The following is a 286,451-nucleotide window of genomic DNA, read 5'->3' on the forward strand; positions in this document are numbered from 1 at the left end:
AAAATCTATAAGAGTTATGTGAATGCCAATTAGATGATGATCCGATGCATTCTGTCTCCTATTAAAACTTTTTAAACTTTTGATGCAAGAGAGAAAGAGACAAGAAAGTAGTCAAGACGACTAGCTTGATTAAGTCTCCTCCATGTATATCTCACTAGGTCGGGGTTTTTTAGTCTCCAAATATCCACTATTTCTAATGTGTCCATAATATTTGTGATTTCCTTAAGGGCACGGTGATGATAGCTTGTAGAGTGATTACCTTTACGGTCCATTGAGGTACTTAACACTGTGTTATAGTCTTCTACCATAATGATTAGATAATTTGTTGCCTGTAAGTTCAATAAATTGGTATAAATGTTTTCGAAGAAGTGTGGATCATCCTGATTTAAACCATATAGATTAATGAGCCAAATCTCTTTTTGCCCACTTTCATATTCAAAAGAATCCACCTTCCTTGCGAATCATTTCTGATTATTTGCACAATCAGATCGACATTTATGTTAATTAATATCATCACACCCTTTGAGTTCATTTGTCCATGACAGAAAATGATTTCACCACCCCATTCCTTTTTCCACGCAACTTCATCTAATGATGTAGAGTGAGTTTCCTGTAAACAGTATATGTTATATTCCTTTTCATTTAGCCATGTAAAGACTGATCTTCTTTTTTATAATCTGCTAAACCATTTCAATTATATCTGGCTATACTTATTTCACCCCTTACCATAACTAGATACTATTCTCAGGCTAAATTGACCATAATTAGTGCTTGTAAAGTTACTGCCATCAGAGGTATTATGAAGGTCAAAACTAGAGCTTTCAAATGTCTGATATTTACAATTCAAGAAATAGGTTCTAGCAATATGTGTTTTATTCCCTTGCCTGTTTGTCTGTGAGCCAATGCCACTGATGTTAGAAAATTGAGACAAATTATGTGTGTAACAAATCTGAGTAGGTTGATGTGTATAATATTGGATATGATATAATGAGAGTGTGTATGATGTCTGTATAAGAGTAAGACTATGTGTGATGTCCAAATAAATAATAACTGCCAATTTGCATGTTTGAGTGTCTATGTGTGTAACATGTAGTGCTTATAGCCTTAATATTCATATTCAATTTGCATGTTTGAGTGTCTATGTGTGTAACATGTAGTGCGTATAGCCTTAATATTCATATTCAATTTGCATGTTGAGTGTCTATGTGTGTAACATGTAGTGCGTATAGCCTTAATATTCATAATTGTAATCCATATCGTATCACCATCATAGTTGCATCATAATTACCTTTAACATCATTGAAAAACACATCCCAGCATTTCCTTGGCAATTGACATTTCACATGATCATGAAAGAGACCTTGCATTACTCTAGAGACGGCTTCACTACAGTACAAATGTATTCCATACAATATGTTATTATTCCCCAATGCCCCTATTCTGATATCTTCCCCTTGCTTGTTGTAAACGTATATAAACTTGTAGACAAATACATAAAAAATATAGAGAAACAATAAATACATTAAATTATAAAACAGTTCTCGATAATAGAGAGGAAGAGAAAAGAAAAGAGAGTGAGAGAAGAGAGCGAGATCAGGTGTGTGTGTATGTGTAAGTCCGTATGTGTAAGCAAGCATGTAGTTGAGTACATGTGTGTTCATATCCACTTCATAATGTTCAGATATTTTAACATCTGCATTTCTTGCTGTTTGGGGTTTTAGGCTGGGTTTCTGTATAGCACTTTGTGACATCAGCTGATGTAAAAAGGGCTTTATAAATACATTTGATTGATTTACCATCCTTCTCAGTGAATTTCACAAAAATAAAAATAGTGAAACATTAAAAAAATGATCCTTTTTAGAGAATTATACTAAATATATTCATGTCACCAAATAATTGATTAAAACATACTGTTTTGCAATGAAGGTCTTACAGTAGCCTCAACAGCTCTCTGTAGGGTAGCACCATGGTGTAGCTGGAGGACAGCTAGCTTCCGTCCTCCTCTGGGTACATTGGCTTCAATACAAAATATAAGAGGCTCATGGTTCTCACCCCCTTACATAGACTTACACAGTAATCGTGACAGCTTCTGGAGGACGTCCTCCAACCTATCAGAGCTCTTGCAGCATGAACTGACATGTTGTCCACCCAATCAAAGGATCAGAGAATGAATCTAGTACTGAAAGCATTAGCTACAGCTAGCTAGCAATGCAGTGCATAAAACGTGGTGAGTAGTTGACTCAAAGAGAGAGAAAGACAATAGTTGAACAGCTTTGAACAAATGAATTTCTTCAAAAATGAAGGAGAAGTAAGAGAGAGAGAGAGAAATGCAGCTAGCTAGTTTAGCCTACTCAAACACCAGCTCAAACAGAGAGGGATGCTATGTTAGCTAGCTGGCTATGACTATCCAACACTGAAACTCTTCCAAGTCAAGGTAAGATTTTGGTTTTACTAATTTATTGCCACCGGGGCCCGCCGGTGTAACTGCTTACTGACTGTACACTGTACTGCATGATTGTAGTGAGTTTACTAACGCATTAGTTCTATTAGCTATGTTGAGTATGACTTTACTTTAGGCCAATAAAAGGGATCACCACCACACAAACTCAACCAGATCTGGCAACATTCTAGCCCTAGATTGTCCAGCAGGGGGCGTTAGATACATATTTCCTTTTATAGTCTGATTCCCACACACAAATACACCATAAACAAAGAGCAACAGAATGTAATATATTGTTCACAGGCGGCCCGTGGCACCTTAATTGGGGAGGACGTGCTCATAGTAATGGCTGGAATGGAATCAATGGAATGGTATCAAACACATCAAACACATATTTTCCATGTGTTTGATACCATTCCATTTACTCCATTCCAGTCATTATTATGAGCCGTCCTCCCCTCAGCAGCCTCTTGTGATATTGTTGTATAGATTTTACAAGATGTGTCATTTTCCTCTTCTAACAAGGAAAAAGATGAGCTCCCAGCTTTTAGTGAATACTTTTGGATGATTCAATCATCATATTTCTATGTTTTATTTAACCTTTATTTAACTAGGCAAGTGAGTTAAGAACAAATTCTTATTTACAATGACGGCCTACCAAAAGGCAAAAGGCCTCCTGCGGGGACGGGCCTGGGATTTAAAAAAATAAATAATAAATACATTTAAATATAGGACAAAACACACATCACAACAAGAGAGACACAACACTACATAAATAGAGACCTAAGACAACAACATAACAAGGCAGAAAAACATGACAACACACCATGGTAGCAACACAACATGAAAACAACATGGTCGCAACACAACATGGTAGCAGCACACAAACATGGTACAAACATTATTGGGCACAGACAACAGCACATAGGTCAAGAAGGTAGAGACAACAATACATCACGCAAAGCAGCCACAACTGTCAGTAAGAGTGTCCATGATTGAGTCTTTGAATCAAGAGATTGAGATAAAACTGTCCATTTTGAGTGTTTGTTGCTGCTCGTTCCAGTCGCTATCTGCAGCGAACTGAAAAGAGGAGCAACACAGGGATGTGTGTGCTTTGGGTACCTTTAACAGAATGTGACTGGCAGAACGGGTGTTGTATGTGGAGAATGATATGGACATCACTATTTAAGCATTTAGCCTACCCACTGGGCACACCACATCATTTCAACGTGGACACTTGTTGATCAATGAGATTACAACCTATTCACCCATTCAAAAAAACAGCCAAAAGTTAGTTGAATTTCTAATGTGTTATCACTATGCTTTCAACCATCGAAGAGCACAACCAAATTCCCATGGGAAAACAATGTCAGATTTTTGGTTTAGTTGTCACCCACATGTGCCACTGTGCTTTCAAAAATGTAATCTACTTAATCCCCAAAAGTAATTATTTATCATGAGTGGGCCATAAACAATAACTAGTAATGCTGCATAATCAAAAAAAGGTTCAAATCTCACCTTTCAGGTAATTTAAAAAAATGAATTGCTGAGGTGTAGTCACTTTTGAGGACACATGCTCAAGTACACAGTACAAATATGATCAAAATAAAATATTTTATGATGTATTTCCTACTCAACATGAATAAGGCTTGAAATTACTTATATACTAAATATAGCATAATCAAATTATAAAATGACTAAGATTTCACCTTCCTTATAACTGTAACATACATATTTGTATATTTAGTGTTAGAGAAAATGTGCATGTTTTCTAAAGGTCTCTCTTGATCAAAACGTCTGCCCCCACCACTGTGAACGTCTCACAGAGGTTTAGCTTGACTTCCTGAACTCGTTAGGAACTTGCCTTTCATAACATATTATCTATGACAGAAAAGTGTTGTTTTTTTGTTCAAAATATATGAATTATTTTACATGAATGGCTATAAATCGATCTCTGAATGTGCTACCGTGATCAGGAGCTGGTGGACAGTCCGAAAAGCGAATGAAATGGTAGGTGGTTTCAGATATCACATCCTACGTCACACAGGCTCAGAAATACTACTGTGTCCGTGGGAACCAGGGCTGTCGCTCAATGCAAGCCAATTCTATCTACGGTAACCACGGGACGATTTCTAAGCGAAAATGTCGGTCGGTACCAGAACCATGCAGGACCCCTAACCATCTAACAGGTTTTAAAAGCACAGCAAAGTTCAAATGGGAAGACGATGTCAGAAATGTTGTTTATTTATACAACATATTGTGTTATCACTGTGCTTCGTCTAATAGCAGAACCAAATTACCTGGATTGTAGTTTAGATTACATTAAAAAGACATGGGGCAAGTGATGAATTCCGTTCGAGATGTTACGCTGATTACTACAGAAATTGTGAATGCTATTTTATGCAATGCTATCTTGAACATGAACGCCTTATATGACTAACCCACATAAGAAGACATTTATAGTTACAGTAACCTCAATGTGGCCATGGATGTTACTCATTTTACGGTTGAATGTTACATTAGTTTGTAAGATATTTACTGTATTACAAAAGCAGTATTGAATTGTGTTTCGGTTGACATTGCAACCAAATATCAACATATAAAGGAGATGTATCTACTGCTTGGATAGTTCCATTTGAGCCACTGGCTTAATCCCATTCTTTAACTTTTATTTGGAGACGTGACTCTAACATACAGTGCATTCGGAAAGTATTCAGACCCCTTGACTTTTCCACATTTTGTTACCTTACAGCCTTATTCTAAAAGTGATTAAATTGATGACGAAAAAAGCCAATCTACACACAATACCCCATAATGACAAAGCAAAAACGAATTTTTTGAAGTTTTAGCAAATTTATAAAAAAAATAAATAAAAAAACTGAAATATCACATTTAAGTATTCAGACCCTTTGTTGAAGCATTTTGGTAGTGATTACAGCCTTGAGTCTTCTAGGGTATGACACTACAAGCTTGTCACACCTGTATTTGGGCAGTTTCTCCCATTCTCTGCAGATCCTCTCAAGCTCTGTCAGGTTGGATGGGGAGTATCGCTGCACAGCTATTTTCAGGTCTCTCCAGAGATGTTTGATCGGGTTCAAGTCAGGGCTCTGGCTGGGCCACTCAAGGACATTCAGAGACGTGTCCAGTAGCCACGCCTGCGTTGTCTTGGCTGTGTGTTTAGGGTCATTGTCCTGCTGGAAGGTGAACCTTCGACCCACTCTGAGGTCCTGAGCACTCTGGAGCAGGTTTTCATCAAGGATCTCTCTGTACTTTGCTCCGTTCATCTTTCCCTCAATCCTGACTATGATATGACAAAGCCTACGATAGTCAGTAGTTATGGGTTAGGCGGGTCCTACTACAGAAACAAGGTGGACAGTTAAAGCCAGTAGCTTATTGCTCCAGGACTCTCACAGATGCAGAGAAGCACCATGCACAGATAGAAAAGGAGTGTCTCGCAGCAGTCTGGGCATATGAGAAGTTTACCAGATATCTGTATGACCTAGATACTGCAGAGTGATCACAAACCTTGTAATAAACTGTAAAGACCTTGACTTAGTGCCTTTGAGGTGTCAGAGACTGTTGATGCGCATGATGCGTTATAACCCTACAGCCAAGTATGTGCTGGGGAAACGGCTTGTTATAACATACACCCTTTCCAGACATCCCCAGGCAGCTGTTACAGGAGATATCGCAGAGCAGACCAGTGAAATCGAGGCCTATGAGGATGCCGTTCATACACCACGGCTTATCTCACCCACCAAGCTTGATGTCGTCAAGAAGCAGACACAACAAGATGCAGAGCTGCAGATTGTGAAACACTATGTGACAACAGGATGGCCTAAGTTTGCAGCCAAAGTATAACAAAAAACTTCCAGAACTCCAGCACGGAGTGAACGTCACCGTGAAGCTGGGTGACGAACAAGGCTGGACAAAGACGGCTTCAGTGCTTCAACGATGTGACACACCCAGGTCATACTTGGTCCAGACAGATACAGGAGTGCTGCGCAGGAATCCACACCACCTGAAACCCTTCCACAGTGCTTCAGAGACTTGTCAAAAGGGTGGAGAGGAACACCCAGAGTGTGACACGGAGTTGCACTTACCTGTTCCAGATGCCGACCCACCTCCTGTCCCAGAACCACAGACTCCGGTACACAGGACTTCTCGTGGTACAGTTGTCAAACCACCAGCCAGATACGGAGAGCATGTGCAGTAATTAACACACAGCCTGCCTTATGCGACAGAAGAACCCCACTGCAGCTATGAAGAAGACTGGCAGTCCACCCAGCTCACCTTAGAGTAGAATATAGTTAGTGTTGAAGAAACAACGACTGTTTCAACGAATGTTAAAGACAGAAAATGAGTTGATGTTTCATGAGTTGTTGAACTTTAAAGACAGAAAAGTTTGTTTATGAATTCATATGTTGAGACAGGTTTATTACAGATTGATGAACTATACATAGTATGTGATGTTTTGACATTTTAGAAGCGCATGTATTAAAAGAAGAAGGAAAGGGTGATGTGTTGTATTGGAACTATTTTATTATATATTTATATTATATTATTTTATTATAGCGCACGGCACAAGTATATTCATGACGGTCCGCGTGCATCCGTCGTAACAAGTCCAGTGAAGACAGCCTCCCGTGTTATGTTACTTATTGCTTCATTAAAGTCAACCAAAGTGACATTCACCTCAACACGATAACATCATCCGGGGGTTGAAATTTCACCCTCAAAACAACCCGTTGACGTTGATCACTTTTTTCAAGTCCAATGTCATTTTCAATACAGATTCCACGTCACGATGCATTGACAAATTACGTTGAAACAACGTTGACTCAACCAGTTTGTGCCCAGTGGGTAGTTACATTATAAAAATCATCTAATGATCAGATGTGCTTTTCAGCATCACATAGAGAGAGAGAGAATGATATAATGTCAGGCGTGTTCCATTAAGAGACAAACAACCCCTGAAACGTTGATCCGACTGCAGCAAGTGAAAGCAATGTTCTCTTTTTTCTCCTCATCAAAACGTTATCTTCCAGACACGAGTCAAATGAACATGCACTATATAGTTGTTCACAAATCACAAAACAACGACATCCTATTCAGGTCTACCTACTGTATGAAACACTCAAAAAGTTGAGTATGTGTATGGTAGTGTGCCAGGAGTTTTCCCTGCTCAGGCTCACATAGTCAGGAACACTCCTTGCCCTACATACCACAGGGATAATTCATTACTTTGACACCGCTTGGTAGATACTCTAGCGCTGTGATACCATCTTACAAAACAAGATAACCTCAAAAACCTGTGGGATGTGCATTACCAGTGTAGACTGCAGAAATGACAGTCATATTGAAACCCATCCACCAACATGGGGGCTGATGGATGTTGAGGAGAATAGGGGGTGTAGAAGCAGGCCTATTTCCTAAAATTGGGTAAACGCTCAAACACTTCTTACTTTAAAGGCCACCCACACAAAAAGACGTATAGGCAATCATGTTGACATTTTTCGGTCCCTTTTCATGGACCATGGAACAACACCTTTTGGTATGTGGGCCTTTGGACTATGTGGGATGGTGGAAAGTTGTGCTAACAAACAAGTGGTTAATGATTACCACAATCCTAAAATGTTTGAAGCTCAATCCGGACACAGAAATATCAAGCCCAGAAAGAGAGATCAATTGCCAGGTTTCTTTTAGGCCACAAGTTGATTGAGGTGGTTCAGGTATGTTAGAGGCCAAGGAAGTGTATTCGTTCTTGCTCTTTGTGAATGGGTGGTTGGGTCAGCTCTTCACCCCCTGCTCCCAACCAGTCCTCCTATCTACAAGCAGTCTCAATACCCAACAGGTAAGAGAGATATGCAGATGTAATATCTGTGTTTTTACCACTATTATGACCTGTCAATTAGGTTATTATGCACAAGCGATGATACATCAAAACATCATGAGCCCTTCATGATGATTCTCAAATTATTATTGCATTTTGGTCTTTTAATATATTTACAAAACATATGTGTGACCCATAATGAACCATTTAATTTATTTTATTTCAACTGTATTTGTACAGGGAGTCAACATTGGGTTACACACACATTAAAGGAGTCAACTTTGAGTTAAAACATACAGGGAGACACTTTTACAAGTGAGCCCCACAAACAACATACACAATACAGTTTGTTGTACAGACTTCCCACCATATGTGATATGATTTTACAGAATGGTGTAATTAGAGTCCTACGGCATACAGTATATGGTTGTACCTTACAGAAAATCGACATTCATGTGGTTTTTCCGTAATGGCTGGATATGGACAGCACCTCAACAAATGGTTTCACAGTTTCAGTTTCAGATGTCGTTTTTGACTTATTTCGCATTGGCCTTTCACTTGTCATCGTACGCTTTCCCCACCCACTGTTTTCTAACAGTGGTGGTCATTTTTTTTGTCAGTAATGTTTTAAAATAAATATTTTCTTTCATTTAATTCTCCCCCTCTCTTTTCCTCCTTTCACAAATCTCTCTCTCTCTCTGTCTCTCTCTCTCTGTCTCTCTCTCTCTGTCTCTCTCTCTCTGTCTCTCTCTCTCTCTCTCTCTCTGTCTCTCTCTGTCTCTCTCTGTCTCTCTCTCTCAGTATCTTGGCAAATGGTACTTCATTGCAGCGGCTGGTGTGAAGGAGTCAGATGTGCAGATGTTCAGACAGATGGACAGCACTGTGTTTCACCTGAATGAGACCTCTGAAAATACACTACTGTTGACCGGAGCCATGCGCGTGTAAGAGACCAGGGATAGCTGACACAATCATACTGGCAGAGAAGCCCACTTGGGGTATGTCCCAATAATCTCTCCTTCCTGAAGTGTGCACTTGTTCACTTCTCCACAGAAATGTAAAAGCAATGGATTTGGATATGCATGGGCTAGAGGGAGTTTCTTATAACAGTGTTGAGAAATGGAAGAAGAGAGAGATTATTTGGAACACATCCTTGGCCTGTTTCTGACCCAAATTTGACCCAGTCGTACACAGTTCAACAGGCTTAATTACACCCTATATGGCGTTGCAATGCTTGTGGCCTATTCTACCCTGACTAACATTTTCAAAGTATAGGAGAATGTCAATGTTGTTTACAAAATTACAGTAGGTTTCAGTACCTTTACAGTACCTTCTATCTGTGTGATAATGCATTTTTTCCCCCATTTTAGGGGTGTTCATTGCATTATGAAAAACTGGACATATACTATTCAGTCTGGCAAAGATGATTTGACATTAGAAGGTAACTTACAACCACTCCCACTAACTTAGGTGCCACTTTTTGAGTTTTGTTCTCTTAACTCAGTCTTTCAATGGGCCAATGAGTATATTGACCCATTGAAAAAGTATTGGGACAGTGACACATTTGTTGTTGTTTTGGCTCTGTACTCCAGCTTTGAAATGATACACTGACTATGAAGTTAAAGTGAGTGCAGACTGTCAGCTTTAATTTGAGGATATTTTGATCCATATCGGGTGAACCGTTTAGAAATTACAGCACTTTTTGTACATAGTTCCCCCATTTTAGGGGACCAAGGGTATTGGGACAAATTCACTTATGTGTAATTAAAGTAGTCCAAAAGTTTTGTATTTGGTCCCAAAGTTAGAGACACACAAATATCATACCCCCAAGACATGCTAACTGTTCACCATTACAATAACAGGGGAGGTTAGCGTTTTTTTGGGGGGGGGGGTATGATAGTTAAGCCTCTAACTTTCTCACTCATTATCCATAATCATGGTAGCATTCACATGAATGCAGAAATGTTTGGCAACATATTCTATTCTTATTTACAATAAAAGTGACTCAAAAATGACACTACATTATTTAATATTCATTTAAATTTGGCACAAAATAATCTGAAACACATCCAACACAAACAGCAAATGCATACAACAAATTTGTAGCGTCACAGGCTTGATATAGTCATTGCGTGCTATGAATGTGGGACCAAATATTTAACTTTTTACAGATAAGTGAATTTGTCACAATACTTTTGGTCACCCAAAATGGATGGACTATGTACAAAATGTGTTGTACTTTCTAAACGGTTCACCCGAAATGGTTCAAAATACCCTCAAATTAAAGCTGACAGTCTGCACTTTATACAGAGCCAAAACAGCAACAAGAAAAGTGTCACTGTCCCAATACTTTTGGAGCTCACTGTATGTGTGAACAAAACTTGAGCAAAACTATGTTAGCCCATTGAGTAATTAATTCCCTGTTGGTTTGACACAGGCAGGCCTGAGCTGCAAACTCTAGTGTGGAGTGGAGAGTGGCTGAACTGTACCAAGTGTATCCTGCTGCAGGAGATGGAGCGTCACTTGGACCCACTAGAGAGACACGACACCCTCAACAGATTCATGCTTTACGGTCAGCCCAGGAGTCATCAATGATTCCATACTGTGATGGAATACCAGGAATTGAAGCAAAGCTGAGAAAATCTAAGAATTGAGAGACATACTGTTATTAATACATCACATTGCTGTTTAGTGAAATATTACATGTATACAATGTACATATTACATATTATGTGTTTTAAATTATATAACAAGGACATGTTATAGCTGCCCAAAGGGTTAATGTGCTTAGAGATGCAAACAATATTTGCATGTTTGCACTGTAAGTGGTCCTCAATGAAAATCGTGTATTTTCTTTTTACCAGCTCGTGACAGTGCCTTATTGGATAATAAAGTGGTGAAGGTGTTTCAGACCCAAACAGCTTGTAAAAATATGGGCAGATTTGTCCATCTCCCTCAAGAGAAAGGTTTGTGGTTTTGGTACATAATCTAACCTCACTATAGAACAAATGGACTTGGACCACCAGTGAAAATATTTTGTTTCTCTGGTGGTCCAAGTCCATTTGTTCTATAGTTCTACTTAGAAATGTCCTTGTTTTTGAAAGAAAAGCACATTTTTTGTCCATTAAAATAACATCAAATTGATCAGAAATACAGTGTAGACATTGTTAATGTTGTAAATGACTATTGTAGCTGGAAACAGCAGATTTTTCTATGGAATATCTACAGAGGCCCATTATCAGCAAACCATCACTCCTGTGTTCCAATGGCACGTTGTGTTAGCTAATCCGAGATTATCATTTTAAAAGGCTAATTGATCATTAGAAAACCCTTTTACAATTATGTTAGCACAGCTGAAAACTGTTGTGCTGATTTAAAGAAGAAATAAAACTGGCCTTTAGACTAGTTGAGTATCTGGAGCATCAGCATTTGTGGGTTCGATTACAGACTCCGGGATGCTGGCCTTCGAGGCAGAGTTACTCTGTCCAGTGTCTGTGTTCTTTTGCCCATCTTAATCTTTTCTTGTTATTGACCAGTCTGAGATATGGCTTTTTCTTTGCAACTCTGACTAGAAGGGCAGCATCCCGGAGTCGCCTCTTCACTGTTGACGTTGAGACTGGTGTTTTGCGGGGTACTATTTAATGAAGCTGCCAGTTGAGGACTTGTGAGGCATCTGTTTCTCAAACTAGACACTCTAATGTACTTGTCCTCTTGCTCAGTGGTGCACAGGGGCCTCCCACTCCTCTTTCTATTCTGGTTAGGGCCAGTTTGTGCTGTTCTGTGAAGGGAGTAGTGCACAGCGTTGTACAAGATCTTCAGTTTTTTGGCAATTTCTCACATGGAATAGCCTTCATTTCTCAGAACAAGAATATACTGACAAGATTCAGAAGAATGTTCTTTGTTTCTGGCCATTTTGAGCCTGTAATCGAACCCACAAATGCTGATGCTCCAGATACTCAACTAGTCTAAAGAAGGCCAGTTTTTTATTGCTTCTTTAATCAGAACAACAGTTTTCTGCTGTGCTAACATAATTACTAAAGGTTTTTCTAATGATCCATTAGCCTTTTAAAATTATAAACTTGGATTAGCTAACACAACGTGCCATTGGAACATAGAAGTAATGATTGCTGATAATGGGCCTCTACGCCTATGTAGATATTCCATTAAAAATCAGCAGTTTCCAGCTACAATAGTCATTTACAACATTAATAATGTCTACACTGTATCTCTGATCAATTTGATGTTATTTTAATGGACACAGAAGTTGCTTTTCTTTCAAAAACAAGGACATTTCTACGTGACCCCAAACTTTTCAATGGTAGTGTGTATATATATATATGTGTGTGTATGTGTTTCTTTCAGAGCTTTGTAAATTGGAGAATAAGGCGTAGCACTGAGGTAAGAATCTAAATGATGAATTTACTTTTATTTTATGCACTTCTTATCACTACTTCCGTTTTGTGGTTATTAAAATTACATTTGCTCATATCCATCTCCACAATCTATTACAGGCTACCTGATATTTGTTGGAATCTTCAATCAAGATCATGCTATGCATCAAAATAGGTTTCCTTTTGATAGTTTAATATTAGCGTATTGCCCACTCTAACTTTGATCTAACTCCGAAACGTGGACCTAATTCAAATGAAGAACTCTCCTCTCATTTCCCATGTGTAATAGTAAAACAAATAAACAGAAAAAAGAACAGCTATTCAAAGTCTGTTCCAAAGTCTCAGAATGTTTAGAATAGCACTAGTGCTTAGACTTCTAAGCATTTTCCATCGCTCATTTAAACTTGCAGTGACAAGGCACACAGTTATCAAGCTTTCTAAAAGGGCCTATTTCCAGGCAAATATTTCACTTTCACGCATTTCTCTTTTTGTGAGGGATGACTTAACTGTCATGGTTCAGTCATGGTTCACTGAACTGCATTGTTCCACTCTTCACCTACCTCCATCAATGGAGGCTGCTGAGTGGAGGATGGCTCATAATAATGTCTGGAATGGAGTCAATGGAGTGGTATCAAACACTTGGTTTCCATGTGGTTGATACCATTCTGTTGACTCCATTCCAGACAATATTATGAGCTGTCCTCCCCTCAGAAGCCTCCTCTGACCTCCATCTAAATACCATTGAAATATTTCGAAAATAATCCAGGGCTAGTTTACGGGGAAGAGCCACCCACGTAGTTACACTGACAGTGCAGGGGAAATTCCCATGATGCTGCTGACAGAGCATAAGCTCAGAGCACACAGTCGTTCACAACTAGAGTGGTCATCAACAGTTCTCTTCTTCATTTGCTCTAATGTAATAATACACATATTATTTCTTGTAAGGTTATTTCTTTGACCTGCAGGTCAAAATCAAGAAAATAGGGATATATGATGGGGTCCTTTGGGGTGCATTGGATATGTTGTACTTGTAATTTCTATGGCTTAAATACAATAACAGACTCCCATGTCTGGTCCTATAAAAACACCTACAGTATACACTACATTGACAATAAACTTTTTCCTATACAGGCAGCAGGTAGCCTAGTGTTTAGAGCGTTGGGCCAGTAACCAAAAAGTTGCTAGATTGAATCCTCGAGCTGACAAGGTAAAAATCTGTCGTTCTGCCCCTGAACAAGGCAGTTAACCCACTGTTCCTAGTCCGTCATTGTAAATAAGAATTTGTTCTTAACTGACTTGCCTAGTTAAATAAAAATAAAAAATACAAGAGGAAATTGAGAATTCTTTGAGTTAATAGTTTCTAAAAAATTATGTCAAAGCCATTGATTGATGTAAAATAGCTCGACTTTCATCTGCACTGGCATCAGTGACAAAGCACAATGTCCAGTACTTGACATTATCAGGTTATGTGGGTTTTTTACCTGTAGCCTCAAGGAAAGGCCAAACAACAGTGGTGTCCTTATGCTTATGTAACATTTTGAATCCTATACTGTAGCTCTGGACCCGTATTCATAAAGCAGAGCAGGAGTGCTGATTTGGGATCAGTTTCACCTTTCAGACAATTAATAATATTACATAGATAGGGAACCTGATCCTATCAGCACTTCTACTCTGAGAAGCTTTATGAATAAGGGCCCTGGTTAGAAATGATTGACATTACCAGTGGTTGCTACCAGTGCCAGGAGACAATCAATGGCTGAGTTAGACAAAGTCAACATGTAGCTAACAATGTCACCATTCAAGTACCTCTGTGTTTCGGCTATGCCCGGGGCTAATATGACTATATCCCGAAACCATGATGAAATCCTTGTCTATCTCCCTCCCCCTCTCCATTTATCTCTCTGATTTACGCACTTTCAAAGGTTTGTGACGTACCAACATGAAGACACTTGACTTCCCAGATACACTTTGGCATGAAACAACTTGTTGACTGGCAGAAGGTACAGAGGTCAGGGTGAGAATTTACTTCCCATCTCCGTCAGGATGACTTTAGATTCTTACCTTTCTCTCACCTGTACGATGTCCATAATAGGACAGCCTCAATCTCAGCAGGACTTGTTTCAATCTCAGCGCGACTTGTTTCAATCTCAGCAGGACTTGTTTCAATAAGTTAATTTTAATATAGTCACGGTATGGCCGAGATTCTATTCCCAGTGTGTTCCTCTTTTCATTTCTGGATCATTTCTCAAATATCAATACCATTTACAGTATATGAAAGCATATCTTGTTAAGCCCAAAAATAGGCAGTCAAACTCTTCCCTGCATAATAATTCATTACTGTCAAACGATGGTTCTTCCAGCCCACCTCTAACACACCTGATTGTTGATGAGCAGTTCACTAGTAAAACACTAATCAGGTGTGTTAGTGCTGGGCAGAAACAAAAACATGTACACCCTTTAGCTCTCCCTGACCAGGAATGGTGACCGCTGGTAAATACCAATATTGAGCCAAACACATCTTCGATGCTGCACAGATTGAAATCAATTATCTAAAACTGAACAGAAACTGATAAATTATCTAAAACTGAACAGAAACTGATCAATTATCTAAAACTGAACAGAAACTGATCAATTATCTAAAACTGAACAGAAACTGATCCATTATCTAAAACTGAACAGAAACTGATCAATCATCTAAAACTGAACAGAAACTGATCAATCATCTAAAACTGAACAGAAACTGATCAATCATCTAAAACTGAACAGAAACTGATCAATCATCTAAAACTGAACAGAAACTGATCAATCATCTAAAACTGAACAGAAACTGATCAATCATCTAAAACTGAACAGAAACTGATCAATCATCTAAAACTGAACAGAAACTGATCAATCATCTAAAACTGAACAGAAACTGATCAATCATCTAAAACTGAACAGAAACTGATCAATCATCTAAAACTGAACAGAAACTGATCAATCATCTAAAACTGAACAGAAACTGAACAGAACATAATTAGATGGATGCCAGAAGGTTTCTGCTTTCAACAACAGCAGTGCCTGCACTTCTGCATTTCAGGAAGATGGGGAAAAGACAAAGAGGCAAACATGATTGAAGGCCTTGTCTGAGAATTGTGCCTGCATTGGGTAAGCACCTAAACCATCTGTGTGTGTGTCAAGGAAAGCACAGGCGGGTTGATTGAGGATGTACCATGGAGCATGAAACCAAGAACGGGAAAGTTACATAGAAATCTACCAGCAAACACTCTCTCTCCCTCTCTCTTTCTCTGTTTCACTCTCTCTCTCTTTCGCTCTCTCTCCACTTTCTAAAAGTTACTTTCAGTCCTGTTTATGAAATCAACAGTGTTCAACTTCACGCATCTGCATTTCCATACCCTATGGCTATTTCCATACCCTATGGCTATTCCCATACCCTATGGCTATTCCCATACCCTATGGCTATTCCCATACCCTATGGCTATTCCCATACCTTATGGCTATTCCCATACCCTATGGGTATTCCCATACCCTATGTATGTAAAGTCAGATTAAGTCACTGTGGCTGCCAGCTGGTGTATGAAACCATGAAGAAAACTCCCTGTCATGTTTTTGAGCCTGTTGAACCCGCTGACACTGATCTATAAATATGTATGGGAAAACACATGACACCCACATCTGTCAATGTTGTGCCTAACTCATCTTTAGCCTTACTAGCCTATAGTTCCTCGCTACAGGGATGATAGTGGTTCTGTCACCTTCTCTTTTCCCGTACTGTCATACTTGAGTAAAAGTAAAGATATCTTAATAGAAAATGACTCAAGTAAATGTGAAAGTGAACTGAATTTAAAAACGGAATCTAAATGCATCTGAGATGTTGAATATGTGAAACCATGGTAAATTTGAAATGATAGTTTGTAAACTTGATATGCAGACAATGAATGCAATATCCACCACATTGAAACAGAATATATAAATATTGAATTACAATATTAAATTCAATTGTAATAGAATTTTAAAACTGAATGCAATATTCATTAAAATAATTTTCAAATCATGAAATACAAGTTCAATTAATTCAATGATTACATTTGTGCATTACAAATGTAAAAATATTGCATTTAAATTCAATATCTTAATGCAACTAAAAAAGTATTGAATTCGAATACAGTTTCTGTTGTCACTGATATCGCTCTGTAATCGCTCTGTAATCGCTACATCGCTTTCCTGCTCCGCATCCAAAATGTAACAAGTACTTTTGGGTGTCAGGGAAAATGTATGGGAGTAAAAAGTACATATTTTCTTTAGGAATGTAAGTGGAGTAAAAGTAAAAGTTGTAAAAACAACATTTTTTTTAAATGCTGAAAATCCGATGTTTCTATGTCAAACGGTTTTGTTATTTTTCAGTCTTCTGTGATGTATATAAAGTGTAATATTGGGATGCAAACTCAAAATTGAATACATTTAAACTATATCTGACATGGTACAGGTGTCTTCTTTTTTATAGCCCATAACCATGTGTGTGAGGTGTATACTTTGGTTTCAAAGTAGATTTGTTTAAGACTACCAAGAACACTCTGTGTCCCTGATTTAGCCCACTGCAGTAAAAGGTTTTAAGTAGTGCTTCAAAGTATTTTTCTTAGGGTAAATCCATTTGAATTCAATCACTTTTTCACAGCATCCCTTTTGATTTAAACAAAACTTTTCATACATGTTTGTCCATGGTCAGAAAGAGACTTTTTGGACCTGAATGCCAAAACATTCAGGAGATAAAGGTGCTCAGTTGACCCGTTTTGCATACCATACTATGAGACATCCATGTCTTCATCACCGGAAAATATAGATGATATAAAATAGGGTCTCAGCTACAACATATGGGAAAAGAATCCGAGTTTATGCATTCAAACTCAAACGTTTGAGGTTCTTGTGTTGTGCCCGCCATCAGTTGAGACACAACATGCTCTGAATACAGGGGGAGTGTCATTTCAATCATACAAATATAATTAATAGAATGGACATATCCCTTCAGACCACTGCAATTTAGCTGGTACACCATTGACATTTTAATTTAATTTACATGTTACTTCTAATTACTACCACAAAGATGGTCACTGGTCCACCCACTGTTGAATGTAAACTTAAATATCTATTCTATTATCTATATTTCTATGATTTCAATAGGTTTCCTATGGAAGATTAACAGTATCATTTAAAAAAAACAGATATTCCCATTCAAGACAAAGGAGATGATTGTGGACTACAAGAAAAGAAGGACCGAGCACGCCCCCATTCTCATCGACGGGGCTGTAGTGGAGCAGGTTGAGAGCTTCAAGTTCCTTGGCGTCCACATCACCAACAAACTAACATGGTCCAAGCACACCAATACAGTTGTGAAGAGGGCATGACAAAACCTATTCCTCCTCAGGAAACTGAAAAGATTTGGCATGGGTCCTTAGATCCTCAAAAGGTTCTACAGCTGCATTCATCGAGAGCATCCTGACTGGTTGCATCACTGCCTGGTATGGCAACTGCTCGGCCTCCGACCACAAGACACTACCGAGGGTAGTGCGTATGGCCCAGTACATCACTGGGGCCAAGCTTCCTGCCATCCAGGACCTCTATACCAGGCAGTGTCAGAGGAAGGCCCTAAAAATTGTCAAAGACTCCAGAAACCTGGGCCTCCCGAGTGGCGCAGTGGTCTAAGCTGTGCCACTAGAGAGTCCAGGCTTTGTCGCAGCCTTCCGCGACCGGGAGACCCATGGGGCGGCACACAATTGGCCTAGCATCGTCCGGGTTAGGGGAGGGTTTGGCCGGCAGGGATGTTCTTGTCTCACCGCGCACTAGCGACTCCTGTGGCGGGCCGGGCGCAGTGCACGCTGACACGGTTGCCAGATGTACGGTGTTTCCTCCGACACATTGGTGCGGCTGGCTTCCGGGTTAAGTGGGCATTGTGTCAAGAAGCAGTGCTGCTTGGTTGGGTTGTGTTTCGGAGGACGGATGGCTCTCGACCTTCGCCTCTCCCGAGTCCGTACGGGAGTTGCAGCGATGAGACAAGACTGTAACTACCAATTGGATACCACGAAATTGGTGAGAATAAGGGGTTACATTTTTAAATTAAAAATAAGACTCCAGCAACCCTAGTTATAGACTGTTCTCTCTGCTACCGCAGGGTAAGTGGTACCGGAGCGCCAAGTCTAGGTCCAAGAGGTTTCTCAACAGCTTCTATCCCCAAGCCATAAGACTCCTGAACACCTAATCAAATGGCTACCCAGACTATTTGCATTGCCGTCCCCCCCCCCCCCACCCCCCCTTTATGCTGCTGATACTCTCTGTTATTATCTATGCATAGTCACTTTAATAACTCTACCTACATGTACATATTACCTCAATTACCTCGACTAACCGGTGCCCCCGCACATTGACTCTGTACCGGTACCCCCTGTATATAGCCTCGCTATTGTTATTTTACTGCTGCTCTTTAATTATTTGTTACTTTTGTTTATTTATTTATTGTATTTTTCTTAAAACTGCATTGTTGGTTAAGGGCTTGTAAGTAAACATTTCAATGTAAGGTCCACACCTGTTGTATTCGGCATATGTGACAAATAACATTTGATTTGATTTTAATTTGAAGTCAACATTCTCTGGTGTGTGGACTTTCGACCATCTTTTTGGTACCATTTGAAAGCAAAAATTTCAATTTTATTCCCATTTTAGTAAATTGATCAGCCAAAACATGACACCCACCCTGTATTCAAGAGCATGTTGTGTCTCAGCCGATGGTGGGCACAACACAAAAACCTCAGATTAAGTAAAATAGGGTCTAAGCTACAACATCTGAATATGCTAAAAATCGGAGTTGACATGTTTTTAGATAATTGACATATACGGTTATAAAATGACAAATGTAATTCCCACCCAAAATTCCAATAAATTATTGAATAGTTTGACACCCCTGTAAGCTTTTAAATGATATTAATCTCAACCATTTGTCGTTTCCAGTGATGAAGACATGGATGTCTCATATTATGGTGGGGTATAAAAAATATGTTTTGGCATTCAGGTCTAAGAAGTCACTTTCTGAACACTTCTTAAATGGGCCAATATGGATGAAAGCTTTCGTTCATATCAAAAGGGGTGCTGTCAAAAAGTTACTTTACAACTGTACTTTATCTACAGTATTTCATAAAATAATGGATAAAATACCTGGGTTTATTGATTATTTAAATTCATTTTTTGTTGTCAGAACAAAAAAACATGTTATAAACACAGAGGGGAAATCAAATAAATAATAGCCCGGGATGACAATCTGTTTCTGCTCTTTTGCCACCTCCTTATGGAATTGTCATGTCTGGCTTGACAATGGAGTAGGCATAAGCATAAACAGATCTTGGACCAGGCTAAATTACATTTTCATAGAAGAATATGACATCATCAGTTGCTAATTCAATGTGACCAAAGTCACCCTAGATTTTGAGGTGGTTGTTTAGTCCATGATGCTTTGCTTTCACTCCCTCCTTTCTTTCCAACCACAACTCACAGTGAAGAAAAAAACTCCATCGCATCGAGCCTCAACTCAAGTGAAAGGGGGGAAACCCTGTCTAATGAACATGTCTCTGAAATGCAGCATGGTAGGCAGCAGACAGATTTGTTTGTACAAGGACACTACAAGACACGCTAGGTGAGTTGAGATCCTGGTCATTGTGTTTCATTTTTCTCATATCAAGCTACTCATTTATTTATGATGTATATGTATATTGTAGCAACACCGAATTGTGGACAGTGGACCATCGTATTTGCAATACTTTTTCATAATGTGAAATTCCTAATCTTAGACTTAATTATAGGATGTTTCGATGAGGAAAATGTGACACAATGTAAAATCACTTGGTGATAACAGTAATGTCCGATTTATCATCACACAGTAATAGTCTAATGGTTCTACAGTTTTATTTGGTCCAAAAATGGTGGCTGTTGTATGAATATTTAGTGGTATTTTCAATAATGAGACTGTAATAGGATGGACCCAGTCTCATGTCCTATACCATATGACAGGTAATGCAGTCAAATTGATCATTGCCAGAACGTTCTCTCACTCACTATGCATACCTTCACAATTACTTGTATCTTGTACAAGTGTGTAACAGGACAAATATAAGCACCCCCCAAATTATTATTATTATTATCTTGACTATTGCATTCATGTCCTTCTGAACATACCGGAGTACACTGCGTGACAGCCCTAATGTCTTGTCACAGTCATACAGTACATACCACTCTCTGCATGTTTACTACAAATTATTTTATTGTATTTCTCTGGTAGTGAGTTCAGATATCACATTTACAGCCACTGATGTTATTGTTTGAGCCAAGACAAGTAGCAAACCACACTGCACATAGGGCAGCATTGTAGTTCAACAGGGGAATAACCTGTATAGGTGAAATCCCAGAGTTTGTTTGTTTTATTTATTTATAGGGGACAATGCACATTAATCAACATCAATATTACAATAATGCAACATCCATGTAAATGTGCCGGGGTTAGCCAAAAGTTAATTTACACCCGTAGTCCCAGAGCAGCTAAGGACAATTACACATACTCACTAAAACAATACAAAATACAAATACATTACATCCAATAATATATCATTCTAACGACAACAACAATACTATCATCAACTGTCGTCTTACATATGAGGAACCACAGATAACTCATGTGTACAGGTTTGGATAGATCTGAGCCATGTTTTCAATTAAAATATAAAAGTACCATAATCAGTGCAGCTTCTCAAGTCCATGGGCATTGTATTCCAGTATGTTGTAGCTCTAACAGAGAAGGCCGATTGGCCGATTTTACTGTGTCGAAAAGGGACAACGCAACCCCCTCTAGTTAGTGCCCTGTTATCCTGGAGGTGCTTTCCTTGAGCATGATATGGCAGTATAGGGGTGAAGGGGCAAGACCATGTAGGAACTTAAAGACAAGGCTTCAAAATCAAATCAAATCAAATTTGAGTAAAAAATAAATAAATAATTTTAGCAGTAAAAAATAGCAACATATACAGGGGGGTGCCGGTACAGAGTCAATGTGTGGGGGCACTGGTTAGTTGAGGTAGTATGTTCAGTACATGTAGGTAGAGTTAATTGAAGTGACTCTGCATAGATGACAACACAGTGTGGCAATGGTGTGGAGAGGGGAGGGGGGGGGGGGCAATGTGAATAGTCTGGGTAGCCATTTGACGAGATGTTCAGGAATCTTATGGATTGGGGGTAGAAGCTGTTTAAAAGCCTCTTGGACCTAGAATTGGCGCTCTATGACTAGGGTGGCTGGAGTCTTTGACAATTTTCAGGGCCTTCCTCTGACACCGCCTGGTATAGAGGTTCTGGATGGCAGGAAGCTTGGTCCCAGTGATGTACTGGGCCCGTTCGCACTACCCTCTGTAGTGCCTTGCGGTAGGAGGCTGAGTAGTTACCATACCAGGCAGTGATGCAACCAGTCAGGATGCTCTCGATGGTGCAACTGTAGAACCTTTTGAGGATCTGAGGACCCATGCCAAATCTTTTCAGTCTCCTGAGGGGGAATAGGTTTTGTCATGCCCGCTTCACGACTCATGGTGTGCTTGGACCATATTAGTTAGTTGGTGATGTGGACACCAAGGAACTTGAAGCTCTCAACCTGCTCCACTACAGCCCCGTCGATGAGAATGGGGGCGTGCTCGGTCCTCTTTTTCCTGTAGTCTACAATCATCTCCTTTGTCTTGTTCATGTTGAGAGAGAGTTTGTTGTCCTGGCACCACACGGCCAGGTCTCTGACCTCCTCCCTATAGGCTGTCTCGTTGTTGTCGGTGATCAGGCCTACCACTGTTGTGTCATCTGCAAATTGAATGAGTCGTGCCTGGCCGTGCAGTTATGAGTGAACAGGGAGTACAGGAGGGGAGCACGCACCCCTGAGGGACCCTGTGTTGAGGATCAGCGTGGCGGATGTGTTGTTACCTACCCTTACCACCTGGGGGCGGCCCATCAGGAAGTCCAGGATCCAGTTGCAGAGGGAGGTGTTTAGTCCCAGGGTCCTTAGCTTATTGATGAGCTTTGAGGGCACTATGGTGTTGATCGCTGAGCTGTAATCAATGAATAGCATTCTCACATAGGTGTTCCTTTTGTCCAGGTGGGAAAGGGCAATGTGGAGTGCAATAGAGACTGCATCATCTGTGGATCTGTTGGGGCGGTATGCAAATTGGAGTGGGTCTAGGGTTTCTGGGATGATGGTGTTGATGTGAGCCATGACCAGCCTTTCAAAGCACTTCATGGCTACAGATGTGAGTGCTACGGGTTGGTAGTAATTTAGGCATGCTACCTTAGTGTTCTTGGGCACAGGCACTATGGTGGTCTGCTTAAAACATGTTGGTATTACAGACTCGGACAAAGAGAGGTTGAAAATGTCAGTGAAGACACTTGCTAGTTGGTCAGCGCATGCTCGCAGTACACGTCCTGGTAATCCGTCTGGCCCTCCGGCCTTGTGAATGTTGACCTGTCTAAAGGTTTTACTCACATCGGCTGCGGAGAGCGGGATCACACAGTCTTCCGGTATAGCTGGTGCTCTCATGCATGTTTCAGTGTTATTTGCCTTGAAGCGAGCATAGAAGTAGTTTAGCTCGTTTGGTAGGCTCGTGTCACTGGGCAGCTCTCGGCTGTGCTTCCCTTTGTAGTCTGTAATGGTTTGCAGGCCCTGCAACATCCGACGAGCGTCAGAGCCGGTGTAGTACGACTTGATCTTAGTCCTGTATTGACGCTTTGCCTGTTTGATGGTTCGTCGGAGGGCATAGCGGGATTTCTAATAAGCTTTCGGGTTAGAGTCCTGCTTCTTGAAAGCGGCAGCTCTAGCTCCTTGAAAGCGGCAGCTCTAGCTCCTTGAAAGCGGCAGCTCTAGGCTTGCATCTACAAGAAAAAGTATGTGAACCCTTTGGAATTACCTGGATTTCTGCATAAATTTGACATAACATTTGATCTGATCTTCACTAGACAAACGTAGTGTGTTTAAACTAATAACACACAAATTATTGTATTTTTCTTGTCTATTTTGAATGTATAATTTAAACATTCACAGTGTAGGTTGCAAAACGTATGTGAACCCCTAGGCTAATGACCTCCAAAAGCTAATTGGAGTCAGGAGTCAGCTAACCTGGAGTCCAATCAATGAGACGAGATTGGAGATGTTGGTTAGAGCTGCCTTGCCCTATAAAAACAGTTTTGCTATTCACAAGAAGCATTGCCTGATGTGAACCATGCCTCAAACAAAAGAGATCTCAGAAGACCTAAGATTACGATTTGTTGACTTGCATAAAGCTGAAAAGTGTTACAAAAGTATCTCTAAAGGCCTTGATGTTCATCAGTCCACGGTAAGATACATTGTCTATAAATGGAGAGTTCAGCACTGTTGCTACTCTCCCTAGGAGTGGCCGTCCTTCAAAGATGACTGCAAGAGCACAGCGCAGAATGCTCAATGAGGTTAAGAAGAATCCTAGAGTGTCAGCTAAAGACTTACAGAAATCTTTGGAAGATGCTAACATCGCTGCTGACAAGTCTACAATACGTAAAACACTAAACAAGAATGGTGTTCATGGGAGGACACCATGGAAGAAGCCACTGCTGTCAAAAAATAAACATTGCGGCACGTCTGAAGTTCGCAGTAGAGCACCTGGATGTTCCACAGAGCTACAGGCAAAATATTCTGTGGACAGATGAAACTAAAGTTGTGTTGTTTGGAAGGAACACAACACTATGTGTGGAGAATGAAAAGGCACAGCACACCAACATCAAAACCTCATCCCAATTGTAAACTATGGTGGAGGGAGCATCATGGTTTGGGGCTGCTTTGCTGCCTCAGGGCCTGGACAGCTTGCTATCATTGACAGAAAAATGAATTCCCAAGTTTATCAAGACATTTTGCAGGAGAATGTAAGGCTATCTGTCCACCAATTGAAGCTCAACAGAAGTTAGGTGATGCAACAGGACAACGACCCATTAGACAGAAGTAAATCAACAACAGAATGGCTTGAACAGAAGAAAATACGCCTTCTAGAGTGGCCTAGTCAGTCCTGACCTCAACCCAATTGAGATGCTGTGGCATGACCACAAGAGAGCGGTTCACACCAGACATCCCAAGAATATTGTGGAACTGAAACAGTTTTGTAAAGAGGAATGGTCCAAAATTCCTCCTGATCGTTGTGCAGGTCTGATCCGCAACTACAGAAAACGTTTGTTTGAGGTTATTGATGCCAAAGGAGGGTCAACCTGTTATTAAATCCAAAGGTTCACATACTTTTTCCAACCTGCACTGTGAATATTTAAACAGTGTGATCAATAAAGAGATGGAAAATTATAATTGTTTGTGTGTTATTAGTTTAAGCAGACTGTGTTTGTCTATTGTTGTGACTTAGATCAAGATCAGATCAAATTTTATGGCCAATTTACGCAGAAATCTAGGTAATTCTATAGGGTTCACATACTTTTTCTTCCCACTGTACATACTGCTTAAAGCTATCCAGGCTAAATAAATTATGTTTGTAAATTATATGACAATGGTGGTAACTGTTTGGTTTGTTATCAAAAATCTTAAGTGTTTGTAGAGTGATTCAATTGGTTTCAGAATAGTAGCAATATTTCAGATGTGAGAACATCATAGCATTCATATATAGTTTGGCGGCCTCCAGAGGAAGGAAATGTCTTTTAAACCTAAAGGTGGATAATCCAAACTTAACCGTGTTAACCACCGTCTTCACATGTTTCTTAAATGTCAAGTTGGACTCCAAAATGACACCAAGATACTTGAAGATAGACACAGCTTTCAGATTCTCCCCATTAACAAGAACAGCTCGTTGGGAAGAATCAATGGATTTCTTAGAGAAGTACATACAACAGTCTTGTCGATAATTCTTGTCTGCATCACCACCTATGTCCAGTTTAGATTTAATGCAATCCAGAAAATAGCAATTGTCTGTTTCGGTGGAATGGTTAGTTCTGAATCCAAATGGCATTTGATGTATGGAGTTCCCCTTGAATGAGGCGATCAGTAAGATGATCAGCCACCCATCTTTCAGCTACTTTTGATAGCACTGGAAGGATGCTTATAGGTTGGTAATTTTCCACCAGTGTTGGGTCACTAGATTTTATCACTGCAGCAGACTTCCAAGCATTGGGGAAGAGCACATATTTGATGGACAGATTCACTAGATGTACAATAGGGGCAATCAGAGAATATTTGTCTGTTCAGGAATACAGTGCTTAGACCAAATACATATTTTGTTCTAGAGCTCCTGAAGAAGCTAATAATACTGTCCACTGCTGACGTTGAGATTTCAGGAATTCTGAATATTGGTTTATTATTATCTCTGGGAGTGAGAACTGTGAACATGCATATATAGTTGAAAATGTTTGAGCCAGTTCCATGACAGAGTCAACAAAAACATTGTTAAAGGTGGTGGATATGAAATTGGAGTCTTGAATTAGAATTCCATGAACCTTTAATTCAGGATGTTTTTTTTGACTTTTCAGCTGTTAGTTTGTTGAGATTTTCCCAAATCACTTTGCCATTTTCTTTTGCTTCATTGATCACTCTAAGAAAGAACACTGCTTTTTTTATATTCTTAATTACCTTATTTCTCAGTGATGCAAATATACATCTGCCATCATTCTTACCAGACTTCAGTGCTTTTTTCAATGAAAAATCACGTTCTCTCATCTGCCTCCAGAGGTCCTCATTGAGCAATGGTAAAGAGGTTTTCTGTCTTGGCTTACGTTGAAATGTCCTAGTAAAAGAGGTATCCACGTTGTCAATAGCTGACAGAAATGTTCTGTATCCAGACTCTGGGTCTTCATTGCTTAACAGTTCAGACTAGTCCATTTGACTTATAGCTACATTGTAGTTACTCTGCTCACTTTTCTGGATTTTTGTATCATACTGTTACACATTAATATGGTTCTTAAATCTCTTTTTAGTGAGCTTTCTAACCACCAATGTAACATTGTGGTCAGATATGCCAGTTGGTAAGATACTGGACTTAATTATTCGATCAGGTCTGTTAGTAAACACCAGATGCATTTGAGTCTGGGATGACTGTGTTACTCTGGTTGGACCTTGTATTATTTGAGCCAGGTTGAAATCATCTGTGATCTCTTTGAGTTTTTTCCTACAAGTTTTGTTTTCCCAGTTTACATTGAAATCGCCCATGAAGATAATCTCCTTCTTATGATCACATTCTTTAAGCATGGCATTTAGATGGTCAATGGGGTATAATCTAAACTAAATGTTATTCAGAAGGCAGTCTGTTGACTAATGTTGAGGTGCTCAGACTCAAACAGTAGCCTATGGTGGAAGATCTACAACCCACCTGCTTATATCTATTCTAGACCCTTCAGATCTGCAAATTTAGGATTAGATAAGGATTAGGGCCGATGGGAAGTGGAAGGGAGTGAATTGGGACGGCTCTCAGTGGTTTGTGGTACTTGTGTGTTTTTCAGAGGATGAAGAGCCAACAGCACACCTCCAGATACCTGCTGCTCCATGTGTGGTGCGGGTTTCTCACAGTCGCAATGGGGATTATGGTCGCAGTTCTCACAACAGTGCAAATAAGCTCACCTGACAAGGTATGTCCAATTATCATCAGTGATAGCTAAACTCAGATATGATGATGATGATACATAAGGGTAGACTGATGATGATCTCAAGGTGTCACTATGTAATTTCTCTCTCCAAGAGTAATTTATCTGAATCAAAGGATGGAAACCAGCACTCTCCAAGTAAGTTGTACTGGGTTACACATACTGACATTAATAGTTTTTTCTGTTCTGTATGTCATTATATTGACCAAGGCACTGTAATATAATTCCTATCCCATATTAGACATTCTACAACAGTATTATTATTTTAAATAGGCAAGTCAGTTAAGAACAAATTGTTACTTACAATGACGGCCTACCAAAAGGCAAAGGCCTCCTGTGGGGACGGGGGCTGGGATTTAAAAAAAATCTGCAAAAGATGGGCTAATATATATATATATATATATATATATATATATATATATATATATATATAAAACAATGACTTGAAATGTAATTTTTCTTTTGCAGACGGCAGTTTTCTGGCTCAATTGAATTCATCAAAGGGTAAGTAAAGCATTGCTATTTCCATTTCTGATTATCAATGAATGTCTAATGTTTAAACAATACATTGTGTGCAATAGAATTCAGGTCAATTATGCATTTTCTGGAGAAAGATGGCATTATAAGATTGCACAAGCAGAGAGTAACACGTAAATGTTACAATATAGATCAAAACAGGAAAATGAATGGCCTTTTTTTGCTTTCCAGCTCCCCATCTCTCGTATATCCAGCTGACCATGGGTAAGCTAAACACTTCCTTTCCTAGTTTATAGGTATGGACTTTTGGGCCTAACATTCCATGCTTGTTGCAGTTTCCTTTTTACATCCTAAATTCATGGAATGCATGAGTTAACATTGGAGCTTCTGCAGTCTGTCTGAACTTGTCAGTTCCATTAAACAAGACTAGGGCCCTGTACACACTCAGGTTGTACAACTGATCTAACACATTTGACACCTAGGTTGTGATACACCTAATATTTATATGATACAATGGAGAGTGTGCAAGTTGGACCCCCCTTTGCCTCCAGAACAGCCTGAATTCTTCGGGGCATTCTACAAGGTGTCGGAAACGTTCCACAGGGATGTTGGTCCATGCTGACGCGATGGTATCACACAGTTGCTGCAGATTGGACGGTGGTACATTCATGCTGTGAACAGTCCGTTACATCTCATCCCAAAGATGTTCTATTGGGTTCAGGTCTGGTGACTGACCAGGCCACGCAAGTAAACTGAACTCGCTGTCACGTTCCAGGAAATGTTTTTCCACTCCTCAGTTGCCCAGTGTTGATGATCGCGTGCCCACTGGAGCAACCTCTTCTTGTTTTTAGCTGATAGGAGTGGAACAAGGTGTTGTCATTTGCTGCAATAGCCCATCTGTGACAAGGATCGACGAGTTGTGTGTTCCGAGATGCCGTTCTGCACATCACTGTTGTAATGAGCCATTATTTGTCTGTTTGGAGGAGGATTATTTAAGATACTGTTTGAAGAGGTAGGATTTCAGATGTTTTCGGGAAGATGGGCAGGTACTCTCCTGACCTAGCTTCAAGGGAGAGCTGGTTCCACTATTGGGGTGTCAGGACAGAGAAGAGCTTGAACTGGGCTGAGCGGGAGCTGCCCTCCCATAGGGGTGGGAGGGCCAAGATATACAGTATAACATGCTTACTAACATGCTTACTCACCATGAGCAGAACATATTACTACACAGTCCAATGTAATTGTATGTCTCTTATCAACAAGATGTTATGCCTCTTTATTAATCATGAAATTATATTTATGTATTGAAAACATTATGTAAATATTCAATATATTCATTAAACATTAAACTATTGTGAGGGTAGGTGTATTAGTGTAAGGTTAAAATGGTAGCTGTACAATCAGGGTGTGCTCAGAATGAGGTATAGATTTAGTTCCACCAATTTTTCCCTCATCATGCGCTGTCCCCCCGTCTGCTCCTTTATGAAGTGGGGTTTAAGACCCACAATCAACCCATCTACTGTAACTGCTTAGATGTGGGCATCCACTAACCCCAAGACAGTGCTACAATTACTGTCTGTGAAAATACATTATAATTTTGCAACGTACAGTGCCTTCAGAAAGTATTGAGACCCCTTGATTTTTTCCCACATTTTCTTACGTTACAGCCGTATTCTAAAATGAATTACATTGTTTTTCCCCCCATCAATCAACACACAATACCCCATAATGACTACGCAAAAATAGATTTTTCTGAAATAATAATAATAATATCACATTTACATAAGTATTCAGACCCTTTACTCAGTACTTTGTTTAAGCACCTTTGGCAGCGATTACAGCATCGAGTCTTCTTGGGTATGACGCTATAAGCTTAGCACACTTGCATTTGGGGAGTTTCTCCCATCCTTCTCTGCAGATCCTCTCAAGCTCTGTCAGGTTGGATGGGGAGCATTGCTGCACAGCTATTTTCAGGTCTCTCCAGAGATGTTTGATCGGGTTCAAGGCCGGGCTCTGGCTGGACATTTAGAGACTTGTCCCAAAGCCACTCTTGCGTTGTCTTGGCTGTGTGCTTAGGGTCGTTGTCCTGTTGGAAGGTGAACCTTCACCCCAGTCTGAGGTCCTGAGCACTCTTGAGCAGGTTTTCATCAAAGATCTCTCTGTACATTGCTCCATTAATCTTTTCCTCGATCCTGACTGGTCTTGCAGTCCCTGCCGCTGAAAAACATCCCCACAGCATGATGCTGCCACCCCCATGCTTCACCGTAGGAATGGTGCCAGGTTTCCTCCAGATGTGACGCTTGCAATTCAAGCCAAAGAGTTCAATCTTGGTTTCATCAGACCAGAGAATCTTGTTTCTTATGGTCTGATAATCTTTAGGTGCCTTTTGGCAAAGCGGGCCTATCATGTGGTGGAGTGCTGCAGAGATGGTTGTCCTTCTGGAAGGTTCTCCCATCTCCACAGAGGAACTCTAGAGCTCTGTTAGAGTGACCATCGGGTTCTTGGTCACATCCCTGACCAAGGCCCTTCTCATTTTGGCCGGGCAGCCAGCTCTAGGAAGAGTCTTGGTGGTTCCAAACTACTTCCATTTAAGTATGATGGAGGCCACTGTGTTCTTGGGAGCCTTAAATGCTGCAGAAATTCTTTGGTACCCTTCCCCAGATCTATGCCTCGACACAATCCTGTCTCTGAGCTGTACGGACAATTAGTTTGACCTCATGGCTTGATTTTTGCTCTGACATGCACGGTCAACTGTGGGACCTTATATAGACAGGTGTGTGCCTTTTCAAATCATCTCCAGTCAATTTAATTTACCACAGGTGGACTCCAATCAAGTTGTAGAAACATCTCAAGGATGATCAATGGAAACAGGATGCACCTGAGCTCAATTTCAAGTCTCATAGCAAAGGGTCTGAAAACTCATGTAAATATGGTATCTGTTTGTAGATATCTGTTTTTGCTTTGACATTATGGGGTATTGTGAGTAGCTTGCTGAAATTTTATTTTTATTTGAATAAGGCTGTAACGTAACAAAATGAGGAAAAAGTCAACGGGTCTGAGTACTTTCCGAAGGCACTGTATACAGAGTTTTGAAGGGGTATTGAAAGTGTAATTATTCAATATTTTGCCACCTGTCTGTTCAAATATATGCATAAACATACACTATATATACAAAAGTATGTGGACACCCCTTAAAAGGAATGTATTCGAGCTATTTCAGCCACACCGTTGCTGGCAGGTGTATAAAATTGAGCACACAGCCATGCAATCCCCATAGACAAACATTGACAGGAGAATGGCCTTACTGAAGAGCTCAGTGTCTTTCAACGTGGCACCATCATAGGATGCCACCTTTCCAACAAGTCAGTTCACAACATTTCTGCCCTGCTAGAGCTGCCCCGGTCAACTGTAAGTGCTGTTATTGTGAAGTGGAAACGTCTAGGAGCAACAACGGTTCAGCCACAAAGTGGTAGGCCTCACAAGCTCACAGAACGGGACCACTGAGTGCTGAAGCGCGTAGCGTGTAAAAAATAGTTTGTCCTTGGTTGCAACACTCACTTCCGAGTTCCAAACTGCCTGTTTCAGTATGACAATGCCCACGTACACAAAGCGAGGTCCATACAGAAATGGTTTGTCAAGATTGGCGTGGAAGAACTTGACTGGCCTGCACAGAGCCCTGACCTCAACCCCATTGAACACCTTTGGGATGAATTGAAACTACAACTGCGAGCCAGGCCTAATTGCCCAACATCAGTGCCCAACCTCACTAATGCTTTTTTGGCTGAATGGAAGCAAGTCCCCGCAGCAATGTTCCAACATCTAGTGGAAAGCCTTCCCACAAGAGTGGAGGCTGTTATAGCAGCAAAGGGGGGACCAACTCCATATTAATGCCCATGATTTTGGAATGAGATGTTCGACGAGCAGGTGTCCACATACTTTTGGTCATGTAGTGTATATTAACCCATTTATATGATGTAAAGCGTTTTAATATTTTCTTTTATTCCCTTTTCTTTTCTTTCCTTCTGTCTCATGAGAAGGAACATTTTCTTGGGAGAATGACAATGATGCCCCCGTCTGTGGCTCTTGCTCCCTCGTCCTCCGCGACAACTCTGTCTACATCAGATCTGAAGGCTTCTACTACTTCTATGTCCAGGTCACCTTCACTAGGCACACCGGGGGAGAGGAGAAGAGGAAGGTGACTCTGTTCAAAAATGGCATTCAAAATAAGACCCAGCAGAGGAAACTGAGTGAAGCCGTGTATCACGGAGAGAAAGAGGGCACTGTATTCATGTCCAGGATGGTTAAGCTCCAACAAGGTAACAGTCTCAGCCTTGAGATAACATCCAAGAATAATAGTTTTAGGTATGGGGGAGAGAATACCTACTGGGGGGCATATCAGCTCCCCCCATATTAAGCCTAACAGACATTGTTAATGAGAATTAGTTCAAGATTGAACCAAAGAAGCTGTTAAAACATTGTTTTAAAAAGCTGTAGTTACTAAACTGAATTTATTTTGTGAAAACTATAACTGTTATGCATATGCATTGTTTGTTTCGCTGAACAGATTTGATTATAATAATTATAATAATATATAATGAGGTAACAGAATACATCGTCAAACTATGTATTTGTGTGTGTGATTTCTTGTGATATTAATGGTATCTATCATGATGTGAATTAGTCGATGCTAGATATTATAGATGGTAAATAGATTTGATATGGAGACAGCGGTCGTGTCTGAATACCCATACTAGCGTACTAAATAGTATGCAAAAAAAAAGAAGGTTTTATAGTATCTGAAATTTCTGAAATAGCACTCCGAATGTGTCATCTAATGTGCGATTTGCGTTGATTCCCACTGTTTATTCATTTTGGTACAGCGCATCAATTTATCTGATTATCAGCTGTTGTCAAACACACAAATTCTACTAGATCAAACGGCGAAATGACTTACAGTTTGAGTATGCCACTGCCACTATTTACTGTTATCATCCATTGTCTATGTTATTTAGCAGTCGCTCTTATCCAGAGCCACTCCCATTCTTCTCCACTGGTCTCCCGTGGGAATCTAACCCACAACCCTGGCATTGCAAGCACCAAGCTCTACCAACTGAGCCACACAGGAAGTAGCACTTCCCACATGGTGGCGCTACCTCACTACAGAGAAAAGGCAGATGTCCTTTGTCACTTTTGAGATGGATTCTGCTACTATCACAGACTCAGCTTATTCAGAGACATGCAAACTAGGTCTGAGACCACCTGTACCTATTAGCGTTAGAAAACGGATGTAACAGAAACACACGTCAGTGCTGAGTTATCATTGGCCGAAAGCTAACCCACTGGGCATAAACATGGTTGGAAAAAAAGATTTGCCCAACTTTTAGCCTAAATCCAATGACATGGTGAAATGTTTTGTTGATTTCAAATTGAATCCCGGATAGTTGGCAACTCAACCAAATGTAAATCAAAACTAAACATTGAACTGAAGTCTGTGCCCAGTGGGAATGCAGTGATGCTTTAGTTGCCCCTAGTACACAGAATCAAGCAGGAACGAGCGATTGATAGCTACTCAAAACAGGAAGCCACAAAGTTGTCGATGTCAGATTAGTCATAGCTTCTATTCCTCTAGTCATCTCTCCACATAAATCTGCAGTTATACACACTTAGTCACATATCCGCTACTGTGTCCAACCTCCTCTAACTCTGTCTGGGCTGGGCGTCTCAGGCTCTGCACACTATTGGATTGTATTTGTGATTAAAACAAAGGTGTGGTTGAATTTATTCTGCCACTGTTTCTTCTTTTTGTCTCGGCCTTAGGCCTATACAGTGCATTCGGAAAGTATTCAGACCCCTTCCATTTTTCCACATTAGTCTAAAATCTATTAAATGAATTGTTTTCCACATCAATCTACACACAACACCCCATAATGACAATGCGAAAACAGGTTTTAAGACATTTTTGCACATTTACTAAAAATAAAAAAACAAATAAGTTATTTACATAAGTATACAGATCCTTTGCTATGAGACTCGAAATTGAGCTCAGGTGCATCCTGTTTCCATTGATCATCCTTGAGATGTTTCTACAATTTGATTGGAGTCCACCTGTGGTAAATTCAATTGATTGGACATGATATGGAAAGGCACACACCTGTCTATGTAACCGATGTGAAATGACTAGTTAGTTAGCGGTGGTGCGTGCTAATAGCATTTCAATCGGGTGACGTCACTTGCTCTGAGACCTGAAGTAGTTGTTCCCCTTGCTCTGCAAGGGCCGTGGCTTTTGTGGCTTGATGGGTAATGATGCTTTGTGGGTGTCAGTTGGTGATGTGTGCAGAGGGTTCCTGGTTCAAGCCCAGATTGGGGCGAGGAGAGGGATGGAAGCTAAACTGTTACATCTATATAAGGTCCCACAGTTGACGAGGTCGAAGGAATTGTCCGTAGAGCTCAGAGACAGGATTGTGTCGAGGCACAGGGGAGGGTACCAAAAACTGTCTGCAGCATTGAAGGTCCCCAAGAGCACAGTGTCCTCATCATTCTTAAATGGAAGAAGTTTCGAACCACCAAGACTCTTCCGAGAGCTGGTCGGCCGGCCAAACTGAGCAATCGGGGGAGAAGGGCCTTTGGTCACTCTGACAGAGCTCCAGAGTTTCTCTTTGGAGATGAGAGAACCTTCCAAAAGGACAACCATCTCTGCAGCACTCCACCAATCAGGCCTCGTGTGGCCAGATGGAAGCCACTCAGTAAAAGGTACATGGAGTTTGGAGTTTGCCAAAAGGCACTCAAAGGACTCTCAGACCATGAGAAATAATATTCTTTGGTCTGATGAAACCAAGCTTGTAGCATCATACCCAAGAAGACTCGAGGCAGTAATCTCTGCCAAAGGTGCTTCAACAAAGTACTGGGTCTGAATACTTATGTAAATGTGATATTTCAGTTTTTTATTATGTATTTATTATGTTTATTATTATGTTTATGTAATACATTTGCAAAATTTTCGAAAAATCTGTTTTTTCTTTGTCATTATGGGGTATTGTGTGTTGATTGATGAGGTAAAAAAATATTTAATCAATTTTAGAATAAGGTTGTAACGTGGAAAAAGTCAAGGGGTTTGAATACTTTCCAAATGCACTGTATATCACGGTCGCAAGGTATATGAACTAACAGGTTACAGAGCAAACAACGCAATTATCACAAAAGATCGGTTGTAATATGTAAAAAAAAATCTGGCTTGGCTTTCCCAGTGATTTCACCCCATCACTGCTATGCAGATGATACTCAACTATTTTTTTCCCCCTTCTGACACCCAGGTATCGACACACATCTCTGCATGCCTTGCAGATATCTCAGCTTGGATGTCAGCCCACCATCTCAAGCTCAACCTCATCAAGACGGAGTTGCTCTTCCTCCCGGGGAAGGCCTGGCCGCTACAGGGCCTCTCCATCACGGTTGACAACTTCACGGTGTCCCCCTCTCAGAGTGCAAAGAAACTTGCAGTGACCCTGGACAACACCCTGTCGTTCTCTGTAAACATCAATGCAGTCACTCGCTCCTGCAAGTTCATGCTCTACGGCATTAGTAGAGTATGACCCTATCTCACACAGGAAGCAGCACAGGTCCTAATCCAGGCACTTGCCATCTCCCGCCTGGACTACTGCCACTACAATGGTCTTTAAGTCCCTTACTGGTCTTTATGCAAACATTTTCTACAGGACGTTCTGACAACATTCAAAACGTTCCCTTAAGGAAAGCTCTCCTTTCATATCCTAAAGCACAGGACTCACCATCGTCTGAAATGAACTGAATCTACCTCCATCCCTCCTGATTGATGAAATGATGTGATGTCCTTGCTGATCTGCAATACAGGGATATTTGCTCTTTCTTTCGTGAGAATTTAAGCAATAGTTGATTATCACTTCCTTACGGTTGTGGTTTCCTTCCTGAGCATTTTTTCTTTCAACTCCTGTTTTCAGGACCTACTTCCTGCTTTTTGCAGTCAGTTCATCCTAAAGTACAGTTACATTCCGAGTAGTTGAAATTCATTTATCTACAAACAGATCATCTGAATGAACCACATGACAAATACAGATGATGAGCCTGTCCTTCAGTCATGTGAGGACCATGAGACACAGGATAGTGACGTGCGGTGAGGTCAGTGGCTGGGTAGGCACTGGCTATTATCAAAGCCAGATTTACTCACAAATAAACCTTGATGAAGCCCAAGTCCACCAAACAACAGATGGCTCCAACAACCAGAGTGACATAGGCTAAATTGACAAATATTATTACCAAATCTAAATACCAATGTAACCAAGACACGCAAGTGATAGCCTCTGATGGAAGCATATTTCATATCATCCGACAAAATGACACACTGCTCAACTCAGCTCATCCATAGACCGATGTAGCGTCCACAGTTACAACCAATAGGTGGCACTAAAATAGCAATATATGGACACATTTAATCTGAGTAGTTTGCAATGCAAACCCCATAGCCTTTCATAATGGATTTACAATTCTTCCAATACACTGTGCGTGGCGCGTGCAACACACACACACACATACATATTAATATTATGTGAAATATTATTACACACATATATAAATTTAGGTTCTCACGAAATGTCCACATCAACAATCGAAATGACTGAAAAATGTGTCTAATCAAAACTTAATTCTAGCTTGATAAATCAAATGCATCAAAGGGATGTTGTCTATTCTCATGTTCATTTAACAGTAGACTAACCTGCAAATTGCAAAGGAAAATGCATTTCAGCCTACCTTTACTTGTAAAGGAAGTCCATTCGTCTGTCCTTCAGTGTAAACCTCTGTGACGACGTTGTCTTCTTTATTCTTTTTGAGTTTGAAAGGGCTCTCAGTCTTGATTGGCATGAGGGCCAAGGATGACAAAATGATCAAACCTGGCTTTCATTTGAATACTGATATTGTCCAAAATGTTGTAAAACATTCCTCTCCTCTCATCAGCTGTCTGCTCCGGTTTGCTGTGTCTGTCAGGCCAAGTGTGGTGCATTTCTCCTCAAACCGATCATAGAAAGTGTCAAACTCTTGTCCCTGGGCATCCACAACTTTCATTGTGTCCCTGATACATGCACAGCAGAACCCCATGTCCATTATTTTATTCTGCAGAACACGAAAGAGTGCCTCAGTTTAGCTGAAAATCTCCCCATAGACCAACAGCAGAAACCCGGTTGATGCCTTGACAGCCAGGTATCATATCCAGAGGCCATCAGCATCGTGTCTTTGCCCCAAGCTGAAGACTTTTTGTCTCTTCTTCTGATGAAGGTCAGGGAACGCAGATGTTGGTCTCCCTCTCTGAATTTGAACAAGTTTTTTTTTAGAACTCCATCTTGGAAAATTGTTTGAGGTGCAGTATGGTGTTCATTTGTCAGGTTGTTTTTGCTTGCTAGCTAGATTTGTTCAGTTCAACGTATGCGACCTCCAAAATATGTAGATACATCCAATTGTGTACATCTTACCCCAGGCTTACCCACACAACATGCTTAGACAATACGCATGTGCAAAATATGAAATCCACTCAATGCAACAAATGAAGGCTAAGGCACTGCCTCGCAGTACTTAGGGTATCATTACAGACCCTGGTTCGATCCCAGTGTAACGACTGTCGTAGAGAGGGGACCAAAGCGCAGCGTGTTGAGTGCTCATGATGAAATGTATTAACTCAAAAACACTAAAGACAAAATAACAAACAGAAAACGATCAGCTCACAGTTCTGTCAGGTACAGAGACTAAACAGAATGCAACTACCCACAAACACAGGTGGAAAAAAAACCCAACTTAAGTATGATCTCCAATTAGAGACAACGAGGACCAGCTGCATCTAATTGGAGATCATCCCCCCCCCCCAAAAAACATAGAAATAGAAAACTAGAACTAAACATAGATATAGAAAATATAGAAAAACACAAAACACCCCCTGTCACGCCTTGACCTACTCTACCATAGAAAATAACATTTTACTATGGTCAGGACGTGAGTCTGTGTCGCAGCCGGCCATGACCGGGAGACCCATGAGGCGGCGCACAATTGGCCCAGCGTCGTCCGGGTAAGGGAAGGGTTTGGCCGGCCGGGATGTCCTTGTCCCATCACACTCTAGCGACTCCTTGTGGCGGGCTAGGTGCATGCACGCTGACTATGGTCGCATTCTGTAAGGTGTTTCCTCCAACACATTGGTGCGGCTGGCTTCCGGGTTAAGCGAGAAGTGTATCAAGAAGCAGTGCGGCTTGGCAGGATCGTGTTTCGGGGGACGCAAGGCTCTCGACCTTCGCCTCTCCCGAGTCCGTACAGGAGTTGCAGCGATGGGACAAGACTGTAACTACCATTTGGATATCACGAAATTGGGGAGAAAAAGGGGTGAAAAAAGAACAGTGAGGCCTATGCTGACCCTGTCCATCAACAGTGACTGGAGTCAGGAACGGCCTCGCTCGTCAACGATTTGAATGGATTTCAATGGATGGGAAGGAAGGCATGCATACTCTGGCGCCTTTCCTGATGTTTTGATGTAGTTTTAGCACATTTTAAGATTTTGAGTATAAAAATCACCAGAATCATTGAGACAAAACAGATTTAAAAAACAAATGTCCATTTTTATATAATTGTATTTTTTATTTGGCTTTTCGTAACAGCTTTAAAAAAAAAATGATTATGACAGGGTAAGCACGACCTACCCTGCCTACCCTGACTGCAAGTCACTGACACTATCATCCACTATAACTACTTTACTGTGCTAACTACTAGCCAGCGTGTTTGACTGTTTCTGTACACAACAAGGTCACATTATACAGTATGTTGGAATATTTGAGTGTCTGGGCCACAATTTATTTTCCTTCTGCTTACCTCATGAGATGATCTGCATTTAATTACAAAAATGTTGTCAGAATTTTGATAACAATGATAACAATTTTGACAGCAATGACTCAAATGCTCTTTCAGCCAATGGGAGATGAAACAGAATGAATCACCCCTCTGATGCACCTAAGGATATGTGTCACTACCATCTTAGTACATAAAAAGATCAAATAGTTAGAAAAAGCCTGTTTCTCTGTTCCTAGAAGTAATCCCTGAGGTAACTTGGCTGGACATGAAATATCCAGTTGGTTCTGTGATCAAGGTCCACACGATGATGAGCCCTGATGAGACCTAAACTTGAACCATGTGACCCCAAGCCAATACCTAGTAAGGCTAATACACTGTTCTGGTAGGAGACCCAGCTTTCAGTCACAGATAGGTGAATCCAAAGTAGGGCCAATTACATCATTACTTAAAAGGGGATGGGAGGCTTTTTATATTTTAGTCATTTAGCATACATGCTCATAAAGAGCAACTAACATTTAGTTCCATGCTCAAGGGCACATCACCAGATGTATCAGCTAGTCTGCTCGGGGATTCAAACCAGCAACCTTTCTGTTATTGGTCCAAAGCTCTTAACTACTAGGCTACCTGCCGCCACAAAGTATTTGAGGGCCAGAGATAGTGGTGGGTAATGTTGAACCTTCAGAGAGAGGAAGGGTTGGACCATGGCCCTGCTACAGAGAGGGGTGGAAGGATTGAGGTGAAGGTATTGCTAATAGGGCAGAGAGAAGGGCATCGAGATATGAAGTCTCAGGTAGATGTTTCCTCCCTTTATCACAATACTTATGTTCCTCACAATCAAAAGGTCTCTTTCTTTCCTCAGTAGAATTCAGTATGAGAGGTTCCTGTATTATATTTCAGATGACCCCTGAATTATTACCTAATGCTTCCCTGCTCTTTCCAAGATCTTGTGGTTGGCGTGTATTTGCAGGTAGTCATATTCTTGGAAACATTGCTACACACTAACATAGGAATAAATAAATCAATCTGAGAGATGAATCAGAGGTGAGATCTCAGTTCTTGTCACGGATCCCTCCGGAACTTTTATCACGCACATCTGTCCCCTATTCCCACTGATTAGTATTTGTATATATTGGTTTCCATTGGGGGGTCGATTATTGTTACAATGTCCGTTGGTGCGTGTGAGTGTACCTGTGCTGTGTGTTTTGGCTTTCGTGGCCTTGTGGATTGTGCAGATGATTACGGGTCTCGTCCCGTGTGTTAAACATTGTGCGCGTGTGTATTTATTTGAGGTACCCCTCGCTCTTTTGTTTGGGTTTCAATCCTGTGTTTTTGTAACATGTTCGTTGGTCTTCGTCCCCGTGCCTTTATATGGCACGCTGTAATTTGGGAAATAAAAACCCCTATTACGCATTCCTGCGCCAGTCTCCTGACCCTTTATACCAACGTGACAGTTCTCAAGTATTACGACTGAATGACAATACATAAAACACTGTGACAATACTCCAAGCTTTCCTGATGGTCATGCCTGTATTGCTTGTATTTGCACGTAAGGAAACAGTGACACAGTGCATGTAAAACAGTGTTACGTGACAGTGCTCCAAACTACCTTTACCAGCGGTGATACATTGCCCCTATACACTAAATTAAAGCTGCAGTCTGCAGCTCGGTCTGGTCACCCCAGTCACTTGTTTTGGTAGACAGCCAAGGACTGGGCCTGGAGAAATGTAAATCATCAAATCCCAGTTTATTTCAAGTGCATTTAACAAAAGCCTCAATACACTTTACCAAAAAAAAGGAATAAAAAAGAAAGAAAGAAAGAAACAACAGAGAATTCAAACTTAAGTATAACCACTCTCAAATTCATAGACAGAGCTATGGATGCAAATGCGTTCCACATATGATATCAAAAATGATAGTTTTAACCATGTTTTGAAGGTATACAGTGCTTGTTTATCACTAACAGAAACAGAAATTAGATGATGAAACAATATGAAAATAAAACTCAGTTCAGGTCGTGTATGGGTGATGGAAATCCCACAAATAAACCGGGTTATAGTCCAAACTCGCTCAACCAGTCAGGGAGGGCAGTGAAATACCAGATTGGGTCAATAAAGAGAAGTCAAACACCTGTTTGGGGGTTTGGAAAGGGTTATGTACAAAACCAGTTCTGAAACAAGAAGAGGGATATTTACAAGTATTTTTTGTTTCTCCTGAGCCTGTCCTTGTATAGCTTCAAATGTATTGTGATTGTGTAGGTGTAGAAGTATTAATTTTACATCCAGTTATTAACAACTTCTGTGCAGCAAGTTCTATGTAATCAATAAATATCATAATTGTTTACTATTTGAAATGTACGACTATTACTAGACATACAGCATTACAAACAGCTGGTGAATGAGACTGAATAAAAATCACTAACTAAAGTTCAAGTCAAAAGTGGCTTTGCTACACTTTACATTAAGTAGCAAAGATACCATGGAGTTTAATGGTATTCAAATGCATGTGTGTAATTACACAATAAATACACGCGGGACTTGTTGAGAATTCCTTGTTTTATGTAAATGCAGTTTCAGTATATAGCTGAGAAGTTACTGTACATTCTGGTTACCAAATAGAAAAACTACATTGTTGCACAAGGAATTCACTTTAAAGTTGAACTTTCTGTTTTGTCTTAACCCTATCCTGCAACCACACCTACCCATTGGAATCCCAGTTTGGCAGAGCTGGTCTGTGGATTTTATTTTCCTTTGAACCATAACCATCTCTCCACAGTCTGCTGCTACTCTGCTATGTCTCCACTCACTGGGTGACATCACTGGAGTTTCCCCTTTTGTGCTAGTAGCAGGCCGAGCATAAAAACGACAGGGCTTCTGTCAGAAGTCCATTCTAACAAACGAGCAAAACACAGGACACCTATCAAGCTACAACTCTGTCAAAACAAAGAAGATATTTAGGCGAACATTCAGTTGCTAGACTTTTCCACTGCCACCAAGAGCCAAGAGTCAAGAGTTTGAACCTCATTCAACAGAAGTATGGAGGGGTATGCGATGACAACTGGCGACATGGAGAGGGGCCCTGTGTACAAGACAACGGTGACAGCTGTTGCTGAGGGAAAGGCCTCCAGAGGTTGGCTATGGAGGCTGTGTGGCGTCCTCTTAGTAGCAGCTTTATGTGCGGCAGCAGCCCTGCTCTTTGCCTGGTGTCAGCATGGAAGACTGGCAACGGTAAGGAACTCTAATGGGGCCAATATTTAACACATTTCTGAAATAGAGGACCGTACAATCAACTAACATCCTCTTGGTTTATCTCACAGATGCAGGATGGAATGGAGCATCAGCTGGAGATACTCATTGGTGCAAAAGGTGATTATTTGATTGACAGATGCCCTTTTTTATTGAATTCCTTCTCACTATAATTGCTTTAATTAAAGGTTACAGTTGTAGCCAACGTCATGGCTTTTGCTTGTGTTATTCGTGACTAATATTTTTCTCTCCCTCAGATACCCACCATACATTGAAGCAGATTGCCGGCAATGCAAAAGTAGCCATCCATTTAGAGGGTGAGTGACCTACAGCCTTTTGCAGTCAGCCTGGACTGTGTCTGTTGAAGGTTAAAACATGTCTAGTGGGCTAGTATGTCTTAGTGTCATTCCATTGTAGAAGCTAGGGGATTCTTTTTAAACATCCCCATTCAAAAATAAGGTTTAAGGTTTAAAACAGTGTCTAGTGGGCTAATAAGTATTTCTATTGGGGAAGCCCTGGGATTTTATTCAAACATTTCCATTGACAAAAATTAAAGCACAACACAAGGAAGCAAGGAAGTTGCTTAATCATTAGCTTGTCTCTTGTTGCCACCAGAGTAAATTGACAAGAGCTTTGGAAGAACAAATAGCTACCAGCTGGACTCTGGGGCCTCAAAGTTGTAACAATGGGCCTTTCTTCCCTCTAATGCCAGGTGAATACAATCCTAATCTTACCGCTAACACCGTGCAGTGGAGAAAGGATGACGGCCAGGCCTTTTCCCAGGGCGGGTTCAAGCTACAAGGGAACCAAATTCTCATCCCACACACTGGGCTCTTCTTCGTTTACAGCCAGGCTTCGTTTAGGGTCAAGTGCAACAGCCCGGGCGAGCGTACCACTCCCCTGAGTCACGTTATTTGGCGCTATTCGGACTCCATCGGGGATAATGCTAATCTACTTAGCGGGGTAAGGTCAGTTTGTCAACAAAAATATGGTAATTCTGAGTCCAATATCGGCGAGGGCTGGTACAATGCAGTTTACCTTAGTGCAGTGTTTCATCTGAATGAAGGGGACAAACTGTGGACTGAGACCAATCGACTGACCGAAGTGGAGCCAGAGCAGGGCAAGAACTTTTTTGGTGTGTTTGCACTATGATGAGAGAGAGGCAGGCCAGAGATGAATGTTTGTTCAAACAGTTTTATGTTAAAACTCTTATTTTAGTGTTGCAATTTTATGGTAACTGAGCAATCTCAAAGGAGATAGGTCTAATCTTAATGGTTATTTTGTAAACTGAAATAGTTTGAGAAATGATTATTGTTTGTCCATACATGATGATTGTCCATTCTCTGTATTGTAGATTTTGCACCAAATAATACTATGACTTTGAGTTATTTATATTAACTTACTTTTTAATTTTTTTTACTATTTATATGAAAATACATATTAACTTAAAAAAATGATATTTACTATTTATATGAAAATACAGTAGGCTACTGTGGAGTACTGTAGTATAAGTTATTTTGATTCACATAAGTCTATCAGAATACATTGCTACAATATTAAGTTATTTTATTTAATGTACTGATGTACTATGTCTATTTAAATGTGATTGTGTGTATTTTATTTGTCACCTATTCAGAGTGCTTGAATCAACTGTAATAAATTCCAAATGTTCTCAACTTTAGGAGACTCAAAGTTTGATTATATTTAATTATGCAGTTTGGAGGGGGCGGGGCCGGGCGCAGTGACGCCAATTTAGCAACGTTTCAGACTACCCTGGCAACTTTTTTTTCAAACAGCACCTAGCAACATTTAAACATTTATTTGGAACTTTTAGCAACTTTTGAAAAGTGACTCAAACGCTAAAATGCACGCATTTTCCCTCTAATTGACACAAAAACGAGTTTCTCTGCCACACACTCAGTCACAACACACGTGCCTGGCTGCAAAAGTGTATTGTGAGTGACGTCAGCAGCAGGCGCTCAGCTTGTGCACAGGCAGCAGCAATTTCAGCAAATTGCAAATCATTGTTGGTTGACTGCAGCAGCAGTAGTACGCAGTCAGCAGTTGTACGGGTTCGACGAGCCAAACCCAATGAATATAGTTGGTCACGAATGTTTGATCTTGAACAGAACTTACAACATCAATCAACATGTATCAATCAACATTTTACAGCCAGAAGTACAGAACAGAGTGGGAGTCTGTACCTGAACAAAAGTCAAATCATATTTTTGGCCGAGATGGCCAGTCAATTTGAGTAACCTTAATGTGTATTCTATGTAATGACGCAGTTTTACGTTATCACGTAGTGACATCACAACGTCATTTAGCAACTTTTAGCAACAAATCAAACTGCCTCTAGCAACTTACCCTGAAAATTTGTTGGCAACACTGGCCGGACGGGTCTGGACATATCCAACTGTCTTATATGGTTGAGGGTAAATGGGTTTTGACTTTAGCAGTAAATTAACACTACGGGCTTTATTAATTCTGTAAAGTTTAAGCGTTACAGACTCCGCGATAGAAATGTAAAGGTAATTTCAGATTGAGCCGACATGTGCAGCGTTTACCGTGAATGCAGTCTCCACTAATGCGGGAACATTGCCTTTCAATTTCAGTCACTCTATAACGCTGAACTTCTGCAATGCAGATTGAATCAAAGCCCAACATCTGTTCTTGAGCAGCTTGCACCAGAAATTGTAATACAAAGTGCATCCCCAATGATGTCAGACCAAAACAAGGGAAATTCCTTTTTTTATTTCCTGCTGTGTCAAGTGAGAGGGCCCACATATGCCTTAAAGCCATGTCTGGGGATTCCCCCCACTGACCTTATTCCTCCTCCTCCTCCTTGAAAGCATCATAGGTTTTCAGTCATGTGGGTGGGTGGGTGGCGGGCTGTAAACATCTGAGCTGAAATACTGTATGTGCACGAGAAAATGTGTTTGACCCACAAACATCCTCAGGCTGTATCACATCCAGCTGTGATTGGGAGTCCCATAGGGCGGCACACAATTGGCCCAGCGTCGTCCGGGCTTGGCCGGGGTAGGCTGTCATTGTAAATAAGAATTTGTTCTTAACTGACTTGCCTAGTTAAATAAAGGTAAAAAAAAATATTGTTCCAAGATGAGGTTGTCATTTACCATGACCCTTTGCAGCTGGCTGTTGTGTAACATGTATGTCTGCCTTTCACTTTCAGCTCATATTACGATCTCAATCTTTGAGTTCATATTGCCTTTTGATAAGAAATGACACCAATACCCATTGGTTAATAGGTCAATAAATGATGAAGTGGAAGCACATTGTATGGGACTGAAATTACTTTTAATCCTGGGAGGGCTATCGTTCAATATGAATGTAGATTCTAGATGAATAATCAACAGAATCCCTTGGGCGTCATTAACTGATGGTGACATCTGGTGGTTAAAACAGCTGTGTATGACATGCTTGTCCCTTTGGGCATGTTTATGATTCCACATTGTCTGTCATAAAATGCCCATTCAAAGTATAATGAAGTGTTTTGTCGTATTTCAGGGTTTATGAGGGTGTTTAAATGAAATGATGTCCCTTATGAGTCCAATTGACACATAACACGATATACATAAATTCAGTGAAAAACAATGGGTTTATTTTACTATGATTATCCATATATTTGAATGCATATAATCTGAAATATATCAACATTTAAAATTTTAAATATAGTGTATACAAATATCTTCAAATCCAGTTATATACACTGCATGTACAAAACATTAGGAACACCTGCTCTTTCCATGACATAGACTGAACAAGTGAATCCAGGTGAAAGCTATGATCCCTTATTGATGTCACCTGTTAAATCCACTTCAATCAGTGTAGATGAAGGGGAGGAGACAGGTTAAAGAATAATTTTTAAGCCTTGAGACAATTGAGACATGGATTGTGTATGTGAGCCATTCAGAGGGTGAATGGGCAAGACAAAAGACTTAAGTGCTTTTGAACAAGGTATGGTAGTAGGTGCCAGGCACACCAGTCTGAGTGTGTCAAGAACTGCAACGCTCTGGATTTTTCACCACAGTTTCCTGTGTGTATCAAGAATTGTCCGCCACCCAAAGGACATCCAGTCAACTTGACACAACTGTGAGAAGCATTGGAGTCAACATGGGCCAGCATTCCTGTGGAACGCTTTCAACACCTTGTACAGCCATTTCCCGACGAATTGAGGCTGTTCTGAGGACAAAAAGGGGCTGCAACTCAATATTAGGAAGGTGTTCCTAATGTTTTGTACAGTCAGTGTATATTCATACATGTGCAAGAGTATATTTCTCTAAATAATCTTCGCATACATATATTACAATATTACCCAATGTCGTCCATGTACAGTTAATAAATATTGACTATTTCATCCAATAACTTCCTATGGAGAAGTTGCATATCTCACTTTCCGATACCCTGAGCTACAGTATGTTATTAGAATGGCAACAAAATCCCGACCTGAAACTTTGTTTTGAACTATAGTGCAACATGAGATAATGCTATTTGGAAAAGTAACATCTCTTACGTTACTTGCCAACTAAGCTGTGTTATATCATTGCTTCATACATTTTGACGAATTGCTAATAAATGAGATTGTACATATATATTAACTGTTGTATACGCATGTCAGAATCCTTTCCATATACCGTTACATATATTCCTCGTCATCACATTCACAAATGTAGTTGTACAAAGCTAAAATCGGAGGGGAAATTCGGAAGAAATGTCAACTATAAGACCAACGGGTGACAAGCATGTACACTCACATTTACATTTATATTCAGATTGTCTTTAAGGAAAAACAGTTGTTGACAAAGAAAATAAAAAGGGCGGGAAGAATGATGCATAATAAATATGCCATTTAAAATCTTCAAGAGGGTGTGCTTCCTTTGAATATCTATAACGTGTCCAAGAAAATTCTAATTGTCGGAACATATCCATTCAAGTCCAATTGAAAACGTTTAAAAGGATGATACATAGAAAACTGATTAGGTTACATATCATATTACACTATTTTCTTATCAAATGGGTTTCGTATATTCAAGAGCATATAACAGCAAAAATGTGATTGAAGATACAAAGCTGTACTTGAATATGTGTACAGCAAAACATCCACAAAAATCTTGCTATTGTCCCAAAATGAGGGTTGTCCATTCCAAAACCCTCTACTGTATATGGCTATAATGTTGGCATTTCACTTTCAGTTAGGATGACTTTACACTTTGAGTTTCGATGGCGTTTTGATATGAAATCCAGTAAATTGGATCCACTGGGAAACTGTGCTGTTTTTTTTCCACTCATTGCATTTGAACAGTTTCCACCCCTTTACCCCCCAAAAATATTGAACTAAATATAGGGCACAACATTGAATCCATGACATAACATATCATACATTATGTAATAACAATATTAATCAATTACCATGTGTTTCGCTATTTCAACAAACCGAAGACAAATAGGCAGAGACGGGAGTCAAAAAGGAGCAAACACACGCACTACACAAAGTCCTCCCGGAGATCCTAGATACATCTGCACAACAGAACGAGAAAACAAACAAAGGGAAGGAGGATAGAGGAGGAATGAAAAAGGGAGATCTGTCCATTTTTTGTCTCCACAAGTAGACTGAGGGTTACTCTGGAATGTGCTTGTCTCTTATTCAATAACTCGTAGTACTAGTCACAAGTGCTTCAGGTTCCCACAGTGAGATAGACTGTGAGAAAGACTGGTGTTACCTGGGGTTCGTGTGCCTCCACTCACTCTGTCAATGTCAGTAGCTTGTGCTCTTTTCCCATAACAAGTGAAAGTCACACTGCCTCCATGTGTGTTCGTTCCTCTGTAGGCTCTGGGCTCTTCTAGCACCCCACCCCCCACCCCTTCACTTGTAGAGCAGGGGGATCTGGCTGTTGTGACAGTGGTTGCGACTTATCTTGCTGTCCGCCTGGTACAGGTTGGAGGAGTTGGAGAAAGAGGGGGGTAAGGAGGAGTGATTGTCTGACGCGGGGTTGGGGTAACCGGGTGGGGGCAGGAGAGACTTGGGGTCTGGCTGGGAAGAGGGCGGGGACGGGTTGCTGTGGTTCTGGTTGGTGCCGGATGAGGGCCGTCGTCGGTTGCGCAGGGCCTGTCTCTCAACCAGCTGGTTGCGGAGCTCCGATACCCTCTGCTCTTTCTGAGAGCACGGAAGAGGAAGAGGTCTTATTAATACTGGACACATGTGTAAAGAGGAATCCTTTATTACGCATTAATTGAGCATGAATTAGACATGTATTCATCATGTATTAATCATGTATTAATCAAACCAAATGTATCTCTTAGTAAAATATAATAAAAATGAATGATTGGAAAGATTGATTGGTTGATTGCTAGGTCAAATAATTCAGAGGTATTAGATGTATTTTAATAAATGCATTTTGATTATATTTTGATATCTATGGTATCAAAGTGAGTGTGTATTGTAGTACCACCTGTATGATAAAGATTGGTTGAATGATTGATTACTAGTTCCAATAATTCAGATGGATATTATACGTATTAGACATATTTCAATCTAGATGCATTGTGATTCTATGTTGATTGCTAAGGTGCATCATAAAGTGTGTACCGTACCTCCTGTATGATCTTCTGCAGCTCACGGTTCTCTCTCTCCAGCTGGCGAGACTTCTCCTCATCGTTGTTGTTGGTGGACGAGCCGGTCTTCAGCGTGTCCTGCTGCTCTGACTGCCACTCACCACGTGTAATCAGCCTGCGCATCTAGAATAGAATAGAGCTTTACTCTACACAGCCAGAGAGACAGAGAAGAACCATATACTATATGTGAATTTGGAAATGTTAACATTGAAGAAAGTATTGAGACTTTGTTTCGAGTGCTGATGCAAGTGTACATTAAATACTGCTGCTAAATTACTCAGTCCTAGGCTACGTCCCAAATGGCACCCTATTCCCTATACAGTGCACTACTTTCGAGCAGAGCCCTGGTCCAAAGTAACGCACTATAAAGGGAATAGGGTGCCGTTTGGGACACAGCCCTGTTCTATACAGTATACTGTACCTTGGGCACAAAGAGCACCACCAGGGTGATGTAGACAGAGAACACTATGGCCAGAGCGGCAAAGGCAAAGGAAGCATCCTGCTGTGACGTGAGGATCATAGTGACGGGAGCCGTGATCATGCACAACACCTGCAGAGACGGGGGGATTGAGAGAGAGAGCGAGAGAGAGAGAGAGTGAGAGAGATTGAGAGAAACAAAGAGGTAAATATCAAGAGAGAGGTGAGAGAGGAAAATAAGATCTAAAAAAGCGCTCGGCTACTGCTTATCATTCCAACGAGGTTCCCAATATGAAAACATCATTAAAAACTCAAAGATGAAGTAGCAGGTTAGCAGTACCATACTGGCACATCATCACAATATCAAGCCTTACAAAAGCTTTCTGCTTCCCAACAAGGAGGCCTTTGCAGATACAATAAATATTGACATTTTAAAGGATTCTACCTCATATGGGGCACCATTATTGGAGGGAATTGTCTCATTTATCTCTGTGTATTACACCACGAAATATACACAATTAAATGAAATGGTTAAATCAACATCTAAGCTTTCCCTTTGTTCGGACCTGCAGCTGTGTTTAACGATTTCATCAAGCTATATGAATGACTGATCAATTAAATGTTCTTTCCTCTGCTTGGCAAAAAAGAAATCGACTTCATACTTGCATAACCGCCCAGCAAATGCGCAGTCAAAAGAAGTAAAACTGTGGGTGGTTTTCAGTCATAAGTGTTTCGGTTCCTCATTAAGCTGTTTTGAGATGGGAATCTGGGCAAGTTCTGGCAATTATGTAAATCCTTGTTCAGAGAGTACTAAATTGTTTGCACATTGTTGAGCAGAAATAGAAACCCAGCCTAAAGCTAAAGTTCTAAAAAAAAATTGCCTGTGTAAGAGCAGTGGTTTGTTCCAGCAACAGTCTACATTACCAGACATTTAATGGATTTGCTCACCTGTGTGAGGGTTACCGAATGGCTATGGCTACTTGTTTGCAAAACTTAGATGGTGCAATGGTACTGTATGTTATCGCTGCTATATCAGTTAAAGTGAAGCTTAAATGCCTCTATAGGTGATGATCATTCACTGATTCAAATCAAATTCAAATGATTGTTTAAGTATAGCACTAACGTTTTGCTTTAGCGCCAAAAATACATTTATGAGCACATGCTTACCACCAGAAATAACAAGTCTTAGCCGTATGTTATCATTATGCACTAATACATCATTGAATCTCATGTCCACACTGAGACAATGCCTAGCCCCTGCCACCTTTCTACCAATAGTTAATTGTTGCTTTGAGTTCATTCGCTCGACGGACTGCCTAAAATGCAGAGCGGAAAACCAGAGCACTCCCCCTGTGATGGTTGAGACTCACAGCCACGTTGTAAATAGCCATCCCCACGGCTCGATGGTCATTGATCTTCTCCGTGGAAACAGACTTGGTCTCGTAGGCCAGAAATATCCCCAGCAACAGCAGCAGTCCCTTGTAGCCATACACTACACCTGGTGGAGAGAGAGAGAGAGAGACAAAGTGGGAGAGAGACAGAATGAGAGAGAGAGAGAGCGAGAGAAAGAGACAGAATGAGAGAGAAAGAGAGAGAGAGAGATGGAAAGCGAAGACGATGGAGTGATGTTAGGCAGTTGACTAAAGGTAATGCATATTCCCCCTTTATTTCTTCTGTCCAAGTGTCCATTGTTCTTTCATTACGTCGCTCAGTGGGGTTGACAATATATTTGCATAGCACAGAGAGGGAATGCTATGGGGCAATGGCACAGTTTGTGAGCTATATTATTTGAATTTGACAGTATTATGCATTCAGAAGAGCTGCCACTGTCAGGAAGAGAGGGAGTATGGCAATAGTGAGAGAAAGACAAATGAAAGGAGAAGATAACATGAAAGTATATGAGGGAAAGATAAAAGGCAGGGAATGACTGACTTGAGTGAGTGAGAGGAGTGGAGGAAAAAGAGAGAAAGCTAATGTGGGGCGCTGAGATACGAGGAGTGTTTCATTTACAATGAATGGACTGGGGATTGAGGGAGTGAGAGAGTGAACAAAAAAAGAGGGAACAAGGGAGTGTGAGAGAGAAGTACTGATAAGAGAGAAGGAGTAAGGAATAGAGGAGGGATACCGAGCCATGTGTTCATCTTCTCTGAAGTGCAGTGCTCCAGGAGGGGCTGAATCAGGACATCCAAGTCTCCTTTAGGGGCCTCCCTAGTGAACTTCTACTCAGAGAGAGAGGGTGGGGGGAGGAAGTGTGAGAGAGAGAGAGAAAGTGGGAGAGAGAAAGAAAGAAGAAAGAAAGAAAGAAAGAAAGAGAAAGAAAGAAAGAAAGAAAGAAAGAAAGAAAGAAAGAAAGAAAGAAAGAAAGAAAGAAAGAAAGAAAGAAAGAGGGCGAGAGACAGGGAGAGCGACAGGGAGAGAGACAGGGAGAGAGGGAGAGAGAGCGGGAGAGAGAGAGAGGAAGTGAGAGGGGAAGTGAGAGAGAACGGGAGACAGAGTGAACAACATTCCGTGTGATATCCGCAATACATTACATTTAAAACTGACAAGTAGAAAGTAAATGAACAATAAGATGACTGACATCAAAGCAATAATCTTTTGTTGAACACTAGACATGTGACAGTGCTAACATACGAAAGCTAATACCACATAGAGTACAGTGCCTTCAGAAAGTATTCACACCCTTGACTTTTTCCACATTTTGTTGTGTTACTGCCTGACGAAGGCCGTGTGGCCGATACATAAAAGCTCATTAAAGAAGAGTGATACTATCAAGAGCGGTGTGCAGGTTTCTTATATTTTCTGTTATTCAACTGCCCCTGCAAAAAAGATAGCTCAGATGTGCGAGTGCCTTTCGAATACTGAATTTTGTTGTGTTACAGCCTGAATTTAAAATGGATTACATTTAGATTTCTGGTCACTGGCCTATACACAATACCCCATGATATCAAAGTGGAATTATGTTTTTAGAAATGTTTACAAATTAATAAAAAATGAAAAGCTGAAATGTCTTAAGTATTCAACCCCTTTTTTATGGCAAGCCTAAATAAGTTCAGTAGTAAAGTTGCATGGACTCTGTGTGCAATAATAGTGTTGAACATGATTTTTGAATGACTACCTCATCTCTGTACCCCACATATATCTGTAAGGTTCCTCAGTCGAGCAGTGAATTTCAAACACAGATTCAACCACAAAGACCACAGAGGTTTTCCAATGCCTTGCAAAGAAGCCTATTTGTAGATGGGTCAAAATGAAAAAAGCAGACATTGAATATCCCTTTGAGCATGGGGAAGTTATTAACTTACACTTTGGAATGTGTATCAATAGACCCAGTCACAATACACCCAGTTGCCGGAGAGGAAGGAAACCGTTCAGGGATTTCACCATAAGGCCAATGGTGACTTTAAACCAGTTACGGAGTTTAATGGCTGTGATAGGAGTAAACTGAGGATGGATCAACAATGTTATTACTCCACTATTTTTATTTATTTATTAAACTAGGCAGGTCAGTTAAGAACAAATTCTTATTTACAACGACGGCCTACCGGGGAACAGTGGACTAACTGCCTTGTTCAGGGGCAGAACGACAGATTTTTACCTTGTCAGCTCAGGGATTCGATCCAGCAACCTTTCAGTTACTGGCCCAACACTCTATCCACTAGGCTACCTGCCGCCCAAACTTAATTGACGGAGTGAAAAGAAGGAAGCCTGTACAGAATCAAAAATATTCCAAAACATGCATCCTGTTTGCAACAAGCAATACTGCAAAAAATGTGGCAAAGCAATTACATTTTCTGTCCTGAATACAAAGTATTATGTTTGGAGCAAATTCAATACAACACATTACTGAATTCCACTCTCCATATTTTCAAGCATAGTGGTGGCTGCATCATGTTATGGGTATGCTTGAAAATCATTAAGGACTGGAGCTAACACAGGCAAAATCCTAGAGGAAAATCTGGTTCAGTCTTTTTTCCACCAGACACTGGGAGATTAATTAATCTTTCAGCAGAACAGTACCCTAAAACACAACTCTACACTGGAGTTGCTTACCAAGAAGACAGTGAATGTTCCTGAGTAGCCGAGTGAAATCAGCTTGAAAATCTGTGGCAAGACCTGAAAATGGTTGTCTAGTAATGATCAACAACCAATTTGACAGAGTTGAAGAATTTTGAAAAGAATAATGGGCAAATGTTGTACAATCCAGGTGTGGAAAGCTCTTAGAGACGTACTCAGAAAGACTCACAGCTGTAACCGCTGCCAAAGGTGCTTCTACAAAGTATTGACTCAGGGGTGTGAATACTTATGTAAATGAGATATTTCTGTATAAAATGTTCAATAAATGTGCCAAAAGAAAATCTAAAAACATGTTTTCATTTTGTCATTTTGGGGTATTGACAAAAAATCTATTTAATCAATTTTGACTTCAGCCTGTAACACAACAACATTAGGAAAAAGTCCAGGGGTATGACCGATATGACAGTGTCACTGTACCTCCACTGTGATGTGTAACGGATCCACAATCTGCCAAATCATGAGTGACAAGATGTCTATGGCTAGTAACACTCCAACTGTTGCATAGAGTTTCCATGGCTCCAGGTGCTGCAGGGATACAGGAGAACCAATCACAATCCAAGGACCAAGGGTAATGCAGTGAGTCCACAAGCATCCAATAGATAAACTGCCAACAGAATACAGTATTGTATACGTGTATCAGCACAGAATACTTAAGTTATCAGAGCTCCCTTTAAAAAGAGATTCATATGTCAATGGGCTCCCCTGGTTAAATAAAACACACATAAATTCATTGGCATTTAGACAATAACGTTCAAATATTGTGTAAATTGAGGAGTTACTAGGCAGTGGATGCTATATGCACAACAGTGTTTTTTGAATGCGTAACATATCAAGAAGAAATGTGGTCCAAAAATGATGTAAGCAAAATAAACAACATGCTTCTTCATTTTCCATCACTTAATTCTGACTTACTTCTAGCCCTGCAACCGTTCACCCCATGCATAACCAAACCGTATTACATAGACCTTGTCACCTCTTCTATTCAAGTGCATGAAATGATTTGACTGCCTTCACTAGTCTTGCCATATTCTGACTTGGAAACTTTTTTAAAGCAGTTTCACAGAGCTCTTTGGCAAATTGCCCTTGCATGGCCATTAAAGAGAGTTGAAAGTCAACTTGATTCGTCTTGCATTGGCTCAACTAATAAAGCCCCCCAAGGTTGGATTTCCACATGGAACTTTAATACTCATACATATTCATAAATGCTCCATAAATGGCTTAATCTCTCATTCTTCTGATTAGGTCTTAGAAGAATTCCCACAACACATCGCACACAGGCAGTGTTTTCCCAGCTTCAGGACACTATCTTAGAGAGGACATACTATCTTAGAGAGGACATACTATCTTAGAGAGGACATACTATCTTAGAGAGGACACACACGTGCATACATAATCAAGTTGATAGTGTGCGCATCACGGGTATGAGTGTGTGTGTCGGTATCTCTCTGTATGCGTGTGAGTGTGTGTGTGTGTGTGTGTGTGTGTGTGTGTGTGTGTGTGTGTGTGTGTGTGTGTGTGTGTGTGTGTGTATGTGTGTACGTTAATTTGGGTGCGCGTACGTGTGTCTGTGTGACTCCCGTCTGTTTCAAGCCTGTCGTACTCTACTCTAGTGTACTCTACTGTAATGTACTCTATTCTACTCTACTGTACTCTACTGTAATGTACTCTATTCTACTCTACTGTACTCTACTGTATTCTACTCTATTCTACTCTGCTCTACTCTACTGTACCCTAATGTACTCTATTCTACTCTACTGTACTCTACTGTATTCTATTCTACTCTACTGTACTCTAGTCTACTCTAATGTACTCTACTGTACTCTACTGTATTCTACTGTACTGTACTCTACTGTACTCTACTGTATTCTAATGTACTGTACTCTACTGTACTCTACTGTATTCTGCTCTACTCTACTGTATTCTGCTCTACTCTACTGTACCCTAGTGTACTCTATTCTACTCTACTGTACTCTACTGTATTCTATTCTACTCTACTGTACTCTAGTCTACTCTACTGTACTCTACTGTACTCTACAGTATTATATTATATTCTACTCTACTGTACTCTACTGCACTCTACTGTATTCTATTCTACTGTACTCTACTGCGTTCTACTCTACTCTATTCTACTGTATTCTATTCTACTCTACTCTAGTCTACTCTACTGTACTCTAGTCTACTCTACTGTACTCTACTGTATTCTATTCAACTCTACTCTAGTCTACTCTACTGTACTCTAGTCTACTCTACTGTATTATATTCTGCTCTACTCTACTGTACTCTATTCTACTCTACTGTACTCTACTCTACTGTATTATATTCTACTCTACTGTACTCTACTGTACTATATTCTACTCTACTGTACTCAACTGTATTATATTCTACGCTACTCTATTCTACTCTACTGTATTATATTCTACTCTACTGTACTCTACTGCACTCTACTGTATTCTATTCTACTCTACTGTACTCTAGTCTACTCTACTGTACTCTAGTGTACTCTATTCTACTCTATTCTACTCTGCTCTACTCTACTGTACCCTACTTTACTCTATTCTACTCTACTGTACTCTACTGTATTCTATTCTACTCTACTGTTCTCTAGTCTACTCTACTGTACTCTACTGTACTCTACTGTATTCTACTGTACTGTACTCTACTGTACTCTACTGTATTCTGCTCTACTCTACTGTATTCTGCTCTACTCTACTGTACCCTACTGTACTCTATTCTACTCTACTGTACTCTATTCTACTCTACTGTACTCTACGGTATTATATTATATTCTACTCTACTCTACTGCACTCTACTGTATTCTATTCTACTGTACTCTACTGTATTCTACTCTACTGTACTCTAGTCTACTCTACTGTATTCTATTCTGCTCTACTCTACTGTACTCTATTCTACTCTACTGTACTCTACTGTATTATATTCTACTCTACTGTACTCTACTGTATTATATTCTACTCTACTGTACTCTACTGTATTCTATTCTATACTACTCTATTCTACTCTACTGTATTATATTCTACTCTACTGTACTCTACTGCACTCTACTGTATTCTATTCTACTCTACTCTACTGTATTCTATTCTACTCTACTCTACTGTACTCCACTTTACTCTATTCTATTGTACTCTACTCTAAGGTACTCTAGTGTACTCTATTCTATTATACTCTACTCTCCCAGAGTAGAGTATAATAGAAGGTACTCTACTGTACTCTATTCTACTCTACTGTACTCTATTCTACTGTAATGTACTCTATTCTACTCTGCTCTACTCTACTGTACTGTACTCTACTCTACTGTACTGCAGTATATCCCAGAATAGAGAATATACAGAGATACTTTAACATGCAGAGCAAAGCACATCTCCCAGAGGCTTATGTAACCTTACTCTAAAGTTGAAGGGGATTGTTTATCTGCCAGCACCACACATTCAGTACTGTAGACTCTGGAGCTTCCCTGTTCCCTCCTCTAGCCCTCTTCAAAGGCTTACCTTCCTCTTCTCCTTCTTCTCCTCCTTCTTTGTGAAGAGATTGTGTACCCACCAAATCTTGGTGAACATGCTGCCATAGGCCAAACTGAAGCCCAGGCCGAGCAGCCACAGACGGAACTAGACAGAGAGGGAGAGAGAGAGATTTTGTTGATTCATTATTTTTACTTTTTTGGCAATACAAATGCTATTTTTATTATGCCAATAAAGCAAAATTGTATTGATAGAGAGAGAGAGAGAGAGAGATGATAGATAGATAGATAGATAGATAGATAGATAGATAGATAGATAGATAGATAGATAGATAGATAGATAGATAGATAGATAGATAGATAGATAGATAGATAGATAGATAGATAGATAGATAGATAGATAGATAGATAGATAGATGATAGATAGATAGATAGATAGATAGATAGATAGATAGATAGATAGATAGATAGATAGATAGATAGATAGATAGATAGATAGATAGATAGATAGATAGATAGATAGATAGATAGATAGATAGATAGATAGATAGATAGATAGATAGATAGATAGATAGATAGATAGATAGATAGATAGATAGATAGATAGATAGAGAGAGAGAGAGACAGAGAGAGAGACAGAGAGAGAGAGAGAGAGAGAGAGAGAGAGAGAGATAAGGAATATGAGAAATAGAGAGAGGCAGAGAGAGAAAGAATTTCTCCTGACAAGCCATTCCAGCACATCCATCTACTGTAGCACTAGAAGATGGCGACAACAACCTATTCCCAAGGCTTAAGCTGTGTTACCTGACAGACCACAGGGAACTGGGACCTGTGGATGTGGTGTCCGTCGATCCCCAGGGGAAACACAGCAGCCAGAGCCATCATACAGCCCACTGCTGTCATGTTGTTCAGGTAGGGCTGGGAGTTCTGGATGTACCTGGCACAAAACCCACAAAGGGACTGTTTCACATGCACTGTCCGCAACACTTTACAGCATCAAAATAATGTCATAGACATGACATCGTCTGTCACTGAATGTAAAGTGATGAGGCATTTTGCATGGATTGGAGACATTTACGCCAAGTGTTATGACATACGTCCACATAAACGTGAATATGACTTGCCCACAGCCATCTGGAGACCGACGAGCAGGACCCACCAGGAGGACAATCATACTCGACCCAGCGTGATTGCCAATGAAGTTGTTGATGAATTGCATGCTGTAGCCAGTGTTTTTCTTTGAAATATATTTTTGAATTGAACTTTTATTTAACTAGGCAAGTCCGTTAAGAACAAATTCTTATCTACGATGACGGTGTTGCTTAAATGTGCAAGATGAAGTTCTAATCTCACCGGACGTTGCTGTTGTAGATGTTGAAGGTCAGACAGACGATGCCCAGCAGGATGCCCAGACCAGCGAAGACAGACACAGCAGCAAACAGCTTCTGAGAGAGGTACCTAAACTCCTCAATGACTATCGTCGAGTCAGCCGGGGGCCCGGCGCCTGAACAGAGAAAGAGAGAGAGAGAGGGAGAGAGACAGAGAGAGAGAGAGAGAGAGGGAGAGAGACAGAGAGAGATAGAGAGAGAGAGAGGGGGGGAGAGAGAGAGAGAGAGAGAGAGAGAGGGAGGGAGAGAGACAGCGAGAGATAAAGAGAGAGAGAGAGAGAGAGAGCAAGAGAGAGAGAGAGAGAGAGAGACAGAGAGAGAGAGAGAGAGAGAGGGAGAGAGACAGAGAGAGATAGAGAGAGAGAGAGAGGGGGGAGAGAGAGAGAGAGAGAGAGAGAGAGGGGGAGGGAGAGAGACAGCGAGAGATAAAGAGAGAGAGAGAGAGGGGGAGAGAGAGAGAGAGAGAGAGAGAGAGAGAGAGGGAGGGAGAGAGACAGCGAGAGAGAGAGAGAGAGACAGAGAGAGAGAGAGAGAGAGAGGGAGAGAGACAGAGAGAGATAGAGAGAGAGAGAGAGGGGGGAGAGAGAGAGAGAGAGAGAGAGAGAGGGGGAGGGAGAGAGACAGCGAGAGATAAAGAGAGAGAGAGAGAGGGGGAGAGAGAGAGAGAGAGAGAGAGAGAGAGGGAGGGAGAGAGACAGCGAGAGATAAAGAGAGAGAGAGAGAGCAAGAGAGAGAGAGAGAGAGACAGAGAGAGAGAGAGAGAGAGAGAGAGAGAGAGAGAGAGACAGAGAGAGAGGCAGGACAGAGGTTAGTCCATCCATGCCTTAAAGAGAGGGCAGATTATGCCTGTCTACAGTACTGTACTTGATGTCACTCAGAACAAAACTGGGCAAAAGGACAATTATGTTTTGAATTAAGATCAAAATCCGAATTTGAGAATCAGGGAGGGCACTATGCTCAGTAACCTCTACAGATACTAACCTAAAGGATCAAACGAAATTGGCACAATCAATTTACACAGTAACCAGTATACATTATTGTGTTGCTCTCACTGATTTAATTCAATGACCAACAAGGTGCAGAAATTGAGAATAAAAAAGGAGGATAGATGTGGAAATCAGGACGTGTTCACCCTAATTATCTCAAACCATGTGCATAACTAAAAAGTAACCAAGAAAATAGCAATTGGTTCTTTCAAGGTTGGAGATGGTTGAAAGTGCAGCTGACTGACTTTATCTGTCCTCGATTTCTCTCTGTATCCCCCTGTCTGTCTAAATCCAGCCCTGACTGCAGATCCTGACAGCTGCTCAGAGTGTGGGTGTCACTGTGTCCTTATGTAAGGGTGATGACAGTGACATAGACTTGTGTCAGTGTGTGGGGACGTGTCCATGTCAGGAAGAGGGTGACACAGTGTCGAGCCCCAGGGGTGTCACAATACCAGGGCGCTCACATTTGTTTTGGCGGTCACACCACTGACTTGCCTGAAGTGACATCTGAGACATGCTGTCTGAGAACAGAGTGACGTCTGTTTGAAGATGTGTTTTTCTGTGCATTGAAGAGCGAACGAGCACTGTCCTGTCAGCTGATGTGTTTGCACTGTTTAAACCTTTCTCCGTCCTTGATCAAGGAATCAGGACAGGGTGTTGCCATGGAGACCAAGCTCTGTAATAGTTGCCACAGCGATTAGGAAGACAGCTGAGCTAAAGTGGTTGTTAGGAGCGACAGTGAAGAGAGCGAGAAAGTGAGGGAGGAATTCGACAAGGGGTAAACAGAATGGAGAACAGGAGAGTTAAGAGAACAATAACCTCCACAGCAGAACCAACTCGCCTCTGCCACTGTACATTTTTTTTATATTTTTGTATTTTACCTTTATTTAACTAGGCAAGTCAGATAAGAACAAATTCTTCTTTTCAATGACAGCCTAGGAACAATGGGTTAACTTCCTTGTTCAGGGGCAGAACAACAGATTTTTACCTTGTCAGCTCAGGGATTACCTTGTCAGCTCGGGGATTACCTTGTCAGCTCGGGGATTTGATCTTGAAACCTTTCGGTTACTAGTCCAACGCTCTAATGTCACATCAAACTAAACTCACCTCTGTTACCTCTAGAACAAACTAAACTCACCTTTGTTACCTGCAGAACAAACTAAACTCACCTTCATTACCTCTAGAACAAACTAAACTCACCTTCATTACCTCTAGAACAAATTAAACTCACCTTCGTTACCTTCAGAACAAACTAAACTCACCTTCATTACCTCTGGAACAAACTAAACTCACCTTCATTACCTCTAGAACAAACTAAACTCACCTTCATTACCTCTAGAACAAACTAAACTCACCTTCCTTACCTCTACAACAAACTAAACTCACCTTCATTGCCTCTAGAACAAACTAAACTCACCTTCATTACCTCTAGAACAAATTAAACTCACCTTCATTACCTCTAGAACAAACTAAACTCACCTCTTAACTCTAGAACAAACTAAACTCACCTCTTAACTCTAGAACAAACTAAACTCACCTCTGTTAAATCTAGAACAAACTAAACTCATCTTCATTACCTCTAGAACAAACTAAACTCACCTCTGTTAAATCTAGAACAAACTAAACTCACCTCCATTACCTCTAGAACAAACTAAACTCACCTCTGTTAACTCTAGAACAAACTAAACTCACCTTCATTACCTCTAGAACAAACTAAACTTACCTCTGTTAACTCTAGAACAAACTAAACTCACCTCTGTTAACTCTAGAACAAACTAAACTCAAATCCGTCATGTCTATAGCAAAAAAATATACTCTGTCACCTCTATAACAAACTAACCTCGTACCTCTCCCACTAGTTACAGACGTCAGTTCAATGTCTAGTTTCTATTTACATTTGATTGAGTCGTCAACTAACGTGAAACCAACATGAAATCAACAAAGAATTTCACCATTGGATTTAGGTTAAAAGTTGGGTGAAAAAGCGTTGATGACTTTTTGATTCAACGTCATTTTTGATGTTGTTGTTGAAATGACGTGGAAAATGACGTGGCAACCAGTTTTGCCCATTGGGCTGTGACTTTCCAGTAAACTAGACTCACCTCTGTTACTATACAAAAAGGTGCTATCTAAAATCGAAAAGGGTTCTTCGAATGTCCGCAGAGGGTTCTACATGGAACCCAAGATGGTTGAAACCAAAAAGGGTTTTACATGGAACCGAAATGGGTTCTACTATAAGGACAGCTGAAGAACCCTTTGGCACCCTTTTTCTAAGAGTGTGCAGGCAGTTAAAAAAGCCAAGGCTAGCTTTTTCAAGCAGAAATTTGATTCCTGCAACATAAACTCAAAAAAGTTCTGGGACAATGTAAAGTCCATGGAGAATAAGAACACCTCCTCCCAACTGCCCACTGCACTGAGGATAGGAAACTCTGTCACCACCGATAAGCCCACTATAATTGAGAATTTCAATAAGCATTTTTCTATGGCTGACCATACTTTCCACCTGGCTACCCCTACTGCAGTCAACAGCACTGCACCCCCCACAGCTGCTTGCCCAAGCCTTCCCCATTTCTCCTTCTCCCAAATCCATTCAGCTGATGTTCTGAAAGAGCTGCAAAATCTGGACCCCTACAAATCAGCCGGGCTAGACAATCTGGACCCTTTCTTTCTAAAATTATCTGCCGAAATTGTTGCAACCCCTATTACTAGCCTGTTCAACCTCTCTTTCGTGTCGTCTGAGATTCACAAAGATTGGAAAGCAGCTGCTGTCATCCCCCTCTTCAAAGGAGGGGACACTCTTGACCCAAACTGTTACAGACCTATATCTATCCTACCCTGCCCTGCCTGTCACGAATCCCACCGAAGGTGGCTCCCCTGCCTGCTCGAGCGGTGCTCGGCGGTCGTCGTTGCCGGCCTACTAGCCACTGCTGATCCCTTTTTCCTTTCCTTTTCTGTTTGTTTAGTCTTATTGGTTGCACCTATTCCCTATTGTGTTCTTGATTTGTGTTTTATTTAAGCCTGCTTAGCCCGCCCAGGTTTGTGCGGGATTACGTTTACTGTTGTGTTTATTTTTGGATGTGCTGGCTTACGTACTGTTATTCTCTCTCCGGACTGTTTTGCCCATTGTATTTGGGTTGGTCATTTGTTTTACGCGCCCGTTGGTTTTGGCGTTGACCGTTTTGTGCCGGGAAGAATAAAAGTCATTTATCTTCACCACTGCTCTCTGCGCTTGACTCTACCACCACTCCTAGTAACTCGTGACACTGCCTTTCTAAGGTCTTCGAAAGCCAAGTCAACAAACAGATTACCGACCATTTCGAATCCCACCGCACCTTCTCCGCTATGCAATCTGGTTTCAGAGCTGGTCATGGGTGCACCTCAGCCACGCTCATGGTCCTAAACGATATCGTAACCGCCATCGATAAGAAACAATACTGTGCTGCCGTATTCATTGACCTGGCCTAAGCTTTCGACTCTGTCAATCACCACATCCTCATCGGCAGACTCAATAGCCTTGGTTTCTCAAATGATTGCCTCGCCTGGTTCACCAACTACTTCTCTGACAGAGTTCAGTGTGTCAAATCAGAGGGCCTGTTGTCCGGACCTCTGGCAGTCTCTATGGGGGTGCCACAGGGTTCAATTCTTGGGCCAACTCTTTTCTCTGTATACATCAATGATGTCGCTCTTGCTGCTGGTGAGTCTCTGATCCACCTCTACGCAGACGACACCATTCTGTATACTTCTGGCCCTTCTTTGAACACTGTGTTAACAACCCTCCAGACGAGCTTCAATGCCATACAACTCTCCTTCCGTGGCCTCCAACTGCTCCTAAATACAAGTAAAACTAAATGCATGCTCTTCAACCGATCGCTGCCTGCACCTGCCCGCCCGTCCAGCATCACTACTCTGGACGGTTCTGACTTAGAATATGTGGATGACTACAAATACCTAGGTGTCTGGTTAGACTGTAAACTCTCCTTTTAGACTCACATCAAACATCTCCAATCCAAAGTTAAATCTAGAATTGGCTTCCTATTTCGCAACAAAGCATCCTTCACTCACGCTGCCAAACATACCCTCGTAAAACTGACCATCCTACCGATCCTCGACTTCGGCGACGTCATTTACAAAATAGCCTCCAATACCCTACTCAACAAACTGGATGCAGTCTATCACAGTGCCATCCGTTTTGTCACCAAAGCCCCATATACTACCGACCACTGCAACATGTACGCTCTCGTTGGCTGGCCCTCGCTTCATAATTGTTGCCAAGCCCACTGGCTCCAGGTCATCTTCAAGACCCTGCTAGGTAAAGCTCCACTCACTGGTCACCATAGCAGCACCCACCTGTAACACGCGCTCCAGCAAGTATATCTCTCTGGTCACCCCCAAAGCCAATTCCTCCTTTGGCCGTCTCTCCTTCCAGTTCTCTGCTGCTAATGACTGGAACGAACTAGAAAAATCTTTGAAACTAGAAACACTTATCTTCCTTTTTAGCTTTAAGCACCAGCTGTCAGATCAGCTCACAGATCACTGCACCTGTACATAACCCATCTATAATTTAGCCCAAACAACTACCTCTTCCCCTACTGTATTTATTTATTTATTTTGCTCCTTTGCACCCCATTATCTCTATTTCTACTTTGCACTTTCTTCTACTACAAATTTACCATTCCAGTGTTTTACTTGCTATATTGTATTTACTTTGCCACCATGGCCTTTTTTTTGCCTTTACCTTCCTTATCTCACCTCATTTGCTCACATTGTATATAGACTTATTTTTCTACTGTATTATTGACTGTATGTTTGTTTTACTCCATGTGTAACTCTGTGTTGTTGTATGTTGTCGAACTGCTTTGCTTTATCTTGGCCAGGTCGCAATTGTAAATGAGAACTTGTTCTCAACTTGCCAACCTGGTTAAATAAAGGTGAAATAAATAAAACTAAACTTAACACTGTCACCTCTATAGCAAAATAACCTCTATCACTCTCCAGAAAACTGGACTCCACTCCATCACCTCTGGAACAACTACCTCTATCACCTCCAGAAACTAGACTCCACTCCATCACCTCTGGACAAACTAACCTCTATCACTCTCCAGAAACTAGACACCACTCCATCACCTCTGGAACAAACTAACCTCTATCACTCTCCAGAAAACTAGACTCCACTCCATCACCTCTGGAACAAACTAACCTCTATCACTCTCCAGAAAACTAGACACCACTCCATCACCTCTGGAACAAACTAACCTCTATCACTCTCCAGAAAACTAGACTCCACTCCATCACCTCTGGAACAAACTAACCTCTATCACTCTCCAGAAAACTAGACTCTCCAGGCCTCCATCACCTCTGGAACAAACTAACCTCTATCACTCTCCAGAAAACTAGACTCCACTCCATCACCTCTGGAACAAACTAACCTCTATCACTCTCCAGAAAACTAGACTCCACTCCATCACCTCTGGAACAAACTAACCTCTATCACTCTCCAGAAAACTAGACTCCACTCCATCACCTCTGGAACAAACTAACCTCTATCACTCTCCAGAAAACTAGACTTCAGTCCATCACCTCTGGAACAAACTAACCTCTATCACTCTCCAGAAAACTAGACTCCACTCCATCACCTCTGGAACAAACTAACCTCTATCACTCTCCAGAAAACTAGACTTCAGTCCATCACCTCTGGAACAAACCATCCTCACCTCTGTAAACCTACATCACACCAAGCTCACTCCTGTCACACTACAGAACAGTAAGACCACCAAACAAGCATGCACGATTGACTAGCGGTGCAGTAATTCTAAGCCCAGGCACAAGTGTGTCACCTCTCAAGGGAGGGCTGGGCCAGTAAACAACTGAACCTCAACATTTGTCTTGGTGTGGCTGAAGCAAATCAACAGTAATAGCATTTCTCTGCAGACTGTGTCAATCTCTGTGGCTGTGTTGGATGTTGAGCTTTCCCAAAGTGAAGAAGTGTGGGTGGAGTCAGGCTTTCCTGACTGCCATGGTCTGGCCACTGGGCTGTGGGTGTAAACTAATTCTGGGTGAAGGAGGTTGAGGGCCCAAATAATTGCTTTTAAAGCCAGAAGTGGTGATTTGTCTAACATGGAAATGAAGGATGGGGGCAGCGCGGGCTTAGAGAAACAGTGGGCGTAACAGTAGGTCTAATGTGAGGGGAACGAGATAGATGGTTACATAGATGACTCACAGTGAGACAGTCACACACACACCCACCCACCCACCCACAGAGAGAGACATACACAGGAAGCCTGACAAAGACAATGTAATCATCTCCGCCGCACCTATCCACACATCATTGCCGAACCAGGAGAGATTCTTCTGAGAGCTGTCGTAGTATCCAATCTTCTTATAACTGCCTCCTACACAGCGAGACGGAGAGAGGGTCCAATTAATATCTTCTCAAATCATCTTTATTTCCTGCCTACATAATGTCCTTGGGTTATGATGGGTTCAAACGACAACAAACAATAGAACACTTTGAAAATGAACGACAGATCAAAACATCATTATGAAAAGAAAGCTATGGAAGTGCAGGGCAGAACATTTCAAATCCACAAATAGAGAAAAGAGGGAAAAGTGGAACGAAGAGATAGAGATGATACAGAAAGAGGGACCGATACAGAGCTACAACAGGGAAAGAAAGACAGAGGGAGAGAACGAGTATGTGGCATCCTTAACCATGAATACTGATTGGAATAGAATAATTCACAAATTCAAGTCAAGGCTTTCAATGTATTAACCAAATTACCCGACCCCGTCACTAGCACTGTAGCACGCGAAATGCTACCCAGTGCATGCAGGAAGAAGTAGGATTATCATTTTTTTATCCATTAGGGCTCCAAAAAGAACAGAGGTACAAAATAATCCGCCACCTTAGCTTTGATCCAGGCCTGTTCCAATTAGACTGAAGACTTGACTCAACACATTTATAAACCAACACGTTTTGCACATGCAATTATAGGACAATGAAACAAACTGCACAGCAATCGCCCCTAAAAATGCTTTGCTCTCAAATAAACACGAGTGAGAACGGAGGGAAAGAAAGAAAAGCATCAGCAGACTGCCTTGATCTTGATGAATGACTGGACTGACTGACATTCAGTCGCACAGCAATAAAATGTCCATGGTTTTTTGTTGTCGTTGTTTTTTACTGCTGTAGGATGTCCAGAACAAGGAAATGCTGAAATATGCTTGAAATGATGATAGATGACTTTACCTTGCAGTTGCTCAATAAGGGTCATAGCCATCCTGGAACCCTGGGCATCAAACACCACATGACCCTGAAGGAGAAAAAAACCCAGACAAGTGCTACATCAAGTCAGAAATCTACTGTCATCCATTTAGACTTATTGAATGAGCCAATACATAGATTACACATGTGCAATTTACTGTGCAGTGTTCTTCAATCCTGTCCTGGGACAAATAGGGTATGCATGCTTTTGCTCCAACCCAACACACCATATTCAACTAACCAAAGGGCTTGATGATAAGTTTAGTAGTTGAATCAGGTGTGTTAACCCTCCAACCAGGTTTGGACTACCTGGACTTGATGATAAGTTTAGTAGTTGAATCAGGTGTGTTAATCCTCCAAACAGGGTTGGACTACCTGGACTTGTATAATAAGAAACACTCATATGTGTTTTCCATTGCAAAAGGTTTTCAAACATTTTGTGCCCTAATGAACATGGCCCTAGCATATTCTACTGGAGGACCCTCCCTCCTGTACTCACAGACACGCCTTCAAATGAGCTGGTGTTGAGGGCGCGGTAGATCTCTGCTGTGATGTCATGGTTGTTATAGTTGAAGTCTTCCAGCCTGCGACCTTTGGCCTTTAGAGGGGCCACAGTCTTGTTGAGGGCCAGGGCCAGGGCCCAGACAGCGTCATAGGCCAGAGGGGCCTCCTGGAAGCCCCCCGTCTCTTCCGGGTTCTTACCCCCCAGCCGGTTCATCAACGCCCCCAGGAACTCCTGTGAGGTCTGATTGGACCAGACATAGGGAAGGGGAGGAGTTGATAAATGAGGGTCACCATTCGTGTGGCTTTCAATCTGAACTACTGTCCATCAAACTCATTAGTATGACATTTATATAATTAAAATCACTATGTTAGTTGCATTAGGGTCAACTTAGATTTAGGCAATACTGGAGCCTCAAGCACTGTGTAATGGTTACGTATTACTAGCCTTTGAACTCAAAAGGTAGTGTACTTAGCTCAGGGCTAAGACAACTTTTACGCCAGCTTTTTGGGGCTAACCAATCACAGAGTTCCATTGTCACCTAAGTGTAATATTATTAGGGATAGACCTGGACCAGGGACATTTATTTCATATAAATGTCGAAATATGTGTCTCTGCCCTGGGCTAAGAACATGCAGTGTGGAAGGGCCTAAAGGGCCCCTAGAGTGTACTATTGCAGAAGCACATCAAGCCACCGCTCTGCAGGTAGAGGAAGGTATATGAAACTAATCAACCGCTAAGCTGGCAGCATGTGAAATTGAAGGGACAACATGACCAGATGGAGAACACATGTTGCTCACCAGGTTGGAATGCGGATCATAATCAATAACATTACATGGACTTGGGGGACGTGATCCTGGATCAGCGCGAGATCCGGCCCAGATGTTCTCACCAGGTTGGAGGCTCCGCGGACGGTCTCGGGGTTGAGCATGACGATCTCCGTGGTAACGTGGCCCTCCACCGCCTCTGTCATGTTCTCGATGGTGCAGTTGATGGACGGGTCTTTGATCTTGAACCAGTTATCAGCATACCAGCCAATCAGAAACCAGACATATTTCTTCCCATACAGTTTCTCCTTAAATACCTGGAGGATAGAGGGAGAGAGTTGGAGGGAGAGAGAGAGAGAGGGGAGAGAAAGTGAAAGAGAGATAAAATAGGAAAAAAGAGAAGGGCAGAGAGAGAGAGAGAGAGACATTTGGAAAATAGACAGAAAAGAAGAAGATGAAACACTTAATTGTCTGTTAAATAATACTTAATTACACAGAAATATTCTTTGCTTCTCAAGGCTACATCATCACCACAGTACAAATAAGAATTCATTAAATAAAAATGGTAATTTGTTCAAATAGAGGTTCAAGATACAATAGAGGTCAATAGCTATAAATAGCTCGATGATTTAATAGCCCGATAATTGAATGATTTAAAACACTCACCTCGCAAAACACTTTCCTGGCTTCCGTCTCATAGAAGAGACCCACAATTATTCTGGCATCCTGACGCTATTCAATGACAGCAAGCACAATGATTTAAGCCATTGTAATGAAAATACATTCACATAGCTCAATAATAATGATACAAGCCTTTACACTTTGACTATTCCAATTCTATGGTACAACTCTGCTAGCTAGCTAGCTCGGCACTTCAAAGGCTGGCAGTTGGCTGTGCTAATTATCCTCCTGCATTCATTTCCTGTATTAAATCACCTCACTTTGCTAACAGGCGCAACTGTGAGCAGGGGAGAGCAACAGCAGCCCCCCATTGAATATTTCATCAAAGCACCTTGAGGTTCTTGACAGCGACAGCCGGGTCAGTGAGGAAGCTCTGTCTCACACTGATCTCAATCCCAGCCTCCTTCACCCTCTGCTCCAGATCATCCAGAGTCTATATGAGAGAAGAAGAGAAGAGGTAGATAGAAACAGAGAAGGAAGAGAGAACAGAGAAGGAAAGACGAAAGAGAGAAGGGATGGGGAAGATAGAAAGAGAGAAGTGAGGGGTAGCGATTGAAAGAAAGATGGAAGGGGTGAGAAAAGGAGAGAGGAAAGGCACAAGAAATGTGCGAGTAAAATAGGAAAGAGATAATAAAGGACAGTGGGAGAGAAAGAGAAAGATCATTTGAGAGAGAGACAGGTAGGAAAAGAGACAAAAAGAGAGGCAGAAAGAAGGGGAGAAGATAAAGAGGAAAAGACGTAGGGAAAGAGAGAGGAAAGAGGAGAGATAGAGAAAAGTAAAGCTCAAGGAAGAGGGAGATCATTAACCTCCGTTAGAGGAAAGAACCCAAGAGTCACATCATCCACCCGGTCGCTCAGAGCGATGTATTGCCTGATCAATATTTCTCACCACCAATATTCCAACAAATTACTTCAGAAATCCACGATCAATCGTGGGATTGAATACTTAAAAGACTATCATACCACATATAAGTCACACGTACGCACACACCCACTCCCACACACTCATTTGCTCATTAAGATGTGGGAGAGTCACTGAAGAGGAGGCTGTGGAAGAAAGATTAGAGAGAGAGAGAGACCGACACAGAGTGCGAGACAGAGAGTGAGAGACAGGCAGAGACAGAGAGAGATACGGAGACAGAGCGATAGAAACAGAGCGAGAGAGAGACGCGGAGAGAAGAGATAGACGGAGAGAGTGTACTGACCGAAGTGAAGACCTCTGTGGTCTGCTGGATGGTAGCGATCTTGGTCCACTTCCACTTCTGGAAGAGGCGTACCCTGGTGGGGTTGTGGAGGGTGGCCGAGGGGTGGGTGCGGAAGAAGGTGGGGAAGCGGTTCCTGTTGGACAAGGCTGGAGAGCTGGAGCCATAGGACAACTGAGGGAGATAGGGAGGGAGATAGGGAGGGAGATAAACATGTATTTTCTTATATTCTACAACTATCAAAACACTACACAGCCAGGCAATATACAGTACTAATGTATTCCGTACCAATGCAACTTATTGCACTGATTTCAGTTGAATTAAGAGGCGAAGGCGGTCTCATGTTCTACATCTAACATGACTTGGTTTCGGTGTTCAGAGCATCGGCACCCTGACATCAGGGAACGAGAGAAGAAGATGGTAGAGACCTGATGATAAACGTCAAACGTCATGTACAATACCGAGTCCCAGCGTTAACAAATCTCCCGGTGTATTTAGAGGTTGTGGAGCCATCAATACATGGACAGCAGACAATACAGCTAGTGACATGTAGAGTAGAATAGAGTTTGCCAGCTCACAATTGGGTGCAGTCAAGGGGGACGATGGTATCAGCCTGTGGAAATCAGCTCCAGCATTAGGGGTGACACACACACGGGAGAATGAAATAGAAGGAAATGGATCAAAGCGGCAGGGCACAGAAAGGCTCATAAAACACCACTTTGCAGGAAGCAGAAGAGAAGTACTCCAATGTGTTTTTTTCACGACCTGAAATAAACACTAGACTCAAAATGAGTTGGTTCAGGGTCGTGTTCATTATGCACCAAATGGACTAAAACAGGGAGGGATTAACTGGATTTGTCCAATAAGAAAGACACATTTATGTTTTCCGTTGCTAAATGTTTTAAAACGTTTCACAGGATGTGCCGGTATGAACTTTGTTCTTGTATTGGGTCAATGGGATTGGCTTTAAATGTAGACTGAGTTGCTACGCTAGGCTTTGGGAGATCCGAATACAGCCTACAATTGGAGCACCAAGAAGTCCCTTGATTCTGGTCTGTTTGATCCTTGGCTCTCTGATAGGCTTGTTTGACATGCAGAGAGATACTCCTCCTAAGGACTGAACAGGGACAGAAATAAGTGTGTGGAGATTGGTGATCCCTTTGTGTGTGTGTGTGTGTGGGGGGGGGGGGGGGGGGGGGGGCTGAGAGGAAGAGGCTGAGAGGAAGAGAACAGAGGAAATCAAGCAGACAGGCCCAAGGCACTAGTTGCTGGCAAGTGGAGGGAGTAAAGAGGAGTTTGGAAAAGCTAAAAGAGATAGAGTTTTCAATGAAGGAGAGAGATGGATAGATAGGGAGATTTAATTTGTTCTCAATTAATTACTTGGCTAAAAAGGTTGACTAAAGTTTAAGGTTGATTATGAGATTACGAGAGAGAGAAAGAGAGAGAGAGGGAGAGAGGCAGAGAGAGAGAGAGAGAGAGAACGAGAGAGAGAGAAAGAGAGGGAGAGAGGCAGAGAGAGAGAGAGCAAGAGAGAGACATATAGAGCATGGGACACACACACACACACACACATAATAGCTACCCACCACTATGAGGTTCCACATGCGAGCAGCCTCTGCTACCAGTGTGGATACGGAGCTGCAGCCAGGCATCAGGACTGTCTTGATGGGCTCTGTGTAGAGCAGATCATAGAGCAACTTGGTGGACTCACCCGGGTCACACTGAGAGAGAGAGAGAGAGAGAGAGAGAGGGAGAGGGAGAGGGAAAGGGGGAACATGGAGGGAAGAGATGGTAGGAGATGGAGGGAAATAAAAGGGGAGATTGATGTGAGGAGAGAGGGGGAGATGAAGGGAGAGAGGGAGGGAGGAAAAAGAGGAGGACGATTAGGAGAGAAATAGGGAGGAGGAAAAGAAGACAGGAGGGGTGAGAGATGTGGGAGAGAAAGTGAGGGGGTGGGTAGAGAACAGGGGTAGAGAGAGAGGGAGAGAAGGGAGGGGAGAAGAAAGAAGAATGTCAGAAACAGAAAGAGAAGAACAGAACAGCGATCGATATTCAGCCTTATTGAGCGTCAGTATAAAAGTGGGAAAAGATGGCCACAGAGAGAGTTAAATCGACCACGCTGTCCAAAAAGGGATGGGAAGAAAATATAAACGCGCACGGAGGGAGGGAGATATCACAAACAAAGCACATTCAAAGGCTCAAATGAATGTAAAATAAGCTTGAGGTGGACTAATGATCCACCACAGGCCTGTCAACAAGGTTTTGAATAAGCCATCCCCATTCCAGTCCTCAGTAAGGCCCGATCTAAATCAGCCTGACACGTTTAATGGTGATCTACCGTGGAGGGGGAGAGAGAGGAGACACAACTCCCATGCATTGCAGTTGAGTGTCACAAGCAATCCGGGTTGTGGAAAACTGTGACTTGCCGGACAACGGACATTACGGGCCCTGATTTGGGTGTTGGTTTGTCTCCGTTCGTTTTCCCGAGATGGAAATAGCGCACTCAAGATGCAAATGTGTCGGATGCTAAAAATTGCTTGTTGATTTCAATGGCGGTTGGTTGACTGTTAAAACGTTGTTGTCTAATGCTACTGTCTCTAGATTGTAGGATATGGTTTAGATATCATGATACCACCAAGTCCAATTGATCACATAGGAAGAGAAAGTGACGTTTTTCTACCCTGTCACATCTGATAACATGTCAGACGGTCATGACCTTTCCTCTGCCCCAGAGAACTCCTGGAGATGTCTGCCCTTACAACAACAAAAAATACATGTCAAATTTGCAGTTTGACATGTAAAAATAGCAGTTTTCACATGCTGAGCTTAAATTTCACGTGAAACCATATTTTCACGTTTATTACATGTTAACGCCACCTTTTCACATGTGAGGAGAATAACATGTTTTCACCTCACATGTGAATTGCAGTTTGACGTGAAATTTGGCAGTTACATGTGAAAAACTTTCCCATGTGAGAATAGGACATGCCGTTTGACATGTGAAAAACATTCCAACGTGAAAATCACATTTGCTGTTTCACATGTAAGAAAAACAATCACAGGTGTAAAAATCAAAATTTGCATTTTCATATTTGAAAATACTTTAACATGTGACCTTACAATTCCACATCTAAAGAGACAATCTAATTTGCAGTTTCACATGTAAGAATACTCCACATTTACTCCAATGTTTGTAAACAAAGTAAATGTAAACAAATATTCTATAGCCTAAAAAAAGTTACAACTATAATTTTGATATAATGGATGGTCAGTACTTGCACCCATAGCGTAGTCTATGGATATAAGAGTGGTTGCATTTCTCCAGCTCCATCCCTCAGCTGTTTACAAAAACTGTGGCAAGGAGCACACTTTGTTAATGTTTCAATTAAGGATTGCCACTTTAAACACTTTTAATTGAGCAACAGCATTGTTATATGGTGCAATTCTCTAGTGCAGGGTTAGGCAACCCTGTTCCTGGAGTGCCGCAGGTGCTGCAGGATTTTATCCCAACTAGGCACCACACATAACCAACTGAGCTTATTGATCAGTTCAGGGATTGCCTACATTCAACACACCTGGTCTTCCAGGTTGGTTAAATCAAACACATGAAGCGCTTACAGCCCTCTCGGACCGGGGTTTGCTAACCCTGCTCTAGTGAGTGAGCTACTTCTGTGGTTTTAATATGAAGCAAAACTTCTGTAGTCCAGAACAACATTCTTAGTATTCCAAACAAAAATAATGATATTGAATGCAAAAAACAAACCCAAAACTATTGATAGCAAACCAAAATCATTTTTAAATGCGAGAGCCAATGAATTGTAAATTCATGCAAACATTTTTTTGTTCAGTTTTAAAAAAAATATAAAAATGCAATTAAATAAAATGCCTCCCTCTTCCCTGCAATTTTCCCTGTCTTTGGTTTCCCTGCCTTTTTTCCAGTTGCAAGTTTGGACAAATCCATTCCAGCAACATAGCACCCTACTGCTGGTTTCCCTCTGAAGCTAAGCAGGCTCAGTCCCTGGATGGGAGACCAGATGTAGCTGAAAGTGGTGAAAAATAAACGTGAAGAAAAATGTCACGTGGGAGAAAAAAATGTACATGTGAAACTTCACACTTGTCTGAAAACCATGTGTTTCTTTGTAAGGGAGATAGGTATAAACCTCCCTTTTTCCACAAACACACATACACTGTCCGTGGTGCTGAAACGATACCAACCCAATAATAGTGTAGGAGTTAGCATTACTGCGATACTACTCCAGCATCCAATCTATCCGCCCATGAGACTTTGATGAGAAACCAATCTCACAGAAAGAGTAGGAGAATAAGCCACATATGCTGATCTGCTTTATTCGCTTGAATTGCATTTCAGATTGAATAATATAAAAGAAGTGTGAATATATAAGAGGACCAGTGGGATCTTATGTTTTATCTCAAGTCACTGTCAATTTCTAAATCTCCCCCCAGTAATTAAATCTGGAGTACCACCTGAGTCATGTTGTTAAATGGTGCATACATGAATTTGATACACGTGTGTGCGGGCATGCGTGTGAACCGTGTGGACATATTAATCATTTTGGTCCCTGATTGAGTCCTATTATGTTCCAGCCGACAATTAAAGGGGGAAGTGCGAGATTTTTGTATTTTATTTAAGACTTATTTTACCGGGTAAGTTGACTGAGAACACACTCTCATTTACAGCAACGACCTGGGGGTTAGTTACAGGAGAGAGGAGAGGGGATGGATGAGCCAATAAGAAGCTGGGGATGATTAGGTGGCCATGATGGTATGAGGGCCAGATTGGGAATTTAGCCAGGACACCGGGGTTAACACCCCTACTCTTACGACCACAGAGAGTCTTTAGCGACCACAGAGAGTCAGGACACCCGTTTAACGTCCCATCCGAAAGACGGCACCCTACACAGAGAGCACATCATCACGCCATTTCTCTACCTCTGTCTCCCTCCACCACAGTTAATAATTGATCAAAGTTACCAGTCTCCGCTTTGATATAACCATGGCAACGGTCTAGAGAGGGTGAGTGGTGTGTCTGTGTGTAGATCTCAACGTGCTGTAAATAGTATAATGTTCTCTCCCTATACTACCTCACAAGCAAACAAGCAGCGATCTACCCATATAGAAAGATAAGATAAGATAAGATAAGATAAATAGATAGATAGATAGATAGATAGATAGATAGATAGATAGATAGATAGATAGATAGATAGATAGATAGATAGATAGATAGATAGATAGATAGATAGATAGATAGATAGATAGATAGATAGATAGATAGATAGATAGATAGATAGATAGATAGATAGATAGATAGATAGATAGATAGATGATAGATAGATAGATAGATAGATAGATAGATAGATAGATAGATAGATAGATAGATAGATAGATAGATAGATAGATAGATAGATAGATAGATAGATAGATAGATAGATAGATAGATAGATAGATAGATAGATAGATAGATAGATAGATAGATAGATAGATAGATAGATAGATAGATAGATAGGCTGCATTACAAAGAAACAGCGTAAGTGTTGAAGTTCATCTACAGTAAAGTCTTCTTAATATTTCAGTATTCAGCGTCTAATTATGTCATGGTATATTTGATGAGTCACCTTTTTTCCAAGGCAAACCGATCACACTTTAAAAGCTTCACTTGAACTATTGTGACCTTTAGATTAACACATTCTGTTATTGAACATTATTATACATTCAAGCCGAGACCACTGTATGAGCATTTCTTCAAATTTGATATCCCAACCCTAGATATTATAAAGCAATTAAGAAGACAAACAATTGGATGATGTTGATGCTTATTTCTAAATCTCATGCTCAAACAGAGTGTGAGTTATGATTGCCTGTGTTCTATTTGGTACTTCACCAAAACAATATGTTGATTGGATAATAACTGAAAGTAAAAAGTATGCGTATTTAATTCCATCTCCTACAATTTCACTCTTAATGCCATAAACGGTTCATTAATATTTCAGCCAGGTGTGATGCGTTCACAATCCGCTGATCGTTAAAGTGATCATCAAACCCAACTGTAATTAGCAATAACTGTACACTAGCACGCACCTGCAGGCTACTTTCAAGAAAATGTCACTGTCTGACGTGTTCATTGATTTGGTTCTAGTCCTGTATTGGTCTGTCACAAAGATGTAAATCTAAAAGAGAACCATAAATCAACCAATGGGTGAGATTATTCCCATAAATTCCAGAATTCTAGATTTTAGAATATATTGTATTCTATGGCCAGCACCATTGTTTCACAAAGCTGTTTCAAGTTAAATAATATGTAGAGTCAGGTATATTTGATATGTCCACAGCCTAACGTCATGTTCTGTATATGATTTTCAAACCCTGAATCTCAACATGCACACATCTACCATATCTATTCATCCAAATTCTTATCTTATTGAAAGGAGAAAAATAAGAAGCCCGTTTGTTTCAATGGTAACTGTGTTGCCATGCCAACTTTCCTCTCCTCTCCCCTCTTCCCTATTCTTTACAATGGGATTCCATTGCAGAGCCTTTTACACCAATCGGAAACAAAGTGAGCACCGCTCCCTAACCAGTCACAGCACAGTTAACTGTTTCATGCCTGTGTGCTGTATACCCGGGTGTAGTGGAGGCATCTGTCCTGTAGTATGATTGATATGGAAACCCAGTGGGAAGGATGGCTGTGTGTTAAAGCTAATGACGAAGTGGGAGGCAAAAACTGGGCCAGAAACAGTGGGAAACATATAGATGTGTAGTGAGTGAAGAGTGCTGACATTTGAAAATGCCTATATGATGAATGATTGATGAGAAACAAGCAGCGGGTGTTTTGTTCATTTAATAACATAAATATTTGGCTCTATCATTTCCTGGTTAGTAACTGGAGCTTAGTGGTCAGCTAGTAGTCAAATGGGACAGTGACGGTCAGTGACGGTCAGCTAATAGTCAAATGGGACAGTGACGGTCAGCTAGTAGTCAAATGGGACAGTGACGGTCAGTGACGGTCAGCTAATAGTCAAATGGGACAGTGACGGTCAGTGATGGTCAGCTAATAGTCAAATGGGACAGTGACGGTCAGTGATGGTCAGCTAATAGTCAAATGGGACAGTGACGGTCAGTGATGGTCAGTTAGTGGTGAAATGGGACAGTGACAGTCAGTGAGAGTCAGCTATATGTGACATCTTATCCCGAGGAGACCTCTGCAGTGGCATTCTGTCCACTGAAGAAATGTCCCCTGTGCTTTGACACATAGACATTGGTGTTGACACATAGACATTGGTGTTGACACATAGACATAGGTGTTGACACATAGACATTGGTGTTGACACAGATATTGGTGTTGACACATAGATATTGGTGTTGACACATAGACATTGGTGTTGACACATAGACATTGGTGTTGACACATAGACATTGGTGTTGACACATAGACATTGGTGTTGACACATAGACATTGGTGTTGACATACAGACATTAGTCTTGACATACAGACATTGGTGTTGACACATAGACATTGGTGTTGACATACAGACATTGGTCTTGACATACAGACATTGGTGTTGACACATAGACATTGGTGTTGACACATAGACATTGGTGTTGACACATAGACATTGGTGTTGACACATAGACATTGGTGTTGACACACAGACATTGGTCTTGACATACAGACATTGGTCTTGACATACAGACATTGGTCTTGACATACAGACATTGGTGTTGACATACAGACATTGGTGTTGACATACAGACATTGGTGTTGACACATAGACATTGGTCTTGACATACAGACATTGGTCTTTTTATTTTTAAGACACATAACCTCCTAGCAGCCAGCTGATGCTTTGTGGTTGTCCAGTTTCATCGTGAAAGTTCACTTTTTCCTATACCTGCACTGACGCTGAATTCCAGCAAGCCAATATCAGTGTCTGACTTGGCATTAGTTTAGTTTATCGTCCACCACCACTGAAATCGGGGAGGGGACTGTGGATCGGTCTCTGTCCATTCGTACATTAGCCACATGAGATATCTCAGACAGCACTATGCCGATTTTGACGACATTTTGGCCAATGTTGCATCTTGCCATAGAGATCCAGCATTTACAAAATGACACTGATTGGCCTAAAGCGGCAGCTATGGTAATTCACTGAAATGTGTTAGTTGCGAGTGATATCTCAATTGGCCCAAGGGGGGCACTGCATTGTTTGTGGGGGATGACATATTTATTGTTGCCTTGTTTTTTTTTTATTAAATGGGCAACTGTGCAACAATTCTAAAAGGGGTAATGTAATATGGCTTTTGGTGCATAACTCCCGTGACAATATTAAATAAGTATGCTGTTTAGTTGTTACATTATTGCACCCACCTGCTACAAGGGCAATGCATTCAGAGTAGACCTATGCCTGCTGGAAATCAATATCATGTTGGCAAGTTTTAACAATGTATAGACATGTAAAGAAGAAAAGGCTGTAACTGAAATCGAAATTAAGTGTTCATGTATTTCATATATCATATATCAATTAAATTTCAACTGGTCTAGAGCCTTGTGAAAAACCAAGATAAAGTTGTATTATCTTCTGCTTATGTGACTTCCACTTTTTAAACACAACAATTGATCTATTTGATCCAACATTTACTCACCATACTGTCATAGTATATCAACTCCAGTTCGTAATCCGGCAGAATATCCGTCCGGTTGTTCACCAGATCCAAAGCCATCTGCGCAGAGGGGAGACATGCTTGCCCGCCCGGCCAACCGCCGCTCATGGGGAAGAGAGCTCCGATGTAGAGTTTCTTCTTGCCTAGGGACGGGCACGGCCAGGAGAGGAAAAGTAAGGTGAGCGACGCTCGAAGTGCAATATGGCCGGACGCGACACTCGATAATTGCCGCAGACTTTTCCCAATGACCGCCATGGTCAGGTAAATTGAATTGGAGAAATATCCGAATGTTGCAGTGGAGTTGGGTTCGTATTAGAATAATAGAAGGAGATTGTGTTGTAATTAAAGTTTAGAGAGCCTCGAGGTGAATTTGCAATGAATCCCAATAGCATTTCATTGCAGAACTTTGTGCTCTCCAAAAAGTGGATTCACGTGTTCGCCTCGCTAACAGACAGACAGTGAAAGATTGTTAGCCAATAATAAGAAATAGCCTAGCTCGCCTGGTCTTTATATTATTTCAGTGGACTAATCGTTCCGACTGATAATTTGTCAGTGCAGAGGCGGGTGATATACACCGCAAATAGTTAATGTTTTTATCAACGTTGAATGTTGGGTTTATAAATAGGGTATAACTTGTTTGGAAACCACGTTTGCCTCTTTTTGTCCTTCAGCAGGCAGAGTTCAATAATTCCAAAACCTAAGATGAAGTGTCCAATTAATTGGGTCCAGCAAATAAGTTGAATGGTTTTATTCAAGTGCTGTAAAAGCTAATGAGGCAGGATAGTTTCCCCTTCCGTCGCGATGGAGAATATTAGACAGACATTAAAATAATTCTAGTCCGTTATTTCTAATGATTCATAATCGCCATGATTTTGCACCGAAAGGTATGCGTGCGCGACCAGTCTAGACGGCAAAAAATGAGCTCCGGATTGCGAATAACGTTTGAATTGTTCTTATTCTCTGGTTAATAAAAGCAAATCGCAATGTGCGTAATTTCAGGATTATAAAATAATCGGTCCGTGCAACGACCTGTATTTCCAATTGTAGAGGATGAAACGGAATGAGACGCGAAAGGTACATCATCCACTGCAGCAGAGGCTATGAGGGTGCGTGTGTGTGTGTGTGTGTGTGCATGCGTGTATGAGCGAGGACAACTCTGATGATATTTGCTAGTCGGTGAATGTGTAGAGACATCGAGAGAGCAAGTGAGAGAGGGGGGTGGTTGAGGGGGCACTATAAACTGCAGTGCCTATTTACCAACTTTTGAATTGTGTGTGTGTGTGCGCGCGCGTGTGTGCATGTGTGCACAACACCTAGATTCTACAATCAAAGAAGTGTGCAGCACCTAGTTTCTACAATCAAATAGTATTGGCAAACTCGGTATCTGTCACTCTAATTCATCTTTTGCGAGCAATAGATTATTCAAATCAATGTATAATGACTGTTAACTTTACCTGGGAAAATAGAGGGTAAACTGATAGAAATCAAATATTGTAATATCAAATCAACATAGAGTTTAGATTGACAGTGAGCCAAATCGATTCTCAACCACAACAATGCCTCACATGCTTCTCAGTTCTGTCTCAATAACCAATGAAAGGACATTCATTCACACACCCACAAGCCAATAAAAAGAAAGACAATTAAATGCCTCAAGGGCTACTTTGAGAAATCAGCAAAAGCAGTGGACCAGTCAGAGCATCAATCTCCCGGCTCTCCTTTTCCCTTCATCTAAGCTGACCTGGAGTCAGTCTGTGTGATGTATAGCCAAGGGCTGCTACAGTACAGGCTACAGCATACCTGCTGTTTGAACCGTCTGTCCACTTTAAAGCCTCCTCTCATTGCGCTTTAATCAGCCAATGCAGCACTGTCCACGTCCCAAATGCCTCCCTATTCCCTATAAAATAGAGCTCTGGTCAAAAGTAGTGTACTATAAATAATAGGGTGCAATTTCGGACGCAGGCCACCGTTTCACTGTCAGCTTTGAGACAGGGCTCTCATACCCCCAGTAGGCCAATATCCATAACAGAATTAGAGCCAGCTATAATAGAATGATAGAATTAGTCAGTAATGCTACCCTCCCATGACTCCACCTCTTCCACGTCTAAAATGTAACACCTGACTCATTGGCAACAGCTACTGGCACTCTGGGGACTAGAGAGTAAAGCCAACGCTATACACGCATTCCACCTTTGCTGAACAATTAGACTGGTTTTAGGTTCTCTATGTAATATCACTGTAGAAATACTCATATTGTGCACATTGGGATAGATTGTGTGATGGAGAAATAGCCACCTTCCTCCACCTCAATACGATTACAGCGGAGTGGACTTGCTACTGAATTGCATCTGAATACAGTAATAGTCAATAGCAGACCCAAAGCTACTAACTGTTCAGTATACTTGGCGCAGGTGGCGATTCAACTCACAGCCCTTGTGTTGCCAGTCAGCACCATGCGTGTTCCAACCTCTAACCCGCTGAGCCATCTGTAGCCCACAATGACGTAGTACTCCTCTCTCTCTCCGTCTCTCTCTGTCTCTCATAGATCACCTGTCTGAACTTTGCAGCATGCCATGTATTATTCACACCTGATATTTAAATGCGATTCCATTACGCGGCCGTCTATATGCCAGCAAACACTGATCAACACATAATGGGCCGACATTTGTCACGACAAGAGCACTGTGCAAAAGAAAAAAAAACAGTTTGAATAGACGGTATGGCAAATAATACAATGCTAGTTCCAAATACTGCAACTCTCAGTTGGATTGCGTGCATGGTGTGCATCGTACACTTTACTTAAAGGGGCAATCTGCAATTCAAACAAAAACAACCTCGCCACTGGATTTGGTAAATAACTGAGGGATGGGGCTGGAGAAATGTAACCACTCTCAAATTCATAGACAGAGCTATGAATGCAGGGACTGACTATCCATGATATTACAATCATAGTTTTATGTTTTTAAGCTAGACAGTGTTTGTTTACAATTGCATTGTTTATAAATAATGGAGTAAAACAAGATTATACTGTATTTTGGGTTCTGATGTGGTATGACATTTATAAGTGATATTCTTCAATAATCATTCTAATACATGTACTGTATAAATCCAAAAGTGGATGTAGCAACTACAGATTGCCCTTTAACTCTGGTTAAATAATCTCTTCCTTATAAGGCACATCGTTGAAGAAAAGCTTCAAATTAAATCACGCTGCAGACTGTAATTTTACGGTGCAGATTTTGTTTTGTACAGATCTGTGCTCGTATGTGTGACTAAAATGTCGCCCACAGCCTTAGAAGCAAAACACTGTCGCAACCCCTTTGCCAGAGCTTTCTATTATATCAGCTGTATCAGTGGTGGAATCCAGTGTTGTACAGGCATCCCTATTCTGGTTAACCTATAAGAACACAGGGTTTAAGATCACAGAAGAGAAAATGCTTTTTCTGACTTCCTCTAACACACACCCACCTCCACACACAGACACAGACAGGCCCGGGTGTTAACCTTTACCCAGCTCAGAAGACAGTAAGTGGGTGTTGATACCACACTGAGTGAAACGAATGAAGAGAGAGAGAGAGAGAGAGAGAGAGAGAGAGAGAGAGAGAGAGAGAGAGAGAGAGAGAGAGAGAGAGAGAGAGAGAGAGAGAGAGAGAGAGAGAGAGAGAGAGAGAGAGGAGAGAGAGAGAGAGAGAGGAGAGAGAGAGTGAATGAGAGAGAGAGAGAGAGAGAGAGTGAATGAGAGAGAAAAGGAGAGAGTAAGTCTGGTTCGCATTTCATGGAGATTTTGGAAGACAATGTGCTTTCTATGCACCGATAGGACAGGTTGGCGCAGGAGAAGACTAAGTTGAAATGAGTGCATAATGTTGTTGTTAATGGTTGATAATAATCATAAAAAAATTATTAGTGAAAATCTGAGTCTTACCCCTGTATCTTACGACGAGGCATATAATAGGTAGCCTCTTTAAGGAAGCAATAATCTTTAATCATAAAAAAAATATTTGTGAAAATCTGAGTCTTACCCCTGTATCTTACGACGAGGCATATAATAGGTAGCCTCTTTAAGGAAGCAATAATCTTTAACAAAACTGACAAACAAATAATAATCTTGTCAACGCCACAAGGACAACAATTTAACTATAGTATATTTTGTGTAATTTCTACTCTTGGCAGGTAGCCTAGTGGTTAGAGTGCTGGGCCAGTAACCAGAAGGTTGTTGGATCAAATCCCTGAGCTGACAAGATAAAAATCTGTTTTTCTGCCTCTGAGCGCCAAAGATGTGGATTAAGGAAGTCCCCCGCACCTCTCTGATTCAGAGGGGTTGGGTTAAATACAGAAGACACATTTCAGTTGAATACATTCAGTTGGACAACTGACTAGGTATCCCCCTTTTCCCTAACTCTAATCAGTTTCAATCCTTCACCAGCAGAATTACTGGTCAGCAGAAGGCCCCCTGCTCAGAACTACTGCCCTCTTGTGCTTAACAGAAGCATTACAACTTTTTGCAACATTTGTTTCACTGAGCTTTGATAGATAACCCAACCAAAACCAATCTCTTACCTTTGTAGTTTCTGTCATCTGTGGCAAGCAAATAGAAAAGACAAAATTACATTTGTTAATAGTCAACATGATTTGGTGACTGGTAGCGTATGTAAATGCAACACTAACAATGTGTGATGTTTGTGAATTGTTTCATTCTTCATGGATTGATGCACTATACGTGTTACTCACCACACATGTACAGTACTCCATGCTCCTTAAATTAACATCAGTATGTAGGCTACTTTTACTGTATTGTCTCTATACCCTGTGGAAGTGACGGCCACTTCCGCTTTTCTTTTTATTTATTTCACCTTTATTTAACCAGGTAGGCCAGTTGAGAACAAGTTCTCATTTACAACTGCTACCTGGCCAAGATAAAGCAAAGCAGTGCAACAAAAAACAACAACACAGAGTTACATGTGAGATAAACAAAAGTACAGTCAATAACACAATATAAAAATCTATATACAGTGTGTGCAAATGGAGTAAGGAGGTAAGGCAATAAAAAGGCCAATAGTAGTGAAGTAATTACAATTTAGCAAATGAACACTGGAGTGATAGATGTGCAGATGATGATGTGCAAGTAGAAATACTGGTGTGCAAAAGAGCAAAAATAAGTAAATAAAATCAATATGGGGATGAGGTAGGTAGTTGGATGGGCTATTTACAGATTGGCTGTGTACAGCTGCAGCTATCGGTAAGCTGCTCTGACAGCTAATGCTTAAAGTTAGTGAGGGAGATATGAGTCTCCAGCTTCAGTGATTTTTGCAGTTCGTTCCAGTCATTGGCAGCAGAGAACTGTAAGGAAAGGCGGCCAAAGGAGGTGTTGGCTTTGGGGATGACCAGTGAGATATACCTGCTGGAGCACGTGCTACGAGTGGGTGTTGTTATGGTGACCAGTGAGCTGACATAAGGCAGAGCTTCACCTAGCAAAGACTTATAGATGACTTGGAGCCAGTGGGTTTGGTGACGAATATGAAGCGAGGGCCAGCCAACGAGAGCATACAGGTCGCAGTGGTGGGTAGTATATGGGGCTTTGGTGACAAAACAGATGGCACTGTGATAGACTGCATCCAGTTTGTTGAGTAGAGTGTTGGAGGCTATTTTGTAAATGACATCGCCGAAGTCGAGGATCGGAAGGATAGTCAGTTTTACGAGGGTATGTTTGGCAGCGTGAGTGAAGGAGGGTTTGTTGCGAAATAGGAAGCCAATTCTAGATTTAATTTTGGATTGGAGATGCTTAATATGAGTCTGGAAGGAGAGTTTACAGTCTAGCCAGACACCGAGGTATTTGTAGTGGTCCACATATTCTAAGTCAGAACTGTCCAGAGTAGTGATGCTAGTCGGGCGGGCGGATGCGGGCAGCGATCGGTTGAAGAGCATGCATTTAGTTTTACTTGCATTTAAGAGCAGTTGGAGGACACAGAAGGAGTGTTGTATGGCTTTGAAGCTCGTTTGGAGGTTTGTTAATACAGTGTCCACAGAAGGGCCAGATGTATACAGAATTGTGTCATCTTCGTAGAGGTGGATCAAGGAATCACCCGCAGCACGAGCGACATCATTGATATATACAGAGAAAAGAGTCAGCCCGAGAATTCAACACTGTGGTACCCCCATAGAGACTGCCAGAGGTCCGGACAACAGGCCCTCCGATTTGACACACTGAACTCTATCTGAGAAGTAGTTGGTGAACCAGGCGAGGCAGTCATTTGAGAAACCAAGTCAGCCGATAAGAATACGGTGATTGACAGTGTTCGAAAGCCTTGGCCAGGTCGATGAAGACGGCTGCACAGTACTGTCTTTTATCGATGGCGGTTATGATATCGTTTAGGACCTTGAGCGTGGCTGAGGTGCACCCGTGACCAGCTTGGAAACCGGATTGCACAGCAGAGAAGGTACGGTGGGATTTGAAATGGTCAGTGATCTGTTTGTTGACTTGGCTTTCGAAGACTTTAGAAAGGCAGGGCAGGATGTTTATAGGTCTGTAACAGTTTGGGTCTAGAATGTCACCCCCTTTGAAGAGGGGGGTGACCGCAGCACCTTTCCAATCTTTAGGAATCTCAGAAGATACGAAAGAGGTTGAACTGACTAGTAATAGGGGTTGCAACAATGGCGGCGGATAATTTTAGAAAGAGAGGGTCCAGATTGTCTAGCCCAGCTAATTTGTACGGGTCCAGGTTTTGCAGCTCATGTCCCAAAATCTCTTGAATGGCCTTCAAGATTATATCATAAAATTCAGGAAAACGCAGTCATTTAATATATATACAGTACCAGTCAAAAGTTTTGACACACCGACTCATTCCATTTTCTCTCTTTTTTAAAAATATTTTCTACAATGTAGAATAATAGTGAAGACATCAAAACTATGAAATAACACATATGGAATCATGTTGTAACCAAAGAAGTGTTAAACAAATCAAAATATATTTTATATTTGAGATTCTTCAAAGTAGCCACCCTTTGCCTTGATGACAGCTTTGCACACTCTTGGCGATAATGACGATAAGAACCAGTTAGTTACAGGCGGTCTAATGTTTATATCTTAGATTGCGCTGTTTTTTTTGTTGCCAGCCAGTACTTTTTAAAAATGAAAACAATATATAAAATAAATGGAGACCTGCAAACTTTCGTAATAGAGAAATATACAGCTGATTGGGGGGAGTTGTAGTTCATGTGTGTAGTTCAAATGAGATGGTTGTAAATTCTCGGCTTCGTCCTTCTTCTTCGGCGTCAAATACGTTGAAGTAAATTTATACCAAAGTACATATATATTTGAACAAATATGAAGCCCATTCTTAGCCTACAAAACGAGAACACAGATGTAAAATTGATGTCACTTTCATAGGGTATTACACAATCTTTCACAATTATAAAAAAAAATATGGCTTGTGTCCACCAGGTGGCAGTACTATAACTCCCTGTTTAAGACAAGTACACAGAACAGGGGGGTGAATGTCAACTGGTTTTCTTGGATTTCTCGCATCTTGTCTCCTTCTCAAAATGAGGAGAGGAACCGAGGTGAGGAACCTCTGATCTTCTCCGCCGTTGTGTTTTGAGATGGAGGCAAGGAGAGAGGATGTGAGGAGTCAAGGAAATACAATTAACATTCATCCAAAGATGCTGAATACTTATCATTTGTACCTATACACACCTATGATTTTCACACAAAACAAAGTATATACACCATTGTAGAATACATGCATGGACACACAACTATATTGACAATATATTAATGTACACTGAGTGTACAAAACATTAGGAACACCTGCTCTTTCCGTGACATAGACTGACCGGTGAATCCAGGTGAAAGCTATGATCCCTTATTGATGTCACTCGTTAAATCCATTTCAATCAGTGTAGGTGAAGGGGAGACAGGTTAAAGAAGGATTTTTAAGCCTTGAGACAATTGAGACATGGATTGTGTGTGTGTGCCATTCAATGGGTGAATGAGCAAGACAAAATATTTAAGTGTCTTTGAACGGGGTATGGTAGAAGGTGCCAGGCACACCGGTCTAAGTGTGTCAAGAACTTCAACGCTGCTGGGTTTTTCACGCTCAACAGTTTGTATCAACAATGGTCCACCATCCAAAGGACACCCAGCCAACTTGACATAACTGTGGGAAGCATTGGAGTCAAAATGGCCCAGCATCCCTATGGAACACTTTCAACACCTTGTAGAGTCCATGTCATGACAAATTGAGGCTGTTCTGAGAGAAAAAGGGGTGCAACTCAATATTAGGACGATGTTCCTAATGTTTTGTACACTCAGCGTATATTGGTTTGTCTATGTATGTTTCCATGGAGTATATGTGTTGTTTCTCCATTTCGAAGCTAAACCAAAGCATTTAATATCAACACCAACATCACAAATGAATGACAGGAATAGATTGGGATTCCATTCCGCACTTACAGAGGCAGACGGGTTTGGGTGAGTCCCACTTGCCCAGCTTGGTGCAGTGTGAGATGTTCCTGCCCTCCAGCATGAAGCCAGCATGGCAGCTGTAGTGCAGCACGGTGCCCTCCACCGGTGGCCCAGGGGGCTTCAGCGCCACCCTCCCATTCTCCAGGGACGTCCACACCCGAGGGCACAGCAGCACTGGGAGAGAGATGGACAGAGTAGTGGGAGGAAGGTTGGTGGGAATGACAGCAGTCATATTTACAAGACATGTACTAACTGGCAGTTTGTTTCTGCTCTCTTGCCAACTCCTTATGGAACATATATGGCATGACAATTCTATAAGGAGTTGGCAGGAGAGCAGAAAACAGACTGGCACTACGGTACCAGGGTTCATTTTGGCAGCTTTTTTCTATTTAGTTTTAGTCTTCAAAAATATTTCAGTCAGATTTTAGTAATTTCCTTCTTCGTTAGTTTTAGTTATTATCAGTTGACAAAAAAACCTGGACAATTTTGGTTTAGTTTTAGTCACATTCATTTTAGTCAGTGCATTTCTTTCTAATTAAATAATTAATACACCACATGGCCAAAAGTATGTGGACACCTGCTCGTCGAACATCTCATTCCAAAATCTTGGGCATTAATAAGGAGTTGGTCCCCCTTTGCTGCTATAACAGCCTCCACTCTTCTGGGAAGGCTTTCCACTAGATGTTGGAACATTGCTGCGGGGGCTTCCATTCAGCCACAAGAGCATTAGTGAGGTCGGGCACTGATGTTGGGCGATTAGGCCTGGCTTGCAGTCGGCGTTCCAATTCATCCCAAAGGTGTTCGATGGGGTTGAGATCAGGGCTCTGTGCAGGCCAATCAAGTTCTTCCACATCAGTATCGACAAACCATTTCTGTATGGACCTCGCTTTGTGCGTAGAGGGTATTGTCATGCTGAAACAGGAAAGGGCCTCCCCAAACTGTTGCCACAAAGTTGGAAGCATAGAATCGTCTAGAATGTCATCGTATGCTGTAGCATTAAGATTTCTCTTCACTGGAACTAAGGAGCCTAGCCCGAACCATGAAAAACAGCCCCAGACCATTATTCCTCCTCAACACTTTACAGTTGGCACTACGCATTTGTGCACTGTATGTCCTGGCATCTGCCAATCCCAGATTAGTCTGTCGGACTGCCAGATGGTGAAGTATTATTCATCACTCCAGAGAACGCATTTCCACTGTTCCAAAGTCCAATGGCGGCGAGTTTTACACCACTCCAGCCGACGCTTGGCATTGCGCATGGTGATCTTAGGCTGCTTGTGTGCGGCTGCTCGGCATTTACAGTTGACTGGGGCATCTCTAGCAGGGCAGAAATATGACGAACTGAATTGTTGGAAAGTTGGCATCCTATGACGGTGCCATGTTGGAATGTTGCTGAGCTCTTCAGTAAGACCATTCTACTGCCAGTGAGCTATGGAGAATGCATGGCTGTGTGCTCGATTTTATTCACCTGTCAGCAATGGGTGTGGCTGAAATAGCCGAATACCCTCATTTGAAGGGGTGTCCACATACTTTTGTATATATAATGTATTTACCTCTTACTTCCATCATGTGCATATTCAGCTAGACTAGGCCTACTATCCCCTAATATAGCTGGCACATTGCTATTGCGGCCGATTGTAACCAATGTCAGCCATGATTTACCATATAAACTACGAAGCCTTGGCTACAGGTTAAACAATTTAGCTATACAGCTCTTTTCTCCCAATCATTCCCATTGGATGGGGGTAAATAACAGCGATTCCTTTAAAAGGGGGAGAATCTGAGCTATCCAACAATGCCAGAATTATTACTGTACTCCTAACCTCGTCTCCAGGATTCAACTGCTGACGCATAGAGCCTGGTAACAGTGGGGACCGTTTGGGATTTACTGAGTGACATGATAATCAGTTCAAATTCTGAGCAAATCACACGACTATGAGGAGTGGCTCCAAATCGAGGCCGAAAAGTTGTGTTATGGTGCATCACATATCACCGTTCATGCTAATAGCTAGCCAGCGTAACTCTGCTAGCCGTCCGGTAACACGATGTCACTGAATGCTGTTTATACACTTCAGATATAGCAGACTCTGGAATATCCATATTGCACGAGCTAACCGAGTTCTCTTCGTTGCCCCCGGATGCAGCACACTTAGAGGGAGGTTCTAAGGGTTGAGCTAGATGGTGATGGGCTGAGAGATCAGCCAATTAAAACCAGTGGTTGTTTCGTCCGCTCCTGCCATAGGCTTCCTGTCATGTCCCGTTCTGAGGCGTTGGGAAGCCAGATGGTTCGACAGAAAGAGAGCCAGGCGGTCGGCTAATTCTCCTAATACTCAACAAATAGCATTAATATTTCCAATCTGAAATACACTGCGCTCACATTTGCTGACCATGAGAGGATCAACACAGATGAAGAACAGTGCACATGGGAAAATAGAGCTTCCAATCTGATGTGATCAAAGCAAAAATAGTCTACATTGAAATAAGAGGGATTAAACATTATTGTTTCTAGTTAAGGTTAGTTACAATTGAAGTGTCCTGGCCTGCTGGCTATGCATCAGTTAGAAAAATGTTGACTGACTGAAGTGACGTGTGGGAGAGCTGGGCAGATCAGCTCAATCAGACCATGCAACTGAAAGACGTTCATTCCGCCCAAAGAGAGGATTGCATTACATATTCTGCAAAGGCATGCATATTTACGATTGGAAAGAACAGATGAAAAGGAGCTTCATGTCAATTTGAATGTCCATTTGTCTCAAGTGGAATTCTCATATCGTTACATTTTCATCAACTGAAATGAAAACTAATTTGTTACCATTTTCTGTTGTTGTTTATGGCTTCTCGTTATCGTCATTTGTTTTCATCGGGAAAAATAGGTTGTTGACAAATATTTTGTCATAGTTATTGTTGATGAAATGAGCACTAAGTTACAGAGCAGAGTGGCACACAATAATCAATGATACATCAAAGATATCCTTACGTAGTAGCAGTGATATAGTCTAGTCAATCCAGGAATTCACTCTGACAGGCATCGAAGAGGGAATTTACCCTTGACAATGAAGTCAAACAGGTAGACTGTAAATAGTGTAGAGAGTACTTACAACATCTGCTGTGCAGTGTGATGTCGGTCCATGTGCCGTTGGGAAGGCACTTCCTGACTTTAGGGCCCACTATGACCCTGTTCCCCCTGCAGATGTACTCTATCTCGTAGTCCACTGGTAGGATCTGCACATTGCGGATCTGCACACAGAAATAGATAACGTAGATTGATGTTTAGCTATGTCTTTAAATATGTACATCACCTGACTAATGAGTCATTTTTCCTATAGGCTTCAATGCGTTGCTATGATTAGGACAACAACAACATAGTAGACACTAGATATGGCCATGCTAGAGAGAACCAAAGGGCCGATTACGTCAGAATTGACAAGCAACTATATGAGCTATTTCTACTTTATCTAGGGTTGGATATGATTAAAGGTAGTACTGATAGTACTGTGATAGTAGTGATTGTACTGTGATAGTAGTGATAGTACTGTGGTAGGAGTGATAGTACTGTGATAGTAGTGATAGTACTGTGGTAGGAGTGATAGTACTGTGATAGTAGTGATAGTACTGTGGTAGGAGTGATAGTACTGTGATAGTAGTGATAGTACTGTGATAACAGTGGTAGTACACTCTTAGAAAAAAGGGTTCCAAACGGGTTCTTTGGTTGTCCCCACAGAAGAACCCTTTTTGGTTCCAGGTATAACTCTTTTGGGTTCCTTGTAGAAACCCCTGTGAAAAGAGTTTTACCTGGAACCAAAAAGGGTTCTTCAAAGGGTTCTCCTATAGGGACAGCCGAAGAACCCCTTAAGGTTCTAGATAGCACCTTTTTTTCATACAGTGAACTGTGATGTTATTGAGAGTACTGTACCTGTTCTTGTGTCAGGCCTCTGTAGCGGATGCCTCCGTCTCTGGGAGGACGGATGATGGCACAGCCTAAACAGGAGACGAGAGAAAGACATGATGAGTGGAAGAATAATCACTTACAGTAGTCTACATTACAGTCATGAGATATGTTACACTCCAATTATAATCATCACTCCACATAACGCCTTCCTCCACGCATTCAACAACATTGTGATGATGCTCCATTTAGGTTATTTTGCAATCTACACGGTTTTTCTAACTGCTAACACACTTACACAACACACAAGTTGCACGCACATGTACACACACAAACACAATAATTACCTCCAGTTGTTGAATTATGCATGGCCACAACAAGAGATGGCAGAGCATACAGAATTATAAGAAACAATAGCTGTGCCATTTCTGGATCTGGATCTGGAGAGGGAGAGGGAGAGGGAGAGGGAGAGAGAGAGAGAGAGAGAGAGAGACTAAAGGATTAAATAAGAAGATAATGAAAGGAAGCGACAGAGAGGGAAGGTAGTTATAAACAGCCTTTACACAGTAAAGTCATTATATTGTAACAAAAACCTCAAGTTCTTTGGAGGGACCAACATTCATAATGGGACAGTCTTATCAACACACACACACACACACACACTACAGGTAAAACATTTTAGAACACCTATTCATTCAGGGGTTTTTCTTTATTTTTACTATTTTCTGCATTGTAGAATAGCAGTGAAGACATCACAACTATGAAATAACACATATGGAATCATGTAGTAACCCAAAAAGTGTTGAACAAATCAAAATATATTTTATATTTGAGATTCTTCAAATAGCCACCCTTTGCCTTCACATGTAAAAAGGGCTTTATAAATACATTTGATTGATGACAGCTTTGCACACTCTCAACCAGCTTCACCTGGAATTCTTTTCCAACAGTCTTGAAGGAGTTCCCACATATGCTTGTTGGCTGCTTTTCCTTCATTCTGCAGTCCGACTCATCCCAAACCATCTCAATTTGGTTTTGGATTGTAGTGGCCAGGTCATCTGATGCAGCACTCCATCCCTCTCCTTCTTAGTAAAATAGGCCTTACACAGGCTGGAGGTGTGTTGTGCGTCATCGTCCTGTTGAAAAATAAATGATAGTCCCGCTAAGCCCAGATCAGATGGGATGGCTTATCGCTGGAGAATGCTGTGGTAGCCATGCTGGTTAAGTGTGCTTTGAATTCTAAACAAATCACAGACAGTGTCGCCAGCAAAGCACCCCGACACCATAACACCTCCTCCTCCATGCTTTACGGGGGGAAATACACATGAAGAGATTATCCGTTCACCCACACCGTGTCTCACAAAGATATGGTGATTGGAACCAAAAATCTCCAATTTGGACTCATTTTACATTACATTTTAGTCATTTAGCAGACGCTCTTATCCAGAGCGACTTACAGTAGTGAATGCATACATTTCATTTCATGCATTATTTTAAAATATATTTTTTTTGTACTGGCCCCCCGTGGGAATCGAACTGACAACCCTGGCGTTGCACACACCATGCTCTACCAACTGAGCCACAGGAAAGGCCGACTCCAGACCAAAGGACAAATTTACACCAGTCTAATGTCCATTGCTCGTATTTCTTGGCCCAAGCAAGTCTCTTCTTATTATTGGTGTCCTTTAGTAGTGGTTTCTTTGCAGCAATTCAACCATGAAGGCCTGATTCACACAGTCTCCCCTGAACAGTTGATGTTGAGATGTGTCCAGTTATGATGGACTGTCGTTTCTCTTTGCTTATTTGAGCTGTTCTTGCCATTATATGGACTTGGTCTTTTACCAAATAGGGCTATCTTCAGTATACCCCCCTACCCTGTCACAACACAACTGATTGCCTCAAACGTATTAAGAAGGAAAGAAATTCCACAAATTAACTTTTAAGAAGGCAAACCTGTTAATTGAAATGCATTCCAGGTGACTACCTCATGAAGCTGGTTGAGAGAATGCCAAGAGTGTGCAAATCTGTCATCAAGGCAAATGGTGGCTACTTTGAAGAATCTCAAATATAAAATATATTTTGATTTGTTGAACACTTTTTTGGTTACTACATGATTCCATATGTGATTTTTCATAGTTTTGATGTCTTCACTATTATTCTACAATGTAGAAAATTGTAAAAATTAAAGAAAACCCTTGAATGAGTAGGTCTTCTAAAACTTTTGACCGGAAGTGTAATTCATAACCATTGACAAGGACAACCCAGATGATCATCTAAACCAGTGACCAAACAACAACATACACCAACCTTCATATGTACACTATTCATCTGGTAACAAAAACCTCACCTACAGCAGTTCAGTGAGTAGTGCTCCTGCCACTAAAGACCAGTGTGTTAGTTGTTACTAATATGTACTGGCTCCATGTGCTATAGAGAGATAGTATGAGAGCAGAACTCACTCTGCCATAACCCTTTGCATAATGGAGTGGGGTAGGTCAAGACCGCTCACTCATTCCAACAGTGTGCTTTCAGTGCTAACACAGCCGACACAGCAGCCATACGAGTGTGTACTAAAGTATAAATACACCTAAATATAGCCACTCGTTTGAAGTGCTGAATAATGAATGCAACTTCATCATGTTGTCACACAGAGAGATGGAGAGAGAGAGAGAGAGAGAGAGAGAGAGAGAGAGAGAGAGAGAGAGGAGAGAAAGAGGGAGAGATAGAGAGAGGAACAAAGCTCCACAGTGAGATAGATGGTGGGAAGGAAGGGAAGGGTAGTGGAGGAAGACAGACGGACACTGTTGGCTACTTCATTAGCATTATGGTGAATTTATAGAGCACTGCAGGAGGGGACAGGAGGAGACAGACACAGAGAGAAAGAGAAAGAGAGAAAAGATGGGAAATGCAACGAAAAGTATGTGTGAGACAGAGACAGAGAGAGAGAGAGAGAGAGAGAGAGAGAGAGAGGGACAACACAGTGGGAGACACTTCTCACATACTGAGATACATAAAAGCAAACTGTGTGAGCGTGGTATGGATCAGACAGCTTAAAATATATCAAGCTAGCCAGCTTCATAAATATTATGGTAATGTCAGTGGCCTATATTAAATCAACAAGATGTGATGTAGCTTTAGGTGCAGCAAAATTAATTGCAGCACCATGGACAGCGGATGTATCTGAACAAAAGATTCCAACTGGGACGAGCATAGAGAAACAGATATTTCAGGACCATGGACAGCACCCACGGCATCACAGATACGTATCTAAGCCAGAGACCAAAACGGCGACACACAACATTCTATCCATAAGATGTAGCTTATTTATTAACCAAGCCACATCTGATATGCTATTACAAAAATGCCCTTAGCAATGAAAAAAATAGCCATATGTTTACAATGGTGTGCAGGTGGATTTCAACATCGAGACATGTTCACTGGACTGATATCGCCTACAAACGCTTTAATGAGGGTCGCTCGTAGGGTGCTACCAACAGTAGGCTACTGGTAATTGCTGGTCCGTGTTGACACCGCGGGGAATCCTTGACGGCCTATCGAAGAAGGCCAGCCCTATATCCGTTTGCAGAATTCAGATTTGAGAAGTTCGGATTTCATGTCAATTCTAGCATGCCATTCATTCCCATAGCCTAAAAACATTCACTGAAAATGTGCAAAATATATCTAAAGATAAACTCACGTCATTAATAGGTAGGACTGCGTGTTATATTATGCTGCGATAATAAAAAACAATGTAAAGTAGTTCCTGCTTGGCGAAACCTGTCATTTACGAGAATACATTTTACATAGGCTAGAGTAGACCTGTCATCTGAATACAAATATAATACAGTCACATCTATGCAAGCTTGATTCCTTAGAATTATGCACGATTGTTTAGGTTGCATACTGAGTAAGAGATTGTAGCATGTAATCATGTGTACTTACAAATACTTTCAACGCGCTCAATCAAGATGACCGTATGTCCGTCGGTTGCGACTCGTTTGGGAACACCCAAATGTCGAATTATTTGGTAAAATGTGCTTCTTTGCAACGTATTGTATGGCTATGCTTTTATGGCTATAGCTGTGCAATCCGGTCCCCATGCATAGGCTATACATTGAATGTCAAAAACAACCGTATTAATCAGTCTATTGCCATCTACTTCAATTTCGTATGGTGATAAATCAGAAACGAATTATGTACATATAAATACACGCACTATATACAATCGCTCCCCATATACGACGAAACACCGAATCCTCACACTCCCTCCCTTTTCTCTCTCCCTACAATCTCCAGCTAATTCACGACGTCATGATGGAGAGACGTACGTAGGTTGGCCTATCGTGCGTAAAAGTCATTTTCTCACGCACACATCTCCTTTTCCAAGATGCATGTTGGAGGTATTGGCCCACGCCAGCAAATCGTGATCATGGCAAATCTAAGAGCTTTAATTTTATGATAAGCGTTATGGAGTTATCCTAATCGGTAAGTATTTATAGGCAATAAGCAACATGGAAGATTCCCAATATATGCAATTTAAGCCAGTATTAAGCCTTTAGATCCTATGTCAATAAAGCAGGAATAAGTAGTTTCTACAACATTGACCTCTATTTTCAGCTTTAGTAAAACCAGAGATGTTCTTATAACAGGCTTTGGTACCCATCTCCCTCACCCTCCTCTCCTGACATCTATTCTGAGAGCACCCGACTCCTTCATATGTATATCCTGGTTGAATAATTGAAGCAGGGGGATAAAAGATAACTCATCTCCTTTCCTGTCTCCTCCCAACTCTCTAGCTTTTTCTGCAAACCCCACATTCTCCTCCTCTTCTACAATCTGAAATGTAGTATCACATCCTTAGATAGTGTCGAAGTACAGTATGAAGTAGAAGGCATATTGCAAAATACAATATATTGGGTCTAAAAATGGCAAAAAGTCAAGATTGCTGTTATTTTATTGTTTAACTGTTTGATATTAGATACATGTAAATAACAACAGTGAACTGTACTATATAGCTGGGTGACATCACACTACTGCACCACTTTATGAATAAATAAAGAGGAAGACATCAAATGGACAATGATTGAAGGGTTGAAAGCATAGAAATACAATTACTAGTCATTCTATTTCTATGGTTGAGAGCATGAGGGGAAGAGATGGATATATTGGAAGTATGTAAAGAGCGGGACAGACAGAGGTCAAATCAGGAATACAGCAGATAACCAGATTTAAATAAGATCCCTTTAAAATAATTATACAAGGACATTCAAATACATTTGTACATTTCATTATTTTCTCTATAATGTTGTAATTATACACAAACTTACATTTAATCTATTGAATACATTTCTTGTACCCTCCACTTTGCCAAAGCAGTACACAGACAACATATTCAAATTAGTCAAATAAAAAAATAGAACAAGTCTAGACAAAACAGTGTTAGGATGACTCACAGATTATTCCAAATAATCATATGGTCAAAAGCATGTCCTTCATGGGAGTATTTCTCAACTGTTGACCACAGTTTAATACTGTATACACAGATTTGAACAGAATGCTGTTGCAGCCAGTGCTATGCTGTCTTTGTTTGCGTCGTACTGTGTCAAGGGCAAGGCACATTTCAGTTTACGACCCAGGTGGCTCTAAAGAAACCATATATTGGGAAATTATTTTATTTTAAAAAATAAACAAAAGGATCTTAAAATGATGGGCTTAAAATAGTAAAACATAATATTATGTCAGCGTGATCTTTAATGAAAATTTATTCCATTTTTTAGTTAGCCCTGAATAGTAGTACACATATAATAAAAGACCAAATAAATAGTCTGGAGTGCTTTCTGTCATCAAGCAAGTTGTCAGAATGGAGTTTGTAACCCTCTTTAGTGTGTTTTGGGGTCCTATTGATTCGAACCCTGAAACCAGGTTTCCAGAATATGTTAAAAAAAACACAAAAACATTCTTGCACTTTTTGCAATACGCGTTTGAATTTATGTACTAAAATAAACAATATTTAGTGTGAATTAAAAAAAAAAATATATATCTATATTCGACGTGCATATGAATTCACACGTACTTTTTTGTTGCACAAGAACATTGTTTTTAACTTACACCAGAAATTCAGTTACCGTCATTTAGATTGAATAGGGACCCCGTTTGTCATGTTTATTGTAGTCTCTTACGTGGATTGTTCCTTCATGCACTAGGACATACCTGTCTAAGGTTTCCTTATTGCCAGAATAAGGGAAGTAAAGCAGCTAATCTCAGAGGCATGTACAGTCTAGGAGTTTCAGTAGTGTTGTAATATGATGCGAATCCTGTCAGGCTCCTTATATTGTCAGGTCTTACTTGTCAACGTACCTGTGCTTTGTTTCTACTGAGTATCATACACCCGTTTAAATGTGTTAATTTAGATACAGCAGATCTGATTTTCCTCTTATTTTATATTTTGGTCTTTGCCAGGATAATGAGCTAGCTAGACCGGACACTTATTTTATTTTCAATTGATAAACTATAAGCGATAAGGACAGCTCTCACAAGCTGAAGCTCCTGTGATGTTGCTTCAGGAACTGCTGTTGGCGTTGCATTTGTCCTTCCCTTCTTTCTCTTTCCCTCCCTCCCCCTCTCTCCTCCCTCTCATTCTCTCCATCCTCCCCAGGCAGACTGCCCACATCGCTGAATTCCCCGAGGTGTTCGATGGAATCGCATTTCTCCAGGTCGGAAGCGATGGTCTGCAGACTGAAGACGGAGAGGGAATCTGACCCTGCTCTCTCTCCATGTGTCTCGGGCCTCTCTCGCCCGTTCTCGTTCTCCCTGTATTTCTCCACCAGCCCAATTTTCTTATCCGCCACTCCGCTTCTGTCCACACTGTCAGTCTTTATTGCCCCTCCTCCACATGCCCCGCCCTCTGCACCACACACCACACTGTCCGACTCCGCCCCAATAGGGGGACTCCGCCCACCACAGGCCATGGTTTGTCCACCTTCCGTTTGGTCCCGCCCCCGCTGAGCGTGAATGGCCTCACTGATTTGCTCCAGTTTGTGCAGGGCGACAGAGTAGCGGTTTTTCACTTTGGTCACATGCTCCTCCAGCTGCATCACTTTGGTTTTGTGCTCCTGAAGTCACAGAAAACCCAATATGATGGAGAGAAAAGACAGAGCAACATACAACATTACTTCCTCCTTGGTTTGAGGCCAAAGAGGGAACAATAACCAATAGGAGCGATCATGGATGCACATGAGAGCTCTGTATCAACCATTTCCCTGCTTTTCTTACAATATCAGCTTGGAATTACATATATAGTAATTGCAACATATATTATATATCACAGGAGGTTGGTGGCACCTTGATTGGGGAGGATGGGCTCATGGTAATGGCTGGAGTGGAATAAGTGGAACGGTATCAAATACACCAAACACATGGTTTCCATGTGTTTGATGCCATTCCATTTCCCTCGTTCCAGACATTATTATGAGCTGTCCTCCCCTCAGCAGCCTCCACTGTTATATATCAAATACAGTGCATTCGGAAAGTATTCGGACCCCTTGACTTTTTCCACATTTATTTTGTTACAGACTTATTCGAAAATTGATAAAATAGTTTTCCCCCCTCAATCTACACACTATACCCCATAATGACAACGCAAAAACAGGTTTGGAAATTTCTGCAAATGTATTACCAATAAAAAAACGTTAATATTATATTTACATAAGTATTCAGACCCTTTACTCAGTACTAAGTTGAAGCACCTTTGGCAGCATTTATAGCCTCGAGTCTTCTTGGGTATGACGCTACAAGCTTGGCACACCTGTATTGTATTTGGGTGTATTTTCTCCCATTATTCTCTGGAGATCCTCTCAAGCTCTGTCAGGTTGGATGGGGAGCGTCACTGCACAGCTATTTTCAGGTCACTACAGAGATGTTCGATCGGGTTCAAGTCCGGGCTCTGGCTGGGCCACTCAAGGACATTCAGAGACTTGTACTGAAGCCACTCCTGCACTTAGGGTCATTGTCCTGTTGGAAAGTGAACCTTCACCCCAGTCTGAGGTCCTGAGTGCTCTGGAGCAGGTTTTCATCAAGGATCTCTCTGTACTTTGCTCCGTTCATCTTTCTCTCGATCCTAGCTAGTCTCCCAGTCCCTGCACCTGAAAAACATCCCCACAGCATGCTGCTGCCACCCCCATGCTTCACCTTAGGGATGGTGCCAGGTTTCCTCCAGACGTAACACTTGGCATTCAGGCCAAAGAGTTCAATCTTGGTTTCATCAGACCAGAAAATCTTGTTTCTCATGGAATGAGAGTCCTTTAGGTGGCTTTTGGCAAACTCCAAGCGGGCTGTCACATGCCTTTTACTGAGGAGTGGCTTCCGTCTGGCCACTCTACCATAAAGGCCTAATTAGTGGAGTGCTGCAGAGATGGTTGCCCTTATGGAAGGTTCTCCCATCTCTACAGAGGAACTCTGGAGCTCTGTCAGAGTGACCATCAGGTTCTTGGTCACTTCCCTGACCAAGGCCCTTCTCCCCCGATTGCTCAGTTTGGCCGGGCGGCCAGCTCTGGGAAGAGTCTTGGTGGTTCCAAACTACTTCCATTTAAGAATAATGGAGGCCACTGTGTTCTTGGGAACCTTCAATGCTGCAGACCTTTTTTGGTACTCTTCCCCAGATCTGTACCTCGACACAATCCTGTCTCGGAGCTCTACGGACAATTCCTTTGACCTCATGGCTTGGTTTTTGCTCAGACATGCACTGTCAACTGTTGGACCTTATATGTGTGTGCCTATCTTTGTTTTTTAAATGTAATAAAATGTACAAAAACTGTCTAAAAACCTGTTTTCACTTTGTCATTATGGGGTATTGTGTGCATAATTAATGAATTTAATACATTTTATAATAAGGCTGTAACGTAACAAAATGTGGGAAAAGTCAAGGGGTCTGAATACTTTCCCGAATGCACTGTATATTATATATCTATGTACAACTGAGCCTTCCCTGTGGTTCAGTTGGTAGAGCATGGTGTTTGCAACGCCAGCATTGTGTGTGCAACGCCAGGGTTGTGGGTTCGATTCCCACGGGGGGCCAGTACAAAAAAATAAAAAATAAAAAAATAAAAAAATGCATGAAATGTATGCATTCACTACTGTAAGTCGCTCTGGATAAGAGCGTCTGCTAAATGACTAAAATGTAAAAATGTAAAATGTACCTCAAGTATGTAGTTGAACTGGGCCTTGAGCTCAAAGTAAGGCTTGGACTTAACGATGACCCTCTTGAGAGATTTCTGCAGGGTCTGGACTCGAGCCTCTGCCGTCTGACAAGAGTGGGTGACACGCATGTGCTCCCGTTCGCTGCGTAGGCGCTCCTCCTCTGCCTCGTTCACCTTCAGCACACAACCACACAAAATGTTAAGGCGGGAAAACACCCCAATCAGTATCTTAACCCCCAACCAACCTAACAAAACAAACTCCCTAACTAATATAAACCAATCCAATTAAAAACAGAGTTATTCCCTGTCTTAGGTCAGTTAGGAATCACCACTTTATTTTAAGAATGTGAAATGTCAGAATAATAGTAGAGAGAATTATTTATTTCAGCTTTTATTTCTTTCATCACATTCCCAGTGGGTCAGAAGTTTACATACGCTCAATTAGTATTTGGTAGCATTGCCTTTAAATTGTTTAACTTGGGTCAATCATTTCAGGTAGCGGGTTAGGGTTCACCACAATAAGTTGGGTGAATTTTGGCCCATTCCTCCTGACAGAGCTGGTGTAACTGAGTCAGGTTTGTAGGCCTCCTTGCTCGAACATGCTTTTTCAGTTCTGCCCACAAATTTTCTGTAGGATTGAGGTCAGGGCTTTGTGATGGCCACTCAAATACCTTGACTTTGTTGTCCTTAAGCCATTTTGCCACAACTTTGGAAGTATGCTTGGGGTCATTGTCCATTTGGAAGACCCATTTGCGACCAAGCTTTAACTTCCTGACTGATGTCTTGAGATGTTGCTTCAATATATCCACAAAAGTTTATTCCTCATGATGCGATCTATTTTGTGAAGTACATCAGTCCCTCCTGCTGCAAAGCACCCCCACAACATGATGCTGCCACCCCTGTGCTTCACGGTTGGGATGGTGTTCTTCGGCTTGCAAGCCTCCCCCTTTTTCCTCCAAACATAACGATGGTCATTATGGCCAAACAGTTCTATTTTTGTTTCATCAGACCAGAGGACATTTCTCCAAAAAGTACGAGCTTTATCTCCATGTGCAGTTGCAAACCGTCGTCTGGCTTTTTTAATGGTGGTTTTGGAGCAGTGGCTTCTTCCTTGCTGAGCAGACTTTCCGTTTATGTTAATATAGGTCTCGTTTTACTGTGGATATAGATACCTTTGTACCTTCGTTTCCTCCAGCATCTTCACAAGATCCTTTGCTGATGTTTTGGGATTGATTTGCACTTTTCGCACCAAAGTAAGTTCATGTCTAGGAGACAGAACGCATCTCCTTCCTGAGCGGTATGACAGCTGCGTGGTCCCATGGTGTTTATACTTGCGTACTGTTGTTTGTACAGATGAACGTGGTACCTTCAGGCATTTGGAAATTGTCCCAATGATGAACCAGACTTGTGGAGGTCTACCATTTTTTTCCTGAGGTCTTGGCTGATTTCTTTTGATTTTCCCATGATGTCAAGCAAAGAGGCACTGAGTTTGAAGGTAGGCCTTGAAATACATCCACAGGTACACCTCCAATTGATTCAAATTATGTCAATTAGCCTATCAGAAACTTCTAAAGCCATGACATCGTTTTCTGGAATTTTCCAAGCTGTTTAAAGGCAAGTCAACTTAGTGTATGTAAACGTCTGACCCACTGGAATTGTGATACAGTGAGTTATAAGTGAAATAATCTGTCTGTAAACAATTGTTGGAAAAATGACTTGTGTCATGCACAAAGTAGATGTCCTAACCGACTTTCCAAAACTATAGTTGAAAAACGAGTTTTAATGACTCCAACCTAAGTGTATGTAAACTTCCGACTACAACTGTAGCTACTTGGCGGTGGGGTGGGGATTGTAAGGGAAATACTGATTAAATTAATAACATATCAGCTCGCTCACATACTGATGAACACATTTAGGATTTTATTTTGTATTGATGCAGTTATAGCAGTAGCTGGGGTTTCCCCTGTTACCTTGGAGGTAGCATGGTTGAGCATCTCCTGCCAGGTGGGGTCCAGGGTGTTCCTGCCGTCGGCCATGAGGCCCTGCTCTGCTACGTACACCATCTCCCTGGCAGCCGTGTGCATGGAGACGGCCCGCTCATAGCTCAGCGCTGCCTTCTGGGTCTCCTGCTGAGCCTGTGAGAGGGACAGCCAATCAGATACTGAGAAAACAGGGCATGCAGTTGCACAGCAACCAATCACGTGGGACAAACGATAAAACTGTTGTTGAGATTTGAGAAAAGTGGGACAAGCAGGTGAATGGCAAATACTGCTCCGTGTCCCATATTTTGATTCAGTGATAAAGAACTCTTGAAATGTGTTGTTAAAAATGCAACAAAATCCCACACAGTGCATGTACAACAGTACCTCCTTGGCAAGTCGACGAGCCTCATAGTAGGGCCTGGCCTTCTCGATGCAGGTACCAAGCTGGGAGCTGTGGGCGTTCAGTTTTCTGGCTGAGTCTGTGAGGATCTTCCTGTAACCCGATCTGGCATCCTACACATACACAAAATGAATTTCTTATCAGATTTTATTGTAATGGACATTTCTGCTCATTTAAAGCATATTTTCCAGATTAACAATCGGTTTACAGCATGTTATGGGAATTGAAAATGAACTGACGATTGATTCTTTACAAAAACCTGATCAGTACTGAAAGGGGTGATGTATGGGGCCAGGTTTATCATGGGAGAGGTGATGATATCCACTTACATCCAAGTGCAGTTCTAGTTGGTTGATTTCTACACTGGCCTCGTTGAGGTGTTCCAACTCTTCCTGGAAACAGAAAATATATGAGGGAGCACAGGAGGAAGCAGATACTTTGATTCGTTGGTTTGTAACAACACAATCAGTTAATATTAGCTCTCTTGGAACCACTGTTACATTTGGTGGATAAACCCTGTTGATTTCAACCTGGATGAACATAGATTAATCACATCATGATATCAGAAAGAGTGGCATGTGCACAAACATTGATTTCATCCTCCTGAATTAGCCCTCATGGACTGAGAAAAACATCACTCCCCTGTTGAATTATCAACAGTAGGCTAATAGACCATCTAATACCACAGACTGCAGTGAATCTACTCATGCATGCAACTAATTTTGTAAACCTTTAGCTATGTAGCATAGACCAGGAAATCCCATTGAGATCAAAATATATTAGAAGGGTTCAGTCAACTTTTCCCCACCTGAATTCTGGGATCCAATTCCTCTTCATATGGGCTGTGCAGTTCACCTTCGTTCTTCTCTTTACACTCTTCTCCCTCGAAGGTGTCTTTCTCTTTGAGCACCGATTCAGCTGTATCTCCATTAATTTCCTTGTCATTTGTTTCCCCACCCTTCACCTCAGCATCCCCACCAGGGGTCTCTTCCCTCCATTCGCCCACTTCGGGGTCTCCTGAGCCGGCTGGGCTCACACGCAAATCACCTGGCTCCATTCCAAGCCCAGGTAGCAAGCTAACGTTAGCGAACAAAATAACGGTACCTTTGCTTTTCTTTTTAGCCAACTAGCTGTGTTCTAGCCAGTTACTAACTGCGTTTTGTATGTGTGAGAATTTGATTAGGACCATAGGGAAAAAAATATTTTGACAGACAGCAAAACCAGACTATCATTAAATCCCGCTAGTTTAGCCACAGGAGGCTAACGTGACGACACTACCAGTACAGTAGCTAGCTCTACAGCTATTATTTAAAAAGAAATTGACTGCAAATAACGGACATTGAAATGAAATATAATAGCCAATAAATAATTATATTTTTTCATCACCAGTAGTCTCTCCTCCATCTCTCCCACCTAGCGTTCCCTCCACCGCTTGCTTGCTAGCTATGTTCTTAGCTAGCAAAACAAAAGGTAAATAGAGAACGCTTACCTCGTCCTTTGGTTTGAACTGTTACTGGTTCCGTAGCCATGCCTCGTCTTACTTGCAGGTTCCTTCTCGACAATGCAACAATAATAAAAGATAAGAATACGACCATAAAGTAAATGGCTAAGTAGAATAGAATAAACGTTTTAGCATAAGTATAATACAGGAAGGCACAATTTATAGCCCATTATTTAAACGTGTTTTGGGGAAGGGGGGCAATTGTTTAAATTGTTCAATATTTCGTAGCCTTATGTGAGGTGGAGATCATTAATTAGAAAAATATATACACTAAGTATACCTAACACTCCTAATATTGAGTTGCACTCCCCTTTCCACATTTGTGTCAAGTTGGCTGGATGTCCTTTAGGTGGTGGACCATTCATGATACACGCAGGAAACTGTTGAGCATGAAAAACCCAGCAGCTTTGCAGTTCTTGACAAACTGGTGTACCTGCCACCTACTATCATAAAATAGCACTTAAATATTTTGTCTTGCCCATTCACCCGCTGAATGGGATTATAGATTTCACCTGGATTCAAATCAAATCACATTTTATTGGTCACATACACATATTTATCAGATGTTATTGAGGGTGTAGCGAAATGGTCAGTCCATGTCATGGAAAAAGCAGGTGTCCTTAACGTGTATATATATTAATATGGCAAAGGAACCTAGGCAGAAACAAATGTCATAAACGGCAGAGTTGATTGGTAGAATTTAATTCCTTAAGTACATAACATACAGCATTTGTGATGTGTATCTTGCATTTAAATAAATACACACTTCAGTAGCCGTCTCTTTGGGAAAAACATTAAGCATTATTATAACCAGGTTAAAATAGTCAAAACAGTTCTCCAAAAGATTAACTAAATATTGTGAAGCAATTATACTTTAGGACCAATCACTAGTTGACCACCACCATTATTGAACACACCACAGATAATATATTTTTAATCTGACAGAGATTAGTAACAGATAGTCTGCCAGAAATTGCTAACAAGACTGAGAATAATCAAAGTGGATGTTGCATTGAATTTCATGTGCATTATTAGAGTATAACAAAAATAAATCTCTGAAAATAACGACATCGATACCTACCCTACTATACCAACCCCACATTGCAAAAAATATATTTCTTTGAGTGTATGAAAAATCCTGAGAAGTATGGGGAGAAAAACCAAACATCAGAAATGGAAGAGAGAGGATAGGCATCTCATAATAGCTTAAAGCCATAGGTCCACATCTGGCATTCACTGGTCTCACTTCTGTTGCCATAGTACTATCTGTAATGTGCAGAGCCCTTTCCTCTTCAGTCCTTTGTGTTTGTCATCAACTCCAGGTTGGGTCATATTTGCTCCATCCCGGAGGGGGTGCCAGGAAGATTCTCCTTCCCCTTGACAGGAAACTGACCACTCCCCGATACCCTGTCCGTGGGACCCCTGACTTCAAGTCCTCCATCACGCCCAGGTTTTTGGCCAACACTTTGAAACCATCTTTGCTTGAGTAGTGTAGACAAAATGGACCTGCTCCTTTTAACTGTCCCCGTTGGACCTCTTCATATTTGACCAAAGGCGCATTGTAAACCTGCTTCTCAAAGATCTCCTTGTATTTCTCCTCCTTCAAGTAAGCCAGGTCCAGCTTGGTGAAAGGCACAAATTCACTATTCAGTTTAATGTAGCGTAGGTATTTGTCATAAAATTGGCCTAGGCTCACACCTTTCCGTCCAAAGGTTAAAGTTCTGGATATTTCGGGTCGAATACAGGCTCGATCTCTGCGCTGATCTGGCTGACGCATCCAGTCATCCCAGAATGCACCAGGCCACTTGGGCTCCAGCTCTATCCAGAGTTCCTTGAGCATCATCCAGCCCAACCCAGGGAAGAAGTCTGTCCTGTACAGGAGGTCTGCTTTACCAGGGTCGACGTAGCCGTCCCGACCATTGTCATTCCAGGCAGACACACACCACAGAGACGGGTCAGATTTCAGGATTGGGTGAAGGGATCTGAAGTACTCAAAGAAGTCTGGTGCCACCTAGTGAGAGAATGGAAAGCAATGTTTTTTTAGTTGTTCAACTGGCAACTAGAAAGGATGTAAACAATGAAGAGCACAAAACAAGTGGATTTAACATTTCACTTCAATGCATATTTCAAGTCAGAGTAGAGAAAATGATTACCTCCAAATCATCTTCCACAATAACAACAGAGGAATGTGAAAGAGAGTTGAACACCTGGTTGAGAGCCCAGCGATAGTGCCTGGAGATTTTGTAGTAGCCCTGGAACTTCTTGTGTTCTGGTCTCACGGCAATATCTGACAGGTCTGGTTGTTTCAGGTGAGTTACCTGACTGCCATAAGAACCAATCACCTGTGCAGTCTCCGCATGCCCACAGTCCTGGCTGACTATAATTGGGTAGAGTTCAGCTGAGGGGCGGTACTCTATGAGTTTATCCAGGCAGCGTTTGACAGTAACTCTGTTACAGGCTATAACCAAGATGGGAATGACCACTTGAGGGGGGCCACCTCTGCTGGCGCCATTCTCATTGGGTTGTTCCCATAGTGACCGATGACCCTGTATCTGAAGCAGGATTTTTCTCTGCATTTCAAGCTCTGCCTCAAAGGCTTCTGCCATGTGGATCACATCCCCAGCCAAATCAGCCCCTCCTCGTCCTCCATCCATCTCCCTCTCCTCTCGGCCAGACAGGGGTCGGCCCCACAGATAGAGGACCACGACGGCATTCCAGGCGACAAAGAGAAAAGCACCACAGAGAATAGCAGAACCTCTCTTACGGAGCATGGCCCAAACAACTTACGAGGGAAAGGAAGTTAGGAGGACTGGGTTTGTAAATAAGTTGTGACAAAGGAATGCACAACACAAGAAGGACATGTGGAGAGGTTAATTGGTTAGTTTAAATCTTGTATTAAAGTAATGAAAACATAAGCAGGTTAACATAATGAGGTAAAGCCTGAGTCAAAAAAAGACAAGGAATATGTATAAGGTATGAGGGAAAAATTGAGGGAGAGCTGGATTCATCTTGGACAGGAGGTAGCTGGTTAGGGGATGAAAGCGCTGGTCTTCAGTTCATACCTTCCCTGTCAATCTGAAATGATAAAATGGATATAGATAAAGCACAGGGTTCAAAAGATAGTCCATTAACAAAGTCACTGTCACTTACATTAATCGAGTACAAATTTATGAACTATAAGCCCACTGTAGATAGTTGGAGGGAAAGCCATATTGGAAAGGTGACATTCATAGGCTAATCGATTTTTACATCACCTGTAGCTAGCTCTCGCCACGCACCCCCGAAATGCGACAGATTTACTTTATTATCAGAGTAATTCATCCATTGTTTGATAACTATATTGGACCTTGGTAATCGTTCGACCGAATTGCTAGGCAGCTAATTTTTGTACATTTAATTCCCAGAAATTAGCACTTACCTCCAGTTTCATAACGTAGAATTCGGTCTCTGTAGCCTTTTCTTCCTTCGTTTCACTAACCTCTTCGATGACAATATGCAGGATCAATAAGCAAGTGAAGATGAAATAATGTATCGTCGTCACACTTCAATTTGGATTGTTTTTATTATCAAATCAACTTCATTTCGACAGTGCCATTTGTTTTCTCAAGACACAAGAGTGTAGACTTCCGGATAGCTCATTTTTACCGGAAGTCCTGCCTTAACCGTCACCTTGAGAATTTACCCAACTGGACCAAATAGGGCTGAGCAAATCCAGTACGATTCATAGTCATTAAACTGTATCACCCTGTGTACTAGTCTTAAACATACCTATCTTAGATGCATGTATTCTGGAGAAAGTTTTTTTGTCATGTTCTTAATGTTCTTTTATTTTCCCAATAAATATTAATATTCCAGATATGTTCATATTTCATGAATGTCTTACATGGTAAAAATAATAATAAATAAGAGTTTTTCATGTTTACAAATGCAAAGATACTGCATTCAGCACAAGGGCTGTAGGCCTTTATTGATCATAGGCCTACTTACCATTGTATTTCCAGTAATTAATGGAAACAAGAAGCAATCAATGGGCATACATTTCAGGAAAATCACATTTTGCGTAGGCTATTATCTTCCAGACCACAAAATATGTCATTGTTCTTGGTTATTCATCAAAAAGGCCAAATTTGGCTTCAGCCCAATAAAGATAAATATCATGTTACTATACAATCACAGTTGACACCTGTCGAGAATCAACAGAAGAAAGTTGACCCTGGGCCTATATCTCATTCTAGTAAGGTAATCTGTCATCATTATGCAACAGGATAGTCTTATATAGCCAATCACACACCCATTTGTGTGCACCTTTAGTCGTGTGATAATAGATTCCTAACTCCTTTGTGTTCGTGACAATACATGGAACATTTTGTGTTTCACAAGGGGTGAAATTATACACTGAGTGTACAAAACATTAGGAGCACCTGCTCTTTCCATGACATGGACCAGGGATGGGCAACTGGCGCATGCGGCCCGCGGCGCCCCCTTTTGTAGGCCCGCTGAACTCAGTCGGGGTCTCAACGTACTGTTGAGTTAGATTACACACGGTGCAATTTCGAAATTTGGTTGTGCATCAGCGCTCACTCAATTAGCCCATGTCAGCCATTTTATTTAGATTAGTAAGTTAGCTGGCCGCTAGACTATCTTAAACTTGTAATAAGAATGTTCTAAAGTTTTGTGGTCCCTACTCCCATCAAAGTTGTCCATCCCTGACATAGACTGACCAGGTGAATCCAGGTGAAAGCTTTGATCCATTATTGATGTCACCTGTTAAATCCACTTCGATCAGTGTTGATGAAGGGGAGGAGACCGGTTAATAAAGAAGGATTTTAAGCCTTGAGACAATTAAGACATGGATTGTGTATGTGTGCCATTCAGAGGGTGAATGGGCAAGACAAAATATTTAAGTGCCTTTGAACAGGGTATGGTAGTAGGTGCCAAGCACACCAGTCTGAGTGTGTCAAGAACTCCAATGCTGCTGGGTTTTTCATGCTCAACAGTTTTCTGTGTGTATCAAGAATGGTCCACCACCCAAAGGACAACCAGCCAACTTGACACAACTGTGGGAAGCATTGGAGTCAACATGGACCAGCATCCCTGTGGAACGCTTTCGACACCTTGTAGTCCTTGCAACTCAATATTAAGAAGGCGTTCTTAGTATTTTGTACACCCAGTGTACATGCAATGCAATCTGCAGATCAATAAAAGACTACAACCAATTTAGAGTATCCGGTGAAATCAAAAGGGCGTTCGATTGATTTGATGGAGTTTATAGCTTGATTATTCCCTGAACAATATTTTAAAAATCTGTCAGATGTATTGTTTATTTCTAATAATCCTCAGAGCTAACAGTGATATTTGGCTTTCATACTGCAATTGTCAAAACAACTGAGTGACTTATCAACTGATAAGAAAACATGTCATCATGCAGCGTGTCTCAAAGGCAGGTGCTTACTGTTCATCGCCTTTCTGGAAGTCAGTTCCCCATACAAAGTGCTTTGAAAATATTCAAACAACAGTGTGTTTTCACATTGGACATTCCACCCTGGGGCCTGGGAGTGTCGCCTATGCATATTTTGTGTGTGTATGGGTGTGCACTGGTTTGGACATATTTGTCATTACATTGGGGTATGGTATTCATTGGGTGTAGCACACAAATATTCAGTGGTTCAGGCACAGTAGACTATGGCAGAGGCTTAATTATGAAATCTCAATGTTCTTCACTCACCTGTTGAACTCTACTTCTGACAGAGGGGCTTTTCCTCTGATCAGTTGTGTGATCTGTCCCTCCATGGCAGCTTCACCTACATCATTTGGCCTGGACCTGCAGAACACTCTCTGTTTCACATGCATGATTTCAGACACAAACAGGGTAAAAAATAAGCACCTGTTCTTTAGAGTAGACCAACCATTTAGGATGAAATCAGCGATCATATTTCCCCTATTTCCTTATTGTGCCAAGTTATGGACACATTCAAAACGGCACGGGAGGTTTCTATGATTTTGTCCCCCAAAAAATGTTCTCATAGTTCCTACAGTAATGTCATTTTTCATTTTGGGCATTTGGCACATTCAAGGAGCGCGGGGCCCCTGGCGAGCAAATTATTGGCTCCGTAATCTTTGCTTGACAGGTATAATTTCCTGACTCATAATCTCTCGTTTTGCTGTTCGACTCAGGTTTATATTCCACAGACACTCCATTTCCAAACTGAAGTTGTTGTCCTTGAAAAAATTACTTCCATACTGAGGGAGTTTGTTTTGGCAGAACGCAGTCGCATACCGCGCCGCAAGTCAGTCCGAGGCTGTATCCCGAGGTAGCAGGCCCCTTCTTCTTTGCTTGATTCCTGGCTAGGATATTCCCACGACACCGTAGAACAGCAAACAAAGCAGAAGCAGAAGGAGAAGAAGCCATCGTTCTCGATATTCTAGTGGTGACTGTCCTCAACGTTAATTATATTGTCACACAGCTACCATAAACTTATGCAAGCACTGTAATTCAAGAGGAAAACATATCCATGTTTGACAACACAGCTATTCAACCTGAACACTCGCACGGTTAGGCCTATATCCAGTTTGCGTCAGGGTCTTTCGGGGCCGGGGTCTGCTTTACCCAAGCAGAAGCTGTGCCCGGGCCGGGGTTGTGAGTAGACTTTGCCAACGAGGGTGGGACAATGTCCAGAAAATGCATAGGCTACAAACTTTTTTGAGAGGAATGGTGAACGAGGTTTGGTCCCCGCACAAAGTTGAAATAGATTGCATAAAACTGGTTTAAATTGATTCAAATAGAATAGCCTATGGACAATTGATATAAAGTCACAATTTACAACATCTGGCATTCTCTCTGGCTTACACCATTTCAAATATTTGAAAATACATTAATAATGATTGTTGTGATATATTTCTGGGGAGATTTAAACAGCTTATCTGAAATTGTTTTCCTTATTGTATGTCCCTCTATCCACACACACACACACACACACACACACACACACACACACACACACACACACACACACAGAGAGAAAGAGAGACATGAATGCTATGTAATTACAATGTACCTGCCTATAGTATGTGCATAGAATTATTTGCTTTAGCATCCCTAAATAGGCCTATAAAGTGGGAACAAATAATGAATGTGTTTACCATAAGCATTACATTTACATTTAAGTCATTTAGCAGACGCTCTTATCCAGAGCGACTTACAAATTGGTGCATTCACCTTATGATATCCAGTGGAACAACCACTTTACAATAGTGCATCTAAATCTTTTAAGGGGGGGGGGGGGGGGGGGTTAGAAGGATTACTTTATCCTATCCTAGGTATTCCTTAAAGAGGTGGGGTTTCAGGTGTCTCCGGAAGGTGGTGATTGACTCCGCTGTCCTGGCGTCGTGAGGGAGCTTGTTCCACCATTGGGGTGTCAGAGCAGCGAACAGTTTTGACTGGGCTGAGCGGGAACTGTGCTTCCTCAGAGGTAGGGGGGCCAGCAGGCCAGAGGTGGATGAACGCAGTGCCCTTGTTTGGGTGTAGGGCCTGATCAGAGCCTGAAGGTATGGAGGTGCCGTTCCCTTCACAGCTCCGTAGGCAATCACCATGGTCTTGTAGCGGATGCGAGCTTCAACTGGAAGCCAGTGGAGAGAGCGGAGGAGCGGGGTGACGTGAGAGAACTTGGGAAGGTTGAACACCAGACGGGCTGCGGCGTTCTGGATGAGTTGTAGGGGTTTAATGGCACAGGCAGGGAGCCCAGCCAACAGCGAGTTGCAGTAATCCAGACGGGAGATGACAAGTGCCTGGATTAGGACCTGCGCCGCTTCCTGTGTGAGGCAGGGTCGTACTCTGCGAATGTTGTAGAGCATGAACCTACAGGATCGGGTCACCGCCTTGATGTCAGTGGAGAACGACAGGGTGTTGTCCAGGATCACGCCAAGGTTCTTAGCACTCTGGGAGGAGGACACAAGGGAGTTGTCAACCGTGATGGCGAGATCATGGAACGGGCAGTCCTTCCCCGGGAGGAAGAGCAGCTCCGTCTTCGGCATTACTTACCATAATGAATTTACCATAAGAACATCAAATTAAAAACAGGTTGTTCTGGTTAACAGTGGTTGAAATAGACTTATGTCAATACCTGCTTGTAAAAAAGACAAAGACATACTCGCATAGACAGATTAGGTCAAGCGGTGGCCGAGCATCAGCAAAGTTTTTGGTTGTTTACAAAATGAGTCTTGTTTCTGCCCTCACCACAACATTAACTTTTAGGTAACCATACAAATGTTATATTTTAATGATTAAAAGCATATTCCTTAAACAAGTAATAAAAGGCTTGCATGTTATACAACACATACGCTTAGTCATGCTGTCAAATGTCACTGCCTCCTTTCCATTATGAACACACCTTGTAAGAGGTTTGTCTGTCACACTGACAACCATAGAATGGAAAACATAGCTACTACAACTAAAACTAGTCATGAGTGACACTGTTTCACTGATACAGACACTGAGTTTACCAAACATTAGGAACACCTTCCTAATATTGAGTTGCACCCCGGTGTGCCTGGCACCTACTACCATACTCAGTTCAAAGGCACTTAAATATTTGGTCTTGCCCATTCACCCTCTGAATGGCACACATACACAATCCAGGCTTAAAAATCCTTCTTTAACCCATCTCCTCCCCTTATCGAAACCGATTGAAGTGGATTTAACAAGTGACATCAATAAGGGATCATAGATTTCACTTTAATTCACCTGGTAAGTATATGTAATTGAAAAAGCAGGTGTTCTTAATGTTTTGTATTGTGTAGCTTTCAGTAAAATGTTAAAACAGTCACACACACACACACACACACACACACACACACACACACACACACACACACACACACACACACACACACACACACACACACACACTGAACCTGTCAAGAAATAGTATAAAAATGAAAAGAAAAATGAAAAGAAAGTGATTCTCTAATGGGACTAAAAGAGGAAGGTGCGACCAACGTACCGCCAGGCAAAGATCTTATCAGAAATCAAATCAGCACATTTGGTTTTACTGTAAGGCAACGGCATGTAACATGGCACTGGGTCTATTGGAAATGTCATTCATTTCAGGGTGGTAGGATACCTCTGCTATGGCAAGAGAGACCTATTCCATTGTTGGTTTTTTTTAAATAAAATTTTACAAATGTATCATTCTTATTTGAACTCTACATGTATATTCATATTTTGTATGTAAATATACATTAGTTAGACATCAATGAATGTAAAACAAAATCTTGAGCTGAACATTTTTACTTTGCAATGTAAGAATAAGATAATGCTCAGTGTAATCAAATAATCTCTAACTTGTAATAATTCTCCATGGCAGACTTCAGTGCAATTACATAGTACACAACTTTATAATGAATTACATTTCCCCAGACAACATTAATTGTCCTTTCTGACTTCACCGCAATAGCTGTCCCGTTCACATTTGGGTAAATGTTCCATGTTCATGATCTATATACTGCAGGAAGGAAGACAAAATGGTGGATAAAAAAATAACTCTTGCGACACTTTTCCCATTAGTACTTCTTGTGCATCAGTCCTTCATAAACAACATGGTCCTTGTTATGTATTGACCCCAGTTGAGTGTGCTCTAGTGCTTTCAGGGTCACCTTTCTTTTCAGTTGATTCACATTTTCTTCATAACTGAGTATTAGTAAAGAAAATGAAATGGCAGATATTAGGATCACTGACAATATTTGTCCTCTCAAAATATCTGAGTGATTCTCTCCTCTGTTCTTACTTCCCTTCATCCCACCACCATCCCCTCTTTTCCTCAGTGAGCCCCTGATTGTGGTTGGCTGGAATTCCCCTGGTTGGGTTTGCTGCCGTTGGGGAGGTCCACATTGGGCATGACCATGAAGGCCAGGATGCCCATCAGCATCAGCACCACGGTGATGGTGATGATGGATGCCATCACGGTGTAGTAGCACTGGTCCGAGCGGAACATCCTGCGCAGGCGACCTCTGACCCTACTAGGGGGGCGACCCACGTCCACGACAGTGGCGAGGCCCTGATCCATGGTGGCCAGCTGGAGGTTGCTGGAGGCCTGCCGGTCCTGCTTCTTGAGAGTGGGCAGGGTGAGGCTGGACTTGGCCAGGCTGGTAGTACCAGGAGGGGGCTTCTTGAGGACCAGCTTGCCCTTGCTGCGCTTGAAGCGCACGGACAGCGCCCTCTGCATCTCTGGAGGGAGTTTGCGGAAGATGTCCTGGTTGTTGCCCAGCTGGGGCAGGTTGCGGCCATGAGGCAGGTTGGTGAGCTCTCGACACACAGGGCAGGAAAGAGACTTAAGCTCTAAAGAGGTGACGTTGATCCGGGCCAGGCACTCCAGACAGAAGGTGTGCCCGCAGGAGAGCAGCTTGGGGGTTTTAAAGACATTGTCGTATTCGCAGAAGCAAACCACACACTCAGTGTCCTCCATGTCGTTTTCCTGGGGGTCAGACTCCTTCCGGTTGCTGTCATCTCCAGCCCTATCTCGCCTCCTGTTCTCCTCACTTCTACCACGCTCCCTCCTCAACCCTTTGTCTCTCTTTCTCTCCCTCCTTCTCCCAGATCCCCCTCCTCTTTCGGAGTCAGTGCTCATGGACCTACGCACCTTGGTGGATTTCTCCTTTTTCTCCTTCTTGATGCTGTCTTTACTGTCAGGTTTGGGTTTGACGTTGGGCGGCTGTTCGGCCCCGTAGCCTCCATCGGCACCCTGTCTTTCCCTGTCGTCACTCATGGTGGACAGAGGCAGGCGGAGGTGTTGTGGTAGACGCAGCTGTGATGGCTGGAGTCAGATGGAGAGTGACGAGAGGTTCTGGTTTTTCACGTCTCTCCAGAGGAGCTGTGGAGGAATGTGATTGTCGGTGAGACAAGGCGATTGGTTTGTCACAGAGAGCTAATTTAGTTCAGGCAACATAAAGAGCATAGGGAGTGCATTTCTAGCAATGACAACAAAAAGTACCTCGTCTATCTCAAATAGGTAAAGACAGGGAAATATACAGTTGAAAGTGGAAGTTTACATACATTTAGGTTGGAGTAATTAAAACTCGTTTTTCAACCACTCTACAAATTTCTTGTTAACAAACTATAGTTTTGGCAAGTCGGTTAGGACATCTACTTTGTGCATGACATAAGTAATTTTTCCAACAATTGTTTACACACAGATTATTTCACTTATAATTCACTGTATCACATTTCCAGTGGGTCAGAAGTTTACATACACAAAGTTGACTGTGCCTTTAATCAGCTTAGGGAAAATTCCAGAAAATGATGGCTTTAGAAGCTTCTGATAGGCTAATTGACATCATTTGAGTCAATTGGAGGTGTACCTTTGGATGTATTTCAAGGCCTACCTTCAAACTCAGTGCCTCTTTGCTTGACATCATGGGAAAATCAAAAGAAATCAGCCAAGACCTCAGAAAAAAAATTGTAGACCTCTCCGCAAGTCTACAATTTCCACACCATGGGACTACGCAGCCGTCATAGCGCTCAGGAAGGAGACGCATTCTATCTCCTGGAGATTAACGTACTTTGGTGCGAAAAGTGCAAATCCATCCCAGAACAACAGCAAAGGACCTTGTGAAGATGCTGGAAGAAACGGGTACAAAAGTATCTATATCCACAGTAAAAAGCCAGACTACGGTTTGCAACTGCACATGGGGACAAAGATCGTATTTTTTGGAGAAATGTCCTCTGGTCTGATGAAACAAAAAAAGAACTGTTTGGCCATAATGACCATCGTTATGTTTGGAGGAAAAAGGGGGACGCTTGCAAGCCAAAGAACACCATCCCAACCATGAAGCACAAGGGTGCCAGCATCATGTTGTGGGGGTGCTTTGCTGCAGGAGGGACTGGTGAACTTCACAAAATAAATGGCATCATGAGGAAGGACAATTGTGTGGATATATTGAAGCAACATCTCAAGACATCAGTCAGGAAGTTAAAGCTTGGTCGCAAATGGGTCTTCCAAATGGACAATGACCCCAAGCATACTTCCAAAGTTGTGGCAAAATGGCTTAAGGACAACAAAGTCAAGGTATTGGAGTGGCCATCACAAAGCCCTGACCTCAATCCCATAAAAAATGTGTGGGCAGAACTGAAAAAGTGTGCGCGAGCAAGGAGGCCTACAAACCTGACTCAGTTACACCAGCTCTGTCAGGAGGAATGGGCCAAAATTCACCCAACTTATTGTGGGAAGCTTGTGGAAGGCTACCTGAAACGATTGACCCAAGTTAAACAATTTAAAGGCAATGCTACCAAATACAAATTGAGTGTATGTATACTTCTGACCCACTGGGAATGCGATGAAAGAAATAAAAGCTGAAATAAATCACTCTCTCTTCTTATTCTGACATTTCACATTTTTAAAATAAAGTGGTGATCCTAACTGACCTAAGACAGGGACTTTTTACTAGGATTAAATGTCAGGAATTGTGAAAAACTGAGTTTAAATATATTTGGCTAAGGTGTATGTAAACTTCCGACTTCAACTGTAGTTTAGTCTATGAATATACCATAACTCATTACTTGCCATATAGTCTATTGACTAGAATTCCATTTACACAAGCCAATGCTATTTTTGAGTTGTCATGCTAGGTTTCATGCCCTCTGTTCGCTTGTGAATATAAATGAGCCATCGACAAACAAGACATAGCCAGTGGTCTGTACGACTGTGTAAAATGTAAGTTACATTTGAGCTTATTGACCAGGAACACGTTCAAAACAGTCTTGGTGTTCTGAACTGTAGAGCTGAAAATGCTGAGCTACTGAAATGTTAAATTCACATACATTAACACATTATCAAGTAGAGTAAGTTACTATGGAATTTTGTATCAGTTACTCAACAAACGTTGCGTTAGTTGTAACGGTCATCAACATTGCAAACTATATGCAAATAGTAATACGATTTTCAATGATTCAACATAGCGCCTATATTTGAAAAAGTATGGTACATTGAGTTCTCACAATGACAAGTTCATCATGATGGTGAACACTTACCTGTGGGGGTAGCTGACATGTACCAGTCTGTCAGAGATGGTCCTTCAGAGAGTACTTTCCCAGTGGAGAATATCCCCTTCAGTGAGTCCCTTGCATCTCCATTGAGACACACCGAGACACTAACATGCCAAGTGGACCTTACTCCTCCAATTTCCCCCTCTCCCTTCTCTCTCTGTCAATCTGTGTACGGTATTTCCTCTTTATAGTCCTCCTTCATCCCTCCCTTTTACATCCGCGGTGTCTCGCTCCCTCCCGTCTGACCAGTCGTACCAGTTTATTTGGCATTAAACCACTGCCTCAAGTTTGTGTGCGTCTGTGAAATGTGAGAGTAAACTCAATGCTTGTTATCGCGGGATGTTTTTGTATCTCTGTGTGTATTTCTACATCGTTTATGGAACCTGTAGAAGTGTAACGTGGGTAGTCTGGGTACCACTGTAAGAGAGTGTTTTCCATGTCTGCGTGTGGAAACATTTGAAGCTTTCATGACATGTCAATCTTCACAAACTGTATTAAAATGTCCTTAATGCTCATTTATTTCTGATGGCCACTACAGTTGTCTATCATCTAACTTGAAATTCCTCATTCCAAATTAATGTTTGACATTCAACAGACTAGAATGTGGAATGTGTTTGTTTCCTCGTCTGCATGGAAAACTCCACAAGGCTCTTGAAGCAGAGCACCGACCTGTCCAATGCACTGCAACTCATGTCATGATGCTTATGCTTATGCTCATACCTAGTGTTTTTCTGGCATTAAACTAAAGCTTCACATGCAGGTTTACCATAATGACAAGATAAACAGGATTCACCCAAAAGCACTCACGGCTATCTGCAATGATTCAGCAACACCATTGTGCACTTTATATGAAAACATTGAGGTCCAATGAACCTCACCCAGAATGAAAAATGCATAAATAACTCCATTCACTCAGCCCTTTTAGGTAAACTAATGTTTAAGGGGTTGAAAAATCAGCCATAGAAGTGCATGTAATCCTGATTTCTCATTTCATTTAGCAAACCTCACAGAAAAATACAAACAACCCACTAACTACAGCAGAGGAATCTTCTGCGGTTTCTATGTCATTACGTTTAAAAGTCCAATGCACATCAGCCAGAATGTTACCGTTGTAAATAATTTCATTCAGTTGAAAACATTCGAAGCCACTACAGTCAAACTAATGTGCACATAATCCTAAAATCCCATCACGCTTCAGTTGTTTGAAATTGGCTGATCCCCCAAAGAATCGTAACAACCCGAAAAAACATCCTTCAACTAACAAACCGTGATCCCAGGATTTACATGTTACTGGTAGAAAAACATTATCCTGTGCCATTCAAACAGGCAAAGCAGCAACCTAAATATAGCCCTGATACTCTGAACTTCCTCATACAAGTAAATCAAAAGACTGGAAGAAGTAGCTAATTCTATGTATGGCCTATCATACGGTTAATGAATAAATGGGGACAGGCATTGACAAATGTTCTTGTTAGCAACTATGTAAACTGTCAGACACTCCCATGTTAACAAAAACAAGCACTTATCGCCTAAGCTAGTCACAGGACAAAGCAAGGGCCTGTAAAAAGTTTATTCCAATAGAAAAAGAAATAACAGCGGAACCACACTGAAGTCAAACAAACACAGCACTGTTGGCTTTCAGTCTGGTAGGTGTAATTGGGACAAGAAAAGACATTTACAACCCCAACAATACCCAGACATTGGGCAACAAAAGTTAACTATTTATGGAAAGTAAATAGGCAAACTCTCTGGTAGTCATAGGCCATTACATACAAAGCAGTAGCCCTGTCATTTGGAGTAGTCATTTGTTTTGATCTGTCTTGCTGCTGTTTCTGCATCATGGAGTAGGGTGAAGTTACCCCTATACGCTGATATTGGGTCAGTTTTGCATTTCAGCCCTAATGGTTAGGACATGGGGAGGGGAAGCGGATCCTAGATCTGTACTTAGGGGAAACTTCACCGCGGACCCTGCATCATACCAGACACAGAAAACTCTGTGACAGTCCAAGAGCATAACATTTCCTTATCATCAAGCTCATCCAGCTCCAATAGGTGGTTTATGATAAATAAGCCCATAACCATACAAATGTTTATCCATTTTTTTATTTTTTTTAATGGCTCAAGGGCCCCATTTTTTTTAATTTTTATCCCAGTTCCTTATGGCAGCCCTGCTTGGCTGTCTATCTCTGAGGGGAGACAGTCTGTCTTTTCTAGTTCCTGTCCTTAGCCTAGCTCTTCCTTGGCCTTGCCCTGTTTGCGAGGCATCTTCTTACTGCTGCTGTCCTCCAGCTCCTTGTTCTTGTAGTAGTGGGGAGCCACCTCCAGCAGCCAGCTGCTGTCTATCTCAATCACCTTGAGGCAGAGAAAGAGGTTAAAATAAAAAAGGGGGAAATATATTTACATGAATTCAAAGTAATGTAAGAATAACAGCACCTTCCATCCCCTTAAAATCGTATTCATTTTGTCCCATGCAGCTTAAATCTCAACATACAGTATGTACAGTGCATTCGGAAAGTATTCAGACCCCTTGACTTTTTCCACATTAGGTTACGTTGCAGCCTTATTCTAAAACGGATTAAATAAATACATATTTTCCCCCTCAATCTACACCCAATACCCCATAATGATAAAGCAAAACTCAGTTTAGAAATGTTTGCTAATACACAGTACCAGTCAAAAGTTTGGACACACCTACTCATTCCAGGGTTTTTCTTTACTTTTACTATTTTCTACATTGTAGAATAATAGTGAAGACATCACAACTATGAAATAACACACATGGAATTAAGTAGTAACCAAAAAAAGTGTTAAACAAATTAAATATATTTAATATTTGAGATTCTTCAAAGTAACCACCCTTTGCCTTGATGACAGCTTTGCACACTCTTGGCATTCTTTCAACCAGCTTCATGAGGTAGTCACCTGGAATGCATTTAAATTAACAGGTGTGCCTTGTTCGTTCGACCTCATGGCTTGGTTTTTGCTCTGACATGCACTGTCAACTGTAGGACCTTATATAGACAGGTGTGTGCCTTTTCAAATCATGTCCAATCAATTTAATTTACCACAGGTGGACTCCAATCAAGTTGTAGAAATATCTCAAGGATGATCAATGGAAACAGGACGCACCTGAGCTCAATTTCAAGTCTCATAGCAACGGGTCTGAATACTTATGTAAATAAGAAACTTCTGTTGTTTATTTTTAATATATTTGCAAAAATGCCTAACCTGTTTTGCTTTGTCATTATGGGTTATTGTGTGTAGATTTCTGAGAATTTGTATTTAATCCATTTTAGAATAAGGCTGTAACGTAACAAAATGTGGAAAAAGTCAAGGGGTCTGAATACTTTCCGAAGGTACTGTATATAATACTGTATACAAAGACAATGCTACCTGGAGTCACTTGATATTACAACAAGACAGCAACAACTCTCCCCTAAAGTTTTACTTTGCCCTTCACGGTGGTGGATTGCTTCCAGATCTGCCTCACACGGAGAAACATACACACAAACATGACCACAAGTCTACTAGTACTGATGCCAGACCTGTCTCATGAACTCCTTGGTGGTGAAGACCAGCTCGTGGTAGATGAGCCAACGGGGCTGCTCCTCGAACAGGGAGCTGTTGGGGTGGACGTAGACTGTCTGCTGGTGCTTCACCGTCTTGAAGCCCCCCTTGCTAAGCCGCGCCGTGTGGTAGAAATACCCCGCCGTTACTGCCTGAGAGAGGGAGAGAACATTTTTTATTTAACCTTTATTTTACATGGTTGTCCATTTGAGGTCAAACTACATTTTTAAATGAAGTATCAGTGAGAGAGAGAGACAAAGAGAGGCTGTATGAGTGATTGTATGTGTGCACGCTGTGAGAGAGTATGAATGATAATGTTGTTACTGAGATGGTGAAAATTGACCGCATAAATCCCAAACAGATATAGTATTTGACAAAAACAGAGTCCTTTCGAACCTTGATTTCATACGATCACATATGCTTCTCTATTTATGTGTGGGAATACTTGGGAAGAGATGTCCTAAATTAAAATCACTTTGAGCCGATTGTGGATTTTTTCTTACTTGGGGGGCCAAATAAAAACACCCACAGACTGCCTTTTGGGGAGTCCTTGTGTTTCAGTTTTACTGAGGAATGGAGTGTGATGATGAAGTTGGGAATTGGGAAAGCACGGAGCGTCCATTCAGATGCATATTAAGTGAACTCAACCTGCCTCTCCAACGGAGTGGCCGGCTTAACACCCGGCATGATTTAAGAACTGTTTTCATGAGCAGACAAAAACTAATCCCATCTCCTATAAAAAGGGGTCCATTCAGTCCCTCAGATCTGGTGTGAAGTGATAGGCTTATATCTCCATTGAATACCGATGCTAGCGCAGTGCTTTCTTAATCTGCACAGTCGGTGGCTTAAAGGGCCAGGCACACAGATGTAGTGTGAAGCATATTCACACATTGACTACACATGTAACAAAGAGCTTGGTGTCAGGTAAGTGTTCACACAGCAAATTAGAAGTGGAACAAAGTGGTCTAGGTCAGTGTTTCCCAGCTCTGGTCCTCCGGTACCCCCTACAGCACACTTCTAGTTGTAACCCCAGATAAAAACACCTGATTCAACATGGAGGGCTTGACCTTTAGATGACAAGTTGAATCAGCTGTGCTGTTTGGGGGTATCTGAGGACTGGGAATGGGAAACACTGGTCTACACTCTAGGAGGGTGTTTTAAAAAAAAAATACATGGTTAACTAGAAGAAACGGTTTTATTGTGAGTTCATGGTCAAGCTGTTTTAAAGGCATGTTCATGGTTAAGCGGTTTTAAGGTGTGTTCATGGTCATGAGGTTAGGGTGTGTTCACAGTCACACTGACCTTGCGGATGGGCACAATGTCTCCGCCTGAGCTGCACACCTCCACCTCGATCCTGTCCATCAGGCCCTCCAGCTGCTCCCTGACATCCCGCGCCCGCTTCATGGAGCGGAACTGGATGAAGTTCTCGTAGCACCACTGGGTGGAGTAGCCACTCTCCAGCCACTGAGGGACAAATGATGCAGTCAATATCACAGACTGAAAACAAAACATAGAACAGCATTTCCCAAACTCTGTCCTGGGGATCCCAAGAGGCGCAAGTTTTGTTTTTTGCCCTAACGCTACACAGCTGATTCAAATGATCAAAGCTTGATGATTGCTTGCTTATTTGAATCAGCTGTGTAGTGCTTGGGCAAACAGCTTAGGGTCCCAAGGACTGGGAAACCCTCACATAGAACTTTGAATTTTGCTCCAAATCAGGACAAAACAGGGTTTTATTCATTAGGGGGGGGGGGGGGGGGTTCGGCCCCACAAATATTTAAAGTTTTTGGGGGGATTTTAGTTTTTGGTCCAAAAAAATACTAAAATCACCAGGGATTCAAAAAATAAATAAATCAAATAAGTTAAATATAGAAAATCTGTTTCAAAGTATCCCCACGAATAATTTTGAAAAAGGAGACGTGATCATGCCTCAATGTAATCAAGGAATGAAATTATTATTATTTTCAAAAACAACCTCTTTTTGGGCTTGTGTTCAATTTGCAGTGTACAAATAATTATAATTATGTTCCGGCACCCAGACCATCCGCTCCGACAAAAATCAGCCCGCTGCTGAACATAGTTGCCTTCCCCTGCATTAGGGCATTACCATGGCTAAATGGTTTGCAACACAAAAATGAAGATGAAGTTCAGATAGAACCTCCATGTTTGGTTTTTTTTTTTTTCACACTTGGTGCCAAATGAATATGACCCAGAACTGCTACCTTATATGAGACACGTGGAAACAAAGTGGGGTAGTATCACATCTTTATCTTAACTATCAAACCCAATCCTCCTGACCTGTGTGTAGACGTTGAGCAGCACCATATGGTCTCCTCCGGGCACCACAAAGTTCTGCCTGGCGTTGTCGGCGTGAACCACCTTGTCTTTGGGCCGGTAGAAGATGGAGTTGTTCACAGACAGCATGGCCGCGATGGTCAGCACCTCCTCAGAACACTTATACCTAGAAAGACAGAGGAAGATGGGGAAATGTAGTGAAATACATTAAGGTGTTTCATGTCCTGTTGAATAATTGGCAATAAAAAAAAAAAAAGAGAGAAAGGGGAATGATGAGCAAGGTAACAGAATAATAATATAAATAGTACATTCATTCCAGGCCAGTGCCAGGATTGCCATAGAGTTTGGGAAACTGTTCTGAGGCCAGGATTGCCATAGAGACTTCACTGTTCTGAGGCCAGGATTGCCATAGAGACTCACTGTTCTGAGGCCAGGATCATCTTGCTCAGCATAGGGTCCACCGGCAGCTCAGCCATCCTGCGGCCCAACTGGAACACAACACATATAACATGACCTTTCACATCAAATAGTCACCTTTCTAAGGTATTAGAAGGTTCATTCACCTGCCTAATGGTGATGGAATCGATTTGCCCTATTATATATCCTCCCTTCATTCCCAAAGGTCATTTGCACTTTTTAGGTTTGATTTATTCTCACCAAAGAATAAAGGGAAAGACAAAACAGTACAGATAAAAAAAAAAATGTAAAAAAAATTAAAATACACAAATAAGTACAAAACAAAGTTTGTTCAATCAGTTAAACAAAGCATACTAATTATAATTGTACATGACATACTTAGTATACAAGAAAAAACATGTTTGATTGTGTGTGTGAGTGTGAGAGTGAGTGAGTGAGTGAGTGAGTGAGTGAGTGAGTGAGTGAGTGAGTGAGTGAGTGAGTGAGTGAGTATACAAGAAAAAACATGTTTGATTGTGTGAGTGAGTGAGTGGCTACATGGAGGTAGTTTGGTTCATCGGGCTGACCCCTAACCTACGCTTGAAGTTATTGAGGGATGATGATGTTTTGGCAATGTGAAGATAGAGGTTTCGTACTCTGGAATTCCTATCTGCTAGAGACTATGTGAGGTGCGGCAGTGGGGAGGGTAAAGGTGTCTTGTGTATGCATGGATTTGGGAATTAACCTGAATTAACCATTGAAGGGTTTAGGTAGATTGTCTGGGAGGCATGTGTATTTGTAGATGAAGGTGCATAATTTGAGTATATTAATGTTGTAGAGAGACAATATATTGAGTTTCTTAAACAGCTGGAGCCAAGTAGTTAGAGGAGATGGCTAGTCTTGTACGTTTATTTTGTGTGATGAGTCATTTGAGTAGGTAGGAAGCATATGTACTGGCCCAGACAATATTGCAGGAAATAATATATGGGTAAATTAAGCTGTAGTATAGTGTCAGGAAGCAAGCCTGATGACCCAAACCACTAATCTTTCTGATGATACCAAAGGACTTCAACACTTTGCTGCACACAAAGTGAATATGATTTTCCCAGGACAACTTCTCATCAACTAGAACACCTAGGAATATAGTAGATTAAACCTGGTCCATTTCATTCCCACCAATTGAGATTCTGGCTCGTTTAAAAATATATCTGATTCTTACCAGTAAATACAACGAAGTTAGATTTTTGATTACATTTAAAAGATCATTTGTTTATCGGGAAATTCAGAAAACTTCCCCATGCCCGAGTTGGCTTCGTTGATTAGTGAATCGAAATTCTCGTGTGATAAAATCAAGTTGGTTTCCTCAGCAAAAAGAATGGGAAGTATGGTAGAAGACACAGCAGCAAGGTCATTGATATAAATTAGTAATAACAAAGGTCCAAGTATCGAACCCTGTGGAATGCCACAGGATATCTTGACCCTGGCAGATATGGTTTGTGGGCGTTTAAACACGAGATGGAGGAGTCCACCGTGCCCGAGATCCAGAGAACTAACCTGGGCAACGTGGTGCTACTGCTCAAGAGCTTGGGTATGGAACAGTTCTCTATCATAAACATAACTATAGCCACGTATAATGTATAATCACGAAAACCGTAATAATGCAATTTAGCAAGTAATATTTCATGATCAACCCTGTCAAACACTTTAGATAAATCTAGAAAGATGCCAAGAGCGTATTCATTGTTGTCCAGGGCTGTATAAAGTGTTTATCCACAAGTTGTAAGAGCCAAATCTGTGGATTAGCTTTTACAAAAAAAACATATTGGTGGTCATATAGAATAGTGTTGGTTTAAATGTTTCAACATTCTTTTATACAACAGTTTCTCTAGGATTTTAGAAAAACACAGTAGTACAGATACTGTGCAATAGTTTGTAAAAGATCTTGGATCCCCAGATATATAGAGGGGGATAACTTTGGCAATTTTCACATCTTTAGGAACAACACCAGTTTGCATTGATTTGGTGAAGATTTACGTTAGAGGCTCAATAATGGAGGAAGACAACGATTTCACCAAAAAGGCACCTCATCATGACTTGCTGATTTCTTTAAGTTACCAATCACCTCCATGACATCAGGTGGATCAAACTAAAGCAGAGAAGGAAAATGTCCCTTAATGTAACCCAAGGGACTTCCATAAATGTTTTTGATTTTCGTTGACAGAGAGGAACCCGCATTCGCAAAAAAGTTACTCGATTCACATGAGATAACACCAGGATCACTACAGGTCTTATTTCCAACAATAAATTGAGATGGGATAGCCGTAGAAGCCTTTTTCTTATTCACCTGATTTAACAAGGGAGGAGGGAACGGTGCCAATGCGATTGAAAAGTATTGGAATGGTGCCGTTGTTTTGATAGACAGTCAGGCGTTCGTTACCTTGGTGAGCTCTCCGAGGTGGTTGAGTGCACCCAGGGCGTACAGCTGCTCCAGAGCTAGCACCAGGGTCTCGTGAGGCGGCGGGTCCATGAAGTCAAAGTGGATGAGGTCATTAATTCCTGTCGGGGAAAAAAAAGATATGCCACTACAAAGTAAAACAAATCGACACGTGGGTTTGAGACTCATAATGGAGGCCCTTTGGTCCACTAAGTCAAGTAAGTCAAACTCATAATAGTGAACTACAGACTATACTTCAGTGGATTACTTCAAGAGGACTCCTGTGCTTTTTAAAACGTGTTTTCTGATTCAGCACTGTGACATGACTTATAAAGCGTTTGTTCCATACCCAAGCTCTTGAGCAGTAGCACCACGTTGCCCAGGTTAGTTCGCTGGATCTCGGGCACGGTGGACTCCTCCATCTCGTGTTTAAACGCCCACGCAGTGTAGAGACGGAAACACTTCCCAGCCGCCACTCTGCCTGCACGACCTGCTCGCTGATTGGCTGAGGCCTGTGGTGGATCAAAACACAGATGGAGTCAGCAAACGGTCAGAATGTTGTCCAGAGAACTAAAAACAAAAATCTACAAAAAAAGACAGTCAAAGAAACAGGTGTTTGAAATACTGGCAAGAGGCATCTTCCACAACCACAGTACAACAACACTTTCTCTGACAATGACAACAAAATGTCTCATTTGAAATCCAAAGCAAGCGTGTTACCCGTGAGCAAGGCGTGACAATCAGAGACTCCATCCCAGTGCGAGCGTTATAGCTCTTCTGCTTGCAGAAGCCTGGATCTATGACGTATATGATCCCATCGATGGTTAGAGAGGTCTCTGCAATGTTAGTGGCCACCACCACCTAAGGACACGCAGAGGGAGGACACTTTGTACATCAGATAATGCGTTCGTACACAACACCACGAGAGAATGAGAAACATGGAGGCAGGAATCTGAAGAATGTGGTCTTATTGGTCAAATCAAATGTTATTTGTCACATGCGCCGAATACAACAGGTGTACACCTTACCGTGAAATGCTTACTTACAAGCCCTTAACCAACAATGCTTTAAAACATTTTTTTAAAGTGTTAAGTAAAAAATAGATCAGTAGAAAATAAAACAAATAATTAAACCGCAGCAGTAAAATAACAAGCAAGGCTATATACAGGGGGTGCCGGTACAGAGTCAATGTGCAGGGGCACCGGTTAGTCGAGGTAATTCAGGTAATATGTACATGTAGGTAGAGTTAAAGTCACTATGCATAGACTTTAAACAGAGTAGCAGCAGCATAAAAGAGGGGTCTGGGTAGCTCTTTGATTAGCTGTTCAGGAGTCTTATGGCTTGGAGGTAGAAGCTGTTAAGAAGCCTTTTGGACCTCGACTTGGCACTCCGGTACCGCTTGCTGTGTGGTAGCAGAGAGAACAGTCTATGACTAGGGTGGCTGGAGTCTTTGACAATTTTTAGGGCCTTCCTCTGACACTGCCTGGTATATAGGTCCTGGATGGCAGGAATCTTGGCCCCAGTGATGTCCTGGGCCGTACGCAGTACCCTCTGTAGTGCTTTGCAGTCGGAGGCCGAACAGTTGCCATACCAGGCAGTGACCCAACCAGTCAGGATGCTCTCGATGGTGCAGCTGTAGAACCTTTTGAGGATCTAAGGACCCATGCCAAATCTTTTCAGTCTTCTGAGGGGGAATAGCCTTTGTCGTGCCCTCTTCACAACAGTCTTAGTGTGCTTGGACCATGATAGTTTGTTGGTGATGTGGACACCAAGTAATTTGAAGCTCTCAACCTGCTCCACTACAGCCCCGTCGATGAGAATGGGGGCGTGCTTGGTCCTCCCTTTCCTGTAGTCCACAATCATCTCCTTTGTCTTGATCACGTTGAGGGAGAGGTTGTTGTCCTGGCACCACACGGCCAGGTCTCTGACCTCCTCCCTATAGGCTGTCTCGTCGTTGTCCCTGATCAGGCCTACCACTGTTGTGTCATCGATAAACTTGGCCATGCAGTCATGAGTGAACAGGAAGTACAGGGGGGAGTGAGCACGCACCTGAGGGGCCCCAGTGTTGAGGATCAGCGTGGTGGACGTGTTGTTCCCTACCCTTACCACCAGGGGGACGGCCCTTCAGGGAAGTCCAGGATCCAGTTGTAGAGGGAGGTGTTTAGTCCCAGGATCCTTAGCTTATTGATGAGCTTTGAGGGCACTATGGTGTTGATCGCTGAGCTCTAGTCAATGAATAGCATTTTCACATAGGTGTTCCTTTTGTCCAGGTGGGAAAGGGCAGTCTGGAGTGCAATAGAGATTGCATCATCTGTGGATCTGTTGGGGCAGTATGCAAATTGGAGCGGGTCTAGTGTTTCTGGGATAATGGTGTTGATGTGAGCAATGGCCAGCCTTTCAAAGCACTTCATGGCTACAGACGTGAGTGCTATGGGTCAGTAGTCATTTAGCAAGGTTACCTTAGTGTTCTTGGTCACAGGGACTATGGTGGTCTGCTTAAAACATGTTGGTATTACAGACTCAGACAGGGACAGGTTGAAAATGTCAGTGAAGACACTTGCCAGTTGGTCAGCGCATGCTCGGAGTACACGTCCAGGTAACCTGTCTGGCCCTGCGGCCTTGTGAATGTTGACCTGTTTAAAGGTCTTACTCACATCGGCTACGGAGAGCGTGATCACACAGTCGTCCGGAACAGCTCTTGCTCTTATGCATGTTTCAGTGTTACTTGCCTTGAAGCGAGCATAGAAGTAATTTAGCTTGTCTGGTAGGTTCGTGTCACTGGGCAGCTCGTGGCTGTGCTTCCCTTTGTAGTCTGTAATAGTTTGCAAGCCCTGCCACATACGACGTGCACCGGAGCATTACAATCTTAGTCCTGTATTGACGCTTTGCCTGTTTGATGGTTCGTCGGAGGGCATAGCAGGCCTTCTTATAAGCTTCCTGAAAGCGGCAACACTACCCTTTTGCTCAGTGCAGATGTTGCCTGCAATCCATGGATTCTGGTTGGGGTATGTACGTACGGTCACTGTGGGGAGGACGTCATCGATACACTTATTGATGAAGCCAGTGACTGATGTGGTGTACCTCTCAATGCCATCGGAAGTATCCCGGAACATATTCCAGTCTGTGATAGCAAAACAGTTCTGTAGCTTAGCATCTGCTTCATCTGACCACTTTCTTATTGACCGAGTCACTGGTACTTCCTGCTTTAGTTTTTGCTTGTAAGTAGGAATCAGGAAGATAGAATTATGGTCAGATTTGCCAAATGGAGGGCGAGTGAGAGCTTTGTACACATCTCTGTGTGTGAAGTAAAGGTGGTCTGGAGTTTTTTTCCCCTCTGGTTGCACATTTAACAAGCTGATAGAAATTAGGTTAAACTGATTTCAGTTTCCCTGCATTAAAGTCCCCGGCCACTAGGAGCGCCGCCTCGATGTGTGTTTTCCTGTTTGCTTATGGCCGTATACAGCTCATCGAGTCCGGTCTTAGTGCCAGCATCGGTCTGCGGTGGTATATTGACAGCTACCAAAACTATAGATGTAAACTCTCTTGGTAAATAGTGTGGTCTATAGCTTATCATTAGATCCTCTACCTCAGGCGAGCAAAACCTCGAGACTTCCTTAGATTTCATGCACCAGCTGTTGTTTACAAATATACATAGGCCGCCGCCCCTCATCTTACCACCGCTGTTCTATTCTGCTGAAAAAGCTTAAAACCCGCCAGCTGTGTTAATCATGTCGTTGTTCAGCCACGACTCGGTGAAAGATAAGATATTACAGTTTTTAATGTCTCGTTGGTAGGATATAAGTGCTCGTAGTTCGTCTATTTTATTAATCGATTGATTGTACGTTGTCTAATAGGACCGACGGTAAAGGCGACGGACCGTCATCCATGATATCTCCGTCTTTTAGCTCCTGCGAATGACGGGGATGAGGGCCTTGTCGGGTGTCTGTAGTAAATCCTTCCTGTCCGACTCGTTGAAGAAGAATTCCTCCAGTACGGGGTGAGTAATCGCTGCCCTGATATCGAGAAGCTCCTTTCGGTCATAAGACACAGTGGCAGAAACCTTACGTATAAAATAAGTTACAAATAATGCGAAAAAACACACACAATAGCAACAAGATCATAAAACGGTGGCCATCTCCTTCGGCGCCATTAGCGTAAAATGCGCCAAATGACATAGTAGAATAGAATCTACTACATTGACATAAGTGCAGCGTGAAATCTTCAATAACCTAGGTTGGGTTGGATTTCCATTTGGGTAAAGAAAATAATGCATACATATTTTTTTACATTATTTGATCGCAGAGGATAAAACATATTTCCAAAGTGGTCCTTGAGCACCCCCTAGTGGCCCAAGTTTAAATGGACAGAAGAGAAACTCTCACCTTGCGTGAGCCAGGTGGTGTTGGGCTGAAGATCTTGGCCTGCATGTCGGAAGGTAGGTTGGCGTAGATGGGAAGCACCAGAAGCTCCGATATCTTAGAACCCAAACGCCTGCATCTCTCCTGAAGCAGCTCACAGCAAGTCTCAATCTCCTCCTGTGGAAATAGAGACGGGAGAGCGGTAAAGAGAGACAGCTTGGCAGAAACGACCTGGGGAATAGTTACAGGGGAGGAGAGATGAATGAGCCAATTGGAACCCGAGGATGATTAGGTGGCCATGATGGTATGAGGGCCAGATTTAGCCAGGACACCGGGGTTAACACCCCTACTGAGAGTCAGGACGACCGTTTAACATCCCATCCGAAAGACGGCACCCTACACATTAAAGAGCCACATACAGAATGAATAGACTTTAGATGGTTGCTGATGTAGTGTGATTTACGAGATGCAGTGTGATTTACGAGATGCAGTGTGATTTGAAGCAGGCCTAGCTAATGTGTAGTGACTGATGTAGGATCTGATGTTGAGCGAGAGCAGATGTAATGTGACGTAGTAGCCGAGGTAGATGATGTAGCAGCTGATGTAATGTGAATGTCAGCGTTGAGGTGAGGGGTCAAGGTGCGACTGTGCCAGACCTGTCCAGTGAGGAAGACCAGACAGTCTCCGGGGGGCTGTGTGACGTGGATCTGTAGCACCGACACAACACAGGCCTCCAGGTAGTCTGCCTCAGGAGCCTGAGAGAGAGAGAGAGAGAGAGAGAAAGGAAATAGTAAACGATACCAGAGAGCAAAGAGTACAACAAAAGAACAGATATTTGACCTACATTAGTATCATCCAGCACTTCTCACAAGCGAAATGATTCACATTCTAAAAGGTATTTACAGTCATTCAAAGTTATGCCTATGGCTGCATTCCGTTTCTTCCACCTTCTCTCGAAGAGTGCACTTGCTCACTTCCTGTCGCAGATTTAAAAGGCTCGATATTGGTTTAAAAATTGCCCGGAGGGAGTTTTCATGTTAAATCCATTGTGGGAAATGCGCAAGTGCACACTTCGGGAGAACGGTGGAGAATGGGGATGCAATCTTTTGTCCTGAGGCCATTTCACTATACAGATGGTCAGCAGAGGTACCTTCGTGTAGAAGATGTCCACAGGGAACCTCCTGCCGGGGATTCTGAATACCGGCGCGTCGTCGAAGAAGCAGGAGAAACGCTCTGTGTCCAAGGTGGCGCTGGCCACCAGCACCTTCAGGTCCGGACGGAACCGGGCGATGTCCTTGATCAGGCCAAACAGGATGTCTGTGTGCAGTGTCCGCTCGTGGGCCTCATCAATGATGACCACACTGAGAGAGGGGAAGGGATCATTTATTGTTGTACTGTCATACTGACCATAAACAACATGGCAGGGAATTATTTCATTTCTGATTTTTCTAAAACATAATATACCACTTTTAAACATAAACCTCTACACATGGGAAACATATCTAAAGATAAGGACAGACAGGACATATAGTGGTACCTGTAGCTGGCCAGATCAGGCTCTGTGAGGAACTCTCTGAGCAGCATTCCGTCAGTCATGTATTTGAGTACCGTCCTCTCCGACGTACAGTCCTCAAAACGGATACTGTAGCCTACCTGAGGAAGAAAGGGGTGGTTGGACAAATAAGGTGAGTTTATGTTTTCTACCATATACAGTAAGAATTATTTATGCTTCATTGGAGTGAGAGAGAGCGATTGTGCCATTTTCACCTCGTTGCCCAGCTTGACGCCCACTTCTTGTGCCACCCTGGCCGCTACGGACATGGCTGCCACTCTACGAGGCTGGGTACACCCAATCTTCATGCCTCCATCATTGTAGCCCTAGGAGATGTAAACCCAGACAACAGGTCAACAAAGGTAACATGCACAGAAAAGCATAATGCCACAAATGGATCAGTGTGGAAGACTACAATTGTTTTGTTTTTTTTTAAGTGAAAAGAGTGACAAAACACTGAAGATTCAAGATGACTTCGTCAAACGTACACAAAATGTCCAATGGAAATATGTCCTCTGCTTTTCTCTAACCTCTTTGATATGTGCCCATAATAATGTTTATGGACGTGGCCCTTGAATAATGTGTACCCACCGACTCCATGAGGAACTGGGGGATCTGGGTGGTCTTGCCGGAGCCCGTCTCTCCCTCGATGACCAGGATCTGGTGCTGCTGGATGGCCAGGAGCAGGTCCTCTCTGTAGGGGAACACGGGCAGGCTGCGTCTCACTTCCTGGATGGACTGCTTCTGGACCTCCGCCTGGGACAGGGCTGCCTGCTCCTGCTCCTGGAAACACACAGCATACAGAGATGAAGACAATATTACAATTGCACTGTATTGTTCATTGTGAAATTGAAATTTGTCCTTGGCACAGTTAGAAACGCTACAGAAGCTCAGGTGTGTATTGGTTGATTATGTATGGAATGTAAAATATTTTCTGAATTTGAATTATGACAATATTTTGTTCGACTAATATCCATAACTATAGCTTTATTCCTTGCAATCTATCACCGATAAATGCTTAACGTTTAACAACCGACCTTCTCATCCTGGGTTCCCTTCATGATGACGGCACTGCTGACAAAGTTGATCATCTCGTCCTCCTCCAGGATCAGCTGGTACTTCTCTCTTTCTGCCTTCAACCCTTTCTCCCTCTCCTTCTTGGCCCCGAAGCTGAGCGAGGCGGTCTTCAACCTCTCCTCCTCCCAGCGACCCTGCTCTCCTCCACCCTCCATGGGCATCTCCAACTCCAGCTCCATGTCCCTCTGAGGAATATCCTGGAGAGATGGAGAGAGAGGGCGGAGATAGAGGGAGGGACAGAGGAAGAGGGAAATAGAGTGACCGAGATATATATAATCAACCCCCGGGTCCTAGTGTTTTACATATCTCCATTTCAACAAGAGTACTGGCTATCCACGGCAGGACCATTACCAGCCAACTATCTCCTCCTTACTTTACTCCTCTTCTCCTCCGGCATGTAGTATCTGTTCTTCCTCTCCTCCTTCTCCTTGGCGCCGGCTTTCTTGTAGTCCTTGGCCAGGTCTCTGAGGTTGCGCTTGTACTCCAGCTCCTTCCGCTCCCTCTCAGTCAGCGCGTCCGTGGAGAACAGGTACTCCTCGTCGGCTATCTCCGCCTCCAGGTCCTCCAGTTTCTCAGCCTCTCTCTTGGACAGGTAGTTCCTGCGAGACTCCTTCCGCAACTCTGGAAGCTATAGAAAAGAGGATAAGATAGGTGGTGACCATAGACATATGAGTCTGAGGGGCTCTCCCTGTTCTAGTAATTCTATTTCTACTGTGTTTTTTTTTATACCTAGACGATAGTCTATTATACGATAAGTTACTGGGAGTTTTAATAATGTGCTCACGATTTTCTTGTGATCTTCCTCGGCCATCTTTAGTCTTTTCTGAGCCTCCTCGTAGCCCTGGTGAAAAGGTAACGGAAAAACATTTAGCCAAAAAAAATCAAAACACACCTACAAGTACACTAGTAAGTCAAATGGACTGGGTTGGGTTCCATCACCGATAGTCAATCCCACCTTCTTGTCCGTTCTCTCCATGATGTTCCTCGTCTTGTCTTTGTCCTTCAGTTTCATCCGTTCGGCAAAGGCATCCCTCTCTTCCAGATCCAGTACGCGTTCTCTCTCTTCCTTCTCCCACTCCTCCTCCTCCTCCTCCTCCTCCTCTTCATCCTTCTTACTGGACTTCTGGCCGCCATGGCCCAGCTTACTACTGAGAAAGGGCCTTTTAGAAACTCAAATCACACAATCTAAGTGGAGGCTTGTTCAAGCAAGCATTGAAGCCACGGAGGAGTAGCAGCTGAAAAATGAAGACTACACAGCATGAAAACAATGAAAATATTCTCGGGTAACTGGCTTCATTGTTGTAATGTATTTATGGTTGCAATTCAGTTAATGAGACCATAGACTCCAGAAGCTGCATCCCGTCTCCCTGAAGTCCATACAAGTCAAATACAGCTGTCAACATTCAGCTAAAAAGCAACAAAAGGGAGGAAAGCAGGTAGAACGTGTCACAAGCAAGCAACATGAAACTCCATTCCCAGGTTGATTACCTTTTAGGGGTCTCCTCTTCACTAGATGATTGACTCTCCTCCCTTTTCCTGAGGTGCTTCCTCTTATCGCCTCTGTCTTTACTTTTCTTCTTCTCCTTCTCCCTCTCTCTCACTGCCTCTCCGTCACTCTCGCTGTCCGACAGTAGGGTGTAAGTTCGATTCTTCCTCTCAATCTCCATAACATGTCGCTCTATCGCTCTGGCTGGCTTTTCAACCACTTGCTTACGAGGAATCTGAATCACAGAGATCAAAGTCATTTCTAGATGCTCATAATAACTACGGTCAAAATAAGAAACAAGCACGCAGTTAAAACACAAAGAAAGCAAATCATTTTACCTTTTCATACAGTTCCTGTGCAAAGGCGATCACACTCTGATTAATGTCGATGGTGCCCGTCGACTTGAGGTGGGCCACAAAGTCTTGAGAGCTCGAGGATTTACGCGCGGAGCCGATCATGAACTGGGCGACATATCTGTCACTAAGGCCAAGGATGTCGTGCAGACTGTCGCTCACCCATTGTTCTAGGTTTGCCATTTTGCCTAATTGGGAGACAAAATCAGTTAGCTACGGTATACAGTAGATGTAGACAGAGAGTTGTATAGTACTAGGTATCACAGGAGACTGCTGAGGGGAAAACGGCTCCTAATAATTGCGTACCCCGCTCCAGTCATTACCACGAGCCAGTTCTCCTCAAGGTGCCACCAACCTCCTGTGTTAGGTATGTAAAATGTCATATGAATGGGGAACTTCTGTAGCAATGGTGATGATGTAGCAGGGAATGGCTAGCACAGCAAGATTCATATGCTACACAAGGGTATATTGAAGCAATAAGGCAGGAGGGGGTGTGGTATATGACTGTATCCAGTGGAGTGGCTGGATACAGCCCTTACCCATGGTATATTGGCCATATACCACAAACCCCCAAGGGGCCTTAAAGGTATTATAAACTGGTTAACAATGTAATTAGACGAGTAAAAATATTTTTGACAATATACCACGGGTATGACAAAACATGTATTTTAACTACTCGAATTCCGTTGGTAACCAGTTTATAGCAATAAGGCACCATGGGGACGCGTTGCGTCGTGCAGGAGAACAGCCTCATGTGGAGTTGCCTTACTGCTTAATTATAAAACGGAACAAGATCCGCTGCATGATCTTAAGTAGGAACTATGGAAATGAAAGCCCTCTAGCTTTTCTTTCCCTCCTTTATTTGTTCTTTGAAGATCTGAAGAGAAAACTATTCATTACACTGACAGGTAGCTAGCTAGCTAGCCACCTTACCTTGTTTTGAAACCTTCACGCAATGAACATGGGGGTGATCGATGAAAACAGCACAACATGCAGCAGCTAGCAAGCGTAGCAAAAAACGAGCTCAGTTTAGGTTAATTTCCTTCACGCCTGGCTAATACGTGGACGTTTAACTAACGATCGAAGTCAATCCTAATAACAATCATGTTGGTTTCAATTACACTCGTTAAGCAAAACTTATCCACAACTTGTTGCTAGCTGCCCACTCCATCCATGGTGCGACAACCGGAAGTGGAATCACGTATTTCAATAAGTGTCTGTTCGGATTCTGCCCCCTGGTGGCTGGTGTACAGAACAACTCAATCAGGACAAGTGTGCACTGCGCGTTTTGTTTGTCCAAATGATGGCACATCTGCAACTCGCATCGGTCGTCGTTAATACCATAAGTTTATGAGGCATTTTGCATTACACTCAGTGGTTAAAGACTTTTTGTGAGTGGAATTTATCCACAAAGCGTAAACCTCCCTTAAAGTGCGTGTAGTGACCATTGAATCATAGTGAATTAAATTGATGGCACCAAACACTCAAAGTCAAGCGAGGCTAGCATGCGCCTGACATTGAATTAAGATGATAAAGGAGGAAGAAGGAGTGTCTTCTTCTTCTTCCGCGAACAGCACAACAGAGGTGTAATAATGAAAGTAGGCAAACATCGTAAACTGGAACTTAAATGTCCATTTTCATTTATGCTAGGGTGATGCAACCAATTGTTCTATCCTGCACGCTGAAGGAACCAAACTTTATCTATCGGTGGTTTAATTGAGAATGAGATCGTCGTTGAACATCAATGTCAATGGACTTCTGCTGCTCTTATGTGGAGTTAACCTGGCCGGCACACTTGGGTACAAACCTGTCATCATTGTTCACGGCCTCTTTGACGGCCCTAAACAATTCCTTATGATGAGTCGTTTGATACAAGAGGTATGTTTGTAAGAGGCTACACACATTTAACCATAATTATATACTTATTAAACAGAAAAGAAAACAATTATTATGGAAATTGAGACTGATTAAATCATCGAGGTGTACAGTACCAGTCAAAAGTTTGGACACACCTACTCATTCAAGGGTTTTTCTTTATTTTTTACTATTTTCTACATTGTAGAATAATAGTGGAGACAACTATGAAATAACACATTTGGAATCATGTAATAACCAAAAAAGTGTTAAATAAATCAAAATATATGTTATATTTGAGATTCTTCAAAACTGTGTGGTTTGAGCAGTGAATGCTGATTGGCTGAAAGCCGTGGTAAATCAGAGGTATACCACAGGTATGAAAAAACATGTATTTGTACTGCCTTAATTATGTTGGTAACCAGTTTATAATAACAATAGGGGACCTCGGGTGTTTGTGGTATATTGCCAATACATCACGGCTAAGGGCTGTATCCAGGCATTCAGCGTTATGTCGTGCGTAAGAACAGCCCTTAGCCGTGGTATATTGGCCATAAACTGTATCACACCCCGTCCCCCAGCCTTATTGCTTAAATATACCACGGGTATGATGCAAAATTACTTGTTTGCTCTTCTAATTACGTTGATAACCCGTTTATAATATCAATAAGGCACCTCAGGGGTTTGTGGTATATTGCCAATAACCATGGGTAAGGGCTGTACCCAGGCACTCCACATTGCATTGTTCATGAGAACAGCCCTTAGCCATGATGTATTGGCCATATACCACACCCTCTCAGGCTTTATTTGCTTAAGTATAATGATATGATGGGCCAATATTACAGGCTGAAAACGTTGTGTTTGCTCTTGGTATTGGGGAAATTATGGATGGACGACTTGGAACATCTGCTTTTTTCTCTCTGGAGAATGTTTAACAGGACAATGGCCACAGGTGTTTAGAGGAATAGAATGTTACGTATGATTTACATTTGTATCACAGGTGCACTAAAACAGGATCTGATCAAATTCTCACTTCATGTGAAACTGTTTCCATGGATACTTATGTGGGGGGAAAAAAGAAAGTGAGAGTACTTTATACAGTGTGTGAGTGATAAAATATGTTTATTGGGCTACCAAAATCTTTTACACCTAGTAACTCATAAATAATAAATAGAAATATTAAAAGCATCCACTTCAGTTTCAGATGAAGTGAGAATTTTAGAAGGTCCTGTTTTAGTGCGCCTGTGATACAAATGTATATCATACATAACAACGCAATGTGGAGTGCCTGGATACAGCCCTTACCCGTGCTTTATTGGCAATATACCACAAACACCCCGTAGTGCCTTATTGTTATTATAAACTGGTTACCAACATAATTAGGGCAGTAAAAATACATGTTTCTTCGTACCCGTGGTATACGGTCTGATATACCACAGCGTTCAGCCAATCAGCATTCAGGGCTCGACCCACCCAGTTTATAATGTATGTTATAAGATGATAGGATCGTTTTTTAACAGTTTGACTAATTCATTCTAATTAACTTAATCATTATGACACACCCCTCACTATTGTCATTGGTTGCCTACATAACCTGGTTCAAGTAATCATGACATTACCCTGAAGAAGGCACAGTGATGCCGATATGTTGGTAAATAGCCAATAAATTACTGGGAGTTTATATAAGGAGTGTGCGACTCTCTTTATTTTTATATAATATGATAGGATAACATGTTTCAGGTACATCGTTTTTTCTTGTAACTTGCAATATAAGCTGATGTATTCTTTTGACAGGCCCATCCAGGTACCAACGTGTCAGTGATAGATCTGTATGATAACATGGCCAGCCTGAAGCCACTGTGGGTGCAGGTGCAGGGCTTCAAAGAGCTGCTCTATCCAATCATGCAGGAGGCAGAGAATGGCGTCCATCTTATCTGCTTCTCACAAGGTCTCTCTATCTCAGTTATTTAGCATTTTTGGAACAAGACATAGAGATATAGCTCTTTCCGCTTAATGCTGTCTTCCCCTGCTACTCTTAGGTGGTCTGATATGTCGAGGACTTCTTTCTACACTTCCTGACCATAATGTCCAGTCCTTCATCTCCCTCTCATCACCACAGGCTGGCCAGTATGGAGGTCAGTGATGGTCACTTTCTTCTCCTAAGTAATTTTTTTTATCAGGCAAGGCCTAGGTATAGCTCTTTCTAACACAATGAAGTTTTGCTTTTTGTCATACAACAAAGCAAAACAAATGATATTGTCTCACATTTCAAATAAAAAGTGAAACTTTGCAAGCCGTGCGTAAGTTTGAAACACATATGCTCCACACATTTTACTAGCCTTTTCGTTGTGCTTCTCCCACAGACACAGACATTCTGAAAATGGTTTTTCCTCACTATCTAAAGGCCCGTGTTTTTCACGTGTGTTACTCTTCAGTAGGACAGAAATTGTCCATCTGCAACTTCTGGAATGGTAAGAGAGAATTGAGTAGTTAAAGGGGAACTTCAGTGTCGAACAAATAGAGAACCAGAACATTTGTAAATGTGTATCTGAGTACAGTAAAGAGGCTCACAACTGTTCCTTTGTGCTTGCACCAAAATGTTTTGTCCTACCAGACCCACACCAAAGAGAACGCTTCCTGAAGAGCAGCAATTATCTGGCCCTGCTGAATGGAGAGAGACCACACAGGGAAATGACCGGTACTGAAATTCATTCCTACTGCAGATATCTCACTATCCAAAACTGAAAATGTAGATTAGTACCATTATCTGATAAGGGCCAGACAAAATCTCCAGCAAAGTTCCTTACTACTCCTTTCACACTGTCTTGTCTGCATAATGGACAAACATTTTGTTGCAACATATTATGTTTTGGCTTAAATTTATTTCTCAATATATATTTGATAAAACTGCAGATTCAGTCTGGCCCTACCGACACTGTTGTCCTAAGTAGTTTTAAATTCTATAAAATGTGGAGAGACATAGTTACTCTCACTCTCAGAACAAATAAATGTATCGCTCTCTAATCATCAGAGTGGAGGAAGAATTTCCTGCGAATCAACAAGCTGGTGTTGATTGGAGGACCAGATGATGGAGTGATTACACCATGGGAGTCCAGGTATCCATGGTCACCATCACCACCATTATTTTATACTAAATGAATTGCTCTGTTGTATATCCTGCATTCTTACACACACATTGGTTGCATCTCTGAGACGTGGGCTCGACACTAGTGACACTCTATACCTATTGGACTAACCATGTCTGTTCTCTCCAATCAGTCACTTTGGATTTTATGACATTAACGAAACCATTGTTGAGATGAAGAACCAGGAAGTAAGTTACTTTAATGGTACCATCTACCATCATTGATAATGTTCATGTCCTAATGTGATGGATAACTATGTGCTTCTCTGTCTCTCTCATTTGAATAGTGGTACGGTAGGGATTCGTTTGGGCTGAAGACACTGCATGCTCGTGGAGACCTGGCTGTGTATGTGCTCTCAGGAGTGAAGCACGGCTATTGGCATTCGAATGAGACGGTGTTCAGAGGCTGCATAGAGGAGTGGCTGACATGAACATGCTCACATTCACACATACACACTAAATATAATGTTCACAGAAAAGGTTCTGCAAATTGTCTTTAATTGACATGTCATAGTTGTATGTAGTGCCTATTTTATGTTTTTATACAGTATTGTTTGTGATTATGAAACAGCGAAATCAAGTGTTTTTTGTGCAGTAATAGGAAATACACCGAATGTAACTACATTTCACATGGTGTGTTCTTGCCCAATGCTTTCACTCTTCTGGTGAATCAGACTTGTTTCTCTCTTTGAATAAATCAGTGTGATAAGGGTATAATCTTTATATTTGACTGAATTTTCAAAATGATTACAGAACATTGGACTACTAAGTTGGCACACAATCGCCCAAGCATGCACATTACCTAGTTACATAAGGATGGGGGGGGGGGGGCTATATTCTGGGAATGATTGCCATCAGAATCAAATGTAATCTATAATGTTGCATAAACTTGAATTCCATTCCATTCTCGCTTTTAGTTGAGGGAGGAGCTCTGACACTGTACATTACCAATGAAAAGTGTGCCTATGAAAATAATCAAATGGACTGCTGACATACGGCCACTCACTTCTCAAAACGGGTGTAATCATTAGTCCAAACAGAGATTTTCTATTGGACAAATTCAGGTAGGTCCCTCCCCGTTTCGTTCCGTTTCCGAAACGTTTCGCAACAGTTTCGTCGTAATGAATACACCCCAGGTATGACTAATGACGTCTGCAAGGTAGCGCACACTCACAGCTCCTTTCCGGTGTAGGCTACTGCAGTGCGCTCGAGTTCCTGGTTGACATTGTAAGACACTTTTTTAAAAATTATTGTATTTATTTTTTACTATGTGGTCATTGGTAAAGTCATGAATGGTTTTACAACGTTTAGATGGGACCCGGTTAACTTCACCAAGGATGCCACCGGGATTCAAGTTTGCGTTCAAGACTTCCCAACTTTATCGGGTTCAGAGCGCGAAACCAGATTTAACTTCGAGAGACATATAAGCCATACTCATCCAAAAGCTTTATGCATGCAGATGGTCTAAAAGTGGACATACAGAAAACAAATCTGTGATTTTGGCAAACTCTAAAGGACGAAATAATTTTGGTAAAGTCACACTGCTTGATTCAAACTGTTAACACGTAGCCTAGAACTTTCGTGGTTACGGACTCCGCGCTGTCGGAATGAAACTTATATACACACCTATGTTGCTTAAAATAGGACTGCATAGGCAGGTCATTGGTCTTGGTTATACGTTGTGTACCACGGGCAACAGAAATAAACGTAGTTTACACCAGAAACGGTCATCTTTCGATATGGTATAGGAATAAACAACAGCAGCCTACAGTTCATAATGATAGGTACAAGCGAGCAGTGAGACGAATGGTGGAGAGATCGTGGACGTTTGTGATACTTGTTTTTTGCTTTGACAGTTTGCGAAATGTACTGTCAGCGTGGCTCAAGGTCGACGTGTAGGCGGCTGTGGTTTGCTACTGTAAACAGTCACAGCTGTGCGCGAAAAGAGCCAACGCACTGAGCAAAACATCCACACTATATAATATTAAAGCGAACTGACAGGCAAAGCAAAAATCGAAGCTCTTCAGCGGCAAACTAGTGAGAGCAGATCACTTTTATAAGTGGGCCAAAAGTGAAGCCAGCTTTTGAAAACTCAGGTCTGACTTGGAAATACTACTTTGAATGTCACTGCCAGCAAGCGCAATTATACAGAATGTAATTCTAAGATTAGACATCCAACCATTCTCTACACCATGATCAAAAAGTTTACAGTATATTTAGTTGAGGCTGCAGCCAATAATCTTTTCTGCTTTATTCCAACAGAATATTGAAGATCATTCTGTGGACATCAGGGGATTTTCTAGCCTTTCCGTCTACTATGTCCTCCAGAGGCAAAGGTGAGGGGTGTCTGGTGTGTGGGGGTGACCTGCATGGTAACCAACGGCGATGGCTCTTTGGGGGTCAGAACAAGAAAGATGGTCAGCCTCAGACTCCATCAGACTCACCGGGTAGAGGAAGTCTCTCCAGGTCTTCTCAAGGCAGCCCCTGGGGTGAGGTGTGTGTGTGTGTGTGTGTGTGTGTGTGTGTGTGTGTGTGTGCGCACTTCTGTGCGTGTATGCGCGTGTGTGTGAGTTCTAATGTTTTCTTTTCCCACTTTGCAGGTAGCACCATGTCCCTTGGCTCCACAACGTCTCCCTCGTCCCTGTCCTCACCCGCCAAAGCAATGGACCTTCTCTCTGTGCTGACACACATACTAGGCCAGTCCGTACCACGGGGCAGTGGGCGGGGGGAGTTCTTGTGTGGCAAATGTGTTTCCGTTCTAGAGCGGGTTTTCAAGTTTGACTCTGTCATTTCCAGAGTGAGGGTCTTATCCTCTGAGAGGCTTCAGAAGTTGACCCAGGAGAGGGACAAGGTCAGGCAGTGGGTACGCAGCGCTTACCGCCAGCGACACCCTCAGGATTTCAGGATGAGGAGCAGCACTAGTGAGGAGGATGGTGAGGGAATGGGAGACAGAGAGGGTTACATTGAAATGTTGAAGGAGAACATGGCCCTGTCAGAGTATGAGTGCTGGTCTGAGAAATGGGACGCATGTCCATACTTCAGGAGAACGGGGAAAAGATGCACAAAGGGGAAAAATTGTGAGGGATGTGATTCTCTGAGGGTGTCCGACTCCGCCTACGAGTCAGTTTGTGGGGTTCCCCGCCGCCTACCCTTCCAACCCTTTCCCCCCTTGGCCCTGTCGCGGGACAAGTCGCAGAGCATGCCTCTTCATTGGTCAAGGGTGCCGTCGCTAAACTCTAGCCCAGCGTCATTGGCTGGATCCACTCTCTCCTTACAAGCGTCCTCTCGCACTGAGTCCATCCAATCACTGGATTCGCTGGATTGCCGTGATCCATTTGATTTTCCAGATGATTTGTCTCTCCTGGTCCTCAGAGAGTTGAAAGGTATTGAAGGAAAGCCTGTCAGTTCACCTTCGGGGAGTAAGATTCCCGTTTTGGGAAAGAGGGAAGGGCGATATTCAGGAGAGGTAGGTGAGACATCCTCCCCTGAGGTAACAAGGGTGCTGAATTTTGGAGAGCGGGAGAATGGAGGAGAGGAAGTGGATGGAGAGACCAATGATGTTTTGACTGAATTAAGGGACGAGTTTATTCCACTACACAGAGAGGTGAGATTTATCTTATATCCTATCAAAATCCAGCATGCCAAATAATGACAGGAAGTTATTATGAGTTGGGCAAGGATTATTTTCTGACGACAACACTTTGGGTTCCCATAGCCTATAAATGAGCCCTTCCCTAGTCAGGAAAATATCTCTGCCCTAAATGAGGATTTTCCGACAGGTTGCCTTGCCTGTGGTCTGTGGATCACTCCGTCTATCACTGAGTGTAAATATTTACTTAGTGATCTGTAATATGTCATCTAGGATCTATAATGTCTGTAGCCAGTACAAAGGTCTAACTCTGAATATTCTCTTACTTATAAATACAGGAATAGGACTTCAACAGAATTAAAAGTGACAATTTAACTGCATTTTGTTAAAGACATTTCTTAATTCATTTCAGAGCAATACAGGTCGAGTGCACCTTGCAGTCAGACAGTTGAGAGGACAGCTTGATCTAGCTATGGCACGCATCAAGACCCTAGAAACTGAGCTTAAACACGGGACCAAAACCAAACCAGATACCAATGTCAGTGGACCAGAGGATTGGATTAAGGTAAGCACTGAGCAGTTTACAGAATTTTTTTTCTCCACTCTACTTGTTTCCCCCATGTTTCGACATTTTCAGCTGGATTCCCAGACACAAATGAACCCCAGTCATGGACTAAAAAACATTCTCAATGGAGATTCTCCAGGACGAGGCAGTCTCAGGGGAACCGGTCATTAGTATTTATAGTAACTTATTGAGAAAGAAAACAGTTTAAATTGGTGAGCAGAATGGAAGTGTCATGATAATTTGGTTGCGTACACACAACTAAGGTTGACACTCCCTGTCATGGTACCAGACTGCTGACGTTTTATACACGATAAACAGGTATAGGCCTAGTCAGCCGGTGCACAGCAATATAATGGCCTGAACATAGTTTCCCTAACATGCTTCCTCTGCATGTACTTGCGTGCGCACACACATACACGTCTTCAGAATCACTTGGATAGCAATGTCTTTAAGCCCTGCTTGTATTGACTAAGCGCAAATAAAGCATTATGCAAGGAATGATGGGTGTGTTACAGTTTGTTTGGTCTCTGGACCAGGGAGTGTCCTCTTTCCTTAATGCAGGTGCGTTCATATAACCACACACAACCACACATCTCCCTGGAATCTTCCCCAACTAGAGGAGTTTGCCCTGCAGCTCAGGATGGCTTTTCATAAAGAGATCATTAACACGCTACTCAGCTGCTGAGTGGCGTCTGTTAGCCTTATCTCCTTACCGTAGACTCAAGTTATTCAACCCGGCATCTACCTATGGTTCTAGCATGTCTGGGCCTCACCCCCAGCTGTTACGGCGTCTTACCCAAACTCATTCTCATTTCATGAGATTCACGTCTGAGATTCAGGTCTGGCTTGAGTTCCAGTTTTTGGGATATTTTAAGAAGCCCTATTAGCAAGTTCAGTCTGGGAATGGGAGCTGTAAATCCACGAAGAGCTTTGACGATTAAGAGCACCACAGTCAGCTCTACACAAGGAAATATTTTAATTTGCCTGGAATCTGGTATTAGCTCCACCCAATCCTGGAAAAGGTCAAATAAGTCAATCATTGGGATTAAGTATTTGTGTGCTCTGTGTGAGGTCTTACTGTATATCAAGCTTTTGTGATGGGGAACTTTCACACTTGGCACTTGCAGGGCAGATTATAGGTTTATACTGTGTTCTAAATTTATTACAAGAATACAAACTGATTGCCTGCATTCTTTGAAAGCATCAGCTGTAACATGGTGGCATATATCACCCACAAGACACTGGCTGCAAAATGGAGAGGTCTGCTGCTCCACCCTGGTCCCAGATCTGTTTGTGCTGTCTTGGCAACGCCTGTGGTCATTGTCATCAGTTTGAAAGACAACACAAACTGATCTAGGACCAGGCTAGTCTGCTCTAATATCGCTGCAACAATGCCAGCCCCCTGTTGACTTGACATCCTTCATCTAAGTGCTGTGTATGGCGTGATTATGGCTTTTTCAGTTGCCGCAGAAGGACGGGGGAAACTTGCTTCTGCAGAGTTTGGGGCATTCGCTGCACAGCAGAGACCGAGTTATCCAGGTGAGTGATTCATAGTGATTCTATGAGGGGAGACAATGCAGTCATGCTGAAAACACAGGGATCCACTTCACTCAGGAATGAGACACTGGCTGAGCTTGTGGAATGTTGCCATCACAACATGGACACCCCAAGCTCTTAAACTCCCAGACCTAACTTAAGATATAGTGGTATTAGCAGATAGAAATCAATTTATCACTAAAGTTTGTATGGGTGAGCAAACCTCCTTAGCTTAACATAGCCAAATAGATCAATCAAATCGGTTTAATATAGAGTACCAGTCAAAAGTTTGGACACACCTACTCATTCCAGGGTTTTTCTTTATTTGTACTATTTTCTACATTGTAGAATAATAGTGAAGACATCACAACTATGAAATAACACATATGGAATCATGAAGTAACCAAAAAAGTGTCAACAAATTTAAATATATTGTATATTTTAGATTCTTCAAAGTAACCACCCTTTTCCTTGACGGGTTTGCACACTCTTGGCATTCTCTCAACCAGCTTCATGAGGTAGTCACCTGGAATGCATTTCAATTAACAGGCGAGCCTTGTTAATATGTGGGATTTCTTTCCTTCTTAATGCGCTTGAGCCAATCAGTTGTGTTGTGACAAGGTAGGGGTGGTATATAGAAGATAGTATGGACTTGGTCTTTTACCAAATAGGGCTATGGCAAGAACAGATCAAATAAGCAAAGAGAAATGACAGTCCATCATTACTTTAAGATATGAAGGTCAGTCAATACGGAAAATGTCAAGAACGTTGACATTTTCTTCAAGTGCAGTCGGACAATCCATCAAGCGCTATGATGAAACTGGCTCTCATGAGGGCCGCCACAGGAAAGGAATACCCAGAGTTACCTATGCTGCAGAGGATAAGTTCATTAGAGTTGCCAGCCTCAGAAATCGGCAATTAACTGCACCTCAGATTGCAGCCCAAATAAATGCTTCACAGAGTTCAAGTAACAGACACATCTCAACATCAACTGTTCAGAGGAAACTGTGTGAATCAGGCCTTCATGGTCAAATTGCTGCAAATAAACTACCACTAAAGGAACCCAATAATAAGAAGAGACTTGCTTGGACCAAGAAACATGAGCAATGGATATTTGACCGGTGGAAATCTGTCCTTTCGTCTGATGAGTCCAAATTTGAGATTTTTAAGACTAACCGCCATGTCTTTGAGACTCAGAGTAGGTGAACGGATGATCTCCGCATGTGTGGTTCCCACCGTGAAGCATGGAGGTGGTGTGATTGTGTGGGGGTGCTTTGGTGGTGACACTCTGTGATTTATTTAGAATTCAAGGAACACTTAACCAGCATGGCTACCACAGCATTCTGCAGCAATACTCCATCCTATCTTGTTTGCGCTTAGTGGGACTATCATTTGTTTTTCAACAAGACAATGACCCAACACACCTGTGTAAGGGCTATTTGACCAAGAAGGAGAGTAATGGAATGCTGCATCAAATGACCTGGCCTCCACAATCACCCGACCTCAACCCAATTCAGGTGTTTAGGGATGAGTTGGACCGCAGAGTGAAGGAAAAGCAGCCAACAAGTGCTCCAAATATGTACGGAACTCCCTAAAGACTTTTGGAAAATAATTGTAGTTGACTACCTCATGAAGCTGGTTGAGAGAATGCCAAGAGTGTGCAAAGCTGTCATCAAGGCAAAAGGTGGCTACTTTGAAGAACCTCAAATATTAAATATATTTTGATTTGTTTAACACTTGGTTATTACATGATTACATATGTGTTATTTCATAGTTTTGATGTCTTCACTATTATTCTAAAATGTAGGAAATTGTAAAAATAAAAAAACCCTTGTAAGTAGGTGTGTCCAAACTTTTGACTGGTATTGACATATATATGTTCATGTTTTTATTGTCACATTTATTTGGGTGTGTACACAGTTTAGCAAATGTTATAGTGGGTGCAGTGAAATGCTTATATTACTAGCTCCTAACAATGCAGTAAAATGTCAAACGGGTACACAAATAATCCATTTAAAAAAACAAAGAAAGTCAAATGTTGGAACAAATCCAATTATCAACCCAAATAGCACTGTAACAGCAGTCCAGCTGTGAGTGGTTGGGGCAAACCCTGTTTTCTTAACTATCATTGTCTCAATATTTATCATTGAGACATTTGTTTAAATGCAGATTTTGTATTCTGGTGTAATTGATATCATGTAATTTTTTTCTTATCACATCAAGTCCTTTTCTGAAGCCATCTCTGGGACAAGCCGTGTGTTAATCCATGATCAGACATTAATTTCCTGTCTCCCTGTCTGTCTCAGGAGTGCATGTGTCTGATCAGGAAGGTGTGTGTTGAGGTGGGGACAGGGACAGACGTGGCTGACAGACTGACACAAGCACTCACTGACAATCTGAAACAAACTCTCTCCGACAATAAGGTGAGGGCTCAGATTGATCCCATTTGATTATGATTTGAATAAACTATGGGTTTAGAATAAAATAAACTCAAAATAAACTTGTGTAGACTGTCAAAGCATGAACAATAATATGCGTAAATATTTCCTTTTTTAATGACATTACTTAAGTGATAATGCCAGAGAAGCCGGTGTTTGGAGGATATATTGGTATGGGTGTGTTTCGTCTCTGGCAAACCGTGCCAATATATCCTCCAAACACTAGCTTCTCTGGCATTATCACTTTTAATACAACGGGTTACCAACATATTTTAATAATGATTGACATATTTTCATTAAACGTTATTTGGATTAATTTCATCCTTCCACAAGATATAGTCCCGACAGACATCTGGGTCGCGTCTCTAGCAATCCTAGTCATTCACTCTACTTGTTCTGTATCTATGGACGCGACCCAGTTGTTCGTTCTAAATGTTCCATTGCCATACTGGCTGGCAACGTTCTTATCCCTTGCTTGCTAGCTAGCCAACTACGGCTAACTTACAATCAAGTGCAGCCAGAATAACAGCAAAATAGCTGCATTTGTTTAAGCTGTTTTCTAGTGATATTTATTTGGATACATCCATAACAATGAGCTAATTTGGTGTGATTTCGCCTGGCATAGAAAATGTGCACACTTGTCAGGACACTGTTGTTCAGGGGAGCTAGCCAACTACACAGCTACCGTAACACAATCACTTCAAACTGAAGCTGGAAAGACTGCAAATTAGCTGCGTTTCGTTTGAACTTTTTTCAATTGACATTTTTTGTATATATCCATAAAAATTACTCCAGCTGATTTCATGATTTCGACTGGCAGATATAGGGTGCCTGCCTGTCTGTCTCGTCCGAAATCCCGACACGTTCATTACTATGGGACAGCAGGAGATTGTTTCAATATTGAAATACGATGTTGCAAATGTCGCGAGACAGACTGCAAGGTTTATACAAATCTCCGCTGTTAAAAACAAATTGGTAGTCTAAAATAAATCTGAGATAATGTATAGATGCTTTTTATAGTCGAAATTAAGTTTATAAGTTGCCTGACTGGGCTGATGACAGTCCAGATGGAACAGAGTAAATAGGCATTTTAACATCCATATATTTAGCCGGTGGCAATTTGTGGAATAGACACCGGCTGGTATGCGGTTTTAACCAATCAGCATTCAGGATTAGACCCACCCGTTGTATAATATGGGATGTAGAGCATTTCTATACAAGGTTATTTTGCTGATGTCTTATGTTCTACCTCATCTTTAGCTAGCCCTGGAGGCTCTGCGCTCTGAGATGAGTGAGAAGGAGAAGAGGATGGAGAGCGAGCTGGAGGAACTGAAGAAGGCTGGAAGAGACCGGGAGAAAGACCTCTCCACACTCAACACTGTACTCCAATGTAACCAGGACATCATCAATGTGAGTCTGAAGTTGAAAGCATACACACACGTGTGATTGCTGTGCTACCAGTGTATGGCAGTTGCTGTAGAACAAGTACACACACACTTTCTTTCACTCACTTTCATTAACAAAGGCAACGTTATGCTGGATATACTATAGTTACTCAGTCAAAGGTGTTACTAGTAATTTCTCACATAAGGGCTTCATTTTTTTCTTCTAACCCCCAGGAACTGAGAGTGGAGCTGGTTGAGAAGGAGCGAGTGCAGCGGGAGGTGCAGAAGGAGAGGGAAGTGTGGAGACAGCGGGACATGGCCCTCAAAGCAGTCCAACAGGAGAAAGAGTCCCTTCTCCTCTGCCTGAAGGAGGCGCTAGAGAGCTCTCAGAAAGACATGCAGGTGAGGGGATCACCTCAACATACAGTATCTCTATAGGTTGAATTAAATTAGGTCCGACAAGAAGGATATCCTGCTGGAACAGGTCTTTTGCGTGAAGAAAAGACCCCGGAAAAGGGGACGCAGATCGGGGATCCTTCTGAGAATCCGGAGGCGAGCGAGTAAACTCCCAATGCCTTCCATTCTTCTTGCTAATGTACAATCATTGGAAAATAAAATTGATGACCTACTATTAAGATTATCCTACCAACGGGACATTAAAAACTGTAACATCTTATGTTTCACCGAGACGTGGCTGAACGAAGATAAGGACAACATAGAGCTAGTGGGATTTTCCATGCACCGGCAGAACAGAGACGCTACCTCTGGTAAGATGAGGGGTGGGGGGGGGTGTCTTTTTGTCAATAACAGTTGGTGCGTGATGTCTAATATTAAAAGTCTCGAGGTATTGCTTGCCTGAGGTTGAGTACCATATGATAAGTTGCAGACCACATTATCTATGAAGAGAGTTCTCATCTGTATTATTCGTAGCTGTCTATTTACCAACACAAAACGAAGCTGGCACTAAGACCGCTCTCAACCAACTCTATAAGGCCATAAGCAAAGAAGAAAATGCTCACCCAGAAGCGGCGCTCCTAGAGGCCGGGGACTTTAATTCAGGCAAACTTAAATCAGTTTTACCAAATTTCTACCAGTGTGTCATGTGCAACCAGGGGGGAAAAAATCCTAGACCACCTTTACTCCACACACAGAGATGCATACAAAGCTCTCCCCCGCCCTCCATTTGGCAAATCTGACCATAATTCTATCCTCCTGATTCCTGCTTACAAGCAAAAACTAAAGCAGGAAGTACCAGTCGCTCAATACGAAAGTGGATGACGCGGATGATCACGCGGATGCTACACTACAGGACTGTTTTGCTAGCACAGACTGGAATATGTTCCAGGATTCGTCCAATGGCATTGAGGAATACACCACCTCAGTCATCAACTTCATCAATAAGTGCATCGATGACGTCGTCCCCACAGTGACTGTACATACATATCCCAACCAGAAGCCATTGATTACAGGCAACATCTGCACCGAGCTAAAGGCTAGAGCTGCTGCTTTCAAGGAGCGGGAGACTAATCCGGACGCTTATAAGAAATCACGCTATGCCCTAAGACGAACCATCAAACAAGCAAAGCGTCAATACAGGATTAAGATTGAATCCTACTACACCGGCTCTGACCCTCGTCGGATGTGGCAGGGCTCGAAAACTATTACAGACTACAAAGGGAAACCCAGACCCGAGCTGCCCAGTGACGCGAGCCTACCAGACGAGCTAAATGCCTTTTTATGCTCACTACGAGACAAGCAACACTGAACCATGCACTAGAGCACCAGCTGTTCTGGATAACTGTGATAACGCTCTCGGTAGCCGATGTGAACAAAACCTTTAAACAGGTTAACAACATTCACAAAGCTGAGGGCCAGACGGATTACCAGGACATGTACTCAAAGCATGCACGGACCAACTGTCAAGTGTCTTCACTGACATTTTCAACCTGTCCCTGACCGAGTCTGTAATACCTACATGTTTCAAGCAGGCCACCATAGTCCCTATGCCCAAGGAAGCGAAGGTTACCTGCCTAAATGATTACCGCCCCATGGCACTCAAATTGGTAGCCATGAAGTGCTTTGAAAGGCTGGTCATGGCTCACATCAACACCATTATCCCAGAAACCCTAGACCCACTCCAATTCGCATACCGCCCCAACAGATCCACAGATGACGCAATCTCAATCGCACTCCACACTGCCCTTTCTCACCTGGACAAAAGGAACACCCATGTGAGAATGCTGTTCATTGACTACAGCTCAGCGTTCAACACCATAGTGCCCATGAAGCTCATCAATAAGCTAAGGACTCTGGGACTAAACACCTTCTGCAACTGGATCCTGGACTTCCTGACAGACCGTCCCCAGTAGGCAACAACACGTCTGCCACGCTGATCCTTAACACTGGGGCCCTTCAGGGGTGGGTACTTAGTCCCCTCCTGTATTCCCTATTCACCCACGACTGTGTGGCCAAACACAACTCCAACACCACCATTAAGTTTTCTGATGACACAACAGTGGTAGGCCTGATCACCGACAATGATGAGATGGCCTATAGGGAGGTCAGACTAGCAGTGTGGTGCCAGGACAACAACCTCTCCCTCAATGTGAGCAAGACAAAGGAGCTGATCGTGGACTACAGGAAAAGGCGGGCCGAACAGGCCCCCCATTAACATTGACGGGGCTGTAGTGGAGCAGGTAGAATTTCAAGTTCCTTGGTGTCCACATCACCAATGATCTATCATAGTCCAAACACACCAAGACAGTCATGAAGAGAGCACGACAAAACCTATTCCCCTTCAAGAGACTGAAAAGATTTGGCAAGGGTCCCCAGATCCTTAAAAGATTCTACAGCTGCACCATCGAGAGCATCCTGCCCGGTTGCATCACCGCCTGGTATGGTAACTGCTCGGCATCTGACCGTAAGGTGCTACAGAGGGTAGTGTGAACAGCCCAGTACATCACTGGGGCCAAGCTTCCTGCCATCCAGGACCGATATAATAGGCGGTGTCAGAGGAAAACCCATAAAATTGTCAGAGACTGCAGTCACCCAAGTTATAGACTGTTTTCTCTGCTACCGCACAGCAAGCGGTACCGGAGCACCAAGTCTAGGACCAAAAGGCTCCTCAACAGCTTCTACCCCCAACCCATTAGACTGCTGAACAATTAATAAAAATCTCCACTGGGCAATTTACATTGACCCCCCCCCCCCCTCCCTTTTGTACACTGCTGCTACTTGCTGTTTGTTTGTTACCTATGCATAGTCACTTCACCCCCACCTACATGTACAGATTACCTCAACTAGCCTGTACCCCCTGCACACTGACTCGGTACCCTGTATATAGGCTTGTTATTGTTATTCTTATTGTGTTTTTATTTTTGCCTACTTGGTAAATATTCTCTTGTTCTTGAACTGCACTGTTGGTTAAGGGCTTGTAAGTAAGCATTTCACGGTAAAGTCTACACTTTTTGTATTCGTGCACATGCTGTAGGATTTAGATCAAGACTCCTACTCTGAGACGCTTTGTAAATACAGACCCAGATGTCTTGAAATAACAAATTGAGTAATTTGAGTATCTATTCGTTTGACCATTCCTGATCTAGAATTGATTCCAGGTATATCTCTTTTTAGTGTGCCCACAATTGTCTGTGTCAAGTTCAGTAACCAGTGCTGCATGCACTGACCTCTGTTATTCAAGTTAAAGGTGCTACATGTCGATTGTCTCACCGATGTGGAAGCTAGGCGAATTGCAACAACACTTAGGCGGAATATAAACAACTCTCTCCCACTCCCACGCATACCAGTTCCCTGCAATACGGTGGGGAGGTTAGCGCTATCCGACATCCAATGATCCCGGATAGCATGGACCATGGTGGAGACTATTTTACTTTCAGTTTCGTCCACCAACTTCAAACAGTCGTAGATATTTCACTGCGATTTTAGATGGTACAATGATACTAATGACAATTAACTATTCAGTGCATGTTTTCTCACATAAACTGAAATAGTTCGAAGAGTGTAGAATTTTAGCAACCAGGAAATGACGGAGCGATTTCTACCTTGGCTTCCTTGTGCTTGAGGAGGAGATGACCACGCCCATTAGGGATGTAAGGGGGGGCAGTTTTCTACAGCTGGGCGATATGGACAAAAAGTCACATTGTGACGAATAACTATTTTGCTTGATAACAATAAATAGATTACAACGCAATGTTCCCTCTAAACTGCTAATATTCCCTCTAAGAATAAATACCATGTCGCACAGAGACTCACTTAACGGAGTTCGCCCCACTGGTTTGCACCATATAGATTGTTTTTTTTTCTGTGATCGAATCAACATTATATCAACCCATTTTCAATGCAACAAACCAAAACAAATCTAACTTTGCAAGATTGAGTCTCTGATTTTGCCCAACGGAGTAGAATTATATTGGCGGGTGTCGCCCATCAGCGGTCTTGAGCTTTTCAGATCAGAGCGCATATGCACATTTGTTGATATTCTTTGCTAGTTACCAAGTTATTAGCCCAGTTATAGATACGTATAGGTCAGCAATGGGGAGTTACTGTTTCCTACAAGAACACAAAACATGTAGGCTACATTTCAAGCTGTCTTGGTAAAAAGCTTATGTCTAAAGGGGCGTTGTATTTTGAGACAGGCTTGAATATGCAAATAAGATAATAGGCAGAGGGGTGGCCTACATTGTCTAATTCTCTGTGTGGTAATAATAATTAATTATATTTTGTAAAGTGGTTTCTTGCATCATACAACACAATAAAATGCAATGTACAGTCACCTATTTGGCCAATGTTGTTACAGACCCGGTAAAAAGTAATGAATTAATGTCAAGCCCTTCATAATGTAAAAATATTTTAAAAGTCTCATGCAATGTAGGCCTGAACAGCAAATATATGCTACTGTAGGCTATGTCATAGAAATCAAAAGCGATTTCAATGTGGAAATGTTATGGGATTCGCACCGTTTTGTTGGTAGGCCTACATTATGCTCAAATAGCCTATTGGCTACTGTCTAAAACTGTAAGGGGACAGCCTCAGTGTTCAGTGTAAATGTGCATCAGAAGTTGCACAAAATTCTCACAAGGTTCAAGTTTCCTCTCACAAGACCAAATATTTGCTCAGTGCCCCCCAAAAAATTGCGGGAACATTGCTAGAACAATAAAACCACTGTTTTAATGTACAGTTACTTTGCATTAGCGCCAGGGCTCTAGACACATTTTTACAGTGCCATGTAAGTCACCTGAGATGGTAGCCTAATATTTAAAAAGTAAGCTATTTATCTTACATATTTAGGGAATGCATGATTGATATTTTGATGTGCAACCTGTCAAAATAGGATCCAGTATTATCAGATTTATGTTTTGGCTCTTTGTGCATATACAGTACCAGTCAAAAGTTTGGACACACTTACTTATTTCAGGGTTTTTCTTTATTTTTACTATTTTCTACATTGAAGAATAGTAGTGAAGATGTCACAACTATGAAATAACACACATGGATTCATGTAGTAACCAAAAAAGTGTTAAACAAATCAAAATATATTTTAGATTCTTCAAAGTAGCCACCGTTTGCCTTGACTGCTTTGCACACTCTTGGCATTCTCTCTCAACCAGCTTCACCTGGAATACTTTTCCAACAGTCTTGAAGGAGTTTCCTTCCTGTGGTCCAACTCATCCCAAGCAATGTCAATTGGGTTGAGGTCGGATAATTGTGGAGGACAGGTCATCTGATGCAGCACTCCATCACTCTCCTTCATGGTCAAATAGCCCTTACACAGCCTGGAGGTGTGTGATCATTGTCCGGTTGAAAAACAAATGATAGTCCCTCTAAGCGCAAACCAGATGTGATGGCGTATCGCTGCAGAATGCTGTGGTAGCCATGCTGGTTAAGTGTGCCTTGAATTCTAAATAAATCACAGACAGTGTCACCAGCAAAGCACCCCCACACCATTACACCACCACCTCCATGCTTCACGGTGGGAACCACACATGCGGAGATCATCTGTTCATCTACTCTGCGTCTCACACAGACACGGCAGTTGGAACCAAAAATCTCAAATTTGGACTCATCAGGCTAAAGGACAGATTTCCACCAGTCTACTGTCCATTGCTCATGTTTCATGGCACAAGCAAGTCTTTCCTTATTATTATTGGTGTCCTTTTAGTAGTGGTTTCTTTGCAGCAATTCAACCATGAAGGCCTGATTCACACAGTCTCCTCTGAACAGTTGATGTCTGCTACTTAAACTCTGAAACATTTATTTGGCTGCAATTTCTGTGGCTGATAACTCTAATGAATTTGTCCTCTGCAGCAGAGGTAACTCTGGGTCTTCCTTTCCTGTGGCGGTCCTCACAAGAGCCAGTTTCATCATAGCGCTTGTTGGTTTTTGCGTCTGCATTTGAAGAAACTTTTAATGTTCTTCAAATGTTCCACATTGACTGACATTCATGTCTTAAAGTAATGATGGACTGTCATTTCTCTTTGCTTTTCTGAGCAGTTCTTGCCATAATATGTACTTGCCCTTTTACCAAATAGGGCTGTCTTCTGTATACCACCCCTACCTTGTCACAACAACTGATTGGCTCAAGCGCATTAAGAAGGAAAGAAATTCCACAAATTAACTTTTAACAAGGCACACCTGTTAATTGAAATGCATTCCAGGTGACTACCTCATGGAGCTGGTTGAGAGAATGCCAAGAGTGTGCAAGCCTGTCATCAAGGCAAAGGGTGGCTACTTTGAAGAATCTAAATATGAAATATATTTTTATTTGTTTTACACTTTTTGGTTACTTAATGATTTCATATTGTTATTTCATAGTTTTGATTTCTTCACTATTATTCAACAATGTAAAAAAAAAAAATTAAATAAAGAAACCCTTGAATGAGTAGGTGTGTCAACTTTTGGCTGGTTGTGTGTGTGTATGTATGTATGTGTGTGTGTGTGTGTGTGTGTGTGTGTGTGGCGAGAACGTTATTGTATTGGTCAGTGAGTGAGTGAGTGAGTGAGGCCCTAATCTATTGATTTCACATGACTGGGAATACAGATATGCATCTGTTGGTCACAGATACCTTAAAAAAAAAAAAGGTAGGGGCGTGGATCAGAAACCAGTCAGTATCTGGTATGACCACCATTTACCTCATGCAGCGCAACACATCTCCTTCGTATAGAGTTGATCAGGCTGTTGATTGTGGCCTGTGAAATGTTGTCCCACTCTTCAATGGCTGTGCAAAGTTTCTGGATATTGGCGGGAACTGGAACACGCTGTTGTACATGTCGATCCAGAGCATCCCAAACATGCTCAATGGGTGATATGTCTGGTGAGTACACAGGCCATTGAAGAACTGGCACATGTGCAGCTTCCAGGAATTGTGTACAGATCCTTGCGAACTGAGCCTGGGCAGTATCATGCTGAAACATGAAGTGATGGTGGCGGCTGAATGGCACGACAATGGGCCTCAGGATCTCATCAAGGTATCTCTGTGCATTCAATATGCCATCGATAAAATGCAATTATGTTCATTGTCTGTAGCTTATGCCTGCCCATACCATAAACCCACCGCCACCATGGGGCACTGTGTTCACAGAGTTGACATCAGCAAACCGCTCGCCAACACGTCGCCAAACAGGTGGTGTGCGGTTGTGAGGCCAGTTGGATGTACTGCCAAATTCCCTAAAATGATGTTGGAGGCGGCTTATGGTAGAGAAACGAACATTCAATTCTCTGGCAACAGCTCTGGTGCAGTCAGCATGCCAATTGCACACTCCCTGAACTTGAGACCTCTGTGGCATTATTTTGTGACAACTGCACATTTCAGTGTGGCCTTTTATTCTCTGTGTAATGATCATGCTTTTTAATAGTCTTCTTGATATGCTACACCTGTCAGAAATTCTCACTAACAGGGATATAAACAAATTTGTGCACAACATTTGAGAGAAATAAGCTTTTTGTGCATATGGGATCTTATTTCAGCTTATGAAACATGGGACCAACACTTTACATATTGCGTTTATATTTTTGTTAATTGTACAACGATCTCAGTTTTATCAATTTGACATCAGATTCTGACGTTTATCCACGTTTATCCAAATTTCAAAGTTGCTCCAAATGTGAAATGTCTATTGTTCCATTTCTCCTTGCACAATGTGGGGAGAGGGAGTAAGAGTGGCTCACTCACATAGCAGCCGACCGCGAAATAGGGACAGGCAGATACTTTTAAAGCAGGAATAAACATAATGCATAGGCTATTACACAAAACGCTTCGGTAGGAGTAAGGCAATGTCTGTCGTCCCAGCTTTAGTTTTTATCCCCCCATCTTTGATTACAGAAACTGATCTGGCTTTTGTTGTCAAATAGAAAGTCTGCATTTTAGAATGCGATTTTGTATTGGCCCAAAATAAAAAAAATTCACACACTATTACTGCAGCTATTTTATGGACTTTTTCTGAAATTACAATGCAAAAATTCTACATGTAGCTCTAGAGTTCACTCGCTTCAGGGAGACTTTCCTCCTCATTATTTGTAATCTTTTCCCCCAGGCACTGTCGGACTCTGTGATTAGCCAAGGGGTGTCAGGAGGTGGGGCAGAGGGGGCTCTGGCCTCTCAGCTGAAGGAGAAGGAGAGCCTGGTGATAGCCTGGCTTCAGGACAGAGAGGAGCACAGCGCCACCATGTGCCGGGAGGTCACCAAACTCACCACCGCCCTGCAGGACTATCAGGGCATAGTGCAGGTGAGTGTAAACGATGATGGTAGTGGATGCTTTCACCAATCCCTGTCTTTCATATCAGTGAAGAGGAAGCCATGTAAGACTAGTAAGATGCTCCCTCTATATACTGAGATGTGCTGTGTCTTCCATTGTCTTTTACACAATTCAGGTCATCTTCAGTGAGGTACCTAAAATACCAAGCCTATAATATAGTTTGGTCATTTGAACCCATACCTTTCCCCTCTTCCCATCTTTCCCCCTTCCTTCTCAAGGAGCAAGAGCAGAATCATAGTCAGACGGTGTCTTCGCTGTCAAAGCAACTCAACGACACACGCAACGACCTGAGGGAGAGAGGGAAGGAGAACAAGGAGACCCAGCGAGCCTGGCGGAGCGAAAAGGAGGACAAAGAGAGGGAGGAGAGGAAATTGAGGGAGAGCCTGGAGGAGAGAGACAAACTCATTGAGGTATGTCCGTACATGAGCGCGATATGTCCATACATGACCTTAGAAAAGCACTAAAGAGTAGACCAAATTAACACTGAATATTTTTATTTGTAAACCTGTTTTATTTAGCAAGTTCTCCTGGATTCTGAGGAACGTGATCATCTACTCAAAGAACTTCAACAGAACCTGCTGAACAAATTTGAACCCATGATTGCTGTCAAACACACATTATGAAAAAGACAAGATAGTGAGAGAGCAGACAACGTGGAACCATGAAGGTACAATGCACATTTTATATAGATGAGTTGCATGAACCAGCACTTTCTTTCACCACAGGTAGTTTACTACTAACTACAATTTTATGTAGGCCTATTGAAAAAGTTGTGTTTTGCACATTTGCAGTAGTTGCATCTTACCTTGGCAGGCAAACCTTGGTTTTTGTGTTAAAACAATTTATGTCCTTTACAACACTCCTGACTGGATATTTGTCAATAATGATAATGTTATTGCTCCATTTTGGCATCGTTCTTATTTGTATATTCATATTGACTGATTTAATTGATGAAGTATGCAAATAGTTAATGTCTGACATGGACCAAAGTATATGTTGAATTTGCTTAAATGGTACTCTGTCAATGAAAGATATCAATACAGACGGCTCAATCAAATCCTTTCATTGACTGAGATTACCGTTTATGCAAATTCTAAATACATGTTGGTCCATGTCAGACATTGATTAACTACTAGCATGGGACATGGGACATGGGGAAATGTGTCATGAGATTTGTTTGTGTCCTTCAGGGCATCGTGTAGTGCAACCTAATTGATAAGTGCTATCAGAAGGGGGATTATTATTGTGTTGAATTTGGACCGTTTGAAGTTGCAGTTTCCCAAAAGCTTTCTTTATTGGTGTCATACTGTAAGTTCTGTGCTTTTTGTCCCTGAATGTGCTTTTTTGGTTATTTTATTCATACTGCCATTCTCTTTACACATTAGCTACATACTGCTTGGTATTTTGATTGTCATGAAGGGGTTAACATTTTTGACCCCAAAATATTTATTTTGACCTTTTTGGTGGGTTTAATTTTACTACAGAATGGTTTGATACATTTATTTTTGGAAAAGGTTTCTAATTTTATGTTCTGTCTTTTAATGTTATTTTTCCTTTTTTTCCATGTTGTTTTAGACCTACTGCCTGTTTTTGGGGGATTTGCTGCCATGTTTTCATTTTAAGTCTTTGTGAGATTGAGAAATAAACCTCTCTATATGACCGAAATTATTGAATGTAGTGTGTTTTCATTGCATGTATTTTGCTGCCTATGTCATGGAGGATCAAAGGGACTTTCATGACCCGCGGGTGTCTCATATGCTCTGAACTTCACACTCGGAATATGATCCCTAGTAAACGGTCATGGCTAGAAGGGATCCAGCGTTTGTCAGAATGTGCTTTTTGTAGCCAGTTTAGGAGAACTTACGCAGTAGGTTAGAATTAACGTGCCAGTTGAGAATTAGGATAAAGTCAGGAAAAGGGTTAGGGTTAGTTAAAAAAACAACTTTTGATGTAAATTTCACAAAAGCTGGATCCCATTTAGACATGACCTCACCCCACAACTGACTCACCTATTGTCCAATCACAAAAAGGACCATGGTTTCTGGTTACTTGGAAACTGTTGCTTTGGAGATGATATTTGAACGCTAGTTTATTTGACACTCGGGGGGTTGAGGGGCACTTTTCGTAATTTGTAGCCTATTCAAAAGAGACTTGATAGTTAAAAATAGATTTAAAAAAAGAGTCTTGCGTAAATAGAAAATGCCTGTTAAGTCAGTTCCCCTCGCCTCTGTGAACATGGGACCGCAGTCTTGGCGAGATGATACGATGCACTCTATAAGGCGAGCGGAACACTTGGTGCGGCAAACCCACGCAGGACGGCCGGGGTCTATCAGCCGTGCGCGGAGCTGTAGCGCCACCGCGTTAACCCCGAGGCGCACAGACACAATTGAAGTGGTTGGAGGTGGTGATACTCATGATGCTTTGTGCAAGAATAAAGTCAGACCCCAAAACACAGGGACAATGGTGAGAGTTTAATATTTTAAAGTTATGATGAATTCAATTAATAGTGAATGAATGTGCACTATTTTAAATCATGTTGGCTATATAAGCTTTAGCCTAAAATGTATGTTGGTGGTAATTGCTGTTTTGCGAAATGATGCAATCACAGTTTATGAAATTAAGTTATATATTGTTGTATATGTAGACTTCAATGTCATTATCTTATGTCATGTTTAGTTCCCGTATGCTACCACCACCACATGTGTGGTCCCGTTTCCCCCTCCCTGCTTCCGAGAGCAGTGTGCAGAGGCCAGTGTCGGGGTAGCAAGGGAGTACATGCGCAGTGTGAGGGAAATGGAGGGCGAGATACGTCGACAAGCTGGCCGGGTGGCACATGAATGCATTAAACTGGAGCGGGAGAGAGGCCTCCTGGAGAGGATGCTGAGGAGCCTGAGGTGTGAAACGCTGATCAACAAGAAGAGTGTGGAGGGAAGGACCATAAGACCAGCTACTACTGAGACTGTGAGTTCAGTGTGTGCAGTGCATGTGTCACAACTTAATTTATTTGTGTTAATTTCATATTTCCACCTGACCCCAAGTTATTCTGCCCAGTATTGCTTTGCTGGACTACATTAGGCCTATATGTATTCCAATCTACTGTATGGCTATGAGAAAACAATACTTCAGATGATTGTTCTGTTTCCAGGGCAGAGACGGAGCAGATCATTTACTGGAGTGTGAGAAGAGAGAACTCACTGAGCTGAAACAGGAGCTGGAGAGCACTCTGAGGAGCACACTAGCACAACTACAGGTGATGACATCTAACTGCTAGAGGCCAGGTTACTGTAAAAACACGATGACAAATGCTAATGTGCACAGGTCTTTATAAAATAAATGTGATTGGTCGCATTCTCTTTTTATGGTTTTCAATGGATACAGGTGCATAGAGTTATGATTATGCCTATTCAAGAAAGTTGTCGAGATATCCCTTGATTTGCTATTGATATACCCGTTAAAAAAAAGAAGCCCTTATTTCTCTCTCTCCCCTTGCCGTGTATAGACCCTGGGTCAGTGCAGTAGGCAGCTGTTGGACTGTGCCAGTGAGAGAGCGCGTGTTCTAGAGCTTCTACCACACACTGGCTCTGGCTCTCACTCCGCAGGGGGACGGGGAACTCCCTCCCAAGGCCTCATAAAACTACCAGAGCCAATCGGCCCCTTCACTCCAGGTGCTATGTCAATAACATACTGTTCTAGTGTAACACAGTTTATGGCACTGCATTGACGTCACCTTGTCCCATATAGTGCCTATTGTGGTTACACTTTGTTTTATTGTCAGTGATTCACCTAGTTTTTGTCTTAGACGCGACATGGTGACAGTGTAATTGCATAATAGTTACATACCGTAATTTCCGGACTATAAGCCGCAACTTTTTTCCCACGCTTTGAACCTCGCGGCTTAAACAATTATTTTTTTTTGAAAGGAGATGACTTCAGTGGTTTCAGTGCACAGGAGGAGGAAGATAGTGACCAATGACTTTCTTGGTAGGCTACTGTTTACTGCAGATTTTTTATTTTTTGTTACAAGCCATGTTTCGTTAAAGCCTGTGTAAAGTTCATTTGTTTCAATGTACCGGTAGGCACCTGCGGCTTATAGACATGTGCGGCTTATTTATGTTCAAAATATATATATTTTTTTTAATTCAGTGGGTGCGGCTTATATTCAGGTGCGCTCAATAGTCCGGAAATTATGGTAATAGCCACTCATTTATTTATTTGGGATTTATTTAAACCAGCAGCTGTAGGCTTACCATTTGCTAGTTAGTCCCACAAATTGCCAATTTCTACTATACACTCTTAGCGGATACTAGGCAAATATCAGCTGAAACAGGTCTGAAAAATAAAGAATTACCAATATCTTTCCCTTCTCAGAATGTAAGCAGGTTCTGGAGTCTTCCACTCTGGCTGTGAACCAATCACAGCTGCTACGAGAAAACATCAGGCAGATGATTGGCAATGCCATCGCCAGGCAAAAAGCGGCCCATCGTACTGTCAATGACGCCCTGGTGAAGAAAATAGCTGAGACAGTCACTCTGAAGGTACAGCATGGGACATACGATAGTATTTAACATTTAAAAGTCAAAATAGTAAAACTCTCATTCTCTCGCACAGCAAAACCTCACAACTATGTCTGCAGCCACCAGGCAGGCCATTTTCCGCAAACAGAGGCAGCTGAACTGCATTCGTCACAGCCATGACAGAGCACTGGTCAGTATGTGAGTGGGACTGTCTGTAAGCTTTGTCATGGATAAGCATGTGCATTGGAGATAGTGTCTGTATCTGTGCTTATTTGGTAAAGAAAGAGCCACTAACGTTGGTGTAATGGTTGGTTGGTTGTAATGTTGATAGTGGGTGACTTCACTACTCCACCCCTATCTTCCTATGTTGTCATGTGTTTTCCAGGGCCCTGAGTACAGTGGGGATATACTTTCCAGAGAGAAACTGAACAGGCCTATAGTAAAGGTTTACCACAGACACCCTGGGACCCAGTTACCTGAGGCTGCTCATCTCATACAGGTAACTAACCACCTTCCTCTAAAAATGAACATGAATGACACTTTCTCTTATTATGTACTTGGCCATTTACTGTAGTAGACTCATATTTCTGTGCAAGTCTTCCATTGACATCAATGCATGATTTATGCAGTTGTCGAGTTTAGTGCTTGCTCTCATGTTTGAATTCAGCCCTCTGAGTCTTGTGTTTTTCTCTCAGGGTAGTTCTGTGTTGAGACACTGCCTGCAGTCCTCTGAAGAGGAGCTCTCCAGGCTGCAGGGCACGTGTCTGCAGCTGGTGGCCAACCTGCACGGCAAGAGGGCCGCAGAGCAGGTGGACTCTGCTGTGGTCAGGCTGCGGCGGCAGCTGGTCGACAGACGAGCAATGCCCACTTTCCTCCAACAGGGGTTGTACTAAACTCATTATGTAGTGCATGACTCAATTCATCTTTCCCTCAATGTTTCCTCTCTCTTTGGCTCCTTCTCAAAATGCATTGGAGGAGAAGATCAGAGGGAAGAAAGATCTAAGGTTCATCTTCCCTCTGATCTTCTCCAATGCGTTTTGAGAAGTAGATGAGGAATCAAGGAAAGAGAAGAGCCCGAATCTATAGTTGTATACAAACGGCATGTGTGTTTTCTCCAGGATATGAAGTGAAAGATGGACCGATGTGCTGAAAAGGGACCATTTAAACAAGATATTAGGAAGGTGTGTTTTTCAACCTAGTCATGTGTGGCATCCCAACCCTCGATTAACCACATTTCTGTATTACACCATTAATGTGTACTTGAAATAAACAAACAGTATTTCTCTGCAAACTCAGCCCCATTGCTTATTGTTTGGGAGTCCCTTAGAGCAGAAATGTGCATGGGTTTCATTGGCATGTACTTGATCTCCTTGTCGTACTGCCATTTTGTACAGCTTGGCATCTATATTGCGAATTGAATATGTTCAGCATAGACTGCATTAGAATCACAAACAGTTTACTGCACTGTTTATGTTCAACGTCACTTGTGAATATATGTACACTGTTAAAGTCCAGTCTCCATCGCACCCTCCTCTTCAGTCCGAGTCACAAGACGACAAGTCACTTGACAGTCCTGCCTCTAAACTTCATGTCTTTCATTAAGAAATATGGGATGATTCAATAAGCCTCTTCTTTAGTGAGCGGTTACAAAATACTTGTATAAAGGTCCTCTATACACGTCAAAGCAGTACTGTAGATTTCAGCAATATATTTCTGTATCTTCCTTGCAATACACACTATTTAACTGAATACTCAGATAGTTTGTTTCTACTTTAGTATTTATGCAGATTCCAGTGTACACTTTACAATCAGCCATGGCGGAGGAGTGACTTCAGTCTTATCACTGGGCGGATAATGTCCTAATTGAATCAGATGTGTTGGGGTGGGGAGATAATTAAGGTAGTATCTAGGAAAACGAGAGGCTATCTTCAGATCTGAGCAGACGATGCATGAAGAGAGAGAAGACTAAAAGTACTGGCATAATACCATAGGTTTGTACAGACGCATCCCCCAAAAGGACTACATCAACACATTTTACTGGATAAGAGAAGGTTGCAACAAGTTATTGTTCTTTAGATGATCTAGATAACGAGAAGACAGAAAGGTCTTGAGGAGCTGGGAAAGCAGTCAAATCAAAGGGAATACAGGATATTGTCTTCGTTTGGAGAGAGACAAAAAAAACAAGTGATGTCGCAGCTTCTATGCCATCTGCTTTTACTGTGTCTGGTACCACCTGTGGGTAAGTGGAAGAGAAGGGAGTTAGAAACGGAATACTTATATTGCAATGTATCATATACTGTGTTTGTGTGTGCGTGCATGTGTGTTTATGGGAGAAGCTAATTGGTGTTGAGTTTTGTATATTGACTTGTGCATTATTACATTAACAGCATTGTTTAAGCCCCTCCCACCCATTTCCACCATAAGACTTTAGCTTCTTCCTTAGGTAATATTGACAGTGAAGATTATTAATCAAAAATCTCTCCTATCCTTCAGTCCCTGCGCCAAACCTTCGTTTTACTTTGTTCTTAGTGTAATCAATATCTTTCTCTTTCAGTTCCTCTGTTTTGCTACACCTGTGTTTTCCCTGCCATCTCCCCACTGGACTGTATCAAGTTCCCTCAGAAGTGTCCTCCAGGTCAGCTATGTCTGTCCAGCAAAGCTGTGGGGGAGCGCGGTGAGAGCTCCTTTAGTTACATACATTGTGTTTGTGTTCCCGCATGTTTCTGCTTGAGTATGTCCACCTGAGTGTGTACTAATAACACCGTCAATGTAACTCTAACTCGGTCATAAACACCTTTAATCTACAGGAGAATTCAGTGTGACGCTGTATGAGAAGAGCTGTGTCCTCTCAGCCCTGTGTGGCCTGACTGGTGAGAAGTACGCCATGGGCCTCAACTTCACCTTTACCAATGAATGCTGCTCCACCCACCTGTGTAATGGAGCCGCAGCCCCCTCTGCCCTCTACTGGACTGGCTCTGCTCTCTCTCTCCTCTCATTCACTCTCTCACTGTGATTTACCCATTTTTAAATATAATGCCACTGCCGCTAAATTCACAAGGAAAACATTCAGTTGGCTAGCGTCGTCGAAACGTTTCAGATATAAATGATGAATAGAGCTGGCATGATTCCTTGTTCTAATTGTCGGAGAGGCATGTTTGTTATACACACCGTATTTCTATCTGTCCGTTCCAAAACGTTGTATTCTGCTGAATGTGGCCCAGGTGTTTAACACAAATGTGTGCTTTCTCTACATTAAAGATATTGTCCATTGAACTGACCATTTTCTAGAGATGAGCAAACACACACATGTTTTTTTCTCAAGTAATGTAAAAAATAATGTGCTTAACACTTCTTTTACATCTAGGCATATAATTAACAATATCCCACATTTATCTGTCATCAAAGTTGAAAATGAGAGCTAACAATGTACAAACCATTCACTGTATGGATAATAACTTGTCTGGATATAATCTATAATTGTCTATTTGTATTTTCTTCATTTTTATAGGCCCTGACTATTTTTGTCTAGTCTATCAAAACTTTTAGGCAGGCATAATCATCTATTATAATATTTGAATCCAATTTATCTAATATTTTCCCTGCAGTTCAACAGTCCTCGGTGGCACGAGGTCTCCAACAGCTGTTTTTGATTCTGCCTCATACTGCAAGGAATATTGCGCGTTCACGTTCTAGTTGGAACTAGGAAACTTGGAAAAATTCGACTTGCCAACTGGTTGTACACGTGCGTTGATCAACGAATCAGCAAGTCGGAAATGTCTAAGTTTCCTAGTTCCGACTAGTATTTGAACGCGGCATACCTATGGCTATGAATTGACGCAGGGCCTGATTTTGCTCGAGTTATTGTACAATTTTGGTACAGGAATATAGATATGTTTTATATTTTCAACTTGGCCTTTTTGTTCCTTTTGCATTCTCTAAGAGCAGAGGGAGGCTCAAATGAACGCCAGTCATTTATAAAACCTTCTGTGAAGGTATTACTCGCCGAAGACTCACCATCTTACCTCGAACTACCTGTGTTCCAGCACTCAAGGGTGCCGCTGGTAGACAAGGAACATTTCTCTCCAGTCCGTGGAACTGGACACGAACAATTACCGGATAAAGTTAGGAAAATCCTGATCCCGGTGTACCCAACACAGAAGCCCTCTGGTCCAAAAAGTCAATCCCGCGAAGTGATAACACTTTGTAACATCAACAAGATGTTCGTGCAGGTAAAGAAAAACATTTTGGGCTCCGGAGGTTCACCGTCTCAACTGACACTCGGAACATGCCAAGCCAATAAATCTACAAAAGATTCCCTCATCTTCGAATACGACCTCGGCCTCTGTGGGAGCAAGCGCTCGGTAAGGTTTGTCAGCATTCATAGGCCTACATTTCCCAGAAATACCTTGTTGATATTGACACAGGCCTACTTATTTTCAATAAAACAGCTCGTAAATAATCGTGTGGCCTACTCCAACACTCTCCGATATGACCCTCCGAAGCTCAAAGGGCCTATCAGACGAGCTGCACCATTCACCCTGCGAGTTGTCTGTCACTTCAACAGGTGACTTGCAGTATTCACACTATTTAATGATGGATTGATGTTTACCTTGAGTTCATGTCACTGGAGGAGTTATCATTCCATACAAAGAAAACGATATCAATGATAGCAGGTTGGCACAACATTTAAAAGTTGATTTATAGTCAATGCCAATTATTTACATTTGCTTATTTCTTTCCAGATATCATTACTCCTACAAAATAGGCTACATGCTGAATGTGGTACACAAGGTGTCAAAAGCAATGAAGAACAGAATCCGTTCCATGCTCACTGCACGTAATGGTAGGGTATAGATGAGCCATTGATCTACAGTAAATGAGTAGTCCTCATGTTATAGAATGTACTTAAATGAGCCCTCAGGTAATTGAAAGATCTGACTACTCATTCTCTCTCCCTCAGCTCAATGGAAGAGACTTGCCCCATCCGATGGGTACTCTATGGGAAAGCCCATGTACTTTCAGGCTGAAGTGCCTTCCATGTCTAAAGATGGACGTCTCTATGTCCACTCGTGTAATGTGACCATTAAGCGGTCACACTCCTCTACGCCTCAGTTTGCTGTCATTGACAATTTTGGGTAATGTAGACATACAGTATGCCAGATCACTTCTATCAGTATCATTTGCACAGTACTTTGCTTTTAAAGAGGCAATCTGTAGCTGGAACAATAACAAAGAAAACCCCCGCCCATGTTTTGGCAAAAATCTGAGGGATGCGGCTGGAGAAATGTAACCACTCTCAAATTCATAGAGTGAGCAATAGATGCAAGTACTGACCATCTATGACATCCAAATGATAGTTTTGGGTTCTGATGTTGTACCACAGTTGTACTAGGCTCATGCAGCATTGATAAGTTATATTCTTCAAGAATATATGGGTACATATCATTCATTTCTAACTCCAAAAATGAATGTAGCAATTGCAGATTGACCCTTTAAAAAAAAAAAAGAACTTGGATTTAACAGTAATCTATTTTCTGCTCAGGTGCATGGTTGAGAGCAGAAACAACAGTGGCTCCAGATTCATCCCATATAAAAGGAATGTTGTGAGGTTTACCATGGATGCCTTTCTGTTTCAGGGAATGACAGCAGGGCAGGTATGTTAAGGCTGCACTCCGTTCCTAATATACAGTAACCATAGTCAACTGAGCAGTAGTTGAACTTGAGTGCTATGCCCTCATTAGATTTCCTATGCAATACATGGCCTTCATCAAGCGTTATAACTACTGAGCTTAATCTTTTTCTTTCCCTTGTCTATGCAATTCATTTTACTGAGGTCCTCTGACACTACATTGCACTGGAAGTAGTATGTACATAAGTATGCAAACTAGATTCTGTGCCACATTTGAATCAGCCCGAGCCACCTCTTCGGCCACAGCAGCTCTACATGCACTGTGCTATGTCTGTGGGGAGGTCTGTCCCCTCTTCAACTGCGAAGGCCTGCACTTACGATTCTGCAGCAGGAGGGTAAGCCCTGGTAATACTGAAGCTGTTTGATACTTTATCCATATAGGCCCTGCAAAAGATGATAGACAACCATGAATAATAGAAAAAAGACTCATGTTGCTCTGATGCATCTTGGTCTGGTCCAATCAGATGGAAGGAGCTGTATGGAGCTTCTTCAGTCTGCTCCTGTTGTGAGTCCACGTGTAGCTCTGCTGTCCCCTCTGGTGAGTACTGTGACTACAAGTGTATCTTTGCATTTACTTACTGTTGGGTTTTGTGAGGTTGTTTTGGTCGAGTACTTTTTTGCATTTGTGAAGATGGCCTCATTATGATATGAATCATTTTTATTTGGAAAGCCATTTTCAAACATTTACACACAAGCCTTAGCCTGTCATCATCAATGAGTATCCATTTATTCAGTCTGTGTCGGTGAGGATATTTGGCATCTAACTTGCTCTGTGTACTCTAGCCACCACCAAGATGGTCACCAGCAAGTCGTGGTCGGTGGAATACCGCACAAAGCCTGCTCTGACCCAGGAGGTGACGACAACCTCACAGCCCGAGACCGTGGTGGAGGGGCAGTTAGGTGTGAGGCAGGTGGAGAGACTTAAAGAGAGGCCTGTGAAGGGATTTGCTGTCGTGGAAGTGGAGCAGGTCTCTGAACCACACAGAACATTCGAGGAGTTCTTTGGTGTGGACAAATAGACAGCAAGTGTGGTCACTGCCCAATGTTCATGTCGATAATTCATTTTGGCAATAAAACAAATTACTGATACACCATCTAGTTAATATTTTTGTCAGTTAAAATTATCAATGGTTTGGAGAAAAGAAAGGAGACCAACTCAAATATACAAGTTTCTTTTATTGGCATTTATTGGCACGTTTTATTGCTACAATTGTATGACACATTCTGTACAATGATACTTTTACAAATGTTAGATCAATGAATATAGTAATTGCAATCAAGACCTCATAACAGTTTTACCACTTCCCACACTCAGTGACTTTCCCCTTAAGTCCTTCAATGACCTCAATGACATATTAAACAAAATACTTAATTAATTGAAAAACGTGGTTTTCAAACAACTGAATCACAGGTTATAATATGAACAAATTCTCAACCTCAATAGTTGAGAAATTCAAAAAGACAGAACCTTCATGGCTATCCCTTGGTCTCTACTAGTCATCATTGTTTACCTTTTTCCTTTTGCCTATCTTATGGTGCCTCTGCTTGAAGATGTGACGTGAGCGTTATTGTCCATTTTACATTCTGTACTAACAAAACTCGCATAGCGTTACAACGTAATTTAGATGTTAAAGACCAGATGCATTGTGGATGGTATCTTGGATATCAGTCTGTTTCAGGAAGCTCTGCCATCCAGTCTAGTGCAAGACACCCAGGCCTCAATAGTATGAGCTCAGGTGGGAGTGAGTCCCTGGGTGCCTTGGCATGGGAGACCCCGGATACATGGGGCTGGTTGTTGAGTTCCAGTAAGTTGTAGACGGCCCAAAAAAGTTCCCAGGGGACACTGGCATAGGGGCGGCATGCGTGTTCATGAAGTTAATTTTTGGCTGGTGGCTGTGGTAGGGCTGGGCATAAGATACCTCAGTCTGATACTTAACAATGCCCCCCTCTCCGCCGTGGCTCTGGTGGGCCTGTGAGATGCCCTGGAAGTCAAACTTGTAGGCGTAGCGCTTGCCGTGCACCTTGGTCATGATGTTCTTGTCATAATAGTAGCGCAGGGCGCGGCTCAGCTTGTCATAGTTCATGTTGGGCTTGCTCTTGCGCTCGCCCCAACGCTTGGCCACCTCGTCCGGGTCGGTCATCTTGAACTCGCCGTTGTTGCCCTCCCAGGTGATGATGCTGGAGTTGTTGCTGTCCGACAGCAACTCCAGCAGGAACTGCCACAGCTGGATCTGTCCAGAGCCTTGGAAGAGAAACGGGACAGGGGGTGAGGGGAATGGATGCATCAAAGGGCTGGATTCTGTTAAAGCGAGCAAGATCTGTTTCTGAAATGCTTCTCTTAAGAGTAGGATTGGTTGTAGGTTAGTGTCGTTTTATCCATACACACTTAATTTTTCTGTATTTGTATAGATTTTAAGATGTTTTTTGCTTGAATATCCTTATCTATTATTATGTATTGATTTCCATTTCATTCTTTATGCGATGTGCACTGCACAGAACACAGGAAGAATTATCACTGTGAATCATTGTCATTTTTGTTTGTCAATTAATCCCGTAATGGATAGGTTGCCAACTGGCAATTTGACACGAAAATACAATTACATTTATTCACATGCAGTTTAATTCATGCACCATTGATATCTCCTTCTCGTGGACTATTTGCTATTGTCATATCAATCTATGACCCGTCTGTGTCTGAGAATATAACTTGCATAAGAGATACCACCAGGATTCTAAATACACTTTCAAGTTTGAGCTACTTCTGCAAATGTGACCTTTTTCACTGTGTGTCATGGAGAGAGACAGAACGTGGGTGGACCAGGCAGAAACCTACCCACAGGCCTGTGAGCGCTGGGGTCAGGCAGCCTGTATGAACTGTGTTTGCCTGTTCGTTTCTTGGAGTGGAGGGCCTGGCCTTCTGTGAGGAGATACAGAATTAATTCTGTCAAACAGGGTAATTCTGGTTAACGGGAGACAATAATTAAAATGTTTCAGCCTAGTTTTGCTGAGGGCGAATGTATAATGCTATTGTCTAGGTGGACATTTTTGTCTATGTGCCATCCCAGACAGGGAATGTACAACTATTTATTGTTCTCTTTTTAAGGAATACCTCTGCCCTCTCTTCTCCTATTCAATCTATTTTGGAGTGTTACAGTTCATGACACCAAAGCAGACAGTGTAAAGGCCACATTTGTCACCATCTTTTTGGTTCACCAGTTTAACATGGTGCATTATGGGATATGCTCTCACCTGGGTTGGCTAGACGACTGCTGATGGGACCTAATGCTTGGTATGGGTCTGCAAGGAAATTAAGGGTTGGAAGGTTAGATTGTTTTGTTAAGACATTGGCTTGACTATGGTACAAAGGTTATACCAGTGTTAAAACAAACTAGGATCAGGAAACGAGAAGGCAGTTCAGATGCACACCTTGCACAATTCTCGGCGGAGGCTCTGTGACTCTGGTGCTGTGTTGGTGCTCCATGGGAGAACCTAAATCATAAACAACATGATGAAAACATCTGGACAAAGTTCTCTGTTTACTCTTAGAGAACTATCATTATTCCATCTTGAACTACAAAATGCTTGACTTAATGACTTTATTCTGCCTCCACTGTGAAACACTGTAGTAATAATTTCTAGAACTAATATGATACAACTATTAGTATGAATCTGCCTTAGTGCTCACAAGAAATGTAAAGCACTGAGAATGAGATGTGACGTCGGTTATTGTACCTTTGGTTACTGCAGGCAGCATGGGGTTCGATGACCAGCTGTTCCTTCTGCCTATCTCCTCATAGCTGTTCTCTGCTCAAAAAGAACGGTGGGTGAGACGAGGCATCCACAGGAAGAAAGTTCAGAGAGGGGTAGCAGGGTGGATCCATTTGAATTCTATCACTTTTTGACAGCATCCCTTTTGATTTAAACAAAACTTTCCATAAAATGTTTGTACATGGAAGAAGTGGTCAGAAAGTGACATTTTGGACCTGAATACCAAAACATTCAGGAGATAAAGATGCTCAAAGTTGACCCATTTTGCATACCATACTATGAGACATCCATGTCTTCATCGCTGGAAAGGATAAACAGTTGAATATGATGTCTTAAAGGGTTTTCAGCTTAAAGGGTTTTCAAATGTTTTTTAAATGAAAATTGACTTTTTGACCTTTTAATTATTTTTTTTTAACGTTAATAATCTAAACGCGTAAACTCTTTTCTTCATATATGCATATGTTGTAGATTAGACCCTACTTTACATCATCTGAGGTTTTTGTGTTGAGCCCGCCATTGGTTGGCGACACAACATGCTCTTTAATACAGGGTGGGTGTCAATCATAGAAATAAGGGACCTTGAATATGAAACAAATCGGAGTTTCAGCGTTTATTGATCATTTATGTTTCAGGTTAAATTACATTTTTATTTTCAAGAAAGTATAAAATAGTTTGACAACACTGTTTGTAAGCTTTTAAATGATAGCAATCTCAACCGTTTATCTGTTCCAGTGATGAAGACATAGCTGTCTCGTGGTATGGTGGGGTTTGTTAAATAGGTCAACTTTGAGCACCTTTATCTCTTGAATGTTTTTGCATTTGGATCCAAAAAGTAACTTACTGAGAACTTCTACAATGGGCAAATATGTATGGAATGTTTTGTTCAAATCAAAAGGGGGACTGTCAAAAGTGATTGAATTCAAGTGTATTTACCCAGCAGCCATAGAAGGAAGCATTTTTTTCCAAACACAATCATGGTATCAATAATTGCTTCTATTTCACCAGTTGCATGTCCGATTAATTGGACAGACTAAGTTATAAGGATAATTTAGTTGCTAATGTCAGCCTGCGGTACCTCGGAGGGCCTTCAACTTGACATACTACATGAGAGGGGTCAACACTGACCTAGCCTGCAACGTAATTTCCCAGAGTAGCTCAAACTGCGCATGCGATGTTTCCAAAAACTCCTCCCATGTAGCAAGATGGGGACACACCGAAATGATACTTCTTGATCATCAAATGCACCACTGAGCATTCCCATAGCAAACAATGGGGTATCGTCATCGACGGCATCGTCCATATTATTATTTTTTTTACAGTCTATGGAAGGAAGCCCAAAAGCTGAGACTTAAAAGAGTGATTTGAAGCAGCCAGAAGAAAACAGCCAGAGAGCTGAAGATGGTCCAGTATTCCTTGGGGTGAGTGTCCTTTTGACCGGGACACCTCTGTTGCCACTAGATTGTCAATTGTGTCCCAAAGTGGGACCCGTACTCGCCCATTTCTCTGCCGGTGCAGCTGTTTCCTGTCTGAAACTGACTGAGTCGTGGACTCGTCAAAGAGTCATCAACTCAGGGAAACGCTCTGCCAAAAACCTTTAAAGCGCTCTAAACTATGTAATCTGAAATAGCAACTCAACACTTCATTTTGAATCCATTAAATGAGTGAAGTATTTGATCTGCCTCAGAGAGGTTTGAATAGATTATTCCTGCCACAAAACCCCTCCATTTTTAATCCCCATCTCATTTTAAGGCTGTTTATCTCAATGCTTGCTAGCTCCAGGTTCTTTATGCATGCAGTTTAAGGATTTTACACTGTCACTGTGTTCTTGGTAATGAGTTGTGAAGTTAATTGTCTTACCTGATTTAACCTGTAGTCGGGGTTGTTGCTGTGTGTTGTTGGTTGGAGTTGTGGGGTAGGAGAAAGTAGGGCTGCCTAAAAAGAGATTCAAAGAAGGTTACATAGATCAGTTATGTCCTCATGGAGTATGAAAATAGTCATATGAAAAGTTTCTACGAGTCCCAGGCCGTAACCCTTACTCTGTCGGAGGTAATTGAGGTGGCCGAGCAGGATGTCTGCATTGTAGGCGGACGTGAGGCGCATCATATCCTCCTTGGTCATCTTGCAGAGGGCCTTGCCCTCCAGTGTGTGGAAGTGCATGATGTCCACCTCCTCCAGGCTGTACTCCTTGATGGCCCAGTCCAGCCACTGGCGGACATGGTCCTGGGTCCACACCTCAGGGTCTGGGACCAGGAGGAAGAGGAGGACAGGGAGAGAAGGAAGAGAGATTGGTAAGTTGTGGTAACAGGAGGTTGTTGTAACTCACACAGACCCATCATCTCATAAAGTTGAGAAGTTACTTGTAAATGTTTTCTTCTCCTCCAATGAAACTAAATGTGTTTTTAAATGTACAGTAAGAACCCAAAGATGACGTTTTGGACCTCATGAATACCCCAAAATATCAGATAGTAGTTAGGAGATGCCTAGCCTCTGTCTGTACCCGAGGGCAGAGGTTCCCAAACTGTTTTGCTTTATGACCCACCAATTGAGTAGTCTTTTGAGTTGCGACCCACCATAAGGGTTGAGCGGTGAAGAAAAACAGACGCAGACCAAATAATAAGTAAAACATATCTTGGTAGCGGAGAGAGAATGTTGCAGTTTCATACCTAATCTCCTACAATTCTATGCATTTTGACATGGCTAATGCAGTGTTCTTATGCTCAAACATTACAAAATCAATGGGGGCTGATTGTCTAGCTTTTATTTAGTTGATTGTTAGTTTTCAAAGATTATAGGCTGTTATTGAAAAATAAATAGGTCCTTTTGTATTTTATACATACTTTCTATTTGGTTTAAGTTTACACTGAAAGCGTTTTCATCTGGTGTCCCAGAAGTGGGTCCTGACCATCATCAACTTTTCTTTTTCTTGAGCGGATGGTCAGGGGGCTGGAACATAATTACAAATAATTTGTTGACTGCAAATTGACCGCAAGATGCCCAAACAGATATATTTGATTAAAACATAATTTCAAACCTTGCTTACATTTTTATCTATCTATTATGTGTGGGAATACTTTAACAGAATGTAAATCACTTGTAGCTGATTTGCTGGTGTTTTTATAAAAAAATGTATGTCCCAAAATAAAAATACTATTATCAATGTTTTTGTGTTCAGAACTTGGGGGGTATGGGGCCCTGCCCTAGGGTCTTCATTGTCCTTGTTTAACACAGCTGTGATGTAATATCCGTGTATTATCATGGCCACTAGAATAGCTTGGCCTGTGTGACTCAGGCTAAGAATCAAACCTTGTAGTCTTGTCAATGAATTGTATAGATTTAACACACCTCATGTTTGGAATGTCATCTTAGGTGGAATCTCCCAACAATGACTCACTGGCTGGATTCCATTCCAAAAATGTGCTCCCTTCCCAGTCCCTAAAATCTGCTCTTAATGGCTGACTCCCAAATGATGGAAGATCATTTAACAGGTGAAGGCAATATGATGGGAACACCATCCCAGCCTATTCTCTTCACAGATCCTTGTGTGCCTTAGGATCTGGGCACCCCTCCACTGAGTGTGTTGGCACTTCACCTGCGGGCACTATGACTCTCTTCTCCTCTGTGGCGCTGTTGGGCGGGGTGGCGGTCTGGGGGCTGGCGCGGGGCTCAGGGTACGAGGCCTGGTAGGCCAGCTGACCCCCTTCGTTGCTGCTCATGTGTCTGGAGCGTTTGGTCACACTGCAGTCCACAGGGGACTCACGACTGTTGAGAGAGAGAATAGGGAGATGAGTAATATTCTGGTATGATTCTGTGTGATCCTGTTGCAGTATTTATTATGGTGATGGTAAACTCTCTTGAATGTAAAAAAATATATAACACTAAATAAGTGGGAATGAGGTGTATATATAACACTAAATAAGTGGGAATGTGGTATATATAACACTAAATAAGTGGGAATGTGGTATATATAACACTAAATGAGTGGGAATGTGGTATATATAACACTAAATAAGTGGGAATGTGGTATATATAACACTAAATAAGTGGGAATGAGGTATATATAACACTAAATAAGTGGGAATGTGGTATATATAACACTAAATAAGTGGGAATGTGGTATATATAACACTGAATAAGTGGGAATGTGGTATATATAACACTGAATAAGTGGGAATGTGGTATATATATATAACACTAAATGAGTGGGAATGTGGTATACATAACACTAAATGAGTGGGAATGTGGTATATATAACACTAAATGAGTGGGAATGTGGTATACATAACACTAAATGAGTGGGAATGTGGTACAACACTAAATAAGTGGAATGTGGTATATATATAACACTAAATGAGTGGGAATGTGGTATATATAACACTGAATAAGTGGGAATGTGGTATATATATAACACTAAATGAGTGGGAATGTGGTATCTATAACACTAAATGAGTGGGAATGAGGTATATATAACACTAAATGAGTGGGAATGTGGTATATATAACACTAAATAAGTGGGAATGTGGTCTATATAACATTAAATAAGTGGGAATGTGGTACAACACTAAATAAGTGGGAATGTGGTATATATAACACTAAATAAGTGGTATAACTTCTCTGTGATGCGCCCTCCCTCACCTGGTTCCGTTGATGTGCTCTCCTCTCTTCCCAGGGTTCTGTGCTCCCGGCCCGGCCCACTCCGGCTCGGTGGGTTCTTGGCTCTCTTCGGAGGCCTGGCTGAAGCTTCCCGGTGACGTCATCTCGCCCTTCATGTGCATGGTCGTGGCGGCAGGGAAGGGCGACTCGAAAATGGACTGGTCCTCGCTCACCACGGACAGTGCTTCCTGCCGGCATGGACAAACAGTGGAGTCAGCGGTTACGGTAAGTGTTGGCCACAACTAGTCATGTGATGATGGTAGCCAGGAAACTGCTCACACCTCTGAGGTTTTTCCACACTACGTTGAATGGAACACGCATGATGAAATTTTACACCCTAATGAGTCTTGTTCTATTGATGAAGGATTTATTCATTCACGTTTCTAACTTTGTTATAGTCCAGATGTCTTTAGAATATGTGATTGGTGACTTGAGGAATATTACATGGAAAATAGAGGATTGTGGCATGAAGTTTATAAATCACTGTCATTATTGATCAATTTAGCTGTATCATAATGTTTGATTGCAGTTACTTGCGGAACACTGGCATCGACGTTTGGAGAAATGAGAGCTTCCGTGATCTTTGTCACAGTTTTAATTCGTTGGGATTGGGGTGATGGGGGGAGCTTGGTGGAGTCAGATCAAGATTTGAGACGCTTTCTTTGTGCTGCTTCCTGTGTTTAACGCTGACAAAGGCCCCCAAACTCCAAACCATTCTTCAAGATGGCACTCTTTTGTGTGTGTGTGTGTGTGTGTGTGTGTGTGTGTGTGTGTGTGTGTGTGTGTGTGTGTGTGTGTGTGTGTGTGTGTGTGTGTGTGTGTGTGTGTCTGCAAAGGAGTGTCTATACAGTGGGTAAGGATAGGCCTTGTTTTTGAGTCTTTGTGTGGGTAAGTATATATGTGTAGGTCTAAGTGCGTGTGTGTTTAGAGGACTTCACTATTGTCTTTGTGGCTCGTACGTCAGTGCTGGGCTTTTTCGGTGGCCCACAGGAAATCTGGCCCCCATGTGCAGAGAAACCTTTTGGCACAGGCCAAGGGAAAGGAAACAGAGGGGGGCCACAGTGTAAAGATGTGGCTCATTTAAAGCTGGAAAACAACCTAGGGTTGATGAAGGTAGGGGAGGATTGGGTACGTGGAACAGCAAGAATACACAGCCTTGATTGAAGTTCAAAGTGCCGCACTTCCATTGTGTTACCTGAGCATTGTAAAGTGTTTCATGCATGGTACACATTTAGTGGCATTTCCTTCTTCAGACTAACAGTGACAGGACTGTTAGCTATAGCAACATTGAAGCTTAATTGAATGACATTAATATATCAAACTGTCGTAATATTATTTCCGTACTGATACTGAAATGTTAGTACATGTGATGTTTGTTTTCAGTGGTAGAGGAACAACACATCACAGGTCCACCACACTTTCCTCCCTGACCGTTACCCTCTCTCTCTCTCCTCTCTTTCTGTCTCTTTCCTCTCGCTTCTCTCTTTCTTCTCCCTGTCTGTCTCCCTCCTCCTCTCATGTTGTGCAGAGGCCCTGACAGCAGAAGTGAAACTAAGGGCTGAGCTGAGAAGAGGTTGAGGCTGAGCAGCAACGATTCATGGAGAGGGTCATGAGCACCATTCTCATATTGTAATGTTATGCATTGGAGTGATCAATTGTCGAACTTCTTATCTTTCATTAGGTTCATTCATTGTTTCAATGGCGTGTTTGTGCATTCACAAGCTCATACACCTGCTCTTTCTCCCTCTCCCTCTATAGCTTGCAAACTGACACAAATATACCGAATGTGGCCTGACCGCCAATGCCACAACTGACTTCCTGTTCAATGAGTTTCGTAGAAGCTAGGCCCTGTTGCTGAGGGACACAAAATAGTTTTGAAAACAATTTTTGTCTGCACACACACAGCATACACACGACAAACACACATTTTAAAGTCCTGTCAGTTCTGCTGTCCAAGTGACAATCTTTTTCTTCTTCTTTTTCAGCATATTTGTGCATTATCACACTTAGGTCATTTTTATCTATTGAAAGTTTTGTACTGAATGTACTAGCACCACCTGAGGCTAATACTAGATACTGCCATAAAAAGGGCTGTTGAACAAAATACAAAATTCAACAGAACCATACACAGGCAGAACATGTAGGACTGTAAGTTAGAAGTCTGTTGTCTCAGGTTCAGCTGCTTAATGGTTGATGGTTAGCAGCACATCAGATAATCATCTTATGAATCAGCTGCATAGGGTGGTGCTCGAGCTGTTCACCAATAGTGACACATCCTTGTACCACAACCATGTACTACCAACTGTTGTGAAACATCCTCACATTCACATCCTCACATTCACAACAGAACTCTAGCTTAATACCCTCTATTGGAACTCAAACACAGTGCAAAAGCAAACAAATATTTACTTGTCCAACACCTGCTTCCCACCTAATCTCTCTTACAGTTACTAGATACAGTTGAAGTCGGAAGTTTACAAAACTAGTTTTTCAACCACTCCACAAATGTATTGTTAACAAACTATAGTTTTGGCAAGTTGGTTAGGACACAAGTAATTTTTCCAACAATTGTTTACAGACAGATTATTTCACTTATAATTCACTGTATCACAATTCCAGTGGGTCAGAAGTTTACATACACTAAGTTGACTGTGCCTTTAAACAGCTTGGAAAATTCCAGAAAATGTCATGGCTATAGAAGCTTCTGATAGGCTGATTGACATCATTTGCATCAATTGGAGGTGTACCTGTGGATGTATTTCCAGGCCTACCTTCAAACTCAGTGCCTCTTTGCTTGACATCATGGGAAAATCTAAATAAATCAGCCAAGACCTCAGGAAAAAAATGGTAGACCTCCACAAGTCTGGTTCATCCTTGGGAGCAATTTCCAAATGCCTGAAGGTACCACATTCATCTGTAAAACAATAGTACGCAAGTATAAACACCATTGGACCACGCAGCCGTCATACCGCTCTGGAAGGAGACGCGTTCTGTCTCCTAGAGATGAACGTACTTTGGTGCCAAAAGTGCAAATCAATCCCAGAACAACAGCAAAGGACCTTGTGAAGATGCTGGAGGAAACAGGTACAAAAGTATCTATATCCACAGTAAAACGAGTCCTATATCGATATAACCTGAAAGGCCGCTCAGCAAGGAAGAAGCCACTGCTCCAAAACCGCCCTAAAAATCCAGACTATGGTTTGCAACTGCACATGGGGACAAAGATCTACTTTTTGAGAAATGTCCTCTGGTCTGATGAAATAAAAATAGAACTGTTTGGCCATAATGACCATCGTTATGTTTGGAGGAAAAATGGGGACGCTTGCAAGCCGAAGAACACCATCCCAAACGTGAAGCAGGGGGGTGGCAGCATCATGTTGTGGGGGTGCTTTGCTGTAGGAGGGACTGGTGCACTTCACAAAATGAATGGCATCATGAGGAAGGACAACTATGTGGATATATTGAAGCAACATCTCAAGACATCAGTCAGGAAGTTGAAGCTTGGTTGAAAATGGGTCTTCCAAATGGACAATGACCCCAAGCATACTTCCAAAGTTGTGACAAAATGGCTTAAGGACAACAAAGTCAAGGGATTGGAGTGGCCATCACAAAGCCCTGACCTCAATCCTATAGAACATTTGTGGGCAGAACTGGAAAAGCATGTGCGAGCATGGAGGCCTACAAACCTGACTCAGTTACACCAGCGCTGTCAGGAGTAATGGGCCAAAATTCACCCAACTTATTGTGGGAAGCTTGTGGAAGGCTACCCAAAACATTTGACCCACGTTAAACAATTTAAAGCAATGCTACCAAATACTAATTGAGTGTATGCAAACTTCTGACCCACTGGGAATGTGATGAAAGAAATAAAAGCTGAAATAAATCATTCTCTCTACTATTATTCTGACATTTCACATTCTTAAAATAAAGTGGTGGTCCTAACTGACCTAAGACAGGGAATTTTTACTAGGATTAAATGTCAGGAATTGTGAAAAACTGAGTTTAAATGTATTTGGCTAAGGTGTATGTAAACTTCCGACATCAACTGTATATCTTTGATTCACAAGGGAGACTGATTACTAGTCTAAACCAAATGCATTGCAGTCTACATGCCTAACTATGGTTAGATTAACTTTTGTTCCATATCATTGCTGAAGTTGATTTATGTTGTGAATGTATTTTAGCTTTGATCTGTGCTTATGGTGCCATTCCACAGAGGCCTCGAATTGCAAAGAGGTTGTCTACCAAGGTGAATGGTCATTGCCAAACAAGAAAAAATTGACTCCGCTAAATATTCAATCGTCTATGATTTTAAAAAGTAAATGGATAAAAAGTTAATTATGCAATTGTTTATCACAATTTAAATGAATAAATAACTGCCTATTGAAACCAGAGCCATATCAATAAACTGTTTTGTTTTGCTTATTGTATGCAGTTTATCACTAATTCACTACGGTGATCCATGTAACATGTGACCAACTCTCTCCTCAATATGGTGTAGAGGCCAAGAAAGCAGAAGTAAAGGTTGAGTCGAGCTGATTTTGCAAAGGCCTGCAGCAGCTGCTCCTTCAACATGCAAAAACATGTGGTTTTCAAAACTTTTGATATGGCGACATCATGGCTTCTGTTACATGGCTTTTAGACAGTCGAAACAAGGCATGTACTGTAACTGCCAATAATAAAGGATACACATGGAGTATGAGCACGGTCCTCTTGGCTATATTCAGAGTTAATGTATTCACATCTAAAACAATGTAGTACCTCGACACATCCAGTGACTTGATTCTGTTTTGTAACGTCTGTTGCCTTTTTCGTGTGGAGGGAGCGGAAATGTGTGCGGAAAGTCTGAGGTTTGAGACAGGAAGCCTGCAGAGCTCAGATAACAACACCTGACAAGCGCTCCTTTTTGCAGTTCAGGCCTCTATATTCTTTAAATAACTTTGTGACAAAAACAACTGACTTTATCTGGATGGTTTAGAAAATATCCATGTTTCAGTAGATGGGCCTTCATATTTAAGTTTTAAAAGTGTATGTGTGCGTGTGTGCGTGCTCCTAAATTACGCTCTCTATGTCACTGCAATAACATCCATTTTCAGTAACCAGAAGTAGCCTATTTACTCCCTCAGGTTATCCAAATAGTAGCCTAAGTATGGTAGTCTTATATGTTGTAATAGCTGTAGGGTATGAAGAAAAGTAATGATCATTTCGTTATATGTTTCTGGAAGTGATTTGATTTCAGTGGACGAGAATCAGGATGGACACCTGCAATGCGTGAAAGTAGGCTAAAGTTGTTGGTCCAAAACATATACATTTTAATCAAGTTTAATAACATTTTAATGTAAATGGCTTATTCCAATGCCTTAGCTACTTCAAAATATCATCAACATGGTGGAGGAACCAATTTCAAAACATGTTAAATCGTTTATTTCGTTTCGTTATTAGCCTCTAAATTGATATGTTTCGTTCTGCAAATAGGTTGAATTGATCGTGAGGTTTATAACCTTGGCAGAATATCCATTCGTTGTTTTAGTGCCTTTGAGAAGAAAAAAAAAGTTGAAGGTCCTTGTTGCTTTACAGGACAAGCTATTTAATCAGGCGCTACATATTTTGGTCGAACTATTCGTTAACTGTTTGGTTAAATTCACCCTATTATGTGAAAATAATAATCGGTATTGCTATAACAAGGAATACCTCAATACGTTATATTTGTAATTGATGCTGTTCGGTTGCCTTGGTCAGGGTTTGTGCCCCACCTTCATGACAAAAATGCGTTTCAGAACCATTAGATAAGTCAATATTTGATCTATTCCAATAAGTTAGGCTACATATTTAGACCTAGTTATTCTCATCAATTTCGGTAAGCTTTAGATTGTCTTTACATTACCCCATTTTAATAATTCGATTAAAGAAGAATAATTTCCTGAAGTCCTTTTGTTAAATTGGATAAAATAATCCTAACAGTTATTCATATGTTGTGGTAATGTTGATTTAATGTTGAAATAAATGTAAAATATGAAATACCAGTCATCTCATGGATTTCGATCCTCCAACTCTATGGAAAGTGGCCTTTATACTCCAAATACGTTCCATGGCGCCAAGACACCTGCCACGAGCGCGCTCCAATAAACTTGTACTGATCAAGATTGCTTATATGCTGTGTAATGTGTCGTCTTTATCGTCAATTGGGACAGATGCATCACTTCTTTAAATCACCTTTAAATTTCTTTAAACTAGCATATGTGCTTTTAACCCAGGAACGTCTGCATTAAACGTGACTAAACGAAACAATTAAAATAGCGAGTTGTGCGCGCTCCTTTTTACGCGTGCAGTGCTGGACACCATTTCGTTTTTATCGGTGTGTAAAGATGTAGTGGTTACTTGTGTTATTAAAGAGCCGACATACAACCACGAACGGGAAGGAAGAGGAAATTTTGTACAAGAAGGAAAGAGTGGGGACCTCGCATCACCGCTTTGCCTCTCTCACTCAGCAAACAGAGACGTGCTAAACAACTCAGTGGGTGGCTGCGTATCGTTTTCACAAGCGACATTAAAACCAGTTCAATCGCCTACCTTTATCGTACAGTCCATTGTAGCAGTCACTCAGTCGTTGATTCTCATTTAGTCATTTAAACACGTTATAACTAGTCTGGATAGCCTGCCTGAATCACATCAACCCATACACAAGCGCATTTACCCTTTGGCGCAAACCATTGCAGCAACAATTCTTGCTTAGTCCATAACCGGATGGCAGTTTTTTTTCTCACTCTAAATTGGGAAGTGAAGTCACTCTAACAAGGCATTAGGGTTGGGTCCCTACTGGTGAAACGAAGTCCTTTTTCATTTCTTACAACATTGCACACACAAACCTGCTGATTAGCCTACAAACCAACGATGACAATCTTATCTGACTGTGCCTAAAAGTTGATCAGGCTGATGATTGGACATGGAGCAATAAAGGTGCAGATAGGGTTGGGCTTCTATAGGCTTTGGTCCGAGTGTTCTCATTCAGCAATGTTTTGAGAAATATTTATTGCCATCATGCATTTTGAGGTGCACAAACACATTACATCACGTGTGTTCCAAGCAACATGTCATTTACAAATGAATGTAGGCCTATTTCCAATTTGTTCTTGGGCATTGTTGAGAGAAATACATTCGTTTGTCATTCAAACGCCTGTTGCTTGCAACTTTCTAAACTTGAATAGCCTCACCATAATAACCATAGTGGTAATGAACATTGTATAGCCTTCCTGTAGTTTTTCTAAATATGACTCCGGAAATTGCAACTGATGTCTAAAAATCTCTGACCGCAAACTTGCACACTGTGATAAAAAAGAACCTCCTTCCAAAGTAGGTTACAAAGAAAGACCATGTTCCCTTTAGCAAACGGATCATTTAAATGTTCTCTGACAAATAACCATCTATCGTCGATGTAGGAAAGGGCATATTTTAAGGCCTGTACTTTTTGAGTCTGCAAGTAGGCCTATAGATGGTGACTATAGATATGGCTATGATATGATAGACACAATGCACTTCCTTGAGGTTGAATGTAAATGGGGACTTTAAAACCATGTTTTATGAATTTGTTTATTATTTAATAGTGTGCAAAGTTAGACAATAGAAAATGTGAGTTTCTGTATTTCATTAGAAAAGATTTGTCTTTAATGATCAATTTCCATGGGTTTATCATGAAAGTTATCACACGTTGTTTATGCCTCAATCTGGCTTCAACGCATGCGTGGAGTAGCCCATACCTACTTTACTTTGTCTATCACTGTAATATGTTCAGAAAATCGAAACTTTCTTTGGCCTTTTATGTCAAAATAAATTCAAATAAATACATAAATAGCCCAGCTGAGATGATCCCAAGCCCTTTACAAGGCACAGCATTAATAGCCTACTAGTATGCCTAGATTTAGTATGCATTTTCTGTCTTATACATTTAAAAGTTTCCTCATTTGTGGAAGGAAATAACGAAAAATAGTTGAACTGTCCTTTCAGTCCACTGAACAATGTTTAGGCCTATTTTTATTTATTAAGATCATCTATGAGATATTTTGATTAAGGTTATGGCTTTGTTCAGCTTTGTAATATTCTGGAGTTTTTCATTGTGTCATTCAGTTGGTAAATCAGTTGAGTTGATGTTGGACTCGTCATCATTAGGCCGGCCAGGAGGTTGTGTAACTCGAACCCCCATGTGTCCTTGTTTGGAGACGGGGGGTCCCAATCACGACTCGTGTGTCTCCCACACCGTGCACGACTTGGCAGCTCACTTTTCCAGATGTATTTTTTTCTCTGATGGGGAAAATTGCGGTGTTTGTTTGTACAAGGCGCTTGTGCGGGCCTTATCTGCTCAGGCCACTCACACCGTGATTTCAGAGCTTCAGCATGTAGTTTACGGGCTATTGTTCTGTCGAATGGCTTGTAAAGATATGCTCATGGCCTCCCACCTCATTATAAGCAACTTGCAAGTTCTGATTTTAAAACACCCTATCTGTCCTCCGCCCTGGCTGGCATGGGTTTATGCTTAGTCGACGTTGCCAAGCATAGAGAAAGGTAATGATTTCCATCGATTTTTTTAATTACTAAGTCAATAGCCAATTGATAGGCATACAGGCGTTTTGGTGTAGCCGATTGGGTAGTCGCTATTGACCTAATTGGGGGGAAAACATTTTCTCAGTACATTGGCAAGTTTTATATTGGCCTAATTTAAATAAAATAATTTGTAGATCAAGTTGTATTCCTATAAAATATAGCTATGAATACACTAATAAACTTTCCATACATTATATGATCATGAATGGGTTGTCAATTTATCATGGGAGTAAGATAGCCAATTGGGCATGCAATGTTAATTAGATTTTGGGCGCTCAATTGACCATTTTATGATACATTTTTGTGAATGGGTGTGTGTCTGGCTGCCAAATCTGTGTTCGTGAGTCGTGGCTGACGTCACGGCCAGTTAAACAGCAGTTTTTTGGGACTGGGGAGTCACGAAGCAAGAGGACACATTCCTTTGCACCGGGGAGCAGGCACGCCCCTCAAAGCTCCGCTGCTTTATAACGGGACTGGGCCGGGCAGAGGGAGACAACACAACTGTAACTCTGAACTCCAAGTGGAAGCAACTGTTCCCGTCAAATACGTACTGTGATACCATCCTGAAATCCAACGAGAGAAACATAGACACCAGAGACTCTAAAATAAAGGTAGGATTTTGCCTCCTGCGATTTTAAGTTTGTTTATGTATGCAGCCTGCACGAACACTTAAATGATTATGAATGCAATATATATTTACATTTTCAGAGACCATTTTAAAGAAATCCGATTATGCATATCAACCAAAGCTGTAAAATTGTATGAAAAAGATGTTCCACAATAAAATGGGCATGACATATGTATTCCACTTTTTCCACACAGATGGATATGTACCAAGCTGGATATTATATGGAAGACTTTAGGACACAGGAAGTCCCTGCTGGTTTGGACTTTGCATCATATGGTAAGTCATGTTCTCATTGGATAACTTATTGATGAACACTTATCAATGCAAAAGTTCAGATTGAACTACACCCCAAACCAAATAACTGTCACCAACGCCACTAGAATTCTGATGAATCATCAACTTTATTAGTTCTCATTGTACCCTCTGAAAATAACTTTCAGAGTATCCACATTTTTCTATGATAAGATTTTGAGCTATGTTTCCTGTAGCTCTGTGTAGTAGTTGAAGGACAACGGAAATGTTTTTTGCATAGTTAGTATCTCATCAGCCCTGTCAGGAACTCAAAATGAGACCTTGACATCTGCTTCTTCTACCCAACCGAGGGCTGCGTCAGGAATAGGGCTGCTGGGGTGTGTGTCCATGCACTGTTTGTAGGAATGTCAGTCTGACTGAGGGAGGTAGAGCGAGGCCGGGTGGTCGGGTTAAAGACCCTCCCTCTCTCTTTCCCTAATCCTTTCCTCCAGACTTCCTTCTCCAACAGATTTAGAGCCCCTCTCCTCCCCCTTCATCACTACTCTGTCACACTCCCTCCGCTGGCGCTTCCTCCTCTTTCCCTCTGTTTCCCTTTCTCCCTCCATTCAACTAAAATGGATATGGTTGAGATTTTGTTCTGGGTGCCTCAGAATAGTTGTTGAATAGATATATTAATGTATTATTATTACTATTATTAAACGTAAATAAGAATGAGTAATAGTAGTAGACCATAACATTATTATTGCTTCAAAAATAGCAGTTAGACAGTTTTTCGAGATAAGCTTGTAACCCCTTCATATCAATATAACTCATTACATTCTAAACCATTTCTATTTCTATTCCATTTTGAGTTCTGTTCAGATCTTTATGCCTTTTGACTCATCCCCATCCTTCTCTTCTATCTCTGTGACCTCCAGACTACAGTGACGAAGACCTGTCTTTTCTATTAGACAGTAAAGGACCCGAGCAGCAGCAGTATCCAGAGAGTTCTGGAGAGCTGCAGAAGAATCCACGTCCGTACGACAACAAAGGTACGCATATAAAGACTCTTATAGAGGTTGTTTAACAACCACTTTATTAGACCACTCTGATAATAATTCTGGGGGAAAAAATCACTAGATAGGCCTGTCAATGACCATTGACTAACTTCCAATGTTGCTCACGTGTTTTTATTTTTGACGTCTTTCATTCTTTTTTTTTTCAGTAACCTCCAGTGACTCTGTCCTGTTCAACCTGGATTCATACCCAGAGTTTAACTGTTGGGCGTCATACCCAAGTGGTGAGTGTCAGTCCCCTATTCTCCAATGCATATGTTTCTATCATTTTGAGAATGATTCTATTATCAACACCTGTTGTAGTATTAGAAATGAATGAATATTGATCATGATTGTTCATTCCTTTTTTCTCTCTATCCATTATTAGATGGGCTGACTTTGGGCCAGTCTCAAGCGGGGTGCCAGGATTCCACCCAGACGTACCACAGCCTTGTGCCCCTGTGTTCCCCAGCCCAGAGTGGACAGTTCAGCCCAGGCATGGAGGATGCCAGCACCAGCAACTCTGTCCTCCCTGGAAAAGGAACGAGCCACAGAGGGACCCCCAGCACTGTCTGCCTGGACCACCTCAGTAAGAAAGACCACACATTTGAGACATAATGCAAAAAAAAATGGAATTAACCAATGCATGACCATTAGGCCTGTTTGTGTTTAGAAACATATTGCCAGTTTTTTGTAGGTTGTGTAATGTCTAATTCATATCATTTTTCAAGCTGTCTGTTATTACCAGCTCTTCTTCGTTTATTTCACTTTAAAAATAACCACACAGAGAAATCCATAGGCTATGATTACTTTGATAATATATGCAATATCTAACTCCTCCTCTTCCATAGGTGAAGCTGAGCACCGTCACTCAGGTGAAAAACTGTACGCACAGAAGACGTCACCCTCCTTCTGGCCAGACTACCCCTCTCCCAGCTACTGCGTATCCCTGCTGCCCCCTCACCACCCTCCATCTTGTTCCTCAACCCCTGGACCACAGCAGCCCTCAGAGCAGTACTGCCCCCGTGTGGCCAAACGCAAAAGTACACACTCCCAAAGACCCGAGAGGGAAGGAGGACAAGTGATGAGAATGTCAGCTTATCCAGGTGAGACTAGTCTCTTATCATGACTTATCATTACTACTGTTATACAAGTGTGTGTGTATATTGGAGCCTGATTGTGTGTTTGCTCTAGAATGTGTTTTTGTCATTACTGTGTCTTTTAAAATGAAACAAATTCATAGTATATCTTAAGAGTAGCAGGCAAAAACAACTTTTGTATGCAGTCTAGGGTTAAAGATAATACAATTCTGAATTTTTTTCATATGCATTTCTCTCTATTCAGGATCAGGGCCCATCCAATTGTGGCAGTTCTTACTGGAGCTGCTTCTAGACTCCGCCTGCTGTACCTTCATCTGCTGGACAGGAGACGGTTGGGAGTTCAAGATGTCCGACCCAGCAGAGGTGAGTTTCTCTACTGATTGTGAGAGATTTGAACCACTCGTAGTAGGAGTTGGAAACCAGCATAGGATTGAGCAATGGGAATATGCTATCAGGTGTTTGTGATTCTTTTTTAACCATCACCCCCTTTGTGTTTCATCCAGGTGGCCAAGCGCTGGGGCCAGTGTAAGAACAAGCCCAAGATGAACTACGAGAAGCTGAGCCGCGGCCTGCGCTACTACTACCACAAGAACATCATCCACAAAACGACGGGCAAGCGCTACGTCTACCGTTTCGTCTTGGACGTGCAGGGGATGTTGGGAAAGACGGCACAGGAGGTCCTGGCCAGCCTGAACATTTTACCCACGGGTACAGAGTCATCCTGGCAAGGCCAGGGGGCACCAGTATCATCACCAGTGTCCAGCGAAGCATGGGCGTCGCAGTAGAGGGAGTGTACCAGCACCACTGGTTCTCATTGGTGCTATTGTCTCTTGATAGTGTTATGGCTACATCACTAGAAAAATGCTATGTAGAATAAGCATGCCTCTTTGACATGTAGAAAAGGAATAACATCGGCTCTATTCATGGGATTTCTATCTGCAACATTAGACAATGTTTGGTGTAACACTTTTATTACCAAGTGATACAGTAGTAGCCATAGCTGTGGGAAGTAGGCATGTTGAGGTTGCTGCAGCACCCCCTGAAAAATCTGAATTTAAAAAAGTAAGTAGTAGCCTTCAATTTGATTTGGTTTTAGTGTATGACTTACCTCCTATTAACATCAGCATAATAAGAGCTCAATGAAACTGTATGCCCAGCTGTCTCCAATACTGATGCTCTTTATGGTAATGACATGGTTAGTGATTAACAACCCCCCTCCATCCTCAAGTACTTATTTCCCCCTCTAAAATAATGGGTGCATGACACCCCTGCTTACCACCCATGCTGTTATCCATGCTGTTGAACAATGTTTGACATTAACTTTGACTGTGAGGATCAGTCTGTTTTTATACTCTTACATATCTACCTCTTTTATTGCTGACAAAATAAAGCTAAGGGGGACAATGCTTGTTCTGTTGAATATAATGTGTGTGATTTGCATGATTTAGGGAACAATGTTTGTAAAATGATTGTAAATAAACTGTACATAACTTAAATACTATTTACATTTTCTGTATTATTTCGAAAGGTATAAAACTAAAATGAGCAGGCAAAAATATATACAAATAATATAATAGATTCGATAAGATACATTCTAAATGACATTTTTGTAAAAATGTAATGGATTAGGCTATTTTGTTTCTGCTGGAGTGTGCTGACGGACCTCCCCTGGTCTATGACGTGTGACGGTGTGAATTGTACAGTACCTTGAAGAGAAGACAGTCAGTAGCCTATTAGACAACATAATAGAAGACACGTAGCCTAAAGTCACAAAACCTTGTTGAAATTACAGTTTGGCATAAAATATGTCGAAAACCGTTGGCGATATATTAATTGGAGTCCTTGATGACTTGGGTGAGGCTGAATTGAAGAAGTTCAGACGTAAACTCTGTGACCGAAAGCAGGAGCCAAAAGTTCGCCGGGGCATTGTTGAGAAAGCGGACCCAGTGGACTTGGTAGACATTCTGACCCGTACCTTCACTGAAGACGGCGCTGTGAATGTGGCTATAGAGGTCTTGGGTGCAATTAACTGCCAAGATGTCGCAGAGGAACTGACGGAATTCAAGAAATGTAAGTCGAATAAAGTAGGAGGCACGTCCATTGGACATTTAAAAAAAACATATATATATATATATAATTTCATATTTGAAAGGTTTAAAAAACACTTCAGTTAACCCAAAAGTAGGCTAGAACAAAACTTGATTAGATCTAGGGCCTAATAAATTACATTGAAATGTCCATAACGTAGGTGAAGGAAAACTTTAAGGAAGTTGACAGTTTTACTTTCACTTATGCGAGCATTCTGTTTTGCTCTTCTGACCAGAATGATAGCATACAGTAGTATATATTACATTTGCAACTCAAAATAGGCCTAATACATTATGCAATAAACACTCGTTTAGATTGCCTGCTGATTTTGATTTATCTTTAGGTCTACTATTCATATTTTTATTCGATTGGTGGCATCTCATGAAGCCTATTTTACAGCTCAAGGATCTTGCGTAACATCGGGTGATGCAATGACAAGTGCAACTGGACCAAAGCTGAACAAAGGTAAACACTAAACCAGGTGTTATATAGCCTGTCTCAAATAGGCCAACGTTATTAAAATGTACAATACTGTTCAAAAGTTTGGGGTTACTTAAAAATGTCCTTGTTTTTGAAAGAAAATCGTTTTTTTTGTCCATTAAAATAACATCAAATTGATCAGAAATACAGTGTAGACATTGTTAATGTTGTAAATGACTATTTATCATTTTAAAAGGCTAATTGATCACTAGGAAACCCTTTTGTAATTATGTTAGCATAGCTGAAAATGGTTGTGCTGATTAAAGAAGCATTAAAACTGGCCTTCTTTAGACTAGTTGAGTATCTGGAGCATCAGCATTTGTGAGTTCAATTACAAGCTCAAAATGGCCAGAAACAAAGAACTTTCTTCTGAAACTCGTCAGTCTATTCTTGTTCTGAGAAATGAAGGCTATTCCATGCGAGATATCTCATACAACGCTGTGTACTACTCCCTTCACAGAACAGCGCAAACTGTCTCTAATCAGAATAGAAAGAGGAGTGGGAGGCCCCGGTGCACAACTGAGCAAGAGGACAAGTACATTAGAGTGTCTAGTTTTCTTTCAAAAACAAGAACATTTCTAAGTGACCCCATACTTTTGAATGGTAGTGTATGTATTACTGTAATTAGTGATGGTTTATGGGGAAACATTCAATACCTAAAGTATTTATCTTGATGAACAATGACAAAAGTCCTTCCTTTTAATTTCTTCTCCAACATATTGTAGGTGCAACTGCTGCCCTCCTCTAGAATCTTCAACAGCATTTTTAACTCCCCATAGCCTATTTAATCCTGTATGAATTAGAAAAAGTGCATCACGCCTATCCTCCAATTTTCACACCCTACACACATGCACGCATGCACACACATACACACACACAAACACGTAACATTATAGGAGGCGTGTAGAGATATAGGCACTATCAAATACATAATCTATGCTTTGCATTCCATCACTGCCAAAAGTCCCAAGCCATGTCCTATCTCTACCTCAGATAAACACTTTGTGGACCATCACCGGACGGCCCTGATCGACAGAGTGAGCCAGGTGGAACCCCTATTGGATAGACTCCAGGACAGGGGAATCATCACCCCAAACACCTACAGTGAAGTGAGGGCTAACAAAACCAACCAGAAAAAGATGAGGGAGCTTTTCGATGGCCCTCTGAAAGCATGTGGGTCCAAAGGCAAAGATATATTCTTAGATATCCTGATGGAGCTGGAGCCATTCCTAATCAGGGACCTGAAGGGGGAATAATGGAGATAGGGGCCATTCCATTTTTTTTTTTAAAGGCAAGCGACAACAATATGATGATAATAATGCCCTCTGTTTTACAGTATATTCTTAAATTGGAAAAATGAATTGTCTCCAAAGTTTGCAATAAATTAACACATTTTATTTTGGCTGCTGTTTTTTTCTTTTCCAAGGCAAATACTGTGTGGTGAATTCTGATCATAATTTTTTTTAAACCCAACAATAGAAAACATACGAATACATGTAGTAACAGTGTTATGCAGCCTATACAAATTAGTGAACAATTATTTGTTTCTTGAACATAAACAAGCATACGGCCATTTGAATGTAAACGTCTTCTTAACGTAAGAGAGCCATTGACAGCCTGGTCCTAGATCTGTTTTTTCTGTCTGGTCAATTAGTTGTCATTGTTTGCATAAGGAGCGGCAAGGACGGGCATGATGATGGCACAAACAGACTGGTACCCAGGAGTGTATTTTTTTGTCTCGTTAGAGTTTCCATTGGACACATTCAGGTAGGTCCCTCCGTTTCGTTCTTTCTGCTTTGTTTGCATCAGTCTTCTGTTTGGTTTCTTTTGGTTGCTAGCTAGTGATTACAGGCTAACATCCATATATGGCTGTCTGTAGACGTAGATGGCATAATGCCGCGTTCATGTGCTAGTCGGAAATAGGAAAGTACATTTTCGATTTATAACTGGTTGAGCTAGTCTGAACTAGGAAATGGACATTTCCGACTTCCTAACTGGTTGTAGTTATACACGTGCTGCGTTCAACAAGTTAACAAGTCGGAAATGCCGTTTCCTAGTTCCGACCAACACATGAACGCGGCATTAGGCTGTTTTTAATCGTTCCAATGAATTCTGCCTTTAGTTGCATGTACAACACATTCACAGTGTCTTTTTTCTTTTTGGGGAGGACACATCATCTGTTTAAAATGCAGGCTACTTGCACAAAATGTTATCTTAGTAGGCTTGTGTGACAATGCTTTGTTTGAACAAAACAAATTAATATTGAACAGTCAACTCAATGTATTAGAAATAAAATGCAATAAAAAATAAATTTAAAAAAGCAATAGACTATGCTGCTAGCATATTCAAACCCCACATTTGTTCACATTAAGTTTTGTCTTCAGTGTCTATCTGTAGTTTAAAAAAAACACAGGATTAGGCAAAAACGTCCACTCCCTGCATTCATTGGGAGAGTTAGCTAACAGCACCAAACAAGCATGTCCGACCCGTTCTTATTATACCTAGGTGATCCGACCTGATTGTTGTCTGGCGCTGAACCTAGTGTGAAATAATACTGTCTGAAACTAATGAGAAGGGTGACTGTATTTGAATAATGTTAGTGCAATTAGTATCTTGTTAGCTAGATACTTTGTTTATCTAAAACGCGCGAAGAACGATGCAGTTAGCCATGGAGTTCAGCTAGCACGATTTAGCTTCTAGCTATCCGGGTAATAAAGATGACAGCTAGCTACTGGTGTTCATTCATAACACGGGCATAGTTACTGTAGTCACCGATTACATGTCTGTGAGGTTACATGCTGTATCTTTAATGCATGTGACAGTAGGTGTCAAATTAAGAAGTGCATAATTCCATCAAATAGTGGACTACTACCAGCGTGGGTACCACCAATCTGTTTCTAATATCATGCCACTCCTTACCGATCCCTGGCAATGACATGGAGTACAAGGAGGGGCATGTTAGCAAAATTGGTTCTGGATTTCAGGCTAGACCGCTACGAACAAAATGTAAGCAATGGATCAAAAGCATCCTGTGACCTTTTCAAATGCATGATTTACATCCCTATGCTAATAATTAAGTGTGGGAACAAGTACAACAAGCAACATCGTGTTTCCTGTCACTGTTGGGCAGGTGTGTGCCTCTGTGTGTCACCAGCAGAGATGAGTTACGCCATACAGCTGTTGATTCACCATGGGGATTTCTGTCATGGCTGCGCGTTGCTCCCCCTGACCCGCCGGTTCCTTCTCCGCAAGCTGAGTTCTGGTCCCTGTGTGAGCTGCAGCCTTCGGGAGAGCTACCAGCTGCTACAGTTTGAGCTTCTGGATGAGGGCGAGAGTAGCCCTGCGCAGGTGAAAGAAGCCTACCTGCGCATGGCCAAGCTGTACCATCCAGACTCGGGCGCTGCTACGGCAGACGAGGCGCTGTTTGCGCGGATAGAGGAGGCATGCAGTGCGACATCAGAGAGGACATCGCGCAGATCCGAGAGAGACTGCTGCAGGGCAGGGCGCGGCTCACCGACCCCATGGGTCTCAGGGAGCATGCCCAGTGGCAGCAACTGTGTGGGGCGGTGGCGGAGGACCTTAAGAAACTCAATTAGACGTTGGATAACTTCAACCTGATTGCACCCATGCTTACCATGCAAATGGTCCACTTCTGTTTGGAGCACGAGAACGACCGCGCAGCGAAAGCAGCCATTCAAGGCAGACAGGAGAGGAAGAGGTAAAGAGTGAGGGAGTGGGAGGTGCAGAGAAGAGAAAGGGAGCAGGAGAAGATAAGATTAAAACACATCAACACTCTTAGCAAGGTGGCCTGCTGGCATGGATGCAGAATTTACTCAAATGAACAATGGACCATGAAGGCAAAATTAGATTAAAAAAAGGATATTTCAAATCAAACTTTTATCTATAATCCATTTACACAGGTGTCAACACACTTCGAAGAGGATGAGACAGAGGTGTTGAATCATTTGTCTATTATGTCATTTGCTGTGTTTTTGCTACATTGGGTTGATTACAGTAGCGTGTTATAACACACAGAAAACTAGAACAAGCCACTACTACAACACGGTTACTTGACCTTACTGTAACTCAACTGTGCTTTACAATAATGCTACACCGTGTCAGTGTCTGGACCTCAGGACACAATGGTAATGGTATTAGACTACAATAATCCGTTTAATGAAATACTTTTTGTCTACGTTTATAAGCTAAGCGATTCTAATTACATTGATTGGCTTCTTTGCTGAATGAAGGAATGAAAGCATAGAATACTCGATGTTCGTTATGAATGAGCAGTTGACTGAAACTGCTCTGAAACCTCTGAAGATTTTTTCGCACACTTCCAGTCAGATGAAAAAATCTTGAAATAGGAAGTAAGCTTTCGGGTCAGTCGACCTTCATCAGAGTCGATTGACCGAATGCTAAGCTACTATGAGTGGAAGTGTTCGGTGACTTTTTCCAGTTTTGCATTTTGCTTCCCGCAACTTCACTAGTCGATTATGGGTGTGCGGTAGATTCTGCCTAAGATTGCGTTGCAATAAAAGAGGTATTGTAACTCAATCTCTTTCTCACTTGTCATCGTGACTATAATACGTTATATTAGGATTGAGAACATCAACACTATTACCGCCTCACTATCCATCCCAACCTATCCTGGGAGCTGCTCCAATGCAGCAGGGTTGCAGATGACCATGGGGTTCTCCATATTGTCTCCAATACGTGTGTCTACCCCGTGCAGTGCTTGTGTGACGGCCCGTGGGAGGGTGAGTCCTTTGGTCCAGTCGTGGGAAATGTACTGGTGATACGGATCGTGGGAGCTCTCTACCTTCTTGGAGCGGATGTAGCTCAGCATGATACCAAACGTGAAGAAACTAAACATACCTACCATCAGTAGAACGTACACAAATCCCTGAGCTTGAGCCTTAGGCATAGCTCCGCGCACTGGGAGAACGGCCTGCTGGGTATTGTAGTTCTGAGGGAGAACTGGGACCGGTAAACCTGTGCCGTTCAGACATTGCTGTAGGAAGGATAGCAGGAGAGTCTGTAGCTCTGTGCCGTTTAAGTGCAGCATTGCTGACCTCTGCTGTGGAAGGGATCTGCTGCTCTGTCAACTGATGAGGGAGGAGAGCCTTGGTCAGTACACTCGCCCAATGAGACACACACAAAAACACACATTGCAGAAAGTCTAACACAGACACACCACAGCCAATTCGACACGAACACACAAACACCTTTGGAAGTTCAAGCTATTGTTGCTCACAAAGGTGCTAGTAGAAGATGATGATGGGGACCTTGTAAATAGAGTACTCTGTTGATTTCGAGGTCTTCATATCCCATAAGGGTATAAACTGTAAGGTAATCTGGTTCCACCTACTCTTCCTCTCCAAGACTTCTCTTTCTCTCACTGTACGGTCAGTTTGTGGTCACGTCTGTATTGTCATATCTGTATGGTCAGTGTATGCTCATGTGTGGTTGAGATGGAGCTAGGCTGTAGATCAAAGCAGCATTCAGACAGGAAGGAGAGTGGCGAGATTACCTTACAACAGGAGCAAATCACAAATCACCTCCAAACGTCCTAGCTATACCACTGCTTTTCCGTGTCTGTGTGTGTGCGTGCATGCGTGCGTTACCTGGAGACTCACCTTCAGGGGCCTAAGCAGTGGAGTGAACATTCAGCATTGCAGACGGAATGAACAACATATAATTGTGGCAATACTCCATTCTGCATGATAAACACATCCCAGTTAGTAGACCCCAGGCATTCTGCACCTAAGGAGTCCTTGGGACAATCTCATAATTTGCACATAGAATATTGTTTGACTATGCCTTTGGATGTTTGGTGTAAGCCTATACAAAAAGAATATCCTATAATCCCATTGTATGTTTTTCTGTGACCTCTGGGATAACTGTTTAATTTATCCTTATTGATTGTATCTTACTATTTCCGACTGCAATGAATATCAAGGTTGTGTGGTCTAAATTCGCATCCGTTAGCAGAGTTTGCCACCTGCTGGTCATTTTGGATTAGTTTCTGACAGAGGACCGCTGGCTCTGTTGCAAACGTTCAATTCAAGACAGATACATCGTTCGGACACAAAAGGAAAAGTCCCGAGTTTATGAGCACATTTGATTCGATTTTGCCTTGCTCCATATATGACTGTTCAAATTCTGCTTACAAACACTACGAAGAAATATACAGTGGCAGGTCTAGACGATCACACTCAACACTCCCACCTGCAAATCAACAGTCATTACATTCCTAAAACATGCTTAGGCAAGCCAAAGTATAGGTTGATCATGTCAAATCTTTTTTTTTTTTCATCGCTTTGGTACCATTTTCACAAGTATGTGATGAAATTTCACAACTCTTACTACATGACTCAAAACAGATCATCAAAAAGGCAGATTTAAAAATTTTTTTTTTTTACATACATTTCACCATCACTTAATCCAACTGCGCTTGATGGTTAATCACTTAACCGTTTGGTAAACCTATAGATTTTAAGCTTTTGTCAATTATGTATGGATTTTGAGAATTACAGATATAAAATGTGTGTTTGTAAAGTAGAAACATCTAAATTACATGTATGATACATGATAACCATACATAATGACTAGTCATTATTGCTAATTGATTTCACATAGTGTTAACCACAAGTGGTCACCATATAAAAGGGTGTGTGTCAACACTTGCAATTTCTTTCAACATGGAGCAGGATAGACAGCAAGGGAGAGGAAGAAATCAGAGAGGTGGGCATGGGCCCCATCAAAGAGGTCAAAGAGGTGGGCATTGGCCCCTTCAAAGAGGTGGACATCAGAGAGATGGCCGATTGCAGGGAACTGTTGTGTCTAGTGAAGTCCGGGCCATCGTCGTTGACCATGTGGTAAACAGAGGCCTTACCATGGCAGAGGCTGCCAGATTTGTTCACCCCAATCTGAAAAGATCAACTGTCAATTCCATCATGAGAACATTTTGCCAAGAAAACCAGTAAATCTGTAGGATATGCACCATTACAAAACATAGCTGCTATGGCTGACTTGCTTAAACAAATGTGGTTTCTACTGACAATTGAGATGTACAAACTATGGCATAAGGGAACGATGAGCGGATAACAATGAGGCATTCCGTAATTTCGATTAAGACATTAATGAGCGAGCTAAAACGGACGTAGTCAATATAACTATGTGTTCAGCACTTTTGAAATGTACATCAACAGAATGCAGAACATGGGCTGCTCTTACAGTAGTCAGTCAGAACCATAGGATAAAGGGGGCATATAAGCTAACAATGAAACCTCTTACAATATTAGATGACATTTCTCAAAAACAGATTATAGGCTACTTGTGCAGTACCACCGAGTTAGAACAGCAACGTTAGGCGAAATTAAGAGGTGAAAATAGACCAAATTATTTTGGTGAGGCACATGGGCTACTAACAGCTTACTACACAACATACACTTAGTATTACTTAATTAGCTACAGTATACATATCTCCCTGGCATATTACATAATTTATGCAGCAGCATACAAGACATTATTGGACTCATCTTGGCTTGTGATGTGCTCACTTAAACATGAAGGTGGCGCGGCGGTCCTTTGTCGGCAAATTTGTCATCATAGTCTGGCATTCTCTGGATTATTGGTGGGAACTCGGACAAAAAACACACAGCCACTCCATTGAATAGCAGGCTAGTGGTTGCTTTGCAATGCTTGCAGTAGTTAGCCACTGATTCCTTCCAAACGACTCTGTAAGAATTTGCAATTTCCAACTTGTTGTCTATCTTTATGTCCAATGGCCGATGAGAACCGATACGTTTTATCTTTAATTTCTCTTCATTATTTCTCTTCATATGACAAGGATTTGGCAGTAGATTGCTAACTTGATTCATGATGATGACTTCTAGCTAAGATTTTGAAAGTAAGACGTTGACACGATCAGTTCAATCAAAGCTACTGTACATATAACGTGATTTGACATCATTTTATCTGTGGCCAATGACCTTGAGCCTTCTTGGAAGGGCACTTGTAATATAACTCTATGGCAGGACCCAAAGGGCTGAAGTTTTGGATGTCTACCCTTACTAAGGACTTAAACTTAGCGATGACTCAGTGTCCTATGGGTGACAGAACACTGAGCCAATCACGGCGCAATGCTCCTATTTTTTGCTTGCTTGCCCCACCACCACAGAAAGCACTGGGCTAGGCTGAAACACCTGCATTTTGGAACTGCCTTACTCAAGAAAACAAAAAATAGGCCGTGTATGTGACTTTATTAACTCAATTATATATTTTTTTACATTGTTAGCAAACTGATATGTGACACATAAATGCCAAAATAACATGCAAAACAGGCAAGCCCCCCCCAAAAAAACATATATATATATATTATATATATATACACACACATATATGTACACACATATAAACTGCTCAAAAAAATAAAGGGAACACTAAAATAACACATCCTAGATCTGAATGAATGAAATAATCTTATTAAATACTTTTTTTTTTACATAGTTGAATGTGCTGACAACAAAATCACACAAAAATAATCAATGGAAATCCAATTTATCAACCCATGGAGGTCTGGATTTGGAGTCACACTCAAAATTAAAGTGGAAAACCACACTACAGGCTGATCCAACTTTGATGTAATGTCCTTAAAACAAGTCAAAATGAGGCTCAGTAGTGTGTGTGGCCTCCACGTGCCTGTATGACCTCCCTACAACGCCTGGGCATGCTCCTGATGAGGTGGCGGATGGTCTCCTGAGGGATCTCCTCCCAGACCTGGACTAAAGCATCCGCCAACTCCTGGACAGTCTGTGGTGCAACGTGGCGTTGGTGGATGGAGCGAGACATGATGTCCCAGATGTGCTCAATTGGATTCAGGTCTGGGGAACGGGCGGGCCAGTCCATAGCATCAATGCCTTCCTCTTGCAGGAACTGCTGACACACTCCAGCCACATGAGGTCTAGCATTGTCTTGCATTAGGAGGAACCCAGGGCCAACCGCACCAGCATATGGTCTCACAAGGGGTCTGAGGATCTCATCTCGGTACCTAATGGCAGTCAGGCTACCTCTGGCGAGCACATGGAGGGCTGTGCGGCCCCCAAAGAAATGCCACCCCACACCATGACTGACCCACCGCCAAACCGGTCATGCTGGAGGATGTTGCAGGCAGCAGAACGTTCTCCACGGCGTCTCCAGACTCTGTCACGTCTGTCACATGTGCTCAGTGTGAACCTGCTTCATCTGTGAAGAGCACAGGGCGCCAGTGGCGAATTTGACAATCTTGGGGTTCTCTGGCAAATGCCAAACGTCCTGCACGGTGTTGGGCTGTAAGCACAACCCCCACCTGTGGACGTCGGGCCCTCATACTACCCTCATGGAGTCTGTTTCTGACCGTTTGAGCAGACACATGCACATTTGTGGCCTGCTGGAGGTCATTTTGCAGGGCTCTGGCAGTGCTCCTCCTGCTCCTCCTTGCACAAAGGCGGAGGTAGCGGTCCTGCTGCTGGGTTGTTGCCCTCCTACTTTCTCCTCCACGTCTCCTGATGTACTGGCCTGTCTCCTGGTAGCGCCTCCATGCTCTGGACACTACGCTGACAGATACAGCAAACCTTCTTGCCACAGCTCGCATTGATGTGTCATCCTGGATGAGCTGCACTACCTGAGCCACTTGTGTGGGTTGTAGACTCCGTCTCATGCTACCACTAGAGTGAAAGCACCGCCAGCATTCAAAAGTGACCAAAACATCAGCCAGGAAGCATAGGAACTGAGAAGTGGTCTGTGGTCACCACTGCAGAACCACTCCTTTATTGGGGGTGTCTTGCTAATTGCCTATAATTTCCACCTGTTGTCTATTCCATTTGCACAACAGCATGTGAAATGTATTGTCAATCAGTGTTGCTTCCTAAGTGGACAGTTTGATTTCACAGAAGTGTGATTGACTTGGAGTTACATTGTGTTGTTGAAGTGTTCCCTTTATTTTTTTGAGCAGTGTATATATATATATATATATATATATATATATATATATATATATATATATATATATATATACACAATCACATATATATATATATATATATATATATATATATATATATATACACACACACATATATATATATATATATATATATTATATATATACACAGATACATATATATATACACACACACACACACACACACACATATATATATATATATAATATATATATATATATATATATATATACATACAGTTGAAGTCGGAAGTTAACATACACTTAGGTTGGAGTCATTAAAACTTGTTTTTCAACCACTTCACAAATTTGTTGTTAACAAACTATAGTTTTGGCAAGTCGGTTAGGACATCTAGTAATTTTTCCAACAATTGTTTTCAGACAGATTATTTCACTTATAATTCACTGTATCACAGTTCCAGTGGGTCAGAAGTTTACATACACTAAGTTGACTGTGCTTTTAAACAACTTGGAAAATTACAGAAAAATGATGTCATGGCTTTAGAAACTTCTGATAGGCTAATTGACATCATTTGAGTCTATTGGAGGTGTACCTGTGGATGTATTTCAAGGCCTACCTTCAAACTCAGTGCCTCTTTGCTTGACATCATGGGAAAATCAAAATAAATCAGCCAAGACCTCAGAAAAACAAACGTAGACCTCCACAAGTCTGGTTCATCCTTGGGAGCAATTTCCAAACGCCTGAAGGTACCACGTTCATCTGTACAAACAATAGTACGCAAGTATAAACACCATGGGAGCACGCAGCCGTCATCCCGCTCAGGAAGGAGACGCATTCTGTCTCCTAGAGGAAACCGGTACAAAAGTATCTATATCCATAGTAAAACGAGTCCTATATCGACATAACCTGAAAGTCCGCTCAGCAAGGAAAAAGCCACTGCTCCAAAACCGCCATAAAAAAAGCCAGACTACTGTTTGCAACTGCACATGGGGACAAAGATCATACTTTTTGGAAAAATGTCCTCTGGTCTGATGAAACAAAAATAGAACTGTTTGGCAATAATGATCATTGTTATGTTTGGAGGAAAAGGGGGAGGCTTGCAAGCTGAAGAACACCATCCCAACCTTGAAGTGGGGGTGGCAGCATCATGTTGTGGGGGTGCTTTGCTGCAGGAGGGACTGGTGCATTTCACAAAATAGATGGCATCATGAGGGAGGAAAATTATGTGGATATATTGAAGCAACATCTCAAGACATCAGTCAGGAACTTAAAGCTTGGTCGCAAATGGGTCTTCCAAATGGACAATGACCCCAAGCATACTTCCAAAGTTGTGGCAAAATGGCTTAAGGACAACAAAGTCAAGGAATTGGAGTGGCCATCACAAAGCCCTGGCCTCAATACTAAGTGATTTGAAGATGTTGTACCCACTGTGACTATTAAAACCGACCCTAACCAGAAACCATGGATGGATAGCGGCATTCGCACAAAACTGAAGGCGCGAACCACTGCATTTAACCATGGAAAGATGACTGGGAATATGGCTGAATATAAACAGTGTACTTATTCCCTAGGCAAGGCAATTAAACAAGCAAAATGTCGGTATAGGGACAAAGTGGAATCGCAATTTCAAAGGCTCAGACACAAGACATATGTGGCAGCATCTACAGGCAATTACGGACTACAAAAAGATAACCAGGCACGTCACAGACACCGACGTCTTGCTTCCAGACAAACTAAACACATTCTTTTCCCGCTTTGAGGATAATAAATACAGTGCCACCGATGCAGCCCGCTGCCAAGGACTGCGGGCCCTCCCTCTCCGTGGCCGACGTGAGTAAGACATTTAAACGTGTTAACCCTCGCAAGGTTGACGGCCCAGACGGCATCTCTAGCCGAGTCCTCAGAGCATGCGCAGACCAGTTGGCTTGTGTGTTTACGGACATATTCAATCTCTCCATAAGTACTGCAGAGATGCACTGCAGTACTTAATGCAGCTGGTGGCCACATCAGATACTGACTGTTACTTTTGATTTTGACCCCCCTTTGTTCAGGGACACATTATTCAATTTATGTTAGTCACATGTCTGTGGAATTTGTCTCAGTTGTTGAATCTTGTTATGTTCATACAAATATTTACACATGTTAAGTTTGCTGAGAATAACCGCAGTTGACAGTGAGAGGACGTTTCTTTTTTTGCTGAGTTTACCATATTCTACACATCTATTACATCTTGCCCATGCTGCTCGGTCATCGCTCATCCATATATTTATATGTACATGTTCTTATTCCATCCCTTTACTTAGATTTGTGTGTATTAGGTAGTTGTTGTGGAATTGTTAGATTTCTTGTTAGATATTACTGCACTGTCGGAACTAGAAATACAAGCATTTCGCTACACTCGCATTAACATCTGTTAACCATGTGTATGTGACCAATACAATTTGATTTGTGAGCCTATACCTGCTCCCATACTCTCTTTTCCTCAACCTTATTGAGGAATTATTTTCAGCATGGAGGTGGAACGTGTGTTGTTATGTGTTAATAACATTTAGACTAAGTTACCCAGCAGGCTATGCGGGAAGTGAATGGTTAAAGAATGCCTTGCATGGCTAAACATGGAGTTTTCTAGCTGAAGTATATGTTCATTAAAAGTAGTTAAACCTACGCCACGGTTTGTCATTATATAAGGAACAAACATAACAGAAGGTGTACGATTACTTTCCCCATGAGCGTGCCACCCTCCTTCTGGCCATGGATGAGGCATGTAACACCATCAATGCAGACCAATATCAAGCTTGGATTTGCCTTACCAAAAGATTTTTACCGCAATGCATGAACAATGACATTCACTTGTGGATGAGAATTTATGGCCAAATGCTCAAGACAGGCTTGATGCAAATGAATGCATGCTAAACGTTGTTTTATTTTCATTTAATTTCTTACATTTGATTACAGACAGTATATCTATGATGCAATCAGCACTTCTAAGGGCGATTTGAAACACGTATCTTGCGATTTGAAACATGTAGCTTGCATGGTTTGCTATTGGATTAACTGGTAATTACAACGACTCATTTGAAAAGATATCGTTGTGTTTTGGTGATTTAAACCAATTCTCGTTACATTTCACAATAAACTTGAGTCAATGGTGTGGTGAGATATGTTTATAATCCAAATGAACTCACAATGACAGGTTTTGAATGAGACTTGCTGCATTACAAGTGTGACCAGCTTGGAGTTTTGGATTAAGAGTTGTGAAAATAGCACCAAAGCGATTAAAAAAAACTGTAACAACATGGTCGCAGATGAGATCTATCTATGTAGATGCGCAGTTGTTCCTGCCAAAGCGTTCTATGTAGCGTAGGTGGAACCATCTGTAATCAGAGCTTTGTCAGAACTGTTGATCCATCACGTGATGACATTCTCTGTTGACTTGACACACTAAGTCTATTCGGCACCACCTGTCAATCTAATCACCACTCACACCAGCTGCAACTACCTCGTACAATAAATCAAGTACATTGTAAACTGCATGTGTTACACACTATGCTAAGACATTCAAATTATGTTTCTATGATGTAATAGCCTTGTAGCGTAGTGGTAACAATTGCTTGTGACTGGGTTCTCCACCTTTGATGTTTACCTGTTAGATACACACAAACAAAATACATCAAGATCGAACATCTGCTTTAAGAATAGCAATGCAAAAAAGCTTTTGATTGCAGCAAAATGTGTTCTAAATTAGAATAGGGAAAGTAATTCAACTTATTCTCTACAGTCAGCGGTCTACAGTTAAATCTACGGTACAATCAAGCCTATAAACTTACACTTTCAATCATGTGAGAGGATTTCAAAACAAACTCACCGTAACAAGTCACTCCAGAAGCACTCCACCACAACTGACCTTTGAGTCTAAAGGTCTGGAAATGTCAAAAGATAGACTGAGTTAATGGTCAGGAAGTGAAAGAGATGGAGGGATAATGAGAGAGAAAAAATGACATAGAAAGTGAAGTTACAGTGTCTGGTATAGAGTAGAATGGAGAATATGTACCATAGACATCCTTTAATTCACAAATGATACAACCTCTGTGGTGTGTATATTTGCACAGTATGAAGTATACATTAGCAGATAGTTAAGACCGGCTCTCACTCGTTTATTAGGGCCAGTTCTTGGGCCCTCAAGGCTTTGCGGGCGTCCCGCGCCTCGTGTTCAGCCCAGATCTTGTTGTAGCAGTGGATCAGCACCACAATCATCCACAGCTGCAGCACCACGATCAGCACGTACATCATGATCTCTGACACCACCGACAACAGCTCCCGATTGGCTAGGAAGAGGAGAGGGAGTGCTATGCAGAGATCATGAGTACTTTACTGTATACATTCATTTCATTTCTATAGAGCACATGTAGAGTTCAAGGTGAATTGGAATTATTTTAAGTAGCTGGTTAATGGCCTCATTTTTAAATTGGTAGGGATGAGGAAGTAAGAAAAGCAAATGTGGATATTTAACAGTATTTTGGGATTCATCCTATCGTCACATAAATGTGTGTTACATAAGAGACATTGTTTTTTTACTAAGAGGGAAAAGAGTGTAAATATGCAGTGTGGTCAGACTGACTGAAAAACTAGAAGGAAGAACTTCAGGAGTTTGTCACATACACAACAAAGATCATTAAAGAGAGATTGATTTAAAAAGCAATAGATCGTAGAAACATTGTTCACTGGGAGGGATCCCCATTACCTTCGGCCACCACAGTAAGCTCCATCTCCTTTTTCACTGTGATATATTCATTATCCAATGGGAGGTATGATCGTGGACTTCAGGATGATCGTGGACTTCAGGAAACAGCAGAGGGAGCAGCCCCCTATCCACATCGACGGGACAGTAGTGGAGAAGGTGGAAAGTTTTAAGTTCCTCACACATCACGGACAAACTGAAATGGTCCACCCACACAGACAGCGTGGTGAAGAAGGCGCAGCAGCGCCTCTTCAACCTCAGGAGGCTGAAGAAATTCAGCTTGTCACCAAAAACACTCACAAACTTTTACAGATGCACAATCGAGAGCATCCTGTCAGGCTGTATCAGCGCCTGGTACGGCAACTGCTCCGCCCACAACCGTAAGGCTCTCCAGAGGGTAGTGAGGTCTGCACAACGCATCACCGGGGGCAAACTACCTGCCCTCCTGGACACCTACACCACCCGATGTCACAGGAAGGCCAAAAAGATCATCAAGGACAACAACCACCCGAGCCACTGCCTGTTCACCCCGCTATCATCCAGAAGGCGAGGTCAGTACAGGTGCATCAAAGCGGGGACCAAGAGACTAAAAAACAGCTTCTATCTCAAGGCCATCAGACTGTTAAACAGCAATCATTAACATTGAGTGGCTGCTGCCAACATACTGACTCATCTCTAGCCACTTTAATAATGAAAAAATTGATGTAATAAATGTATCACTAGCCACTTTAAACAATGCCACTTTATATAATGTTTACATAGCCTACATTACTCATCTCATATGTATATACTGTACTCTATACCATCTACTGCATCTTGCCAATGCCGTTCGGCCATTGCTCATTCAGATAGTTTTATGTACATATTCTTATTCGTTCTTTTACACTTGTGTGTATAAGGTAGTTGTTGTGAAATTGTTAGGTTAGATTACTTGTTAGATATTACTGCATGGTCGGAACTAGAAGCACAAGCATTTCGCTACACTTGCATTAACATCTGCTAACCATGTGTATGTGACCAATAAAATTTGATTTGATTTGAGGTAGAGGGTGCGCTGGAAGGTGCAGCGGTAGGTGCCCGTGTCGTTAAACGTGACGTTGTGAATGAAGACGGCTCCTATCTGTACGTCCTTACTCCCCATCGTTCCCTGCCACTCTAGCCGGTCATTAAAGTCCTCATGGAGGGTGTTGGGGTGTGGGTGGTCATAGTGAAAGCTCTAAAAAGAAAGTAGAACACCCACACAGTGTTTATATACTCCCAGAGTATAAGTTATGTAATATTTCAACCATGGTATTACACATACATTCCTCTATACCAAATTGTTCCATATTGTCATTTTTAGCCTTTCTACCGTCTTGGTAGTCAAGTCACATTTTATTTACAGTGCATTTAACAAGTCTCATTACACTTTACAAAAACATTATACACTTACATAATACACACTTAATAATACACAATATATAGTACAGCTAGTCACTATGTAGTAGGCCTACTTACGTGGATGTACTCCTCCTCTCCTGTGGCTCTGAAGTGCCAGTCAACCGTGGTATAGGCCTGGACCTCCTCTCTCCTCTTACAGGAGATGCAGCCCATGAGGAAGCTCTCCCTGGCCACTGCCTCTGTCATGGAGTCCACCTCGGCACAGCCCCCATGACAATGTGGCACTTGGGTAACCAGGGGATCATGGTGCCAGAGGCAGAGTAAGAGGAGCGGGAGTTGGGGTCAGAAGAGAGAAGAGCAAAGAATTAGACAGCAGTTTGACATGAAGACGAAGTCCTCGCCCAAGATCAATGGGGTTATAAATAACAACAACACTAACATGATCAGGAACAATACATTGTATTGATCATTAGAATCATGTATAATATAATAACCAAGCTAATATTGCAATTTTTGTAGGCTACATATCATATTATAACAACAGTACACACTTGACTTTTGCATTAGGCCATATATCTTTTTGGTCTCAAATGTTTTAAGGGAAAACTTACCACAAAGACCAGGAGTGTCTATAACTGTTGTGTCATTTTTCTTCCAGAATTCTTGCCAGCAAATTAATAGAATAAAATTCACCACTTTTTTATTTTCTTTCTTTACTCCCCACAAGTTTCTTCTTACATGAAATGGAGTGAACTAATTTCCAATAGGTTGCTATGTTGTTAACTTCACTATTGTGAATCAATATTTTTCTACCTTCTTCAGGCAAGTTCTGATCTCCGCTTAATCAGAGTTGGTTTGACATTTCCAATTGATAACTGTTCAGATAAAAACGTATTGAAGTTTATGTATGATCTCTATCAATTAATCTGTGTCCATTACCTATTAATTTGCTTCAAACTACGAGAATAATAAAAATACAGAAGCTATCGATGCAGTTTTCAGCCTACACTTTAGTCTACACAGTATGAGTTCGTATTTTACGATGGTATTTTTAGACCGTGTAAATTCATGCCTGTCTTGAATGTCCAACAGTTTTAGCGCGCCAAGGTGAAAGATGAGAAGTTAAAATCAATGTACATGTCACATGCGTCGATGAAAGGTGACCAAAACGCAGCGGGTATAGTGCTCATCTTCGTGTATTTATTAAGAGAGAGTGAACACTTAAACAAAAATAACAAACGACAATCAACAGTTCTGTAAGGTACACCAACTATACAGAAAGCAACCACCCACAAACCCAAAGGAAAAAACAGGCTGCCTAAGTATGGCTTCCAATCAGAGACAAAGAAAAACACCTGCCTCTGATTGGGAACCATTTTAGGCCAAACATGGAAAAAGAAAGTGACGTCACCCGATTCAAACGCTATTAGCGCGCACCACCGCTAACTAACTAGTCATTTCACATCGGTTACATCTTCCACCAAAAATGGGGTTGAGTGTAACCGATGTGAAATGGACAGTTAGTTAGCGGTGGTGCGCACTAATAGTGTTTCAATCGGGTGACGTCACTCGCTCTGAGACCTTAAGTAGGATTTCCCCTTGCTCTGCCAGGTGTCACGGTTTTTGTGGCGCGATGGGTAACGATGCTTCGTGGGTGTCAGTTGTTAGTGTGTGCAGAGGGTTCCTGGTTCAAGCCCAGGTTGGGGCGAGGAGAGGGACGGAAGTTACACTGTTACACACGCACCATTTAAGCTTTGTCTTAACGCTAAGGTAGGCTAATGTGATTAACATGAGGTTGTAAGGTAAGTAACAAAAACTTTTCCCAGCACATAGACATATCTGATATGGGCAGGAAGCTTAAACTAATTTCAAAGATGATGGTACAAAAATACAGGTTTTTTTCTTGGTATTATCTTTTACCAGATCTAATGTTTTATATTCTCTTAAATTAATTTCACATTCCCACAAACTTCAAATCGTATCAAGAATTTGCATATCCTTGCTTCAGGTCCCGAGCTACAGGCAGTTAGATTTGGGATTTTATTTCAGGCGAAAATGGAAAAAAAAAAGGGTTCGATCCTTATGAGGTATTTAACGAGCAACCGATTCTTATTTTATCCATCAATTAAATTGTTATTTGTTTGGATTCTTTCAGTGGCCTAACGTTTTGATTGAATGGTCTGTCAATGATGGTTTTAATCTCTGAGAATAGATGGACCCTATAGGCAATAACAAAATTGCAGTTGTAATGCACATTGTCCAATTAACAGTTTGGTTATGAAGGATGATTATTTTGAGAAACATGTTGTCCACACTCTAAATGTAGAGAAAAAAATAAATAAGTATTCAGTTTAATATCACTGACCAGGAAATGTGAAATAATATCAAATTTGTTAAGCAAATGAGGCAAGAGAAAGACATGCGTATGTGTATTCAAATGTGTGCCTGTGTATAGTTTGCTTATAGGACACACATGATGCACAACTCGACAATGTTCCAGAATATCAAACCATCCGTTAATGTATTTGTCATTGTTGGCCTTTCCTATTAGTGTCAGAATTGGGATGGAAAATGAAGTTATTAAATTCTATTGTATTCTATTTCTAATAACTCCCTTGGCAAAGCTAACTTTTTTTCAACTGTCAGTCTGATGCACAGGAAGGGTTGACTCAGCATCAACAAGACGTATCAGATGTCCTCAGATATCTTTTATCAGGATTCTGAAGCTCATTCAATGCCAAATGACTTGGAAACACAAGGCTATTGCAATAGAAGGCAAGGTCAACAAAACAGATGACTGAAGGATAAAATAATGACAAAAAGACCCAAGGAGCAGATAGCCTACGAGGATCTAATAACATGCTGTTCATCACCTCTTTACCTTGTCTGTATGTACACATGTCTACCTCACATGTTTTCAAATGTATTTGTTATGTGATGAAATCTCAGCTGGTTAATGAAATGTGCTCTACTGATGTACAGTAATTTGATATGCACAGTAACAAGAGATGCAATTAATCTCTGGCAGGGAATGTCTAGGTCTTGTTTGTATGTTCTGGATGTCTAGGACATTCTCATGTGATGCAACCACACACGCGCGCGCACACACACACACGCACACACACACACACACACACACACAGGTATACTTAGGCCTTGAGGGTTGACAACTTTAAAGCTTTAAAACAAATATTGACTCATGATAAACACAGTTACAGTTGCGTATGAAACTGATGCCTGTTGATGTAGAGGGGGGGGGGGGGGGGGGGCATCCATTTGTTATGTTGCTTTCACCACTCCTGTATAGGACACACACCTCCCCTCTCTTTATTCCAAACCACACATGCTGGTGTTTTTTTATTTTTAGCCCAGATCGGGTTTCTAGTTCCCCATTCTGCGAAGGGAAGCGTTCAGCAACACATCTCTCTGTGACGTGAAGTGGTTGGCGCAGGCATAAACTCAGATTCTCGTTGAGTCGTTGGCACCATGGAACTGGAGCTGTCCAAGTGTTTATAACAGGATGTAATTACCATGAAGCGCAAAGATGTAAATCAAAGAGGGAATTCTGAAAATGCTAAGTAATTGCGACCAGTATTGGCTATTCTCCGGGATAATTGTCTTGTGAAATAGTCTGAAACTGAAGCTCGAGTGAAACTAATAAAAACCTGTGAGAGGAGCAGCTTTTACCAGCAACATTATTCAGGTATGGACGTATAATAGTGTGATAGATTTGTTTCATTTGGTTTATTTATCATATTAAATGTAACAAACGAACATACCAACGTATTTTATTGATTAGACTATTGATTTGATCTTTCTATGCATTTTACTTATAGCCCTGTAGGCCACCTGTCCCTGAAGTATCAATCATGATGTAGACATACTGTAGACTGAGCAGTCTATTTCGTCAAAAACTTTATCACACGTTTTTGAGGTAACTTCTAAGACAGCTTTACTTATTTGTCACGTTATAGCCTAGTTACACATGCACTTATACAATATAGGCCTACACAGAAACGAGGGTAAGCAGAGAGACCATATTGAATTTACTTATGTAAATGAATATTGTCATGTGCATGAACACTGTCCATGTCTCTGCCCCTGTCTAGATGCCATACACGAACATTGACCTGTTGACCATTGCACTGTCATAGTAACCTAAATATTATACCTTTATATCATACATCTTTTTCGGCTACTAAAATGATTATTATTAATTATTATTGTTATTATTATTATTATGTATTATTAGTATACAAATAGGTAACTGTATTGTGTCTGTTGTCTTTCTGATATAATGTCCAAGTGGTGAAACCAAATTCTCTTGTTCCTTGTCAATATCCCCTTCTTGCTTTCAGTCTTCTTCCAGAACAAGGTGACCTGTCCTTCGCCCAGCGCCAGCAGCCGCGAAGTATTCGACTATATGGATAAAGTATCTCTCAGCTCCGCCCGAAATTATCAGTTACAGCTCAGAGAGAGTAGCCGATAGCAGCAATGGTGGGCCAGTGTGACCTACCTCATAAAGGTGAGACCCGGCCTAATAAACCTATATTAATCCATAATACCAAGGTTGTTTCATAGTAATTTAAATATCTGTATTTAGTTGTACTTTTCCTGTGTGAAGTTTCAAGCGTGGTTAAGTCCATCATTTTGCACAACATTATTGTGACTGCACATATTTGAATCACAAGAGGGCGCAACAAGTCTATTCCTGCCCTTCTATACATTTCTATATGCATTATTGGACTTGGTTTAAACAGCTCCCATGGTATTAAGTCATTAATTGAGAGGCATTACAGAATGACAGGTTGTTGTGGGCGCTATCCATGCGATTTATATTCTAGTGTTTATCGTTGAGATTGCGTTGATTCAGTAACCTGTGGCTGAATAAAGTTTCACCGTTTTAAGCCCGCCCTACTAGGATATAGCTTCGTCTGATTCGCTTAAAGTGCTTCCCATCATCATGAGAACCCGTTATTTCTCCTCCAGCGTTCTTATCACCAGACTGCACCACAAGTTTTGGGGTTTGGGTTATAATTAAAAATGATTACGGAACAATGTATTATTATTTAGCAATATTTTAACGCATTTAGAGAAACATCAACCCAGAGTTAGATATTTTTGTTGGTCTGGAACATAATGTTACATTTTAGAAGTAGTCAGGGAATATACTAATATACATGACTGTTGATGCCCCCCTCTTCAAAGTTTTTGTTTGGCTCTGTTGAGATTCTGCTTTTCGGTTCGATCGATTTCTGTCTTGCAGAAGTTATTTAGCCAACAACTTAAGTGCTAGACACAAAAATGGGAAACATTAAAGTTTCCCATGTAAGACTCATCATCGATGTTTAAGCCAACAAGATAAAAGCACAAGAAATACCAGCAAGCAATGTAGGTAGCGTTAGCAAGCCAGTTAACGTCAGACCATCAGCCAGCAGACAACGAACCGCGTTACCCGGTGCTTAGCTAGCTGGCTTACGACGGCGTTAGTATAACTAGTTAAGGGTGTTGTTGTTGTTAGCTAGCCAACAGTTAGCTCGCTTCAACTAGGCAAATGTCAGAATAAACAATACATTGACTGCTTCTATGTTCCACCAGTAGCTAGCTACGTGTATAGCCAGAAAGTTTGGGTAGCTAACTAGCTATCTTGTCAGTCAGGTCTCTGTCGGCTAGCTGCCTGCTGTGTTGGCAGCAGGAGTGGAGGGTTTTACTTCTCAAAAGGATGCTGCTAATGGGATCCTGTGAAAAAGTGGATTTTAATATCGCTCCTCGCACAGTCGCTCGGCTTGTCTTCGAAGCCGAGCAAGATAATCGAAATGGGGGAAATTCATCAAATGGGAGGTAGGACTGAATGCAACGGTTAACCGTTTAAAGTTTGTGTTGTGCAATCAATCAAATGTATTTACAAACCCCTTTTTGCATCAGCAGATGCCTAAACCCCCAAACAGCAAGCAAATAAGATGTAGAAGCACGTTGTTGGCAACTTCCTCAGAGGCTCTGAAGATATTGAAAGCTTGGCAAGCCAGTTAGCTAGGCTAATTTTAGCTAACTAGTTACAATACTAATGTATTTTTATTGTACCGACCAAAGACTAGTTGGCTAACTAGACAGACTATTGAATACAGACTGGATACCGTTACTGTATTGAAACCCGTTTGAAGTTGTGAATATTAGCAACCCAACTGTTACCCAACAGACTTGTTGTCATCAATGCCATGATCCTATTTTACCCATGCATTTGTGTCATCATGACTTTTAAGACTGGAGCCAGGTTAGTATTGCACCTACAGAAGCATGATTTGGGGAAGTCCTTGCTGCTGATCGTTTAATGCCCACCTGAATCTCTGGTGTGTTTTATTGCTAGTTTACAAGATATGGCTGTGTGTGAAGTAAAGATGGAGAGGGTCACACGAGTATTACCATTGAGTACTCTGAGCAAACAAGAGCATGCCAAGATTTATCTTGTGCAAACAGAAGAGCAAATACACTGTAGGGCTTGGGCCTTGACTTCAACAGGTGCCTGCATTGAATTGGTCAAAAGCAGCTAGACAATATATACACACACATTATCATGTCTGACAATATGATGTATGTTCGGCATCATCAGTGCTGGCCATGACTGACTGGCTGAGATAGTTGATTTGGCTTTGTCGATTAAAATTGCTCCACCATTTCCAGGTTTCCTCATTTCAGTTTGTGACAAAACAAGCGATTTATAGTGTAGAGAATCATTGTACCATCTAAACCGCTGTGAAATATTTTTTCCATAATCAAAAAATGTTGTATTTTCAGCTGTTTTGAAGCTGGTGCACAAAACTGGGAAGCATAGAAATAGCACACATAGGATGTCTAAGAAACAGTAGATCTGTTCTGTGATTTTTGTCTGGTCGCCCAAAAAGTTACATATTGCAGCTTTAAGAATGAAAAGAAGGGATGTTAATGTGGTTGAGCTGGACCTTGAGATTTGAAGGAGGGGAGATGTTGACGTGTTGTTGGTGTTTGAGCTGATCTTTGAGATGGGATAAAGGATTGTTGTACGTATTGTATATGTTTTTTGTTTTTAAAAAGTGCTTGAATAGCTTGATCTCTCCATTTGACTCCCAAGTGCGCGCTATAATCACTTTTACTGACTTAATACCAGAAGGGAGCAAACCTACAAAATCTGTCTAACAGCAATTTCCAACCAAACAATGCATCAAAAGCAATCAGACACCACTGATATTGGACACGGAATACATAACTTCCATCGATCTGTCTCTCTGATGATCAATAATTCACAAGCAGTCTGTGTCATGCAGTACTTCCTGATGCCATTTGAGGTCAGATCACAAAACCAATCGAAATAGACACCAACATGTATCAAAGTAACTGGGATCATCTTTTGTCCAGAAACTGATTTTCTACGATGTTAGTTTTTTTTCTGTCTATTAAGGGAGAATTAGACTGTTAGCCAATACTACAGTCTCTCTTCTCCTCAGCCCCCTGCCACAGCCGGACATAGATCGTTATCTCTCCCACTGCAAGTTCAACTGTTGCTATGATGAGACCAATTGTGAAACTGCACGCCCTGTGAACTTGGCTCAAGGTAAGAGGGAGAGCAGGCACATCGAAGGAGAGACGGAGACATCGGACAGAGGGAGAGTTGCAGAAGAAGAGGAAGTGAGGAACAAACCTACAGACGACTGACAAAAAGAGGCAAAGAAGCCCTACGCACAGAGCATGAGGTGGAGAGTTGGGAAAGATTAGAGAAGAAGACTGCATTGTATTAAATTCAATGAGGGCCCCACCCTGGCTGCAACATTATTGACTAAAATTAGCGGGTGAAGCCAACGGCTGTAACCTAGTGTAGTACTGTCATGCCCTACATTACCATGGAGAATAAAACCTGCCTTCCATAATGGGATCTTTCATACTGCACCATCTGGATGTCTCTGGAAACATGAGGTACATTCACAAATGTTAGCCTAGCTGGTCTAGGACCAGTCCACAATTGATTTGTACCAAAATGCTGTGATCGGATCTCAGACCGACTTCCTCAACATCCTGACTTGGTGTCAGCATCATTCATCGGAGTGTTTTGAAGTAAAACAATTGGTCTGAAGAAGCTCTGAGAATGATGACCATGTCTGTGCTGGCCACCACCGGACCAGAAAGCGGCGGCTCCATGACCCAGCTCGTCCCCATCCCCACGCTGAACATCCTCCCCCCGTCCTCAGACACCGATGCCTGGTCTCGCTCTCCCAGCCCTCGGCCTCCCCGCCGCCACCGGTGCTCCCGCCCCCACCGGAGCAGAGCCCGGACCAAGAAGAGGAGCGATGGAGAACAAGAGGAGTCACCCAAACCCCGGTGGGACGGCACTGAGGAGGAGGGGAGGGTGAAGGGGAGCGCTGCCCAAAGAAGCCCCTCACTTCTCCCTTCAGCCCTCTTGCCCCCCCACGTGGATGACGCGGTCCTGGGCCCTTCCCTGGACCTCTTGCTACCCCCGTCGTCTCGCACCTCCTGGTCATGTAGCTCGTCTCCCGGCCGGCGTTCACGCTGGTCCCTCAGGAGTCTGCTCAGCAGGGAGTCTGACTGGGACAGCTGCAGGTCAGTGCTCTGCGCTCTATCTCTCTCCTCTCTAGGACAGGCAGGCAGCCAGAGGCCTCAGGTTCCCTGCAGACTCCCTTCAGAACCCCCTCAAGGCCCTCCCATCTAGGGATGGGCTCAGTTATCTGCTAGCTGCAGGACTTTGGTTCATGGCCTAGTCATGTACTGAATCAGGAAACTGTAACTTAAGGCACTTAGTGCATTTTATGTCTAAGCATTAGGCTAAATGATCATTCACATGCAACATACTTCACTGATATTACATTAGATAAGATGAGACTATGTTGTCACAGATAAAAGATGTCACTGTTGTTTGACAGCGACTGGAGTTTTCTGTAATGGCACACCACAAGCCAACTATTTGGAAAGGGCACAGCAGACAGGGCTTATTGGTTAAGCACTAAAACCGCGGAGGGCAGATTATGCTGTTAAAGTCCTGGTGAACTCCAATCTGGGTTATATCACAGTTTGATTTTCTCAGGCAGGCAGAGGAACATGTTCATCATGCTCTTATAGTATTTCAGAGAACAAAACCATTAGCCCATGTCACAATATTAAAGGTGCTTCCTCACAATAATTGAAGTAAGCCTGCATCTTAAATTCTATTCTAGAGAAATTGTAACATTTTGAGAGAGGAAGAGAAATAAGCATATGAAGACAAAGGCATGAGGCTGAAAAGAGAGTAGGCTAAATGAAATGTTAGGGAAAACGAGAGGTCTATCTGTTGTAGCTGAGAGAGAGAGAGACCTCCGCTTGGTCAGTCACAAGGAGCAGGGAGGTGGGTTTGTGTGCACCGCTCATCCTGCTTAGAATGCATGACATCACCGCCGGCCAATAGGAGCCCACGCTTCGTCTGATGATGTCACCTCCGTCCAATGGGAGGGGGTGCTGCATAGCCCGCAGTGTCCTCGGTGGGCCTGTTAAAGAGCCATCCAGGCAGGCAGAGCGTGTTCCTCTCTCCGCTCCATATGAACAGCTGTGCCCTTGTCCTGTTCATTTACCAACCAGTTTTATTGACCCAGTTTTTGTTTTGTTGAATGAAACATATTACTTAGATAGACCTCTGACATTATTTTACAGCTCCTTAATGATACTGCCTGTATTTTCTATGTAAGGTGGTTAAATCTATATTAATTAGTTGAAACAATAACAAAGCGGCCACCCCGCGTCTGTTTTGGTAAAAAGCTAAGGGATGGGCCTGGATAAATGTAACCACTTTGAAATTCATAGACCGAGCTATGGATATAAGGACTGACCATCAATGCTGTCAAAATAATCGTTTTTGCTTTTACATTGTTTACAGTAAAAAAATGTGGTACGCCAGTTGAACTAAGCTCATAAGTTATCGTCAAGAATCAATGGCTATATATAATTAATTCAATGCTTAATCGATGATTTCATTGATCATTGAATCATTCATTCAGAAATTAAGTTTAAAAAATGGATGTAGCAACTAAGGATTCCAGTTTTAAGCAAGGGCTTTGTTTATCTACAGTACACACATCATACTTATCTATGCACTTCTCCCGTTGTCTGAATGTTGCCATTGTCAAATGATATACCACTGTTTGACAATGCATTAGGTTCTGAGTGAATCCTTTTCTAGATGCAGTCAGAGCATCAGGCAGGTAATACAGTGAGAAACGAGAGTGCTGGTGGTATTCATATATAAAACAGGAAAGGCCATGGCTGTGAATGATAAAGTCATCTTGTCATCAACACTTCATTGATCAAGTTGTTGTGAAATCCAGGCATTTTCTGTTTCGTTCCGGTGTTTTGTAACACCAGCCGACCGTCTCTGATGTTTGAGACGACACGTGAAATTATTAGGCCTGAGACTATTTGGACTCGTTCCCATTTAGCCTGGACGCGTTAATACAATGAGGCACAGTATTCTTATATCATTAAAACACTAGTCAGTTCATTTCATGTCTTTGGTTACCATTGTTTTTGTCCTGTTGCATGAAATAAACCCACAGTGTAGATGAGAATAATTGACCATTTGACAGCCACACCCTGACGAGAACGGATGATTAAGGCCAATGAAGGCGTTTTAGATATGGTTAGGCTAATGACTTCTGCGTGGTCGCTGTGGGGGTCTCAACAGACGGCTGATTTCCATGGGGATCTGAATAACGATTTGCATTGGAAGAACATGGAAGGATTCCAATGCAAATAATGAGTTTTAATACAGTCGAGTATTCTGGGGTGTTTTAGTTGATTTGAATGAGAGGCCAACAACTCGTGTGCGAAGCAGTCTGACGTGGAGAAATGCGAGATATGTTATGCCAGGCATGTTCCTACAAGATGCTGTGTAGCCACATCTCCCAGTCATTCTATTGTAGAGACTTGGTAGTTAGGCTAAATATTAGCCTTAGTCTACTAAGGTGATATTACCTCTGCCTTAAACCTCAGATAGGCTACATAGTCTATAGGCTCCTTTTGGCTGACTCCAACACTTTGTTGGTTGGGGACAGCTGTGTTGTGTGTTTTATCTATAAGAGATCAAGTTGGATTCCTCAAAAAGCACCTTTCCGTGGTGATCAAACCTCAGTCACTTGCGCAACACTGAACGCACAACACTGACCGCACAACTGTCTAAGCAGTAGCAGAATTGTAGTCTGAGCGACGGCGCGGCAACCTCTTCCAATATAAGGCTAGTAAACGGCCTTGCAAGTAGCCAACAGTTCTGTGTTAGGCTGTCAGGTCTCAACACCACAGTCATGAAATCAGTTAACATCTTAAAGATTGCACTTCCTTTGGCGGTTTAACAGAGTGTTCATGTAAGACCAACATGACGTGTACCATGTCTCCATAACCTGTTAGGTGACAGTAATATGGTGGGTGGGGGAGGGGTTCATCTTTCCTCCAGCTCCACCACTGTTGAATGCACACTTGGTGCTGAACAACTAAAAGCATCACATTTAAAAAGTAGGTTAGGCATATGTTCTTTATCCTTGGGCTGTTTTTTTTTGCGAACAGGTCATCAAACATTACTTGCAGACTGGGGTTAAATTAACTGAGGTGAAGGGAAAACAACTATCTTGTACATGTCCTCCCTGTCTGTTAAGGCCTGACCTGCTTGGCAGACGGATATCTAATTGAGTAATTGGCGTTGACCCCCCCCCCACCTCTCCAATTCACCTCTCTGCTGGCCACATAATCCCATTTGATAATCCACCGACACACAAAAACAACTGCAGATCAATTGTCTGCAGGCCAAGCCATTGTGTCTCTCTGTAGCCTATATTTGAGGTGTTTGGTGTCGCCCCCAGTTCATCATATTTCTGTTTGGATTAACGTTGACTAATTGAGTTTTGCTTCAGGTCTCCCACTCAGCAGAAGGCTGCCTCAGCCATTTTTTTTCTGCTAGATAGTTTGGAACGGTGCCTCACCTGAAAATGTGCTGAGCACAGGCCTAAAACACCACTCAGCTAATTAGCCCAACGAACATTGATCTCTCCCCATTGACGTTGTGCAACCACTGCTCTCTGGTAATAAGTGACTTTCTGTTGAATGTGCCGGGGACCAGATTCTTCTCCACTCTTTATTTTTCTCTCTCTGTCTAAGCATGTTCTTGTTCTTTCTCTTGCTCCCTTCTTCATCCCCGCCTGCCCTATGAATGGAAGAGATTACAGTAGGCACTCCTGTACCTCAGAAAAGCAGATTACAGAGAGAGGGAGGGAGCGCGCAAGAGAAGGGGGGGGGATCTGCATAGCATGGATTATGATGTATTCTACTCAGTGGGTCTCTAATCCAGAGATGGACAGAGCGATTGTGGGTTGAACGACTGGGTGGGCTTCGGTCAGGATAATTACAGTCGGTGTGATAAACCATGTTAGCAAACGGCTGTGATATTTTATTACACCATGTTAGGCCTATATTTATATAATCTGTCTACAACTGGCCCTAATTCATGTTTGCATTTACTCTTTCATAACCTTTCCCAGTACTGTCTTTATATTGATTTTAAAATAACTCAAGTCTTCTAAAAACCTATTTTATTTGAATCCCCCAGTTCAACGCTACACTCGTAGAAAAAAAAAAGGTTCCAAAATGGTTCTTTGGCTGTCCAGGTAAAACTCTTTTGGGTTCCATGTAGAATCCTCTGCGGGAAGGGTTCTACATGGAACCAAAAGGGTTATACCTACAAGGGTTCTCTGAAGAACCCTTTTAGGTTCTAGATGGCACCTAGTTATTTTTTTTTCTTCCCAAGAGTGCACTGCTACTATACATCCGTGCATGGCCTCTTGTGCCTGTGCCTCCACCTCCCCCCTCTCTCTGCTGCCTGTGTGTTCAGTACGGATTACTTATGGGCGCAGCTTGTCAACGCTAGTTTGCCCAGACACGGAGTAGGAGACTGGTTGAGGTCGCGCTACCTGCCTGGATGCGAGGGAAGGATGTTGGTGATGGGGAAGTGAAACAGGTCGCACATGAAGTGCTCTTTTCTATTCGGGGACCCCTGTGCGTTTTTATATCCGACAAAACAGACATCGGGATGGACAGTGTAGCGTCGGCTGGCTCGGCGCAGTGCACACAGGACCGGTGCCCTAGTGATACAGATACTATGAAGCAGCGTGTGGACATCACGTCCAAATTTAAAACACCTCATGACATGGAGTAAGTGGCAAAATGATTATTTACGTAATGGGGCTGTCTGCCCTCCAAATGGAAAAATTTCGCCTGTTTGTCCTCGTATTTAAATGCATTTCATAAAGGTGTAGGCTGCACTCGTATCCATGTGGTTGGGAAACTGGGAGGTCAGTGATTGCCTGTTTGAAAGATGGGCTGGTAGAAAGGATATGAACGTCGTTTGATTCGAATGGCCATTTCGGCACCGTGTCTGCTGTAATTGTGCGTCTATAGCAGTCTGAAATCAGCGACCTAATTTGGCTAATTTCTGACAGCATCTGTTATTGTGCTTGTATAACTCATACTTCCCTAGACAGTGCGATTTCACGGAGTTACATTCTAACCATGTCGTTGTTTACGTTCTGTTGTCTGACGGGCGCTGTGAATGGCGGTGGCGTTGATTTTGCGCCTGACTGTCATGTGCTTGGATGAAAGTCGTCTTCTGAAAACAGCTCTAAACAAAATATATGCAATATTGTGGTAGTTCCATTTGACAGTCGTTTGCATCTCTACATTGCATGATTTGTGATTTAGTTTGTAAACTCACTGACAGATTGATGCTGTCCGGGTCGGTCACACCAGTGACGTTTTGAAGGGTCACACCCCATATAATTAGAATACCAGAAAAGACATGAACCTTCTTATGATAAGATAAACTTAAACCATTTTGGTCAGGGGGTTGGGTCAACCATGGCTTGCCATTTCTGTGATAAGATATTATTTAAAATAAGGAATTTGAAGGATTGATCTGCACTGTATGTTAGCTAGCTAGCCAGTCAGCCTTTTTTTTAGAGGAATGATTCCATTCATTTGTCAAGTCAACTGCCAATATTGTAACATCCCATTCACACAGTGCAATCAATCCACAGCCATACACTGTCTGAAATCAGTTGATGATAGGATTTAGACAAGTTGTAAATGTAACAAGTAGGCCTACTGATATTGTATCATATAATAGCACTCTCAGCTTTCCAGGAAAACACACATTTCTACATTTATGTTCTGTTTGTATATATTTTAGAGGCGATTTATACAAAAAATGTGCATAAAACCTTTTATAAACGAATTATATGACAATTCTCACACAATTTCTGATATCACATACCTTTTTATTTTCCTGCATAAGGAAAATTAGGATTATGCCTCTACTGCCATTAATTCCAATTAGACTGGTTTGGAATTCTCCCTGACCAATATGGCTGCCATTTTCCATTCTGGAACTTTGTGTTCAATTATATATCTCCTCTAGTAATTTAGTAGGATCTCTATGGGACACTGTCCCAGACTGAACACAACAACAAGCCTATTAGTGTAGGTGGGTAGGCCTGTATGCGGTTATAATTAGCCCTACTGTACTTTGACTGTGCGCACAATTTAGTTGCAATGATGTCACTGAATCCTCACCCACCTGTACTGTACTGCAGGGTTTCCCAAACTTGGTCTCCCCCCCCCCAGCACTACACAGCTGATTCAAATAATCAACGCTTGATGATGAGTTGGTTATTTGAATCAGCTGTGTAGTGCTAGGGCTAAAACCAAAACGTGCACCCAGGGTGGGCCCCAGGACTGAGTTTGGGGAAACTGTACTGTACATGGATAAAGTGCTTTGAGATCATTTCTGAATGCACAAATCTGGCAGCAGGCATCACCCCAAGTGTTGGCTCATTCCTATGATTTCATTATTCAGAATCACAGCTACTATTGGGTTTTTTCTTCACAAGGGGGCTGTTACCTTGGCGATAATGCTGATATTAACCCCTACTCCCCCCCCCCCCCCCCCCCACCTTTGGTCACCACGACAACCGGCAATTGGACTAGTGTGGTTTCAATGCATTTTGGCAGTAATGAGAGAAGAGTTGGAGGACAGAGCCGAGGAAAGGGAAGGGAGACTGCAAGGGAGAAGGGGAAGCTGACTGAACTGAGACTACGGATAGAAAAAAAAACACTGGGGGGGAAAAGAAGAGGGGAACACTGAAGAGAGAGAGAGAGAGAGGAGAGAGAGAGAGAGAGAGATGGGGTGACCAATATGATCTAGAGGTTGGTGTATAAATGCTTGTGGCTGTATACAGTGGAGTGATTACTCAGTGTCGGTGTGTGGGCTATGAGTTATTGTTTGAGAATAACAAAATTATCAAATGAGCTCACACAAGTAGACCACAGTGTCCGTTGAAAGAGACTGTTTTTGTGTGTTAATAGCTCGTTAGTACGATATGATTCTGAGAGTCAAAACAGAAGGCGGTTGTCAGTTTTCACCGAACTGCAAATGAAGCGCAAGTCTGCAACCATGGAAACTTTTTTATGATGGCATCAATATAGCCATTTTTACGGGGCCATGACCTGAACTCTGAACATGAGATGCACATATTATGACAGCAATATAGGTTTGACCTTGTCTTTGAGTTCAGAATGTCTGCTTTCACTAGAAGGAAGACAACAGGTGTGTAGTATGCTTACACAACCATGCTACCTTGATAAAAGTGCTCTTAATAAAAACCTCCATTGAATATTTTCTGCCCTAATGTGTTTCTCATGTAGGCGTATTCATTCTTGCTCAAGTGCCTTGGAAATAAGATCAATTGAGCAACAGCCCCCACCTACTGTACTATTACCAAGCTGTGCTTCTTTTCATTTATGTTGATGGTAGAGGAAGGATCCACAAGGTTCATACCACTGCACTGCCACAGGTAGGATATCTAGGCTATATAGGAATGGACAGTGTCTGACCGCTCTAATTGCCACCAATCAGTTGGGAGAAAGGTTAGAGTTAGTGGTTGGTGATTGTGTGTTTTTAGCTAAATACAAAAGCACAGTTCTTCCATCCTTTCCGGCATGGCCAGATGGGCTTAACTACTTACATCTTTGGCCACTGAAATCTTGAGGATGACATGAATATGAATGTCTGTACTCTTTCCCTTAGCCTACCACTAATCTCTTCTATCTCTCTCTCTTTAGTACCGCCAGTAACTCTCCGCGCAGCACCCCTGGCAGCTCCCCCTCTCTGCGCCGCCGGGTGCTGGGGGGTAGTGGTGGGGGCGGAAGCAGGACCAGTGACGCGGAGGGTGGCCCGGGGGAGCGCAGCGGGGAAAGGAGAGGTTCGGACAGCCCCCTGCTCTCCTCCTCCTCTGCCGCCGCCTCCGCTTACCCAATCGCCTCGCGCCATTTCAGCCGCAATGCCAAGGTAACGGTGCCCCGTCTCATGCCACTCTCTCATTTTGTTATGTCAACAATATACCGGGGCCATATTCCGTAGGAAAAGGAGGTGGAGCGTTGCAGATAGAAATGTCATGAATAGAGCTGACGTGATTCCTTTGTCTACATGTCGGAGAGGCATTTGTGTATTTCTATACTATATTTCTATCTGAACATTCCACAACTATGTGCCCTGCTGAACACAGCCCTGCTTAATGTAGAGATAAGGACACACATGACAACACAGGGACACAGCCACGCAGTCAGTAGTCATTGGCCGTGTGAGAATACCCATAATTGTGTTGTAAATAGTAGCCATTTTGGGTAGGTGAAAAAAGTAACTTTTTTAATAGTATGTGAAATGTGGTGCTTTAAATGTCAGGATGTCATACTCATTTCGGCATTTAATGAAATAGAATTTGCTGAACACGTGTGGAAGAGAATAGTCTTTCGAGACCCAAGTGTGTCTGACAACAGCTGATAATCAGCTGATGGGACGTGCTGTACCAAAATTGAATGAATGAAGGGAGTAAAAGCAATTGCCATAGGATGATACATTCTCCGTAGGATGCCTAGTATGCTGATATTTGTTGCTTACTGCATTTTGTTTTCACGAAACAGTACGTTCTAAATAGTATGTGGTACGATTAGTACACAGTATGGAATTTAAGTAATGGCGTCAGCATGCTTCAGTTCGGCTGGCGCCTAGCTGAACTCGTCTAACCAAATGACTGTGCTTGCACACTCACTTAAAGACCTTAGCTGGAAAAACTAGAAAAAGCAGCAATAGTACTGTTTGTCCATTTTGACACACCATAGCCAGTATAAACTTCTTCAAAATAGTCAGAATTAATCTAAAATAACTCAAGAAATCTGTCATTAATTTTGACCTTTTTGCAGAGGAGATCTGTCGCACACTTTGACATCTAACTAAAATGTTTGCTGTAGTATTTCTTAATGAAAAAATGTGCACCAAATGTCATTGAATGACAGACTTTATTGAAGAATCCCTACTGTTGACCAATCACCGGCGAAGGGGCGTAGACTTCGCCTTGCCTCCAGAAAAAATGTTGTGAGCCCGACCAGCCGAAGTCCCCTGAAAAATAACTCACGAATTCCAAAACGAACAAAAACGTCACAAAATGTCATAATATATGCAGGAACTCTTGCGAACTGTTTCGGCTGGGAAGCCTTAAGTAGTAGACAAGCCAGATTTTGGACACGGCCAGTGTTAAATGGAATTGGAATAGATTGACTGTGGGCATATTGTCAATGCATGAATCATGGGCTACAAGCCAAACGCTAAAGGCTCAGTGCAGTCAAAAACATGAGTTTTGGAAAAATATTGTGAAATTTAGAAAATTCTGATAATGTCATTTTAGTGTAAGAGCTGTTTGAAAATACCATCTGGCATTTCAACCTGTTTTGGTGGGATGGAGTTCCAAACCTCTAACAATAACAGCTAGTTTTCAGTTTTTCCCTCCCCACTCCCAGAAAGTCTTAGCAAATATCTTGCTTAAGGAATTGCTCTTTGCTAAGAAGCCATTTTGTTTATTTTTGACCATTTTGATTGTTTTTAATCACAGTAAGGTACATCATTTTTACACAGAAATGATTTAATATTAAGATTAAAAACGGCTGCATTAGACCTTTTTACACACATAAAAGTCAGAGATGATAGAAACACACACACACAGCAAGCTTGATAAATGACCAGAACATCAAGGAACGCCATACAGGCCTAATGGCTAGTTTTTCCGCAGTGTCCCATTTGAACCTATCCCCCAACTACATGAATGTCAAAATAGATAAGACTCTACATTTACTGTTTGAGGATGGAGGAGCCTTTTGGATGCTGTTCATCACTGATTGTGTGCTGTTCTTTCTTTCCCTTGCAGAAAATGCAGAGCTGGTACAATGTAAGTATACACTTTAAGGAACTGTTCATTAGGGGCTCACACTCCGGTGCACTTTATTCTGCTGACGTGTAGCTACAGTGTTTCCTGGTTGGAGTGCACAGTACAGTATGAAATAGCACTTTACAGTGAAATGGCACCAATCGATGCCGAAAACGGTTTCTGTTAAATTGCCACCCCCTCGTTTAACCATTTCACTAAGCTTTGAACTTAAGCTGATTTAACTGTTCATTCACCTTAGTGTTCTTCTCATTTACCTTCTCAGTCTGTCGGTTTTACCTCAGGGACATTTTATCTGATGTAATCTCACATGGCAGATGTACAGTGGGGTCCAAAGGTATTTGGACAGTGACACATTTTTTGGTGTTTTGGCTCATAATTTTGAAATGATACAATGACTGACTAGGAGGTTAAAGTGCAGATTGTCAGCAGTCTTGTTGTGAGTCACAAGCTTGATGTAGTTATTGCGTGCTAGGAATATGGGAACCAATACTGCACTTTTGACTACTTTAATACACCTATTAGTGAATTTGTCCAAATACTTTTGGTTTTTTGGTTCACCCGATATGGATGAAAATCCCCTCAAATTAAAGCTGACAGTCTATACTTTAACCTCTGTCATTTTCTCATTCCAAATCCAAAGTGCTGGAGTACGGAGCCAAAACGACACACTGAGTTCCAAAAGTATTTGGACAGTAACAGTGTATATACAATATTCATAGACACGACTGGTTCTGCAAGATTATATTTGATAACGCATAGAACAGCAACAAAGTAATCTTTCTCTCTCAGGTTCTCAGTCCCACTTATAAACAGCGCAATGAGGATTTCCGCAAACTCTTCAAGAAGCTGCCAGACACGGAACGCCTCATAGTGGGTGAGTCACACACACACACACACACACACACGTACACACACACACACACACACACACACACACGTACACACACACACGTACACACGTACACACACACACACACACACACGTACACACGTACACACGCACGCACGCACGCACGCACGCACGCACACACACACACACACACACACACAAGTACTTTGTGTGCGAGATTGCATCTCTGTGCTGACACTGTGGAAGTGAAGGGCCGACACTGTTGCTTTGTCAGCCTGATGTCTCCCCTCCAACCTCATTTTCCTCTCCTCCCCAGACTACTCATGTGCGCTGCAGAAAGACATCCTACTCCAGGGGAGACTATATCTGTCAGAGAACTGGCTCTGCTTCTATAGCAATATCTTCCGCTGGGAAACCACTGTAAGTTATAGACGCACGCACACACACACGTTTTGTTCTTCTATCTTCGTCGGGAGCTACATTTGAGTCCCAATAAAAATCCTATTTTTCTAAACCCTAAACCCTAAACCTAACTCTTTACCCTAATTGCAACCCTAAACCTAACATCTGAGCTTTAAATAGCCTTCATCCTCATGGGGATGTGGGAAATGTTTTACTATCCTTGTGGGGACTTTGGGGGATTTTAGATCCCCACGAGGATAGAACAACCCCCCCTACACACACACACACACACACACACAAACACTAACCCTCCTGTTCTGTTCAGATCACAATCCTGCTGAAAGATGTGACCACCCTGACCAAGGAGAAGACTGCCAAGGTCATCCCCAACGCCATTCAGATCAGCACCGACCACGACAAGGTGAGCCAAGGGGCTCGATATTCAGTCACACAGCCTACTATGACGGTTCAGAGTAGTGGAAGAACAGTAGGTAACAGGTGTATCAATGACATGTAAAGGAAAATAACTTTTATAATAGATTGTTGTAGACTGTGTGTGTGTGTGTGTGTGTGTGTGTGTGTGTGTGTGTGTATATATTGTTTAGATCAGTAAATGTCAACTGGGGGGGCGACGTCGCGGGAGGTTTATTTTGAAAGGATACCGCTGCAGCGCTTACTGTTGCTGACTTTACACGTGCCGTGCGTCCGCAGTGGTGAAATGGCTAGCTACGTTCAGACTCAGAGGGTTTTCACGCTGCACACACTAACTGACCAATACAATAACGTTCTCGCCACACACACACACACACTGATCCAATATAAATGTAATTCTGCAACACTGTTTTATTTTAAATGTGAGACGTCCAATCAGATAATACCGATCATCTTCTGACAACTACCTTGATTGACAGCTAACTACGCAGTTGTGTTCTGCAGGCGTTGCACATGTGGATAGTTAACTGTCATTTAAGTTTTTAAAACGTGCAGCTCCCTCTTCATCTACTGCTGCTTCCAATGTCAACAACAAGGCAGACAACCCGGTCCCTGTCGAGAGGAGAAAATACGACCCCGACTTTGTCAAATATGGTTTTATATATAAGACAGTGAGTGTGGACCGCAGTGCATCCTATGCAACGAGCTGTTAGGTAATGAGAGCTTGAAACCCCTCCAAAATGAAAAGGGATCTGGACACCAAGCACCCAAGACACAAAGATAAGACCGCTGACTTAAAAACAGTAAAATATCAATATCTGGAGGCCTCACAAGATTCATTGAAGAAAAGGCACTTCGCATCATACGTTGTGGCCCAGCGCATTTCTAAGTGCAAAAAAAGCCCACGCCAGCACAGAGGATCTCATACTTCCTGCTGCGATTGATATGTGAACTGAAATCTTGGAAGAGTCAGCCGCCAACAAACTTAAAACTATACCCCTATCCAATGACACCATGAGGAGAATCCAGGACATGTCTGAGGACATAACGTGCCAGACATCAGAGCGCATCTGTAAAAATGGCCATTAATCACTGCAGCTTGATGAATCCACAGATGTGGCTAACCATAAATTCTGATGGTCTATGTCAGAGACGTCTGGGATAATAAGTGCTGATTTGCCCACCACCAACACTGCAAAGTCTGTCTTTAACACAATGGATATGTACCTGGGCTCTTTGGGACTGGCCTGGGATGGGTGTGTTGGTGTGACCGCTGCTGATGGGGCAGCTGCCATGACAGGAAAGCACTCCGGGGTAGTAAAGCGGATCCTGGAGAGAGCACAAAGTGCGACGTGGAACCACTGCTTCCTACACAGGGAGGCATTGGCAGTGAAGGACATGGTGCCTGAGCTCCACGCCACTCTCCAGGATGTGCTCAAGTGTGTCAACTATGTCAAAAAGAGTTCTACGAAAGCAGGTGTTTCCAGGCCTTCTGTAGGGATATGAGGAGCGAGCACCAGCAGGTGCTTTATCGTGCAGAGGTCCGCTGGCTTTCCAGGGGTAAAGTGTTGGGTCGCTTTTATGAGCTTCGAGCGGAGATTGCTGCGTTTCTTTCAGAAAACAAGTCACCTCTGGCTGAACATTTTGATTGTGAGGAAAACGCTCGCACAGGTTGCCTACCTGGTGGATATGTTTGATCGTCTGAATTCTCTCAAAGTGTCAATGCAATGGAGGGGGCACAATCGATTTGAACAGAGGGGCAAAATGGATGCCTTCAAGATGAAGCTTACCGTTTGGGCAAATCATGTTTCTAATGGGAGTATTGACATGTTTCCCAATGCTGATTTCGAGATTCATAATCTGATCAACAAAGCGCACGGCGACACACTGAAGAAAAAAACCCTGTTTAACAGCATCTTGTCAAACTGCAGGGAAAGTTTTGCCACTACTTCCCAGAGGAGAACAGGAGACAAGATGACTGGATACGGGACGGGACCCCTTTCGAGTGGAGATGGGAAGCGTCACGTTGCCAGGCAACGAAGAGGATCAGCTGGTGGAGCTGTCATTTGATCACGGACTGAGCATGCGCTTCCTGGAAATGACACTGCCACAGTTCTGGTGCAGCGTAGTGGGAGAATATCCTGCTCTCGCCTGTCATGCAATCAGAATCATGCTGCCGTTCAGCACTACCTATCTGTGTGAAAGTGGCTTCTCTGCTATGGCCGTTCTGAAAACAAACTCCAAGCAGAAAAAAACTGGACAGCCAGCATGATCTCCGAGTTGCCCTGTCAACCATCACCCCAGACTTCAATAATACAGTGAGGGGGAAAAAAGTATTTGATCCCCTGCTGATTTTGTACGTTTGTCCACTGAAAAATAAATGATCAGTCTATAATGTTAATGGTAGGTTTATTTGAACAGTGAGAGACAGAATAACAACAAAAAAAATCTAGAAAAACGCATGTAAAAATTTTTATAAAGTGATTTGCATTTTAATGAGGGAAGTAAGTATTTGACCCCTCTGCAAAACATGACTTAGTACTTGGTGGCAAAACCCTTGTTGGCAATCACAGAGGTCAGACGTTTCTTGTAGTTGGCCACCAGGTTTGCACACATCTCAGGAGGGATTTTGTCCCACTCCTCTTTGCAGATCTTCTCCAAGTCATTAAGGTTTCGAGGCTGACGTTTGGCAACTCGAACCTTCAGCTCCCGCCACAGATTTTCTATGGGATTCAGGTCTGGAGACTGGCTATGCCACTCCAGGACCTTAATGTGCTTCTTCTTGAGCCACTCCTTTGTTGCCTTGGCCGTGTGTTTTGGGTCATTGTCATGCTGGAATACCCATCCACGACCCATTTTCAATGCCGTGGCTGAGGAAAAGAGGTTCTCACCCAAGATTTGACGGTACATGGCCCCGTCCATCATCCCTTTGATGCGGTGAAGTTGTCCTGTTCCCTTAGCAGAAAAACACCCCCGACGCATAATGTTTCCACCTCCATGTTTGACGGTGGGGATGGTGTTCTTGGGGTCATAGGCAGCATTCCTCCTCCTCCAAACACGGTGAGTTGAGTTGATGCCAAAGAGCTCCATTTTGGTCTCATCTGACCACAACACTTTCACCAGTTTTCCTCTGAGTCATTCAGATGTTCATTGGCAAACTTCAGACGGGCATGTGTATATGTGCTTTCTTGAGCAGGGGGACCTTGCGGGCGCTGCAGGATTTCAGTCCTTCACGGCATAGTGTGTTACCAATTGTTTCTTGGTGACTGGTCCCAGCTGCCTTGAGATTATTGACAAGATCCTCCCGTGTAGTTCTGGGCTGATTCCTCACCGTCCTCATGATCATTGCAACTCCACGAGGTGAGATCTTGCATGGAGCCCCAGGCCGAGAGAGATTGACAGTTCTTTTGTGTTTCTTCCATTTGTGAATAATCGCACCAACTGTTGTCACCTTCTCACCAAGCTGCTTGGCGATGGTTTTGTAGCCCATTCCAGCCTTGTGTAGGTCTACAATCTTGTCCCTGACATCCTTGGAGAGCTCTTTGGTCTTGGCCATGGTGGAGAGTTTGGAATCTGATTGCTTCTGTGGACAGGTGTCTTTTATACAGGTAACAAACTGAGATTAGGAGCACTCCCTTTAAGAGTGTGCTCCTAATCTCAGCTCATTACCTGTATAAAAGACACCTGGGAGCCAGAAATCTTTCTGATTGAGAGGGGGGTCAAATACTTATTTCCCTAATTTAAAATGCAAATAAATTTATAACATTTTTGACATGTGTTTTTCTGGATTCTTTTGTTGTTATTCTGTCTCTCACTGTTCAAATAAACCATAAACCTACCATTAAAATTATAGACTGATCCTTTCTTTGTCAGTGGGCAAACGTACAAAATCAGCAGGGGATCAAATACTTTTTTCCCTCACTGTACATAAACTTATCAAACGGAACACCCCCAGCTTTCCCACTGATAGCACACACACACACAGGTTAATGAGTTATTGTTCACTATGTTAATTCATTCTGACATTCATATTACCTTTTATTAGATCTGATTAAAAATGTACGCCTTTAAAAAAATGTCAAGGTTGTGAAACTATTGACATTTGTAATTGATAAAGAAATCCTAATTTGTTTTTTCTATTGTAAACACTGGTATGTGTTACTGTTCGTTTAACATCATTAGACTGGTTTTGTTTTTTCTATTGTAAACACTGGTGTGTGTTACTGTTTGTTTAACATTATTAGACTGGTTTAGTTTTTTCTATTGTAAACACTGGTATGTGTTACTGTTCGTTTAACATTATTAGACTGGTTTAGTTTTTTCTATTGTAAACACTGGTATGTGTTACTGTTCGTTTAACATTATTAGACTGGTTTAGTTTTTTCTATTGTAAACACTGGTATGTGTTACTGTTCGTTTAACATTATTAGACTGGTTTTGATGTCATGTTCTGAGTGATAATGTATTACACTCCACTCCTGAACTGATCACCTAATTAAATGGCTTATTCTCTTCAATTGGTAAATGTTTTTCTCAGTTAATATGACTGTGTAATGATTTTCTTTACTACCACAATTGAGACAGTCTATTTAGTAAGTGAAGCCTACCCAAGAATGAAGCTGCAATACAACAATACAAATGGAATTATCAGCAGTCCATAATATTGGGTCGCGTCTCAATTGTCACTGTCAAATTTGGGTCACCAGGCAAAACCAGTTGAGAACCACTGGCTTAGATGCTCCCAATGCTTGACAAATACCTTGTATCATGGCAAAATAGGCTATTTCTGTCATGGTTTTTGACAAGCCAAAACCCAATCAATAGCAATGACCACTAGCCGTCATTCCATCATTCACTCAATTTGTTTTCCTCTGTGCTTGCTCTCTTTCTCTCTCTCTGTCGTTTCATCCAGCACTTCTTCACGTCTTTCGGGGCGAGGGATCGCAGCTACATGATGATTTTCAGACTGTGGCAGAACGCACTGATGGACAAGGTACCCACCTCCTCTCCCACCTCCAGCTCCCACACTCCTGCCAGTGTGACATTAATTGGGAATACACTACTGTTCAAAAGTTTGGGGTCACTTAGAAATGTCCTTGTTTTTGAAAGAAAAGCATGTTTTTTTTGTCCATTTAAAATAACATCAAATTGATAAGAAATACAGTGTAGACATTGTTAATGGTTGTAAATGACTATTGTAGGTGGAAACGGCAGGTTTTTAATGAAATATCTACATAGGCGTACAAAGGCCCATTATCAGCAACCATCACTCCTGTGTTCCAATGGCACGTTGTGTTAGCTAATCCAAGTTTGTCATTTTAAAAGGCTAATTGATCATTAGAAAACCCTTTTGCAATTATGTTAGCGCAGCTGGAAACTGTTTATTGGATAATATAACTATTAAGTGATGAAATATAACATAACAAAATGCAACAGGACCCAAAATGCATATAACACTGAACAAAACTATCGGTTACTGATTGATGGAATTTCCTCTTGTAGGACATATAATTCAAAGAAGTTAGTGAGACATTGGGAAGGTTAATGTCTGTTTCCTCTCAGCCTCTGTCCCCAAAGGAGCTGTGGCACATCGTCCATCAGTGTTACGGCACTGAGCTGGGCCTCACCAGTGAAGACGATGACTATGTCTCCCCCACCGGCGAGCACATTAACGGTCTACTGTGAGTGTACATGTTCGCTGTGTGTGTGTGTGTGTGTGTGAGAGAGAGGGAGAGAGATTCTGTTGACGTGTGTGCGCGTGCGACCATTTAGTTTGGCGTTGTCCATTAAATTAGAACTGTCGTCCGTTAACTTTGTGACATCTCTGGATTATCGATCCCCTCAATTAAAAGCCACTACTGTGATTGTGACTTTTTAATCATGCTGTTCTTCCTCCTTTTCCTCCTATGTCTTCCTTCATTCTCTCTCTCATTTTCTCCCCCTCCCCCCATACTGCCCTTTTTCTGTCCCCTTCATCTCTCTCTGTCTCTCTCTTTCTGTCTCTATCATTCCCCCCCACATCTCAGGCCAGTGGAGGAGTCAGTCTCTGTCTCTGACCTGTTCGACCTCAGCTCCTTGGGGGCTATAGCTTCACTGGGCAGCTCGCCCCCCTCCTCCATGGCAGCCTTGTTCCCCAGTGGCCCCCTCCTAGCCAGCGGTGGTCTGGGCTCATCTCCCCCCTCCTCATCCACCTGTCTGCCCATAGACATCCCCGGCAGAACCTCCCTGGACCCCCCGGACCCCAGCCCGCCCAGCTCCCAGATCTCCCTGCCCTCCTCCACACACACCGCCTCCTTGTCCGCCCCCGCCTCGGCTGCTGCCTCTTTCGTGAGTTTTGTTTGATTTCATGCCAGGGAACTACAGGGTCATATTCATTAGACAATGTTTTGAAACGTTTCACCCTAAGTTAATATGACCCAGGGCATCGTTAGTTATGGGGGTGGGTATAACTTTGAACTGGCTATAGAGATAGTTTCATAATTATGACTGTTCCATGGTTTATCTTGATAAGATAAATATACCCCAGTCATACCCCAGGAGATCAAAGAGTCGCTTGTTGGCTCTAAACGGTCATCCATCTCGGATTTAATGCCAATGGCTGTGTTCCAAATGGCACCCTCTTCCCTATATAGTGTACTGCAGGGAATAGGCTTCCATGGCCCTGGTCAAAAGTCGTGCACTATATAGGGAATAGGGTGTTATTTGGGACGCAGCCCATGCTATGCCTAAAAGAGCCAGTGTTGTTGTCTGACCCGTGCAGAGTAGAGGCTTGAGGTCATATCAGTCCGCTAAGGCTCCTCAGTCGTGTGTGTGTGTGTGTGTGTGTGTGTGTGTGTGTGTGTGTGTGTGTGTGTGTGTGTGTGTGTGTGTGTGTGTGTGTGTGTGTGTGTGTGTGTGTGTGTGTGTGTGTGTGTGTGTGTGTGTGTGTGTGTGTGTGTGTGTGTGTCTGCCTTAATGACCTCACGGCGGGTGGTAACTAACTACTCCTTTCTCTCCCCTCACATGCCATTTCCTAGTATATGGAGGAGGGCGGGGACAGCTTGTTGGAGTCGGCCAATCATATGGTGCCCCCGTCGGCCACCAGCCTGGGAAACCTCACCTCATTGGACCAGCTCACCAACGACGACGAGCTGCCCACCGACCCCAGCAACTCCTCAGACACACAGGAAGAGGGTGAGTTCCTGGAGCCCACTGGAGCATAGTTACAGTGGGGGGGAAAGTATTTGATCCCCTGCTGATTTTGTACGTTTGCCCACTGATAAAGAAAGGATCAGTCTATAATTTTAATGGTAGGTTTATTTGAACAGTGAGAGACAGAATAACAACAAAAAAATCCAGAAAAATGCATGTCAAAAATGTTATAAAATGATTTGCATTTTAATGAGGGAAATAAGTATTTGACCTCTCTGCAAAACATGACTTAGTACTTGGTGGCAAAACCCTTGTTGGCAATCACAGAGGTCAGACGTTTCTTGTAGTTGGCCACCAGGTTTGAACACATCTCAGGAGGGATTTTGTCCCACTCCTCTTTGCAGATCTTCTCCAAGTCATTAAGGTTTCGAGGCTGACGTTTGGCAACTCGAACCTTCAGCTCCCTCCACAGATTTTCTATGGGATTAAGGTCTGGAGACTGGCTATGCCACTCCAGGACCTTAATGTGCTTCTTCTTGAGCCACTCCTTTGTTGCCTTGGCCGTGTGTTTTGGGTCATTGTCATGCTGGAATACCCATCCACGACCCATTTTCAATGCCCTGGCTGAGGGAAGGAGGTTTTCACCCAAGATTTGACGGTACATGGCCCCGTCCATTGTTCCTTTGGTGCGGTGAAGTTGTCCTGTTCCCTTAGCAGAAAAACACCCCCGACGCATAATGTTTCCACCTCCATGTTTGACTGTGGGGATGGTGTTCTTGGGGTCATAGGCAGCATTCCTCCTCCTCCGAACACGGCGAGTTGAGTTGATGTCAAAGAGCTCCATTTTGGTCTCATCTGACCACAACACTTTCACCCAGTTGTCCTCTGAATCATTCAGATGTTCATTGGCAAACTTCAGACGGGCATGTGTATATGTGCTTTCTTGAGCAGGGGGACCTTGCGGGCGCTGCAGTACTTCAGTCCTTCACGGCGTAGTGTGTTACCAATTGTTTTCTTGGTGACTATGGTCCCAGCTGCCTTGTGATCATTGACAAGATCCTCTCGTGTAGTTCTGGGCTGATTCCTCACCATTCTCATGATCATTTCAACTCCACGAGGTGAGATCTTGCATGGAGCCCCAGGCCGAGGGATGTTGACAGTTCTTTTGTGTTTCTTCCATTTGCGAATAATCGCACCAACTGTTGTCACCTTCTCACCAAGCTGCTTGGCGATGGTCTTGTAGCCCATTCCAGCCTTGTGTAGGTCTACAATCTTGTCCCTGACATCCTTGGAGACCTCTTTGGTCTTGGCCATGGTGGAGAGTTTGGAATCTGATTGATTGCTTCTGTGGACAGGTGTCTTTTATACAGGTAACAAACTGAGATTAGGAGCACTCACTTTAAGAGTGTGCTCCTAATCTCAGCTCGTTACCTGTATAAAAGACACCTGGGAACCAGAAATCTTTCTGATTGAGAGGGGGTCAAATACTTATTTCCCTCATTAAAATGCAAGTCAATTTATAAAATTTTTGACATGTGTTTTTCTGGATATTTTTGTTGTTATTCTTTCTCTCACTGTTCAAATAAACCTACCATTAAAATTATAGACTGATCCTTTCTTTGTCAGTGGGCGAACATACAAAATCAGCAGGGGATCAAATACTTTTTTCCCCCACTGTACCTAGAAAATACATTTTCATCTCATGTAGACATGGGAGATTTGAGAGGGAAAGATGGGATTGTAGACACTTTTTACCAAGGTGAAATTCTAACAAACCGTAAGGTGAAATTCGAACAAACCGTAAGGTGGTTTTCTCCCATCTCCTTTCCTTCATTCCCACTAGTCTGAAAGAACGTGACAGGTGAAAGCGATTTCCACCCTGCTGCTTTCAGCTATCCTTTCTTCTCCGATCCGTGCAGATGCAGAGAGCCAGTTGAAACTGCTGCATACACACCCTTCCTATTGATCCTGTACTAGTAGTCTACCAGGAGTCTAGTAGGACCTACATTATGTCATTGATTGACTCTCCTGAGAACAGACTGTGTGACTTGCTGCATTAAAGGCAAAACTCAAGAGAAACTTGAGACGTCTGCATTCATTTTTCTGAAGATTTTTTTTTTTTGGTGACTGCGATTTGACCGATAAAGTGCAACGTTCACGTTCCAGAAGTCTGAACTGTACTAGTGTTACTTTACTAACAACCTGTTAAAGTGAGGACTCTAACACTTCTCTTCTGCTCAAACAGAACGGTGTTAAACTGTGTCCCGTCAACAAAAGGCACATTCTCCCCCCATTATCTCTGCCGTTTATATATTTTATTTAATCCACGTGAAAAGCCATTTCATCTGACACTGTGGAATTGAAGTTGCTTGAAAAGCCAGCCCCATTTGTCTATGCAGTTGCAACAAATCCTGGGGGATATAAAAAAAAAAAAACTAATATCATAGAAATTCTGATGATACACTTTCTCTCTGCTAACGGGTGCGTTACTAAAGTTGTGACTGCTGTTTAACTCTGTCCCCGTCCAGACGAGGTGGAGTCGTTCTGTGCGGACCTGGCTGGCCGGCTGCACATCAACATGGTGGTGCGCATGAGCGTGGACAAGCTGCACGACCTGCTCTTCTCCGCAGACACACACTTCATCCAGCATCTCTTCTCCCAGCGCCACTTCACAGGTCCGTACAGCACACACGTGGCAAGAAACGCACACACCGACGTGCGCACACTAGCGCACCTGCTCTTCACATACACGCGCAGACACACACACACTTTGTTGATCTTACACATGGTTGGCATTGGCAACGTTCTCGTTTTTCTTCCTCTTGATCCCTTTCTGCTCCTTCTGTTTTCATTCCCTTTCCAAATATCTCCTTAAATCTATAAATATTGTTCCTAGAGTACATTCCAGTACACACCACTGTTTCCCAGTACTAGTGATAGTCTGCCTAGAAACATGGATAGGCTACAACACGATAGGATGCAAAATGCTTAGTTCATTCCATGTGACTGATCGGCCCTTCCTAAAGTCCAGTCCCCCAGGGCTTGTACAGTAAGCTTTAGGGCTGCGTCCAGGATGGGCACCCTATTCCCTATGTAGTGCACTACGTTGGACCAGAGCCCTGGTCCAACGGAGTGCAATAGGTAGGGAATAGGGTGCCGTTTGGGACGCGGCCTAGGAGTGTTAGTGCGCGAGGCGCTCGTTGCCACTTCTTCCACTCCACCGTTCATCTCCTGATGCGCTGGTGCTCGTCTCTGCTGCGCCACACAGTATGGCTGTTGTCATGTATGGGGATGGAATGATTCTTATTGTCCTCCTAGTGCTTAGACAGGAGCGGTCCCAAATATTGGCACCCTGGCCTATTCCCTATGTGAATAATAGGGTTCCATTTGGGATACAGTCAGGGCCCCCCCCCCCTCCTTTCTCTCTTCTCAGACATGGGCCAGTGTATTGTAGCTCTAATGAGCAGTCCACAGTATTTGTTTCCGCTGTGTTAACCTTCCTCCATCTCTCCATCTCTCTCTCCTCTTCAACACCTGATATGCTATTGTCTGTTTTGAGAGAAGCAGTACAGGGCTCTGCGTATTCCTTGTTCTTAGCACAGTCCCCTAAAGCTGTCATTTATTAGATGCTGCCATAGAGGCTGGTTGGTTGGTTGGTGGCCTCCCTGGTTTGTGCCCCTGCCAGCTTTGAGGACACTGTGTGGATTTAATTAGTGAGTTTTCCTCTGTGAAGCGGTGCTGTGTCCCTCTCGCTTTTCTCCCTCTGCCTTCCTCTCATTCTGTCCTCTCTCACTTCTACTTTCTCTCTCTCTCTCTCTCACACACACTCACTCCCTCCCTCATTATTTTCGTGGTCCTCTCTCTCTCTCTCTCTGTTCCTCCGTCAGACCTGTCAGTTCGTGAGTGGCAGCAGGACAGCAGCAGTGGGAACACCAGCCGGATCCTGAGTTACACCATCGCCATCAACAACCCCCTGGGGCCCAAGACCGCCCCCGTAGTGGAAACTCAGGTCAGTCTCTCAGGGTGTTTGGATTCGACCGTTTTTTAAAAACATTTGGTCGACATGAGTGGAGGCTGGTGTCACGTTAAATCAGACAACGGGCTCATTGTAATGAATGGAACCGGACCAAACGTGGATTGGATGTGTTTGATACCGTTCCATTCATTTAATTCCAGCCATTACAATGAACCTGTCCTCCGGTTTTTAAACACCAACCTCCATTGTCCTCCATGTTCTGGTTTGAATATCCGGTTCGCAAAAGAAAAACCAACGAATTCTAGGGCATGGCGAGTCTCCACTGAGTTGGAGAACAAGACTTGACTTGCCTTCTGAGGACTGGGACACACCTCATAGGCCGTTCGCTAACACCGTTCCCTCGCTCCATCCAGACGCTGTATAAGAACAGTGCCCCGGGCGAGTGTTACGTGGTGGACTCGGAGGTGATTACCTCGGGCATCCCCTACCAGGACTACTTCTACACCGTGCACCGCTACTGCCTCACCGCCGTCAACAAGAACAAGAGCAGACTCCGGTACCTACCTTCACCAGCTTTTCACTAGCAGTTTGTGTATGAGCCGCCTGCGCAGATCAAATATCAGGGGGTGGTGGAATTTGAACGTTTTAGTTGTATGAATCGACTTTTTTGTGCGCTAACCTACTGAACGTTGTGTGTATCAGGTGAACTCACTGCCTTTTAGAAACCGAGAGTTTATGATCTTACGCCACATAAAATACACCCGATATGGATGAAGTGTCCTCTTAAAGTGTTCTAAGGTGCAGTTGACTCAACCTGATTTATTGGTCACATACACATATTTAGCGGGTGTAGGGAAATGCTTGTACTTAGGCAGAGCTGCCATGTCTGTTGGCTCCAGCAGTTCAGCGGTGGATCGGTATTCATTATGATAGGTTTCTAGCTTCTGACGTGTGATCCCTTCGTATAATACTGTTATATAATATGTTCTATTTAGCTGTGGGGGGGTCCCAGGTACGTGCAGTACCGGGCATTATGTCTAGTGACACAGAGTGCTGCAGGGATGGGTTACTGGTTACAGTGTGATGGACTCTGAGTTGTGTCTGCAGGGTGTCGTCAGATATCTGCTACAAGAAGCAGCCGTGGAGCCTGGTGAAGGCGCTCATCGAGAAGAACACCTGGAGCGGCATCGAGGAGTACTACAGACACATGGGTGAGACTGACTTACATTGTGGTCTTGTTCTCCTACTCAGGATAAAGCAGGGTCTGTGTTCTTATTGCTTACCACCTCTTCTTTCTGGTTATGTCTCTCCCTCCCGCTCCCTCACCGTCTCTCTCTCTCCCTCCCGCTCCCTCACCGTCTCTCTCTCTCTCTCCCTCCCGCTCCCTCACCGTCTCTCTCTCTCTCTCCCTCCCGCTCCCTCACCGTCTCTCTCTCTCTCTCCCTCCCGCTCCCTCACCGTCTCTCTCTCTCTCTCTCCCTCCCGCTCCCTCACCGTCTCTCTCTCTCTCTCCCTCCCGCTCCCTCACCGTCTCTCTCTCTCTCTCCCTCCCGCTCCCTCACCGTCTCTCTCTCTCCCTCCCGCTCCCTCACCGTCTCTCTCTCTCCCTCCCGCTCCCTCACCCTCTCTCTCTCTCCCTCCCGCTCCCTCACCGTCTCTCTCTCTCCCTCCCGCTCCCTCACCGTCTCTCTCTCTCTCTCTCCCTCCCGCTCCCTCACCGTCTCTCTCTCTCTCTCCCTCCCGCTCCCTCACCGTCTCTCTCTCTCTCTCCCTCCCGCTCCCTCACCGTCTCTCTCTCTCTCTCCCTCCCGCTCCCTCACCGTCTCTCTCTCTCTCTCCCTCCCGCTCCCTCACCGTCTCTCTCCCTCCCTCCCGCTCCCTCACCGTCTCTCTCTCTCCCTCCCGCTCCCTCACCGTCTCTCTCTCTCTCTCCCTCCCGCTCCCTCACCGTCTCTCTCTCTCTCTCCCTCCCGCTCCCTCACCGTCTCTCTCTCTCTCTCCCTCCCGCTCCCTCACCGTCTCTCTCTCTCTCTCCCTCCCGCTCCCTCACCGTCTCTCTCTCTCTCTCCCTCCCGCTCCCTCACCGTCTCTCTCTCTCTCTCCCTCCCGCTCCCTCACCGTCTCTCTCTCTCTCTCCCTCCCGCTCCCTCACCGTCTCTCTCTCTCTCTCCCTCCCGCTCCCTCACCGTCTCTCTCTCTCTCTCCCTCCCGCTCCCTCACCGTCTCTCTCTCTCTCTCCCTCCCGCTCCCTCACCGTCTCTCTCTCTCTCTCCCTCCCGCTCCCTCACCGTCTCTCTCTCTCTCTCCCTCCCGCTCCCTCACCGTCTCTCTCTCTCTCTCCCTCCCGCTCCCTCACCGTCTCTCTCTCTCTCTCCCTCCCGCTCCCTCACCGTCTCTCTCTCTCTCTCCCTCCCGCTCCCTCACCGTCTCTCTCTCTCTCTCCCTCCCGCTCCCTCACCGTCTCTCTCTCTCTCTCCCTCCCGCTCCCTCACCGTCTCTCTCTCTCTCTCCCTCCCGCTCCCTCACCGTCTCTCTCTCTCTCTCCCTCCCGCTCCCTCACCGTCTCTCTCTCTCTCTCCCTCCCGCTCCCTCACCGTCTCTCTCTCCCTCCCGCTCCCTCACCGTCTCTCTCTCTCTCTCCCTCCCGCTCCCTCACCGTCTCTCTCTCTCTCTCTCCCTCTCAGAGAGTGAGGTGTGTAAGCTGGAGACTCTGCTCCAGTCTGAGGTGTCAGTGGTGACCTCTGGGGATGTGGTGGGGGCAGACTCTGCCAAGACACCCCCGGCCCTGCGGCGACGCAAACGCACCTGCTCCCGGCGCCCGGGGGACCGGGAGAGAGAGGGAGGGGGCGCGGGAGGTGGAGAGCGCGGGGACCGAGGGATGGGAGACGAGCGGAGAGAGCCGGGTGAGTTAACAGGTTTGTGTTGGCGTAAGGAGATCGTATTGATTAGGGCACACTGAAACATAGTCCCTCCCCTTTTCAGTACATTTTATTCCGTTTGATGCCTAATAAATAAGACCCATGTAAAAGATTGTCAAGCGGCGAGTTCAACGTTTACCTCAAATGTGTCAATCCAACTTTGTCTCCAGGTTTATGATAATTCATACAACTAAATGTCGGATGCCAGTGGTGCTCCGCATTGCATTATACACTGACATCTGGTGGTGTGATTTGGAACTGCATCCAGGCTCTTCTGGCAATAAGTCACGTGTTTCTCCCTTTTGACCAGGTGGTCAGTACAAGCACGGCGAGCGGTGGCGTGGCGGAGGCATCTCTACCATACTGCTCATAGTCAGCTTCATGTGAGTACCGACCTCTCGGCGTGCGTGAAAAGAAACACTGATTGTTGATCGTTTCCCCTGTCCCTTAGTAGGAGTAAACCAAGGGAATTATCAATGGCTTGATCTTGTCCAGTTCATGAGCTTGTCAGAGAGCTTTTGGATGAATCCATACTTGAGATATGCACATTTCACACAATTCTCCCGTTTGACATCAATACATAACCTACTAAACTCAAGTTGGGATTGGACCTTTTGTGAGTGATTGTGAAAGTGTTTTTTGGGCCCTCTCATCCCTGTAGCATTACCGTAACCACCACGTGAGTTCCGCTAGTGTACAAATGAGTCTGAATGCTTGTTTTGTCTTTTTCTGTAATCCATGTCGTCAGTGTTTGGGAAGGGGGTTCAACGAAATGAATATCTCCTCTGCTTACTAACGGCCTCCCGCTGCCTCTTTCTCTCTCTCTCTATCGCTTCATGTGCATAGGATCTGTGTCAGGTACCGTATAATAATCCTCAATGTCTTGTCGAATGACATGTTCAGTGTTGAAGTCTGCTCTGCTATTTGATGTAGTATGATTTGTTGTCCAAAAACGTGTGTGTGTGTGTGTGTGTGTGTGTGTATACAGTTTGAGTTGTACAACCACATTTCCCATTCCTCCTCGAGTTGTCATTCCTGAATGTTGTCCCTTTATTCATAACCAAGTCTCGCTCCCTCTGTTTCTGGCCTATACTTATGTCAATACATTTACCCTCTCTCTTTCTTTCTCTGCAGTTTTGGTTCTCTCACCATCTCTTTCTCTCAACTCTTCTCTCTCTCTTTCTCTCCTCTAGTCTGGTGGTGTTGGTGGCCCTGAACATGCTCTTGTTTTACAAGCTGTATTCTCTGGAGAGAGCTGCACACACACTGGAGACGTGGCAGTCCTTCTCTCTGTCTGACAGGTAACCAAACCAGGAAACATCTTTTATATTGTAGTCATTACTACTTACCCATCCTATTCTCCTTTTTGATTTAAAACTAGATTTGAACTACAACTAAATGCACCTCTGATTCCCACTGTTCTGTTTTGTTCTATGATTTTAGTTTTGTTCTCTTCCGTTGCTCAAGAACAAACCAACACTTTCATTGGATATTACTTACTACCAGCGCTGCATTTCTAACATGTGAACTAACTCCTCTTCTCTCTCTCTCTCTCTCTCCCTCTCATTCTTCTCCTCTCTTCTCTCCATCCAGTCCTCTACCCCAGTCTGCAGGAGAGTGGGCCCAGGTGTTGCAGCTCCAGAGACAGTTCCACCAGGCCCAGCTGGGCAAATGGCAACAGATCCTCCAATCCTCAGTCACTCTGCTAGACCAGGTGTGTGTGTTTACTTTCTGTGTGCGCGTGTCCAAGCATGTGCGCGCACATTTACAAAGCATACACAAGGCTTCCAAACGGCTTCACTGTTATTCATGAATGAGTCATCATGACTGTCGTAATGACATTAGCCTCCTCCTCTGTCCTCTCTCTCTCTCCCTCAGATGAAACAGTCGTTGGAAAAGCTCCACCGTGGCATCGTCACTCCAGAAGTCCAGCAGGATCCCCCCTCGAACCCCACTTCGGAGTCTCTCACTGAGCACTGATCCTCCACCCTCCAGCCCCCACAAGCCCTCAATTGGGTGTGAATAGACCATGGGGGAGAGAGCCAAGGGGGAGGTGGCCAGAGGGGGATGGTCCGGCTGGGCCAATCAGGGAGAGTGACTCACTCTCACCTGACCCCCAAGCTCCACTCCTGCTTCTCTACTCAAAACAGACAGGGAGAGATGTGGGGGGGGGGGGGGGGCACATGGGAGTGGGAGTTACCTGTAGGGGACCTACACTATCCATAACTCCCCATGCCTCAGTCTGAGCAACCTGCAATGGGGTGGGGGGGTGAGTGACCTTTGGGGGGACTACACTACCCATAATTCCCCACACCTCAGTCTGAGTAACCTGCAATGGCAAAGTTCCACCTTCCATAGTCACCACCACCTTCTCTCACGGCCAGACAGTTAGACTGAGAATGTCTTCAGGACTACAGCAATAACATAGCATGGTGAGCCAACCATATCTCCCACAGTCAGGGTTAAAGGCTGGCCAGTTTGTATCGTACCATCCGCTCCTCACATGCAACCAACCACGCTGCTCTCCCTGAACCATCTCCCCTGCCTGAGAAGCCAAGAGACATTTTCAAGAAAGACAGACGATCGACTGCATTTCAACATGTGCAGTCCTGCTGTTGCATTTCAAATGGACAGGGATCCAACTCATTTCAAAATGGATTGACTTGACTTGGTCCGACTGCATTTCTCAAAATGGGCCAACCTGGATTAACTTTGCGTTTCAAAATGGATGGAAATTGGGAGCTTTCCCAGCCCTGAGAAACAGCTATGGCTCTGTTCCCAGCTGAAGCCAGCCTAGGGGACTTATGTGCCTCAGTGTGAGGGGTCCGCTCAGCTAAGTCCTCCTTGAGCCTCTGGAAATGAGGGACACATGAGGAGAGAGGGACGAGAGAGGGGAAAGCTCTGATAGATACAGGAGACTTTCTGTAGTCCACCTATTTTAGTCGTTCTCTCTTTCTCTCCATCCATCTGGGATCAGCAGCTTCCATCTTAAAGGCTTGATCTCTGACAAAGGCAGTCCTTCCTCTGCTAGGGGAGAGTCATTTCAAAACAAGACTCAATATTTTTTATTTTTAGACGTGAATAATACAAAAAAGACTCCTAAATCCTCTACTAGCTCGTTTTTAGCATTAGCTGTCTTTTTGAGGGTGACTGGGTCGTTTTGAGAATTGAGAGAGAGCGAAGGATGATTGTGTGCGCCAGACCATTACAGTATTTATTTTACACGACTTTGATTTCGAAAAGTCCTGTCCCGTTCTCAATGCGAGTGATTTTTAAAATTATATATATATATATATATATATATATATATATATATATATATATATATATATACTCTGTGTTAATACTTCAGCACGGACCAAGAAAGAGCTATAAAGTGAATATTTTATATTTCCTGGTCATAGCAATAATGATATTTGGTGATTTATACTACTTTTGAAAAGTAGTATATCACTAAAGTGTGTTCAGGGCAAAATGAGACAAGCAAGCAAAGATCTGGAGAAGGAGACGGAGATATATATGTATTAGAAAGAAGTGTCCTCATCGTCACTGTTACATTTGGTATTATTAAGATTAGTATGATTATGAGTTTTTTTTGTCTGAGACTTTTTTTGTTTGTTTGTTTTTCCGCACTTGGTCAACTTCTAATTGTATTATTGGCTCGGACTTGAAGTGTTTCAGGGTTACTGACTACTCTGTAGACCAGGCTGCGTTCCAAATAGCACCCTATTCCCTTTATAGTGTGGTGCACTACATAGGAAATGATGTGCCGTTTGGGACGCAGGCTCCGTAGACCAGGTAAACAGAGAGACGCCATAAACTAGTGACTTTCTAGTGTAAACTGGACTGGACTTAAAAAGGACCAACCAGAAGTCTAGGCCTGGAAGAAGATAAAGGGAAACTATTGCAGTACTGTGTGTGAGTTCAAATTGATATGTTATTCCTTTTCATTTTATATCTTTATTTTGGAGTCTATCCTGTTTCTTATTGTTTTTGTTTGTCGAAAGGTCATCTCATTTTATTTTCTGCCTGTCCCCCCCCCCCATCTGATTCCCCCCCTCACTGTCTATCATAAACCATCTTCTCTCTTCCTGATTATTTTCCTTTTCATCCCCCCCTCCTATTGTCTCATTCACTCTTCCTCTCTCTCTTTCCTCGTTGTGCTCCCTACCCCCCCCCCCCCCCCTCTCCTTCCGTCTCTCGCCTGTGCAAGTGTGTGAGCCTTGCTGTGCACGGCCAAACAGTGAGTGATCGAAGGATGTACTATATTTATTAGGGTCAGGGAGGAGAGGGGGATGGGGGTCGCGGGGAGCAAATGTACTGTAAAAGATTTGATTGTACACAATGCCCTGGAGAGAAATGAAAAGCTCTAAAATATGCAACTCATCGGAGTCTTATTTTTTTAAAGTGTGTGTGTCATGTTAACCATTTTCATAAAAAGTTGAACTAAAAACTATTTAAAAACAGTCGGTGTAATTATGTCATCTTTCTGACTTCCCAGCTTGTCCAAATTCAAACTTATCTGTTGCTATGACCTGTTGAGGCAAAGCATTTAATTGATTTTAGATTTCTGCCAATAACAGCGATTTCAGACAAAGTCCATGTAGATCGATACTGTTGATTGACCTACAAACACAGTTGATCAACTGGCCTACATCATTACCAAGGAGCAGGAGACACCGTTGCAATCTATTCATGTCACAGGAATTGATCTGGCCTGCTATCTCTCTAGGTTGAAGGGTGGTCATTCTGCTTACCGTATTAGATAATATATCATAATATCTGTCCTTGAGTAGATGCTTTCACCCAAAGCAACGTAGTCATTTGTTATAGCTACGAGTGGTCCCGGGAATCGAACCCACTGTTCCGGCATTGCGAGCGCCATGCTGTACCAACTGCGCTTCAGAGGACACGCTAGTTAATGGGGAACTTCAAACCTTGTCGGGTTTTTTTTAAGGAGAAAACTTGAACTCTCCTGTGTTTTTGTTTGTTCATTTCATACCTTCTCTGTTAATAAAGGGGGGACTGAGAGAAGGGAGATGCGGTGTAGGGCTGGTAGTCGCCGGGATAAGTACAATTAACATTTTAGTCATTTAGCAGACGCTCTTATCCAGAGCAACTTAGTGCATTCATCTTAAGATAGCTAGGTGGGACAGCCACATATCACAGGCATAAAAAGTACATTTTTTTCCCCCCCACAATAGCTATCAGTCGAGTCAAAGCTAGAATGGGGGGAGAACGTATATGTATATGTGATATATCAGGCACCTTGTTCATTATGTTAAAGTATATTTGGGAATTGTCATTTTAAATAAGAGCGGTTTTAAAAGGTCGTAAGGGAAAGTTTGTGTTTGACCACTGCCGAAGTCGGTCATGGTTGACGCCACGGTCAACAGACTACGCTATCTGTTATCTGATCCTCCTGACTCCCAGTGAGCCCGTCAATTTCCTGGAAATGTGACATCACCAGTTTCCAGTCAGGTCATGAGGTTAGCCGCAGCACATTGACAGCCATACAACATGTGACTGCATGCCAGTACAACAGGCCAGTTCTGTCCCACACTTCAGTAGCCCCTGTGCTCTTTAGATTATATTATTACACTCTGTCTGTGTCTGTGTCTCTGTCTCTCTCTGCGTGCGAAAGAGGGTCTTGCTTGTCAGAGACCGAAAAGTTCCCACAAACATTTCCCCAAATATACAAATCTGACAAGGTAGAGATTGTTTTGACTTAATAAACCAGACATGAAGCCTACTCCATTCTCACATGACAATTGTATTATGGTATGAAGCTGACCGTTTTTGCAAGCAACATTTCCACAGTAATGTGAACTGGAAAAGCTCTTCACTGAACATTTTTAATTACAGCAGAAGTAGATTATTCCCTGTTTTAAGCCTGTTGTTTTTTTCCAACATATATTCTGCTATTTAATGTTGAAGTTCTTTGAAAGGTGAATAGAAACTCTAATCTGACCAAATCAGCATCAAGGTTTTTAAAAGGGATTTTGAATAATTCAGAATCTTGAACATTAATTCTAATGAATTGTCATTTGTTCATGTGTGGCAGTTATCATGCGATAACAATCCTATTATTCTTTCACTTTTCTGTACTTCAAATGTAGCAAACCCAGATCCCAATGACATTATACAAGAAAGTATGCATGCAAGATGGCAGTCCACATTAGGCAGTGTTATGCTGCCCCTGGAGGTATAATTCAGAATTGACTGCCAAATAGGAACGACGGATGTCAGTTTTCAATAGCAGCTCACTGTATTCTGCTCCATAGGGATTGATCGATATGAGCACTAAACCAACACTGTATATAGTATACTTTCTGCTCACATTGGGTATCTTCATTAAATAACTTGTTTTAAACCAGTTTAGCGTCTTGTCTAAACCATTTCAGGTCTTCGACCGGTCACAGACGTTCCTGCTCTAGGCACACTGGACAAATTGTGGTAGTTTCCCACGGCAGTAAAATGGTAGCTAATATCACAAGCCCTTGGTTGTTGTAAATATGGTAAGGAAAATCTAGCAAGTAAAGCATTAATGAAATATGGAGAGACTGCAATAAACATATGTATAATGTATGGATGTTGCATATTGAGGTTTCCAGTCACAACGGTAGAATGATAGTTTAAACATTTAAAAATGGCACTGCTGAATAATTCTAGCTTTGAGGAATTGACCACGTTAATTACCGTAAATTGTCTGACGTAAGCAACCCTCACAAGCTGATGTCCAAATGAATGTACATCAAATCACAACCGTCCGTTTCTCTCGCGAAATCTCAGTGAGACTAACCGGTTACGTGGAAATGATTCCATTGTGTTGATAACTAGTTAGCTACAGTCCTCTATGTACATACATGAGTCCTATACTAGACACTGGGTAGTGAATTTGCCCTGATCCTAATGTACTTTTTTGAGTTTGAGAGAGTTATCCCCCGTCCAAAAAAAGAGGAAGACTATTGGTAACATTACTAGAACATTAATGCTTTAACCTTTAACAGGTAGACAGATGTTGTCAAACAGAAATAGCTGCTCTGGATGTGTACAGTCCATTACTCCCAGCTAGTCAGCCGTGTGTTAGGCTACTACTCCTCGGGGTACTCATTTCATTAACCTGAATGGATAACTTAAGGTTTTCTTGGAATGCTTTCGAATATACCGGTAGGCTAGTCTAGATCTACACCTAATAGCCATTGAAGGTCTGATACATTTAAGTCATTTAGCAGACGCTCTTATCCAGAGCGACTTACAAATTGGTGCATTCACCTTATGATATCCAGTGGAACAACCACTTTACAATAGTGCATCTAAATCTTTTAAGGGGGGGGGTTAGAAGGATTACTTTATCCTATCCTAGGTATTCCTTAGAGGTGGGGTTTCAGGTGTCTCCGGAAGGTGGGCTACAAGACGGGCTACTGAAGCCATTGGGCAAGATTGCAGTTGAGTTCTGACCTCTAATTGCTTTGATACAAGCACACTTTAGAATCCTGAAAATGACCTTTAGAAACATTTTAATGCCAATGGTTATGATGTATCACCAAACATGCAGCTATTCTTAATGTACAGTACTAACTTAATATAATGTAGGAGTATTATAATGAAGATTTGGATTGCATAATTAACTATACGTACTGTGTATATATAACTCTCTTTGATATTTATAGTACTGCTAGATAGTATACTCATGCTGTATATTTGTATTTAAACACAGTAATGTCCTTTTTTTCATTGGCTGTTTCACTTCTCATCCATCTGTTCTCTGGACAAGCCTCTTGGCTGCTTGTCCTCCTGGATGGGGTAATGAGATGGTGTCATAATGGAAGAAGGGGTGAAGATGAGAAGTGTTGAAGGGCTATCAAGAGCTATTTGTCGTTTGGAGCCATTCTTTAACCTGAAATAAAAACAGAACTTGTAAGAAAACATAGATGCCATGAATCCACTATTCTCTTGTGACCACCTTAAAGGGGAAGTTTTATTTTAGGGGGAGAAACCATCTAATATCAAGTTGTAAAATCCTGAACTTCCCCTTTAAAATGTAGGTGATTTGGTTCTGGGTGCTGATATGAGTTCCCATCAGTGACAGAACAAGAGTAAAGGAAGGAACAGACAGTGAACGGCCAAGAGTCCAGTTCTGGGTTAGTAGTAGGGGAAACCTACCAGTGCTATTCGGTTACTGCCACCATTGCACAATTCTCTTTACTCTCTGAAGCTATAGCTAAGTACTCCGCCCTGTGAGAGAGGGAGAGAGGTGAGGAATAAGAGAGAGGGGGGCAGAGAGGCAGTTAGAAAGAGAACGGAGAGAGGCAGTTATAACGAGAACGGAGAGAGGCAGTTATAACGAGAACGGAGAGAGGCAGTTAGAAAGAGTACGGAGAGAGGCAGTTAGAAAGAGTACGGAGAGAGGCAGTTAGAAAGAGTACGGAGAGAGGCAGTTAGAAAGAGTACGGAGAGAGGCAGTTAGAAAGTAACAGTTTTAGCTAGGTAATTACATGGCAAGAAAATATTTTCTGAGGAAGATTGAGGAAAAAGTGTTTAAGTGTGTGCTCTTGTGCGTGTGTCTGCGATGAATTGGACCGGTGTGTGTGTGTGTGTTTGTCTACTCACGCGCTCTCTCTCAATGCTTCCTCGCCTTGCGCTGATATCTTCCTGTAGCAGTAAATCATCTCCACCACCAGCCATACCTGCAGCCCAACGATGGTGACATACATCATCACCTCGGACAAGATGGAAGCTATCCCCCTGGTCACTAGTGAAAGAGACTAGAGGTTAAGAAGGAGACCGCCTTGGGCTTAATTAATTGTTAATTAATTAGAAGCTATTTCAATGAAAATATACAGATTTCTGATGCCTCATAAAACATGATGAAACAATTATCCCCAGACATCCACAAGGGTTCAGTGTTTCACTGGAAATGGCCCAGTTTTTCAAGGTCAACATTAATCTCAACTAAAACTGTTGGAATGACCTCAAGTAGTAGGTGAGCTGACTAAACTTGCTGCTAAACCCAACGTTCTAGAGACACTGCATCGACCGTTGTGGGAGCTTTTAAAATATTACTTAGGATTATGAAAGCAATTTAGCTCTTGGGAGTCTGACCGCTCCTCTCTTGAGAAAAATCCTTCATCCGAATGCAGGTCCATTAAAGCAGTACAGTAGGTCTCTATGTATTCATACCCCTTGACTTATTCCACATTTTGTTGTGTTACAGCGTGAATTCAAATTAGGATACATTTTTTTTGTGTGTCTCACCCATTGACACCATAATGACAAAGTGAAAACTTGTTTTTAGAAATGTTTGGAAATGTATTGAAAATGAAATACAGAAATAGCTAATTTACATGTACATATGTATTCACACTCCTGAGTTAATACACCTTTGGCAGCGGTTACTGCTGTGAGTCTTTCTGGGGAAGTCTATAAGAGCTTTGCACACCTGGATTGTACAATAATTTTCCATTAATATTTTTTTTAATTGGTTGTTGATCATTGCTAGACAGCCATTTTCAAGTCTTGCCGTAGATTTTCAAACCGATTTAAGTAAAACATGTAACTAAGCCACTCAGGAATATTCAACGATGTCTTGGTAAGCAACTCCAGTGTATATTTGGCCTTGTGTTTTATGTTATTGTCCTGCTGAAAAGTGAATTCTGTTGGAAAGCAGACTGAACCAGATTTTCCTCCAGGTTTTTGCCTGTGCTTAACTCTATTACGTTTATGTTTATCCTAAAACCTTGCTAGTCCTTGCCGGGGATAATGTCACTTCATATAATGTTTTCATACTCTGCATTACTCATCTCATATGTATATACTGTACTCTATACCATCTACTGCATCTTGCCTATGCCGTTCGGCCATCACTCATTTATATATTTTTATGTACATATTCGTATTCATTCCTTTACACTTGTGTGTGCATAAGGTAGTTGTTGTGAAATTGTTAGGTTATATTACTTGTTAGATATTACTGCATGGACGGAACTAGAAGCATAAGCATTTCGCTACACTTGCATTAACATCTGCTAACCATGTGTATGTGACAAATACATTTGAATTTGATTTTACCCATGACATGATGCAGCCACCACTATGCTTGAAAATATGAAGAGTGGTACTCAGTGATGTGTTGTGTTGGATTTGCCCCAAAAATAATTGTATTCAGGACATAAAAACCATTCCTTCGCCACATTTTTTGGCAGTTTTACTTTAGTGCCTTATCGCAAACAGGATGCATGTTTTGAAATATTTATTATACTGTACAGGCTTCCTTCTTTTAACTCTGACATTTAGGTAAGTATTGTAAAGTAACTGCAATGTTGTTGATCAAACCTCAGTTTTTTCCTATCACAGCCATTAAACTCTGTAACTGTTTTAAAGTCACTATTGGCATGGTGAAATCCCTGAGCGGTTTCCTTCCTCTCTGGCAACTGAGTTAGGAAGGACGCCTGTATCTTTGTAGTGACTGGGATACACCATCCAAGTTGTAATTAATAACTTCACCATGCTCAAAGGGATATTCAATGTCTGCTTTTTTCCCTTCAATAGGTGCCCTTCTTTGAAAGGCATTGGAAAACCACCCTGGTCTTTGGTTGAATCTGTGTGTGAAATTCACTGCTCAACTGAGGGACCTTAAAATTATCTGTATGTGGCATACGGAGATGTGGTAGTTATTCAAAAATCATGTCGCTCTTGCTGTGGGTGATTCCTTGATCCACCTCTACGCAGACGACACCATTCGGTATACATCTGGCCCTTCTTTGGACACTGTGTTAACAAACCTCCAAACGAGCTTCAATGCCATACAACACTCCTTCTGTGGCCTCCAACTGCTCTTAAACGCTAGTAAAACTAAACGCATGCTCTTCAACTGTTCGCTGCCCGCACCCGCCCGCCCGACTGGCATCACTACTCTGGACAGTTCTGACTTAGAATATGTGGACAACTACAAATACCTAGGTGTCTGTCTAGACTGTAAACTTCCAGACTCATATTAAGCATCTCCAATACAAAATTAAATCTAGAATCAGCTTCCAATTTCGCAACAAAGCCCCCTTAACTCATGCTGCCAAACATACCCGCTTAAAACTGACTATCCTGCCGATCCTTGACTTCGGCGATGTAGTTTACAAAATAGCCTCCAACACTCTACTCAGCAAACTGGATGTAGTCTATCACAGTGCCATCCGTTTTGTCACCAAAGCCCCATTTACCACCCACCACTGCGACCTTTATGCTCTCGTCGGCTGGCCCGCGCTATGATATATGTCGCCAGACCCACTGGCTCCAGGTCATCTATAAGTCTTTGCTAGGTAAAGCCCCGCATTATTGAAGTTCTTGATGATCCAAGAAATGGTTGATTTAGGTGCAATCTTACTGGCAGCAATATCCTTGCCTGTGAAGCCCTTTTTGTGCAAAGCAATGATGACGGCACGTGTTTCCTTGCAGGTAACCATGTTCGACAGAGGAAGAACAATGATTCCAAGTACCACCCTCCTTTTGAAGCTTCCAGTCTGTTATTCAAACTCAATCAGCATAACAGAGTGATCTCCAGCGTTGTCCTCGTCAACACTCACACCTGTGTTAACAAAAGAATCCCTGACATGATGTCAGCTGGTCCTTTTGTGGCAGGGCTGGAATGCAGTGGAAATGTTTTGGGGGGATTCAGTTCATTTGCATGGCAAAGAGGGACTTTGCAATTAATTGCAATTCATCTGATCGCTCTTCATAACACTCTGGAGTATATGCAAATTGCCATCATACAAACTGAGGCAGCAGACTTTGTGAAAATTAATATTTGTGTCATTCTCAAAACTTTAGGCCATGACCGTATATCTCTACTGTATGTCTTTTTTGATACAGTATCTACTTTAGGGTCAGCTGTCAATGACAGTGATTTGTTGGACAATCATTGGCGTGGCTGTGGCTGAGCATTTGGATTGGGGGATATGAGACTTAATGACAGCTGTGGCCGCTTCTGTGACAGGGCTACTACTACTTACCATCCATCAACAGCTGTGTAGATAATGAGATGTACAACTGTTTCCTGTTTGTCAAATGTCCTTGATTTTGATATCAATGCTTCCATTTTGGAACATGGTCCAACCTACCATGGGCCATCTAACCCTGACCCTAAATCAAAATCATATAACTCATGCACCTTGTTCATCATCCGCTTGGACAATATTGCCACTTTTGGCAATTCAGGCATGGACATTGAGTGTCGGTCAACTCCTGCCCTCTCTTCCCTTCCTTCCTTCCCTCCCTCTACCCCGCTACCCCACCACCCTCTCTCCCCTCCAACTCTTCCCCCTCCCTATGCAGGGTTTAAGTAAGCCTATGTCATGGCTCTACTTTCACAAGGGTGATCTTAGTGTACTATTTCCCTCTCTTCCACCCTCTCTCTCCCCTCCTCTCTCCCCCTCCCCTATCCCCAGATGAGGGTGTGTGTCTACTATACTGGTTGTGTGTGTGTTCCTTTGCATGTGTTCGTTTGTGTCTAGACCTAAACCTAACCCTGTGAACCCTAAAGCCAACGCCTCACGCCTTGGCACCACGTTGAGGTGGACGATCTTGGTGGTGTCGTTGTGGAACTTGAAGGAGCTGAAGGTGAGGGTGCGGGTGAAGATGCAGCGGTAGGTGCCCGTGTCGTTCCACGTCACGTTCAGGATGTAGATGGAGCCGTCCTGCAGGTCCTTGGTCTTCTTGCTGCCCTTCCAGTCCAGACGCTCGTAGAAGCGCTCGTCTGGGGTGTCGCTCATTAGATCCTCGTAGCTGTAGATCTATTGGAGAACACAATGGGGGGGAAGTGAGACATACGAGCTTGCAATCCAAACTAATATGCTGTTTCCCCGTTAAATGGAGCATATCAGTTTGGATTGGCTATGTGGTTAGAGCGTATGCCCTGAGATTGGAAGGTAGGCCGTTTGAACCTTGCTCATGTCATACCGAAGACTTAAGCATTAAGGAGATGCGTTGGGGGAAAGGCCTTGCGATAGACTAGCATCCTGTTCAGGGGTGTACATCGAGGATCCTGCTATTCTAGCTTATTTAGTTTCGATTCTAGGTTATATGAGACAGGGTTTGGTGAGCCAACACACTCATCCTGGGCAGATCATATTAGGATTTTTACATTACTGGATGAAATCTGTGCAGCACTTTAATCAAAGCACCAATGTTCTGCATCAACAAGGGCTCATATCTCTGGACTAAGTGCTCAATCAGGTACTTTGGTTCTGTTATGGTTGATTATGGAGTGATTTCAAAAAAAGATTAAGTAATTTCTGAAGCAGTTTGGTTAGTACAGTATGAGCAGTAGTGGAAGAAGTACCCAATTGTCACACTTGAGTAAAAAGTAAAGATACCTTAAGAGAAAATAACTCAAGTAAAAGTGAAAGTCACCCAGTAAAATCCTACTTGAGAGTAAAAGTCTGAAAGTATTTGCTTTTAAATATACTTAAGCATCAAAAGTAAATGTAATTGCTAAAATATAGCAATTACACTTCCCCAGAAAGTATTAAAAGTAAATGTATACATAATTTCAAATTCCTTACATTAAACAAACCAGACTCCACCCTTTTCTTGTTTTATTAAAATGTACGGATAGCCAGGAGCATGCTCCAACCCTCTGTCATGACGTTGGCCTGTGGGTAAGGTTTATGACCCCCCATAAATATCTTTCTTCCTTCCCCTCTCTCTGACCCTAATGAAGGACTTTTGAATAGCCTTTGTTAAATATAGAGAGTTTGGGAACATCAAACAAGTGGGGGGAAAGGAACCATATTTCGGTAATAGAACCAGTTGGAAATATACCAGGTACTTAATGAGTATGGATCTCAGTTCGGTTGTCATCTGAGACATTATGACTGATGACAGGACGACATAAACTGTACCTGGGAAAGTCTACACATTCTAGGTATCAGATTCACATGGAATTGTTGTGCAATTTAAATGTTTGATATTGAAACTGTTTGTTAGAAGATTAAATGTAATTTAGCTTCCAATTGAGAGAATTGGGTTTTCATAAGGAAAGAGCCCTGACCAATCAGTGGCCTGCCCCTGTGAAGAGACGGGTTATAAATGATGAAACACACCCTTCTCCCCTCGCCACTATATAAGCCAGTGACAAAATGTAACCAGCCTGTTCCGGGTACGTGAGGTCTGCAGCCTCTGCGTTAAAAGGACTCACATGTCAAGTACAGAACTAAGCCAACCTCAGCGTGAGCTTTTGTTGCGAATGGTATGAACTTTGAACTCTTATTCACTACAGAAGTGATACTTCCTAGCCGTTGAGTTAGCAGCGGCCGCTGTAAACGTGGGCTAGGAAAGGACGGACGACGTAACCAGTCTAACACACAACGAAGATACTACAACGTATCCAATTTACCACCAGTGACATTCTTCCGAAGACAGGAAGATCTCTGTTGGCCAACACGGCCAGTATCTACGACCAACCTACCGAAACGCAGCTCAGAGTAAATATTTATTGCATTTTCCTTTTCCAAATGGCCGGTAATTTAGAATGCATACAATACTGTATTTACGATAGCATAGCTGCTTCCTTTGTTCCTCAGTCTTCCCGCTCTTTCATTCAAGCCCAACCCCCTTTCTTTGTGTAACAAGCCTCATACAGGTAGCGTCCACCAGGGACGTTTTCTGTATGACATAATTTGTATTCTGTGTATATGTAATTCTGTGTGATTAGTTAGGTATTCGGGAAATAAATAATTAAACCCAATTTTTGTATTGCTGATTCAACTTGTTAGCCAGGGTTTGTGAAGATAACCAAGAATTTACAACTTTCATATGAGACTGAAAATAAGGTGACGATTAATATTGACTGCTATCGATGTAAAATATTACTAGGTCTTTAAGAGTTTACTCGGAAGATAATGGCTCTATAAACACTCTTCCGCGGTGTCCCGACTTTCTAGTTAATTACATTTACATGATTAGCTAATCAAGTGAAATTAATTACAGAGAAAGGATTTTATAGAATAGCATGTCATATCACTTAATCCGGCATAGCTAAAGACACGACACCTCATACATAATTTACAAACGAAGCATGTGTTTAGTGAGTCTGCCAGATCAGAGGTATTAGGGATGACCAGGGATGCTCTCTTGATAAGTGTGTGAATTAGACCATTTCCCTGTCCTGCTAAGCATTCAAAATGTAACGAGTACTTTTAGGTGTCAGGGAAAACGTATGGAGTAAAAAAAAAACGTCCAAGTATTTTTACTTAAGTAATTTACATCAACGAGTATAAGTATCATGTGCAGTGTTTTTCCTGGTCCAGCATGCATGTCTATAACAGGGATTCTTATTTTTACAGTAAAACTATATAATAATAATAATATATGTAATTTAGTGTATACGTTTTAATCCAAAGCAATTTGTAGTAGACTATGCATGCATTTTAGAATATGTGACCCCAGCAGGAATGGAACTACAACCCTGAGGTTACTAGTGCCACATTCTTACCAAATGAGCCACACAAGACCCCCTACAGTGACTTCTGACTCTGCCCCTTGACCCCTATGAAACAACAGGCTGAATAGCACGGTCAGAGGTCTAACCCATGTCACTCTGCTCTTGACCCCCAGCCCTGACCTCTCCTTGGGGTTCTGTTTCACGAGATCAATCTTAGCTTTCATTTGTTCGAAGTTACTGGATGGAATACGAGGCCCCTGCTAGGGGCTATTGATGCATAATAGTCTTTATTGTTTTTGAGTATATGCTTTCAGCATTATGCTCAGCATGTTGTAGTAACTGAGGGCTGAATCCTAACTTGTATGGATATGTACACACAATAACTCATGTAAATCATGCATTGCTATCAATAACAGATTGTTTTACTTATGCACACTGGTCTAAAACGGATTCACCCCTTAACATCCAAACTTTTGTTTCACAGTTTCCAAATATTGTAGTGTCAAACCAGGCAACTGGCTGCGGCCACTCCCCCAGCAGGAGCCCTTGTTGAGGCTGTATTAGTCAGGGCCTGCCTGCACCACTTCCTGATGCATTAGCTGTTTAGAAACAAACAGAGCTAATGGGATCTCTCTCCTCATTTATGCTGTTATGTGATGGAGGGATTTAATGGCTAATGGCTGCCCTGTATTGATGTTGGAACAGACTCCTTCCTTTTAGGGAAAGTTGTGTATGTTTACATCTGACACTGAGGAAAAGAGCCCTTCATGAAAAATGCATGGCTGTGATGCTCTTTCTCATGATAAATGATAGCTCCCATTTCACTGGAGAAGAGAAATTGCCTATGAATCAAAACAAGCATGGTTACATTTCATGTGTTTTGTCTTTTTACTGAATGAGTTAAAATGATCTACCATTGATGTGTCTCCATTGTACAGCACCCATTGGTGTGATGACTTGGTAGTCATTGTGTTCAGTGGGGCTCTAACGTTCATGAATTGCTTATGAAACCTTGTTTCGTAATCCAAATTGAAACTAAATGTCAATGAATGCGTACTGGAAGCGAAGTCAGGTGCAGGAGAGCTGAGTGAATTGAACAGGCGCACTCTTTATTCCGGTAAACTTGCAAAAAAGCACAGAACAATGTGCCCAAAACACTGAACATAGACAAATGTCTGGCGCGTAACAAAATTCCCAATATACAAAGTACACGTAACACAAACAATCTTCCACAAAGACATGATGGGGAACAGAGGAATAAATACATGTAGATTGATTGGGGAATGAAAACCAGGTGGGTACGGAACAAGACAAAACAAATGGATACATGAAAAATGGAGCGGCGATGGCTAGAAAGCCGGTGACGACGACCGCCGAACGCCGCCCGAACAAGGAGAGGAGCCGACTTCGCCGGAAGTCGTGACACTAAAGGCCTGCCTTTGTTGCTGATACAACAGACAAGTCAACCTGCTTAGCTACCTCATTGACTCTCCGTGGGGTCGATCCCCACAGAATGAATGGGGACACTTTTCAAACTCTGCTGGGAGGGATCACTTATTGTGCACTTGCACACTCCCTGTCATGGATTTAACAGCGGTGGAAACTCCCTCCAGCCAATGTTAACACTAATCCAATCCTTTAAATCCATCTCGGTGAGTGCGCAAGTGCACAGTTTAATAATAATCATTTAATTATTATATTTCTATAGCGGTTTTCATAATCTCAAAGCGCGTCAAAAGCAAAAAACAAACAAGCAATACATCATGAGTAGCCTTTAGTTTAGGAGAAATGCGGAGAATCTAAGGTGTCTCAACAATATGTATTTTCCCCGGAAGTGTGCACTCATTCACTACTTCCCACAAATCTAAAAGCACTGCAGTCATGGGCTAGTGGGAGTACCATATTTATTCTACCAGTACTTTCCTTTTAAATCAATGACGGAAGGTGAACAGGTGCACATTTTGCGAGGAGGAGAGATAATTGGGATATATCCCGCTACTGTCCCTATGGATCCGTGTCTACTCACTTTTGTGAACTCGCTCTCCCCTTTGGGCATGAAGGACCATTCAACAGTGGCCTCGGCGGGCACCTCGGCCCTCATCTTACAGGAGATACAGCCCAGCTTAAAGCCTTCGTTGACCACTGCGTCAGTGTCAGAGTCCACCTCCACACACGCTCCATGGCATAGAGACGCTGAGGAGAGAGAAAGTACAACAAACATACAGTTAGCCATGGATATTTGGTGCTAGCCATGGATATTTGGCTTTACAGCCCACTGGGCGAATCAACGTTGTTTCCACGTCATTTCAATGAAATTACGTTGACCCAACGTGGAATAGACGTTGAATTGACGTCCGTGCCCAGTGGGAGTACACTCCTCTTTTACAGTGGTCACATCCGTGCAGCACGATAATTTCATCACTATAAACGGTTGGTCACTATAACCACGTTCACAAAAAATTGAGTGCAGTGTACGAGTAAATCTGAAGTAGGCCTGAGAACCATCATGGGTGATGATCCTTGTTCATTGATCCATGGCTTGAGAACAGGCTGATACAAGGCCAACACTCTAGGGATTTTATCTCAATACGTTGCAGGCAAACTGTCTCCTAATGCTTGTCAATTGAATTGGCAGATAATATGATAATGATATGGTAATGATATAATTAACAGTTTTTGTTTTGCATGCTTGCTCCTATCGCTCATAGCATGCTTGTCTTTTTTTCAATATCAGAGCATAAATTCTTGCATTTTTTTTATTTCCACTCATAATTTCGATATAGGTTTTGGTCAATTGTGTTGTTTTTTTCAGATTCATATAGTCTATTGACCAATTAGCCAAACAAGCTACAATGGGTAAGGGTGACCTGGATGTAGAAATTGAGGGGAAATAAACAGATTGCAGTGAGCGATGCTAGTCTCCTTGCAGCCTGACTGCGAGGTATATATAAGTAAGCTACTTGCATATATAGACGCATAAGTCAATATATGCCATCATGTCGCATACTGTACATTGGCCGAGAGCAACACACCTGTAACTGCACGTGTTTCTTTCTCACACTGCACCCTGCAGTTTCCACAAAGGCATCTGCATCGCTCTCAACCAATGATCTCGTGCTATTTTCAGCTTTGACCTCTGGCGATGCTTTTTTGTTCAACCGTAATGAGATGAGGGGACAGGATACACATTGCACATGCTGTCAGATGAAAAGGGACTTGAAAATAAACCAACACATAGTTTGGTTGAATTTCATAGTCACCATTCATAATATACTACAGTACCTGATATGCACCAACGTGAGAACTCTCTGAAAGAAATATTGCAACACTGAATGCTGATACAGATGAAGACAGAGAGAGAGAGAGAGACAATGCTGCAGAATACTGCAGAGAAAGAGGAAGAAACAGAGGGAGGGTTGGAGAGAAGGGAGGAAGGAAAAGGGGAGGAAAGGAAGGAGGAAGGGAGGAAAGAGTGAGAGTTAACAGCCATTTCTAGGAGAGGCAGAGGGGACAGGCGTAATGCCTGCTGATTCACTGCAGAGAGAGGGGGAGGAGGAGAGAGAGTTAACATCACAACAGTTTCATCACATCAGCTACTTCCACATTGGGGGGGGAGACAGCCTATGCAGACAGACGTGTAGAAAGGGGACTGGGATGGCTAGTTTTGACTGCTCAGAAAGGAAAAGACCTGGAAGGAACACAGACATGAGGACCCCTAACACTGTCACATTTCACACTACCACCATATCATCCAGCAAATGAGAGAGTTGGTTGGGGGAGGTTACAAGACAGGAGATAATGCTGACGGACCATTGCTACAAGACAGCAGAGGAGGGAGAGGGAGAGTGGTGAAAACTGACACAGTGTAATTAGAGAAAACACAAACAGTGGCAGGCCGTTGTTTGAAGAGGAGAGGAGAGGAGAGGAGAGGAGAGGAGAGGAGAGGAGAGGAGAGGAGAGGAGAGGAGAGGAGAGGAGAGGAGAGGGGCACAGTGGGGAGGAGTGGATGCTGCTACTGGCTGTTCATAGCAGAGACAGCGAGAGGAGAGGGCAGGAGAGGAACAGAACATGCAGAGTGGGTAGACTCATCCAAACAAAGTGCAGACTCAGTGACCTACAGTTGAAGTCGGAAGTTTACATACACCTTAGCCAAATACAATTAAACTCAGTTTTTCACAGTTCCTGACATTTAATCTGAGTAAAAAGTCCCTGTCTTAGGTCAGTTAGGATCACCACTTTATTTTAAGAATGTGAAATGTCAGAATAATAGTAGAGAGAATGATTTATTTCAGCTTTTATTTCTTTCATCACAATCCCAGTGTGTCAGAAGTTTACAATTAGTATTTGGTAGCATTGCCTTTAAATTGTTTAACTTGGGTCAAACGTTTCGTGTAGCCTTCCACAAGCTTCCCACAATAAGTTGGGTGAATTTTGTCCCATTCCTTCTGACAGAGCTGGTGTAACTGAATCAGGTTTGTAGGCCTCCTTGCTCGCACATGCTTTTTCAGTTCTGCTCACAAATGTTCTATAGGCTTGAGGTCAGGGCTTTGTGATGGCCACTCCAATACCTTGACTTTGTTGTCCTTCAGCCATTTTGCCACAACTTTGGAAGTATGCTTGGGGTCATTGTCCATTTGGAAGACACATTTGCGACCAAGCTTCAACTTCCTGACTGATGTCTTGAGATGTTGCTTCAATATATCCACATCATTTTCCTCCCTCATGATGCCATCTATTTTGTGAAGTGGACCAGTCCCTCCTGCAGCAAAGCACCCCCACAACATGATGCTGCCACCCCCGTTCTTCACGGTTGGGATGGTGTTCTTCGGCTTGCAAGCTTCCTCCTTTTTCCTCCAAACATAACGATGGTCATTATGGCCAAACAGTTCTATTTTTGTTTCATCAGACCAGAGGACATTTCTCCAAAAAGTATGATCTTTGTCCTCATGTGCAGTTGCAAACTGTAGTCTGGCTTTTTTATGGCGGTTTTGGAGCAGTGGCTTCTTCCTTGCTGAGCAGCCTTTCAGGTTATGTCGATATAGGACTCGTTTTACTGTGGATATAGATACGTTTGCACCTGTTTCCTCCAGCATCTTCACAAGGTCCTTTGCTGTTGTTCTTGAATTGATTTGCACTTTTCACACCGATGTACGTTCATCTCTAGGAGACAGAACACGTCTCCTTCCTGAGCGGTATGATGGCTGCGTGGTCCCATGGTGTTTATATTTGCGTACTATTGTTTGTACAGATGAACGTGATTGATTTCATTTCATTTGATTTTCCCAAGATGTCAAGCCAAGAGACACTGAGTTTGAAGGTAAGCCTTGAAATACCTTCACAGTTACACCTCCAATTGACTCAAATTATGTCTATTAGCCTATCAGAAGCTTCTAAAGCCATGACATCGTTTTCTGGAATTTTCCTCTGTTTAAAGGCACAGTCAACTTAGTGTATGTAAACTTCTGACCCACTGGAATTGTGAGTTAAAAGTGAAATAATCTGTCTGTAACGATTGTTGGAAAAATTACTTGTGTCATGCACAAAGTAGATGTCCTAACCGACTTGACAAAACTATAGTTTGTTAACAAGAAATTTGTGGAGTGGTTGTAAAACAAGTTTTAATGACTCCAACCTAAGTGTATGTAAACTTCCGACTTCAACTGTATCATCAACCTTCTGCAAACTAATTTCCGGTAATGTGACAGACACAGAGCACAATATCCAAATCCGTTGCGTAATCTGTTGATGGTTGGGCAGAGATTTGCCTTATGCAACTAATATTCCAGAAACTGCAGATTAGATTAGGAGAGGAGCCAGTGCGGGAGATTAGCCGTTGATATCAATTTACTGAATGCAGTCTGAATGCAACAATACAAAATGGTGAGTTATAGTCCCTGAAAAGGCTGTCTATCTGTCAGTCCCTACAGACTGATGTTGATAAGTCAACTGTTAGGAACGGAAGGGATTGCAAGAGGATGGATGGAGGTCATCTTCGGAGCCAGAGAGGAGATAGACAGAGAGGAGATAAAAGGAAAAGGCAGAGAGAACATACAAAAGATAGTGATCTACAGTAGAGTGAAGGAGTGAGAGAAATAGAGAGAATGGAAGCGGATCTATAGAGCGAAGGAAAGAGGGAGAGAGACAGAAGGGAAGCAGATCACGTCAGTTTCCATGACAAGGTTACCACCCATTTACAGTGGAGATGCATACACACCCTCGACCTGGGGGAATAGCACACATCCATGACATGTCCCTGGACACTAACCAAGAAATGAACTTTCCATAGGAACAAACACATGTAATGTACACATCTAGACCAGCATCGCTGGCAGCTAGTGAAGTGACTGCATTTGAGGATGCCTGAAGAATTCTTGGATCTGTGTTGAAAATGGCCTATTGACACTCCCCTAGGCTTTTTCTATCTTTGAATTAGAATCTCCAGGGAAGGAGTTGTGTCCATAGTACTGTACATTGAAGTGTAGTCTGGGGACTTCTATCAGTTCAGGGAAAGAGAGCATGTCACATGCCCTAAAAGACACATCTATAGAAACACCGTCCTGCCTTTAAATGCTCAAAAGGCAGCATCTTGTCGATTTGGACACAGCCTACAGTGTTTGTTGTCTAATATCTATCTAGTAGGGCCATTTATCCAACTTCGAAACAGACTAAAGTATATTGATGAACTAAATGCTCTCCCGTAAATCACTACCTCCCTGCTTAACGGATACCAAACCTACTAGTGATCATGCCCTTGCTCAACTCCATATCTCTCTCGTGCTGCCTATCTCACTTTGTCTCTGTCTCACACACACACACACACACACACACACACACACACACACTCTCAGATGTAATCTGAGTGCGAAGGAATTATCGTGAGACACCCATCAGGAAATCACTTTGGAACACTATCCCTCCCCTCTCCCTGTCTCCAGGCCCAATACTCTGGCTGTGTGTGTGTGTGTGGAGGTTTTTGTGTGTGTGAACTGCTTCAACCTGAGGCTGAACTGCTTTGACTCATGGGCAGACACAGAGAGAGAGAGGGAAAGAGGGAAGCCTCCATGTCCCCTCTAACGGAGGACCCCGCATCAGTGGTGCCTGCCTGTCTAGACTGACTAGGAACAGAGCGCCAAGAATAGAGGCTCTATGACCAACAGTCAGTTTATCTATCAAATGTATGGCTACCACTGCAGATGACCCTGGGCATGTTAGTGTGTTTGTCTTGTTACATCACTAGACTTTAAACCAATATATTTCAGTCCACATGAAAAATAAAGACAGACTATGCATACTTTTCTTACATTTCTATGGAAAACTTCTTTAATATTTTTTTAGAGTACTGTTTAATCAGTGAGTACATTACAGGTACAAACTCTAGGCCATTATACTAGCTACAGTCAAGTAAAACATACTTAAGAACCTGCAGAGCACATAAAGACAGTGCTTTCAGTGTGTGTGTGTGTGTGTGTGTGTGTGTGTGTGCGCAATTAGAACATTTAGTCATGGTCCAGATTAGCGGATTAGATTAGCGGATTAAACGGATAGATTACACCGTCCATCAAATTTACAGATTTGAATAATTGATTTTATTTTGAGGCTATTCTGAACACCTAGGAGAAGCTTGAACCGGATCACAACTGCAAGAATATGAATGATCTTATCAGTGCAATGGCTGCTGCATTTCCATTTACAGTCTTCCTTCCCCAGATGTTAGCACACACAATTTGAGTCCATCAATCAGGACAGCCTTTGGGAGGGCTATTTGAAATGGGCAAGTGAATAAATTACGTCGATCTTAATTGAAGCTATGAACTATTGAATTGATCTCATCTCCAAAGTGCTTGAGATGTTTGGAGAGGCTTGCCACTTCCAGTATTCCATTAACCATTAACCTCGTCCTTTAGCAATTCCTGCTCGTCCATTTGACAGGCTATGGGTCTATGGGCCTGTGCTGGTCTCTCTAACAGCAAGGATTCCTCAAGGCTGCCAGTCTTTAGATTTGATGTGTCTTTATGTTTTACACTCTTGTCAACAGCAAGGACAAACGAGGCAGGTAGTATGCAGTTTAGTCATATTGGGGGAAAATGAGATCAGCCCATTTTGGTCTTCTTGTCTCACTCCCATGTACTTGTCTTAATCATCTGCTTGTCCAACTCTCATCTACCTGTCCAACTCTCATATACCTGTCTCACTCTCATCTACCTGTCTCACTCTCATCTACCTGTCTCACTCTCATCTACCTGTCTCACTCTCATCTATTTGAAGACCAGACTTCTTTGAGAATTCTGTCTGTCCTTATCATCACCCATTGTCTGTCTCCCTGTCTGTCCTCTCTCATATTTTCTCCCTGAATGGGTACAGATGTGCACAGCACGCCAGACCCTGTCTCTCTTTGGGCTGCCCTCACTTGGCCTGTCCAGCAGACATACAGGCTGCTTTATTTACCCGTTACACAAGTGCTGTTGCATAACACTCATACCTCCACCCCAACCTCTCTCTTCCTCCTCCTCCTTCTCTTTCTCTCTCCCTCTTCCTTCACTCTCTCTCCCCCCTCTCCCTTTTTCTCAAAAACTATTTTTTTCAGCCTGGTCTCATTGTCCTCCATCACTCTGCAGCTCTCTTTGTGCACCAACTCTCCATCCACTCCATCCCTTCATTCTTTTGGTGCACTGACATCATTTTAAGAGAGTTGGCTGTAGTGCTGCCAGCGAGGGTAAACTGTGTGTCCTGAGGGTACTGCTAACGGGGGCAGGTTTAGATGGGGACACGGTGGGCATACTGTGTGTCCTACATTTGGGACAACATGTGGTGGCAGCGGTTGTTTCGTTTACAGGGGCAGGGTTAGAGGGGGACAGAGTTTGGCTGGGGGAGATAAGCTCCCCCTAAATCTCCCATTTAAGGAAATGCTTCAGCATTAATATGGAGTTGGTCCGCCCTTAGCTGCTATAACTCCACTCTTCTGGGACGGCTTTCCACTAGATGTTGGACCATTGCTGCGGGGACCTGCTTCCATTCAGCCACGAGAGCATTAGTGAGGTCGACCGCTGATGTTGGGCAATTTGACCTGGCTCGCAGTCAGCATTCCAATTCATCCCAAATGTGTGCGATGGAGTTGAGGTCAGGGCTCTGTGCAGGTCGGTCAAGTTCTTCCACACCGATCTCAACAAACCATTTCTGTATGGACCTCGCTTCGTACACAGGGGAATTGTCATGCTGAAACAGGAAAGGGCTCTCCCCAAACTCGGATTGCCAGATGGTGAAGCGTGATTCACTCCAGAGAACGTGTTTCCACTGCTCCAGAGTCCAATGGCGATGAACTTTACACCACTCCAGCTGACGCTTCGCATTGCGCATGGTGATCTTAGGCTTGTGGCAGCTGCTCGGCCATGGAAACCCATTTCATGAAGTTCCTGACGAACAGTTCTTGTGCTGACGTTGCTTCCAGAGGCAGTTTGGAACTCTGTAGTTGCAACCGAGGATAGACAATTTTTACACGCTGCGCGTTTTAGCACTCGTTCTGTGAGCTTGTGTGGCTTACCACTTCGTGGCTGAGCCGTCGTTGCTCCTAGACATTTCCACTTCACAATAACAGCATTTACAGTTGACCGGGGCAGCTCTAGCAGGGCATACATTTGACGAACTGTCTTGTTGGAAAGGTGGCATCCTATGACGCTGCCACGTTGAAAGTCACTGAGCTCTTCAGTAAGGCCATTCTACTGTCAATGGTTGTTTATGGAGATTGCATGGCTGTGTGCTCAATTTTATATACAATTGAAGTCGGAGGTTTACATACACCTTAGCAAAATACATTTAAACTCAGTTTTTCATAATTCCAGACATTTAATCCTTGGTAAAATTCCCTGTCTTAGGTCAGTTAGGATCACCAGTTTATTTTAAGAATGTGAAATGTTAGAATAATAGTAGAGAGAACGATTTATTTCAGCTTTTATTTCTTTCATCACATTCTCAGTGGGTCAGATGTTTACATACACTCAATTAGTATTTGGTAGCATTGCCTTTAAATTGTTTAACTTGGGTCAAATGTTTCGGGTAGCCTTCCACAAGCTTCCCACAATAACTTGGGTGAATAAGTTGGGTGAATTTTGGCCCATTCCTCCTGACTGAGCTGGTGTAACTGAGTCAGGTTTGTAGGCCTCCTTGCTAGCACACACTTTTTCAGTTCTGCCCACATATTTTCTATGGGATTGAGGTCAGGGCTTTGTGATGGCCACTCCAATACCTTGACTTTGTTGTCCTTACGCCATTTTGTCACAACTTTGGAAGTATGCTTGGGGCCATTGTCCATTTGGAAGACTCATTTGCGACCAAGCTTCAACTTCCTGACTGATGTCTTGAGATGTTGCTTCAATATATCTACATCATTTTCCTCCCTCATGATGCCATCTATTTTGTGAAGTGGACCAGTCCCTCCTGCAGCAAAGCACCCCCACAACATGATGCTGCCACCCCCGTGCTTCACGTTTGGGATGGTGTTCTTCGGATTCAAGCCTCCCCCTTTTTCCTCCAAACGTAACGATGGTCATTATGGCCAAACAGTTCTATTTTTGTTTCATCAGACCAGAGGACATTTCTCCAAAAAGTATGATCTTTGTCCCCATGTGCAGTTGCAAACCGTAGTCTGTCTTTTTTATGGTGGTTTTGGAGCAGTGGCTTCTTCCTTGCTGAGCGGCCTTTCAGGTTATGTCGATATAGGACTCGTTTTACTGTGGATATAGGTACTTTGTACCTCTTTCCTCCAGCATCTTCACAAGGTCCTTTGCTGTTGTTCTGGGATTGATTTGCACTTATTGCACGAAAGTACGTTCATCTATAGGAGACAGAATGCGTCTCCTTCCTGAGCGGTATGATGGCTGCATGGTCCCATGGTGTTTATACTTGCAAACTATTGTTTGTACAGATGAATGTGGTACCTTCAGGCGTTTGAAAATTGCTCCCAAGGATGAACCAGACTTGTGGAGGTCTACAATTTTCTTTTTGAGGTATTGGCTGAATTATTTTGATTTTCCCATGATGTCAAGCAAAGAGGCACTGAGTTTCACAGTAGGCCTTGAAATACATCCACAGGTACACCTCCAATTGATTCAAATGATGTCAATTAGCCTATCAGAAGCTTCTAAAGCCATGACATCATTTTTCTTGAATTTTCCAAGCTGTTTAAAGGCACAGTCAACTTGGTGTATGTAAACTTCTGACCCACTGGAATTTGGATACAGTTTATTATAAGTGAAATAAACTGTCTTTAACAATTGTTGGAAAAATGACTTGTGTCATGCATAAAGTAGATGTCCTAACCAACTTGCCAAAACTATAGTTTGTTAACAAGAAATTTGTGGAGTTTTAATGACTCCAACCTAAGTGTATGTAAACTTACGACTGTCAGCAAAGGGTGTAGCATAAATTGTTTATGAAATACACTGCTCAAAAAAATTAAGGGAACACTTAAACAACACAATGTAACTCCAAGTCAATCACACTTCTCTGAAATCAAACTGTCCACTTAGGAAGCAACACTGATTGACAATACATTTCACATGCTGTTGTGCAAATGGAATAGACAACAGGTGGAAATTATAGACAATTAGCAAGACACCCCCAATAAAGGAGTGGTTCTGCAGGTGGTGACCACAGACCACTTCTCAGTTCCTATGCTTCCTGGCTGATGTTTTGGTCACTTTTGAATGCTGGCGGTGCTTTCACTCTAGTGGTAGCATGAGACGGATTCTACAACCCACATAAGTGGCTCAGGTAGTGCAGCTCATCCAGGATGGCACATCAATGCGAGCTGTGGCAAGAAGGTTTGCTGTGTCTGTCAGCGTAGTGTCCAGAGCATGGAGGCGCTACCAGGAGACAGGCCAGTACATCAGGAGACGTGGAGGAGGCCGTAGGAGGGCAACAACCCAGCAGCAGGACCGCTACCGCCACCTTTGTGCAAGAAGGAGCAGGAGGAGCACTGCCAGAGCCCTGCAAAATGACCTCCAGCAGGCCACAAATGTGCATGTGTCTGCTCAAACGGTCAGAAACAGACTCCATGAGGGTGGTATGAGGGCCCGACGTCCACAGGTGGGGGTTGTGCTTACAGCCCAACACCGTGCAGGACGTTTGGCATTTGCCAGAGAACACCAAGATTGGCAAATTCGCCACGGGCGCCCTGTGCTCTTCACAGATAAAAGCAAGTTCACACTGAGCACATGTGACAGACGTGACAGAGTCTGGAGACGCCGTGGAGAACGTTCTGCTGCCTGCAACATCCTCCAGCATGACCGGTTTGGCGGTGGATCAGTCATGGTGTGGGGTGGCATTTCTTTGGGGGGCCGCACAGCCCTCCATGTGCTCACCAGAGGTAGCCTGACTGCCATTAGGTACCGAGATGAGATCCTCAGACCCCTTGTGAGACCATATGCTGGTGCGGTTGGCCCTGGGTTCCTCCTAATGCAAGACAATGCTAGACCTCATGTGGCTGGAGTGTGTCAGCAGTTCCTGCAAGAGGAAGGCATTGATGCTATGGACTGGCACGCCCGTTCCCCAGACCTGAATCCAATTGAGCACATCTGGGACATCATGTCTTGCTCCATCCACCAACGCCACATTGCACCACAGACTGTCCAGGAGTTGGCGGATGCTTTAGTCCAGGTCTGGGAGGAGATCCCTCAGGAGACCATCCGCCACCTCATCAGGAGCATGCCCAGGCGTTGTAGGGAGGTCATACGGGCACGTGGAGGCCACACACACTACTGAGCCTCTTTTTGACTTGTTTTAAGGACATTACATCAAAGTTGGATCAGCCTGTAGTGTGGTTTTCCACTTTAATTTTGAGTGTGACTCCAAATCCAGACCTCCATGGGTTGATAAATTGGATTTCCATTGATTATTTTGGTGTGATTTTGTTGTCAGCACATTCAACTATGTAAAGAAAAAAGTATTTAGTAAGATTATTTCATTCATTCAGATCTAGGATGTGTTATTTTAGTGTTCACTTTATTTTTTTGAGCAGTGTACATTAAATAAGTATGTAATTGTTCTGTCATTTGTTCACTCAGGTTCTCTTTATCTAATATTAGGTTTTGGTAGAAGATCTGATAACATTCAGTATCAAAAATATGCAAAAGGAGAGAAAATTAGAAAGGGGGCAAATTCTTTCTCACAGCACTGTACATGTAATATGGATTCAGAACGCGTTATGTGCATTTGTGCATACTGTAATAGATTTGTTGTTTGCATACCATAGTGAAGCATACCTCACACCTCACCTACAGGTACTAATCTACACTGTTCTAGACTGTTCCATGCTGCCGCTAATGAGCCCTCCATTTTAACTCCAACGCATGGCCTCATCTCATCTCGCTATTCGCTCTGAAAACAAGAACAGCTGGTTTAGGGTTTTAGTGAGCAATCCGGCAAAAGGCAACACTCACTCGCACGCACGCACGCACAGAAGTACACTCTGGTCTTGTTTATTGCAGTCAATGGGAAGGAACTCTTGGTTAATACTGTATCTCTATTATTTAACAATCAGTGTTACAATCACAGTCAGAGTCCCTGTAACTAAGGCTAAACCAACAAAGATTCACACACCCTTCTCCTCTCAAAAGCTGACCATGCACACAGCACGGCCACTCTGATCATCCCACAGTACTGGGCATCTATGCTTATTGGCCCCTATAAGAACAGACAAAGAGTGAAGACTGGACTGTGGCCGTGACAACCACCCACTGCCCACTCACCTTGCAGAACCCACAGCGCCAGCGGGACCAGCAGCAGCTGAACTGCAGACATCCTGGCGGAGGGAAGGGAGAGGGCTCTCACCGGTGCCAACCCACAAGCACTCTCACACACACACCCCACAGACAGGGAAAGACAAAGCAAGACTGTAGGTCTCCGTCTATTAGCAGCTACTCCAAATAAAGGTGCTCCAACAGAAAAAACCTCTGGGTCTTCAAAAGGTCTTCACTCTCACTCCAGTGAGGATGAGTAAAAAAAAAAACTAAAGAGAAAAGTAACAAAACACAACTGGAGCGTCCCAACCAGTCTGGGAGAGGAGATCTGAGGCAGGACCTCTTCTGGTGAGGCGCAGTCAGAGTAACTTTTTTGTCCTCCTCTTCAGCTGGTGCTTAGCCTGGGGGGCATCCCTCTGTGGGTGGAGGGGGGTGGCCAGTTGAGGAGGAGGTCAGCTCTAGGCTGCGTCCTTGTCAGTGCCCCTTTAGTGTCAGGAATATACAGCCTCCGCCTTACCTCACCGGCCTCCGTACTGAATCAGACTGGTGCCTGTCCAGCCTGTACAGAGTCCACAGTCTCCACACCACCGTATTTAGTTACCAATGATGAAAAAATACTGCCCTGCGCCTCAGGTTTCAGTAACCCTTGTTGTTCATTTAAAGCTTTTGTTCAACTATTTATAATCTGGACGGTTGTTTGGCAATGTGACTGGGTGCACACAGAAAAAAGCAACATGTGGTAAATGGACTAGCAGCTGATATGATCAATGATTCTTTGCGGTGAGGTTTTTCAGGAAGACATGTTGAGTTTAAGCTCAGAAAGTAGATGACAACATTAGTGTGTCTGATGGAATTTGTGCATATCATGGAAGACAGATAATTGTGTAATGAGTTTGAGTGATGTAATGCAATATTCAACATAAAAAAGTGTTATATTTGCAAAAATAAAGATGCAGGTCCATCAACAAATCATTCCACAACACTTATGATAATTGATGCTTTACATTTATATTTTAGTCATTTAGCAGATGCGCTTATCCAGAGGACTTGCAGTATGCCTACTTAGTGCATACATTTTTGTTCTTGTTCATACCAATAAACCAGTGCATGTTTTTATTATTATTGTTTTGTTGTTGGTAACACTAGTCCCTACAGGTCATGATAACAGGTCATTCCATAGACAACAATTAAGAGTGATTGTGGCCAAGAAGGCATGTAGAAATAACTTTACAGCTGCCCTATTGACGATCTAACTTTATACCATTTGTTATTATAGCAGTGGTCGAATAGATACCATACTAAACTACATTCCGATATATTATTGGATATGACTATACAAACCCACAGAATTAATTAATAAAAATGCCTAATTAAAAACCGAATTAAATTCGTGATTTTCTCCACATCTGGCCACTTCACATTTGAAAAAGATATGCTGCGTTTATGAGCAATATCTGTCCTTACGTATGGTACCCTCTTATTCCTTTTTTTCTTTCCCCATGTGTTTCTCTTTAGATTAAATTCTCTATTGCGTCTACTCCAAGGTTTTGGGTCGAATGTTGCCTTCCAGGCAGTTCCGTGCGTTTGAGAGAAACCTGCCGCTGCGTGGAAAGCGTGGCACAGAAGTTCAGCAATAATACGCGAAGATTCCCATTCTAGGCACTTTCAAATAATCGCCACAGTAAGCATAAGAACCGGCTATTTTTCAACATAATTTGCTATTGAATAGGTGACCAGAGCGCCGAGGGGAAAAACGGATGAGCCTGCGAAATGACATGGTCTTCGGAAGGCTGCTCCCTATCTAGGCGATATCACTCTTTGGGACAGGGAGAGCGAAGAGAGGTTGGGGAGGGAAATGAATAGGAGGAGGGGAGGAGTAGTGTATTGCAGCAGTGGAATGGAGAGGGATGATAGGAGAGGTATGTGGATGTGGTTGTGATGGCATCGATTATTTATTAATGTACCGTTTTCATCCGTAAAATGGGCAAATCAGAGCCTATAGGCCTATGAAACGGCGCCGTAGCATAACGCTGAGGCGGGTTTGGCAAGCACTATGTATTTAACTTAAGGATCAGACCCTTTTGTTCAATTTTTGCATAAAATCACTTACCCTAATTTAACTGCCTGTAGCTCAGGACCTGAAGCAAGGATATGCATATAGAGTAGCTATTACAGTGAAAAAATACCATACTATTGTTTAAGGAGAGTGCACAACAAAACAAAAAACTTTTATCAAGGCAACTGGTTTGATACATTCACCTCTGAAGGTAAATGATTACATTCAGTAATCTGGCTCTGATTTGTCATCCTGAGGGTCCCAGAGATAAAATGTAGCACAGTTTTGTTTGATCAAATCCATTTTATATTCAAATGTATGAACTGGGTTCTACAGTTTGAGCCCGTGCATGTATTTTTCTTTTGTAGTATCTTTTACCAGATCTAATGTGTTATATTCTCCTATACTAATTTCACATTTCCACAAACTTCAAAGTGTTTCCTTTCAAATGGTATCAAGAATATGCATATCCATGCTTCAGGTCCTGAGCTACAGACAGTTAGATTTGGGTATGTCATTTTATGCAAAAATGGAATAAAAGGGTCTGATCCTTAAGGGATTATAGCTTTCACCTGGATTCACCTGGTCAGTCTATGTCATGAAAAATGCATGGAAATGTTTTATACACTCATTGAATATGTGTGTTGACTGTGATCGGGTAGGTGTGTCTTGTCTGTTTAATTAACAAAATAACAAACTATCGATTTCATGCAGATGGCGCATGGCTGCACCTGTAACATAAGCCTAATTAAACTCAAAATATGCTGTTCTCTTCTTTTGAAAATGCATTTTATTAGTTGATTAATCGGAAATTTTCCATGGAAAGTTAAGCCCTGGAATTTGGGGAATTTTGCTTAAATTCATCAAAAAAGTTAGCTTATAACAGTGAACCTTTTATGTGGGATACACATGAGGCAATTCTAGGTGTTATGGCATATTTTGGTTAAACTATCCCCAATTCAATGGAATTGCAACCCTCTGCATGCACAGTGCATTCTTCCATCACATGTGCAGTGCACTCTTCCATCACATGTAGAGCTGATTCTCAAGATCTTGCACACTAATGAGATGCTATTGAGCCCACACTACTACACTGTCTGAGCCAAGGACTACATGCTTTCTGGTAAGTTTTGATTACAATACTGGGTGGGGTGAATATATTTTATATGACATACATGATTTTTTGTTAACTTGTAAATAGTAGCCTACAGCAAAGTGTGTTTAAATAATTTCTAACTTGTTAACAATTTCTGCTAGTTAGTTTTTGCTACCATGTGGGTTTTAGCTTGCTTGAGCCTGCTAACTGAGGAGTGTTAATTCACCTGTTTCCGTACATGTTTAATTTTAAAACATTTATCTTACCAAGGAGTTGTTTAATCTAACTGCTTAACTATTTATCTGTACATGGAATTGTATTAATTTTTTTGTAATTTTTTTTTCTAATCTTTACAGGAAAATGCCACGGCACTATTTAACGTGTGGAGACATTTCATTGCAGCTAATGTAGAGGGAAAACCTGAGTACATTTGCAAATACTGATCCAAATCATATGTGAAGAATGCAACAAAGATGCAGAATCACCTGTCCAAGCGCATAAAGTTCCCTCAGCGCTCACAACAAGCAACCTCTGACAAAAGTCCCTCTACTTCAATTCGAGGTGAAAATGATGAACCAGACAACTTATTGATAGCAACAACTCATGGTCCTCCTGGAATCAGATTTTTTTTTGACTCAAGTCATAAAAATGCTGATCAATGTCTTGCTCGAGCTGTGTATACAACTGGTTCACCTCTGATGCTCACAGGCAATGTGCATTGGAAGAGATTTCTGAATGTTCTTCGCCCAGCATACACCCCTCCAAACAGACATGCTTTATCTACTAATTTGCTGGATGCAGAGTTCAACAGAGTTCAAGTGAAGGTCAAGCAAATCATAAAGAAAGCAGACTGTATTGCAATCATCTCTGATGGGTGGTCGAATGTTCGTGGGAAAGGAATAATTAACTACATCATCTCCACCCCTCATCCAGTATTCTACAAGAGTACAGACACAAGGGACAACAGACACACCGGTCTCTACATTGCAGATGAGCTGAAGGCAGTCGTCAATGACCTTGGACCACAGAAGGTATTTGCACTGGTGACAGACAATGCTGCGAACATGAAGGCTGCTTGGTCTAAAGTGGAGGAGTCCTACCCTCACATCACACCCATTGGCTGTGCTGCTCATGCATTGAATCTGCTCCTCAAGAACGTCATGGCACTGAAACAAGAGAGCCAAGGAAATGGTTAGGTATGTGAAGGGTCATCAAGTTACAGCAGCAATCTACCTCACCAAGCATTACATTTACATTTACGTAATTTAGCAGACGCTCTTATCCAGAGCGATTAACAAATTGGTGCATTCACCTTATGATATCCGCAAAGTGAGAAGAATAAGAGAACCACATTGAAGCTGCCCAGCAACACCCATTGGGGTGGTGTTGTCATGATGTTTGACAGTCTCCTGGAGGGGAAGGAGTCTCTCCAAGAAATGGCCATATCACAGTCTGCCGATATGGACAGCCCCATCATAAGGATCCTCCTGGATTATGTATTTTGAGAGAGAGTGGTAAGCAGCCTGAAACTCCTGAAACCTATAGCAATAGCCATTGCATGGATTGAGGGAGACAATGCCACTCTGTCTGATGTTCAGACTCTGCTTGTAAGAGAAGAAATCCGTACTGTCCTGCCCACTTCACTGTTGCTCCAAGCAGAGGAAACAGAAGTTCTGAAATACATAAAATAAACATGAAGACTTCTGCCTGAAGCCCATACACGCCGCAGCGTAAATGTTGGACCCCAAGTATGCTGGCAAGAGCATCCTGTCTGGTGCAGAGATCAACAAGGCCTATGGTGTCATCACTACTGTGTCTCGCCACCTTGGCCTGGATGAGGGCAAGGTTTTTGGCAGTCTGGCGATGTACGCTTCCAAGCAAGGGCTTTAGGATGGAGATGCAATATGGCAGTCGTGCCAACATATCTCATCAGTCACCTGGTGGAAGGGACTTTGTGGATCTGAGGGTCTTTCCCCTTTTGCCTCCATCATCCTCCAAGTCCCACCAACGTCAATCGCCTCAGAGCGCAACTGGTCCTTGTTTGGGAACACACACACCAAAGCACGCAACAGGCTGACCAATACAAGGGTTGAAGAATTGGTGGCCATCGGCAAATTTGAGGATTTTTGAGCCTGACAAGGAGCCATCCTCAACAAGGTTGGAAAGTGACAGTGAAGATGTGGCCTCAGTCTGACGTTCAAGTGATGGACATTGAGGAGGTCCAGGGAGAAAACATGGAAGCCTGAGAGGAAGACAACCAAAGCTTTAGTTTCTAGACTATCATTTTACAGATGCGATGAATCATTGGGGATCATTCAATATTCCCTTTTGTTGTTCGGTGAAATCATCCCATATGAAGAGTCCTTTCATTTAATTAAAGTTCAATTCGGAACTAAATCGTTTTTAAATTTCTATTGGAAGGATTTAATCATTTGCAATTATGTCTACTTAAGAAAAGGTAAAACATTTATGTTTCTGTCTCCATATGATATGGTAAATATATCCAATGCAAAAAAACATCTACATTTAAATGGTATTAATATTAATTTGCATATATTTCCGTTAATTCCCATATATTCCCGTCAATTCCCACGGATAGTTTCCACCTCTGAATATTCCCAAAAATGTGCAACCCTAGAAGCGACCATGTAAGGCTTTGACAACTGGTTATCAAGGGGCAAAGTATTGACACGTTTTTTAAATTGAGGGACAAGCTTAAAGTTTTGTTTACTGACCATACTTTTCACTTGTCTGACCGCTTGCATGATAATGAGTTTCTCACATGACTGGCCTGTCTGGGTGATGTTTTTTCTCGCCTGAATGATCTGAATCTAGGATTACAGGGACTCTCCGCAACTATATTCAATGTGCGGGACAAAATTGAGGCTATGATTAAGAAGTTGGAGCTCTTTTCTGTCTGCAATAACAAGGACAACACAGAGGTCTTTCCATCATTGTATTATTTTTTGTGTGTAAATGAACTCAAGCTTACAGACAATGTCAAATGTGATATAGCGAAGCACCTGAGTGAGCTGGGTGCGCAATTACGCAGGTATTTTCCCGAAACGGACGACACAAACAACTGGATTCGTTATCCCTTTCATGCCCTGCTTCCAGTCCACTTACCGATATCTGAAAAAAGAGAGCCTCATCGAAATTGCAACAAGCAGTTCTGTGAAAATTTAATTTAATCAGAAGCCACTGACAGATTTCTGGATAGGGCTGTGCTCAGAGTTTCTTGCCTTGGCAAATTGACACTGATGCCCTTTGCAACCACGTACCTATGTGAGAGTGGATTCTAGGCCTTCACTAGCATGAAAACTAAATACAGGCACAGACTGTGTGTGGAAAATGATTTAAGACAGACTCTCTCCAATACATCCCAACATTGCAGAGTTATGTGCATCCTTTCAAGCACACCCTACTCATTAACCTGTGGTGAGTTATTCACAATTTTTGATGAACAAATACGTTTTTATATGTAAGATGGCTAAATAAAGAGCAAGATTATTGATTATTATTATTTGTGCCCTGGTCCTATAAGAGCTCTTTGTCACTTTCCACGAGCCGGGTTGTGACAAAAACTCACCTCATTGTTGTGTTTAATAAATATATTGTATAGTGTGTGTGTGGCAGCCTTACAATGATGGCAACAAACGACTTTGAAGTGCGCTGCCCCTGGTGCTAGAGGGGGTACGCAGCTGGAGGATGAATGTTTGAAGGGGTAAGGGACTATAAGAAGTTTGGGAACTACTGCCCTAGAGCACACAAAAAACTATACATACCTCGGCCTAAACATCTGCGCCACAGGTAACTTCCACAAAGCTGTGAACGAGCTGAGAGACGAGGCAAGAAGGGCCTTCTATGCAATCAAAAGGGACATAAAATTCAACATACCAATTAGGGTCTGGTTAAAAATACTTGAATCAGTTAGAGAACCCATTGCCCTTTATGGTTGTGAGGTCTGGGATCCGCTCACCAACCAAGAATTCACAAAATCGGACAAACATCAAATTTAGACTCTGCATGCAGACTTCTGTAACAATTTCCTCTGTGTACAACATAAAACACTAAATAATGCATGCAGAGCAGAATTAGGCCACTAAAACCACCTAAAAGGAAGCGATTCCCAAACCTTCATAACAAAGCCATCACCTACAGAGAGATGAACCTGGAGAAGAGTCCCCCAAGCAAGCTGGTCCCGGGGCTCTGTTCACAAACAGACCCCAAGGACAGCAACACAATTAGACCCAACCAAATCATGAGAAAACATAAAGATTATTATTTGACAGATTAACAAAAAAACATAGCAAACTAGAATGCTATTTGACCCTAAACAGAGAGTACACAGTGGTAGAATACCTGACCACCGTGACTGACCCAAACGTGCAGGCAATGAAGACTACCCCATGGCAAGGCACTACAAATCCTTACACCATGGCCACCCTGCCTCCCTACAAGCTATGGGTATTGATCAAGTTCTGGCCTCTATTAGAAAAGTGGACCGTCTTAAACAGTTAAACCAAAGGGAAGGTTTTTGGATTTACAAACTACAGGCCACTAAATACCCTGGTTTAAATGAAGATATGGATTTCTCACCCTTCCTGTAGGTTTGCTGTCATCTAGTGGACATTTTGCTCAATTGCCCTCAGCTATGTTTAGACTGTTGTTGTTCATGTTTTGCTGTGTTCTAGTGTACCATGGAATATATTGCTTTCTTATTCTTGACACTTCTCCCAGTCATATTTAAGGTTAGAACTACCTTTCTAAGTGTTCTGATACTTCTAGCTTGGAGTTGTATTTTTATGATAACATAGCTACAGTATTTCACTTTTAATGTGGGTAGTATTGCTTATTAGGTGTGTCCAACCAATTGTGTAACCCCTCCCTCTTCAAATTAGGGCTAATTGGAAAAGCTGTTCAAAAGAGGACATTGTATTATTTCTTTGTACTCCCTGACTAAGGCCATGCAGCCAAAACGCGTCGGATTTTTAAAACTTTGTTTCTATTGAACATGCCATACAAATAAAGGCATTTTATTAATTATATGAAGAGTGCCTTGGTCCTCCTTTCTTTTTGATGACCAATTCACCCCCCTTTACCAAAGAGCACCTTCTGTCTACCAAAATGTACTATTGTGTACCTTAGTAGCGCTTCCCTTCCTCCTCTTTCTATTAGTGTATGTAAACTTCTGACCCACTGGAATTGTGATACAATGAGTTATAAGTGAAATAATCTGTCTGTAAACAATTGTTGGAAAAATGACGAGTGGCGTGCACAAAGTAGATGTCCTAACCGACTTGACAAAACTATAGTTTGTTAACAAGGAATTTGTGGAGTGGTTGAAAAACAAGTTTTAATGACTCCAACCTAAGTGTATGTAAACTTCCGACTTCAACTGTAGGAGCACAAATGTCCCCTTTTTAGAACTTCAATGTTTTTTCCACTGTTTGGGGATCAGAAAAAAGGTACTGAAACATGGATGTGAAAACTACAGTGAGGAAGCAGAAGAGTTAGAATTCCCCTCATCACGCAATAAAGTACATTTTGTAACAAAAATCTATCCTCACACGAATGTGGTGAAAAACATGATTTGATCAAATACAAAATAATACAAATAATAATATCCACCGCTTTCATGAATGGCTTTTAATGTGTTGTAGAATGAGCCAGTGAAGCCGTCGGTCTTACCTGCATAGGACTAGATGTCCTCAGTAGATGTGACACAGTGTAACTAAGGTCTGTGTATGTAATGAGAAAACACTACCTGGCGTCTCAAGCGGCTGTTGGAAGGGCTGGCTCATTATCATGGTGGAGCCCAGGTGGATTTGACACTCATAGTTCTTGCCCTTCTCTAAGGGGAGGATCACAGACAGGGTAACAGACAGTGAGTGGCATGTTGGGGTGAAGAGGATGAATGTTGTGTCCATCTTGTAGCAAGGATAAGACAAACCCATAGTCCCGGGAAACATTCACAGCACACATGATTTAGGTCTCATTCTCATGGAATCTGGATTAGACATACAGAAAGACACACACACATTTTTATCATAACATGGTCTGGTTTAGGAATTGAAAAACTGCAATTAGTGGACAACATGGCAAAAGCATAGAAATTGTATCATTACCATGTATCAATAGCTTAACACCGTTCCCTTTCGTCCTCTTATCTTGTTTGGCAGCCCTATAAGAAAGTTTACACTCATACTTTCCACTGCTATCCTCCCACTGGACATTCTTCAGAAGTACAGATCTGTTCGGTGAGTTGCGGTCACTGTCCAGAACATCCACACGATCCTTGTACGGTGACTCTGGGTCAGGCCACAGTCTTGTCATTTGGGTCAAACTTGTAATTTTATGCCAGTAGAGAATGGGACTCTTTGCTACCTGCTAGTCTGGGATGTGAATTAAGTAACAGTCCAATGTGGTATTCTGAGCCAGTTTTACAATCTCAGGTCTCTGGATCAGGTCTCTGAATAATTTTATGAGTCTGTAAGTATCATGTCCTGTATCTATTGTATGGTTAAGTTACGTAATCTAGAGAACTTTATATGAAACACACCACCTCTTGTTTTTTAATAGAATGAAAAATTTTGTTTTTTTGTCTGTGAATAATTCATCCTTTTCAATTTAACTTTGGCATATGAGTTGTGCCAAATATGTGATTTGACAAAGTTGGTTTTTTCTATTCAAACTTTGGAAGCCTTGAACTTTCCAGCTGAAATAATACATTTAATACAACTATTATATACATATCCTAAAGCAGGAATATACACAAATAATACATCTGATGAAATGTCTTTAGAAAGGAGCATGAGACTGGGATGTCCTCTCTCTCCTTTCCTGTTTGCACTGGCATTTGAACCTCTTGCAGAAAACATTAGACAGGACCCATGTAATAACTATCAGTATTGGTAAACATGAATATAAACTAAACTTATTTGATATACCTGACTAATATTGAAAACTGCCCCCTTGTAAATAATATTTTCAGAATACTCTTAAATCTCAGGATATAAAATGAACGTGGAAAAAACAAAAAAAATGTAAACAGGAAAAATAATAACTCATACTCTACAGCAATCCTTTAAGTGGACCACAAAAACATATTCAACACTTAGGATGCTTAACAATATGAAAGCAGATATAATTAAAATGGAGCAATCTACCCATAAATATTACAGGTAGAATAAACCTATTTAGAATGGCATGGCTACCAAAGTTTTTATATTTGTTTTTGGTAAGACAATTACCCCACCGAAGACACTCTTTAAAAAAGTATACTTGGCCATTATAGACTTATTATGGGCAAATAAAACTCATAGAATAAATAGGAAAGTTTTACATGTCCTTAAGTCTGAGGGTTGTTTTAGCCTTCCAGACTTGGAATTGTATCAACTCGCAACCCAATGCCTTTACTTGTGACATAGTTAAATGCACTAAAGAGGAACAATTGGTACATATTGAAGATGCACATGGTCATCCCTAGAATCCTTTCACGTGTCTGTTTTCAAAGGATGAATCTAAGAACATTAACAACTTCATAGCTACGAACACTATGACAATATGGAAGAAAATGAAGCGTATTCTACAAGAACCAATATCACTCCCTAAAAACACACCCCTATGTAACAATCTTTGGATAGCTTTTCAGAATTCACCGATAAATTGGAACACATGGAAAACTAAAAGCATAGAAACCGTAAATTACTTGGTATGGAATACAATATGGAATACAATGATTTCCATACAGAATTAAAAAGCAATTTTGGACTGACCAATGTAGATATTTTCAAATATATGCAATTTAAAAGTCTTATATAATGACATTTCGAACTGAAATATTTTGGACATCAGAGCAATGTTGAACACCAAACTGGAAGTCTTCCGACTAGCTTGGAAAGACAGCACCGTGCAGTATCGAAGAGCACTCACTGCTGCTCGATCATCCTATTTTTCCAACTTAATTGAGGAAAATAAGAACGATCCAAAATTTATTTTTGATACTGTGGCAAAGCCAGCTGAAAAGCAGCATTCCCCAAGAGAGGATGGCTTTCACTTCAGCAGTGATAAATTCATGAACTTCTTTGAGGAAAAGATCATGATCATTAGAAAGTAAATTACGGACTCCTCTTTAAATCTGCGTATTTCTCCAAAGCTCAATTGTCCTGAGTCTGCACGACTCTGCTAGGACTTAGGATCAAGGGAGACACTCAAGTGTTTTAGTACTATATCTCTTGGCACAATGACGAAAATAATCATGGCCTCTAAACCTTCAAGCTGCATACTGGACCCTATTCCAACTAAACTACTGAAAGAGCTGCTTCCTGTGCTTGGCCCTCCTATGTCGAACATAATAAACGGCTCTCTATCCACCGGATGTGTACCAAACTCACTAAAAGTGGCAGTAATAAAGCCTCTCTTGAAAAAGCCAAACCTTGACCCAGAAAATATAAAGAACTATTGGCCTATATCGAATCTCCCATTCCTCATTAAAAAAAAAAAAAGCTGTTGCGCAGCAACTCACTGCCTTCCTGAAAACAAACAATGTATACAAAACGCTTCAGTCTGGTTTTAGACTCCATCATAGCACTGAGATTGCACTTGTGAAGGTGGTAAATGACCTTTTAATGGCATCAGACCGAGGCTCTGCATCTGTCCTCGTGCTCAGTGCTGCTTTTGATACCATCGATCACCACATTCTTTTGGAGAGATTGGTTTAGATCTTATCTGTCGGAAAGATGTCAGTTTGTCTCTGTGGATGGTTTGTCCTCTCACAAATTAACTCTAAATTTCGGTGTTCCTCAAAGTTCCGTTTTAGGACCACTATTGATTTCACTATATATTTTACCTCTTGGTGATGTCATTCGGAAACATAATGTTAGCTTTCACTGCTATGCGGAGGACACACAGCTGTACATTTCGATGAAACATGGTGAAGCCCCAAAATTGCCCTCGCTGGAAGCCTGTGTTTCAGACATAAGGAAGTGGACGGCTGCAAATGTTCTACTTTTAAACTCGGACAAAACAGAGATGCTTGTTCTAGGTCCCAAGAAACAAAGAGATCTTCTGTTGAATCTGACAATTAATCTTGATGGCTGTACAGTCTTCTCAAATAAAACTGTGAAGGACCTCGGCTTTACTCTGGACCCTGATCTCTCTTTTGACGAACATATCAAGACTGTTTCAAGGACAGCTTTTTTCCATCTACGTAACATTGCAAAAATCAGAAACTTTCTGTCCAAAAATGATGCAGAAAAATGAATCCATGCTTTTGTCACTTCTAGGTTAGACTATTGCAATGCTCTACTTTCCAACTACCCGGATAAAACACTAAATAAACTTCAGTTCGTGCTAAACACGGCTGCTAGAATCTTGACTAAAACCAAAATATTTGATCATATTACTCCAGTGCTAACCTTTATACACTGGCTTCCTGTTAAGGCAAGGGCTGATTTCAAGGTTTTACTGCTAACCTACAAAGCATTACATGGGCTTGCTCCTACCTATCTTTCCGATTTGGTCCTGCCGTACATAGCTAGACGTACGCTACGGTCACAAGACGCAGGCCTCCTTACTGTCCCCAGAATTTCTAAGCAAACAGCTGGAGGCAGGGCATTCTCCTATAGAGCTCAATTTTTATGGAATGGTCTGCCTACCCATGTGAGAGACGCAGACTCAGTCTCAACCTTTAAGTCTTTATTGAAGACTCATCTCTTCAGTAGGTCCTATGATTGAGTGTAGTCTGGCCCAGGAGTGTGAAGGTGAACGGAAAGGCACTGGAGCAACGAACCGCCCTTGCTGTCTCTGCCTGGCCGGTTCTCCTCTCTCCACTGGGATTTTCTGCCTCTAACCCTATTACAGGGGCTGAGTCACTGGCTTACTGGTGCTCTTCCATGCCGTCCCTGGGAGAGGTGCGTCACTTGAGTGGGTTGAGTCATTGACGTGATCTTCCTGTCTGGGTTGGCGCCCCCCTTTGGGTTGTGCCGTGGCGGAGATCTTTGTGGGCTATACTCGGCCTTGTCTCAGGATGGTATGTTGGTGGTTGAAGATATCCCTCTAGTGGTGTGGGGGCTGTGCTTTGGCAAAGTGGGTTGGGTTATATCCTGTCTGTTTGGCCCTGTCCTGGGGTATCGTCGGATGGGGCCACAGTGTCTCCCGACCACTCCTGTCTCAGCCTCCAGTATTTATGCTGTAGTAGTTTATGTGTCGGGGGGCTAGGGCCAGTGTGTTATATCTGGAGTATTTCTCCTGTCTTATCCGGTGTCCTGTGTGAATTTAAGTATATTCTCTCACTCACACACACACACACACACACACACTCACAGGACGTGAGCCCTAGGACCATGCCTCAGGACTACCTGGCCTGATGACTCCTTGCTGTTCCACCTGGCCGTGCTGCTGCTCCAGTTTCAACTGTTCTGCCTGTGGCTATGGAATCCTGACCTGTTCACCAGACGTGCTACCTGTCCCAGACCTGCTGTTTTCAACTCTCTAGAGACAGCAGGAGCGGTAGAGATACTCTGAATGATTGGCTATGAAAAGCCAACTGACATTTACTCCTGAGGTGCTGACCTGTTGCACCCTCGACATCCACTGTGAATATTATTATTTGACCCTGCTGGTCACCTATGAACATTTGAACATCTTGGCCATGTTCTGTTATAATCTCCACCCGGCACAGCCAGAAGAGGACTGGCCACCTCTCATAGCCTGGTTCCTCTCTAGGTTTCTTCAAGGTTCTGGCCTTTCTAGGGAGTTTTTCCTAGCCACCGTGCTTCTACACCTGCATTGCTTGCTGTTTGGGGTTTTAGGCAGGGTTTCTGTACAGCACTTTGAGATATCAGCTGATGTAAGAAGGGCTTTATAAATACATTTGTTTTGATTTGATTTGAGGGAATTTTATTTGAGTCAGAAAAGGATACTCATATAATAGGTAAGATATACAAAACCTTGCAGAAAGCCTATATAACTGACAATCTCTTAGAAAAAAATATTAAATATTAGAATCAAGACCTAAAAATAACTGATATTGGCACAAGATTAAGGGAGTGTTGGAACATAACTAACAAAATTACAGTAAACGAAAATGAATGCTTATTCCAGTATAAACTAATGTACAGAATGTATTATACGTGAGAAGAAAAACAATCACAAATTCTATAGCACAATGGCAGAGTCATGTCTTAAGTGAAAAACGAACAGTGACTCAATGATTCACGGCTTGTGGGAGTGCTATAAAGTCCAAAGGTTTTGGGCTGAATTAGAAACTTGGCTGTCAGAAGGTTTAGAATATATATGTACTTTTAATACGTCTATACGCATATTTCAAGTCATGGCATATGAGGGTGCTCGGTGAGATACCCAATGGGTTGGACTGTACTTTTGTCACGTCCTGACCAGTAAAGGGGTTACTTGTTATTGTAGTTTGGTCAGGACGTGGCAGGGGGGTGTTTGTTTTATGTGGTTCGGGGTTTGTTGTTATATGTGTTTATGTAGAGGGGTGTTTGTTTAGAGTATTCCGGGGTTTTGGTTATGTTCTATGTTGTGTATTTCTATGCACTATCTATGTTGTGTGTTTCTTTGTGTTGGCCTGGTATGGTTCTCAATCAGGAACAGCTGTACATCGTTGTTGCTGATTGAGAGTCATACTTAGGTAGCCCTGTTTTCACCTGCCCCTTGTGGGAAGTTGTTTTTGCACTGCTGTGTGTGTAGCCTGCATTACTGTTTGTTTGTTCATTTTCTTGTTTAATAAGTGTTCAATAAAAGTTAATATGAGCACTCAACCCGCTGTGCCTTGGTCCACTATATACGATGACCGTTACAGAACTTCCCACCACCAACGGACCAAGCAGCGGGGGTTGGAGCACCGGGGAGAAGGATGGATTTGGGAGGATAAACGAAGGAAGCTGGAGGAGAATGAGAGGCAGCCCCAAGATATTTTTTTTGGGGGGGCACACGGACAGATCGGCGGAGCCAAGGATGGAACCAGAGCCAGTCGGGGTGAAATTGGAGCTGAGCGAAGCAGAGACAGTAAAGGAGTTGATGGGTTAGGTGTGTTGTGTTGGTGTTTTAGGCACGACATTAGCCCTATGGAGCGTGTCCTTAAATTGATGTCACCTGAGTCAGCTCTCCATACTTGTCCTGAGGTGCGTGCTAGCCGGCTGGTGAAGACAGTACCAGCACCACGCAGCAGGCCTCCAGTGGGTCAGCCCAGTCCAGTATGTCCTGTTCCTGCCCCTCGCACTAGCCCTGTGGTGCGTGTTGCTAGTGTGGTACCTCCGGAACCAGGCCCACGCACCAGGCCTCCAGTGCGTCAGCCCAGTCCAGTACGTCCTGTTCCTGCTCCTCGCACTAGCCTTGAGGTGCGTGTCCCTAGTCTGGCGTCTCCAAAGCCAGCACCATGCACCAGGCCTCCAGTGCCTCAGCCCAGTCCAGTACGTCCTGTTCCCGCTCCTCGCACTAGCCCTGAGGTGCGTGTCTCCAGTCTGGTGTATCCAAAGCCAGCACCACGCACCAGGCCTCCAGTGCGTCAGCCCAGTCTAGTACGTCCTGTTCCCGCTCCTCGCACTAGCCTTGGGGTGCGTGTCTCCAGTCTGGTACCTCCACTACCAGCCCCACGCACCAGGCCTCCAGTGCGTCAGCCCAGTCCAACTCGTCCTGTTCCTACTCCTCGCACTAGCCTTGGGGTGCGTGTATCCAGTCTGGTACCTCCACTACCAGCCCCACGCATCAGGCTTTCAGTGCGCAGTCCCCGTCCAGAGCTTCCGACGACAGTACCCCGTCCAGAGCTTCTGGCAATAGTGCCTCGTCCAGAGCTTCCGGCAACAGTGCCCCGTCCAGAGCTTCCGGCAACAGTGCCCCGTCCAGAGTGTCCGGCGACAGTGCCCCGTCCAGAGTATCTGGTGACAGTGCCCAGTCTAGAGACGGCCTACAGTCCGGAACTGAGTGAGACGGCCTACAGTCCGGAACTGAGTGAGACGGCCTACAGTGCGGAACCGAGTGAGTCGCCCTACAGTCCGGAACCAGCGCAGCCAGAGTCACCCTACAGTCCGGAACCGGCGTAGCCAGAGTCGCCCTATAGTCCAGAACCGGCGCAGCCAGAGTCGCCCTATAGTCCAGAACCGGTGCAGCCAGAGTCGCCCTACAGTCCGGAACCGGCACAGCCAGAGTCGCCCTACAGTCCGGAGCTCCCAGAGTCGCCCTTCAGTCCGAGGTCTACAGTGAAGCGCTTCAGCCCGAGGTCTACAGCGACGTGCTTCAGCCCGAGGTATTCAGCGGGGGTGGACAGGTTAGGTGGGGGACTAAGGCCAGAGCCTCAGCCAGCTCCACAGTAGGTAGCCACCCTCCCTTCCCTCCCTTTAGTTTGGGGGGTTTATTTTTGTGTTTAATTTTTGTGTGAGGTGCATCCGGGGTCTGCACCTTTGGGGGGGGGGGGGGGGGGGGGTACTGCATTACTGTTCGTTCGTTCGGTTTCTTGTTTTGTTTAATAAGTGTTCAATAGAAGTTAAAATGAGCACTCAACCCGCTGCGCCTTGGTCCACTATATACGACGACCGTTACAACTTTTCTCGTCAATCATTTTGAAAAAACATTTGCTTAAAAATTGGAAATCAAATGAGCCTCCATCGTTAAGACAGTGGATGAATAAAATGCATTATTATTTAAATATAGAAAAAATATGGGCTGCAGAGAGAAACAGAATACTGCAATTTGAGGTCATATGGCATAGAGCAGTGGTCACCAACCTTTTGTCACGATCACTTTCTGAGTCAAAATGCCAGCTGAGATCTATCGCTCAGACATGACTTAAAAAATGTAACCACTAAAAAACAGTTCCGTAGCAATGAGGTTTGCGCAGTTAGCTGTAGGCCCAATACATTATGATCATATATTGGCTTTGTTTGAATTGCCCTGCCAATGCATTGTTGTTCAGGCCATTTTTAATTTGAGGTAGGCTATTTGATGATCACACCAGTAATAGATCCGTTGTTGTATTACTTGTGAGGC

General features: G+C 42.3%; 19 protein-coding genes across 34 annotated transcripts; 11 read left to right on the plus strand and 8 right to left on the minus strand.

Moving 5' to 3' along the window:
* Positions 1-8,070: 8,070 nt before the first annotated feature.
* Positions 8,071-17,137, plus strand: LOC106582317 (apolipoprotein M). Its single transcript, XM_014165292.3, has 7 exons — positions 8,071-8,294; positions 9,075-9,214; positions 9,641-9,711; positions 10,708-10,842; positions 11,135-11,236; positions 12,633-12,668; positions 12,782-17,137. The coding sequence occupies exons 1-6, from the start codon at positions 8,175-8,177 to the stop codon at positions 12,659-12,661; spliced, it is 597 nt and encodes a 198-aa protein (XP_014020767.1). The 5' UTR covers positions 8,071-8,174; the 3' UTR covers positions 12,662-12,668; positions 12,782-17,137.
* A 10,038-nt stretch (positions 17,138-27,175) lies between these two features.
* Positions 27,176-32,387, plus strand: LOC106584545 (uncharacterized). Its single transcript, XM_014169967.3, has 5 exons — positions 27,176-27,298; positions 27,409-27,451; positions 27,782-27,817; positions 28,022-28,054; positions 31,825-32,387. Exons 1-5 carry the CDS (start codon positions 27,176-27,178, stop codon positions 32,199-32,201), a joined length of 612 nt encoding a protein of 203 aa, XP_014025442.2. The 3' UTR covers positions 32,202-32,387.
* A 9,137-nt stretch (positions 32,388-41,524) lies between these two features.
* Positions 41,525-43,559, plus strand: tnf-alpha-2 (tumor necrosis factor alpha-2 precursor). Its single transcript, NM_001123590.1, is given in 4 exon segments — positions 41,525-41,865; positions 41,955-42,003; positions 42,141-42,200; positions 42,596-43,559. Coding segments are annotated over 4 exon segments (741 nt in total). The 5' UTR covers positions 41,525-41,673; the 3' UTR covers positions 43,036-43,559.
* Positions 43,560-45,483: 1,924 nt separating this feature from the next.
* Positions 45,484-94,597, minus strand: LOC106582320 (gamma-aminobutyric acid type B receptor subunit 1-like). Its single transcript, XM_014165313.3, has 24 exons — positions 94,232-94,597; positions 90,637-90,729; positions 90,317-90,381; positions 89,502-89,640; positions 86,392-86,577; positions 82,500-82,517; positions 77,925-78,085; positions 70,853-70,987; positions 69,270-69,440; positions 68,396-68,497; positions 68,050-68,115; positions 67,509-67,700; positions 66,614-66,859; positions 66,100-66,163; positions 65,165-65,242; positions 57,833-57,983; positions 57,284-57,416; positions 56,511-56,627; positions 53,425-53,532; positions 51,059-51,152; positions 50,304-50,431; positions 48,938-49,066; positions 48,496-48,639; positions 45,484-48,058 (listed from the first exon to the last, which is right to left on the minus strand). The coding sequence occupies exons 2-24, from the start codon at positions 90,713-90,715 to the stop codon at positions 47,768-47,770; spliced, it is 2,997 nt and encodes a 998-aa protein (XP_014020788.1). The 5' UTR covers positions 90,716-90,729; positions 94,232-94,597; the 3' UTR covers positions 45,484-47,767.
* A 628-nt stretch (positions 94,598-95,225) lies between these two features.
* On the minus strand, positions 95,226-103,537 carry LOC106582335 (SH3 domain-binding protein 5-like). The gene is made up of 6 exons (XM_045703579.2): positions 102,674-103,537; positions 102,195-102,257; positions 101,850-101,978; positions 101,454-101,618; positions 99,484-99,657; positions 95,226-97,401 (listed from the first exon to the last, which is right to left on the minus strand). Exons 1-6 carry the CDS (start codon positions 102,920-102,922, stop codon positions 96,820-96,822), a joined length of 1,362 nt encoding a protein of 453 aa, XP_045559535.1. The 5' UTR covers positions 102,923-103,537; the 3' UTR covers positions 95,226-96,819.
* Positions 103,538-104,052: 515 nt separating this feature from the next.
* mgat1a (alpha-1,3-mannosyl-glycoprotein 2-beta-N-acetylglucosaminyltransferase a) lies at positions 104,053-106,995 on the minus strand. The gene is made up of 3 exons (XM_014165338.3): positions 106,785-106,995; positions 105,520-106,441; positions 104,053-105,377 (listed from the first exon to the last, which is right to left on the minus strand). The coding sequence occupies exons 2-3, from the start codon at positions 106,135-106,137 to the stop codon at positions 104,679-104,681; spliced, it is 1,317 nt and encodes a 438-aa protein (XP_014020813.1). The 5' UTR covers positions 106,138-106,441; positions 106,785-106,995; the 3' UTR covers positions 104,053-104,678.
* Positions 106,996-113,030: 6,035 nt separating this feature from the next.
* Positions 113,031-116,549, minus strand: rnf183 (ring finger protein 183). Its single transcript, XM_014165354.3, has 2 exons — positions 116,388-116,549; positions 113,031-114,231 (listed from the first exon to the last, which is right to left on the minus strand). The coding sequence occupies exon 2, from the start codon at positions 114,124-114,126 to the stop codon at positions 113,182-113,184; it is 945 nt and encodes a 314-aa protein (XP_014020829.1). The 5' UTR covers positions 114,127-114,231; positions 116,388-116,549; the 3' UTR covers positions 113,031-113,181.
* A 1,408-nt stretch (positions 116,550-117,957) lies between these two features.
* Positions 117,958-135,123, minus strand: dhx16 (DEAH (Asp-Glu-Ala-His) box polypeptide 16). 5 transcript variants are annotated; one of them, XM_014165376.3, is made up of 21 exons: positions 134,854-135,123; positions 133,906-134,108; positions 133,570-133,802; positions 133,037-133,226; positions 132,866-132,922; positions 132,455-132,709; positions 132,042-132,278; positions 131,596-131,787; positions 131,220-131,330; positions 130,990-131,105; positions 130,603-130,813; positions 130,109-130,207; positions 129,477-129,629; positions 125,815-125,955; positions 125,444-125,606; positions 125,098-125,216; positions 122,685-122,752; positions 122,268-122,430; positions 121,272-121,433; positions 119,948-120,121; positions 117,958-118,754 (listed from the first exon to the last, which is right to left on the minus strand). In XM_014165376.3, exons 2-21 carry the CDS (start codon positions 134,101-134,103, stop codon positions 118,626-118,628), a joined length of 3,171 nt encoding a protein of 1,056 aa, XP_014020851.1. In that variant the 5' UTR covers positions 134,104-134,108; positions 134,854-135,123; the 3' UTR covers positions 117,958-118,625. The 5 variants fall into 5 exon arrangements, with proteins under 5 accessions (XP_014020851.1, XP_014020843.1, XP_045559544.1 ...); XM_014165368.3 differs by having other exon boundaries at positions 133,037-133,229; XM_045703588.2 differs by having other exon boundaries at positions 133,037-133,241.
* Positions 135,124-135,514: 391 nt separating this feature from the next.
* On the plus strand, positions 135,515-139,630 carry ppt2a (Lysosomal thioesterase PPT2-A). Its single transcript, NM_001141331.1, is given in 8 exon segments — positions 135,515-135,798; positions 137,569-137,722; positions 137,814-137,909; positions 138,138-138,245; positions 138,389-138,472; positions 138,806-138,890; positions 139,054-139,108; positions 139,207-139,630. Coding segments are annotated over 8 exon segments (882 nt in total). The 5' UTR covers positions 135,515-135,642; the 3' UTR covers positions 139,351-139,630.
* Positions 139,631-140,041: 411 nt separating this feature from the next.
* LOC106582353 (uncharacterized) lies at positions 140,042-158,866 on the plus strand. 3 transcript variants are annotated; one of them, XM_014165390.3, is made up of 11 exons: positions 140,042-140,146; positions 141,182-141,408; positions 141,520-142,523; positions 142,921-143,073; positions 144,535-144,612; positions 146,916-147,032; positions 148,308-148,457; positions 148,667-148,834; positions 156,980-157,171; positions 157,420-157,611; positions 157,720-158,866. In XM_014165390.3, the coding sequence occupies exons 2-11, from the start codon at positions 141,237-141,239 to the stop codon at positions 157,822-157,824; spliced, it is 2,331 nt and encodes a 776-aa protein (XP_014020865.1). In that variant the 5' UTR covers positions 140,042-140,146; positions 141,182-141,236; the 3' UTR covers positions 157,825-158,866. The 3 variants fall into 3 exon arrangements, with proteins under 3 accessions (XP_014020865.1, XP_014020875.1, XP_014020890.1); XM_014165400.3 differs by lacking the exon at positions 140,042-140,146 and adding an exon at positions 140,177-140,449; XM_014165415.3 differs by lacking the exon at positions 140,042-140,146 and having other exon boundaries at positions 141,182-141,413.
* A 412-nt stretch (positions 158,867-159,278) lies between these two features.
* tektl1 (tektin like 1) lies at positions 159,279-163,010 on the plus strand. Its single transcript, XM_014169982.3, has 8 exons — positions 159,279-159,664; positions 159,878-160,162; positions 160,347-160,451; positions 160,701-160,866; positions 161,570-161,736; positions 161,810-161,905; positions 162,101-162,214; positions 162,411-163,010. The coding sequence occupies exons 1-8, from the start codon at positions 159,401-159,403 to the stop codon at positions 162,606-162,608; spliced, it is 1,395 nt and encodes a 464-aa protein (XP_014025457.3). The 5' UTR covers positions 159,279-159,400; the 3' UTR covers positions 162,609-163,010.
* A 501-nt stretch (positions 163,011-163,511) lies between these two features.
* Positions 163,512-164,988, plus strand: lypc (ly6 domain containing, pigment cell). Its single transcript, XM_014169989.3, has 3 exons — positions 163,512-163,954; positions 164,270-164,389; positions 164,523-164,988. Exons 1-3 carry the CDS (start codon positions 163,903-163,905, stop codon positions 164,726-164,728), a joined length of 378 nt encoding a protein of 125 aa, XP_014025464.1. The 5' UTR covers positions 163,512-163,902; the 3' UTR covers positions 164,729-164,988.
* A 522-nt stretch (positions 164,989-165,510) lies between these two features.
* LOC106582366 (zona pellucida sperm-binding protein 3) lies at positions 165,511-168,423 on the plus strand. The gene is made up of 8 exons (XM_014165426.3): positions 165,511-166,076; positions 166,164-166,279; positions 166,458-166,558; positions 166,676-166,850; positions 167,258-167,369; positions 167,627-167,739; positions 167,869-167,942; positions 168,188-168,423. Exons 1-8 carry the CDS (start codon positions 165,606-165,608, stop codon positions 168,421-168,423), a joined length of 1,398 nt encoding a protein of 465 aa, XP_014020901.3. The 5' UTR covers positions 165,511-165,605.
* Positions 168,424-168,560: 137 nt separating this feature from the next.
* fli1 (Friend leukemia integration 1 transcription factor) lies at positions 168,561-182,737 on the minus strand. 4 transcript variants are annotated; one of them, XM_045695819.2, is made up of 10 exons: positions 182,517-182,737; positions 175,805-176,010; positions 174,762-174,931; positions 173,209-173,412; positions 173,030-173,104; positions 171,137-171,208; positions 170,831-170,893; positions 170,654-170,701; positions 170,238-170,321; positions 168,561-169,646 (listed from the first exon to the last, which is right to left on the minus strand). In XM_045695819.2, the coding sequence occupies exons 2-10, from the start codon at positions 175,942-175,944 to the stop codon at positions 169,123-169,125; spliced, it is 1,380 nt and encodes a 459-aa protein (XP_045551775.2). In that variant the 5' UTR covers positions 175,945-176,010; positions 182,517-182,737; the 3' UTR covers positions 168,561-169,122.
* A 2,094-nt stretch (positions 182,738-184,831) lies between these two features.
* Positions 184,832-188,932, plus strand: LOC100194710 (uncharacterized). Its single transcript, XM_014165436.3, has 8 exons — positions 184,832-185,028; positions 185,240-185,321; positions 186,215-186,328; positions 186,502-186,576; positions 186,720-186,920; positions 187,183-187,437; positions 187,676-187,794; positions 187,935-188,932. The coding sequence occupies exons 2-8, from the start codon at positions 185,240-185,242 to the stop codon at positions 188,214-188,216; spliced, it is 1,128 nt and encodes a 375-aa protein (XP_014020911.1). The 5' UTR covers positions 184,832-185,028; the 3' UTR covers positions 188,217-188,932.
* Positions 188,933-189,101: 169 nt separating this feature from the next.
* LOC106582385 (apoptosis-associated speck-like protein containing a CARD) lies at positions 189,102-191,396 on the plus strand. 2 transcript variants are annotated; one of them, XM_014165452.3, is made up of 3 exons: positions 189,102-189,501; positions 189,907-189,984; positions 190,993-191,396. In XM_014165452.3, exons 1-3 carry the CDS (start codon positions 189,237-189,239, stop codon positions 191,253-191,255), a joined length of 606 nt encoding a protein of 201 aa, XP_014020927.1. In that variant the 5' UTR covers positions 189,102-189,236; the 3' UTR covers positions 191,256-191,396. The 2 variants fall into 2 exon arrangements, with proteins under 2 accessions (XP_014020927.1, XP_014020936.1); XM_014165461.2 differs by having other exon boundaries at positions 189,104-189,501; positions 189,919-189,984.
* Positions 191,397-204,113: 12,717 nt separating this feature from the next.
* On the minus strand, positions 204,114-206,331 carry LOC106581681 (sodium channel regulatory subunit beta-1-like). Its single transcript, XM_082969263.1, has 3 exons — positions 206,203-206,331; positions 205,759-205,921; positions 204,114-204,292 (listed from the first exon to the last, which is right to left on the minus strand). Exons 1-3 carry the CDS (start codon positions 206,329-206,331, stop codon positions 204,114-204,116), a joined length of 471 nt encoding a protein of 156 aa, XP_082825389.1.
* A 3,126-nt stretch (positions 206,332-209,457) lies between these two features.
* LOC106582397 (protein Aster-A) lies at positions 209,458-246,497 on the plus strand. 5 transcript variants are annotated; one of them, XM_082962739.1, is made up of 22 exons: positions 209,458-209,788; positions 209,922-210,019; positions 210,444-210,610; positions 213,564-214,671; positions 222,256-222,481; positions 224,391-224,411; positions 225,201-225,285; positions 225,578-225,681; positions 225,989-226,084; positions 231,008-231,088; positions 231,658-231,776; positions 232,122-232,422; positions 233,112-233,268; positions 235,755-235,901; positions 237,114-237,235; positions 237,616-237,758; positions 238,310-238,413; positions 239,887-240,117; positions 240,431-240,503; positions 241,314-241,421; positions 241,714-241,834; positions 241,999-246,497. In XM_082962739.1, exons 4-22 carry the CDS (start codon positions 214,199-214,201, stop codon positions 242,098-242,100), a joined length of 2,814 nt encoding a protein of 937 aa, XP_082818865.1. In that variant the 5' UTR covers positions 209,458-209,788; positions 209,922-210,019; positions 210,444-210,610; positions 213,564-214,198; the 3' UTR covers positions 242,101-246,497. The 5 variants fall into 5 exon arrangements, with proteins under 5 accessions (XP_082818865.1, XP_082818860.1, XP_014020976.3 ...); XM_082962734.1 differs by lacking the exon at positions 209,922-210,019; XM_014165501.3 differs by lacking the exon at positions 209,922-210,019 and having other exon boundaries at positions 209,459-209,788; positions 239,887-240,105.
* A 1,126-nt stretch (positions 246,498-247,623) lies between these two features.
* On the minus strand, positions 247,624-270,539 carry LOC106582421 (sodium channel regulatory subunit beta-1). 2 transcript variants are annotated; one of them, XM_014165531.3, is made up of 6 exons: positions 269,299-270,539; positions 257,583-257,749; positions 252,668-252,905; positions 248,734-248,875; positions 248,287-248,358; positions 247,885-248,020 (listed from the first exon to the last, which is right to left on the minus strand). In XM_014165531.3, the coding sequence occupies exons 1-5, from the start codon at positions 269,348-269,350 to the stop codon at positions 248,292-248,294; spliced, it is 666 nt and encodes a 221-aa protein (XP_014021006.1). In that variant the 5' UTR covers positions 269,351-270,539; the 3' UTR covers positions 247,885-248,020; positions 248,287-248,291. The 2 variants fall into 2 exon arrangements, with proteins under 2 accessions (XP_014021000.1, XP_014021006.1); XM_014165525.3 differs by lacking the exon at positions 248,287-248,358 and having other exon boundaries at positions 247,624-248,020; positions 269,299-270,194.
* Between the last annotated feature and the right edge of the window lie 15,912 nt (positions 270,540-286,451).

The sequence above is a fragment of the Salmo salar genome, chromosome 02 (genome assembly GCF_965601325.2).
Source record: "Salmo salar chromosome 02, fSalSal1, whole genome shotgun sequence".
NCBI lineage: Eukaryota > Metazoa > Chordata > Actinopteri > Salmoniformes > Salmonidae > Salmo > Salmo salar.

What these genes read in the sequence shown, in the direction of transcription:
- LOC106582317 (XM_014165292.3), top strand. Translation starts at nt 8,175, where the DNA reads ATGTTAGAGGCCAAGGAAGTGTATTCGTTCTTGCTCTTTGTGAATGGG. An exon ending in GCAGTCTCAATACCCAACAG is followed by an intron (nt 8,295 to 9,074) that starts GTAAGAGAGATA and finishes TCTCTCTCTCAG; the next exon opens with TATCTTGGCAAATGGTACTT. An exon ending in TTGACCGGAGCCATGCGCGT is followed by an intron (nt 9,215 to 9,640) that starts GTAAGAGACCAG and finishes CCCCCATTTTAG; the next exon opens with GGGTGTTCATTGCATTATGA.
- LOC106584545 (XM_014169967.3), top strand. Translation starts at nt 27,176, where the DNA reads ATGAAGAGCCAACAGCACACCTCCAGATACCTGCTGCTCCATGTGTGG. An exon ending in AAATAAGCTCACCTGACAAG is followed by an intron (nt 27,299 to 27,408) that starts GTATGTCCAATT and finishes TCTCTCTCCAAG; the next exon opens with AGTAATTTATCTGAATCAAA. An exon ending in TCAATTGAATTCATCAAAGG is followed by an intron (nt 27,818 to 28,021) that starts GTAAGTAAAGCA and finishes TTTGCTTTCCAG; the next exon opens with CTCCCCATCTCTCGTATATC.
- LOC106582320 (XM_014165313.3), bottom strand. Translation starts at nt 90,715, where the DNA reads ATGGCACAGCTATTGTTTCTTATAATTCTGTATGCTCTGCCATCTCTT. An exon ending in CCACAGAGGTCTTCACTTCG is followed by an intron (nt 68,498 to 69,269) that starts GTCAGTACACTC and finishes TCTCTCATATAG; the next exon opens with ACTCTGGATGATCTGGAGCA. An exon ending in CGGCAATGATGTGTGGATAG is followed by an intron (nt 57,984 to 65,164) that starts GTGCGGCGGAGA and finishes TTCTCTGTTCAG; the next exon opens with GCGCCGGGCCCCCGGCTGAC.
- LOC106582335 (XM_045703579.2), bottom strand. Translation starts at nt 102,922, where the DNA reads ATGGAGCCAGGTGATTTGCGTGTGAGCCCAGCCGGCTCAGGAGACCCC. An exon ending in CTCGTCGACTTGCCAAGGAG is followed by an intron (nt 101,619 to 101,849) that starts GTACTGTTGTAC and finishes TCCCTCTCACAG; the next exon opens with GCTCAGCAGGAGACCCAGAA. An exon ending in AGTTCAACTACATACTTGAG is followed by an intron (nt 97,402 to 99,483) that starts GTACATTTTACA and finishes CTGTGACTTCAG; the next exon opens with GAGCACAAAACCAAAGTGAT.
- mgat1a (XM_014165338.3), bottom strand. Translation starts at nt 106,137, where the DNA reads ATGCTCCGTAAGAGAGGTTCTGCTATTCTCTGTGGTGCTTTTCTCTTT. An exon ending in TTGTGGAAGATGATTTGGAG is followed by an intron (nt 105,378 to 105,519) that starts GTAATCATTTTC and finishes TTCTCTCACTAG; the next exon opens with GTGGCACCAGACTTCTTTGA.
- rnf183 (XM_014165354.3), bottom strand. Translation starts at nt 114,126, where the DNA reads ATGAGTGACGACAGGGAAAGACAGGGTGCCGATGGAGGCTACGGGGCC.
- dhx16 (XM_045703588.2), bottom strand. Translation starts at nt 134,103, where the DNA reads ATGGCAAACCTAGAACAATGGGTGAGCGACAGTCTGCACGACATCCTT. An exon ending in CACCACCTGGCTCACGCAAG is followed by an intron (nt 125,956 to 129,476) that starts GTGAGAGTTTCT and finishes GCGTGTCCTTAG; the next exon opens with GTGGTGGTGGCCACTAACAT. An exon ending in TGCTCAACGTCTACACACAG is followed by an intron (nt 121,434 to 122,267) that starts GTCAGGAGGATT and finishes TTTGTCCCTCAG; the next exon opens with TGGCTGGAGAGTGGCTACTC.
- LOC106582353 (XM_014165390.3), top strand. Translation starts at nt 141,237, where the DNA reads ATGTCCTCCAGAGGCAAAGGTGAGGGGTGTCTGGTGTGTGGGGGTGAC. An exon ending in AAACTCTCTCCGACAATAAG is followed by an intron (nt 147,033 to 148,307) that starts GTGAGGGCTCAG and finishes CCTCATCTTTAG; the next exon opens with CTAGCCCTGGAGGCTCTGCG. An exon ending in ACTATCAGGGCATAGTGCAG is followed by an intron (nt 157,172 to 157,419) that starts GTGAGTGTAAAC and finishes TTCCTTCTCAAG; the next exon opens with GAGCAAGAGCAGAATCATAG.
- tektl1 (XM_014169982.3), top strand. Translation starts at nt 159,401, where the DNA reads ATGCCTGTTAAGTCAGTTCCCCTCGCCTCTGTGAACATGGGACCGCAG. An exon ending in ACAGCCATGACAGAGCACTG is followed by an intron (nt 161,906 to 162,100) that starts GTCAGTATGTGA and finishes TGTGTTTTCCAG; the next exon opens with GGCCCTGAGTACAGTGGGGA. An exon ending in AGGCTGCTCATCTCATACAG is followed by an intron (nt 162,215 to 162,410) that starts GTAACTAACCAC and finishes TTTTTCTCTCAG; the next exon opens with GGTAGTTCTGTGTTGAGACA.
- lypc (XM_014169989.3), top strand. Translation starts at nt 163,903, where the DNA reads ATGTCGCAGCTTCTATGCCATCTGCTTTTACTGTGTCTGGTACCACCT. An exon ending in GTGTCTGGTACCACCTGTGG is followed by an intron (nt 163,955 to 164,269) that starts GTAAGTGGAAGA and finishes TTTCTCTTTCAG; the next exon opens with TTCCTCTGTTTTGCTACACC. An exon ending in CAAAGCTGTGGGGGAGCGCG is followed by an intron (nt 164,390 to 164,522) that starts GTGAGAGCTCCT and finishes TTTAATCTACAG; the next exon opens with GAGAATTCAGTGTGACGCTG.
- LOC106582366 (XM_014165426.3), top strand. Translation starts at nt 165,606, where the DNA reads ATGTTTTATATTTTCAACTTGGCCTTTTTGTTCCTTTTGCATTCTCTA. An exon ending in TCTGTGGGAGCAAGCGCTCG is followed by an intron (nt 166,077 to 166,163) that starts GTAAGGTTTGTC and finishes TCAATAAAACAG; the next exon opens with CTCGTAAATAATCGTGTGGC. An exon ending in CATGCTCACTGCACGTAATG is followed by an intron (nt 166,559 to 166,675) that starts GTAGGGTATAGA and finishes TCTCTCCCTCAG; the next exon opens with CTCAATGGAAGAGACTTGCC.
- fli1 (XM_045695813.2), bottom strand. An exon ending in CCGACTACAGGTTAAATCAG is followed by an intron (nt 171,209 to 173,029) that starts GTAAGACAATTA and finishes CTTTTTGAGCAG; the next exon opens with AGAACAGCTATGAGGAGATA. An exon ending in GCTGCCTGCAGTAACCAAAG is followed by an intron (nt 170,894 to 171,136) that starts GTACAATAACCG and finishes TTTATGATTTAG; the next exon opens with GTTCTCCCATGGAGCACCAA.
- LOC100194710 (XM_014165436.3), top strand. Translation starts at nt 185,240, where the DNA reads ATGGATATGTACCAAGCTGGATATTATATGGAAGACTTTAGGACACAG. An exon ending in GAGAATGTCAGCTTATCCAG is followed by an intron (nt 187,438 to 187,675) that starts GTGAGACTAGTC and finishes CTCTCTATTCAG; the next exon opens with GATCAGGGCCCATCCAATTG. An exon ending in AGATGTCCGACCCAGCAGAG is followed by an intron (nt 187,795 to 187,934) that starts GTGAGTTTCTCT and finishes TGTTTCATCCAG; the next exon opens with GTGGCCAAGCGCTGGGGCCA.
- LOC106582385 (XM_014165452.3), top strand. Translation starts at nt 189,237, where the DNA reads ATGTCGAAAACCGTTGGCGATATATTAATTGGAGTCCTTGATGACTTG. An exon ending in ACTGACGGAATTCAAGAAAT is followed by an intron (nt 189,502 to 189,906) that starts GTAAGTCGAATA and finishes CATCTCATGAAG; the next exon opens with CCTATTTTACAGCTCAAGGA. An exon ending in TGGACCAAAGCTGAACAAAG is followed by an intron (nt 189,985 to 190,992) that starts GTAAACACTAAA and finishes TCTCTACCTCAG; the next exon opens with ATAAACACTTTGTGGACCAT.
- LOC106581681 (XM_082969263.1), bottom strand. Translation starts at nt 206,331, where the DNA reads ATGACAGAGGCAGTGGCCAGGGAGAGCTTCCTCATGGGCTGCATCTCC. An exon ending in GAGAGGAGGAGTACATCCAC is followed by an intron (nt 205,922 to 206,202) that starts GTAAGTAGGCCT and finishes CTTTCTTTTTAG; the next exon opens with AGCTTTCACTATGACCACCC. An exon ending in CTACCGCTGCACCTTCCAGC is followed by an intron (nt 204,293 to 205,758) that starts GCACCCTCTACC and finishes TCCTCTTCCTAG; the next exon opens with CCAATCGGGAGCTGTTGTCG.
- LOC106582397 (XM_082962739.1), top strand. Translation starts at nt 214,199, where the DNA reads ATGATGACCATGTCTGTGCTGGCCACCACCGGACCAGAAAGCGGCGGC. An exon ending in TCAGCACCGACCACGACAAG is followed by an intron (nt 226,085 to 231,007) that starts GTGAGCCAAGGG and finishes CGTTTCATCCAG; the next exon opens with CACTTCTTCACGTCTTTCGG. An exon ending in TCCTTCTCTCTGTCTGACAG is followed by an intron (nt 241,422 to 241,713) that starts GTAACCAAACCA and finishes CTCTCCATCCAG; the next exon opens with TCCTCTACCCCAGTCTGCAG.
- LOC106582421 (XM_014165525.3), bottom strand. Translation starts at nt 269,350, where the DNA reads ATGTCTGCAGTTCAGCTGCTGCTGGTCCCGCTGGCGCTGTGGGTTCTG. An exon ending in CCTCAACGTGGTGCCAAGGC is followed by an intron (nt 248,876 to 252,667) that starts GTGAGGCGTTGG and finishes CTCTTTCACTAG; the next exon opens with TGACCAGGGGGATAGCTTCC. An exon ending in GAAGCATTGAGAGAGAGCGC is followed by an intron (nt 248,021 to 248,733) that starts GTGAGTAGACAA and finishes TTTTTATTTCAG; the next exon opens with GTTAAAGAATGGCTCCAAAC.